The 288358-nt window shown below is 45.0% G+C and overlaps 1 protein-coding gene across 1 annotated transcript; it reads left to right on the plus strand.

Annotated features, from left to right (window-relative positions):
- Window positions 1-64238: 64238 nt before the first annotated feature.
- GAS1 (growth arrest specific 1) lies at window positions 64239-67415 on the plus strand. Its single transcript, XM_082241659.1, has one exon. It carries the CDS (start codon window positions 64376-64378, stop codon window positions 65384-65386), a length of 1011 nt encoding a protein of 336 aa, XP_082097785.1. The 5' UTR covers window positions 64239-64375; the 3' UTR covers window positions 65387-67415.
- Window positions 67416-288358: the final 220943 nt, after the last annotated feature.

The raw sequence follows: 288358 nt of genomic DNA on the forward strand, positions 1-288358 counted from the left end.
ATATTCTGGACTGTTTCTTGACTGCACCACTTCAGGCTGCTGGGGTGGTGGGGTGCTATCACATGAGTGTAACATAGTACAGTGGTACCTCAGGTTACATACGCTTCAGGTTACATATGCTTCAGGTTACAAAACTGCATCTTCTGGAGTCAACAATGCACAAAAAAGGCATATAGTGGTACCTCGGGTTACAAACACCTCAGGTTACAAACACTTCAGGTTACAGACTCCGCTAACCCAGAAATAGTACCTCGGGTTAAGAACTTTGCTTCAGGATGAGAACAGAAATTGTGCTCCGGCGGGGCGGTGGCAGCAGGAGGCCCCATTAGCTAAAGTGGTGCTTCAGGTTAAGAACAGTTTCAGGTTAAGAACAGACCTCCCGAGGTACCACTGTATCTGCTTTGGAGCTTGAGATAACAAAATGAAAATTCAGGCCAATTAACAAATACAGTAGTACCTTTGGTTATGAACTTAATTAATTCCGGAGTCTGTTCTTAACCTGAAACCGTTCTTAACCTGAAGTACCGCTTGAGCTAATGGGGCCTCCTGCTGCCACCACGCCACCGGCATGCGATTTCTGTTCTCATCCTGAGGTAAAGTTCTTAACCTGAGGTACTATTTTTGGGTTAGTGGAGTCTGTAACCCGAAGTGTTTGTAACCCGAGGTGTTTGTAACCTGAGGTACCACTGTATATGCCTTTTTTGTGCATTGCTGACCCCAGAAGATGCAATTTTGTACACATTACTTCGTTGGAGACCTGCATTTCAAAATTCAGATGAGTGCAAATTTTGAAAGGTGGCTGTGTTTGGTTGGGTGTATTGTTTTGGAAGGTGACAATTAGGTAAATTCGCCTTTCATAGAATCATAGAGTTGGAAGAGACCACAAGGGCCATCGAGTCCAACCCCCTGCCAAGCAGGAAACACCATCAGAGCACTCCTGACATATGGTTGTCAAGCCTCTGCTTAAAGACCTCCAAAGTAGGAGACTCCACCACACTCCTTGGCAGCAAATTCCACTGTCAAACAGCTCTTACTGTCAGGAAGTTCTTCCTAATGTTTAGGTGGAATCTTCTTTCTTGTAGTTTGGATCCATTGCTCCGTGTCCGCTTCTCTGGAGCAGCAGAAACAACCTTTCTCCCTCCTCTATGTGACATGCTTTTATATATTTGAACATGGCTATCATATCACCCCTTAACCTCCTCTTCTCCAGGCTAAACATGCCCAGCTCCCTTAGCCGTTCCTCATAAGGCATCGTTTCCAGGCCTTGGAACATTTTGGTTGCCCTCCTCTGGACACGTTCCAGTTTGTCAGTGTCCTTCTTGAACTGTGGTGCCCAGAACTGGACACAGTACTCCAGGTGAGGTCTGACCAGAGCAGAATACAATGGCACTATTACTTCCCTTGATCTAGATGCTATACTCCTATTGATGCAGCCCAGAATTGCATTGGCTTTTTTAGCTGCCGCGTCACACTATTGGCTCATGTCAAGTTTGTGGTCAACCAAGACTCCTAGATCCTTTTCACATGTACTGCTCTCAAGCCAGGTGTCCCCCATCTTGTATTTGTGCCTCTCATTTTTTTTGCCCAAGTGCAATACTTTACATTTATCCCTGTTAAAATTCATCTTGTTTGTTTTGGCCCAGTTCTCTAATCTGTCAAGGTCGTTTTGAAGTGTGATCCTGTCCTCTGGGGTGTTAGCCACCCCTCCCAGTTTGGTGTCATCTGCAAATTTGATCAGGATGCCCTTGAGTCCAACATCCAAGTCGTTGATAAAGATGTTGAATAAGACCGGGCCCAAGACAGAACCCTGTGGCACCCCACTAGTCACTCTTCTTTCAGTGCAAAGTGAATCAAATTTCCCCATAATCCCCATACGTAACTAAGCTCACGGCTTTTTTCAGCTGGAACTCACTGGAACTCAGTTCTGGCACCTCTCAGGTGGGCACCATTGCCGTTAGAAGAAAACAAGGGAGGTGTTCATGGTGAGTTCCAACACCTCTTTTTTAAAATAGAAAAATTGGCACCTCTTTTTTAAAATAGTACTGACAAAGCTACATCCTTTCCCTTAAGCTTCACCCTTCACACATAGGACTCAGCTATACAGCTGCAAATAAAACATTGTAAGTGTGTTTGAAGTGCAATATAGAATGTGACACTAGATGGCAAAGGTGAGCCTTATGGAAAATTCAATGTATTTTTTTTATAAAGGCTTTTTAAAAACCATTAGATTCCACCCTGCTCTACTAGAATGAACTCACATCTTCCCCTCAGCCAGCTGCATTCCATCTCAACAGCAAAATAAAGGGAATGGGCCCTTGTACCAATCCTTGGCTCCAGTTGTGTGGCAGATCTTGCGCCTTCCTTTCCTAAATGGCTTGCTGCTGAAAAATCAGTGGGGTGGGGTGTGAAATGCCAGGGCAATTATCTCTCCTAATGAGCACCTGTGCAATTATCGAAGTTCACATTCAAAGTGACAAGCAGGATCATTGCAGGGGTACCACTCTCCTGCACTCCATCCATCTTTGTGGGCACGAAGATGAGGAAACGCCTCAAATTGTTCTGTACTTTGGCTCGCAGTACCAGCCTGTTACTACTTGAGGAAAGAGTGAAGAACCCTTCTGGCTCTTGAGAAGTCTGCCAAAAGAACGGAGAGAGTTGTTTTAATTAGAGAAAGAAGTGAGTGTTGTGGGAGAGAAAAACAAACTAGACATTCACTCGCCATTCTCTGATATCGTAAGTGTGGAGAAAGAAGGTGCGCAGGGGGACATAGGTGGTCTGCCTTACACCTCCTATGTCCCCCTGCACACCTTCTTTGGTAATATGGTGCCCTGAGTGAGGACAGAATTTGGCATTCCCCCTAAAAAAAATCTTTATTTATTTATTTTTATTATTATTTTAAAAAATACTCTTATTTTGCTTTAAACAAATACAGATAGATATAAACAACCAAAATTACAAAAGAAAAATCCTTAATAATAATAATAATAATAATGGAAAAAGCTTAAAAACTACAAAAAATATCAAAGTACATGGCATAGAACATAAGCCATTATAGGAAAGAAAAATATTTCTTATTTTTGTGCCCTCCTGCCTTTGGCCTTCCATTCTGTACCCCCTTTCAGCCATCCATGCATTCTTTTTCAAAACTTCTAATGGCGGTGGTGTCACTGAAGAAATACAATTTTCTGGGACACCCCACATTTCTTTGCAGCTATGAGCACAAAAGCTGCCCTGATGAAGAACACATCTTCCCACCCCTGAACCCCATCATTCCTGGCAATGATGCTAGAAACTCACTTACCTGAAGTCTTTAATGGGATTGGGAATAACAAAACCTAGAGTTCTCTAGTGGGATCAAGACAGGAAAGGAAATGAAGTGGTATCATGAAATAACACCTTCCCATTATGCTGTTGTCTTCTAGGGCAGGGGTGACTAAGCTCTGGCTCAGGGGCTTGTTCTGCACTCCCCAAGCCATTATTTCCAGGTCCCGAGGCCTACACTCATTTTTTATGTGTATGGCTTCCATGCATAGCTGTCAACTTACAGATTTGAAAATAAGGGACCAGCAGCCTTGAAAATAAGGGACCAGCAGCCAAAATAAGGGACCTGCGGCCTCACCTGTTCCAGGCACTCCAGTCTTCCTGTCCTCCTGCAGTCTAGTCAAACTCATGCTGGTAGCTCTGAGAACAATGTCCAACCAACTTTGTAACCAGAGGTTCAACTGAATAGAATCTGAATCACATGCATCACAAGGCCTATGCAACCTCAACTTAAGATGGCTCCCCGGCCTGGCTTTGCACTGCAAAGTTTGCAGCAGCACGTGCAACAAAATGGCGTCCAGCATTCAAAAAAACCCTCAGCTTGCATTAACTAGCCACACACAAGGCATTCAAGCTCCACCCCCAGTCATTCTTAGACTTCTTATTGGGTGAGCAACACAGCCAAGCAACACAGTTGGAACCTCCCTCCTCCGTGGCCAGCAGGGAGGGAGGGAGAGTAGCTGCTTCCTTTGAAATTTAAGGGACATCATTTAAGGGACATTTAAGGGACATCCATCAATAAGGGACAGCAGCGGGACATGGCGCTGGAATAAGGGACTGTCCCTTCAAATAAGGGACACTTGACAGCTATGCTTCCATGCAAGAGTGTACATTCAACAATATAGGGTGCCCTCACCCACCACAGCCATGAAGCCCCCTAAAGTTTTGTGGGACGCGGGTGGTGCTGTGGGTTAAACCACAGAGCCTAGGACTTGCCGATCAGAAGGTCAGTGGTTCGAATCCCTGCGATGGGATGAGCTCCCGTTTCTCGGTCCCTGCTCCTGCAATTCAATAGCACGTCAGAGTGCAAGTAGATAAATAGGTACCGCTCCGGCGGGAAGGTAAACGGTGTTTCCGTGCACTGCTCTGGTTCACCAGAAGCGGCTTAGTCATGCTGGCCACATGACCCGGAAGCTGTACGCCTGCTCCCTCAGCCAATAAAGCGAGATGAGCGCCGCTGTGACGTTAACATATGAGAGAGTGCTGAAGGCGAAATCGTTAAACAGGTTGCCCAGTCAGGACCTGGGGGGTGGAGTCAGTGGGACTATAAAACTAGCTCTGGGAGGAGCTAAGGGGGGAGTTCGTTGGAGGAGTTCATTGGGAGTTGGGTGGTTGGTTGGAGTGGAGTGAATTGGGCTAGAGTTGTGGGTAGGTTGAATTAGTGTAACAAAATAGGCTGAGTCAGGAACAGTTAAGGGCTAGGCAGACAAGTAAATATCGGAGAGGTTGTTTAGTGAGTGAGAGCAGGTAGTGAAAGTTATAGGACTGGATAGGCAACCCATGAATGTAATTTACTGATGTTGTTGTTGTTTAGTCGTTTAGTTGTGTCCGACTCTTCGTGACCCCATGGACCAGAGCACACCAGGCACTCCTGTCTTCCACTGCCTCCCGCAGTTTGGTCAAACTCATGTTCGTAGTTTCGAGAACACTATCCAACCATCTCATCCTCTGTTGTCCCCTTCTCCTTGTGCCCTCAATCTTTCCCAACATCAGGGTCTTTTCCAGGGAGTCTTCTCTTCTCATGAGGTGGCCAAAGTATTGGAGCCTCAGCTTCAGGATCTGTCCTTCCAGTGAGCACTCAGGGCTGATTTCCCTAAGAATGGATAGGTTTGATCTTCTTGCAGTCCATGGGATTGACTGATCAATTGACTGATACTGTTTATGAAATCACACGCTTGTTAAGCTGCAATAAATAAACAGAACTTTATGTTCCAATTTAACCCTGACTGGACTCAGTATTGTCCCAGGTAGGGCCTGGGTGGTGGCAGCGAGAAATAAAATGGTGGCACAGGGATCAATAGATGGTGAAACGTCTGGGGACCTGTGTGATCGCCACAGCCGCAACCCCAGAGTCGGCCACGACTGGACCTAATGGTCAGGGGTCCCCTTTGTCCATACAGGTCATCCCCCACTCTTGTAGAGCAGGTAGCTCTTTTCCTGGTCAGTCATGGCGGAGATCCTTGCTCCTTTGGATGTAGTGATGATGATTTAAGATGGCTTGGCTTTGCCCTCAACACAGAGCATCTGCCTCGAACCAGAAGCAGTGATGACTGCTCCATGTATGCCCAGTTCACATTTTTTAAAAAAGTGTCCTTCCCAAGTCTCATTTCACTTCCCTTCGCGTCTACTTACCACTTTCAGATTGGACTGCATTTTTGTGTGGACTCGGATTTCCTAATCTGTTCTCTCTTACGCTCATCCAAGCAGGAACATGCCCTTGTTCTCCACCTCCATTGGCCCTCTGTCTCTTTCCCTTCTGCTTTCTTCCTGCAAAAGTGTTCTCCTCAATTTTCCCTCCTGACCATCTGCTCCTTCTTTCTGTTCCTTGGCTCCGCTGTTCCTACTACATGATCGCTCCTCAGCGCCTGCATTTTGTCTGAACAAACCCCTGCTCCTCCCACCATTTAATGCCTTCTTTTTCTAACTGCTGGCTGAAAATGCTACTTTACAGTGTGACTCTATAAATCATGACTATGTGTGATACACAAATACTGTGCACAGGTGTTTTATTTTTAAGAAAAATACAGTTGTGCATGCTTGACTATAAACAGTACTGTGAAATATATAAACTCACATTCACTCTTGCTTATATTATACTTACGTCAAAATTTGGTATAGGACAGACTCCAAATAAATCTCTAAATAGAAGCGTAATAATAAGAAAACTTGGTGTAATTTTAGCAAATCTTTCAGATGGGGTTAGGGATGGGGAAGAAATTTGATTTGGTTCACATCTAAAGACAAATCTGTCCAATGTGCATTTTCCCAAACAATATGAGAACTAGAAACAGCCATCCTTTGAAATTCATATTCATCTGAGTTTAGCAATGCAGTTTTCCAATCAAACAGTACATGCTAATATGCATATATTAGCGGAAAGTGTGCATAAAAATGAATATGGTAGTGAAATTGCCCTATGTGAAGGGGAAAACTGCTGAACTGCAACCCATCATCCCTGGCTGTTGGCTATCCTTGCTGGGGTTTATGGGAGGTATATTTCAGCAACATCTGGAGGGCCAAAGGTTCCCCACATCTGGGCAACAGTGATTGTGACTATGGAATCAAGAATGGCTGTTGCTCTGCTTGAAATTTTTAGCAATAGGCAGCCCCAAAAGAGCTGGAAAAAATGAGACAAGATAAAGTAATGGTAGTTAAATAAATTAGGCAGCTTCTTTGCATTGCTTGTGCCTGGTTTCTGGAAGAAAGGAAGAGCTAAGAAGAAAAACAGCTATGGATCTGGCATGGGCCTCATTTCATGCAGAAAACAGATACACGCTTTTGAAGCATGTGGAGTAAGGATTGGCACATTGTCTTTCCCTGATGTGGGGAAATACCAGACTGCGGATGTCAAACTAGAGTTATTTCTGGGAACTGCAAGTTTGATTTTCTGGAAATGCAGAAATTGGTTCCTGGGGAAACAATATTTTTGTGTTTTTTGTGTTGTTGTTTTAAAAACCCTCTCTCTTCAGATGTGGAGCATGGCCAACAAATATGTCTTCCTCTTGGTGCTTTTCTCCCTGAGATAATACAGTACCTGCTCTCTGTTTCCCACAATAGCACAGAAAACATTGCTTGGTTCCAAAAACACCAAGGGTTGAACCTACTCTTGTGGATGAGTAGAGATCTCTGTCTTGAGGGCTGTCATGATGGTGCCTTTAATCAATGCTAAATTAACTTTATTCCGGAAGGAAGATCTTATCAAGTGGCATCATCTTTGGAGCTCTGCCCTTGTTTTAGTTTGAGGATTAAGCTGTCACTCCTTTCACTTGTATCGCATGCGGAAAAACAACATGAAAAGTAAATATTCTGTACTCCAAGGAGTCCTGAGAACTTACAAGAGTTCAGTGAGCTTCTCTTCTCAGAAAATGGCTAAAGCAAAATATAGCTCCCACGCCATTAGGCAGGGAGACGGCTTGGTATGCCCCCTGCGCAGCGTGGCCCCTAGGGGGGCAGGGGTAGCTGGTCTCCCCCCAAAAAAAAATATTCAAGGAGAGGGACTGCCCCCCTCAATATTCTGTGATAACCATGGGCATGCCACACATGCATGCTGCATATCGTGTGTGCAACATGTCAGCACAACATGCACAAGTGATGTCAGCATGTCACACAGTGTTAGGATGCGTCCGGGGAGACGGGGGCATTCTGCAGGCCCCAGCTGGCTCCAGCCACTGGCCGGCAGCCGGGTGAACTCCGGCCTCCCTTGGAACAGCATCAATCAGTGACTCAGCGGTTCAGAAGCCTTCAGAAAATTGAGCACGCTTTATCAGCAGAGTAAATAACTTTTCACAATGGAAGTGGCGGACAGAGACACGTGTAAGCATTATTTACAGGCATTTATCCAGCATAGCTCAGGAACAAGGGAAAAACATGTCTGCTTCCCTTCATGTCCAAGCACACAGGAGCATAGCAAAAGCAATATACAAAACGGAAGTTCCCAGCAGACTGTGCTGGAAGTAAACAGGCATGTGACACACAACAGTCATGCCTGTTCCTTTTAAGGTGGAACAGGACTATATCCTAACAGCGCACACACCGCAAGCAACATAGCTGTCAACTTACAGATTTGAAAATAAGGGACCAGCAGCCAAAATAAGGGACCTGCAGCCTCACCTGTTCCAGGCACGCCAGTCTTCCTGTCCTCCTGCAGTCTGGTCAAACTCATGCTGGTAGCTTCGATCAACTTTGTAACCAGAGGTTCAACTGAATAGAATATGAATCACATGCACCACAAGGCCTATGCAGCCTCAACTTAAGATGGCTCCCCGGCCTGGCTTTGCACTGCAAAGTTTGCAGCAGCACGTGCAACAAAATGGCGTCCAGCATTCAAAAAACCCCTCCGCTTGCATTAACTAGCCACACACAAGGCATTCAAGCTCCACCCCCCCAGTCGTTCTTAGACTTCTTATTCGGTAAGCAAGACAGCCAAGCAACACAGCTGGAGCTTCCCTCCTCCCTGGCCGGCAGGGAGGGAGAGAGAGGAGCTGCTTCCTTTGAAATTTAAGGGACATCATTTAAGGGACATCCATCAATAAGGGACAGCAGTGGGACATAGTGCTGGAATAAGGGACTGTCCCTTCAAATAAGGGACACTTGACAGCTATGGCAAGCAAGTAGCACAGCTTGTGCGTGGCGCACAGTGCTGGCCCCCAGAGCTGCAGGGGCAAGGCGGCCTGCTTCCTTCCTCTTCAGCTACACTGCAGGCCTTGCCCCATGGGAGCCAATCAGTAGCTGGGTTGGCTTCAAGAGGGAGGTCATGAATGGACGAGCGGGTATGGTATATTCCTGGATTATAAATCCAGGCACTGACTGCAGCCACAACTTCTGCATACCATTGGTTAATAGCTTATGTTGCTCTGGACCAGCGGTTCTCAACCTGTGGGTCCCCAGATGTTGTTGGACTACAACATCCCTGAGCTCTGGCCTTGCTAGCTAGGGGTGATGGGAATTGTAGTTCAACAACATCTGGGACCCACAGGTTGAGAAAGGCTGCTCTGGACCATGGTCAGTTGCCGAGGGACGTGGGTGGTGCTGTGGTCTAAACCACTGAGCCTCTTGGGCTTCCCAATCAGAAGGTTAGCAGTTCGAATCCCCGCAACGGGGTGAGCTCCCGTTGCTCGGTCCCTGCTCCTGCCAACCTAGCAGTTTGAAAGCACATCAAAGTGCAAGTAGATAAATAGGTACTGCTCCGGAGGGAAGGTAAACGGCCTTTCCTTGTGCTGCTCTGGTTTTGCCAGAAGCAGCTTAGTCATGCTGGCCACATGACCTGGAAAAACTGTCTGCGGACAAACAACGGCTCCCTCGGCCTGTAAAGTGAGATGAGCACCACAACCCCAGAGTTGTCTGTGACTGGACTTAACTGTCAGGGGTCCTTTAGGGCTGGGGAACCATTTTACTCATTGTTGCAATTAGACAAGATGCTGTGAAATTTTTGCCTTCTCCATAGTAACCACTGTTTATATTGTGCTACTGAATGTCTATTGTCACAAGTTCCGTTATGGTAGGGTTGGCCTTCAGCAAGACCTTGTGCATGTCATCCTATGATATCACCCTATGACCCTACCATGGGGGACTGGCCTGCCACACTCCAGGTTGTCAGCAGACGCCACTGGAGCAGCCATGGTAAGTCCAGCTCCCAGCCTGTGGGTTGGGAGAGGCAGCTGATGGGCTGCTCAGTGGCAGGATCCTTGCCCTCTGCCATGCCAACCCCTGGTGTTGCTGTAACCAGCAAAGTTGTAGCCATTTGCAACCCACATCAGTTTCCTTTGTGTTTATTGTTCCCATGCAACATGCCATAATGTGCATGGACCACAATATATACAAGCATCTCATATATTCCTATTACAAAGAAAGAAAGAAAGAAAGAAAGAAAGAAAGAAAGAAAGAAAAGAAAAGAAAAGAAAAGAAATGAAATTTCACTGTCATTCTCTTCAAGGGAACTCTACATGGTAGGGCAGATTCTCTGCCATGATATGATGACTGACGTTAAATAAATTGGAGTTCTTGTTATTAAATATACCAAGACAAAAGCACATCAAGAACTCAGGCCAATGTAAGATACAGTAGTGGGGGTGGTCCCTACTCGCAAATTAATAGTCAATTGTAACAAAAACTAATCCATTCAAAAGTATGTATTCTGACAACCCAAACAGAGATTACAAACTCAAACTCATAAAAATATGTATAACAAAATAATTCGTTACAGAATTAGAGATAAGAATTTATGAGTAGAGATAAGTTCATGTTAGTCCATAGTCAGATTCAACGTGAAGGTCTCAGTTTCAATCATTGAGCAGAAGTCAGACGTCAATTATGGATCAGAAGCCAGGACGGGGTTTCGATGTGTTCACCTTCATCAGCTAATTTTTAAAGGGTCGTGTAAGTTTGAAGAATTTCGAATAAATATATCCTGTTATTTTCTACGTTTCTCAGAGATAACAACTACATGTGGGTAGATCAACGTGTATCTTGAGCTTTTCTGTGCGTTTTGTTTAGATTATTGCTTCAGGATGAGAGTTGGAGGAATGGCAAGATGAATTATGGATGATCTCTGGAGGACTACGGCATAGTAAAGCTAATTTCAGATGCTGAGGCAGGATTTTTGACTGCAGAATAGTGTTAAAAATTCCAGGGAAGGAAGATAATTTAATGAACAAGATCAAACAGCCAGCCTTCTTCTCATTTGTGCTCTTAGAAATCCTGAGTATTTCTGCTGGCTGTTTGTTGTCTCTACAATAAATGGGTGCAGGACCTCAGATCGATTCACTGTGTTTATACTAGCATTGAATCATAATTACAACACCTTTCAGAAGTTTAAAAAAATATTGCCTCGATTTGTGAATTATAGACTCTTAATTTGCTTTAACAAACTCAACAAAGCCTACTAAGAAGCACTTAACTATGGTTTAGTGTTACATGAATGAACTGGCATGGCTCTCTGACTCACATATTATAAATTTATGGAACAGTGGGTACTTTAGACTATGGTTGGTGATCAAGCCATCATCATCAGTCATGGTTTGAAACTGGATTCTTTGAAACTCAACATAGGATGTCGCGACTCCCCACCACAACCAATCACTCTCGCAAGCTGGCATCTCTGGCCCTAACTTTTCCCCTACAAAAAAAAAAATCACTGCACGCCACTGCCAGAAAGCAAAGTTTTTTTGCACATGAGCTCAGCTATGTTTGCCATTAGGCCCTTTTAAAAAGTTTCATTTGGGGCAGAAAGGCACTCTGTGTGCTCTCAGATGCATTGGGCTTAAGGCGCCAGAATTTTTGAATGCCAAGTTTTGCACCCCTAACTGAGACTTCTTCATATTCACCTGCTGCATCCTGGCAGTTTTCTCAGTTGGGGCCAATGAGTCAGACTTTCTGCTTATATTTGATGACTTGCTTGAAGAAGAACAGACCCCCAATAAATTGCAGAGTCATTACCCTTTATGCATACTTGTTCTAATAGGTGTTGTGGATTCCTGCCTCCTAATAAGAAAAGGAAGTAGAAAAACGCATAAATTCTCCCTTGGGAGTCAGACAGCCTAAAGCCATATTTGACAGCTGTTGCTGTTACCACGAGCACCAGGAGCAAAACAAAAAGATTGAAGAGGAGGGGAGGTATTAGAAGCAATTTTGGCATGATTTTCTTGGAAAGCAAATGTGTTTTGCATTGCACTACCCTATGAAAAAGCAGCACTCCTACAGTGCAAGATGGCATGAAGAGATTAAACAAATACTGGCAGTGACGGGCTGAAAATAAAGTTATCCAAAGTTTGCATTTCTGAGTAATCCAAGTTCTGTTTAGTTTGAGTTTTTTAAAAAAACTAGTTTACTTTAATCTTAGGCATTAATGACTTGGTATTGCAGATAATCTGCTGCCATTTATTAAAATACACAGCATGCCTTTTAGGAAAAAAAAATATTCATGGATATTTCCATATCTATAATCTTCATCCAGGGTAAATCTTGGTGGCTTTGCTGAACCTCTGCAGGTTTACAGAAAACTGAAGGTTTTCAAAATGATAAGGTGGAGGTTGCCTCCTAAATAGTATTTTCAAAAGTTGCTTTAGCATACTCTGCTTCGGAATGTAGAATAAATAATTCAAAAGTGGTGAGCATTAGTGGGCCAGAGATGACTTGGTAGTCCATGCTCTGAGAACTTCCATATTGGATTACTGCACTATGCTCTCTGGGGGGCTGCCCTTGAAGGTGACCCAGGAACATCAGTTGGACCAAAATGAAACAGCTAAATTCCTGGCTGGGATCGCCTTGAGAACTTATATAACCCCTGTTCTGAAACATCTGCATCAGCTGCCAGTTTTTTTTCTTGGACCCAACCCAAGGTGCTCCTATTTGTTTTTAAAGCCCTGAGGAATTTAGGCCCCAAATATCTGAAAGACCACCGTCCTCCCTACCTACCCTCTAGGGTGCTAAGATCAGCAGAAGGCCCTCTGTGTAGTTTCACCTCCTATTTACTGCCACACCATTTATTGGTGTTTCAGCATACTACTAAAACTTTTAAATTTGACTATGCTTATTTTCCACACCATTCTATGCTTTTGATTATCAAGCTGTGGTTTTTTGCCTTTTTAGAGTTTGTTTCTGTTTAGTTTTTATGGTTTTATGCATGGCACATTGTTTTAACTAATGTTGTAAGACCCCTCAAGGGTCTTGTGAGGATCTGAAAAGTGGGACTGACATATTTTAAGGGGGGGGACCATATATACTGTAGCATGGCATTATGGTGCATAAACACCCCCCCACACACCCCTGGATCTGGAGTGGTTTTTTCATGGAAGAAATTTACTGTGTGATTCCCTTAAATGTGCAATAACTGAATGTGCCAATAGACGTTAAACACACATTTATTTATTTTAGTTTGTGGTCTTGTTAAGCCATGAAGAGATTCAGGACAGCTTGACAATACGCTGGCATGAAAAGGACTGTTATATCTTTGACGAGAGCACTTAAAAAGACAATGTGTCCTACAGTTTATAGAGTATCAACTTGACATAGTACAGTAAATTGAATTCACTGTTTCTCAATATATATATATTTAGTAATCCCTTCTTCTATCCCCCTGCCCCTCAGCTAACCACCAACCATATTTGGTGAGGGAGCACACAAAGATTCTTCCACATGTGAATTTAGATCTACAGCTTGTAGCACTTATGGAGTTTGCATTGGCCACATTCACACATCACAGAAAGCCCTAAATCATTGTAAGCCACAAACCGTACCTGCATGACTGAATTGCACTGGTATTGTTCCTCCCAGATAGCAGATAAAGTAAACAAAACATGATCTCCTTAGTGCTATGCCTGAGGTAGCTATCGTGGTTTGTTTGACTCCACAAGCCACAATAGTTAGAGCAGGTTTGTTCTTGGTGTACAGGCCATGGTTTGTTTACGTCTTGCCATGATGTGCAGATGTGCGCCACAGAATGGTGTCAGGATAATCAAATCTGCTCGTGATTCCCAGTATAGCATGGGAAATCACAAACTAATCTCCCTTGCTTGTTTCACGGCACTGCAGGTTTCTTTCTGGCACTGATATCTGTGAAGAAAGAAATGACGTCTTTTAATGAACAATGGCCTTTAGAAGTGGAAAAGAGTGCAACGGTTTGTAGATGCCTTTTCAAAGCATTGCTTAAAATACGTCTCACTGTTGGGCTTTCAAATCACATACAAACAAGAACATTAATGGCTCTTCAAAATAATAAGCAGCGTGGCTTGTTCCTTGGGCCCAGTTTAATTTATCCCCCCAAGTCTCCACTTAATATGTGTCCCTTGGGCTGGGAGGAGGCCTTGATTTACAATTATGCCTTGACGGATTACCTGAAAGCGTAACCTTCAGGCAAACTGTGATTAACTTGACCAAAGACATCTGGGAGAACCATCTATGGCTGAAAATTATGACCTTGGTATTGGGGGCGGGAGAGGCTGAAACTAGACACCGTATAAATTGCGCCGCTGAAAACGCTCCAGCACAGAGGCCTCTGTGTGAGATTCCAGCAGACATTTTTGTTTGTTTGTTTGAGCAATAGCTCTGGCAGCAACACCTCCTATTAAGATACATGAGATGCGTAGAAAAAAGAGGAAATGTCCTAGGTTTCCTTCAAAGCCATATCTTGAGCAATGAGACTAACTTTTTTACACACACACACACACACACACACACACACACTTGTTCAAGAAAAGCACCACAAACAATTAACGTCTTAATGAGTAGCAAATGCTCTAGAGATAGAATGGGGGTTTCACTTCGGCAGATTTATGGAGCTAAATATAAAAGTATGACTCTCAAAAGCCATGTGCTCCTAATTAGCTAGCTTTTTTTTTTTTTTACCCCTGGATACTGTAAAAGCACAACGTGCTGTCAGAGCCCATTTTCTGATCCTGTTATCAATGCAGAATAAAGGCCCATATGAAATGCAAACCAGATTTACAGGTGCTAAAACAGCTATTTTATCAGTGGGGAAACAAGCTACCTTTTGTTGTCTAGAACGGCATTCCATGCTTGAGGAAAGTGAGTAATTACAACATAGGGAGAAACACAATAAGTTTGTCTGAATATTTCAAAAGGAAAGGCTTTGAAGGGGGGAGGAATTAATGAAATAAGGTCTTAATCAATCGCACTGACGGCTATAGCCTTTTAAATGTCCACTGCGCTTTTTGAACTCTTTATCTCAGTCAACCCTGATGCTGTGAAACAGGTCCTGAAAATTCCCATTTTAAAAATGGGAGGCCTGAGGGTGAAAGTGAATGACTTGGCTACTGGTAAGTCCATCCGTTGCTGAATAAGAATTTGTACCCCAGCCTCTCCCATCAAATCAAACATTTTAGTCACTCAACCACCCTGCCTTTTGTTGACTGGAGACAGACCATGCTTTCTCCCACCTGCAAGAATTAAAGGAACTCAGAGAGGGATTGCAGCTTGTGGTGTGTGGAGAATCCAGCTGGAACTGATTTATGCCGCCCAAGTACCCTGACACTCGTTTTCTAGACTGGAACCCCACTTCTCCCTCCAAGCAAGTGTGTAACGGTAAGAACTGTGTAGCGAGGCCTTTCCTGCAAGACAGCAACAAATCCCAAATAACTGCAGTGCCTCATCCTATAAAGAAAGGAACAACCACTTGTGCTATGTAACAAATTAAAGTTTTATTCCTGGTGTCAAAACACTGTATATAGTTATGAAACATTTTTCTAGAGGTCTCAAGAGGTTTCAAATTGTATGTGCTGCTCTGTGTTCAATGAATATCTAAAATGGAAATTGTAACTTTTCTTTGCAATTGTTACTTCTTTATGTAAACTATGTTTCTTGGGAGGGACGCGGGTGGCACTGTGGGTTAAACCTCAGCGCCTAGGACTTGCCGATCGTCAGGTCGGCGGTTCGAATCCCCGCGGCGGGGTGTGCTCCCGTTGCTTGATCCCAGCGCCTGCCAACCTAGCAGTTCGAAAGCACCCCCGGGTGCAAGTAGATAAATAGGGACCGCTTACTAGCGGGAAGGTAAATGGCGTTTCCGTGTGCTGCGCTGGCTCACCAGATGCAGCTTGTCACGCTGGCCACGTGACCCGGAAGTGTCTGCGGACAGCGCTGGCTCCCAGCCTATAGAGTGAGATGAGCGCACAACCCCAGAGTCGGACACGACTGGCCCGTATGGGCAGGGGTACCTTTACCTTTACCTTTTTTATGTTTCTTGGGAGGGTCAAGGCATACTCTGTATCCAGTCTTCAATGGATTATCAGCAGCAGCTGTGAAACCTTGAAACTCTATTGTTATATACAGTGGTACCTTGGGTTACAGATGCTTCAGCTTACAGACTCCGCTTTCCCAGGAATAGTAGTAATAATTTTTATTTATACCCAGCTCTTCCTGGTTCAGAAAACCAGGCTCAGGGTGGTTAACAACAAATTTATAACACTTAATTGATGCAACAAAAAACAGCATAAAATACAGTATAAAACGTAAATAACAATAAATTCAGAATTCAAAAATCAATTTAGGGGGGAAATCCATCCAATAAACATTAGATGATCACCAGGGCTAGCTGGCTAAATTAGTCCTATTTGGCCAGCGAGGAGACCAGGGGAGAATTAGCTGTGGGATCCTAGAGCGGGTAATCTTCATAAAAAGAGGAGGGGGAGGGAAGGAAGAGGAATAAAAGATCAGGCTAAGTTCAAATTGAAAGCCAGGCAGAATAGCTCTGTCTTACTGGCCTTGCGGAAGGAAGTTAAATCCTGCAGGGCCCTAGTCTCATGGGACAGAGCATTCCACCAGGTCGGAGCCATCACTGAGAAGGCCCTGGCCCTGGTGGAGGATAATCTGACTTCCTTAGGGCTCGGGACTTCTAAACTATGATTATTCATGGACCTTAAGGTCCTCTGCAGTACCTCAGGTTAAGAACTTTGCTTCAGGATGAGAACAGAAATCATGCGGCGGTGGTGCAGCGGCAGCGGGAGACCCCATTAGCTAAAGTGATACCTCAGGTTAAGAACAGTTTCAGGTTAAGAACAGACCTCCAGAACAAATTAAGTTCTTAACCCGAGGTACCACTGTATCAGCCACCGGTCAGCCTTTCTTCCGTATGCTTGGGAAAAGAAAGGGTCAACAAGTTAACACAATCATCTAGACTGTACTTAACTTTTGGCATGCCCAGAGGGAATGATCTTTTCACACTCCACCTAACGCCCCCACCAATCTGCAAAGCCCCAGGCAGCCCATGACTTACCTTTCTTACGTGTGCATGATGTAGGGCTGACACAAGGGGGGAGGGCATGGGAAATGTAAGACCACTGAAGGGTAGGAAAGCTTGCCTTACCTTTTGTCCTGGGTTCTCACCAGCCTCTCACAGACACAGGGGGAACCCTGTTGCAACAGCACTTCCATAAAGATCAGACCTACTGACCACCTTGCTTCAAATTTTTTGACTTCCTTTCCTCCCCCAACTGGCAAAGGGCTCTCGGAGATCTACCTGAACTTCTTTGAGCGTGGGGAGAGCTCTTTTGGGTTCGATCTCTCTCCAGTTTTTGCATTCATCAGAAGAGAGGTGACAGTGGGGTGGGACAAATAACATTTAGACTATTTGTTTTAAATAAAGAAGATTTTTTTTTTATAAATTTAACAACAACAATGATATTTAATAGGTTACGTCATTGCAAGTAATGCCTCTGTTTAGTTGCATGGGTTGTTTCAAGAAGTGCCAATTAGGTAGGCTTGGATTAAAACGTGAACAGAATAAAATCCCCACATCTGCATATGAGCTGGCTAATGTGATATAGAAAGCAGATTACAGCAGCAAAAGTGTGTGTGGGGTGTGTGTGTGTGGCCTGGACCCATCTCTGCATTTTCTGATTTCAGTACTGCTGAAGCGACAAGAATGGATGGCTTCTTTCTTAAACAGCTCAATCCATACCAAGTGCTTCAGATAACAATTGCAAGTTTAAATTCCTGTTCATGGGCATGCTATTTCTAAGGCCAAAACTCTGGCACATATCCCCAGCACCATCCTCTGAAGGGGAGGTGAAAGTAGCGATACTTGGAATGGCAGATGAAGGTGATAGACTATATGGGACTGGCTGAAATGACCGGCAGAATCCGTGACCAGGGGAAAGAGACGGCGGAAGAAGACTGGAAGAAATTCAAAATTTATCTTAAGAAACATTGCAAAATTAATGAATGCTAAAATGTGGAGGTTTTAGAGAAAAATGGGGGTTACAGCTGCAAAAGATTAAGTTAAAGAAAAGAATAAGGGAAAGATTTGATAAAATTAATTTAGGATTTGCTGAAATAACTTTGGAAATTGGAATGCAGAAAGGGGAGATATGGGGAAGTCGGCGAAGTAAGGCTTAAGAAAAAAGGGATACAAAATTATACATGTTCGTTTGTGTGTTTGTCGATTTGTTTGTGTTTATAAAAACTTTGTAAAACCAATAAAAATTTTATATAAAAAAAATGAAAGTAGTGATACTTGGGGAAAGAAACCTTTGCTTGGTGAAGGAATAGTCTAGTTTTCTTTTCTTTTCTTTTTTACATAAATTCCCATCTGCATGCACATCAGGACCACATGCTTTCAAACCAGTAGGGGAGATAAAGCAATAGGGAATAGTTTGGGAAAAGAAGAGGGCAGATAGAAATTTGTGATATGTGGGACAATTATGCATGGATGCAAATGCTCATCTAATAAGTGCTCAGGGCACTGGTGTGCTCACAGTTATCTTATCAGCCAGTCCAACTAAAGTTAAAATAACTCTTAATGTAATATCTCTGTTGCAGTAGCAGTGTGTTCTGCATGTCATGAAAGGACAGTAATGGATAATTATTTCATTTATTATTGGGTTTTTTTGTTTTTGTTTTACTTCCAGGGAGGTGCACTTGGGGTATTTATTTATTTTTGTCTCAGGCTTGAAACTAACCTGGTTAGTCTCGGTTATGATGATCCTTGACTTGGGAAGGGGGTTCCATTAGCTGTCCTGCCTCAGGCAGCAAAATGCCATAAGCTGGCTCTCCTTGCTGGTATGCCATTTAGCTGATCTAGTCACCACTCCACGGTCTTCCCAGCAGAAAAGTCATCTGGAAAGTCCTAATCTGTACAAGATGGGCTATACAAAAGCTGTCTTTTGTTGTCTAAGAAGAGACTTTGAAAGAGCCCATCCTGTCAAGTCAAAGTGCTGGTTTAAGTTTCAGCAGCTTTGCCATAGAAGCAAGTTTAATGATGCCTAGGAAACTAACATTATGTGATCGTTTGTTAATTAATTCTAAGTCCTGCTGGGTCTAGCTGTCATGATCCAGCACCCTCCTAGTGTTACATTTCCTGGCATTGTTGCACTGTTTTGTAAAATATTCAATCCATGTGGGTACAATATCTAGAAAGATTTGAATGTCAAATAGTAATAATGAGGCTGGCTCCAGACTGGCTGATCTTAGCTACGACTTTTTCCAGGAAAGTTCTTCCCCACTGCCCTAATTATGCAAGAACTGGAACAGGGCATGAAAGCTACAAAAATGTGAACTTTTATGGTGAGCTAAATATTCCAAACTCTTACTGCACTCCCCCTTCCTTTTCCCTAGCTTGGATTGCATCAGGCAAGTACTTTCATAGTACATTAAAGGTGGGGCATATAGTTGTCCCAAGATGCATCAGGACTCAATTAACCATGAAGATTCGCATGCAAAGGAGCAGGACCAGAGCCAAACTCCTGCGTGTGCCAGATTTGCTCTCTCTGCTGAGCTCCATAAAGTTCTTTGCAGCTCAGAAGATGGAAAAGCGCGGCAGCGACCATGTTCTTGGTGGTGGGGTCACGTGGACAGCCTGCACTCTGTGGGGTGTGCACGGGGGCAGCTAGCAATTTTCAGCAGCTGGGTTAGCAGAACCCAGGTGTCAGGATTCAGGAAATCTGATCCATCCCACGGTGGCAGCCAAGAAGTAGGTAAACAAGAAGAGTTCTTACCAAGTCTTGTATTCAATATACACAGAGAGAGACGTAGAAATACCGTCTCTCTTAGATAATAGCATTGTTCCGAGTAAAGTCCCACCACCTCCGTCCTATTATATGTCATCCCTCTGTTGACTGATCTGAGCTTCCTGCCTCTGAGCTTTTTGTTCTCCTACTCTCAGTGCCCCCCAAGTTTTGGGAGGGGGGGAGTCAGGCATTCTCTCTAAAGGCACTGAGTCTGTCAGTTGTCTCTCTTCTTCTTCTTCTTCTTCTTCTTCTTCTTCTTCTTCTTCTTCTTCTTCTTCCTCCTCCTCCTCCTCCTCCTCCTCCTCCTCCTCCTCCTCCTCCTCCTCCTCCTCTCCCAATATTTCCCAGCTTCTCCCCTCTGCTGAGAGGCTATGACCTTCCCCAAACCACTGTTGTAAATCTATACTGTCTCTCTCTTCTCTGGCATGTTCAGGCTTTGGAGGCAGTCTCCACCATTCCTCCTCAGTCCAGTCCCTGACACCAGAGAAGATACCTGTCTCTGTCTGCATCCAAAAACTAATGGAAGAAAGCGTGAGTAGGAAGTGACTTTCTTGACCCTCCTTCCCTGGCAGCATCTCCCCCCCCCCAAAAAAAAGCTTCTTCTGAGGGTCAGAGAACCCTCTGGAATGGGGTGAGGTGGGTCATGGTACAGGTGACTGCGGAGGAGATTGGATTTGCTGGAAATCAGGCAGAGGCATATTCTGGACACAGCATGCCATCGATTTGTAGAACAGCGTTATGATATTGGCAGATTTATTTTCAATTCCTTTCCCAGTGAACCCTTGCATGGAATTTGCCTTTTTTGCAGCTGCCGCAAACCAGGTCAACATCTTAAGGGGCAATAAAATAGATGCAGCTTACAAATGAAGGAGCTTCATGTGATATCTGGTTGTTTATTCAACATTAATTGCAAATATGCTGAATATTTGCTATGTGACAGCAAAATAAGGCAATTTGTAGACTTTTCCTCCCACATGGACTACTTAACATAGCAAGCTTTTACTTGAGAATGGGTATGATATACATTAATATTCAGTCAGTTGCCTAGTTTAATTTATAAGCAGCTGAGCCTTTCTGAGGAGGTCTCTGTGCCTATAACTAGGCAAACGTTCTGGGATGGGACAGTAAATGTCAATCAAGCCTTTATTATTGTCACAAAGAAGACTGCCTCGGTGCCTGCCAGATCTAATGTTACATTCCAGCATCAAAGGCTGAATATCTTGGGCTATCAGAAAGAGTGGGAAAATGGGCTCTGCTGTTTACACGGGGAAAGAAGCGCAGTTGTTGGTCCTCCGGGGCTCAGAAATGCATTAGGAATGTGCATAATATGGTACTGGGGAATGAGTCATGGTGGAGGTCGGGATGGAAGAAACTAAATACTTTCAAAGAGTGGCTTTTAAAATTCATTGCATTTCCCATAAAGACTGATTTCCTGAACAGGAGCATTCTCAAAATAATAGGATTTCTTGAGGATGTTGCTGAGATACAGGCTGCCCCACATGTGGGCTATGGGGCTTTCAAACAGCACTTAAATGGCTTTAGAGCACCACCAGGCTTCTCCAATTTCCTGATTCATAGATTGTCATGATGTCCATGAACAATGGAGCCAGGGTGGGCAAGAATACTGATCCAGTAGATTTCTCTATCCATAGATTTATATGCAATCACCCAGATGCCTATTTTGTCACCATTGTTGTCTCTGGTCTATTATAAAGATCAGTGATGCATTCAAATATATAGACGCTACATCTAGTTTGGTCCTCCTGAGTCTACACAGCTTTTCACCTATACATACATGTGCTCCAGTCAAACGTGGATCATTGAAAGGCCTCTCCTTCTGCTCAGCTGAAAAAACAGCTTTATCAACTTTATCTAACAGTGGTGGCATAGCGTGGGTTGCCAGCGCCCGTGACCATGCAGAGGGGTGGGAAGGAGGGAGGGAAATGGGTGGAATATGGATTGCACATTCAACCAGCATTGCCTAGCAGATCGCAGCCGCAGAGATAAGAAAAGACAAGTTGTTCTGTTGTCTGGAGAGGTCCCATTCTGGTTCGCATGGAGAAGCCATTTTTAGTGGAGCCCAGTGACCCGGAGGCAGCACTGGGTGTTGAAATTTTGTGCCCCTATAGCAGAGGAAGAGGTGGGACTGCAGAGCTTCTTCACTGGCTCAGCTGAAAGTTCAGCAACTCTGGGATCCTCCTCTCCTTGAGAAATTTGCAGTCCAGCTGGTCATTACAAGAACTCTGTCACCAAGAACGAGTGCCTGAGTTTGCCTTTCCCCCCTTCTCCTTCCCAATCACTTTTTCTTTTGTGCCATGTTTTGAAGATTGTAGGCCTGAGGACAGGGAATGTATTATTTCTGATATTTAGAAGCCACACTAGGAGCCCTTTTGGGGGCTGAAGAGGATAATAATAATAATAATAATAATAATAATAATAATAATAATAATAATAATTTATTGTTTATACCCCGCCCATCTGGCTGAGTTTCCCCAGCCACTCTGAGTAAGCAACAACAACAACTTTAAACAAATAAAAGAATTGATTTCAACTCAGGAGCAATATAGCCTGAACTAGTAATGCAGACCAGCACTCACATTACTCCTAATCCTATTTATATAGAAGAAATATGAATTAGCACCAATGCAGTTGGTACACAGGACACATTCACACCATAGGTTAAAGCACTATGATGCCTCACGGAGCTACAATTCCCAGGGAGACCCCACTGAGAACAGGGGTCTCCGAACAACTCTCACCATCCTCAACAAACTACAGCTCCCAGAATTCTTTGATGGAAGCCATGGCTCTTTAAAGTGGTATCATAACACTTTAAAGGTATGATGTACATGTGGTCCCAACAAGGAATAGACCTATTTTAGTCTTAATCAATGCCGTATTTTGAAAATACCATATTTTGTCGATTATTTTGAGAAGCACACAAGGTCTCTCCTTTTTAGGCCTCTTCAGAAATTTAAAATGCATGAGTTTCTTAGTGACAAGCTGTGATTAATAATGCACTTTCATGGACGTTCTGAGTACATTGAGCAAGCGGAGAAGGGGGTGGGGAGAACCTGAAAAAGAATTCTTGGATTGACTTCAAGAAGTTTATCCCTTTGGCAAAAAACAACACACACCCTTTCCAAAAGGAGAAATGTAAAAGCAAATATTAGCCTTCCAATAAACCTTTCTCTCGTTTCAAATACAAATGCATGTTTAACCGTAGAAAAATATTTTTTCATTTCCCTTTCGAGGCTTCAGTTTGAATGTTTATCCAAAACAATATTGAAAAGGGCGCCATGACCTTCTCTTTCTTATTGCAACATAATCAGGTGCCTCCCTTTCTGCTAACAGAAGACAGAGACAGACGCTTGCCCTCCTTGCTGTTCACCCGGGACATGATAGCATTATTTAAAGTCTAAGGACTTCTTTTAATGGGCTGTTGTATTTCACTGGCTAACCAAGTTACCAAATTCATCACAGGCCTAAAACATAGGCCTGCTGGCACCAATTACACTTTCCAATATAGAAAGACTTTTCCTAGCTCAGTACAACTTTTCTCTTTATGCCATTTAAAGTCCAACCAAATCCCATTATTCATTATTTTTTAAAGTGCACATGTGAACCAATTACAGGCGACTCCCTTCTTACATGAGTTATGTTCCAAGCACAGAAGTGAAATGACCTAAATTGGGGCGCACCCTCTAAAACCTCTTTAAATGCCCTTTCTGCCACTCCCTCTTCAATACATACCAAAAATACTGGATCAGAAAATAGCCACAACTAGAATTGAAGTTCTGGAGTCGGCAGGAGGCTGAAGGACACTTTGAAAGAAGCAGCTGCTGCTGCGCTATCCCGGACATCAGCTGTTAGGTGGGGAGGCTGAGCAGCGTTAAACAAAGCCCCACTGCACCTCTGGTCTCTTCAGGACTTCCTCCATCATTTTTAAGTGCTGTCCATGAAGAAAGAATGGGCCATGAGAAAGAGACTTAGTGGTTTTTAATGGTAGGTGATGTTGCTGTGTTGTATTATATTATCTTTGTACATCAATTCATTTCTTGGAGTTAAGAATAGGACTAGGATAAATTGTGTTCGTTGAGCCCGTATTTTATAGAGTCTGAATATGATGTTTGTTTGTTAATGTGTGGTGTGTTATGCCTAATAAAGGATTTTGAATTCGAATTTGACTTCCTCCATCCTCACTGATGTCCTCTTTGGGCTCCAGGAAGGGTCTCCTCGCGAGCCACAAGGACTCTCCAGCTTTCTCCTGCCATTTCTGTGTATGAATTGAAGTAGTTAATTACTTCAATTGAAGTAGTTAATTACTTCAGTTAATTACTGGGCATGGTCGGCCAATCGGTGTTAAAGAAGGATAGAACTTTCTTTATGTACGCTACAGCAGCAGCAAGAATTCTCATTGCAAAGCATTGGAAGACACAAGACCTACCACCCTGGAAGAATGGCAGATGCAACTAATAGACTATATGGAAATGGCGGAAATGATTGGCACAATCCGAGACCAGGGAGAAGAGTCGGTGGAAGAAGATTGGAGGGAATTTAAAACTTATTTACAGAAACATTGTAAAATTTTTGAATGCTGATGACATTGAAATGAATTGAAGGGGTTCTAGCAACAAGGTAAAATGTAAGATGGGATTGATAATAGATAAACTAATAGGATATGAATTTGCTGAACCAATTCTTAAAAGGGATACAAAAAAGGGAGGCGTGAGCAGTGGCGTAGCGTGGGGGGTGCCAGGGGTGCCGGCCGCACCGGGCGCAACATTTTTGGGGGCGCGTTTGGCCGGCCCCCCTCGAGGAAGTGGGAACCTCTCCAAGGCACAGCGTGCCGTCGGTAGAGGAAAAAAGCCGCGCAGCAGCAGCAGCAAAGTCGGGAGGAGGAGGAGGTGGAGCAAGCCTGCTAATTCCTTGCTGGGAATTAAGCGGCTCAAAGAGGCAAAGGAAAAGAGGTGGAGCCGCTGGCCCGGAGGGGAGGAAGCTGGAAAGAGCAGCGCGCCAAGCGCACGTGACGCAAAGGGCCTGCCCAAGTGCAGGCTGAGCTCCCCGTGGCAGGGGCGGAGGGAGCCTCCCTTCCTTTTAATGGGCAAGCATTTTCACGCGGGGAATCGACAGCAAATCCTCGGGCAGCTCTCGGGGAAGGGGGCATTTGGGAGAAGTGTGGATACCTCGGTTGGTTGGAGCGCGGCGATGAGAACGCCAAGGTTGCGTCTCTGATCCTCGTTTGGGACAGCTGCATATTTATCCCTGCATTGCAGGGGGGGTTGGACTCGATGACCCCCAGGGTCCCTTCTAACTCTATGATTGGTGGGGGGGGGATGAGAGGCTGGCCTTAGGGACAGAGGCAGATCTAGCTGCTCCAGTGCCCGGAGCGGTGCACATGCCATGGGGTGAGTGTCCCAGGGGGAGAGATGCCCATGGGGGGGTGGAGCGAGCTGTCCATGCTGGGCTGCTTCCTGGGGGGTGGGGAGCCATGCCGCTTTGCCAGCGCCCTTCTTCCTTTCCCTCTTCCTTTTAACAGCTATGGGGAGGCTCCCCCCCCCAAGCAGCCCGGAAGCGAGGGGCAATGGCGCGACGCCGGCCCACAACTCCAAAGCCTCCCCCAGCTGTCAAAACAAAGGGGGAAGGTGGGGAAGGCCGCTGGCAAGGCGGCGCATCTCCACCCCTTCCCCTGACGGCTCGGGGTAGGCCTGGGAGTCACGGTGCGCCGAATGTCATCCCCCTCAGTGATGACACCTGGAGTGGACCGCCCCCACCGCCCCCTTCCTCTGCCCCTGCTTAGGGACAGGCAGAGCCTGGGCTCCTCGGAGTTGACAAATGGAGGGGTGCACATGGAGGGACCAGCAGCTGGCCAAAGAGGGGAAATATTATTGACTTATTCGCAGAATCTATAGCCCTCTCTACAGCTGAATTCTCTGCACTCCCAAGAGTGGGGAGCAAAGTAATGAAAACAAATAATAATAATAATAATAATAATAATAATAATAATAATAATAATAATTTATTTAAGCCCTGCCTATCTGGCTGGGTTTACCCAGCCACTCTGGGTGGCTTCCAACAGAATGTTAAAGTACAATAACCTATTAAACATTAAAAGCTTCCCTAAACAGGGCTGCCTTCCGATGTCTTCTAAAAGTCTGGTAGTTGTTCTTCTCTTTGACATCTGGTGGGAGGGCGTTCCACAGGGCGGGCGCCACCACCAAGAAGGCCCTCTGCCTGGTTCCCTGCAACTTGGCTTCTCATGAGGGGACCGCCAGAAGGCCCTCGGAGCTGGACCTCAGTGTCCAGGCAGAACAATGGGGGTGGAGATGCTCCTTCAGGAAGAAGAACAATTTACAAAATCTTTTAAACAGGTCCATTGAAAAACTAATCAATGTCCTATTTGTCTGGGGGGAGGTGGGGGGCAGTGCCTGCCTGCCCCTTTCAAGCACGGCTGGGAAGAGGCCTCTGCAGGCTGAGCAGTGGCGTAGCGTGGGGGGTGCAGGGGGGGCCGGGCGCACCGGGCGCAACATCTGGGGGTTAGGGTTAGGGGGTGCAAATCCACAGGTTAGGGGGCACAAATTACTTCCCTTGCCCCGGGTGCTGACAACCCACGCTACGCCACTGGGCGTGAGGAAGTCAGGAAAATAAGTTTAACTAAAGATGAGAAATCAAAAAAGAGGGAGTTTTGTTTTCTTTTATATGTGTTTTTGCTTCTTCTTTTTGTGTTTAATGTTTGTATTTTTTATTTTGGAATTTTGTATTTTTCTGTTTTTGTATTTTTCTGAACTTTTCTATTGATAAAACTTAATAAAATATTAATGAAAAAAAATGAAGTAGTTAATTATATCCCAGTGATGTGCATATATGCAGTCATGCTCAAATAGAACTCCCATAAGTGATGAGGGGATGCCTGTAATCATTTCCAATGCACCCCAACATCCTTTAAGCCAGTGTTTTTCAACCTTTTTTGGGCAAAGGCACACTTGTTTCATGAAAAAAAATCACAAGGCACACCACCATTAGAAAATGTAAAAAAAATTAACTCTGTGTCTATATTGACTATATATAAACTTACCGGGCTGCTGCTGCTGCACAGGGCTGGACTCACTCGTCTCTCTTCCGAGACCCGGCCGTGACCGACTGGTTCCAGATGACCTCCTCACCTCACGCTGCACCTGCGGCCTGGTCTGGATCCGGATGCGGTCTCTCTGCAGTGCTGACTCCCGCCGAGTCCTGGTCTCCATCCGTCTCCTCCTGCTCCGGTCCTCCTGGTGACTCGAGTCGCGACGTCTTCTTCTCTCCGCTGCTGCGCACACTGTGCTCAGGCGGGAAGGAAGTCGGAAGATGATGTCCTACCGTGATAGGTCCAGGCTGGAGTCTGGACCAATCACAGAAAATTGGAGGGTGTCCCCCTGAGGAGCGCCAATCGGCGCCCCTGCTGGCCGAGGGTGGGGTCAAAAACCCCACCCCACCCCATACCCAGGACACAGTCCGGCGCCCACCTAGTGGGCGAAAAGTTGACTTTTTTTTTTAATCTTTCAAATTTTTCAATTTTTCCCACGGCACACCAGGCAACATCTCACGGCACACTAGTGTGCCGCGGAACAGTGGTTGGAAAACACTGCTTTAAGCCATGGCAGGCTCCTCCTACTCTCAGCTCCCAGCCTGTGCTACTTAAATCCCAGCCATTTCTGATCTGGACCGTGGCTCCAGTGGCTGCTTACGCATCACCAGGAAAGAGAAAACACTCCTTGAAAAGGAAGGCAATTATATTTGCATAAAACGTACATATGCTAACTTACATGTGTAGACGCACATTTAAAATATATGTGCTATAAATGTTATACTTCATCTCACCAGGGTGAGATGGGCAAGATGGAAAAGGACTTTCATCCATTTTGTGTTGGGGTTTTGGTTGTGAAATGGTCACTTCTGACTTTACAGCTCCTTGTGCACAGGAGGGCCTGAAGTTTTTTTAAAAAGGATGTTTTTCTCAAAATGTTTCACACAGAAGGGTCAAGGGTTTATCTCAGGAATGTGAGAAACTGCCCTCCCCTGCTGACTGGGTAAAGGGTTGGTAGGGGAGAAAAATTAATATATATCAGGAGGTAGAAAACAGGATTGTTAGGTGGAAGGTTCTGGAACTGGAAACTTAAGAGGAGAGGGAGAGAGAATGAAAGAATGAACGAACACCTTTGGGTGTCGCAGGAGGAAGGAACAAGGAGAAGGAACTATGAAGGGACTTGGAAGCTGCACTGAGGGAAGCAAATTGATAAGCATTGGCTTGGTTAGGGAAACAGTCTGGAATAAGAATACAGTGGTACCTCGGGTTACAGACGCTTCAGGTTACAGACTGCTAACCCAGAAATAGTACCTCGAGTTAAGAACTTTCCCTCAGGATGAGAACAGAAATAGCGCGGCGGCAGCATGGCAGCAGCTGGAGGCCCCATTAGCTAAAGTGGTGCTTCAGGTTAAGAACAGTTTCAGGTTAAGAACGGACCTCCAGAATGAATCAAGTGCTTAACCTAAGGTACCACTGTAGCTGAGTGTGTTTATATTAATTTAGTCTTTTTATTTACTGCTATGGGTAACTATTCAAATGGTAAAATTAGTTGTTGTGTTTCTTTCCAAATTAGTTTTCTCAAAAACTCTTTGCCTTGATGCCTTGCTCTTCATCCCATGCACAGCAGTTAACAGAAGGGTTTGACTGACTGCTTGCCTGGCCACTCTTCCTGTCAGGGGATGGTTAGCTGCTTGTGCTTAAAATTGTGCCCCTTCAGAGTTTGTGCGACCCCACAAACCTCTGTGTGTGACAGAGCTCCTCAGACATGTCTGCTCTAGTCACTAGTAGAGTCTGACAGTGGCTGTCTGCGGAAGCGCTTCCAGCAAAGAAGTTCCTTAACGGAAACGCGTCTCCTGGACTCACGACGTGGCAGCTTCCGGCGAAGCATGGGTCTCCCTGCAGTAGCTTCTGACACCTCCCCGCTATTTTCGCTCGAAGTGTCTCTCACCCCTTTCTCTCCCCTGCTGCTTCCTGCCTGGGCTGCTGCGTCTCTCTCAGCATTACTGAGATCCTCCTCCAGAGACCCCGCGCTCCCCCTGCTGGTCCCTGCTTTGGCTGTTGACTCTCTCCCAGTCTCTGGGAGCCTTACCACTTCCCTTTCCTCCGATGTCAGTTCCCTGACATCCACCTCCCCTCCAGGGCCCCCCTCTCCCCCGCCCCTACTTTCTCCTCTGGGCGGTGAGGAGCTGAAACCCCTAAAAGAATCCTCTTCATCTTCAGACGTCTCGAACAATTCCCTCCATCGGTCTTCGTTCCGACTCGCTGAATCCTCCTCCACCTCGGAATCAGCGAACCCCTCCAACTCTTCTTCGTCGTCGGTGGTGGCGAAGTATTCCCTCCGGAACCTTGCCACTGGCTGGGGTTTTCTAGGGAATCTCTGATGAAAAGTTTCAATCAAAACCTCGTCATCTACATCCTCTGCCCTGACCCAGGTGTTTTCCGACTCCGGCTCCCCTTCCCACATTACCAAATACTCTACTTGCTCTCCCCTCCACCTGGAATCGAGAATCTCCGCTACATGGTAGCTGTGTTCTTTTTCCTCCATAGCTGGTCCCCTATTGACCCTCCCCTCTCTGTCCCCTATATACGGTGACAGCAATGATCTGTGGAACACTGGGTGCAACTTCATGTGGTTCGGTAACCGGAGTCTGAAAGCCACTGGGTTGACCTGTTGCGTGACTTCAAATGGGCCCAGTCTTTTGGGTCTTAACTTCTTACAACCTCCTTTAAATGGTAACCCTTGGGTGGACAGCCACACCTGGTCCCCCACCCTAATGCTTTCCCCTTCCCTTCTGGTTTTGTCTGCCTGCCTCTTATATTCCTCCTTCGCCCTGTTTAAATTAAGTTGGAGCTGGCGATGGATCGCTTCCATTTCTTCAACGAACTGTTCTGCGGCAGGAACGCTCCAGTTCTCCCCCTCCCCCCCTGGGAAGGCTCGGGGATGACACCCGTGATTGGCCAAAAAAGGGCTCATCCCCGTGGACACGTTCTCTGCATTGTTATAGGCAAATTCTGCCAACGCCAGCTTCTCCACCCAATCATTCTCTCTGTCATTCACATAACACCTCAAATATTGCTGGAGGACACCATTAGCTCTTTCCGCCTGCCCATTGGTTTCTGGATGACGGGCAGTGGAAAAATTCACCTCTACGTGCAATAAGCTCATGAGCTTCCTCCAGAACCTGGAAGTAAATTGTTTCCCTCGGTCCGAAACCACCCTCAAGGGGGCACCATGCAACCTAAACACATTTTCCACAAACAATTTAGCGGTTTCTTCTGCTGTGACCGCATGTGAGCAGGCTATAAAGTGGGCCATCTTGGTTAACAGGTCTACCACAACCATAATGGCTGTCTTCCCTTTGGACCTGGGCAGATCAGTCATGAAATCTATTGCCACTGCCTCCCATGGTCTTTCCGGCGTGGGTAGTGGTTCTAATAAACCTGCCGGTGCCCGCCTCTCCCCCTTGGCTCGTTGACATCGGTCACACCCTCTCACATATTCCCGCACATCTTCCCTGACCTTGGGCCACCAGAATTCCCTGGTAACCAGCCACATGGTTTTGTGTTGCCCAAAATGCCCTGCTGTGGGGCTATCGTGCAGTTGCTTGAGTACCTTTTCCCTCAATTCCCCTTCAGGTATGTATAACGCTCCCTTGTAGTACAACGCCCCGTTTCTCTCCTCAAAACCCCCGGGTTTGTCTCCCTCCCTCCTGAGACCCCTGAGTTTGTCCTGGGCGTATTCATCCTGCACCGTTCCCTCTACCAGTTCCCTTTGCCCCACCAAAGCCGCCCCACACACCCAGCGGTCCTCGGGAATAACATGGGTCTCTTCGGGTGCACCCTCTCCCTCCAAATATTCAGGTTTGCGTGAGAGAGCGTCCGCCCTAACGTTCTCCGGGCCTGGTACGTAACAAATCTCAAAGTTAAATTTGGAGAACTCCTGGGCCCATCTCAACTGCCTTTGGTTGAGCACTCGCGCAGTTCTCCAATACTCTAGATTCTTATGGTCCGTGCACACTTGCACCTTCTGTTGTGCACCAATTAGTAGGTGCCTCCATCTCCGGAAGGCCTCATAAATCGCAAGAAGTTCCCGGTCGTGCACCGTGTAGTTTCTCTCAGATTTGTTCAGCTTTCGCGAAAAGAAGGCACACGGTCGCCACTCTGACCCCTCCTTCCCCGGCTGCAGAAGAAGCACCGCCCCTATGGCTCTGTCAGAAGCGTCTGTTTCGACCCTCAGCTTTTTTTGTAAATCCACATGTAGAAGTTGTTCGTCAGAGGCGAAGGCCCTTTTCAGTTCCTCAAACGCTCGCTCCGCCTCCCCCGTCCAAACAAACTTCTTTTTGCTGCTGAGACAGTCCGTGATGGGCGCCGTCAGGTGGGCGAAGTTTCGGATGAACTTACGATAAAAGTTTCCAAACCCTAGGAACCTCTGCACATCCTTCTTGGTCTTGGGTGTTTTCCATTCCAGCACCGCTTGAACCTTGCCGGGGTCCATGGCCAACCCCTTGTCTGACAAGCGGTACCCCAGGAATTCCACCTCCTTGGTATGAAACTGACACTTCTCCAGTTTCACCCACAATCTGTTGGCTTGCAGCCTGCTCAACACTTCTCTGACGTCTCTCACATGTTGCTCCTCATTCTCCGAATACACCAACACGTCATCTAAGAAGGCCACGCAATTCTTGTAGAGCAAAGGCCCCAGTACATGGTTCATAAAGGCTTGAAAACACGCGGAGCCTGTTTGTAATCCAAAAGGCATAACGAGGTATTCAAATGCCCCCAAAGGGGTGAACATGGTGGTCTTCCATTCATCCCCTTTCCTTATACGTATCAGGTTGTACGCCCCCCTTAGGTCCAGCTTTGTAAAAATCTTTCCTTTTCGCACCCTGGTCAAAATATCATCAATCCTGGGCATAGGAAAAGCCGCCGGCTCTGTCACTGCATTTAGGGCCCGAAAGTCACATACCAGCCTCGGCTTGTCCGTGTTTTTTTTATCCACAAAAAACACTGGGCTACCCCCCGCTGCCTTGGACTCTCTGATGAAGCCTCTCTTCAGGTTCTTGTCAATGAACGCTCGCAACTCCTGCATCTCCCTGTCTGACATGGCATACAACTTGCCTACAGGAAGCTGTGCTCCAGGGAGTAAATTGATCTGGCAATCAAAGGGCCTATGCGGGGGTAGTTGGTCCGCTTCCTTCTCGCTGAACACGTCGCTGAGATCAGCATACTGTGGTGGCACCTTCCCCTTCTCCATCACTTCCGTCCCTGCTAGGGTGGCTTGGGCCCCTGCTGACCCCTTTTCCCCCCTGCAGTGTTCCAAGCAATGTGCTGAACCGAAGGAAACCACTCTTTGATGCCAGCCCACCAGCGGATCATGTAGGGCTAGCCAGCTCATTCCCAAAATAATGGGAGCGCCTCCCAAGGTGGCCACATTAAACGCTATCAGTTCTGTGTGCCTTGCCACCCTCATTATCATTGGGACGGTCTGCAAGCTGACGCCTCCTCCCAACAGTTCCCTGCCATCAATCGTGGTCACCTGCAGGGGGTTGCTTAAAGGGATAGTCTGTATCTGGTGCTCAGCAGCAAACTCCTTGCTCATGAAATTGCAGGAGCTGCCTGAGTCCAACAGCGCCTTTATTTTTAGGGGGTGTCCATTTTGCAGCTCTAGAGACACTTCAAGCACTAGAGCAGGTCGAGGAGCTTCTGGCACTGGCACTTGGGGAAGGGGCACTTTCACTGCTCTTTGGCCTGGCTGCAGTGCCCTGCTGGCAACCAGGCGTTGGCTTTTACCTGCTCCGTTTCTCCCTGCTCTTCCCCCTCAACAGCTCCCACCATCCCTTGCCATTCCTTCCTCTGGGGGCAGACTCTGGCAAAGTGGCCTGGCTGTTGGCAGAGATAGCATTTCCGGGCTCCCTTTCCCTCCTTCTTCGCCCCCTCACTGGGCTTTGAAACTGCGCGCGCGCGGGCTGTTCCGATTTCCATCGGCTCTGCCGGCGGGAAAGCTGGCTCAGGAATGTCTGGAATGCGTAACTCCTTCCAACGTTCCCCTCTCCCTTCCCGCCTCTCCAAGGCTCTTGCCTCCTGGCGCGCTCCAATGGTCAGCGCAGATTTGGTCAGCTGATCCATAGACCCCGCCCTGGGGCTCCTGGCCAGCTCGTCTTTCACAGCTGAAGAAAGACCTTCTTCAAATAGCATCTGAATGGGTGCCGCCGATAAATCCCACCCCAATCTGTGAATCAGCATGGTAAATTCAGTCCAGTACTCACGGACAGATCTGCTTCCCTGCTTGCAAGCCATTAGCTGTCTGCGTACCAACCCTTCCTCAATATCGCTGGAAAACATGATATCCATTGCACGAAAGAATTTCATAGTGTCCTTTAGGATATCGTTGTGCGTTGCCATCAGGGGTCGAACCCAGTCCCGCGCCCCCTTCTCAAGATGCCCAATTACGAACGCAACTCGCGATTCCTCATCAGGGAACTCATCAAACTGCACATTCAGAGCATATTGCATCTCAGTCCTAAAGGCATGGTAATCCTTGGGGTCCCCCCCAAACTTCTGCACCAATCCTGGTACCTTTCTGGGGAACTGAGTGGTTCTCCCCTTTTTGTCAGCATCCTGAGCCCTTCTCTCCTCGAGCCTCGCCGTCTGCAGCGCAAGTTGGACCTCCAGAGCTTGATACCTTTCTTCCAAGCTTGGACCAGCTCCAACCCCTGCGTCTCCGGTTCCGACTGGGTTGCTCATGATGCTTTCTCCTGCACAGGCAGCGTACAGAGACTGTCAGACTGCTGTCAGGGGATGGTTAGCTGCTTGTGCTTAAAATTGTGCCCCTTCAGAGTTTGTGCGACCCCACAAACCTCTGTGTGTGACAGAGCTCCTCAGACATGTCTGCTCTAGTCACTAGTAGAGTCTGACAGTGGCTGTCTGCGGAAGCGCTTCCAGCAAAGAAGTTCCTTAACGGAAACGCGTCTCCTGGACTCACGACGTGGCAGCTTCCGGCGAAGCATGGGTCTCCCTGCAGTAGCTTCTGACACCTCCCCGCTATTTTCGCTCGAAGTGTCTCTCACCCCTTTCTCTCCCCTGCTGCTTCCTGCCTGGGCTGCTGCGTCTCTCTCAGCATTACTGAGATCCTCCTCCAGAGACCCCGCGCTCCCCCTGCTGGTCCCTGCTTTGGCTGTTGACTCTCTCCCAGTCTCTGGGAGCCTTACCACTTCCCTTTCCTCCGATGTCAGTTCCCTGACACTTCCCTTGCATAGTTCAGCCTTCCACAAGTGGGGACAACTGTGGCCAGGTGATCTATGTGCTTGCTCAGACCACTGTCTAGGGCAGGCACCCCAAACTTGGCCCTCCAGCTGTTTTGGGACTACAACCCCTATCATCCCTAGCTAACAGGACCAGTGGTCAGGGATGATGGGAATTGTAGTCTCAAAACATCTGGAGGGCCGAGTTTGGGGATGCCTGGTCTGGGGGCTACCTGCTGGTGAGCAACCTGAGACCCTTTGCTCTGGTTTACCATTAACTTGGGCATAGACCAGGCAGCCTTTCAATCTGTGAGTGCCTTTGAATAGAGCAGGGGTCTGCAACCCGCGGCTCCGGAGCCGCATGTGGCTCTTTTACACCTTTGCCATGGCTCCGGGGTGGATACTAGCAAGGGGAGGAGGCGCATTGTGCGCCCCGACACTCCCCACTGTGGTGGGCGCTGTACTGGCGGTGATGTTGCATGGGGGCGGTGCGTGCGTTAGTCACGCACCGTCCCGACGTCACCTTCCCACTCGCCCGCCCGCTACATTGTAAGGGGCATGTACGCTGGTCACTGCATTGAAAGGGGGCATGTACGCTGGTCACTGTTTTGAAGGGGAGTGAAGAACACACACACAAAAAAAAGGTAACTTGTTAATTTAACGTTTATTTCTATGAGGAGGAGTAATTCTGAGGGGTCAAACAAAAAAATAATAAAAAAGTGACAAAAAGTTATTTTTATAATGACGAGTTTTGCGGCTCCCAGTTTTTTTTCTTTCTTCGGAAACGGGTCCAAGTGGCTCTTTTTGTCTTAAAGGTTGCAGACCCCTGGAATAGAGGATGGTCCCTAGCAATTGCTCCAATTGCCTCTGCTAAGGGCAAACTTATGAGAAAGAAGGGTGCTTCCTAAGAAAATAGCCTTAATGATTTTTTCTTTTTCTTTTCTAAGCGGTGCTCAGCCACCTAGCTCAAATTCATCATATAAAATAAATCAAAGAGAGTCTTTAACAGTGATTCATCAAACACAAAGGAAATTTATAAAAGCAAAAAATGGGGTGGGGGACCAAAATGTCAAAACGTGCTAAAAAGCCCTTTGGCAACAGACAGGCCAGCGGTGGCTAAGTGGAAAAAAGCAAGTTTTAATATTCAAAATCAAATAAAAAACAAACTGAAAAGCCTTGAGGAAATACGAAGGAATGAAAAAGGGGCACAGAAGAATAAAGGAATATATACTCCTCTATCTATTATTTTTTGGTAAAAGATTTAATGTATGGATTGGCAAACTAATGTTCAAAACACACACACACAATACTACTGTACTAGCAGATCTGAATTGGCTCAAATGTTTTATTTAGAATTCAGAGCAGTTTCTTATTGCTCCTCTACTACCACCCTGCAGCTACCTTAGTAAGATAGTTTTACTCAGATTGGTTCAAAAATGTGTGCTGATTTTGTTGTTGGTAAATTAGCATCGCTCCTTAAAATAAATGCCTTAATTAGACTGAGAGCCTAGACTCTGAAAATGCTATCCCCAGGGACTGTTTTGAGGTTTACTTGAGATGCAACACTTTTTAAAAGTGGGTGTGAACCTATAAAAGTACTTTTTGAGCAATGCCACATCTGAGAGAAGCAAACTCTGGAGAGATCTGGACGGGAAACATTGGAAATCCAAAGAAAACCTCCACAAAACAAACATTAGATTTATAGGAATATTTTAATCTCTCCTTTTCTTGTTATTTAATAAAGTTGAGAACATAATGCTATTTTATGAAGTTTTCTTTCTCAATACTATCGTTTATTGCTTTTCTTTTCATTTTCGCAAAAAAAAAAAAAAGCGCTTTATAGTACTGCCAATAACGAAGGAATATTATACCCTGGAATCTGTTACTTTTTCTCCCCAGTGAACATTAGACAGGAACATTTGGCAAGAGTGTGTCAAAATAACAAGTCACAATAGCATGAGTCAATTCCAGAGAATTCCACACTTTCTCTCTCTGTTCCTCTCTGGTCACACACACACACAGATACACACACATATTCTCTCAAAGTGATCTTAGTTCTAACCATCATCTGGTTAGAATTTCTATGCAGTTCATTTGCAGGCAGCCCTTCCATTTCCTCTTCATATGTTCTGAAAACCACAGGGAGGACACATTCGTTATTTTGTAGGAATCAGGAATGAGATGCAATTATGGGAGGCCTCAGCACAAGACTGATAACATCTCCTTCCTGCCAGCCAGCAGAAAGGGCAGCCTGTCTGGACCTCAAGGCAGCGGATCAGATTGGAGCTGGAGCTTTCAAAAAAGAGTCTTCACAGCCCAACTGTCCCTGCTTGCTTGTTTACTTAGAACAAAATCATTGTGTCCCTTGGTTATTCTAAGGTCTGCAAAAGCAAATGCTGGCATAGCGATGACGATGTTTGAATGCTCACGTTTGAGTGCATTTTGTGCCTGCTTTTTAGATGCTCCCAGAATCTTCCACCCTGTTGCTGAGGCTTGCAGTTTCAATATAGTTGTGGGTATTGGGTTGCCTTTTGTGCGTTTTGACATTTGAATGTGATTTACATCTGTTTTGTGGACTTTTTCCCCATGTGAGCACAACTACAAAACTGCAATTCTCTAGCAACAGTTCAATAAATAGTATGCACTCTTGTGTTTCGTTGAAATCAATGTGACGTGTTCATGCATAAGTCTGTACTGGATTGTGACCTGTGTATTTTGGCCCAATCAATTTTGAGTTTCGTTCCAGGGCTGGTAGCCAGGAGTAACATAGCATGCGGGCACCAGAGTGATTATAATATTATTGTTCGGCTTTCAGAAGAACATTTCCCCCCTCTGAGTTTGCTTTACATTTTACACTAGATTTTTCTTAGTAAAATAAAAACAAACGACACTGCCTATTCCATCTGTTTTCTTCTTCTCTTAATGGTTTGGTATTACAAGAATTGGACAGATTGGAGGATAGGGGCAGCCTAGAGATTACCATTAATTACGTTAAAGACCATGCAGAATAGAACTGGCTTGTGCTGGAGGTTTTCCTTTCTGAGAAATGATTGATAGAGATTAAAACCTGGCTTGTGTTTTTTTTCCCCTGGGGTTGAAGCAATGAGCCACCAATGCCAAGGAATCCCATGGTCTCTTAAAGATGAGAAAGAGTCTTTTTGGCAACATGGAAACGTCTACTGCCATTGGTCAATCTAGCCTCGTATTATTTACACTGACTGGCATCAGCTCTCCGGGGTTTCGGACCAAGATCTCTCCCAAACCTACCTGGGGATGCCAGGAATTGAACCTGTGACTTTCTACATGGAAAGAACGAAAAGAGTGCCACCATGCTACTTCACTGCACCAAACAAACCCCTGTGTTGCAAAGAGAACGTCAGCAATGTCTAGGCAACACAATGACGATATACATATGTAATAGACAATCTGTATAGAATTCCTTCAATCCATAACAAGTACAAAATGAAATCTTTAGTCTCAAAGTCTCTGAAAATCTTTAAATGAAGCGAGGTACCAAACTTTGTACGATGAAAGACAAGCTGTGAAGCTTTGTGTATTCAGCAAATATGATGTCCAACACTGAACAGTGATTTCGGATATTGACTACTGTTTCGTAGAATTCTTCGTCAGCATGGTGGGAGGATATAGAATTACTTCTTAAACCCATCTTATCTCGAATGAATTTATGTAAATGAAAATATCAAATGCTGTGGAACAGTGCTCATGTAACGATGTAGCATTGTTCCACAGCATTTGATATTTTCATTTACATATTTGCTGAATACACAAAGCTTCACAGCTTGTCTTTCATTGTACAAAGTTTGGTACCTCACGTCATTTAAAGATTTTCAGAGACTTTGAGACTAAGGATTTCATTTTGTACTTGTTATGGTTTGAAGCAATTCTATAAAGACTGTCTATTACGTATGTATATGGTTATCGTGTTGCCTAGACATTGCTGACTTCATTGCACCAGCCTTGATAACTGCTTTGGCTATCCAACCTGAATTGAGAGAGTGAGGCAGCTGGAATGCCTCACTATCAAGGGTGAAGGAGAGATGTGCTAGCCTTCCCCACAGCTCATTTGATGCATATGCTATATACCAGGGGTGAGGAAATCTGTGGGTCCACCCCTGACTCTTGGCCATCCTTGTTGAGTTATGGTACAACAACAACATCTGGTGGCTCACTGGGTCTCCATCCTCTGTTTGTGCGCATCATCAGGAGAACATTTGTATTTTCCCTTTTTGATACAACTGGAAGAGTGAAAATATTTTGGAGGATGTGTTTGTACGTATAAATTCCATCCTTAGGGGCAATCTACATATTAAGTTAAATGTGCTGCTTGCAGGGGCAATTTCCCCTCTTTATTCCCAGATACAACTGCAGTGGTGGGGATGTTTAACCCTTCCATGCTGCAATCACAGCACAAATCGTTCTCTCTACATATCCTGCAGTGCCAATGTTAATCTGTGCTCCTGCACCTAGAATTGAAGGCAGGGAATCCCTTGATATCACAAGGGAGTCATTTAGCACAGTGTGTAGCTAGGCTGTAAGTGAAACATGAAAGGCTGCTCTAAATTAATTTGTAAACTAGAGGCTACCATTAATTTCAGTTGAATTTTGATGTTTTTCTCCTCAAGAAGGATTTAATTTTATCATCCTGAAATCATTATCTCTAGGGCAGAGGTAACCATAATGATCTTGGGATGTTTTCCACCATGGTAACCTAAATACCATCTGTTTGCCAGACGTTTCAATGCATTTGCATTCCACATGTTTAGAGATTTAAACTGCCCTTTTAGAAAAGGGGGAAGGGGAGAAGCATGCTTAATGGGAAAATTTAGTAAAGTGCAACTTAAATAACTAAATTGGGCATGACGGGGAAGAATGCATAGTTGTGAGATTAGTCACCTTTTGGAGAAAGGATTGGTGAGTTTGCATCCTTTAAAGACTTAGTGAGGCCTGCTGCTCTAAACTCATTACACGCCACCATAAATTATAAGAGCCTTCCAAAACATGCCAGGGCCAAAGAATTGGGACACTTTTGCAGTGGAAAGAAAGAATGTGGCAAGTGGTGGCAGGTTTTGGGTGGGAAGAACAGGAGAGGGGAAAGGTGTGTAAGTGACAAGTAGAGGAAATAAAATCAGATGGGAAAGATTCCTTGGGATCCAAGAAGTAAATAAGAAAACAGAGATAAGGGAGACTGAAAAGCAACCTTCCACAATCTTCTAGACAGGAGGCTAGAATATATTTTTTTTGTGCAGATCTGCAGTAACATTAAATACAATTTAGATATATCATTCATTGGCTGAGGACAGAAAACACATTTTTAATTCCATTTTACCGAGAACTTAACTTAAGGAAAGTGGCCTGTTGATTTCTTGTAACTAAAAAAAATAAAATAAAAAGGAGAGGTTTGAGCCTGAGTCACCCTCACTAGTGGTTTAAAAAAGTGCATTTTTACTCAGTCCTCCATCCACCCTAAAGCGCACTCTTTGTGTGGTCAGTGTTATGCAGAATATCTAATAATCAAAAGGATTCACCAGGAATAATTTTATCTCCTCAGGTGGCCCCACTGCAGCCGTAGCCTTCAGAAAAGCCAGTAATCTAAAGGCACCAACTGTTCCACTCAGGTGGACTTATTCCACCTCAGAATGCCATCTGAATTTGATCTTGCTCAGTCCTATGCAGCTTGAATGGCAAATGACTAGAACAGCAGCAGATTGACCATTTCTCTTAAGGAGGCTGCCTAGAGATCTTGCTTTCAAGCAAAGCAGATGAGGCACATGAAAAAACACCTCCCCTGATTTCTCTGGAACATTTATTTATAAGAAAACAAATTGCTACATCGTTAGGCAAAAGAGTTTCTCGGCCACCTATCTGTACTTCCATGGTGGTATCATGGTGCCATCTTGAAAATCTGGATCAACATGGCGCTTTGGCATTAAATATTTGCCAGGTTTAATGCTGGACACCATGGACTGGGACTGAACTTCTGCTTCACTTGACTGTCTACTACTAGCATACTAGCATCATTGCATGGATGCTATTTGTCTGCAAGTAACCATTCAGGCTTGTATAAACACACCTTCTTACTTGGTGTGCTGGAAAAGAGCGATGTGTGTTATAACAGCTGGCGTTCCACTGTTTAGCAAGTAAACATTATGTCCAGGGGTTAAAGTGGATTGGAATAACTCCAGCTCAAATCTACTGTCTACACAGCTACTGTATTAGAAACCCCTCCCCTTGTAATTCCCCTTCCTGTTCCCTAGTTTAGAGCATTTAACACACATTTGAAAACAGTGTTACAAGGTTTTGTTCTCTCTTGGGGGGAATGGTGTAGCTCCATTTTACATCAGTTAGCCTTTAAATTACCCACACATGTGAAGTGTGTATTTCATAGCCTTTTGTGTATTTCATAGCCTTTTGTCCTATGTCAATCCCATCTATATTTTAAATACCAAATTCTATATGATCTTGTAAAAAGGTGATCTGGAAACTGAAGTTGTGTCCAGTTCCTTAGGGATCATCCAGGTGCAGATTTCCGGTGCTTCTGCTTCAGTGTTGATTTTGTGTGTGTGTGTGTTCTGGTACACCTAGGCAGACTTTGCAAGAAAACAGCTGCAGGGGTTGCCCAGGTAGTGAGCAGCAAAGATGATCAGAGTCTGGTCTAAAGCGTCCGCTGTGAGTTGATCCAATACAAAGAACCACCTATGTTTCCACCAAAACTGTGCTGGATTGGCGAAGCAGTTTCAGAGTCTTCATGGCACTAAGGGGAAGAAGTAGGGGAGCAAGTCTGGTGGTGTAATAAACAAAATCTGCCCTTATTCCCTTATGGCATACACAAGAGCCCTTGTGGAGTCCTTTGTAGGTTCTCCATCAGTAGGAGAAAATAATAGAGGCCAACCAGAGAATATTGAGAAGCAAAGCAGCTAGTAAACTTGATCTTTATTCAACTATTGCAACAGGGTGCCCCTTCATAGGCAGGAGAAAGGAGGAGGAATCCCTAACAAAAGTGTGCCTGCCCTTATATAGACATTTAAAATTGTCCATCTCAAGTCCAAGAAGCATCATACATACATCACAGAAGGGGTGTAGCCCAAGACACTCCCCAGATACATCATACCTACATCACAGAAAAGGCAGTCTACAACAGAAATCTGAGTGCATTGTTTATTTCCTGTCTGGCAGGTTACCTGTTTAATGGTCACTTGATTGGATTACCTGGGGAGCCTGGCCATCCTTTTGTAATGATAAATACTTAGTTCCTGAGCCAGGTCACAGTCTCACATCCTATTCATATCTCAAATGTGCCCTTAAGACAGGATCTGTGAGGAAAGAGACAATGGGGAGGTTTTCCACTTTGACCTTGCAGAGAAATATTTGAGGTCAATTTGTTCAGGACCTTTTTTCTGTGGGGTTTCAGAAATGTGATTTATATATTTATGTATGTGTTTGCTTGGTACATTTATGAGCATTTATTACATATCTAAGACCTTAAAATTCTTATAACAGTGGCTAGAAACTTCTGTGAAGCAATGGGAAAGGGAACTAAGATGTGATGACAATATAGAAGGCAGCATTGTGGCTCTATAATCTCTTTATATACCATAACCACTGACTGCCAATTAACTCAATATACAAATTTACTGTGCTCAGAACTAAGACCATAATTCTCCCTCAGGTCTTCCACATAACTACTGTGAATGATTTTTTAAAAAAACAACTCACTGCTTAAACACATGCACAAAGGGCGAATAAACCCACAAGATTACAGGTAATCAGGTTTTCTTCTACAATTTTGTCATCATGTGTTTAAAGCTCATTATCTAGAACAGGTTATGGTATAAAAAGATTAGGGTGCAGGCACCCACCTCTGTAATTTTCAAGTCATCTGTTATGTGCATTCAGCAAGCAGCGCCATTCCTGTGAATAGCTTATTGCAAATAAAATACAGCCGTACAAATAGGTTGTCAAATTATGAATTAAAGTGCAGCAGGGGGAGGGGGGAGAGCAAAGATAGAGACAGGTGAAACACAGGGAAGGAGGGAGGGAGAAGAGCTGATATTGCCATCAAATTCCCAAGAATTAGTTTGAAGAGAGCAAGAAAAACAAAAGGTGAGAAAAGGGAAATGGGGGGAAAGGAGTCCAAAGAAAACAAGGAGTAGTCACTATTACAAAATTAAAGATCAAGAAGAAAGTTTTCTGCTCTTCTCTTCCACCTGGGCCATCAAGTAGGATGGAAGAATCTGACAATTTTGATGTCGCTCGGTTTCTCATTTTTCAAGTCTTAAGCTCACTTTGCTCCATTTTTACCTCAAGTTATGAATTTTTTGGGGGGGAAATAAACACTGCGTGGAAATTCACATGCATTTTCATGCACATTTGTTCCAATAAAACAATTTCTTCAGCCACAGTTTGTTCATTTAAAAAATGTCCCTCCCCCTCACACCAGGGCTGTTCAACATGGTTTTACACATAAATATTTAGGAATCCAACCCCAACCCCTGTCCATGTCATTTGGAGACCCACCCACCCCAATAAGCACAGCAGGATGAGAAGTCAAAGCTGGACCAAAAGAGCACTTTTAGAGATCTTTCTTACAGAAATGACAACACTGGAAAGAAACAAACCAGAAACCATTTTTCAAAACAGATTTTCCTCCAGGTGTTTTTTTCTTCTTCCTCCTCTTGTGCTGTCCTTTCAGAATCTGTTATCTCACACTTGGTTCACTTGTTTACAGCAGCCGAGACTTTAACAACAGCTTTGGTTTATCACTTTTGCCTAACTTGGCAAATGAATGCTTTGCAGTTCTCCACTCCATAAAGCAGATGTTTAAAATCCTTCTGCAATGTCAAGACACTTTTGCATGACCTAAGCGCACGATGCAAATTTGCCTTGAAAAATTATCCTTCCCATTCTTCTTTTCATTTTCCTCTACTTTTACTTTGCACTGACCAGGAGGTTTCATATATAATACGGAACAGATGGATGATGCAATATTTTCACACTTAAAAAGAACATGGAAAGTTCTTTTTCCAGTGCAGAATTGCTTGCATTCTTTATCCTAATAATGCCATCTGACTCACTGTGGATCACATTTCCCCACATCCATCATAGCCAAATAATGTATTGTCTAGGGGCCGCAATACTCTTAGCTTGCCCATCCATGACTGACATTCAGCACATTGTTCTCAGAGTAGACTATAAAGGTTGACAGAAGGTAAATTCTAGACCAGGAGATCAGGCTACAAAACCCTTTTGTGTGTTGTCTTTCCTCAACCCCTTCCAGCATCTCTGTAGCCTCCCTTGGTGCTTAGAGTACTTTCAAGTGCAAGCATGCAGGGTATCACTTTTCTAAGAATTCTGGCCTGCAACCATACACATTCAGCTCTCAGTAAAAAGATATGCCAGCAGAGGAAGCCAAACACAACAGTGAATATGTTGTGTTTTTTTTTTAAAAAAACACCTTTTGCAATATGAGCTTGTATTACCACTGATGTCAAAGCTAGCACATTGCTAATCTAATAAAAATGCACTGTAATTTATCAGCATGCCTGCCCTGCTTTTGCCACTATTTCATTTAATCATGTGAAATCTGTACATTTGAATTTTCCTTAAAATATAATCTAAATGAAGTTGTCATGACTTCAAGCCTCAAGATGTTTGGGGTCTGAATAAGCCCTTTGAGGCCTAATCCTGATTTAACCTCCCCCCAAAAAAACTTCTTTAATCCTTTTCCTGGTGAGTCTGCAAGAGGAACTCACGTGAACATGTATCAGCTGATATTCCACCTCAGGTAAAGCATCTCATGTTGCCAACTCATCTTGTACTGGAAAGAAAAATGCTAAGGAATTTTGAAGGCACCTCACCTGGGGAGGAACTGCCCAGGTAAGGTGCAGAACCTTATTCTCTGTACCACTGCTATGGAACAGCTCACCAGTTCTTTGTTTAAGCACAATGACCACAGATGGCCAGGGAATCATATCACAACTATTACCACAGCGGGGATCAGGGGCTACTAAAGCTCAGTGGCAATTCACTTGAACTATAATGCTGCTCCCATACCCTCCATGTGTCCCTATTTTCCAGGTACAGTCTCAAAAATATGAAAGCCCCCAGCTTCTGATTTGATCCCAGAATGTCTCTGTTTCCCCTGCCAGTGCTGCTGGCCCTGAGTTTGGGGAGGAAAATGAGCTGGCATTGGTCCTGAGTACTGGTGGTGGTAATGGCGGCAGCTGTGAGGGAGCACCCCATTGCCTCTCCAGGGCTGCTGCTGCTGTTGCCAGACACCTCCCTTGGGCAGCTGACAGCAGCTGCTGGAGGGCAGGTGAGGAGGAAGAGAGGCTAACACCACTGAGACCCAGCTCTGTGTGTCACGCTGGCTTTGAGGGGGTAGGCAGAGGGCAGGGCCAGAAAGGCAGAGCTGAGTGGAGTGCAAGGAGTCTTGGTTTTTTTATATTTTAAAAAATGCTTTGTGTGTCCGCATGTCAGGGGCTTGACCGAGGAAGAATGGTGAGAACCCCCTGTGGTGATTACACAGGGTTCCCGGACATTTCACCGTCTATTGATCCCTGTGCCACCACTTTATTTCTCGCTGCCACCACCCAGGCCCTACCTGGGACAATACTGAGTCCAGTCAGGGTTAAATTGGAACATAAACTTTTGTTTATTTATTGCAGTTTAACAAGCGTGTGGTTTCATAAACGGTATTGGTCAATTACAATCATGGGGTGCCTATCCAGACCTATAACTTCCGCTACCTGCTCTCACTCACTAAACCACCTCTCAGATATTTACTTGTCTTCCTAGCCCCTAACTGTTCCTGACTCAGATTATTTCGCTACACTAACTCAACCTGCCCACAGACTCTATCCCAATTCACTCCCACTCCAACCAACCACCCAACTCCCAACGAACTCTCCCCTTCGCCCCTCCCAGAGCTGGTTTTATAGTCCCTCTGACTCTACCCCCTGGGTCCTGATTGGGTAACCTGTTTTAACTATTTCACCTCCAGCACTCTCATATGTTAACGTCACATACCCCCTCCCTCTCTGCACCTTCCCAAGAAGAGGAGGACAGTATAGATTTAGAACAGTGGGTTGCAGAAGGTCATAGTTCAGAGGCTGCAGAGGGGAGAAGCTGGGAAAGGAGGAAGAAGAAGCACCATGGGAAAGACAGCTAACAGACTCAGTGGTTTTTTTGAAAGCATTCCTGAGCCCCCCTCTTCCAGGACCCGGCGTGCATTGAGAGTAGGAGAACAGAAAGCTCAGAGGCAGAAAGCACAGATCAGCCAGTGCAGAGGTGGCGTAGAATAGGAGGGACTGGGGTGAGTGGGACTTTACTTAGAGCAACGCCATTATCTAAGAGAGATTGCATCCCTTCGTCTCTCTCTGTGAATACTGAATAAACTACTTGGTAAGAACTCTTGTTTTTCTGCTTCTTGGCATCCCACCGTGGGAGGGATAGGCTTCCCTGAAGCCTTGACACCATGTCTAATCTTGCCCCTTTCTAAAATTTATCTATTGTTGTGCATTTTTTTCTTTTTGCAAAGAATAAAAGAAAATTGGGATTAAGGAGTTTTGTCAGGATGGCGGAGGGTGTGTTTGTGCTGTGCCCCCTTGGCATTGTAGTGTTGGAAATGCATTGCGAGGGGAGGGGCAAAAATGGGGGAGGGTCAGTTCAGTGCAGTGAGAAATGTCCCTATTTTCATCTGAGGAATGTGCTCCTCTTCTAAATTGGTTCCTCAGCAGCAATGTTGCCCAGCACAGCCTGAGCATCCCAGATTACCCATCCCTGATGGACTGTTAGCCCTGATGTTTTGTCTTTCTTTTTCATCCCTGGAAACTGGACTTTAGACTACAACATCTAAACATAAAATAGAAAAGCAAACCAATTCCCCCACCCAAAATAGATGCTGGTTTCCTTCTGTTGTACATCTGGCTCCTGGTTCTTATTATCCACCAAGTATATGGTTAACTGTTGGTAGGAAAAGATAAAGGTGTCAATATCAGGCCTGCCAAAGAGACCCACCCCCCAGGCAAACACAGCCCACGGGCAATGCATGCTGGTCTAGCAAGCACCTTGACAACCCCACCCCTCTATCATTTCAGTTTGTTGTGCCCGTGATGAACGGCTGTGCCCAGCTAGTAGAACCAAATTTGGCAAGGGTCACAAATGTACCTGACTGGTTTGTGTGACTTATGGTAATGTTCAGAATTCACGTTAGGTCTTCATTTGTGACAAAAGACATTGAGTTTGATATAGAAGCCAGAGAGCAGCTGATCTTGAATGTAGATATGAGGCTGGGCAGAGGACAAAAGTGCATTATGTCTCTTTTTTGCTCTGTGCACAGCCACAGTTCTTCCAAGAAATGCCTTTGAAACATGATATTGCCAGGAGCTGCCAAAAATAGGCTACCCCTTTTATGGCCAACAGAGAGAGAGATAAGCTGGACCATGAAGTTGTGCTGATTGATTAATATAACCCCATTCTGAAGAATAAGGATAATCCAGTATTACAAAGATGGGAATCAGACCCACATGAAATGTGTGGATTTACCTAATAACTGCATCATTTTATGTCCATGTGATGTCCATTATTTGAGCAATACCATAGCAGAAATTCAGACATTGAACTAAAAGGAATTCATCCGAATGGCATTCGGACATCAGAAATCTAAAACTAGTCCCAAATTTAGATGAGTATTCTGCACTTAGAAAGTATACATGAAAAAGATTGTCTCAAAGTAATAAAGTCCGAATAGTGGTGGTCTTGCCCACCACACCTCAAATAAAATAAAGATCTGAATACCAGTTGTCAGGGGTTCAGGGACAGAGGCACAGCGGAGACAGGAGATGGAGAGCGAATGGGAAGAAACTGAGGACAGTGGGGAGGAGGATGACAGTGATCCGAGGCATTCCATGAGCCTCTCCAGCGAATCAGAGGATTCCCAGAAGGGGGCGCCGGTGGTCAGGACTAGGGGGGTCCCAGGGGGGACGCACCAGAAACAAGGGGCCAGCGGGGGTTCCCAAAGCGGCAGCTGGAGATCAGGACCAGCTTCCCCACCAGAGCATAGCAGGGGGGGGAAGGTTCCTGTGTGTCGGGGGCAGCGTCTCCTCCAGCGGGGAGAGGAGGTGAGTCAGGGCTGGCCGCGCCTCCATCGGAGAACGGGGGAATGGAGGGGAGGTCAGAACCAGCTATCCTCCCGGAAGGGGAGGAGAGCAGTGACAGGAGTAGTGTATCGATCAGAAGGAAGGTTGGGAGCTGGGCGCGCGCGCCAAGTTCAAATGTACAGGCGCGCAGGACAGCTGAGCCCCCGGATTGGGAAACAGGTCCTAAAGCCCGCCGAAGGGAGGGGGAACAATCCGGGGAATCATCAGCGTCGGAAGAGTCTAGGAAGGGCGAAACCCCAGGGGGCAGGAGGACCCAGCGGAAGAGGGAACAAAGAAGGAGGTGGAGCAAGGCAAGGATCTTAAACTGGTGTCGGGGAGGGACCGACTCAGAGGGAGCTTCAACGGTCTAAGAGTTACAGACATAGGGCTGCGCGCCGGTATTGTGAAACTACAAATGGACTTCAATAAAGACTTTTGTATATAAAGAGAAACTGGCGTTGGTCCTTTGTGAGCTGGGACCTGAGGCAGCTCTGACACCAGTATTATTGAACTATGAAACAGAGGTGGTTTATTCTAGAGCAGCCTTCATCAGAATTGGACTACAACTCCCATCATCCTCAACCAGCATTATGTAGCTACCGTGCTTTTCTTCTAGAAAAAATGGTGCTGGTATTGCATCTCCTTGAGTACTCCCAGAAGAAAGCACCAAGAAGCTAACAAAATTTTATTCCCAAATGCTCCTCCGACTTCCTGGCTAAACATTGTTAGAAATGCAAGTCACATTGTGAAGCACTTCTTGCATTTTAGACCAAGTAAAGTCTGGTTATTCCATGTCCTAAAAAAAAAAAGGAATGAAAACTGCTCATAGCACATGCATACCAGCCAAACGGCAAAAAAAAATTGACCAGAGGTGTAAAATATAAATAGTGGGCCGTATGATCAAAGTATAGCTATAGTTGCATGCTATTCTTCCGTGATTCATGGTCTATATAACAATCCCTTCCATTTTTACCTGGCAATGTCACTAATGTTTACTCACTGACTATGGAACTCCAAAATGGTGTGATAAAGAGTTAAGCCAAGATCCCCAGATGTGAAGGCTTGAGGAAGTTTAAAGAAGATATCTTAGGTTCACAACTTGATCATTGGTGGGTGATACTCAGATTGGCTGACCCAGGGAGAAAGACACAGAGTATAGTTTTGCATATAATTAGTTAAGTTCCTTTAAAAAACAGCAATCGTGTACAAATGGTTCAGATGTAAGAGTCAGTTTGAGGCAAGCAAAGTTTGATTGTGCCAGAACTGCAAAATCCCTTGTATAAATCCATTAAAAATGGCTTCCTCCTACATTTTTATTCCCAGCTCAGCAAGTTTCAATAGGTTTCTACATCCCACCTCCATTTTACACCTCCGTGGCAGTGAGAATCCCTGAGCTTTGAACTCACTGTCCTCAAGGAGACCCTTAGCCACCACATCTAATAAGCTCATCAGTAGCTGAAGTTATTTTTTATTTTTATTTTTTAACAAATATTTTAAGTAGTTTTCTCTCTCTTGCCTTCTTTGGGCTTTAACTAAAACTGTGATTTCCTTCCGTTACGATTTATTAATGAGATCTCACGCAGAGGAATACGTCTTAAGCATACTCTGTTTTGGCTCTGATCCAACTCCAAAAGCGTTTATGGCTCTTTCACAGAAATAGAGATCTTCACCAAAACAAAATAAACAAAAAGAGAGACTTTTCAACTCGTATTTCCCCAGAGAGCGCTACTCCAGCCAAACCACCCCTGGAAACATATTTTAATCCATTTGAGCAAAGAGGAATTCTGGGATTGTTGCCTGATTTGCTTAGGCATCAAATTACATGTGGGGGAGCTTTTGCTGTTTCTGCGTATCACGCTATTGCTTAATATACAGGAGATAATATTGAAAAATAAATAAAACAACGCTTTGTGGTGCCACTATGACATCAAAGACTGTAACCACTCGGAATGCAAAAAATGCAAATCCCTGGCCTGGAAAATATCTGCAAGCAGATTGCATGAATTCATAGCCTAGATGAGCTAAGTGCAGGATTCTTTAGCTTTCTGCTTGGAAAACAAAATAAAACAGGTTTAACAGACATAAAGGTGGTGTACTTGAAAAATTGGCGCTGAAAGCCAGGAATTAAGCTGGGGAAAGGGGAGGGCACCCAAAGAGGCGGAGGAAAGGGGAGGGAGGGAGGTGTCAACTGGCAGAAAATATGGGGCCCTGGACCCTTCTAAATATTTTATTGGGCAGACCAAAGGGACCAGGGCCTCATAGAGTTGGCACCTATGGAGTGAATCATGGCAGAATGTGCAGAAAGGGTGGGAGAGTAGCAACGTTTTCCAGTGGCTTCCGTTGTTGCATCACACCGTGCCCACTGGCATGAATGAAGTTTAGCATGGCATACTTGTATATCACTCCAAAAGTCTCAGTTCCATAACACAACCAGTGAAAAGGAAAAGGACCCCTGACAGTTAAGTCCAGTCGCAGACGACTCTGGGGTTGCGGCGCTCATCTCGCTTTATAGGTTGAGGAAGCTGGTGTTTGTCCTCAGACAGTTTTTCTGGGTCATGTGACCAACATGACTGAGCCGCTTCTGGCGCAACGGAACACTGAAACCAGAGCAGCGCACGGAAACACTGTTTACCTTCCCGCCAGAGTGGTACCTATTTATCTACTTGTGCTTTTTTGGCATGTTTTCGAACTGCTATGTTGGCAGATGCTGGGAACGAGCAACGGAAGCTCACCCCATCGTGGGGATTTGAACCGCTGACCTTCTGATTGCCAAGCCCAAGAAGCTCAGTGGTTTAGACCACAGCGCCACCCGTGTCCCAAACACAACCAGTACTGCAGTGTAAAAATGAGACAGAAAATGAGAAACATTTAGTATTATAATAAGGGAAATTAACCCAATATCTCCCTTGTCTGAATGCAGCCTAAGTGTTCTTAAGCTACATGCATCTGTCCTGCCATATAAACATGAATAGCACACATGTGGGAGAACTGTGGCCAGCTAAACCCTTCTGTTGTGCTTTCATGATGGGAATCAAATGCCTGTGGGTGCTTCAAAGAGGACCATATAATGTGTTCTTTTGAGCAGCCTCCCCAAATAATAATAATAATAATAATAATAATAATAATAATAATAATAATAATAATTTATTTATACCCTGCCCTTCCCAGTTCGGAAAACCGGGCTCAGGGTGGCTAAAAACAAATTTAAAACACTTAATTGATGCAACAAAAAACAGCATAAAATCCATTATAAAACATGAATAACAATAAATTCAGAATTCAAAAATCAATTTAGGGGGAAATCCATCCAATAAACGTTAGATGATCACCAGGGCCAGCTGGCTAAATTAGTCCTATTTGGGCCAGCGAGGAGACCAGGGGAGAATTAGCTGTGGGATCCCAGAGTGGGTAATCTTCATAAAAAGGGGAGGGGGAGGGAAGGAAGGGGAATAAAAGATCAGACTAAATTCAGATTAAAAGCCAGGCGGAATAGCTCTGTTTTACTGGCCCTGCGGAAGGAAGTTAAATCCTGCAGGGCCCTGGTCTCATGGGACAGAGCATTCCACCAGGTTGGAGCCATCACTGAGAAGGCCCTGGCCCTGGTGGAGGATAATCTGACTTCCTTTGGGCCCGGGACCTCTAAACTATGATTATTCATGGACCTTAAGGTCCTCTGCGGGGCATACCAGGAGAGGCAGTCCCGTAAATATGCCGTATATCAGCTCAAGCATGTGAGCAGAACTCAAGTTATAAATCCAGATGCACAAAAAATGGAAATGTAGGGAGCTTTGAAAAGTTAGTTCTTACTCATCAACAATCTAAGCCCCCCACACACATCCCAATCCACACATGGAGTTCCTATATGAGCAGGTGGTTCCCTGGATCTGGTAGCAGATGCTCCTGTTAGGACATAGGAAGGCTCTGTACTTCTCAAGCTGTAGCACCTTTATATGGAGAGAGAGAAAAAGTTACTTTCCCCGTTATTTTTAGACATGTTATACATTTATTAGTATTAATTTTCCTTATGGTAATAAAAGCACATGACTTCGCAGGCCAAAAGATACAAGAAACAGTACCAGTAAAAATAAAAAGAGGTTTTTTTAAATAAGAAAAAAACAGCCTTATGAAAACATTCTTGACTGAGTATTTTTATGCAATGTGTATAGAAAATAAATGGCGGCCTTTAGTATGATTTTTTATTGAAATGGTTTGCATAGCTCACAAGCTGCATAATGCAAGACTCCAGAGCTCATGCACAGGTAAGCCACACTGGTGAAGTGTTGGATGGAGCAGATATTTTGTACCAAGGCAGATCTAAATATTGGCCAAAACAGAATCTAAATGGGTCTGCTATTTGTTAGTTGAACCCATTACCAGCACCAGACATACACTATTTAACTAAACACACACACACATACCCCCCCCCCCCAATAAAATGTGTCTTTGGAAACCAAGGTTCTGCACCCAGGAAATCTAAGTTTTCTTTTCATTCAAATTTTGGAAATGAGAGTAACAGTGCGATCCTATGCGTGTCCACTCAGCCAGTGAGTTCAATGGGCTGTGCTTCCAAGTAGTACAGTGGTGCCCCACAAGACGAAATTAATTCGTTCCGCAAGTTTTGTCGTCTAGCGAATTTTTCGTCTTGCGAATCACGAAATCCCATAGGAATGCATTGAAAATCAATTAATGTGTTCCTATGGTCCAAAAAAGTCCAAACAAAGCCAAATTTGGTACAACAACAGTTTATTAACTGCTCTTTAAAGTCACACATACTGTAAAGTCCAGTTCAAAAATTGAAGGGAAAATAAATTAACTTTATAAACAAAACATGTCTTTGTTTTTAGACAAAGGAAACAAAGTCGCGAGACGTTTTCGTCTTGCGAAGCAAGCCCATAGGGAAATTCGTCTTGCGAGGCAAATCGAAAACGGAAAAACCTTTCGTCTAGCGAGTTTTTTGTCTTGCGAGGCATTCGTCTTGCGAGGTACCACTGTATGTAGCCTAGCTTGTATGGACTCTATCAATCTCAAACCATTTTTTTATTTTTTATTTTGCAACTGCATTTCTGTTATTCACTCATGCACATGTGGGGGAGGTCAAGAATACTTTTAGGTGTCACATGTGAAATCTTTCTGACTTCTTTGGGGCGGTGACTGATGAATCAGGAAGCAGAACCAGACACCATAAGCAGCAGGCCAGCATTAGGGACATTTTATCTCACCCCATCTGCGCCTCAGTCTCCTCTGTTTGAAAGACAGATTATAAATTGTTACTGCTTTCATTAATTTGTTTTCAAGAATCACAAATTACGCTGTTATTTTATCTGCCAAGTCTGCAAAGGGAATTGGAATGTTGCAGCCAAGCCCAACTTTATAGCACCAGAAGTCGACAACGCCCAGGTTTCTTCATCTAATATGAGCACTTAGTGAAAACTTTGCTGCTTTTTTAAAAAACAGGGAGGTTGGGAAAGGTCATCCCTTTCTTAATTTCCACTGCCATCATTACAGATATATGTAGCAGAGACTCTGCTGCCTGCCTGTGTGTGCATGCTGGATCGAAGCAGAGCAATCTAACACAGAAAACACATTTTTTGTTATTTTTAATTAACTTTTTTTACTCTAGTCAAGACTGTAAATTCTGCAAGTGCACTTGAAGAAAAATCATAAGCAAGAAACCTAAACAGAAATCAGAATGACCTCCCCGCTGCAAATGACTCTGCCAGTGGGGAATAATTTCAATTTGTATGCGAATTTTATTTTATAGCTAAACAAATTATATGAAGACAAGTATTCCATTAACCCCAGGAGTCTTCCCATAGTTTGATATGAGTGCACCAAGTCTCTTGGTCTGTGGCTTTTCATTTCTTTTCCTTTTCCTTTTGTGATCACTCCATTGCAAGACAGCTCTTGTGTGAGACTGACTGCATTGACAGTCAAATACGCCCCAGCCGATACCCAGAAGGACAGTCACCATCAGAACTATTATTCGTTTTTATCCAGCATTTTCTCCATGGAACTTGAATAGACACATATGGCTCTCTCCCGCACCATTTCCATCTGCCCAACAACCCTGAGATGTAGGTTAGGCTGAAAGACAGTGAGCGACCCAAGGTAATCCAGTGGACTTCATGGCTACATCTGGAATTGAACCTGGATTTTCCCAATCCTAGTCAAACATTTTAACTCCTGCATTAAAAGGTAAAGGTAAAGGTAAAGTTAAGTCCAGTTATGAACAACTCTGGGGTTACAGCACTCATCTCGCTTTACTGGCCGGGGGAGCTGACGTTTGTCCGCAGACAGTTTTTCCAGGTCATGTAGGCAGCATGACTAAGCTGCTTCTGGCGAACCAGAGCAGCACATGGAAACGCTGTTCACCTTCCCGCCGGAGTGGTACCTATTTATCTACTTGTACTTGCTTTCAAACTGCTAGGTTGGCAGGAGCTGGGACCAAGCAACGGGAGCTCACCCCGTCGAGGGGATTCTAACCACCAACCTTCTGATCGGCAAGTCCTAGGCTCACTGGTTAAGACCACAGTGCCACCCGCGAAAAAGAAGATGTGTACAAATACGGGAATGGGATCATACCAAGGAGCAAACTCTACAAGGCAATTGCAGGATAGCATGAACAAAACCACACAAGCACAGACCTGTCTAAGACTGGAGGCACTGCTTCCTAATAATTGTTTGCGATTAACAGTTTCCCCCAAAAGAAAGTGAACTGAATTGAACTGGAGTGAGTGCCATAACCTTCCATGTCCAATCTACCTTTTATACCAGCCTCTTTCACAATAAGCTGGGCTTGTAAATTTAGCATGGGAGGCTTCCTTTTTCCAGAGTTTTCGAGATTCCTGCAAAAACCCCTGAAGCTTGTGTAACTCCTCCCTTTCCCTGGCACCTTTAAATCACTCCAATGTCACTCCTGATCAACTCCAAAGGAAACAGGCGATTTTCATGCAGAATGTTGGAAAGTATGACAATGTGTCTCTTTATTCTGAGATAAATTGAAAATGAAAATTAGGAACCACTTAATAATCTAAGGCCCTAGAAAATTTACAGGTAGCTTGATAATCAGCTCCTCTCACCCACCCTTTATTGACTTGGCCAGGTGGCATCTATTCTACTTCCTAAGGTAAAGGTAAAGGGACCCCTGACCATTAGGTCCAGTCATGACCGACTCTGGGGTTGCGACGCTCATCTCGCTTTATTAGCCGAGGGAGCCGGTGTACAGCTTCCGGGTCATGTGGCCAGCATGACTAAGGCACTTCTGGCAAACCAGAGCAGCACACGGAAATGCCGTTTACCTTCCCGCTGGAGTACCTATTTATCTACTTGCACTTTGATGTGCTTTCGAACTGCTAGGTTGGCAGGAGCTGGGACCGAGCAATGGGAGCTCACCCCATCACAGGATTCGAACCGCCAACCTTCTGATCGGCAAGTCCTAGGCTCTGTGGTTTAACCCACAGCGCCACCTGCATCCCCTAGAATGGTACAATTAGTATGTGTGAAGTTATGCAATGGTTATCCCTCTGCCATTCTTAAAATAATGAAGGTCAAAAAGCACAAAGTTTCACAAAAGATAAAGAACTCAGTCTGTTTTGTATGAAATATAAGATATGAAACCCAGTTTTGAAAACTTTATTATTATTATTATTATTATTATTATTATTATTATTATTATTATTGAAAACTGTAGCAGCCTGTGCCTGGAAATACCCACGGGCTCTAAAGATGGTATCAGTAAATAAATATTCACAGCTTCCTGAAGATTTTTCCCCACAAAGATGTTCTTTTCTGAGTTTTTTCCCCCCTTTCTCCCTTCTCTCACTCTTTCTTCAATTTCTTTTGACCTTTAAAAAACCAGTCATTATTTGCCGCTTGATTTTTTCAAGATGTTCTCTGGTACAAAATGATGGCAGTGAATTCAATTTGAGAGTCAACTCATGAAATGCAATATATATAACAGGCTAAAGACGGTATTGCTTTAGGCATGATTTTATGAAGCAAACAACCATTCAGAGTATTTCACCTTGGAGTACAGCATATCCTTTTCAATGCAGTGCCCTTTGGCTCTGGAGCCGAAGCATTTTACAAGGGGTATATTTAAACCATTCACAGGCATCCGAACAAAATGTAGCTCAGCTACATTTCAGGTAACTCTTGCTCTTATAAAGCATTGTATACATGGCTGATTTGCCCATATCAATACTGTTTAACAGCTTCCTTGCCCTCAATGAGCGGAATAACACTTTTATCCATCAGCAACATTTTGAAAACCTGAGAGTATGTTGTAGATCTGTGGTGAAATCAAACCTTGGCAAAAAAATTCTTACCATGCTCTTTAAACAAAATCAGTTGTGGTTCTTTATTGCCCTCTTGCACAACTACAGTTAAAGGTGCCTCAAGATCTTGCCGCCCCCCCCCCCCATCTCAACAGAATAGCTAACAAAACCATAGCATTAAAAACACAAGCATACTGAAAGTGCTTGCAGGGTGTGGCATAGTGAAAACCTTCAAAACCATCAGGTGGAAATCGGTGGCCTAATCCAGACTAGTGGAAATCAGCTAAGGTATTCAGCCTAAGGAAGGGGGAGATCTTCCATTAAGTGTCCAAGTTTGCACACTTACAGGAGCATGGCTGAATTGAGCATTCATGGGATTGGGCTGGATCTTTCTTACTTCCAGACATTTGTTCAAACTGGCCCAATCATGGCAGAGGAGATGGAAAACAGACTGTGAAGAGTAATCTAATGTTTGTATGCAGTGCCCGGTTCACACTTAATCTTATTTACATCATGGTAGAGGCAAGCATATGAACTAAAGCATAGATAATATTGTGCAATTGATAGATAAATAATTCTCCTCCAGAAAACTGGTGCCTGAATACTTACAGACTAACATGGGTAACTCAGATTTAGGAATGGTTATCAATCTCTTCATTGCTGCAAAAAAATAAAAAATGGCAGTGTCTTATGAGTGGAAAGCATTTCTCTTCTGATGTCTGAAAGATTATACAGAATATGAGATCTTGTCATATTCTAACAGCTGCAGTGTATGTTTTCTGATGATTATCATTTCATAAAAAACTAAAGCTGATAAAACTGGAAATAGGCCTTTTTAAAAAAGGGTCCCAAGTTCAAAATGAACTATCGTGTGATTCTGTTCACAGCTAAACCTGCAGAGGAACTTGACTCAGTAATTTTTGTGGTGGGGAAAATAGGGCTTGTATCCTGGAAGATGCTCTCCAGAGGTTATGCTCCTGTTATTAGATTTGTGTGTCCAACTGTGCAAATCCATTTCAAGTGTGTAGCTTCTTTCAAAGCTCCACTGGAGGGATGGAACAGACCCTCCAGGGAATTCCTCTGAGAATTCCTCTCCAAGCCAGAACCTTACATGCTTCCCTGACAAGCCTTCCAACCACTTGAAATGTTACCCAGTGAAAGATTTATTTATGTGCCAAGCTCATACCCACCTTCCTGCAGGGAGTGCCAAGCCCCGCAAGGCTTCCTTCCACCACAGTTTCTTCCCAGACATTTTGGCTTTTTAATAGCAAGCAATTACCAAACCTCAGCCAAACCAGGGAACATTTCTCTGCTCATTGTCTACACAGGTAAGGGAGCACCCTGATGCAAATGTTACAAAAGGTGCTGCTCAGAAAACCCATCCGATAATACCACAAAAAATGTGGTCATTTACATGACCATCTATAAACAGATTAAGTGTTATCTAGACAGTAATTTGCTGTGGGCCGTCTAAATCTCTTTATGACAGTTTCCCTTAAACTTGTATATTTGCTGTGTACAAGTCAAGGCCCTGGACTTTACTCTTTGAGAACCTAAACAGAATCTAGGTGTCTCTTTCGTGGTGGGGCAGTTTAATAGTGCTCTCTCTACTATAATATTTTTTAAAAAAGAAATCTAAAGCAGAAATCCTTTTAAAACAGTTATGAAGCAGTCAAAGGTTCTGCAAGCGTAAAAACATTGTAGTTATGTTTGTTTTACATATTTAAAGCATCATGCTTAGGATGGCCACTGTTGAATTGCCAAAGGGGGGGGGTCACCAATTTGTATAACATGTATATATGCTAATATATATGTTTAAATGCAAATGGGTTAAACCACGGAGCCTAGGACTTGCCGATCAGAAGGTTGGCGGTTCGAATCTCCGTGACGGGGTGAGCTCCCGTTACTCGGTCCCTGCTCCTGCCAACCTAGCAGTTTGAAAGCACGTCAAAGTGCAAGTAGATAAATAGGTACCACTCTGGCAGGAAGGAAACAGCATTTCCGTGCGGTGCTCTGGTTTCCAGAAGCGGCTTAGTCATGCTGGCCACATGACCCGGAAGCTGTATGCCGGCTCCCTCGGCCAATAATGCGAGATGAGTGCTGCAGCCCCAGAGTCGGTCACGACTGGACCTAATGGTCAGGGGTCCCTTTACCTTTATATACACATCACCATAGTGGGGAAGACAGTGATCAGGAGAGCTGCATGTCCACTTGGTCTGCTGCCCTGGTGCTGAGGATGGGAAACCTCAAGGCCTCTGTTTTCCTTTCTTATAGATTTTTAATCTTTCAACCAGACTTGGTCCAGACAGCCCTTCAAATAAAGGCCGCCTTCAAACACAGGACTGCCCTTTGATAGCCCTGTAAAGAGAGGACAGTCTTCTGTAGAGGACATGACCATCCTAATCTTGTGGCACAGACACAGAATTATTTGTTTCAGGAGCCAAATGTTCGCTATTTTATCACTTCACTGCCTGGCCTCAAAAGAGGCTCGGATGGGAGCATGCTTAAAGTGGAACCATAGGAAGAGCAAAAAGACACTTTTGGGTCTCCGCCATGGCTGTGTGCCAGGACATGGGAGGAGCAGGTGGGGTTTATCTCCTCCCCTCTTCAGTCTTCAAGCCACACCCAGCCCTACTGCCCTGTATATGGTTTGCGATTAGCAAGTGATGATCTAACTCAAGTCTTGACCCAACTCAACATTTCTTATAATACTTCTGTCCAGCCTTTCCATGAGGGAAGACACTCACAGTAGCCGAAAACAAAGATAAAAATCAACTAATCCTTCCAAAAAGACAAACCATCACATAAGAACTTTTCAAGAGCACCACAGCAGGGGACAACCACCACATCTCCAACTGCTTTCTCTCACGCTTGCCATCTAGTTGGCATGGGGTGGTGCCTATTAGATTTTCTCGCCCTCATGTCCAACAGTTGGTTATTCTAAATCCCCATGCTTTGAATTTCCCCACCCACAAGCAGAAGCCAAGGGTAGAGTGGGTGACAAGGAAATTCAACAAGTCAATAGGACAATCATAGCACATCAAGCATGAAGGAAGGAGGTGTGGTGCTTGGTTTTGGTGGCAGCCATGAAACCCACCTAAAGATGAGTCCAGCCTGGGTTAACTTACCTGCGGCATCCTGGGAAGTTCAGCACCTCTAGATTTTTATTTTTTATTTTAGCACTTCTAGATTTTCAATGTGGCTCTGGTAGCCACAAAAGGAAGCTCAATCTAGAAAACAGGATAAAACATTCCAACAGCTGTCTGCATATACAAAGCTGTCTGCGAACACAAAGAAATAACTCCCATAATAATGCTATCTACAATGTCTGGTACATATAAACAATGTGTGTGTGGCTAACACTTCTCTTTGGTTATGCAAAATCTCCCATGTAGATGGATTAACAGATATCCATGTATTTGTTTAACACAGGGTTGGGGAACCTGTGAACCTCCAAATTTTGCTGAACTAGAAACCCTATCATCCTTGAGGCTGAGGGGCGCTGGAGTCCAATATCTTCCAGAAGGCCACAGGTTTGCCTCCCCTGGCTTAACAATTACCCTTACAGTTAGTAAAGTCAAAAATAAAGGGGTATTTGACTCCTCTTCTGTTTGTAGCTTTGTTTTAGCAACATGTGTGGTCCAGTTTGCAGTTTATATTGGGAAAGGGTTTATAAAGCAGTGATCCAGTAAAGAATTGAGCAATATCTCTATGTTTACCATACATGGGGTAAATACCCTCCGTAATACTTACATTTCATATAAATAACAATCCCATTTTTAAGGAGGCAGCCAAGCAAGCAAATATGATATATTAGGAAGACAAAAGACCCACAGACTGGGAAGAGCTTTAAAGACCGTTTGTGTAAGCATTTATATGCTGCTCTCTGGAATTTGTATTTTCATATTCAAGGAGAAAATAAACCTTCCTTTCTCAACAGTGATGGCAGCATATCCACATACACAGACACCTACCTCTGAAAGAGGACAACCAATCAGAGTAGAAATGTGTTTTGAAGATAGCCACTGGAGTCTCACACTCTACAGAAGTATGAGATATATAAATCTCAGAGGCTGCACTGGGTCCCTAGATGCTGGCCTTCATTAGTCAGATGGGACGCGGGTGATGCTGTGGTCTAAACCACTGAGACTTTTGGGCTTGTTGAAGGTCAGCAGTTTGAATTGCTGTGATGGGGTGACCTCCCAGCTCCTGCCAGCCTAGCAGTTCGAAAGCACACCAGCACAAGTAGATAAATAGGTACCACTGCGGTGGGAAGGTAAATGGCATTTCCGTGTGCTCTGGCACCCATCACAGTGTCTCATTGCACCAGAAACAGTTTGATCTGTTAGAGAATTTCCAGCTGTCTGGAGTATTCTCAGCTTTTCTGCCCAGAAATGGTGCAGAGAAGGCGCTTTTGCTCAAAGCCAAGCCCATCCATTCATACACTACTTGACATTGCAGCCATCAAGTGATTAACATGCATGCGCAGATCATCTCCTAGCTTCCATCCTGTGAAGGACAATTGCAAAGATCCAAGTCCTTTTCAAATCTAAATGACTGGCACAGCAGAGAGATCAAAGAGCATCTAGCACAGTACATTTGCTACATCAGGCAGAAAAATCATTAAGCGGTCCACCAAGAACATTAGCAATTTTCAAGAGGTCCATGGAAGTGAAAAGTCTGGGGTCCAGGCCTTTCTCTTAGGCATGGTCGGCCAATTGGTGCCAAAGAAGGACAGAACATTCTTTATGTACGCAACAACAGCAGCAAGAATACTCATCACAAAGTATTGGAAGACACAAGATCTACCTGAACTGAACTGAAATCAAACCTTTATTAGGCATTGTACAAATAAAACCATAAAAGAGAAAATAACATGTAAGTGACTTGAAATATATATAAAAAAGCAGCGGTAGGCTACATACATATATATATATATATACATATAGAGTCAGTGGTTTTCCTTGTTAACCTGCTCCTTGGAGGGCTGCTACCAAAAACTCAGCTACCCCCGCCGTTACCCTTTGGTCAACGTCGGATAGGCAGAATCCCACACATTCACCTTGCTGGGGTTCCAGACCACCCAAAAGAGGGGACAGCACGCGTTGACGGAGCGTACTGTACAATGGGCAATGAAAGAGAATATGCTCTACAGTGTCCGGGACATTCATAGAACATCTGCAGAATCTCTTGTTTCTAGGGATGTTTTGATATCTTCCCCAGACAAATGCTGAGGGAAAGACATTCAACCGGGCCAGCATAAAAGCCCTACGTTGGGCTGGGATTATTAATTTAGTGACGTAATTGACTCTGCTATCTAAGATATTTAAATCATAGAATATGGGAGAGCAAATTTTGTTTACAGCTGCCATAATATTTTGTCTCTCGACATCCTTTAGTCTAGTTAGGATATTATGGAAAATGTATTGCTCATTAGAATTGTACAGGGGCTCCAGCTCGATGCCTAAAGATTCAATCTTTTTTTCAAGGTACTGATACCATCTTGATTTATAGGAGTCTTCAAGCAAATCAGCGAGCAGGCTTGATGGAGAGCAGCGAAAATGGCAGCGTTACCAGTACTTTATTGAGGTGGACCAGGCCCAGTATTCCATTGTGTGTATGCCTATTTCTGCACACATTGTTTCATATTTGATCACAGCTGGGAGTCCAAGAATACGTCTCAGAAAGCTGGAGTGAATCTTTTTTAAATCACTGTTATATGCTTGGACCCATAGTGGGATTCCATAGAGTATCTGGGCTTGCACTTTTGTTTGAAATATCTGATTGGCCGCAGGGATAAATTGATTACCTTTCTGATAATAAAAACGGGCAACTGCTGATGAGGTGCACTTTGCCTGTTTTATGGCGTTTGTGCGGTGAGTTGCCCACCCTAAATTGCTCTGGAATAAGATTCCCAGATACCTATAGATTTTTACTTGTTGGATTTCTTGCCGTCTTATTTTCCATTTCTCTAGTTTCCAGCCATTCGAAAAGACCAAAATTTTTGTCTTCTCATAATTTATAGAGAAGATCTACCTACTCTGGAAGAGTGGCGGACGAAGGTGATAGACTATATGGGACTGGCAGAAATGACTGGCAGAATCCGAGACCAGGGAAGAGAGACGGCGGAAGAAGATTGGAAGAAATTCAAGGGCTATCTTGGGAAATATTATAAAATTAGTGAATGTTAGAATGACGTTGGTTAGAATTTAAGTGGTTATCAGCTGTAATGATTAAGATAATTGGGGGGGGAGAAAGAAAGGTGGGAAATTAAGTGAAAATTAATGGTAAGGATTTGCTGAATGAATAATTTGAATTGGAATACAAAAAGGGAAGGTATGAGGAGGTCTGAGAAGTAAGTTAAAAGAAAATAAGTGAATGGAATTATATGTGTTTTTATTTTTGTATTTTTGCTTTTTGTTTTTTCTGTATAACCTGTGAAAAGTTAATAAATATATTATTAAAAAAAAGAAAAGTCTGGGGTCCACTGATGTTGTGGTTGGTGTGTTGGGTTGGAATGGAATGGAGGAGACCTGATTTAAAAGCCCCACCAAACCACAAAACTCACCTTGAGTCTGAGGAATAATGATGGGAATCCAGAGCAAGTGTGGAATGGCAAGTTAAGAATGCTGGACTTGGGACACAAGGAAGCTGGTTCAATGCCTGGCCGCCCCCACTAGCCAGAGAGATGGCTGGGTGGCCTTGGACCAGTCACTATCTTTCATCCTACCCTACCTCACAGGGCTGTTGTGGTGATAAAATGGGGAGGGGCAGAACCATGTGTGCCTTCTGAAGTCATTGGAGGAAGAGCAAGATATAAATGTAAAGGAACACCACACATCCATCATCATGTGTAAGGATGGCACAACTATACTCATATGTGCAATGTAATTATGGGCTGCAGCATATAAACCAGGGAGATGGTTGTGTAGGTTTCACACTGTTTCCTACACAAGAGGGAATTTGTGTGAAAGAGACCAGAGTCTTAAGTTTCTAAACTGTGAATCATCTCCTGAGTGTAAAAACAGATGCAGAACCGCGTGCTTGCTGGGAAATGCTTCGAAAAAGATTGTCAGATTGACTCCTAATTGTTGGGCACTTCCATACTAATGTAAGATTTTAAGACAACATTTATCTCACAAATCCAAGCTCCTTTTGGTTCTGGAAAATAGCTTTAGTCTTGATTTTTATGACAGATGGAGCCACCGTCTCCTAGAGAAAGAATTGTCCGCCTTTGACAGGCCGTAGACACTGATGCCCCTGGTGGTCAAATGACTGTGAAACTCTGAAATTAAGGTAGCACTAAACTAAAGACAAAACAACTATGGCTATGTGCAGGACACTCTTGATGCCAAAGTTTTTAATCCCTTAGGTTAATTTTTTTCCTTTGCCTTTTCAAGGTGGCAACGAATGCCACACAAGAGACGCGAGTGGCTGGGTTTATTTCCTTCTCAGCATTGTCACGGATTTCAAGGAATTGTTACTGTTTTTCACCCTAAGAAAGACACTTCCAAAACGTTACAGTTATCTTGGTTACAAATGTTTAACATGTTTCAAGTTAATCTACATGCGGAATCCCTTCTTCTGCCCCTGCCTCTAAATCCATGTGCTTCATCCCATGGAATTCATGTGCAAAAGCTTAACTTTAATGCAAATTTGTGTTTTCAATGAGTTGGAGCAGAAGGCAAGGATTCTCCCACAGATGCTCTGGTCGTGGAATTCCAGGATCTTGTCTTAAGTGAAAGTTTGAGGGAAAGGTTCCCTCCCTGTCGAGAGGATTTAAGAGCGTGTGTGAGATCCCTGATCCTTTGAGGACTCACTTCTGTCTCCAAGTTCCCAACCAAGCAACTCACAGGGAAGCCACTGATCCACCTTTTCGGAAGCTCTCCAGTATAAATAAACAAGTGTGTACCTATTTATGATGAAGAACCTTTTAACCCTTCAGTTCGGTTCAAGGTTCCACCACACGGAGAAACTTTTCAGAGCCACGTTCTGCCTAAAAAACCCGCCAGCGGAACAAAACAAAACCGTCAATCGAGCAGCAGCCCTTTCTGCCCGCTGCAAAGAACTGCAAAGTTTCTGCTTTCTGCTTTGAGAGCGCTGCAAGTTAAGCTGCCTGGAGAAGCCTCCTAAATGGGAGGAGGGGCTCCTCGGGGGCTGCTGTCAATCTCTTTAAGCCTTTCCTTTCAAGCTTTGAATGTGAGCTGCCCACTAGCCCCCCGCCCCGCACCCTCCCCCTTTCTCCAGCAGATCGTAAAAGAAAGGAGGGGGGAGTTTCAACAACAGCCCGGACCAATAGCAAGTCGCAGAGCGAGGAGAAGGGGCCGAGCAACGGGAGGGGGAAAGAAAAAGTGGAGAAAAGGAGAAAGAGCGAGCCAGCCAGGGAGCTCGGGCGGAGGGGGGGATGTGTAAAAGGAGAAGAAGCGTTGCTAATTTTTTTTTGTTTGTTTGCTTTTCCATGCATGCATAATGAGGGCTGATCAGAGCACGCTGCTGCTGCGGCGGCGGCAGCTTGGAGGGCACTTTTGTATTTAAAGCCTCGCGAAAGAAAACAGCTCCGCAGAAGGATCCGCCGGAGAGAAACGGCTCGCCGGGCTCGGCGGCAGCAGCAGCGGCCGCATCCCGGAGTGAGGAAGCGCGAGGGCGAGCCGGGCGGCTCTTTCTTGTGCAGCCTCCAGCTCGCCGGGCAAGGAAGGAGGCTCGCGGCGCGCACCGGGCGCCCGGCGACGGCGGCTGCCCCAGCGACCTGGCATGCACGGCGATGCTGCCCGCCGAGCGCTGAGAGCGAAGAAAGAAGATCGGCGGGAGCGAGGCGGCGGCGGCGGCATGAGCTCAGCAGGGAGCCCCCGGCCCCGCAGCCCCCGGCTCCACTGACCGCCTCGCGGCCTCCCCAGCCCGGGAGGAGGGGGCGGAGGCTGCTGCTGCGCGCGGCGGCGGCGGCAAGAAAAGGCGCCGCTTCCCCGCCGATCGCAGGCCGAGCCGGGCGGCGCCGCACGGATGGATTGATGAGCGGGACCCTCATGCCCACAGCGCGCAGGACTTCGGCCAACTTTCCCACCGGCGGCTGCCACCCCATCCCCAGCGCCTCCCGCTCGCCCTCGTCGTCCGCCTCCCGCCCGCGATTGTCCTGCCGCCGGCCGCGATGGTGGCAGCCCGGCCAGGAGGAGGAGCAGCAGCAGCAGCAGCAGGCGGGCGGCGCTGGCGGGCGGCGCTGCTCCCGCTGCCCGGCGCCGTGGCGCTGCGGCTGGGGCTGCTGCTGCTGCTGGTCGCCGCTGCCCCTCCGCCGGGGGCTGACGGCCGGCGCTTGATCTGCTGGCAGGCGATGCTTCAGTGCCAGGAGGAGCCCGACTGCAGCTACGCGTACAACCAGTACGCCGAGGCGTGCGCGCCGGTGCTGATGGCCGCGGGGGACGGCGCGGGCGCTGCTGCTGCAGCGGCGGCGGCTGCGTCGCCGTCCAGTAGGCGGCGGTGCCCGAGCCACTGCATCTCGGCGCTCATCCAGCTGAACCACACCAGGCGGGGCCCGGCGCTGGAGGACTGCGATTGCGACCAGGACGAGAACTGCCGCGCCACCAAGCGCGCCATCGAGCCCTGCCTGCCTCGGACCAGCGGAGGCGGAGGAGGAGGTGGAGCAGGCGGCGGCGTCGGGGCGGGCGGCGTGATCGGCTGCACGGAGGCGCGTCGGCGCTGCGACTGGGACAGCCGCTGCAGCGCGGCGCTGGGCCGCTACATGACCTACTGCGGGAAGGTCTTCAACGGCGTGCGCTGCACCGAGGACTGCCGCGCCGTCATCGAGGACATGCTGGCCGTGCCCAAGGCGCTGCTGCTCAACGACTGCGTGTGCGACGGCCTCGAGCGGCCCATCTGCGAGTCCGTCAAGGAGAACATGGCGCGCCTCTGCTTCGGCGCCGACGCCGTGGGGCCCGGCAGCAGCGGCGCCTCCGACGGCGCCATGGACGACTACTGGGAAGAGGAGTACGACGAAGAGCTGGCCCCGCGCGGAAGGGACGATCTGGACGACGTGGCGGCCGTGGCCGGAGCCGGCTCCGAAGCCGCCTCGCCCAGGAAGCCCAAGGACGGCTGCCCGCCGCGCGCGGCTCCCTGGACGCTGGGCGCCACGGCCTCCATTTTGCTGCTGCTGCTGCTCTCGTAGCCATTTCCAGCCCGGCGCTGGTGAGGGGCGCTGGAGGAGACCAGGCCGGGTCGAGGAGAGGGAGGGAAGGAGCCTGCGCTCGCCCCGGGGCCCTGGCTCCTCTCCGGGAGGAGGACGGGGCTTGGGCACGGAGAAAGGAGAGCCTCACCCCCAGCAGCGGCCCTGCAGAGCCCGGGGACTCTGAACTCGCCCCAGGCAGAGGGGCCTCTCTTCTCTTCCCCCCGAGCCTTGTATTCAAGCAGTGTGCCTTATTCTGCACCTCCAGTATGCCTTTGGTTTTGATGGGGATCCCCTCCGTGTCCTCACTGGGCCCTGTTGCCTTGCCTGACTAGTTCAGTTGGAACAGATGCTGGGCTGGATATTATGGTTTCTTTGCGCTGTGGTCACTCCTCCTGTCCTCATCTCTGTTTGTACATCAGACCCCAGAATTGTGGTATTTGTTACTTTTGGTTCCAAGCGTTCCGTGCATGTCCAAATAAGCGTGCTTAGGGCTGCAGCCTTACAGATGTTTTACTCCTTGCATTTTTTCCCCTGCGGGGCTGTATGAACCAACCTGGATATGCCTGTCATATACAAAGATTGTGCAGTCCTTTCTTCCCTGTGTACAAATCACTACCAGTTGCAGCTTCCTAATCTTTCCCCTGTACATGCAGGAAAGTAAGTAGCAGTGTGTATAATGGTGTGTTCCCTTCCCCACACACACTTAGCCCCTGCATACAGCCATGTCAGGGGAAAGGCGTGATTCACCCCTCACTGCACTATGCAAGTTGTTGCTACTTGGCTCCTTAGAAGCAAGAAAATGAATTCACAATAAATGTGTAGCGTGGGTTATCATGCCACGAAACCAACTTGCAAATAGCAAATGTTTGCTCTCTGCCCCCCCACTTCCCCAAGCTGTAGACATGAAGGTAAGAAAGAGTTAGGCTTCTTCCCTAGAGTGCCTTCAGAAATGCTGCTTTACAGAGCTAGCCAGCATCTTGAAATGGAGTCCTTTCTCTCCTCCCATTCACAGCATTCATCATGATGCCTAAAAGAAGATGCAAACTTCGATTCCTGTTAACTGGGTGTGTGCTTGAGTGGAGGAGACTTGAGCATATGTGAGGGTTTTCCAACACCTTTTCTCAGGGTTGTTTTGAACATTAGTAGTAGGGACTTTATTCTGTGTTAAGGTATGGAAACCCCATGTATTTTTGTCACGTGTGAGGATTGCACATGCTTTTTTGCATGGTGCATGTATATTGGGAAGCTAAAGTTGTGGTTTTCCAGTAAAATAGGTGTGTGTGTGAACTTCACACATTGTTTTCATGCTTTCTCCTACAAGGATTCCCCTAGCCCATAATGTTCAAAGTGGCCCTTGCACCACTCAGAATTGCAATGCAATACAATTCATCAGCAATTTTCTCTTGCCTCAGCCTAGTAGGAAAAATAATGCTGATTTGTTGGCTACAATAAACAATGCAACCATTGTCTTAAAAGAGCTCTGCACTGCCATCTTCAAAAGACACTTTTAAAATTCAAGAACTTGTATCTGCAAACATCACAAAAAGTTATATTGCCTCTAATCCTATCAGGGGGCTGACCTCTGGTAAATCTTATATAAAATGTATTTAAAACTGGGATTTGTTACCAGTCGTTTTTGCATGTATATAGAAATTTATAAATTGTATACTTGGGAATAATTTATTTTTTAAGAAATTAAAGATTTAAATGCACCCCAATTGCAAGATAAATGCATCTGCTATTCTTTTGTTGCAAAGGTACAGATCTCATTTGATATGTAAAGGGATACAAGCAACAGTAATTCCCATGGAAAAATGCTAGATCAAATGTACAGTGTATTTTATAGATTTGAAGTTAACACCTGTATTGTTTGGAGAGACTTGATGAACTTTGTAGAATTGTATAAATGCCTCTCTGAGCTGCCTTGAACATTGTATTTTTATAGAATGTGTGAAAAGGTCCCATGTCTTAAGTATCTATTGCTTGTGTATTTTTATGTGTAAATTAGTAAAGAGAGATTTTTAAAGAATATATATCTGGTGAAGTTGTTTTCTAGATACTGCACTGCTCTTGAGATAGTTTAGAGGCAATGGGAACACACATGCAAGTAGTTAATGTATGGCTGCATTCCTCAAAACCCTTACACTGAAGTAAGCCCATGGAATTCTGCTCTTGCATATGAGCAACTGGAGCTTATCCTAGCTATCACTTTTGTAGCTGTTGGTAATGGCGTACCCTATTTTAGTGAATATTTACTTGGAAGAAGCCAGTGCCCCTTTGAAAACATCCCCAGTGGTAGATTTATAAGTCTTGAGCTGCATTGGTAGGACAATGAAGTAGAGTTAAAGCTGGGGAGGACAATTCCAGTGAGGCTTTTTTGTCTTTCCACAGAAATATGATGCTGTTGCCACAGCTTCCTCTTTGAAGGCGTGAAGGCCAGTTTCATAGAAAGCCCTGTGCTAGTACACAAGTCTCTTGCTTGCAGTCCTTCATTACTGAAGGAGGTCACATTCCACGAGCGCTAGTAACACATTAAGGGGGCATATCCTTCAAATGCTTGCATTTGATGCAGAATTGAGGGCACTTTGCATACCAGCTCACCTTCGGTGCTGAAGAGGGCAGACACAAACAAGCATGTGTGACCAACAATGACAAGCCCTTGTCTGATACTGGCCTGCGAGGTTGTTTTGCAGCCTGCTGATGGCTGGTTTTCTGCCAGAGCTACTGATCTACACTCAAACGCCCTTAGATAAATAATTACGCTCTTAAGCTGTCTCGAGTGCTGATACAATTGACCTTGTAAATAGAAATGTTTGCAGTTGGAATAAACTCCGGCATTTGGAAGTCCTCCCTCCAGGGGATTGAGCTTGAACTGTGCCAAGCTAGGCACTTGCTTTTAAAAAAAGAGAAGAGTTTATTTATCTTGTATCCCTTCTGTTTGTTTAAAACTTTTCTTTTTCAACGCTGTGATTGGAAGACAAGTCAGAAGATTAAAAGCCACAACAAATAAACCTTGACTGGGGGTGGGGGAGAAGATCAGCAAAGACTGTCATTTTTTCTTAGTTAACTTGCTTGGCTTTTTAAAACCCCGAGCAAAGGTAAAAACCAGGCTTGCTACTTATTTAGAGGCAATTAGCAAAACAGTAAATTTCCTTATATAAGATCTGTTCTTCCCACCATGCCTTTTACCATTTTTGCTAGATCACTTGTTCAATTTTCCCATCAGTTCACAAAACCTTATGAGTTTTCCTCCTTCAAAAACAGCCACCACCAAGGAAGCTGAGATATCATATAACAATTCTGCAAGTATCTAAATTTGTTGCTGAGGTTAACTTGAATGGTAGAATAAACCTATTGTTACAACAGAAATGGTTACTTTTATGTGAAGAGCAAAGAACAGTGAAATGAATTGGATGCCTTAACTACGGAGTTTGCAGTCCTCTAAAGATGCAATCTGGTGTTCTCCCTGGATTGTGGTCAAGCATATTTTAATCGTGTTTTTATCCTTTCTTCCGGATCTGATTCAACACCAACTCATCCCTGATAGTGGGGAAATATGTTTAGGGAGGCAATGGAAGACAGGAGAGCCTGGCGTGCTCTGGTCCATGGGGTCACGAAGAGTCGGACACAACTAAACGACTCAACAACAACATGTTTAGGGCCCATTCCTGATCCAGGAAGGAGTAAATAATACAGAAACACAGGAAAGGACTGATAAATAACTGCTCCAATAGACACAAGAAGACTTTGAGAAGCAAAGCTCCTGTCAAAAGCAGCTGCCTGAAGTAATTGACCCTCAGCTTGGCGTTGGGTTGGGAATGCAATGCTTTTTGTGTTTGTGTCATCTTTCTAGTATATTTCCTGGAGCATTTGGATGTAGAAGTTGGCCATTGGCACACAGTTGCGCTTTCTCTGCTGCATCCATAACTAACAAAAATGGATCAAGGTTATTGAGGAATTCATGGGCCTGTATCCTGAAGGGATCCACACTCTTATTTCAACACTGCAATGCCTCTGTTAGACACTGGCATCTGCCACAACTTATATTTCCTTAATAGCAATTATAAAGGGTTTTAAAAACAAACTTGTAAGCATCATTAGAGAGGATTTGCTTTCCCCGCTGAAGAAATAACTGTCCGTACCAAAAAGGACACAGACGCGCACACACACACACCCTTTCTGCTTCTCAGGCATTTCTGAGATGACACATTGGTTTCCATTCTCACAAGCCTTCCGGTCCCATAGTTGACTTTGCATTCTGCAAAGCAGGTGAGACTTGCCAGGAGGGCAATGTGCTTTCCAAGAAAGGACACGGAAACCTTTGACGTTTCCAAGATTTTCAAAATATTTACAAGCCTCAGCCCACCTCTGACAAAATGAGTTGGGGAAGGAAAGGTTCCCTCTCTCGCTCTCTCGGTCTCTCTCCGCCCCCCTTCAATTTCATGTAAAATAATCCACTGGGTCTCCTTGTGCCCCCTTTCTTCCCAGTTACCAGGTTTGAATTCTCGGTGACAGTTTATTTGTCTTTGGAGGCACTTCAGTGACAAATGTTTAAGGGAGTGTGGGACAATGGTGGAGAACAAGAAGGCAGTTCATTGAACTGACAGTGACCATACAGTAAATAGAAGTAGATTCAAGCTTCACTGATCACCCAAGAGCACTGTGGGGCTTTTGTACACAATCACAATAGGCATAACATAAGGTCTCTGTTTATTTTTAACAATATAAACCAGTGTACGCAGGCAAGTATACATCACCTGGAAAATAATTGCAAATACCAAATCAAGTAGACTGAAAAGCAACAGCACTTAAGCAAAACCACTGATTCCAGCCAGTCTCTTTTCCAAGTCACGAGATGAAGATTATTGCTTTCAAAATCACACACAGTATCTCCCAAGAAATGCTCTATGGTTCAAAGGAACTGTGCATTAACAAGAACCTTGCTGTGCCTAAGTAATAGCAGCGCAGAAGAATTTATGTTTCCTGAGAATCAAGCACTGCATTCTTTAAAAAATAAAAAGCAAATAAATGCTGCGATCCTAGTACTTGTGTCTTCCGGACCCAACAATGGTATCCACATTTCAAGCAAAATACAAATGAATGTATTCCTGCCTGGGCACCTAGTTTTCAACTGGAAAATATAGGTGGCCTTATCAAAGCATGGGCATGTTCATTGGTTGACTCATACGCAACTGCTACAGGAAGTCCCCTTTGTACAGTAGAAGCTGGACTTCGCCAATGAATGTTCTTTATTAAGTAAGACTTGGTTTTGATTTCATGATCCAGCAAGGCTTTTGAGCAGTCTGGGGAAATGTTTTGTGAAGCACAGACCTAACCGGTTTGATCATTTCTGACAGATACCAAAGTACGTAGCAGTACAGAATGTTCCCCTATGTATTGCCCAAAATAACAGACCACGGGGTGTGGAGAGGAGAGGCTCCCTCCATTTGCTTACAAATGCTGCGGGACTGAAATAGTTAACATGGAGGTTAACACAGGGTAAGAAGCAGTTGAACCCAAGGAGAGCATGTGCGAATACAAGCCTACTGTATGTTACTTGAGGTATTGGTTGTGGTAGACAGTTGAAAAGCCTCACACTGACTGTCTGAATGACACAAGTAATGCGCTATTAGCATAAATACTTTGTAAGGCATCCATTTAATCAATTTCTCAAATAATGGAATGATCTACTACAAAATAGTGAACTGTATACACTATATTTTGGCACAAAGATGGTCATTCTCCCACTAGTAACCAGGGACTCTAAATAAATGATTTCAACAATGTTTTATTAAAGGCGGACAAGAGCCCTCAAGCTGCATTAATCGGGGAGAAGTCGAGTGGCACTTTTGTCATGGAAATGTTAAGCACATAATAGTTCAGGCAAACAATGCAGAGCCACTTCATTCTTTCAGCCATGCTGACACCCTCTTAAAGAGGAACTGCAGGGAAGGATGTGGGAAAGATTTGGTTTCTGGAGAGCTTGTTTCAGCGAATATTTTGGAGGTTTACCTACAAACTCCTTTACTAAAGAGTATAACTGAGGGACACAGGCAGCCGTGCAGGAGCAGAGTTTGGGACAAGACATTTTATTCCAATTCATTCTTTGACTGGATTTATTACGAGTCCATGGTATTTTATTGCAATTCAACAAATCCATACATCTACAGCCTCAGTAGCCTCTAAGGATTTGGATAGGAAGATAATGAAAAACCAAGTTCATTCCAAATATGCATAAACGCCCAGGCTGCCAAACTGAAAGAGAGAATGCAAAACTTCAGAGTTCTTTCTATAAAATATATGGACTTGCAGTCCTGCAATATGTGGATTGTGGTGGGCTTGGATAAAAGACAAGAGACTACATTTTGAAAATATAATTTAACTATTTTAGTACCACTATAGTGAATGTGCTATGGAAATAAAAGAGGTGAGGTCTAGGGAAAAGAAAAAGCAAGAATCAGGAAAGATTCAACATAGATTTGTGGTAGTGGTTCTTGATGAAGCTTATGATGTTAAAATGTCATGTCAGAGACAAGAAATCAGAATATGACTTGTGCAGTAAACATAGGAGCTAACTCCTAGGGGCCTTTGCCCCACCCCAAGAAATATTTGAGGAGGCCAGGGTCCCTCCAAGTTGATGGACATTACCATTCAAGACGTGCCGTGTCATGTGATCAGTTATGTGGGGCAGAGCTTACCTGGGCCCCCAAAATATTTTATTCAAGTTGGTACCTCTGGCAGTAAATGATACTAGATGGCCAAGAAGGACAATTGGAGGGGAGCATATTGTGAGGGGAGCATATATTTAGAAGCACATGTTTTGGAATTAAGAGTAGTCAAGGCAGTAAATTAAAAGAGAAATTAAGAATCAATTGGCATTAAAACAATACATACACCTGATCCATTCCAGTCCGGCTTCCGCGCTGGTCATGGGACTGAGACGGCTCTGGTCGCCCTAACAGATGATCTTCGTAGACAGCTGGATCGAGGCGGGTCGGGGCTGCTGATTCTTCTAGATCTGTCAGCAGCTTTCGACACGGTCGATCACGAACTTCTGGACCACCGCCTTGCCGACGTGGGGATCCAGGGCACAGTCCTTCAATGGCTGCGCTCGTTTCTCTCTGGTCGGGGACAGAGGGTGGCGCTTGGGGGGGAACTGTCATCCCGCCACTCCTTGGTGTGTGGAGTGCCTCAGGGTGCGATTCTCTCCCTGATGCTTTTTAACATCTTTATGCGCCCCCTCGCCCAGCTTGTCCGGAGTTTTGGGCTGGGTTGCCATCAGTATGCCGATGACACCCAACTCTATCTGTTGATGGATGGCCATCCTGACTCGGCCCCAGACACACTGATCAGATGCTTGGAAGCTGTGGCTGGATGGTTACGTGGGAGCCGGTTGAAGTTAAATCCTTCGAAGACAGAGGTCCTCTGGCTGGGGCGGGACGATATGGGATCGAGGGGGCAACTCCCATCTCTTGCGGGGGTGCAATTAGTGCCAGCACCGTCCGTTAAGAGTCTGGGTGTAATCTTCAATACCTCCCTCTCCATGGAGGCGCAGATTGCAGCTATAACAAAGGCGGCATTTTTTCATCTCCGCCAAGCTAAGCAGTTGGCTCCTTACCTCTCTCGCCCTGACCTAGCCACTGTGATCCACGCGTCGGTCACCTCCAGACTGGATTATTGTAACTCGCTCTACGTGGGGCTGCCCCTGAGACTGACCCAGAAACTCCAGCGGGTGCAGAATGCCGCAGCGAGACTCCTTACGGGGTCTTCGCTGCGGGATCACATTCATCCAGTGCTATACCAGCTGCACTGGCTCCCGGTGGAGTACAGGATCAGGTTTAAGGTGCTGGTTTTAACCTTCAAAGCCCAATACGGCCTAGGACCCTCATATCTACGGGACCGCCTCTCCTGGTATGCCCCACAGAGGAACTTACGGTCCTCAAATAAAAACATCTTGAAGGTCCCAGGCCACAGAGAGGTTAGGCTGGCCTCAGCTAGAGCCAGGGCTTTTTCGGCTGCGGCTCCAACCTGGTGGAACGCTCTGTCACAAGAGACAAGGGCCCTGCAGGACTTGACATCTTTCCGCAGGGCCTGCAAGACAGAGCTGTTCCACCAGGCCTTTGGTCAGGGCGCAGCCTGACTCCCTCCTTTGGCAATCTTTACAATACTTTAGTTTATGGTTGCCATCAATTTTGATTTTAATTAATTCTTATGATGTTTTTATAATGTTGCACTATTTTAGTGTTGTTAGCCGCCCTGAGCCCGGCTTCGGCTGGGGAGGGCGGGATATAAATAAAATTTATTATTATTATTATTATTATTATTATTATTATTATTATTATTATTATTACAACAACCAGAAGTATATATATTAGATCAAATGCTGAATGATGATTAGAAGCTACAAGGGTAAGGAATACTTATTCCATGCAGGAGGTTTCTATCCCTGATCAGGCTGTGCTTAATATCTGGAAGAAGGAAATAAGAATCCAGGTGTACTTCTAGTTACCATCTCTAATTCTCTGATTTAACAGCCTGAAGGTAAGAATGTCTTTGTTAATGAAAGCTTAGCTCACACACTCATATTGTGGGATAACCAACATGCTTAAGTCTAATCAATGCATGAAGGGGTTAACACCATAGAGTAAGCTGTCCTGCTAGGCTTAGCTAGGTTCCCCATCTTGGGAGGAAGCTAATCAAAGATATTGTTCCCCTTCAGTCTACCAAAGAAGCTCAACGAGTGAAGAGGTTCTGAGCTGTTTGCTCCAGGCTCAGACCGCATGGCTTTTATGAGCCGTTCTTGTGTTCCTATGCCAATAATTTAGGAACTTTCACCACTGTAACTAAGCCAAGTTTCACTGCCTGTGTTTTCTGACTGCTGTATGGAAAAGCACATGAATCTAACCTTCGGAGAGTTTGTATGTAAACAATTTTTACCAAAAATGTAGTCTTTTTCTGTGATTAGGGAAGTGCAGCACTTTGGAAGGAACTTAGAAGGGCATATTTTAAGATCATTGTGATTCCTGATTTTGTCTTCTGTGGCATTGGCTGCCACTCACAGCTTCGTGTCATCTGCAGATTTCATAAACATTCCTTTAATTCCTTCATCCAAGTCATTTATAAAGATGTTGAACAATAACGCGGCTAGGACAGAACCCTGACAGAACTCTACTTGTCACTTTTTTCCAGGGTGATGAGGAACCATTAGTGAACACTCTTTGGGTTCTGCCAGTCAACCCAACTACAGATGCATCTAATGGTAGCCTCATCCAGCCCACAATTTAGCAGCTTCTCCAAAAAAGTCATCCCCTCCATCTGCTTCCATCTTGTAGTTTTCTGCCCTTTAATGGGTTTCTGTAGCACTGGTTCAGTTTCCTGTGCATCACTGAAGCTATTATCCCAGGTGTTTCCCTGTTGTCTGTAATATTGTCTCCATCCTGCTTAGGATTTAGTTTAAAGCTCTCCTGATCTCAGATGCACAAGACTCTTAGCAAACACATTCTTGCCAACTGCTCTGAGGTGCAGCCCATCTTTTGCCAGAAGTCCTTCCTCGTGGAAGCAGAGATCATGGTCCAAGAAGCCAAACCTTTGCTGGTGACATCTTCTGAGCAGCCAGTGGTTTACTTCCAGCATTTTCCTTTCTTTTCTTGGGCCATGACCTTCAACAGAAAGGAGTGATGAAGAAACCACATATGCCTCAAGGCCTTTAAGTTTCCTACCTAAAGTCTCATAAAGGTAAAGGGTAAAGGGACCCCTGACCATTAGGTCCAGTTGTGGACGACTCTGGGGTTGCGGCGCTCATCTCGCTTTATTGGCCAAGGGAGCCGGTGTACAGCTTCCGGGTCATGTGGCCAGCATGACTAAGCCGCTTCTGGTGAACCAGAGCAGCGCACGGAAACGCCGTTTACCTTCCCGCCGGAGTGTTACCTATTTATCTACTTGCACTTTGACGTGCTTTCGAACTGCTAGGTTGGCAGGAGCAGAGACCCAACAATGGGAGCTCACCCCGTTGCGGGGATTTGAACCGCTGACCTTCTGATCGGCAAGCCCTAGGCTCTGTGGTTTAACCCACAGCGCCACCCGAGTCTCATACTCCCTTGCTATATGTTGAAGGCTGTGTCTGGCGGTATCGTTTGTACCCACATGAATCAGAAGGAAGGGGTTGTGGTCAGTGGGGTTTATAAGACTTGGTAACTTCTCTGTCACATCTTGAATCTTTGCACCTGGAAGACAGGACACCTTCCAGGGCATCCTGTTATCACCAGACACTGCTGCCTCTCTCCTGCTCAGTAGGAAGTCACCTACCGCCGCTATATGTCTCTGCCTTCTCTGGGGGGTGGCAGGAATCATTCTGTGCATTGTACCTACCACAGCCACATTGGTATGTTCTGAGGTCTGCAACTGATGTCCTTGCTCCTCTGGCCCAGAATCAGTGTCCAAGGTGGAGGCACAGAATTGATTTTGCAGCTCCCGTGATACAGCATGGGTCCTGATAGTCCTACTTGTGTGTGTCACATTCCTTCAGGGATTCATCTCCTGCACTGTGCAACCTTCCTCTTCCCAAGGGGGCAGCCCCCCACCAGCACATTGTTGTTCCAGGACAATCTACTCTGCTCTATTGAGAAATTCTGCATCTTGCCCGACAACTCAAAGTGTGGATAGTCAGGCATCAAGTTGCTACAGCTTCTCCTCCAGCAGGGCAACCGGCTTGTAGTTGCTGCAGGTGTAGTTTTGCAAATTTGCAGATAGGAAGACAAACATGGCAACGGACTTGCAGGTCACTGGAGAAGCCCCCTTGCTGCCCACATACATTGTGAGACAGCACTCTGGGCCTCTCCCACTGAAGGCCCCTGTTTACAAGTCCTGATCATGAGCTCCTGGTCATGAGGTTCCAGATACTGCAAGTGGCTAAAAAGAACTGCTGCTGGCTGCTAAGTCCTCCCCCAATTTACCTCAGCCTCAGCCTCATCCCCCAAACCCTCAACTAAGTCTAAGGAGATGTTTTGAATATATGATGCGATGTAACCAACATTTTCCATGGTTTCTTCCACCTGAAACATTCCTGAATGTACAGTGGTGCCTCGCAAGACGAAATTAATTCGTTCCGTGAGTTTTTTCGTCTAGCGAATTTTTTGTCTTGCGAAGCACGGTGTCGGAAAAGTTTTGGAAAAGCTTCAAAAATCACCAAAAACCTCAAAAAAAGCTACCACACCGCGTTCTATGAGTTGCTCCTTGAAGTCAAGTCACAACTGTATTAACGGTGTTAAGAAAAAGGAAACAAACTTGCAAGACGTTTTCATCTTGCGAAGCAAGCCCATAGGGAAAATCGTCTTGCGAAGCAGCTCAAAAACCGGAAAACCCTTTCGTCTAGCGAGTTTTTGGTCTTGCGAGGCATTCGTCTTGCGGGGCACCACTGTACAAGAAGTCTTGGACCACACAATTTCCAAGGCACTTGACTTTTTTACCAAGTACATGGGCACTATGGGAAGCTACGTTTCCCAGGGCTCCTTGCTGAAGAAGCTCTGTTTACATTACAAGCTAAAGGTAAAGGGACCCCTGACAATTAAGTCCAGTTGCAAACAACTCTAGGGTTGCGGCGCTCATCTCACTTTAAAGGCCAAGGGAGCCGGCGTTTGTCTGCTTCTGCAGACAGTTTTTCTGGGTCATGTGGCCAGCATGACTAAGCTGCTTTTGGCGAAGCCAGAGCAGTGCACAGAAATGCCATTTACCTTCCCGCTGCAGCAGTACCTATTTATCTACTGCGTGCTTTTGAACTGCTAGGTTGGCAGGAGCTGGGACCGAACAACGGGAGCTCACCCCGTCATGGGGATTTGAACCGCCAACCTTTCAATCGGCAAGCCCAAGCGGCACAGTGGTTTAACCCACAGCACCACCTGCATCCCACACATTACAAGCTATAGAAGAAATTAAGGGGTGGAAATACACTTGGTGTGTAATTCAGGTAAGCATTACTTTCTTGTAAAAGTCATATTCTGGTCCAGGTAAACTCAAACTTTGGCAAAATAAGTTCTTTTAGGTGCCAAAGAATGGGGCTTTATGCAACTAAACACAAGGAACATTGACTTTGCATATCCTAGCATTACTCTGCAGCCTCCTTGTGTTTCATAATCCTGTGTTATTGGCTCTGAAATAGTTGTTTTTTGACAATTGTACAAAAGCATTTGTATCAGAGCACAGGAAAAAAGCCCCAGATGAGTATTTGAAATCTCTAATATTGCTGTAAATATGTTGATTCAAGTCTTAACAGTTAACAGATTTAACAAGGAAGCACGAAGGGTTGGAGATGCGGATGTGAGCTTGTGCACAGCAAAGTCTCAAGACATTTTCAAACTTGAAGTGAAAAATCACTCTCACTAGCACCATCATACGTCTCCATCTTATTGTACCCTATGAGTGCTATCCACTGGTACATAGAAGGCCCACTTTGAAAATCCCATGAACAAATTAGGTTTTTCTCACAATAGTGACTTTCATCCCTTCAAAATACATGCATTTGTGTTTTTTGGGTTCCATAAGTTTGTTGCAGCAGCGGAACTATAAAGCATTTGGTGTTTCTGCCACACACCCAGAGAGTCAACTGAAAAAGAGAATGAGGAACCACAGAATGGAGATTTCTTCTACAATTTCATTATCAGACTCATATAATTTCATTCAGTTGCGTGCTCAATAGCTACAGGAATAAGAGCTGTTGCCGTAACTACTACAGTTTTCCAAAATATGTACTTCACAGTTTGCTTAGCAACAGCAGAGACTGCAAACATCCCCATTTGCTGAAAGGATTATGGTCTCATGGTTTCAACTGCACAGCTACTGCTGATCAATTTGCAGCTTATGCCATTCAGTTTTCGTTCTCTTTTTATAGTTCCAGCAATTCCCTGTATCCCTTGTTATAGAATGGAGGTGGGATCCATAATTTGCCACCCCTCATGAGCCATTAACTCCATTCTAAAACAAGGGAATCTGGGAGTTACTGGAAGGGACAAAGCAGTGTTGCAGTTGGTGTGGTGCAAACACGGTGGCAGAACCAATTCAGTGCTCACCCCTATCACATCCTTCCCTCTTCCAGTAATTCACAGCTACTCTGGTGCCGATGGCTACTGGGCTGGTGGAAAGCAAAGAGAAAGAGAGAAAATTATCTGTCAGAGTCTGTATATATTAATAGGAAACTCATTTTTTCTGAGTGTGGATCCTTATGTAGCTAAATTGCACTATCCTCATAAAAGAGGGAGTTGTCTGCAGGCTTGGGGAACCCCCCCAAAAAAAAACTTTAGGGAAAAATATCTAAGGAAGTAGGGAACCTCTTGTCTGGCAAGCCTTTCCACACAGCCCGCTAGGGATCTCCTGCTTAATTTCTAATGGCAATGAGTTCCACAGGGCCTGTCACCAAAGTTTCCAGCCAAAAATCAGGAGCATAGGGGACCACTGAAAGTGCCTCTCCAGAAGTTCTCAGTGATTGAGGTGGAGCATAACGAACCAGGGAGTCCTTAAGGTACTTTTAGGGCTTCGTGAAATAACACAAGAACCTTGAACGTATAAATTGTTGTTAGTTTATATGTTGCGAAATTCAGATCCATTGCTATGGCCATTTGTCAGTTTCTTGCATTTTCACTTAAAAATGGACTGGAGAAGCAGAGCATCACATAACTATTTACAGTGGTACCTCTGGTTACGTACTTAATTCATTCCGGAGGTCCATTCTTAACCTGAAACTGTTCTTAACCTGAAGCACCACTTAAGCTAATGGGGCCTCCCGCTGCTGCCGCGCGATTTCTGTTCTCATCCTGAAGCAAACTTCTTAACCTGAAGCACTATTTCTGGGTTAGTGGAGTCTGTAACCTGAAGCATATGTAACCTGAAGCGTATGTAACCTGTGGTATCACTTTATTATTGGTATGGTGGAGGCATCCTTAAGTAATGATGGACACCAATGCAGGCCACCCCTGATAATTTTTTGTAATGTTTCAGCTCGTAGTGCAAAACCTGCTTAATTCTTCCGCCTTGCGCTGGGAAGGTAACATAAAAAGAAGAGTGAAAGTGTCAAGGCAGAGAGCCAGAGTATGAAACTGAGAAGAGATGCTGGTAAATTAAAACATAAACAGCTTGCCTTGGGAGGGAAGAGGTAGCTAGTAAACCAGCCAACAAGACAATCATTTTTATGCAGGGGTGTGGGGGGAGAGATATTGTTTCAAATAGCATTTTAAAACACTAACATCATAAGGTTTTTGTTTCAAAATCAGTTTAAAGTTTTTAAAACACTGGTTAGGCATATTAATAGCAACTATAATTTTATATCATGCAATTGCCACATTAGCCCTTTTCATGTGTGTCTTTCTAACACTAGTCTTCTGAGAATTCTCCTGCAGTTGAAAAGGCTGCAAGCCAACAAACAAAAATCATTCATGATATGCTGGTGTTTTAGCTTTTTAATGAAAAGCACACCGTAGAGCCTTGAAGAAAAAGGCAATTGTGTGCATTTTTAAAACACCATCCACTTAATTAGCTATGACTGTCTAGTGTGAAAGATAAGTGACAAACTGTATAGTACATTAGATGGACATGTTTTTCTCCAGAACTTTTTATTCTCTTAATTTGTTTCAAATATCTTATTTGGGGTAGGTGGGAAGAATGTGAAAGTCACGTACCTCGAAAATGCACAGCCGCTATAAGAGAATGCAACATGCCTATTAATAATTATTTACTCCTCTGGTATTGTTAAGAATAATGAAGGAATGGGAGCGTTGGCCCCCAAGCTGAATTTCTCCTGAAATGTTTTCAATTAACTCTTGGCACCGGCAGGAAAGCATCAAACCTTTCCCATGCTGAAATATGGAAAATCTGCAGGGTACATCTCCGCAGGGGTGGAATTTCATTAAAACAAGCACATCATAATTCAACGACTTCTGCACCCTCTTTAAGCCTCTCCATTGATAAGGAGGCCAGGGTGATTTTTATGGATTTGCAAAGAGAAATGATTTCATAAAGATCTTTTCAGAACGTTTGCTTTGGCCTAGGCCTTTTGAGTCCTTCTCTGCTCTCTGATGCAAAAATGGTAAGACGTTTAGCACAACTGTGACTACCAGATAAGAGGCAGAACCGAAGAGACTTCAGACAGGACTTTATCCCTTAGACAACTCCTTTCTGAAGTCTCGGTAGGAACTCTCTCTACAGTGATTTCCTGGGGCCTTTTAAAAGCTGAAAGCTTGCTGCAATCCACATTTTTTTGTATGGCTTATTTGGAAAGCACATACATACTTAGAAAGGACAAATGATGTATTTTAAGGTAACAAAACTTCCATCCATGACAACCCAAGAAACAGATGTGATGCACAGACTACTCGGAAAGGAGGGAAGGGATTTTTAAAGAGGGAATTTTATACTGAGGAGTCATGCTGCACTTTGCCGTGTGAGAAGTGCCTTTGTTGCCACCGTCTCTTTGCGATTTGTGTTGTGTGTCCCTCCTTCTTTCAGCTTTTGAGCTGATCAGTTTCCCTTCTCCTCTTCATTATACTGTGAATACTAAAGAGAAATGCCATTATCCCTTCATATCGCTCCTGTTTGCCGCTTGGAACTTTACTGGTTTGAAAAATACTTTACGCTTTACGCCATTATCTCATTCATAACATCCCAATGAGATAGATTGCTAATTATGTCCCCATTTTATAGGTAGGGGCCGAAGCCGAACAAGGACTGTGACTCCAGGACCACCCAGTGCGTTGAAGGATGGGGATGGGGCGGACGAGGGGGGGCGGGTGGAGTGGGGATTTAAGATGCTGCTCTCCATAGTCTGAGACTATCCACTATGCTGTAATGATTTCATAAGACCCATTCTTCATACTGGAAGTAAAAGAAATATAGTAAAATGTTACCGGGAGGGTGGGGACGGAAGTGTTGTGTTCGCTTTGTGCAGATCCAGTTTTTCTTTTGTAACAGATTTTGGCTTGGGCAGTGTATGAAGCTGCTGTATTCACCACCTTTTCCCCATGTGGGTTTTCCTTTAGTGTTGAGAGCTGCATATACCCTCACGAGAGACTGAGGCACATGAGCGGTACCACATCAGCAACCCCTGAGAGAGCTCTCCCATGGCATGTGCTTGCCAATGGATAGGCACATTGTGTATGTCAGTGTGCAGGTGGCTGCACAGGATTTCACAGACCATTATACCTTCAACGTTTAGGACAGGAATGAGTGGAACTGTGGGATCTTGGCTAATGACAAATCCTTTTAACACACTTTCACATCATCAAATCGAGTTCAGCAGCTATATTTGTGTACCAGGAGGCCATTCTGTGCCATGACTAAGGTTGCCGTGATAAGAACACTTATTAGGAACTAGGGAGTAAACTCCCTAGTTTGATGGATGTGGCTTTTTGCAGAGTAAATGTGTTTAAAATTGCACTGTATGCATAAAGGAAAACTGAAATTTAGAGTTGTTGTTTTTTTATATAAATTTTTTATTGGTTTTTCACAGTTTTTATAGACACAAACAATACACAAAACAAACAAACACACACACAAATGAACATGTATAATTTCATATCCTTTTTTCTTAAACCTTACTTCACCGACTTCCTCATACCTCCCCTTTCTACATCCCAATTTCCAAACCTATTTCAGCAAATCCTAGCCCTTAGTTCTATCAGATTTTTCCCTTATTCTTTTCTTTTACTTAACTTTTACAGCTGTAATCCCCTTTTTTTCCTAAAACCTCGACATTTTAGCATTCATTAATTTTACAATGTTTCTTAAGATAAATTTTGAATTTCTTCCAGTCTTCCTCCGCCGTCTCTTTCCCCTGGTCACGGATTCTGCCGGTCATTTCAGCCAGTCCCATATAGTCTATCACCTTCATCTGCCATTCTTCCAGAGTGGGTAGATCTTGTGTCTTCCAATACTTTGCGATGACTATTCTTGCTGCTGTTGTAGCATACATAAAAAAAGTTCTGTCTTTCTTTGGCACCAATTGGCCGACAATGCCCAAGAGAAAGGCCTCTGGTTTCTTGGGGAAAGTACATTTAAGTACCATTTAGAGTTGTGTTAGTCCATGGGTCTTTATTTTAAAATAAAAAGAATGTAGCACTTTGGCAATAAACTTTTTAAAAATGTGCCCGAGCTCTCATACTCTAATCAAATCCTGATACATCAGATCCTGAAATGAACTGAGCAACTGCAGTCATCTAAGGGCTGTTGTTTATGATTAAAAAGGAAATACCTCAGTAGAAGCTTTATCTTATAACCCTATGTAAATAAGAATATCCCTTCTCTCACCCATGAGAACAGAATCCATTGTCCCTCTTGAGATCTTGGGTTCATGCACTTTTGTTTGAGGACAGCTGCTCTGAGGTCCTCGGAGGTTCTCAGCCTGGGAGCTGGCCCCGATTCCAATGGATTCATGGATAAGCTGTTCCATATAGCATCTCAAAGTGGCCGAGGTGTTTAAGATGCAAACAATCTGCTCTTGTACAGCTGACATTACTCAACTCCTTACAGCATCTCGTGACGCTAGCTCCAAATCACACATTTGAATAAGGAAAAATAGTCAATCAGATGGTGAAATTCTAGTAAAATATCTTGATTTTTGTAAAAGTATTCAGCACAGGCTTTGTGGGGCGGTCAACTGTTCCTTAATTATTGCACAACTGGAGAAAACTGCAGGAAATCTAGTACAAATATTCTAAACTTCTGGACAAAGCCTTATCCAGGTTATTAGGGACAGGGGAACAGGCAATTATCTGCTACTTTCATCTGTTGAGGGTGATATCTGACCAAGGTTTTGTACATATTACCATCTAAAAATGAAATTAGGTCGTTTCCCTCCTGTTCCATTTCAAATTGTTGAAAACTCCCAGAATGATTGTCCTGGGGTACTTAAACATACATGCTGGCCATGAATCAGTTCAGAGCACGAATCAGGACACGTTCTAGATTTTTTGTTTTTCAACTGAACAAGATGGACTGAAAATAGGGGCGGGGGATACCTGCCGTGATCAGCTCGCTTCCTGTTTAGGTTTAGGCTCTCAGTTGCTTTGCAGGAGTGGAAGACCTACCCAAATGATTTGCTCACAGAGGCAAATGGATTTTGATAGATCTTTTTTTAGGGCTTTGTAGGATTTTCCAAGTGGTCAAGTTGATGCTGCTGAAGTCCCAGTTGGCTTCTGAAATGGAGAGTGGTGGTTGATGTGATCTCTCCCAATCACTTGCTTCCATGAGGCTCCTTAGTATACACCTGAGCTGAAGACAATGAACATATGATAAGATACCTGGAGAAAAACTCATAACATGCTCAACCAGTGAAGTGAGGGCCCTTTATTGAGCTTACTCCATGGCCTCGATGGACGTGAAGAAACAGGTTTTCAGCTCCACAAATGCATCCTCTCAGTATTAGACCTTTTGCACTGTAGTAAGACGTGTGTTTCTTAGAATAAGTTTTCCATAGGTTCCCAAACCTGCAAATTCAGAAAAGGAGTTTGGAATATCTGAGGTGAGCAAGACCCACACAACATACTTTCAATGAAAAACGTGTGGCATGCTTAAATATGTCACAAGTCAAATGAGTATATAGCAGTGCTCGATTCAGCAGCACATATACTAAAATTGGAACGATACAGAGAAGATTAGCATGGCCCCTGTGCAAGGATGACACGCAAATTCGTGAAGCGTTCCATATTTTTAAATAAAAAATGTCAAAAAATATATATGAGTATATAACATACTTACACTGTACTGGATAGATTTCTGTGGATGCACATCTCTTTTAGTGTTCAATGAAAGAAATGATATGTTAACAGATGAGCTGAGGAACTGATTCATTTGAAACATATTCAGTATATGTTCCAGTACAGTCAGTAGCAAACCCTCACTGCCCACCCCCAGCACCAATGTTAATTATTTGAAATTCCACCTGTTGAAAATAATTAACATTGTCTCACCAGTTTTGCAGCACATGCCTATGGACAGAAATCAGAGGCTTCTTGAAAATGTGCTTTGTTAGAGAGCTGAATTCATTTGCACTGGTATTTCCAAATGCATTTCATTTCATAATAAAACCAGTTGCACCACGTAATGTTTCAGCTAAGTGCAAGCAATTCTTTTGAAATGCACTGGTGCTTTCCATATATTCATGCCCACTGCCACCTCTCTTACCAAGTTCTTCAGACCTGGATTTCAGGAAATCCCAAATCGTTTCCCAATCCAAGCTGCCACTTTGATTTCATCACATCAACCCCTTGTTGAGATCAAACCTTTGAAATGAGAAAAGATTTTTTAATCCAGTTACACCAGATGGAGTCTAACTCTACAGGTCCTGAGAGCTAAAGGATTAGCATTTCTCAAACGTCCCCGCACACATAACACACACAGACCCACACACAGCCGTGTGAGTGCACACACAGAAACACTCATAATGTTCAATTTCCTTGACAAACTGTTTTTAAAACTTTATTGTAAAGGTGCCCCCCCCCTGTTTAGAAGAGGGTTCAGCTTTAGCTATAATTGCCTTCATTCCCTTCTCTCTCTTGATTCACCCTGAAAACACATTTAAGCACATTCAACATGAAGATTTAAAGAAGACAATTTTTTGCATTTATCAGAGCCAGCAGACTTCCTGTTCTCAAAAATATATTGTAGTATAATCCATTGAGACAAAAATTGTCTGCCACAAAAACAAAATTATAACATCTACTCTTATAATGTGTGTTGTGTGTGGTTTATTTTTTGGGTTGTTTTTTTTGAAGAAAAGTCCAACATATTTGCTGGTAACATCTTGGACTGTTCCTGGCTTCTGTTAAGTTTGATGACATCATATTCACTCTATATCCCCAAAGTGGGTAAGTATGTCTTCTAAGTGGTTGGTATGTTGCTCTGTGACCCATGAAATGGGATCAAGAAATTAGTCAGGAGCAGAAAGGCAAGTATGAGGAATCAAAGCATCAGTGAGAAAACATAAAGACGTGTTTAGTTTGTGGCAATTGTAGCTGGAACTTCTCCAAGGCATCAAAAATGTGCTTATTATGAGAGAAGAGTTTCTGAATATGAACTGGTGCTGGTTTCTTTTTGTTTAGTGATTTCATCTTATTGTCTACTAGGGAATGGGGGGGGGCTCTCTCTCATAACATTACACCTGCCCATTTATGTCATTCAAGTGGTAGTTTCAATCAAAAAGAAGGTTGGGGGGGAATGCTTTCATAAAGAAACTACAGTTTGATGTTTTATCATGGTTTTTCTATGTTCTGGAAGCTGCCCAGAGTGGCAGGGGCATCCCAGTCAGATGGCTGGTGTATATAATAATAATAATAATAATAATAATAATAATAATAATAGTTGCTAGTGCCCAGGGAGTTCATGGTGGTGTCCAGAATAGTAAAATGTAGAGAACCTGGGTATTACTCTCATAAATCAGCACAATGGAAATAAAGGATTTCCCTCAGAGTGCTTTTGTACCACAATGCCCAAACTCAGTGGATTCAAAATGTGGACTGCATTATGACATCCCAACAACAAGTATCCGCTGTGAGAGTTACTGTGTTTTCTTTTGTTGGCTGTCCACTTGAAAAAGGACCATTTAACATAGGGTGGACAGCGAAACCAAGTTTCCCACTAGTTATGAAAACTATGTAGCCATTCCTGCATGCCTAGTATGGTTACTTTAAGAACATTGTGAGTGTTTGCCTAAATACCGTATTTTTCGCTCTATAGGATGCACTGGACCATAGGACGCACCGGACCATAGAAGGAGGAGAACAGGGGAAAAAATTTTTTCCCTTGTTCTCCCCCTCTAAAACAAGGTGTGTTCAAGGTGCATTCACCTGAGCGTGTGGGGCTGGCGGTGGCACTGCTCAGCCTCAAAGATCCCTGAAGCGTTTGGAGCGCAGCGCCCCGCTGCCCTGCAGAGGTTTGCGCGCAGCCGTCCCCAAGCTAGAACAGCAAGACGGAGCCCTCCGCAGCGCTCCGTCTCCCTGTTCTGCCTTTCAGCTTAGCAGCGCAGCCTGCATTCGCTCTATAGGACGCACACATATTTCCCCTTAATTTTTGGAGGGGGAAAAGTGCATCCTATAGAGCGATAAATACAGTAAGTAATTTATGAATAGGTCCTAAACGTGTATTGCATTGCTGACTGTTGCTGTGGGATTTTCTGCTAAGAGAGATCCTCTCCACAATACAGTGGTACCTCAGGTTACATACGCTTCAGGTTACACATGCTTCAGGTTACAGACTCCGCTAACCCAGAAATAGTGCTTCAGGTTAAGAACTTTGTTTCAGGATGAGAACAGAAATCGTGCTCCGGCGGCACAGCAGCAGCAGGAGGCCCCATTAGCTAAAGCGGTGCTTCAGGTTAAGAACAGTTTCATGTTAAGAATGGACCTCCGGAACGAATTAAGTACGTAACCGGAGGTACCACTGTATATAGATAGGTAGATAGGATTATATAGATGCATATTCTTTGTACAGAGAAGGATAGCAATGGATAATACAACCTCAAAAGGTTTTGGGGTGGTGAGAATTAAAAGGGCTTCTTATATAAGGAATTTCTGAAGTCAGGAAGGAAGGAGATTAATAAACCAGGAGGTTAAAGAGAATAAAGCAATTTCAAAAAATATATTCTGACTATAAAATTCTGGATTTGATGCTGGGTAAAATCTAGACCGACACAGTTTGGCTTTTGGGGGGTTTTACAACCTGTTCTTATGCATAAATACTAACAATTATGATGCATAAATACTAATAATTATGTCCCAGGATGTTCAGTAGCCTTTAAAGTGCAATCCTATGCTTGTCTATACAGATGCAGATCTCACTGAGGTAAGCGGGGCTTAAGCGTGTTCTCCAATAAATGAGAGCACGTGTTGCGGTGTCGGCCACCGGGCCAGGCCTCTTGTTGCCAGGCAGGTTAATAGCTGTTGCCTGGCATTGTGATTGGATAACCGGGTTGCTGGGGCAAATTGTATGTTGCAAATTGGGTGGGTGGAACCATAGTCTTTAAATATTGGTGCGCTCTGGTTTCTCTTTCTCTTTGCAGAGTGCATCGGATCAGGAGCAATCTTCTCATTGTCTGGTTACATTTCTTTATTTCCCCCCTTCTATTTAATCCTCTCTAGTCCCTTAATTAATTTAATTTCCCCTTTTTCCCGTTTGATTTCTCACCCCACCCCTTTCCCTGCCCTGTGGGAAGATTCTCCCTGTACCTGTGAGCGCTGCCTGTGCGTAATCCTCCTGGGCTTGCCTTTCCCAATAGGGAGAGAACCCCCATTAGGGGCTTTTTTGCAAAGAGGTTTTCCCCATTTTTGCCTGTTTAATTGTGGGGCTAGTCAGGGCTGTTCCCAACTTAGCTGGAATCACTTCGTTTATAGTATCCCCAAAGGTTGGCTTTATTTTGGGTGCATGCAGTGCTGTTGGCTGAGTTTTAATTTAGCCTTGGGCGGGAGCACTATATTGAGTTCCTTTAATATTGCAATGAGACAAAAAAAGGCAGAGAGCAGAAGCAGGGAGGCCTTCACGGCCTGCACATATCATTCAAGCCTAAGCCTGCTACAGTTAGCAGTACAGTGGTGCCTCGCAAGACGAAAAGAATCCGTTCTGTGATTCTCTTCGTCTAGCGGTTTTTTCGTCTTGCGAAGCAAGCCCATTGAAGGGTTAGCGGATTAGCGCTATTAGAGGCTTTTAGCAGCTTATCTGCTGATCGGATCAGCTGATAAGCGGCTTAGCGGCTTAGAAAAGGGGAGGGGAGGGGAAAAAACCAGCAGGAACTCGCAAGACATTGTCGTCTTGCGAAGCAAGCCCATAGGAGATTCGTTTTGCGAAGCACCTCCAAAACGGAAAACTCTTTTGTCTAGCGAGTTTTACGTCTTGCGAGGCATTCGTCTTGTGGGGCACCACTGTACAGTAATTGTTAAGTCTCTGTGACATGTGACTCACTTTCCCTATAAGAATTTATCTTTTTTTTTGCAGGCTCACTTGTTGCTAATGTATATCTTAGGCAGACAGAGTGGAGCCAGAGGCTCTCTGTGCCTCCAGTGAGCACTCTGTGTATGCTCTTTAACTATGCTGTTTCAGAACAAGTTTATTTTCTTCAAGTTTGTTTTGCCCTGATAGTGGCAATTGCCATTTTAGAGACGAGCCATTGTAACTTAGTGGCTAGAGCGCAGGACTAGGACCTGGGAGACAGGGTTCATATCCCACACTTAGCCATTGTTATCACAAAACAAAACAAGCTGCTCCTTTTGGACTATTCTGTTGCTGGGTAGTTTGGCCCATTTGTGATATTGCTCCCAAAAAAGAACTTTGGGTTTCTTGAGGAGGTGCTTCCCTCTAAAGGGGAAACGGGTACCTGGACAGGCGGTGGGCTGCCTCGAGTTTGTTATCTCATTGGAAACATTTATGTCTGGCCTAACAGGTGATCTTAGGGCTTGGCCCTAGAATTTGATGGCCTCTGGCAGCATTTCCGGCCTGAATAGCTTCCCCATGTGGTGCACAAAGCATTGGTTTCACCAGTTCCTCACATTTAGTTTTTTGCAGACTATGACAGGGCCTTTGCAGATGCCTCCAGAGCTTGCCTCTCCTGCAGAGGTTGACTTGCTGATGCCCTAGGTGCCTTCTTCCAGAAGGAAGCGTCTTCAGAGGCGACGATCCAGGAGCAGGGAAAAGGGGAGCAGGGATGATGCTTACACCTCCTTGCAGGTACGTCAAACCTGGATCTTTAGGGATCATCTTGGATAGCTCAGCTGGTCAGCGTATGGTGCCGGTAATCCCTAGGTTGCAGGATTGGTCCCTGTATGGGACAGCTGCATGTTCCCCCATCACTCTACCCGGTCACTGAGGTCCAGCGCCGAGGGCCTTCTGGTGGTTCCCTCACTGTGAGAGGCCAAGTTACAGGGCACCATGTGGAGGGCCTTCTCGGTAGTGGCACCTGCCCTGTGGTACGCCCTCCCATCAGATGTCTACTACCAGACTTTTAGAAGACATCTAAGGCAGCCCTGTTTAGGGAAGCCTTTAATGTTTGCTGCATTACTGTATTTCAATCTTTTGCTGGAAGCTGCCCGGAGTGGCTGGGAAAGCCCAGCCAGATGGATGGGGTACAAATAGATGATGATGATGATGATGATGATGATTATATTGTGGGAGAGTGGACCAGATGATCCTCAGGGTCCCTTCCACCCCACTATTCTTTAAGTTGCAATTCACTATGGGAATGTTAGATGCAGGGCTGCCATCATCCCCTCAGCTTGCTAGGATCGCAGGGACGGGGACATGTGGACCACTTGTGCAGCTCCACATTTCAAATGGAAATTCCCTGAGCTATAGAACCTTAAGCCTGGTATGCAGGAAGCTGGCCCGGCAGCAGCTGTGTTGGGACTTTTTTGGGTTTCTGGCCGGCGTTGGCCCTGTAAATTTACACATCATGGTGGCAACACAAGGCAGGGCATTTTGCCCAATGTGGGGGCTGGGGGCTAGCAAGCAATAACTCAATACCTCTTGCCCATATTTCCATAAAAATATCTTCCTTGAAAGCCTGGCCAAATGGTTATCTAGATAGGTCAGTGGTTTTGTGCTTGTGGGAAGGGTTTTCCCAAGGTTTGGGATTCCTCTGGCTCTTCAGCCAGTGGCTCAGAATACAGCAACTCAAAGCCAGTCAGAAAGCTACCTGTGGTAGCAAGTAAGAAGGTTAGGAAGCAGCTTTCATTGGGATGTATGGTGGTATCCCCTTGATCCTCCTGCTATTCCTATTTTCATTTATCCCCTTTGGGGATCGTCCCTAAGAAAGCCCCATATAATTTATTGCATCCCAAAGGCACCTCAGTGAATGACTCTCTGGAATTGTTCCGCAAAATATGCATCTTTGGATCAGGCAGTTGAGCTTACCAACATATTGGAAGAGGGCCTTGTTGGCATTATGTGATATTGAATTGGCTGTTAGGCTGCTGCTGGTTCACCCTCAAGATTATAAGTAGTTGGGCTTAATGGATGGTCCTTACACTTATAAGGCGATGCCAATGGGTTGCGCTATAGGCTGTGCAGCACTCGAGTCCTTTAGCGTCTTTCTGGATTGAACATTGCGAGTCAAGACTCGTTTAACTGGGGGTACCATTATTTGGATTATCTTACTGGCTGGTTCATGTGACACCAGCCTCTGCTAAGGCTTACTGGACGCCCCTTTTATTCCCTGAGGAGCTGGGTGTTCCCAGTGGATAGGACAGTGGCTCCTACTGCCCCTTTTAACGTATTTGGGGGCTAGCTGGATACCGTTGCTCATACCTCTGCTTGCCGGCGGAAAAGCTGTTTGCCGTGAAGGACGTGATTCTTGTAATACTTCCTCTGGTAGCAAATGTTGCTTTGTCAGAATCTTTTTTTTAAAAAAAGATATTTATTGAAGTTTTACAAATTATATCAAACAAAACAAGACACAAACACAAACAAAAAAAAGAACAAGTATAATTTCAGAACCTTATTTTCTTAAAACTTACTTCACCGACCTCCTCATACCTCCCCTTTCTGCATTCCCATTTTAAATATTTAGTTCAGCAAATCCTCACCCTTAATTTTATCTAATTGTCAACCTTTCTTTTCTTTTAACTTAATCTTTCCAGCTGTACTCCATTTGATTTTTAAAGCCGCCTCATTCTAACACACATTGATTTTGCAATATTTCTTAAGATAGTTCTTAAATTTCTTCCAATCTTCTTCCGCCGTCTCTCTTCCCTGGTCTCGGATTCTGCCAGTCATTTCTGCCAATCCCATGTAGTCAATCACCTTCATCTGCCATTCTTCCAAGGTGGGTAGGTCTTGTGTCTTCCAATACTACTTTGTCAGATTCTATCATTGCTAGGTCAGTTTTTTTAAAAAAATGGCATGCAGGGTGGTTGTTCCAGGCTGCCCCTTCCATTCCTGCTTGGCCAGGTGGGGTCTCATGGCCCAGGGTCCCTTCATCATCCTGTACAGTGGCCTTGAGCCTGGCAGGGCAAGGCAATCACATGTGACCTAACTTTTCTTGAGTTTTCCCCATTGTAGTCTCAGCGCACATCTGGACTGAGGAGTACAGGGACCGCCGGGTCTGTCTTGGTCTCATAACCAGGCAGTGTGAGGGTCCTGGCAAAATGGTCCTCATGCTTCGGCAGAGTCTCCGCCCCCCTTTTATGTGCTTTCCAGCTGCACTGCTTAAGGTTTAATATTGCGTTTCTGCTCACTTTATTACGGGATCATCTAATGTTTTCGCTGTCACTCTATCCTGTTTTCAGTTGGAGAGCTTCAGATCCTGGCCTCTGGACGCCCAGCTATAGCCGGATTTTCTGGAGCTCCTGTGGCGCTTTGGCAACAATTGATAATTAAGAGGAGTAGTAGCTTACATTTCCCCTTCTGCTTTCAGGCCTGGACTGATTTCTTAGCATTTAGCTGGCAGTCCTCGGCCATTCAGAGGAACTTGCCTCCATCATCTGAGCAGGACCTGCAGTAATTGGACTACCTGCTGCAGATCGGATGCACTGTTAAAACTATCAGAATTCAGCCCGCTGCAATGTCTGCTAGACTAAAGCTTTAATTTTTCAGAGACCCTTCAAAAAGTGTGTGGTGCGCAGGGTCTCGGAAGGTTGTAAAAGGCTCCAGCCTTCACAGGACTGCAGGCAGGAAGCCAGTCAATCTTGACCTATGCAGTATCCGCAACAAGTTAAGACTTGTCTCCTGGTTCTAGATCTAGACGAGACTTCTTTCAGTATTCCATTGTAATTTTGGTGTACTGAGGGTTGGGGAAATTGTGTTGGAGCCAGCACAGGGCTGAGAGTTTGGAGGCTTATTGCCTCTGGATTTTTCCAGTCACAGGTAAGGTGGGCCCTTGCCCTGCTATTGGATACCAGAAATATTTGGCTTTTCGTTCCCCTGGGGGCTGGCTCGATCCTAGAAGTTGCTGGTTCTCATGGGTTGCTCCTTCGGGATATATGCGTTTCCCTTTTGGAGTTGAGACTTGTAGTGCGCAACTCCAAAACTGACCAGCTGGGTCGGGGGGAGGTTGTCCGCCTCCCAGCGACTGGGGAGGTGGGCCCGTGCTCGGTCAAGGATGTAAGGAAGTACTTGGCCTTGAGACCTCCTGGGGACAGCCCCCTACTCATGCATGAAAATGGTCACCCTTTGGCGCGACACCAGTTCACAAAAGTCATGCGTAAGGCCATCTCTGCTTGTGGGATCTCGGCCTCTGGTTTCGCCCCTCATTCCTTTCGCATAGGTGCAGCGATTATGGCGGCCCATTGGGGCTTCTCAGCCGCCAGGATCAAGGATTTGGGGAGATGGAAATCGTATGCTTTCAAGGGTTAAGTGCGAAACAAAATGCTGAGTTTGGTACTAATGCTTGTTTGTTTCAACCCTTGCAGATCCCACGCTGGTCCACGTCTAGATAGCGGGACACAGCATCGTTCATTGGACTGGCAGCAGAGTGAGGCAGTCTGCAAGGGGAGCGTGTCTCGGCCTCCCACAGCACGTGCAAGTGTCATGGTTTTCCAGACGTGGAATGTCATGGGGAGAGTTTATGCCGCTGATTGGTCGCCGGCTGCTCTCGGACCTCCCCACCCTATGGTCATAGTGGTGCAGCTGGGAAAAAATGATGTGGCAACTATTGATTGCCTTGCTTTGCGCACCTCAATCCAAAAGGGATTTGGAGGCATTGGCAGCCTTATTACCTTCAGTGAGAATAATTTGGTCTCACCTGTTGCAGAGGCAAACCTGGCGCGGTGTTTCCCGCCCGGAGGCCGCTGAAAGGGCCAGGAAGCGCATTAACTCTGCTGTTTGTGTGAAGGTATTGGAGCTGGGTGGTTTGGTGATTTCGCACTCAGACATTAATTTTAAGGCTGAGGCCCCTTTACCGGGCAGTTGGAGTGCACCTCTCCGATTTGGGGAATGATGTTTGGCTGGATGCGGTGGCTACTAAATTGGGTTCATGGTTGGGTTTGTGAGTGGTTGGCGGTGAGCGTTAGAGCTCGTGTGGCGGTTAGGCATTGGTTATAATATGCTGGTGGTGGAGGGGTCAGGATAGGCCGTGCCTGTCCCTCCCATTGCGCTGAAGGGAATTCCGTTAAAGGAATCCTGGGGCTTGCCATGATTTCATCCAATCCCTGTCATGGGACCAGGGCCGCCCAATCCCTGTCACGGGAATCCTTGTCATAGGATCTGGGCCGGCAAGCTTTCGGGGAGCTGCTGGGGTGAGCGGCGTGGGTCCGACGCTTAGCTCAAATGACCCCCAGGTTTGACTTTCTCTTCTACTGGCTACCGATCGGACCTCGGGATGTCAGTTCTGTCCCAGGCGGGGGGACAGATAGTCATAACCAATGTCTAAACAACCACTCACTGATTTTGTATTTTAATAAAGTTGTGGCCAAAATAGTGCCCAAAAACCAAAACTAAATTACGTGTTATGTGTGAAGTTATTTGAGGGGTGGCCTGGGGACCTACACACGCAACTCCCAGAAAACTGGCCATGATGTTGCAGCTTAAACTGTGTTGAAGCCCTAGTTTAGGAGACATTAAGGCACTTGGGTATTAGGTATTGTCTACCTCACAAGTGCTCGAAACTTTTTAGTCTTTGTTTTTTAAGCCTAAAAATTTTAAGCCTTTGTTTTTTAATTCACAGAGTTCCACAAGGACTCCCGATAAGCTCCATAAACACAGAAATGGTTTTCTTTGCATTTGTTGCACAGTGCTCAAATGTATAAATTAGCCGGGCCAGTCAATAATTTCCTAATGGGCTGTGTGAGACAGAGTGGAACGGGGGAGAAAGAGAGAGAGAAGCCGTAAGAAGGTTGTGCGTTAGAGGAGGAGAGAAGAGTGATTTTTGTGCCGAGGGAGAGAGAACAAAAGTCTCCATTTTGATGATTCTTCACTAGTAAGGCCCCATCAGCTCCATTTACTAATGCTCAATAGCTGAGACCTGACAGGAGCAGCAGTAACAGCTCCCGCCAGGCTCCCAAACTCCTTCTCGGATGTGCACTTCCCGGCAAAAAGAGGAATAAAAAAAAAAAAAAGGATGGGAAGGGGTAGCGGGGAGAAAGAAAGAAAGAAATAGGGAGAGGGGGGAGGGGAGGGAAAGTAAAGGGGGGGAAAAAACCTTGCTGACACGGGGCATAACTTAATTTTCACGGTGCCGGGACAGCTGTATCGTGTAATCTGCCATGGCATGCCATTAAAACTTCAATGCCTTTACTGACCCAGAAGGGAAACTCAGACCGTGGAGAGTCTTTTGAAAAGAAGTGGTGATCTTTCACGATTTATGAGCTTGTCTTAAAGAAACAGACTCCACTCACTTTATATTAATCACCCTTTTCAGGGTACATTGAAATCTGGGGTCTCTTAACTGAAGAGTGTGGAGACCCAATACCTTGAAAATGTTTGCCCTTTCTTGATTGTTGTTGTTTTGATTGTGGTCATTCTGATTCGATTTTTATTATTATTATTTGTTTCTGCCCACCAAACAGGGCAACTGGAACTGTACCTTAGGAATCAAGAGTGCAAAATTCAATTACACTGAGTCAGTTTGAATGGCTGGAGTGGGGGAAGGGAGGGAAACTTTCGCATTTTTTTCTACATTGTATGTAAAAAGGAAAATAAAAAGGGAAAGAACTTGAGAACTACGAGGAGTAAAGGTCTTAGGCGCTCATGAAAGCCGAGATCTCTTCTGTGATCCAAGAACTGAAAACAAAAAGCAACCATTCCTCTGCTGCCGCTGGAAAATAAAAAAGCCTTCAGTTCACACTACTAAAATGTAAGCACTTAAACAATCATGTAAAAAAACTGGGGAAAGATGTAGGTATCATGTTTGTCCATGACAAAAAGTATGCATCAGAACTTACAGCACAGTACACTTTTAGTAGGACCAACTAAAGGGTCACAAAAGATTTTGAGCTCTTTCGAATGCTTTTTCAGGCTGGATGTTAAATAAAGGGGTGTGTGCTTTTGTGAGCCATACACACACACAGAGTATATTACCCCCTAGATCACCTGCAAATGGACATGCTTTAACATGTAAGGGCTGGGTCCAGAACAACTTCCTCTGATAACGGAAGAGGTTCCTTAAGCTCTTCTGTACCCAACTAAAATAATTTATAGAGATTGGATTGTTAGATGAAGAAAGCTTTACTGGGTGGGTCTACCAGCCTATGGTCCTCCATTGGCCCACGGTCATGGATAATGGGAGTTGAAAGTCAACCTCATCTTGATTGCTGCAGGCTCCTCAGTTTTGCTATACCATCTTTATCAATGCCTGATGGATTGCATCCCAAAGTAGCTTTCTCTATTCACACATGGACAATCCAGCTTACAAAAAAAAATATTTCTGTCTAAACCATACCAATTTTCTAGGGAATCATTTAAGGAAGCATAGGAGCCAATTTCTAGGGTCTGAGGTCCCTTCACCCCCCCAATAAAATATTTGAGGTGCCCCCCATTTGAAGGACATTTCCATTCAAATGGGGTGTGTGTGCCATGTCATGTGATTTATTGTATGGGCGGGGCTTACCCCCCCCCCAATATTTTATTCAAGTTGGCACCCCATCAGGAAAACTAATACACAAGTCCTACTGAAATTCCTGGCTGCTTGCACTTGTTGCCTTCAAGGGACTGCACCTCTCCCCCCCCCTTTTCTGCCCTTGTCAGAGAAAATACCAAAGTTCATTTGGTTGCAATCATGTACTAATGAGACTGTTGTTTTTAAGTGCAACAATAATTAAGGCTGAATGCCCTGTCCCATTCATTTACATGACCTTGCAATTTTTCAGTCTCTGTGAGCATCAGCGCTAATTTCCCCTTGGCTAGAGGAAAACATGAAAAGGGAGCCTCCTTGCTGTAATTTAAACCAAACAATAGTGTGTTAATTTCAAAGCTGTCAAGAGTGACCATTCACAATTTGATCCAAAAGTACTCTTTTACCAAAATTGACATAGATGTGTGTACTCAACACCATTGTAGAATCTGCAAAATGTGTCTTAAATGATAGCAGTCATGGCTAGTTCAAGGACTCGTTCTTTCCTGTTGGAATGTGTAACTTCTCTTCTTTGAGCAGCTGGCTGTCATGCAATATCATGACAAATGCCTTTTGAAATTCTCCTGGAGCAATTTACCACATGAGTCCAGGGGCCACAGTTGGCAGGAGGGCAGGGGAAAGCGTAAAGCCCTATCAGATTTATGGATCCTACATTGCATAATTAATTTTGATGGAAGGTATTGTTAAGGGCATGTTCAGACAATGGACATGATCCTGCCAAAGCTCAGTATTTCTTAAGACCACAGACCTTTTATATATAGCAAGGACTTTGGAACCAGTTGCATGAATTCCTGAGGTTTGTTTTTTTAATTAATTACATTTATTTGTCCTAAATTACATTTAACTTCTTTTCCCCTGTGGTTACATAATAAAAGGTAAAGGACCCCTGACAGTTAACTCCAGTCGCAGACGACTCTGGGGTTGCGGCGCTCATCTCACTTTACAGGCCAAGGGAGCTGGCGTTTATTCGCAGACAGTTTTTTGGGGTCATGTGGCCAGCAAGACTAAGCCGCTTCTGCTGCAACAGAACACCGAAACCAGAGGAGCGCACAGAAACGCCATTTACCTTCCCGCTGGAGTGGTACCTATTTATCTACTTGCACTTTTTTGGGTGTGCTTTCGAACTGCTAGGCTGGCAGGAGCAGGGACCGAGCAGTGGGAGCTCACCCCGTCGCGGGGATTCGAACCACCGACCTTCTGATTGGCAAGCCCAAGAGGCTCAGTGGTTTAGACCCAGCGCCACCTGCGTCCCTTTTTGGTTACATAATACATACATGCAAAAAAAGTACTTTGACATATAACAAGAATTTGCAAACCCATCCCATAATACAATTAGTGAGACTTGTCCATGTGAAGACTACCTGGTGGAAACCCTCGCACGTATGGTTCTTAATTATAAACTATATGCTGATCTCCATCAGCAATTTCTAGATCGACTTTGTATCCCCAAATGGAAACCAGAGTAGGAGGTCATACATTTTCTATTATTGGGGAATGATCAGGAGCTCACCAAGTTAGTGGCTAAATATCTCTATTTGGTTTTTTGTTGTCGAAATACACTGCAGACGTCTGATCTCCCTGGAGACCTAGAGATGTGACGATAGACTGCTCTGCCTCCTTTCCTTTAGCAAATGTTTTGTGCCACTGGGGAAGTGGTAATTCTGTATTGATTTGTTTTGGATGTATGTATGTGATGCCAATAAAAGGTTTGATGATGATGAATTAGTGGTGGTGGTGGTGGTGGTTTTAAGAAATTAAAATCATCATATGAATAATGTCTGGTTTATTTACTCTTCTAATAAACCTTAAGTGGAATTGTAGTCACATAACAAAAAATCCACTTCACAAGGGCATAACCAACCTGATATGATCCATCATTTGACCAAGTAGAATAGTCATAAGTCCTACTTTACAGAGGACGGACCACCCTCTAATTGAAGGCATCCCCCATTTCAAGGGCCTGTTCCAGGTCAGGAAATAAGAAGGAAGAGCAAAGGTCTTGAAGTTGCCTGGTGACAATCAGCACCTGGACAGCAGACTGAGCAGGTATATCTGTCTAAATTATAGTAATTATTTCTAAATTCCTACCTAGAAATATAAACCAGCACATGGAAATGCTATGTGTGTTTTCTTTTTCAGTGATACATTCACTCCTTTTTTGTCAATGCGTAGGCGACAATCCTTTTTTAAAAAAGATATTTATTAGCATTTTCACAAGTTTTATAAAACATAAAAATCACACAAAAAAGACACACAAAACAAAAAGAAAAAAGAAAATCAAAAATACATACCAAAAAATCAAAAATCACATGTATAACTTCATTACCTTATATTCATGAAAATTACTTTCCCGACCCCCTCATACCTCTCCTTACTGCATTCCATTCTCTAATTAATTCTCTTCAACAAATCCTTCCCTTAATTTTGGTTAGAATTTTAAGCTTTCTTTTCATATTACATAATAATTACAGCAAGAAACCCCTTAATTTCAGAATCAACATCATCTTAACATTCAACAATTTTACAATATTTCTTAAGATAGTCTTTAAATTTCTTCCAATCTTCTTCCGCAGTCTCTTTCCCCTGGTCTCGGATTCTGCCAGTCATCTCTGCCAGTCCCATATAGTCTATAACTTTCATCTGCCATTCTTCCACGGTGGGTAGTTCTTCTGTCTTCCAATACTTTGCGATAAGTATTCTTGCTGCTGTTTTAGCATACATAAAAAAGTCCTATCCTTCTTTGCCACCAATTGGCCGACCATACCCAGGAGAAAGGCCTCTGGTTTCTTTAAGAAGGTATATTTAAATACCTTTTTCATTTCATTATAAATCTTCTCCCAGAAAGCCTTGATCCTTGGGCACGTCCACCAGAGGTGAAAGAATGTACCTTCAGTCTCTTTACATTTCCAACATTTATTATCAGACAAGTGGTATATTTTTGCAAGCTTGACTGGGGTCATGTACCACCTATAAATCATTTTCATAATATTTTCTTTTAAGGCATTACATGCTGTAAATTTTATGCCGGTGGTCCATAACCGTTCCCAGTCTTCAAACATGATATTATGACCAATATCTTGTGCCCACTTGATCATAGCTGATTTGACTGTTTCATCCAGTGTATTCAATTCCAACAGCAAATTGTACATTTTTGACAAATTCTTAGTTTTGGGTTCTAACAGTTCTGTCTCCAATTTCGATTTCTCCACCTGAAAACCATTTTTCCTATCGGACTTAAACACCTCCATTATTTGATAATAATGAAGCCAATCTCGCACTTTATCTTTCAATTTTTCATAACTCTGCAGTTTCAATTTATCCCCCTCCCATTCCACAATTTCCCAATATTTCGGCCATTTTAACTCCATATTTAGTTTTTTCACAGCCTTTGCCTCCATTGGGGATAACCACCTGGGAGTTTTATTTTCCAGCAAATCTTTATACCTGATCCAGACATTGTACAATGCTTTCCTGACAATATGATTTTTAAAACCTTTATGAGCTTTGACCTTGTCGTACCACAAATATGCATGCCACCCAAAGGTATTGTTGAACCCTTCTAAATCCAAAATATCTGTATTCTCAAGAAGTAGCCAATCTTTCAACCAGCAGAAAGCTGCTGATTCATAATAAAGTTTAAAGTCCGGCAGGGCAAACCCCCCTCTTTCTTTAGCATCAGTTAATATCTTAAATTTTATTCTGGGCTTTTTGCCCTGCCAGACAAATTTAGAAATGTCTTTTTGCCACTTCTTGAAACAGTCCATTTTGTCCATGATTTGCAATGTTTGGAACAGAAACAACATTCTAGGCAATACATTCATCTTTATAGCTGCTATTTGACCCAACAAAGAAAGCTTCAACTTCAACCAAATTTCTAAGTCTTTTATCACTTCTGTCCAACAGGCGACAATCCTTTTCCTAGGGAACAGGGCACAACTTCCAGGAAGGCTTCACTTCCCTCCTAAAGAAAGTGGTCCCCATTCATGGAATCTGAAAGTTTTCTTGCTGAGCTTTGTGGAGCTTTTATGGACAGTAATAAGCCAAGCAACATTCCTTCAAATAATTCATTAGCTATGCCACTTAAGCATTTCATCTGTGAAACAAACACTTATTTCATAAGTCTTCATGGTACAGAGTAGCACTGAACCAAATATTACCAGTGAAACCGATACTCAGGAAGCATAAGTGGCCTGAATCTCTTCGCTCAGTTCAGCGCTGGGTATTAAATTACTTGAGACTCAAACATCTGTTCACATAACTTCTTCTCTTTGGGGCAAGCTGCTCTAGAGTAATCAGGGATAATTAATATGCTAAGTATTGCAACCTCTAATTCACTTTAAACACACTGTTTGTGAGAGCACCAAGAGTGTAAAATAAGATAACTTTCTGATAAAAATGTGAACAGCAGTAAATTACAGAACCTGCCTAGGTCCATATAATATTTTAGATCATTAACAGGTCAACATATTTTAAATCACATAAATTATCAGAAGCCACCATATAGAGCAATGCACCAATTGTTCTGGGGAAATGTAATGGAAGACTAAAGATAATTCTTGAAATTAGAAAAGCAACAACAAAGGTAGTACATCACAAATTAAAATATCTTTCACATAACCACTGCTATCACTGTTCAGTTTTCTGCAACCTAAGACACCAGTTGAATTCCTGAGATGTAGGTGTACTGAAGTAAATAACAGATAGGAGAAATTTCAGTAAAGGACTGGATCCAGATTAAAAGCACAACCCTAACCAGGTCTACACCTCAGTTTGTCCTGTTGAATCAAATGGTGCTTACTTTATTCCCAGGAAGGTTAGGATTGTACCCTAAACTAGTTTTACATAGATCCCACTGAAATAGATGGTGCATGTTAGCTGTGACTTAACCAAAGTCCTTTTGAGTTAAATGGGAACCAGTAGCTGGATTCAGTTCAAGATAATGAGTATTTATCACATCAGGAACGAACTTTAGAGTTCTATACATAATAAACCTGGCTGAACACCCACTGAGGTCAAAGAGAGGCAAGAAATGTAGGCCTTTTTTCTGTATTTGTATTTTATATTCTGCTAACCTGCTGCAATACCCTTAAAGAATTCCAAAATAGAAAACAAAATATAATTTCTGTATATGAGTTATATAAACTTACAGTGTGTGCATAATATCATTTCATCCAATAGCAAACTCTGATGGGGTTGAGTGCATGGGCATAGCTGGGGGGGGGCTCAGGGAGGGGCAGCTGCCCCCAATAAATAAAAATCAATAAAAATATATAGCAAACTGAGGTTCTCCCCCCCACACAAAAGGCCTGCCCCCTTTAACAAAAATCCTGGCGTCACCCATGGTTGAGTGCCCATCAGCTTGGAAGATAAATAGTTCCACCTCAAATTGGCCTCTGGATGATTGGAAGGGTCTGAACTCTTTCTCTTGGCATTGTTTTACTAATGTAGACACCCCCTTACTGATTGCCTATACCTGGCACCCCCAACCTGCTGTCCTCCAGATGTTTTGGCCTACAACTCCCATGATCCCCAGCTAACAGGACCAGTGGTCAGGGATGATGGGAATTGTAGTCCAAAACATCTGGAGGGTCAAAGGCTGGGGGTGCCTGGTCTATACATTTCCTCCAGCAACAGATACAGCAGACATGGGGTGCTACTCTGGATTGCGCTCTGCATTTACTAGTCCAGTTATGGGTTATTCCTGTGATTTTTCTTGAGCACAGTCCCTGCATTTTGTTATGTGAAGGAAGGCAGGAGACTCCTAGTGCTGCCTGTTTTCTGACTCTCCTGGGATAGCCTCTTCAGCTCTCCTGGCTCCGAATTGAAGTGCAGGCGAGTACTGTTTTACAGAGAAGCCCCAGTGTCTAGCCCATTTCCACACATTGCTAGGGAAATTCCTGGTAAATTCCTGGTTACCAGTACTCCAGGCATGGGTTTGCAGGTCCTTAATGATATGGCAGCCATTTTACACTCCACCATCTTTGAAAACAGCCATCATAACCATATCAAAATGAATGACGTCTTCATTTGTGATGGTTGATTTGGTTTCACAGCTCCCTCCCCCCCCCCCGAATATGCATGCTTGTGTGTCATTATTGTTTTGCTCAATCTGCTTTTGAGAATTTTATTTATTTACTGTTTGCTTGTTTTTGTTTGCTTATAGCACTAGCCCAGGGGTCAGCAAACTTTTTCAGCAGGGGGCCGGTCCACTGTCCCTCAGACCTTGTGGGGGGCCAGACTATATTTTGGGGGGGAGGGAAATGAACGAATTCCTATGCCCCACAAACCAGCCAGAGATGAATTTTAAATAAAAGCACACATTCTACTCATGTAAAAACACGCTGATTCCCGGACTGTCCACTGGCCGGATTTAGAAGGTGATTGGGCTGGATCCAGCCCCTGGGCCTTAGTTTGCCTACCATGTTTTATACAAAAAAGAGATGTCTCAAAGTGACTTAACAACAAAATTAAATTCAAACAGATAAATTCAATTAGTAGCCAAATTTTAAGAGGTGTACAATACAATATTCCTAAAATACTCCACTCCTCACTGAAAGATAAGCACCACAGTACAGTCTTTAATGGTCAGAATGTAGTTCCTTAAGAGTTGGTGTAACATGGTTCAGACTAGAATTCTGGCAGCCAAATTCTGTACTAGTTGGAAGTTTCCAAACCAGTTTCAAGCGTAGCCCCACATATCACACATTGCAGCAATCCTAGAAGAGCATGGATCGCTCTGGCCAGGCTACCGCTATCCAGGAAAGGCTGGTGTTATGTACTGAGTTGAATAGGATCCAAACTGAAGCAGTCTGATTGGTCCTAGAACAATAGGATCCAAATTGCAGCAGTCTGATTGGTCCTAAAAACAATAGGATTCAGAATGCAGCAGTCTGATTGGTCCTAGAACAATGCAGCAGTATGATTGGTTGCAGGAACCACCCAATCATGCTCCAGATATAAGTGAATCCACAACCTGATTGGCTTACAGTAGAATTCCAGAATTAGCCAATCATGTGCAGCCCATTGTGTAAATAATGTATATAAAGCAGATACTTTGAGGGGACATTCATTCATTCCTTCTCACCACTATGAGCTGAATAAAGAGCATGAAATCACTTTGCGACTCTGAGTATATATCAGCTGGTAAACTAAATTAATCTGGTAAAAGGTGGTCTCAGCCACCCAGCTTCAGCTGGCAATGGTGGTTGAAGGAGGACTCCAAGCCCCATCCCTGCTCCTTTAGGTGAAATGGAACCCCAACCAGATAAAGTAATACACAAATTTCTTGGTTCTCCACTTGGTCAAGATTCAGCTTCAGTTTTTGGGACCCACCCAACCCACCACTGAGTCCAGACAGCAGTTCAGCACTTCCACAGCCTTTTCTGATGCCACTAGCAAGGAGAAACAGAGCTGGATGTTACCTGCATATGGGTGACACCTCACTCCAAATCCCCAGGTAACCTCACACAGTGAATATGCATGCTTAGAAACATGGGGAATAGACAGCAAAATCCACACTAGGTCCCATAATCTGTTACCTTGTGTCCTTTTTACCTCTCCATTTCTCCACCTTCTCTTCAATCACCTTATACCTTGCTCCATCCATTCCCAAAATCACCTAGAAACTACTATATAGCCTTAATCCAGGGTGGGGGATTTGTGGTCCTCTGGATTTTGCTGGACTCTGACTCCCATCACCTCCATCAGGCAAGTCCAGTTGTCTTGCTTCATGAAAGTTGTCGGTCCACCAACATCTGGCAGTCACCATGTTGGTTACCTTGTCCTAATCCAACCTCATATTGCATCTTCAGCAGCTGGATTGGCAAGAAAACCCTTCTTCTCCATAGAACTGTAGAGGTGGAAGGGGCCACGAGGGTCATCTAGTCCAACCCCCTGCATTGCAGGAATCTTTTGCCCAACATGGGGCTCAAATCCATGACCCTATCAAGAGTCTCATGCTCTACCAATCTGGAGAGTAGCTCCGTGGCTCTTCACATGGCTTCTCTGAGCCAACTGAACATGTGTTTTGTAAAAGGCCAGAATCCAATAAACCTTCATTTTTATCAAAACTATAGAAACAAACCTACTGACAGTAATCAGACAACAAACTCATAACATCCATCTCAATATTTCCCCCACTTTGTGGACATGCTTTTGGCACACACGGCATTTGATTGATTGATTTACTGGATATTCACAGACACCAGGACATAGTTATTGTTATTAAGCTTTAAAAAGCATTGACTAGAAGAAATATGTGTGCATGTGAAATGTACCATGGGCACGGTAAAATAAAGGAAGAAAAGTAAACTAAAATTAACTTTAAGCAAGAGTTTAGGCTGCAGTTCTGCACAGATACTACTTTACTCACCTGTTGAAGTTACTGGGACCCAAACAGTGTACAGGATGGAAGCTTTAGCTTGGGCAATCCTTAGCTAATTTCTCTCTCTGTATATATATATATACATACATATATATATAAATGTCCAGTAGCACCTTAGAGACCAACTAAGTGTGTGCTTTTGTGTGCATGCACCCTTCTTCAGATGCCTTAGCTAGACAGAGATATTGTGCTATGCCTGACAGGAGTTTCCCCCCCTGAAGGGGCCAATTTTATATGGCTTTTGCTGTAAATGTGAGAAGCTTCCAAATTTTATGTGATCATGTTTTTCACATTTTGCCTGTTCTGCCTTTACTATTATAAAGTGCTACGTAAGTGTTAAGCATTATTAAATTCTAATGGTAATAATGAACATGCAAAGCAGTAAATATTTAGCCTTTCTGTTGCCCTTCCCCATTACCATGCCTTAAGAGAGGCACACAAATACAGTACTGTTCTAATATATGCTTAATTTTACAGATCTCCTGCTGTAGTTTCTGACTAATGGTACGTTATTTGTTCAGAAAGATTTTATGGCGCTCATAAAATCTCAATTACAGTTTTAAAATAACTTGTAGGTTTTTTGTAACACGATGCTGCCATCTCAGTTCCCAGAGGATATATTAAATTCAAGTAGCAATAACAAATCATTTAAGCAATAAATAAATAACCTGAGACCAAGAGTTGTTAAGAGTTAATAGTCTCCCGTACACTCAATAGAGGCTGAGACACCACTCTATTAAAGTGACCCCTGGGGCCATTGGCCAAATTGCACCCAGTTGCTTTGTCAAAGGTATTCATCCCTCACACATTCATTTCCTTCTTTATGTTGTCTCTTTTCATCAGGGAAGGCCCTCTGCAGTCCCTGAGTCCTGAGAACAATTACGGTACAGTCTCGGAGAAAAGAAAGAAAACTGGGGTCATAAATATGTTGAATGGGTGCGTGGGTTTAAGTGCCTTTGTAAAATAAACACGAAGGAACCCTCAGACTAATTAATGAATATGAAACAGCATGATAGGAATGTTTTAAGGGGAAATTCGCAGATTCCCCCCCACCCCCAGCAATCTCCTTAGGTGGATTATTTCGACTCCTCCTCTAAATTGTCTTTTTCCTACTCTTCCTCTCCAAGTGTTTTCAGCTAGAAAGATAAAATATTATGCACATTTTTTAAAAAATGTGAAAGCTGGTGACACAGAAAACTCATCTGTGGTGCATATGTTGCATTTGGTTTGAAATGGATCATGTATTTAAATGTAAGTGTATAGTGCTTCTCTCGGCCAGCTGTAGGAATACAGATAGCAATGTATGTGCATTGTGTGTGGAAGTGCATGTGCAGGGCTTGAGTATAACTGCAACATACAGAAGGTCGTAGCATCAGGAAGAGTAGCTCATGACATAGCGACGCTGCAAGTCAAAACGTCTCAGTGAGAGTCTCCAAGGTCCGTGGGAAGGAGCGCAGTTCAGTGGGAAAGTGTCCGCTCTGCATGCGAAAGGTCCCAAGCTCAGTCCTCAGCATCTCTAGGGAGGTCTGGTAACACAATGCTGAGATACAGAGACCGAGTTCTGACTCACCTGAGACTCCAGGGAGTAGCGGCTGCAGCTGTAGCCAAGGCAGCCCAAGAACTGAGGTGTGTCCAGGCAGAATTCGACACAAGAGTTGCAGCTGTACAAAAACAGAATCCAAGACCAGTGTCAGGAGCCGGAGTCAGGTGAAGGTCAGCAATTAGAAAACACTGGTGTCAGCGAAGTTAACTCTTTCAAAGTCAAAATCAAAACAGCAACTCTTCACAGCAGGTATTGCCCCAGTGAGGAAGTTGTGAGGACTGAAGATCCCACAGCTGTCTAAGTCCCCTCCTCTCTCAGGATTTCTCCAAGCAGTCGTAGACTGCATCTGAACACAACCAAGAGACCAGGGTGAGGGTGGGGGAGCTGGTCACAGCAGGAAGGGAAGACTCCCTGGATTATTCATCAGCCTGTGTCATGTCTGCCTCTTTGCCCCCCCCTCCAGCATCTGCTTCTGCCTCTGGTTCTGGGCTGCTCTCTGCCACGGTTGCTTCCTGCTCACTAAACCCTGTAGCCCCTTTGGCTTCTGACACCTCCTCCTCCCAGTCGTCTTCTTCTCCCTCTGACCACTCACCATCATCCCACCACCTGCCTCTAAGCCTTCTTCCCTTGGGGGTTCCCACCCCTTCTCTGCATCCAGCCAGTCCATAGCAACCAGGTAGACAGAGGCTGGAAGGGCTGGAAGTTTAGCTATTCAAAAGTATAGCTATCACACTGGGAGATATTTTACTAGCAAAGGTCAGGTAGACTCACTCCTTCCTGGTCATGAGCTGGGCTATAAAATGCACCTGGTGCCTCATCTTGGGTAGAACCCTCTTTCTGAATCGACCTCTGTCCTGAAGTCCCCTTGTAGCCAAGTGAGTGCTCCTCCACCAATCTGCCACTGGGCTCCCTTTGACTTAGGTCTTGGGAGGGCAGCAGGAGGTGAATTGGGTGAGCTTGCTAGTCTGGCATAGGGGGCTGACCCCCAGGCAAGATGTCTGTATGACCAGGTGAGTTGGACAGCTTGCTTTGCTGCTTTAGGGACCATTGCCTCTTCCACGAAAGATGTACTCTCAGAAAATAAGGTCTTACTGGCTTACAACACCAGAAATAGGATTTCCCCCTAATGTGAACGTAATTGTGTTGATACTCACCTTACTCCTGAGCAAACATGTTTACGATTGCATTGGCCAAGTACTAACTCCATGCTAACAGTTTGAATTGCAAGGTACACTTGTAACTCTGAGTTCATGTAAACTGCTTATTTGGAGGCCAGAGTAGTGTAGTGGTTAAGAGCGGTGGACTTGTAATCTGGTGAACCGGGTTCGCATCCCCGCTCCTGCACTTGCAACTGCCGGGCGATTTTGGGCTAGTCACACTTCTCTGAAGTCTCTCAGCCTCACTCACCTCACAGAGTGTTTGTTGTGGGGGAGGAAGGGAAAGGAGAATGTTAGCCACTTTGAGACTCCTTAGGGTAGTGACAAAGCGGGATATCAAATCCAAACTCCTCCTCCTCCTCCTTATCTTCTTCCTCCTCCTCTTTCAAGCAGAGTGCCTCCCTTAAATGAAGAACTGGACTTTAAAAGACTACTAAAGTATAGCAGCAGGCATAGGGAACATCCAGCCTTCAAGTCAGGCAAGGTCCTAATTTTGCCCAAGAGGCAGTTTTCCCCAGCCTTGCCCACCTGGCCCATGCCTGATGCCTCATGGCATCTGGTGTGGGTTAGCTAAAGTCACAGCTTCAAAAGTACAACCAGGAGTCTTAAATAGCACTCCCAGTTGGCACCAAATGCAGCCCCACTGCTATTGGCTCCACTTGAGAGCACCCAATCAGAGCTCCAGAGTTGAGCCGCTCTCTGCTGAAAAGCAGAGGGGCTTGCAGTCAGTGGTGAGTTAAATTCAAGCCCTACTGACATTGCTTGCAGTCCTCTTATGAGCCCCCAAGTCGAGCCAATACTTCCCAAAGCAGGAATTTGCAGCTGGTGCTGAGTTGAAATTCTGTGCTGAATACAGCCTCTGCGTTCTGCAAGAATCTTTGCAGCCCTGACTTGAATTCAAGCCAAGGCTACAAAGGAAGAATCCCAGTACACAGAGGTGTTTAAACACAGCAAAATAATACTATGCATTAGCCTTCAGGCCTCTTCTCTCTCATGCCATCTCCTATTCATTATTGTTTATTCCTTCCACTGACTCCTCAAGATGAAAAAGTGATCTATGTGTATTTTCTGATATATATATATATATATTCATATTGGCAGAAAAGAAATATACGTACTGTTTTCCATCTAGGGCTGTAATGGCATTTTATTGCCCAAAGAGGCAACTTCCACAATGGTGAAGGTGTGTATCATTGAGGCCAGTTATAAAACATGGTTAATATGAAGATTGCTTAGGGGCCCAACTACACACTATGTTAAATATGTGGACTAGGATCCACCATACCGTTTAAAAAATAGTTCACGGAGACTGAAATTTGGAGTAGTGGACTACAGAGGGGTATATGCTTAACCCTTTTACTACGCACTATTTTTTAACTCTCACCCCAGGATTTTTTCCTACAGGATTCCAAATTTGTGTTTATGGTCACTGTGAGTGTATAAATGTATTTATAAAAACTGTTATTATCATGCAAGGCAGATCATAGTTCCAGGTTAAAAATATAATACAACTTTTAAAAAACAAACTAACCAATCAGGGAGCTGAAAAAAGAGAGCTAAAAACTGTACATGGCTTACGAGACCAGAAAAAGTTAAATCAATCCAAAATATTGACAAAAAAGAAAGGTCTATCACAAAGTCAACAAAGAGGAAACCAGCTGGGCCTCCTGAGGTAGGAATCATCACAATTTGGGAGCCACAACCAAAAACACTATTCCTGACATGCTACCCAGCCAAGTGGACTTCTGATAGCATCCCAAGATGCAGAGCACGGTTTCTCATTGCAGAATGCAGTGGAGGAGCAGACTAATGTGGCAGAATAGTTTGGTCTCAAACTATTTAGTATAAGGACAGAATCTCTCGTGAACTGCTTCTGTCTTGGGCTAGCTGGCAACGTGTGCGACTGAGTCCTCCATTCCATCTTCCTTAGAAGCTTTGCTTCTGAATCCTAAGTAAGTAAGATTGTAGTGTGTTGAAATAAATACCCTACACCAGCTTCGAGGAATTTAAAATTAACTTGACTTTACCTGTTTCAGAATTTAACCCTGGTCATCAAAAACAGATTCAGGAGATAAGGTCTGGAGAACCATGAGAATGTCTAGTTGCTTGGCAGACCAGAAGCATGTGTTGTTTTGAGCCTGGCTGGCATCGTGCATGAAATTTGGAAATTTGGGGTGCACTTACAGGTCAGTAGCAGCTTGGCTAGAAGCAGTACATCAATCTAGCATGCTGATACCAAGATGCCTGGCATACCACATGAACAGAGTGTGTGCTCCACAGGCCCAATTCTAGTATGGTACAAAAAAATGAATCCAAAATTTGATGTACAATGGAGGCAGTCCTCCCTCAACCTCAAAAGGCCTCTTCCTGCGCAGGGGATTTTAATGCAAAGATAGAGGACTTAAGACTTTCATGACCACTTATTCTCACCCAAAAAGACCTTGATGGTTAACTGCTCACCCTTCTTAGGGGTCTTTATCTTTAAACTAGACTTGACAGCCCTTCAAATAGAGGACTTCAATAGAGACATGGCCACTCTGCTTATTAAGGACAAATGATTGAGAGATGTATCCACTCCTTGGCCCCTTTGAAGTGTAACATTTTAAATATTTCTGAAAGTTCATTTTCTTTATTTTGACAATTTGTATAGTGCTTAATCACAGCCATCTTGAAGAGGTTTACAACAATCTCAATGCAGAGCTCAATGCAGATCGAGCAACATTAAATTAGCCAGATAAATTATTCTAATTCCTCTTGTCTACCTGCATTTGTATGAGGATGTCTCTTATATATGTATAAATAAAAAATTATTATTATTATTATTATTATTAGCTCAGGGGTCAGCAAACTTTTTCAGCAGGGGGCTGGTTCACTGTCCCTCAGACCTTGTAGGGAGCCGAACTATATATTGCCACGATTATGACCTGCATTTTTGACAAAAACCCTTATTGGAACTAACCCCAACTGTGATTTTTTTTGGGGGGGGCAGCTCCTTCATACACCCACGCTGCTTTCTTTGCATTTTATGTGTTGACAGTTATTATTTCTCTCATAATGTGGGCTGGGGGACTGAGGTAAGCATGCCATTCCTGTCAATTCTGGAGAGCATGTGCGCATCCGTGGGTGAAGGGAAAAGCTGTTGGCCAAATAATTCAGGCCAGTGCTGCTCAAGCAAAAACATTCTTTTTTTCCAATTTTTTAAAATTGATTTTCCAAATTTTTCACACAGAAAAAAGAGAAAACATGACAAAACACACAACAAAGACAATAAACTAGACACAAAAGAAAATTATTACTTCAAATACCTAAATCTCCTAACATTGGTAACTGACTTCCTCAAATCCCCTCTATCTGAATTTCATTATATCACCTGTATAACAGTTCTCCAATTTCATATTTCTAATAATATTAACTCCTTTCATTAACTAAGCTCTTCTCCTTTATTATTATTCAAATCATTAATATTTACTACCACATATTCTTATTCTACCCCTAAGCCTATTTGTTACTTCCAAGAATTTTCTAATTCTCTTATATTGCAATATTTAGCTAAATATTCTTTAAATTTCTTCCAATCCTCTTGTGTCTCCTCTTCTTTCTGGTTGCGGATTCTTCCAGTCAGGTCAGCCAGCTCCAAAAAATCCAACATCATCATCTGCCAATCTTCTACTGTTGGTATTTCTTCTGATTTCCAGTTTTTGGCTAATAAAAGTCAAGCAAGCAAAACATTCTTTTCTGCGCATGAGGGAAGACGAGGCGGTGGCTGTTTACTTTTCCATGGTTTGCACTGTGTAGCTAACAAGCAGCCTCCCCAGCAGAGTGCAGAACTGCTTTGGAGTCCAGCTGCCCAGGCGCTCCCCACTTCCTCTGGCGGGGAGCACCTCCGCCACACACACTGGTGGGCGTCATTCTCGGGGCGCCCCCAAGTCCCTGCCACCACAACTGCCCTTCCTGAGGCCAGTTGCCGGGAGCTCCATGATGGAAATGTCAGGAAAAAGCAGCAATGCAAGAGCGAGCTGCAGCTGCCTGGAATGCAAAACAGGATGTTGATGTCTGGGACTGTACTATTGGAACAAAGGGGCAGTCTATTCACTGTGCTGAGCACCGGATGTTAGCTCAGAGTGTCATCTGACCTGTACTGGAAGTACAGGGGTGGAGTTTTATCTCTCTACTGTTGGAGACTGGAGAGTGCAGACACGTTTCTCTGTACTGCTGCAATGACAGAAATAAAGACATGTAAATAGATTTCTGTCCGTCTCTTTTCCCCTCCCTGAGGGAAGCAGGGAGGAGGGAGGAGAGGTGTGTCCCTCTCACGCTGAGTGGGATCGCCGATTAGTGACCTTGCCTGTATCCTGCCGGGAGACGCAGATGGGGAGGTCAACGAGGATCTCAAGCCAAATGCCTGGAGTGTGGCCAGTTACCTCTGACTGCGGCCTGAGAATCCGACAGGAAATCCAAACTGTGGCTCCTTCTGCCCTCTTCCCCACCCCGGAAGAAAAGATTGCTGCACGTGTGCAACGGACAGAGAAGGGGCTTGTCTCGACACAGCCACCCGCCTCACTTTTGACCCCCATGCCCGGCTGAGTGGCAAAAACCATTGTGCGTGTGCTATGCAGGCTGCCTGGATTCCCAGACAGTCCGCGGGCCAGATCTAGAAGGCAGTTGGGCCTGATCCGGCCCTCGGGTCTTAGTCTGCCAACCCATGAGCAAGCTGCCCTTGGCCTCTGTTATTCCATGTGTCTATTTCTTCGTGCCAAGATGAAATAAATAGATGGAGGGCCAAACTTAGAGTGGGGAACTACAGGACACAGGGTTGATGCGGCCCTCCAAGCCTCTCAGCTTGGCCCTCAGGATTCTCCCTAGGCCACACCCCTCATTCCAGGCCACGCCCTTCACCCGCCCTGCTCTGTACCCCTCTTTGAATGTCTTTGCTTGGCTGGAAAATGCACTTGAACTGGGATTCTGCCCCTTGCTTGCCTGGAAGGACAGACAAGAAGTTTTGCATGAGTTTAATGTCATCTTAGTGTCCCATTAAACTTTAATTAGTTTAATGCTAAGCAAATGTCCAGTGCGCTTCCAATGCCACAATGTCCCATTACAGCAGAGCATTTCGCACAGCGGCTCAAGAAGGGCTGGAGAGTCAGCATCTTTTCAATAAAGGAATCTTGGAGCAAGCGGTTTGGAACTCAAACAAAAGGTTTATTTACACAAAACAAAAAACCCTGGTGAAGAATCACACATTTCAGCAAACACGCCCCAAAAGAAAGGGGAAAGGGGGAAAAAAAGGGGCAGGCACACGAGTGAGTTGACTATTTATACAAACTCACATTCCTGGAAGCCTAACGACCTCCAGCTGCTCAGTGATTAGAGCGTCTTGATTAGAGCTTCTTAACCCTTTAATACCAACACCCCCTCTCGCTCGTAACACTGAGCTGTACCAACCTTAATTCAAATTTAAACCTGAACAGAAACATTTATGAGATTGCGGACTCAAAGCTTTTGTAAAACCGTCTGCGAGATTTTCTTGGCTTGGACAATACTTTAGTTCAATTAAACCTTGTTTTACACTTTGGCATACATTTTGATAACGGATATCCAAGTGTTTTGTGTGTGCCTTGAATTGGCCTGATTTAGCTAGTTTAATACAAGGTTGATTGTCTTCCCACACTCTGATAGGTAGGGAACATTCTCCAAACAATTCTTGTACCAGTTGCTTATAAAATTCCAGTTCTCTACATACATCTGATAATGCATTGAACTCAGATTCAGTTGAACTTAAAGCTATAAGTGATTGTTTTCTTGATCTCCAACCAATTAGTGCATTTCCAAATTTTATCGCCATTCCTGACACTGATTTTCTATCTGGTCCAGCATCAGCCCAACTGCTGTCAGCCCAACATTCAAGTTGTGTGCTGCCCGCTGCTGATAGTTTTAAGCAAAACCTTTTGGTAGTTTGGAGATACCTTAAAACTCTTTTTACTCCTTGCCAAGCATGCATTGATGGTTTTTCAGCTTGTCTACACAGCATGTTGACAGCATATGTTATATCGGGCCGAGTCCACTGTGCAATGTGGAGTAGACTGCCTATCGCTGACTGGTAAACCCCGGGATTACAGAACGCTGCCTGTTGCTCAGTTTGAGCATCCTTTGTGTAACTTAACTCCATTGGGGTTTTAACACCAGCACAGTTGTCCATTTTAAACCTTTCCAGCAACTGCTGGATCTTAGCTTCTTGGCTGAGCCAATAGTTCCCATCTTCATCTTGCTGTATTTTAACTCCTAGATAAACAGATACATTGCCTAGTGATTTTATCTGAAACCTTTCTCCAAGATTTGTGGCAAATTGTTGTGCAAGTTTATCGTCCTTTCCACTGTATAATAAATCGTCAACAAATATCAAAACTGCTTCTTGTTCACATCCCGAGCCTTTTAGATAAAGACACGCATCTGCTGCGCTCTTTCTGAACCCCATGCTCTCTAGAGCATCGTTTAAGCAGGAATTCCAATTACGGGCAGACTGTTTCAACCCATAAATGGATTTGTGTAGGCGCCAGACCTGGTTTGGCTTGTCTCCTTCAAAACCTGGTGGTGGCGTCATATAGACTTCCTCCTGTAAGTCTGCATTTAAATAAGCCACATTGACATCAAAATGAAACAGCTTATTTCCCTTCTTAGCTGAAGAGGCTAAAAGCATTCTTAAAGACTCCGATCTTGAAGTAGGGGCATAAATTTGAGAATAGTGAACTCCTTTGCGCTGTGAAAACCCTTTTGCAACTAGTCGGGCTTTATATTGCAACTCCTCAGTAGTTGTGGGCTTTAAACGATATACCCATCGACAACCTACAGCTTGTTGCCCTTCTGGAAGCTCTGTACTTGTAAACACACCGAGAGACTTCATTGAAGCCATCTCTTTTTCCATTGCTTCCTGCCACTTTGCGGCTTCTGAGCTTGGAAGCTGTTGTACCTCTACATAGCTATCTGGCTCACACTGTGCCATATTTACGTATACACTTGTCACCTTAAACCGCTCTGGCGGCTTGCCCTTTGTGGCACGTTTTGACCTGCGCAATTGCTCCTCTTGTGCCCCCTCTGACCGTTGGCTGTCAGAATCTGTCTCAGACTTTATGTCTGGACGTGCCTCTAGGGATAAAGACCTCCGTTTAGATACCTCCCTTGGGCTTGGTGTTGCAGGCGACCTGCTTCGCTTTTGCTGTCTGCTAGGCCTAACGACTGGCGATGTTGGAACACTCTTAGATTCTGGCTTTTCTACCTTAGGAGAAGAACCTTGTGCCTGGTCAGAATCTGCATCTGGACCATGTGCACCATCCCCTTCTGGCTCACCACCCTCTGGACTTTCATTCTCAGCATAAATGCCTAAATCATCTCTCAAAATGTCAGGGTTAGCATGTAAGTGAGTCCATCCGGATTGCTCACAAAATTCAGCGCTCCTACTGAGGACCACTCTTGTAGTATCCCCATCTGGGTTCACGAACCTCCAAGATTTGGCGTGTGGTTCGTACCCACAAAAGATGAGTTTCCTAGCCCTTGGACTTCCCTTTTTCCTTAATGCTTTTGGGATAAGTACATAGGCTTGAGATCCAAACACCCGAAAGTAATTAACTTTGGGCTTCTTCCCATATAAAGCAAAATATGGCGTAGTATCAATTACCGAATTATATACTCGGTTCAGAACATGAGTAGCCGTCTGCCAGGCTTCCGCCCAGTAACTTTGAGGAAGTTTAGCATCAAACAACATAGAGTTTGCCAACTCTTGCAGAACCCTGTTTTTACGTTCGGCCACGCCTCCTTCTTGGGGGGAATAAGGTGTAGACAGACGATGCTTAATTCCCTTTTTCTTAAAGAAATTCTGCAACACAGACCCGGTAAATTCTGACCCTCTGTCTGTCTGAAAAGCAAGAACTCTAGTACCGAATTCAAGTTCTACTGCATGAACCCAATTTTTAACTGTTTCTGCAGTATCTGCTTTTGTTTTTAGAGGAAAAAACCATGTAACCTTTGTTTTGTCATCTGAGAGACACAGTGCATACCTCGAACCTCCCATGCTAGCAACAGGCATTGGGCCACATAGGTCCATATGCACAAGTTGGAATACTTTGTCAGATTTCCTATTTGAACTGGGATAGCTGCATCTATGAACCTTCGCCCTTTTGCATGCAGTACAATCCAAATACTTAGTACATTTGTTCAATTTGCACCCTTCTGATAATTCAGGTTGTCTTTTAACATACTGAAAATTAATATGTCCCAAACGGCGATGCCATAAATGAACACAAGAATTATGGGTAGGCGAGTTCACACAACCAGCATGAACCTGTTCAACTTCATCTGGACTTGTCTCAAAATAATATAACCCATTTCTGCATTCCACCTGCAAAAGAGATACGTTATTCTTTGAAATAGTGCAAACCCCATTTTCAAACACAGTTTTAAACCCATTTCTATCAAGTTCCGACACAGACAAAATACACCCCTTCATTCCCTTTAGCACGTAGGCATCAATTTCTGTTTGCAAACACTTCAAAAACACTGTGCCTACAGTCTCTAAGGAACGTTTAGTTGAATCTGCCATTGTCACAACTTTAAGGGTTTGCAAATGTCTGCAATTCTGCAAACGGACACTAGATGGCGCCACCAGGTGATGAGATGCACCACTGTCGATCAACCAGCGTAGATTGCTGCCTTGGCCACGCCCTTGCATCAACGCCATTGCTGAAGCCATGTGCTGTGTGCTGTGGGAGTAGCCATGACCTCCTCCTCTTCTTCGACGTCCCCTGGAACTCCTTGTCTGGTAACTAGGGGCAACGGCCTTGGTGCTGTCTTGACCAGGTTCACGTGTACAATTCCTGATTAAATGGGAAGAGGAACCACAGCGAAAACAGTGTCTAGCTGCAAAAGCATTTACTGTGTTCTCAAACTCAGCATCCCCACTCTTAGGCACAGCATAACTCCCCTTTGAAGACAAACCTCTTTCTCTTTGCCTTTTATCCTGTTCATCAGCAAGTCGAGAAGAAATGTATTCAAGGGTTAATTCAGTTGAAGGCATAGCTTCCAAAGTTAAAGCTAGAGTCTCATAGCTTTTATCAAGAGAAGACAACAAAATGTATGACTGCTGCTCCATAGAGAAAGGAATGCCCAGCTGTCTTAGTTGATTAAAGGCAGACACCATTTTGGCAATATGTTCTTTCACACACGCTCCCGGTTGGAGACGTAAATCAAACAAACATCTTGTAGCATGGATCTTGGCCCCCGCAGTGTTTCTGGAATTTAACCGCTGCAGAACCGTCCAGACCTCATGCGTGTTCTTTAACTCAGAAACATAAGGCATTTGCTCTGGTCCCACTGCCAAAACTAGTAGACCTTGGGCTTTCCTGTCGCGTTTCTGAGAAGCTGCCGCTGCTGCTTTGTCTTCTGCAGACGCGTCTGCAGCTGCCTGTAAAGGCGGTGCTTCAGTACAACTCCACAACTCTTTTGCTTGCAACCAAACCCTTACTCTAGCCTTCCAATCTTGCCAATTTTTCCCATTGAGTCGCGTAAAGGGGACAGTAAAACTTTCCTGGGACTCTGCCATCCTCCCTGGGGCTTAGGAACGATACTCACAGACCTGTAGACCGTCTCCCAGCTGCTGAGGTGGCTCCACGAGGAATAAGACGTCTTCCAGCGAGTACAAACTGCGCAGTGCCTCTTTAAAACTTTTCCTAGGCACGTTGCAGGACTCAAGCTGCTTTGAAGGCTTTCGTTGTCGGCAACCGCTTCTGTCTTCACTCCAGTCCTTGCATAAATCACTCTTAACTGCACTCCTTATCTCCTTCTTGACGTACAAACACCATAACCTGTCCCATTAAACTTTAATTAGTTTAATGCTAAGCAAATGTCCAGTGCGCTTCCAATGCCACAATGTCCCATTACAGCAGAGCATTTCGCACAGCGGCTCAAGAAGGGCTGGAGAGTCAGCATCTTTTCAATAAAGGAATCTTGGAGCAAGCGGTTTGGAACTCAAACAAAAGGTTTATTTACACAAAACAAAAAACCCTGGTGAAGAATCACACATTTCAGCAAACACGCCCCAAAAGAAAGGGGAAAGGGGGAAAAAAAGGGGCAGGCACACGAGTGAGTTGACTATTTATACAAACTCACATTCCTGGAAGCCTAACGACCTCCAGCTGCTCAGTGATTAGAGCGTCTTGATTAGAGCTTCTTAACCCTTTAATACCAACACTTAGTTGTTCTGCTTGCCTTTGTATCTGGCCCCAATCATTGCTGCCATGTGGCCCTGGAGGGTTGCCAATGAGGGCATGTATCTCCCTTGCATAAAGTGATTCCCCACCCCTCTTCAAACTAGCCATGGCATTCAAGGTGAAGCTAATGTGCCCCTTTTTGTTATGTAAATTAATAATAATAATAATAATAATAATAATAATAATAATAATAATACATTTTATTTATACCCCGCCCTCCCCAGCCAAGCCCAGGCTCAGGGCAGCTAACAACCAATAATAAAAACAAGTTGAATGAATACAACTTAAAAACAAGATTGAAATACAACATTAAAACATTAAAATGCAGCCTCATCACAGGAGGAGAAAGGAAAAAAGAAAGACTCCAAGCCAAAGGCCAGAAAGGCCAGGCGGAACAACTCTGTCTTACATGCCCTGCAGAAAGAAATCAGATCCCGCAGGGCCCTGGTCTCATGAGGCAGAGCGTTCCACCAGGCCGGAGCCATCACTGAAAAGGCCCTGGCTCTGGTTGAAGCCAATCTAACTTCCTTAGGGCCCAGGACCACTAGGGTGTTGCTATTTATGGACCTTGAGGCTCTCCTTGGGGCATGCCGGGAGAGGCGGTCCCGTAGGTACGAGGGTCCTAGGCCGTGAAGGGCTTTAAAGGTCAAAAGCAGCACCTTAAATCTGACCCTGTACTCCACCGGGAGCCAGTGCAGCTGGAAAAGCACTGGGTGAATATGCTCCCATGGCAGAGACCCCGTGAGGAGCCTCGCTGCAGCATTCTGCACCCGCTGGAGTTTCTGGGACAGCTTCAAGGGCAGCCCCATGTAGAGCGAATTACAGTAGTCAATCCTGAAGGCGGCCTTCGCATGGACTGCAGGAGGTAAAAAGGAGAAAGTTTTACTCTTTCATATCCTGCTACAGTCCCAACAAAAATCACCTCCCACCTCAAAGCTATTTTGTCCTCACAGGCTTTTTGCAAGTAGGCACGCACACTCCCTTTTGCAGTGTATGTGTGTTTGTGTTATAATGGCTGTTTTCTCTGAAGTGGTTTTTAATTGTCTCTGGGTTTTATTCCAGCTGCATTGTGTTACTTCCTGATGCTTGTTTTGGTATTTTAGATTTAGACTGTGATATGTTAAAGCATTTTGTTCCTTCCCACAAAATGTAGTGATGACCACCAAACTAAATGGCTTTGAAAGTGCATTAGACAACTCCATGTTGGCTATTTACATATATAGCGGTCAGTCAAGAGTAGGGGTCAGCAAACTTTTTCAGCAGGGGGCCGGTTCACTGTCCCTCAGACCTTGGGGGGGGGCTGGACTATATATATATATTTGGGGGGGGGGGAATGAACAAATTCCTATGCCCCACAAATAACCCAGAGATGTATTTTAAATAAAAGGACACATCCTACTCATGTAAAAACACACTGATTCCCAGACTGTCTGTAGGCCGGATTGAGAAGACGATTGGGCCGGATCCGGCCCCCAGGCCTTAGTTTGCCTACCCATGGTCAAGAGGAATGGCAGCACTGACCTAACCTCCAGCCACCGGCGTCACCACAGCATATTGGAAAAGACAGGGAGAGAGGCCAGATGGTTAATTGTTGTAGTTAATTATTATAGCATAAGCAATAGAATATTGTTATCACTTCAGATAGCCAGTAGTGTCACATGTATTGATGTTTACACCCGTTTACACCCTTTCAGCCATACCCACTCCAGGAAATGAGGGGTCATTGAGAGCCATTGAGGAAAATTGAGGAAATTGAGGAAATTGAGAGCCAGTGTGGTGTAGTGGTTAAGAGCGGTAGACTCGTAATCTGGGGAACCGGGTTCGCGTCTCCGCTCCTCCACATGCAGCTGCTGGGTGACCTTGGGCCAGTCACACTTCTCTGAAGTCTCTCAGCCCCACTCACCTCACAGAGTGTTTGTTGTGGGGGAGGAAGGGAAAGGAGAATGTTGGCCGCTTTGAGACTCCTTAAAAGGGAGTGAAAGGCGGGATATCAAATCCAAACTCTTCTTCTCTTCGTCAGTACTACAATATGGCTTGTTGTGGGTGGGTGGGGGTGTTGAGATGGGATGAAGTGGCCCTTGACACCATCTGCCCAAAGGGGAGACTTAGGATAGCTCTGCCTGCTGCAACCCAATACATACATACCTGGGAATAAGGCTCATTGACCCCATTAAGTCTTGCTTTTGAGTAGACAGGCACAGGATTGCACTGTTAGATGCTGAGGGTGTGAAACACTCTGTGGAAAGCACCTGGGATTAGAAATAGCTCCCCTTCCACTGGCCCCAGAAATAAATATGTGATAAATAAGTGGATATGTACAAAATCAGCTTGACGTTTGAGAGAGAAAGAGAGAGAAAAGACAGAGTATGTGGCAATAAAAGAAGAGAGATGAGCCAGTCACCAACAATATTGGAGGAAGCTTGCCGATCGGAAGGTCTGCGGTTCAAATCCCCACAACGCGGTGAGCTCCCGTTGTTTGGTCCCAGCTCCTGCCAACCTAGCAGTTCAAAAGCACGTCAAGTGCAAGTAGATAAATAGACACCGCTCTGGCGGGAAGGTAAATGGCGTTTCCATGCGCTGCTCTGCTTCGCCAGAAGCAGCTTAGTCGTGCTGGCCACATGACCCGGAAGCTGTATGCCGGCTCCCTCGGCCAGTAAAGCAAGATGAGCACCTCAACCCCAGAGTCGTCCGCAGCTGGACTTAATGGTCAGGGGTCCTTTACCTTTTTTATATTCACACAAGGGACCTGGGAGCAATAATGAGGCATTCATTTCCCACAAGAGTAAGGAACTAGCTAATAAGGATACGTCAGGATGGGAGATGGACATAGCTCAGTAGCTGAGCATTTATTTTTATTTTTTGCATGCAGGGGGTCTTAGGTTCAACCTGGAACATCTCAAGGTAGGGCTGGGAGTGTAGTTGGACCTATTGTCTGATTCAGTTTAAGGCAGCTTCCTGTGTTCCACTGCAGAAACCACCTGTGCCTTTAGTTGTACACGTGGCTGAAAAAAACATTTTCAAGTCTTTTTTTATTTTAAATTACAAAATGCATAATCTGCTTGTGGCACATGATCCTACCAATGCATACTTGTTGAGAACATCAAGTTGCATGATGTTCAAGAGGAATCGGTAAGTGGATTCAGGATTGCTGTAGTCATGGGCTTATTTATCAGCATGATTTCATCTTCCAAACGTTTCTCCTGCATCAAGCAGGATGCACAATTTTTTTTAAAAAAAAGCAAGACTCCTTGAGGTCCACTCCTCTCCTCTTTTCTCCCCACTCTGCCCTCTGCCTGCCCATCAAAGCTGGCATGTCTCCTCCTTCTTCTCCACTCTCCAGCTCTCCGCTCTCCACTCTCCAGCAGCTGCTATGAGCTGCCCAAGAGAGAAGACCAATAGTGGTGGCCATGGAGAAGCCACTGGAGAGGCAACAGCAGCGCTGGAAAGGGAAATAGGTACATTCTGGGATCAAATCAGAAGCTGAGATGGTTTTCATAATTCCAGGACTGTCCCTGGTAAATCGGGACACTTGGAGCATATGGCATGATCCCTATAAGCGAAGGTGTAATGTGATGAATGTATACTGTACAATGGAGCCAGATGAAGCTGCATCAGCAAAAGGACAGTTGAAAAAGTATATTACACAAACAAATCTGTATTCGATGGACGAAAGGTTATATGATTTCTGACATAATTGAGGATCACAGAGCCAGAGACAAAGAAGCTTGGAGAGTTAAAATGCAGATGTGGAAATATGGGAGTATCGATGAGAGGCAGGACTGAGATTCGGATATGCTTCAAGGTTCAGACTATGGGAAGTCGTAAAATTAATAATTACAATTTGGAAGATAATTCGACCTTTTTATTTTTTATTGGATTATGATTTGATATGTTAATTGGATTCTTTTATTGGAAAATTAATAAAAACGATCTAACAAAAAAATTGTATACTGTACAGATCTCACCAACAGAGAAATTGAATGGATTGCAACTCAGTTTGACAATCTGACTATGCTGCTACATGTGTGAAAAAGCCTATAGTGCAGTGATGGTGAGCCTTTTAGAGACCGAGTGCCCAAACTGCAACCCAAAACCCACTTATGTATCACAAAGTGCCACCCACAGCGGAAGTCCCCCAAGGGAAAAGACACACCCTGGGGGCTGTGGCTCCGTTTTGCACCGCCACCAGCCTGACGCCCCATCTGAGGCGCTTCTACTCGGACACAAGTCCCAGGATCCACGCCCAGCCTCTGAAAACAACATGAGCACCTGCTTGGGGATAGCGTCACATATCCGAATGGGACCAATGCCCCACCTGGCCTTTCCCTTTGTGCCTCCCTGGCCACAAGGGTGCCTTCTCGGTCTGGGCACCCTGGGCAGAGCAGCTGAGCAAAAGGAGCTCTAAAGGCGCTGCAGCAGACAGGCCAGTTTGGGGATTTTGGCTCTGTACTGTCCTGCTTGTGCAGCATCTGAAACCTCAGGGCAATTGGGCGCAATGAATGAATGAATGAATGAATTTATTAATACGGTCGCAGACCAGCATCAACACACACAATATCACAGATCACAAAAAATAAATATCAGAAATACATAGGACAATTTGAATATAACAAGGATTTAAATATAAAAAATTAAAATTAATTATTGGCGTGCCCCCCTGTAATTAACATTTAGGGGTTTGGTCATTATGGGATACCACTTGCTTCCTGCGATTAATTGCAGACGCACAGAATTTGGCTACATTTAATGTAGTCTTAGGATTCTTGTCCTCTAGCAGTAGTTTTAAACTATGGTGTTCCGATTCTTTCCTGGACTTTTGCAAAACAGGTGTAATAAAAGTCAAACGTATATCCTCATAAAGACGACAACGTAGTAGTACATGTGAAGCAGTTTCAATTTCCAACAAGCCACAAGGGCAGACCCGTGCTGTGTATGGTTTACCCTCAAATCTGCCCTTTGGCGCAATGAACTTGGGCCAAAGAATAGCTGTGACCCCTGTTTTGGAGAGACGGGCATCACATCCCACTCCTGCTGTGCAGTTTCCTGTGCTGACCTGCCACGTACATGGTCCAAGTTGAGCTGAAGATTCGATGCGCCACCCTCGCCTTCTGCCGGCTCTGTGCTGGGGCGACGGCGCATGTGCCCACAGAGACGGCTCTGAGTGACCCCTCTGGCACACTTGCCATAGGTTCGCCACCACTGCTATAGTGCAATCCTGTTTGCATAGTATTTTCTTTCCTCGTTAAAATAAAAAATCCAGAAGCATTTTCAGTGAATATGTTTCTAATGTCTCCATGAAGGAGAATACAGAAAAAAATATATATAAATACAGTTAAAGAGAGCCCAATGTGTTTTTTCTCTCCACAGTGACATTTTCACTGTTGCTATGGAAGTTGCTGAAATAATAATTTTTAAAAAAATTGGCAGGAATTTCACTCTTGCAACATTTTAAAGAATTTTAGAAGCAAAGAATCTCTCCCCGTCTCCCTGTTAAGGTTGTCAGAATAGTAAATCACACATTTGGCCGGGGGGGGGAATTCATAACTTTAAGAAACCCTGAAAGTGTCTCGTATGGCATCTGTAAAGATTCCATCTGGAATTATTTAACTCAGGCATTGATACATGTATCAGAGTTTAAAGAGCATGTATAACTGGACAATGCACTGCAAAGCAGAGAAACTCATCATACTTTCTCCTTTCTTCCAACTCACTTAATTTATTTTTTTGATAATAAGTGCTGTCATTTTTGTATCTTCAAGGATATGTGTCTTTTTGCAACCAGACTGGGAACACTTAAAGAAAGGTTTGAGGGGAGTTGCACTGTGTGCGTATGTGCACTTTAGTGACTATGCAGAAAGTTCATATCACAAAAGACCAGAATTTATTTTAAAGCAAGGAGCCCTGTGTGGCCATCTTTACTCAGGCAAGGGGAGGGGGGGCGGAGAGAGACCGACCGTGGAAGACAGTCCTGAATGTGAGTTCATGGTTGGTAGACCATCTTACTTTTTTTTACTGAAAAAGATCTATCTGTCAAACTCAAAGAAAAATAGACTCCCTGTCTAATACTTCTTCAAGCTTTTGAATTATCTCTAGCAGTTGCCTTTTCATTGAACTGTGAGACAACTTAATTTGAAATTACTCTTTCTGGATATCCTAAGCCCTTGACACATTTCATTACCCTACCAAATGATTATAGGTATCTGTTAATTTGTTGGAGGACTTAGTAAACATCTCCGACAAGGAGTGTTTAAAAGAACCAGTAGTTAGCGAAGAAGAGGAAGCCGGCTATATCCTTTTGTTTATTTACTTAGCACTTAGTGAGCACCACTTCTGTATCTAGCCTAAAAAGAAATATTTTAAGCAAACCGTAAAACTGGGCCTGACCTTTTCACAGGCACATCATAAATCATTGTTAAAGCGAGGGCAAAAACTCTGAAAGAGGTCAGAGGTGGGAGAGAGGTCATCTCGAAGAAGGGACAGTGTGAAAAACCAGAATGGGAGGAGCTTAGGAGAATATAAAGGATAGAGAAAGGGAAACTCTTAACAGTAGCTGGGCCAGCTGTAGCACAACTTAAAACACCAACACAACTGTAGCTCTCAAATCATCAAGGGCACCAGAATCAGGCTACCTTTGGAGTCATTTTCCAAAGATGCATGCTAAACACTGAGCTCGTGGTTTTTGGTTGTTATTTGCAAAAGAGTCAAAACAGTAACAACACCACTCAGTGTTCCAAACTATTGAGTGTTTTCCTGCTTGATTTTCAAACGCTTCAATGATGACACCATTGCGAACGTTGCTAACAGTGCTGAACATTACAAAGGAGGAAAACTTAATTGTTTTGAAATTGCTCAATTTATTAGTCATGAGGACATGCTTTCATAGGGCTGATTTATGCCCTAGTTACAAAGACAGATTGTGAGTTTGTACAAAATGCTTTCCTCGTTTTCAGTGGGTCAGTGCCAGGTTGATCTGTATCTACATAACTTCATTCAATGCACTGAAAGAAATTCTCAGAATATTATGGCCCACGTCTTCAGTACACATTTAAAGCAGTATCATATCACTTTCAATTTCAGAGTGGTCTCACAGTCAATCCCTCTTCCCAGGGAACTCTGGGAATTGTAGCTCTGCGAGGGGAACAGGGATCTCAGCATCATTAATAAGCTATAGTTCTCAGAATTATTTGAAGGAACCATAACTGTTTAAAGTGGTACGATGCTGCTTTAAATGCATAGTGCAGATGGGGGCGGGGCCCCAGAGCTCTTATTGCGATAACAGCAATGTGTTGCTGCTTCTTTGTGGCAACCTGTTTGAGAACCAGACATATGAAATGTTACATCACTAGCAATTACATACCCTTCAGGTTACAGACTCCACTAACCCAGAAATAGTGCTTCAGGTTAAGAACTTTGCTTCAGGATGAGAACAGAAATTATGCTCCGGCGGCGCGGCAGCAACAGCAGGCCCCATTAGCTAAAGTGGTGCTTCAGGTTAAGAACAGCTTCAGGTTAAGTACAGTCCTCCGGAACAAATTAAGTGCTTAACCCGAGGTACCACTGTAATTTAGGGCTCGGGAAATAAGCAATGAACTTTTCAACATGTCACATTTGCTTCAAAGAAAAATCAGTTGGGGGCCCTTTCAGTCACTAATTGCAAGGTTTCTATTCTGACGGCTTGAGCATATAGCAAAATCTGTGCTTGTGAATATTGTTGCAGTGGGGGCACCCCCCTCCCCATTGCCCATGGCATTAGAAGCTCCATCTCCCACAGACTGGGATCCTGTTGTGGTAACCTGTACAGAGGGCTCCTGCTGCCCTCATGGACTTTGCCATTGGCTTGTCAAATTATGGCCATTTCTCTGTTTGATGAAAAAAGTCAAAGATACAGATTCCCAGCCCAGAGGGTGAAAGGGAATAAATGAAGTCCAGTTATTTTACACACAATATATGTGTTTATGTATAGACATATATGGGGGTTGTCTTTCATAAAACACTTCTATAAATTAACCTCTTTTTTTATCATGTGCATTCCTATGTCATTATGAACTTTCAAGCTCACTCATCCAAATATGCACATGAACATTTTATGTATGGAGTGATGACAAAAGATACGCGAAAGGTATATTTGTGCTCTCCTTCTGGGCAAAGGTAAAGTCCCAGTCCAGTAAAGGCTATTTAAAAAGGTAAAGGGACCCCTGACCATTAGGTCCAGTCGTGACCGACTCTGGGGTTGCGGCGCTCATCTCGCTTTATGGGCCGAGGGAGCCGGCATTTGTCCACAGACAGCTTCCGGGTCCTGTGGCCAGCATGACTAAGCCGCTTCTGGTGAACCAGAGCAGCGCACGGAAACGCCGTTTACCTTCCCACTGGTGCGGTTCCTATTTATCTACTTGCACTTTGACGTGCTTTTGAACTGCTAGGTTGGCAGGAGCAGGGACCGAGCAACGGGAGCTCTCCCGTCACAGGGATTCGAACTGCCGACCTTCTGATCGGCAAGTCCTAGGCTCAGTGGTTTAACCCACAGCGCCATTAGGTGCACTTAAATTCCATTGGATGCAATGGGAGAAGTTAGTGGCTGCTAAGTTACATCCTTCAAATTTCAACAGGACTTAAACCTGAGTGACTTCCTCTGGCTGGGAGCCAAGCGTGCTCCTTGCTTCCCATGCGTCTCCCCCCAAGTTGGAAAAAGAGGTTTCTGTATGCAGTTATTTTGCTGTAAGAAGAAACCACTGCTGAGAGAACAACAGACAGCAAGCCAAATTCTTGCTATCACTGAAGCAGCCACTCCACATCTATTTCTCATCTTGCCCATAGCAATATTTAATAAAACAAAAGTGCAGTGCGATGTCATCACACCCAGGCAGTGTACACATTTCTATACCCTCTGGTTCCAGTTTGGTATATCCTCTGATTTAACCCCATTTTGACAAATTTTTAAAAGCAGGAAATAAGGGGACTATCAAGTTTGGGGTATCCAGTCCTTCCCAACCCTTGGTAAATTGAGCACCAGTTTTGATGGGGTCGGGATTGTATATGCATGAATGAGATGGTGTTTGTGTGTGTGAGAGAGGGAGGGGCAAAGCCAACCGTTTTGCAGTAAAATGCACTCAAGGCAAGCCATTACATCACTCCATCCTAAAAGTTGCTGATTTTCAGAGCTGTCATCAGCAAAGATAAATGTTTGCTGTGCAGGCTAAGCGGGGGAGAGGAACTCATCCACTCAACAGCCATGAACACCTCTTGAGAAATGTCATGTTCATTCAGTTTGGGGAGGCAAGTAAGAACTGGTCTTCCTTAGGGAAGGAGGGTTAGGAAGGGTGTTTCGGCTGTGTGAGCAATTCCTCTTCCTCCTCCCTTAGATTCCACTCATTTCGCGATGGAAAATGCACAGAATGAAGCAGATGTCATTTCGGAAGGCAGCATTCTCTGTGACAGTGCCCTGAATGAACTAAAACAGATGAGGCATGGGGTGGGGAACCTCACCCCTCACCAGCCCTGCTCTGCTCTCTCCTTTAGAGTTTTTGTCAGGCCAGAAGGTGCCTTTGAACTGTAACTGCCTCTTGTTTCCTTGAACAGAGGGTGGAGCGGGGTGTGCATGTGCACATCTGTAGGAACCTCTGGCTATGGTCTGACTGGAAGGAAACCTCCTGTATGGAGGTGATCCCACTCTAGACTTCCTGGAGCAATAAATGGCCTCGGTCCTGTATACCTGAAGGAGCGTCTCCACCCCATCATTCAGCCCGGACACCTGGGTCCATCTCCCAAGGGCCTTCTGGCGGTTCCCTCATTGCGAGAAGTGAGGTTACAGGGAACCAGACAGAGGGCCTTCTCGGTAGTGGTGCCCATCCTGTGGAACACCCTCCCATCAGATGTGAAGGAAATAAGCAGCTATCCTATCTTTAAAAAACATCTGGAGGCAGCCCTATTCAGGGAAGTTTTTAATATTTAATGCTGAATTGTTTTTAACACTTGATTGGGAGCCACCCAGAGTGGCTGGGGAAACTCAGCCAGATGGGCGGGGTATAAATAAATTATTATTATTATTATTATTATTATTATTATTATTATTAATTGTGATTTTGACATTTCTGGACGGGGAAGGGGGACAAATACACCCAGAACCCCTTGTCTTTCTCCTTCTCACCCCACCCAGAGTTGTGCTCTTTTTCGCCCCCACCCAATCTTCATACCACCCTCACCTACTGCCACACCTTCACCAGCTATCCCTCCTCTGCTGCCTTGGTGGTGGCTAGCCCTCAGCCGTAGATGGAAATGGTGCGTCTGCTTCTAGACGTTTGCTTCCAGGTGTGTTGTGCCTGCTTGCAGATGTGCGGTGGAGGCAGAGGCGGCGGCAGAAGCCGTGGCGGAGATTGCCACAGCCGCCCCGACCGCTGCGGAGGCAGTGGCAGCAGAGGAGAGGCAGTGGCAGTGGGGCATCCCAGAATTCAAACAGAAGCAGAGACAACTTCGGGACAGTTGACTGGTATGACATATTGCACAAGCATATATTTATTTCTTCTTGTGCCATTGACTTTGCACGAAGAGTGTCTTATGACTTGGGAAATGGCACATGAAAACAAGAGGCTTTTATGAAAGGGGAAGATCAACAGGCATTTTACTGAAACAGCTCTTCAATGTGGAAAAACCAGAAATGTTTGTACCACCTTAGCCAGAGGTAATCACATGCCAGAAAGTGGTCATGCAGAATTTGGAAAATACATCATACATGGGGCTTAAATTGGAGGGAGGTATGGGAAAATCATGGATCAAATCTGATTATGTGTTAGTGCACATAAATTGTGGCTCAGTTTAAAATTATTAATTTGAGTCACAGTCAGGTTGCAATCCTAAACCCGCTCAGTCTAGAGAGTAAATCCCATTGAATTTAGTAGACTTACTTTTGAGCAAACATGCCCAGGATTGCCCAGTAAAACTACTCTTATATGCTCATGTATATGGGAGCAAGTCCCATTGATCTTGGAACGACTTCTTCTGAGTAAGCCTGCTTAGGTTTGACCTGCATGTATTTTAAACCACAAAATACTTACTGTATTTAGAAGATAATGTGTGCAAGCAGGAAAATCTTATTTTTCATATGAGTATAGGGCACAGAATCCTTTTTTTAAAAAAAAGGTTTGTTGCAACAAGAAGTTTATGTAAAATATTTTACACATCCTGCATTCCCACCCATGAATCCAAGACGAATAATGCACATTTTCCAGTTCTAAGCATATTTAATACAATGTTTTTACAACAGCTGTTGCTTTCACAGAACTTTAACCTTGCTGCACAAATCCATGTCAAGGAAAATACTCTGTTGTCTTGGATACGGCCTCTACACACGTCCCTTTTCTCAGCTGGCTGGTGTCAGCTTTCAGCCTCAGAGGCCTTCCAAAACTCGCAGCCAGGATCAGGGCCTCTCATCTGCCCAGATTTCTTTTCCAGCCCTGATTAAAGTTTGCAGTGGAATCATTCTGCAGTAATAGCTGTCTTCATGTATGAGCAGCTTCCCTCAAAGTACCTGATGAGAGAATGGCAAAATTAACTCCAGGGGGCGGGAGAATATTAATCAGCCTTTCCTGGCACCGTGCACCGAATTTCTTTCTTGCCTGGCCAGGTGCTTTGTCTTGCTAGACTTGGACCAATTTATTACACTTGGAAGACTGTTCAGAGTATTGTGTGACAACTGACTGTCGCTCAAGTGTTCAGAAAACTTTTGGCTGTCTCCTTGAGAGGGGAGATATTATTACTACCTCCGAGTTTGCTCGCAAAAGCACTTTCAAGCACAGCGCTTTGTTAAATGTGTATGAGCAGTTGCTGAGAAACGTGGAAGACTAATGATCTACAAGGTTCTACTCTTTTTGTTACATACTGCAGCACTAAGCAACATTATGGCAAGCCATAAAGGCTCAGCCGTAAGCACATTTGCGTGTTCAGACCTTTAAAACTCCCCCTTAAATAAATTCAGACAAGACTCAAATTTTGGTTTGGTTTTTGGCAGAATTTAGGCCACAACTTTATTGATTACAGCAAGTGAGTGGTTGCATAGGCTCTGGTTCGACTAGCTCCCTGCACCGTTGCACGTAGCGCTGACCCAGGGCACCAGCATAGGTCAGCCTAGGGTGAACACCTGGATAAGCAGAAAGCCAGGAACAGGCTATCTCCGCCACCCAAATGCCCCCCTGGACTCAGGCACGGGCACAACACCTTCACAGGGGTTGACCAAACCATCGAGTCCTTGGATTCCTTTAACGTGATACCCTTCACATAGGGATGGCGAGAGCATTCTCCCATCTCTATCACCTGAACCACAGCCTATCTGCAACCGTACAAGTTGTGAGGATTTGTTACGCGGCAGGTGAAACCCAAATGGCAACAGCCAATCAGCCAAGTGGGGGAAATTCCTGCCGTGCCCCTGTCCTAATGACAGACGACACACGACGGCATAGCAAGGTCAAGCGTGCAAGCCCTAAAAGTAGGGAGAGGTGGGTGGGTGTTCCGATGCACGCACCGAAAGAGGAAGCTCTGGGTCACATGCAGGGGCATATATAGGTCCCTTGATCCATTTAGCTTGCGTCCCATTGGCCTAATTAAACCCAGCATCAAGGGACTTACCAACTGGGTGTTGTGGCTATCCAATCATGCCCACCCACAACACAGGGTTTGGTTGCCAGGTTTCACCGCAACATGTGCCCTCTTTAAGGGAGGACCCGATTTACATGGAGACCAATCTCAAAGAAACCAGTGTGACTTGCATATACAGTATGTCAGGCTTCCTCAACCTCACCCCTCCAGATGATATGAGACTACAATTCCCATCATCTTTGACCACTGATCCTGCTAGCTAGGGATCATGGGAGTTGTAGGCCAAAAACATTGGAAGGGCCGAGGTTGAGGAAGCCTGCAGTATATGAAATATCTGCCCACCTTGGGCTTCAGGCAGGGTTTGACACATGGTGCGGCTGTGGCCATATCCGGAGAAAATCGCCTTTGTCCCACCTGGTCAGAGGAGAGGGATGGCCATTTGGCCCCACACTCCCCTGGCCATGCCAGACCCACTGCTTGGGCAGGCCTGGCCCACAAGACTATCAGGACATGAATATGGGGGCTGTGCCCTGCACACCCATGGGGTATTTAGGAGGGCATCCTGGAGCAGGCTGCCCTCTTGGCTGACCGACACAGGATTTGCATCCCACCCAGACTGTTAGGAACCTGCTCAGTGGGGGAGGGGGCAGGTTAGCATAAGGACGTTGATGGTTAATTGGTCGCCATATTCAGGGCCAGGGAGGAATTTTTCCTGCAAGCAAATTGGCCGGACTGCAGATTTTTGCCTACCTCATAGCAGCTGTCACAACTTGGGTGGATAAGGCATTGGGCCGGATCCTTAGTCCCAGGGGTACTCTGTTAGAGGAGTCCAGGAGGGGTGACTCTGTCTGGGAGTCCAGTGGGGGACCAGTGGGCCAATACACTTCTCCCAATGGCGGCCTGCATGGGGCATCCAGTCCATTTTGGCATCCAGTCCATGTTGGGGTCCAATCCCCAGCACAAGTTCAACCCCACCAGGTTCCTATCAGGTACATGCCCAATGCCTTAGCCAAACCTACTCTTACCTGTAAAGTTGTGGCCTGATTCAACCCAATACCAATCTCCTGTGTTCATTTCCTCGCTCTTCCCTGCACCGGCTGCAGACATCATGCGTCTGTGGCAGCAGTGAGTGTGGGGAGTTCAGTGCTGGAAAAACTGAGCAAACTATTGGCAGATTTTCAGTCTACTCTTTTGTACAGTCTAGGGCTGAGTGTTGCACTCAGTCCCAATCCAGTGCAAGGGGACAAGACTTAGGAACGTGGAGAGCCACCTAATATTGAGTCACACAATTGCACCAGTGTAGGAGGAGAAGGAGACGACAGAGGACGAGATGGTTGGACAATGTTCTCGAAGCTACCAACATGAATTTGACGAAACTGTGGGAGGCAGTGGAAAACAGGAGTGCCTGGAGTGCTCTGGTCCATGGGGTCACGAAGAGTCGGACATGGCTAAATGACCAAACAACAACAGCTCAATACTGACTGGTAGCAACTCTCTGTTGTGATTTCTGACAGCATTTTCTCCCAGCCCTACCTAGAGATGTTGGGAATAGAGAGGGGCAAATATGTCAATTTCAGTTTCCCTGAGTTTCCCTCATTTTTCCAATCTTAAATTCACTTGTCCACATTTCCACATCAGTTTGCAATTTTAAAATAGTCATCACGACCTCCATCCTAATATACATGTTTGTGTGCAGTTTTGCCCAATACAGTGGTACCCCGCAAGACGAATGCCTCGCAAGACGGAAAACCCGCAAGACGAAAGGGTTTTCTGTTTTGGAGGCGCTTCGCAAGACGAATTTCCCTATGGGCTTGCTTCGCAAGACGAAAGCCCATAGGGAAATCTCCGGGGACCTGTTTTAAATTGCTGGCGGTCGGGAGCAAAGACTTTCACCCACAGCCGGCCTTCAGAAGAGGTCCTGGACCTCTTCTGAAGGCCGGCGGGGGGCAAAAGTCTTTGCTCCCCCCGCCTGCCTTCCCGGGACAGCGGAGACTTCTCCGCTGCCCCGGGCGATCTTAAAATGCTGGCGGGCGGGAGCGAAGCATTCGCTGCCGACCCCCAGCATTTTAAAATCTCCCCGGGACAGCAGAGAAGCATCCCCCTACGATCCTCTCCCGGCTGGAGAGGTGACGCGCGCCTATGGCAGGAGCCTCCATAGGCGCACGTCACCTCTCCAGCTGGGAGAGGGCGCGCGGGGCTAAAGCAGCCCCCTGCGACCCTCTCCTGGCTGGAGAGGTGACGCACCCTCTCCTGGCTGGAGAGGTGACTTCTCTGCTGTCCCGGGGAGATTTTAAAATGCTGGGGGTCGGCAGCGAAGCGTTCGCTCCCGACCCCCCAGCATTTTAAAATCTCCCTGGGACAGCAGAGACTTCGCTCCCGCCCGCCAGCATTTTAAAATCGCCCCAGGACAGCAGGGGCTTTTAAAATGCTGGCAGTCGGCAGCAAAGCCCTCCTGTCCCCAGAGCTTGCGGGGCGGGAGGTGGGAAGAAGGGCTTTTCTTCCCACCACCAGCCTTCAGAACAGCCTTCTGAAGGCTGGGGGTGGGAAGAAAAGCCCTTGCTCCCCCCCCCAGCCTTCAGAAGAGGTCAGGGGACAGACTGTCCCCGGACCTGGTCCGAAGGCGGTTTCCCTAGGAACGCATTAATTGATTTTCAATGCATTCCTATGGGAAACCGTGCTTCGCAAGACGAAAAACTCGCAAGAAGAAAAAACTTGCGGAACGAATTAATTTCGTCTTGCGAGGCACCACTGTATACCCAATCTTGCAAAGTAATTTCCCCTAATGCAATGCATTTGTGTATGTCATTTACACTAATATATGCATTTCTGTGCGCACCTTATGTATATGCATTTTTATACACGGTACTTGCATGTGTATGAAAGAGATGCATGGCAAAATTCAGAGAAGTGTCAATTTTGAAGGATGGCTGTGTTTTGGTTCTTATATGGTCTTGGAAACTGCAAATTAGGAAAGTTTGCCTTTCAGTGTGAAACTCTGTTGGAGGAAGAATATAAATAAATAAATAAATAAATAAATAAATAAATAAATGTCAGACTGCTGACATTTCATTCAGTAATAATAATAATAATAATCACTGACAGGACCAAGAGAAGTAAATGTATTGATTCATATTTACAGCCTGATCATAGTCATGCTTACAATAGATTCCCTCCATAAACTTGCACTCAAATGTTTCATGGCCTGATTCAAATGCTTTCCAATTGACATTTCAGCTCTGGAGACTGAAAATCGATTAAATAAACATCAGTTATGGTTTAATATGCAAGATCAGAAGCGTATCATTTTTCATTCTGGAGTTCACAGGGAAAGAACCAATGAGGAAAGGAAGATTGATTGAGTATAAACTGTTAAAATATCCCCCTTGCCAACGGGAGCAAAAGCTTGTGAGGGTCTATTATCTGATGTTTTAAGAGGCAATGTCAGCACATTCATAACTGAGTAACTTAATGAACACAGACAATAGAAAGGGCTTTTGGTTTCTTTTGTAAGTCTTTTCCCTTTTGACATGTCAAAAACCAAGGGGGGGGGAGTCCCCCGAGTTTATAAATGTTAGAAAAGGTACCTTACCATAGCAAATGTAAATAAAGTTCAGTTTTACTAGCCCCGTTTGGGGGGGGCGGGTTGACACTGTGGTTGAGAGAGCAGGAATACGTAAGCCCTGCAGCTCAGTGTTCTTAGACAGAGTGTAGTTGTCGTTGTGGGTTTGTTGTTTTTTTTTTTGAGAAAGTATTGTACATGGGCGTAGGTAAGGGGGGCAGGGAAGGGTAGCTGCCCCTCTAAATTAATAAAAAAACAACAATAAAAATACATAGCTGAGGTTCTGCCCCCCCCAACAAAGGCCTACTGCCCCCCTCCACAAAAATCTTGGCTACACCCATGGTAGCGTACAATAACCCTGCATGTTATCTTGGCTGTGAGTCCTGGAATACCTGCTCCCCGCCTTGCAGCCCTTTTTTCACCTGGCCTGGAAAGGTGTATTGAAGTAGGTAAAGGTAAAGGTACCCCTGCCCGTACGGGCCAGTCGTGACCGACTCTGGGGTTGCGTGCTCATCTCGCTTAAGAGGCCGGGAGCCAGCGCTGTCCGAAGACACTTTCGGGTCACATGGCCAGCATGACGAAGCTGCTCTGGCGAGCCAGCAGCAGCGCAGCGCACGGAAACGCCGTTTACCTTCCCGCTATAAAGCGGTACCTATTTATCTACTTGCACTTGGGGGTGCTTTCAAACAGCTAGGTGGGCAGGAGCTGGGACCGAACGACGGGAGCTCACCCCGCCACGGGGATTCGAACCGCCGACCATACGATCAGTAAGTCCTAGGCACTGAGGTTTTACCCACAGCGCCACCCACGTCCCGTATATTGAAGTAAGAGTTGCAAAAACCACAGTTAATAAGCTCAACTTATATATATATATAGGACTGACACCCTTCATTGGAAATTAAACCGATGTCCAGACTTTAACATCCAAAAACTTGCAGAAACCTGTAAAGGTAAAGGTAAAGGTAAAGGGACCCCTGACCATTAGGTCCAGTTGTGACCGACTCTGGGGTTGCGGCAATCATCTCACTTTATTGGCCGAGGGAGACGGCGTACAGTTTCCGGGTCATGTGGCCAGCATGACTAAGGCGAACCAGAGCAGCGCATGGAAACGCCGTTTACCTTCCTGCCAGAGCGGTACCTATTTATCTACTTGCACTTTGACGTGCTTTCGAACTGCTAGGTTGGCAGGAGCTGGGACCGAGCAATGGGAGCTCACCCCATTGTGGGGATTCAAACCGCCGACCTTCTGATCGGCAAGTCCTAGGCTCTGTGGTTTAACCCACAGCGCCACCTGCGTCCTGGTTGCAGAAACCTGCAGTTATAGATTAATATTTACAGTCACGTGCTTCTCCAAGCATGGGCTTACAGCCACTTCTTCTAACTTCCCAAACAACTATATTTTCCTTTCTTTCCAGGGCTCAGCCTTCTGCACCTCAGTTCGGCCATGCCTTGCAACTCCTATGAGAGATTTCCACTTGTGCCTTTTCCTGTAGCTTTTTCTCTCTTTCTTTCAAGCAGGGAAGAAGCATTCCGACACTCTATTCAACTTAGCAGTGTTCACAGTGGATTCTAAAACAGTCATCTTGCTTCACATAAAACAGGGTCTCTCCTTTGTTAGATGCCTCCCATGTGACCAAAGTTAGCCAATCACATGAGAACTCTCTAGAATTCAGTTACCAACCAACCAAATTTAAACACATAGTTTAAATGCATATAAGTAAATGCATTTACAATTTCAGTGAATTAAATTATTTAACAAGGTGGGCCCTGACTGACTCCAGCTACAAAAGCTGAGGCTGCTGAACAGGGGTATTGTTTTGGGTTGTGGGGGGGGGGGGGTTGTTGCTGTTATTACCCTTATTTTTTGTATATTATGATTTATGTGGTATTTGTTTGATTTGGTTGTGTACATTTTCAATGTTTTATTTAATGTTGATGATTACTTTGAATTATGTATTTTTAATGTTGTAAACCACTTTGAGCATGGTTCTAGAAGTGTGGATGCACACGAAAGCTTATACCAAGAACAAACTTAGTTGGTCTCTAAGGTGCTACTGGACAATTTTTTTATATATTTAGACTTTGGGCATGGTTTTAACTTTATTAAGGTGGTATGCAAATAAAATGATTCATATATCTATGTATGTATGTAATCCAGAACTGTTTTCCAGAGAAATGTGTTGGAGGAGGCTACTGTGAAGTTTATTGTAGCAGCAACATGAGTGAAATACAGGGATTCTTATGGGTGGATTGCTGCTGATGGTATAAGCACTTAAATGTGTATACCCATGTGAAAGGTTCAAATTCTTTTTGTAGGGGAAGAAAAGAGCAACCGCTTGACCTATGCTAATAACACTGCTATAAATAATCACAACAAATGCTCTTGGAATGCACTGCTTGCTTTTTACCAATCTCATCTTGAACTTATCCAAGCATAGGCATTTGAACCTTGGTTGCTATAAATCTTAAATCTCATCTGACCCCACCACACCCCAGTCTAAACTACCATGCCTGGACTTGCACTGAATGTCGTATTGCCAGCCAGTTTATCAAAAACCTCCAGCAACAAAACTGGCTTATAACTCATGGTTGAGGGCTGGCCCTGCGGGAGAGCAAGGCTCTTAAGTCTTTTAGCAGCTTTATGGCAGGCAGAAATTCAGCAGGTTACATCTTTGCCTGTACAGAAATGCAATAAGTGATGCATCACTTATTGATATTCTGTCTGTCAGACAACTTCTTACTAGTGTGTCACCCCAGTTTTTAGGTGAGTTAATGGACATGGGTGGTGCTATGGTCTAAGCCTAGGGCTTGCCAATCAGAAGGTTGGCGGTTCGAATCCCCGCAACGGGTGAGCTTCCGTTGCTCGGTCCCTGCTCCTGCCAACCTAGCAGTTCGAAAGCATGTCAAAGTGCAAGTAGATCAATAGGTACCACTCCAGCGGGAAGGTAAACGGTGGAGCCAGTGTGGTGTAGTGGTTAAGAGTGGTAGTCTCGTAATCTGATGAACCGGGTTCGCTTCCCCGCTCCTCCACATGCAGCTGCTGGGTGACCTTGGGCTAGTCACACTTCTTTGAAGTCTCTCAGCCTCACTCACCTCACAGAGTGTTTGTTGTGGGGGAGGAAGGGAAAGGAGAATGACCGCTCCCCACATTAAACAGGGGGTGCCCTTTGTGTGGTCGCGTGCAGCCCCTGGACCCTGTGTGGCTCCATTAGCACAGGCTTGGCTTCGCCTTCCCCCAGGTGGGATACCTGGAGGTCTCTGCCTACCTCAGTCAGTTGTCCAAGGTGACCAGACCAGGTAGGGGAGGGACTACCTGCCCACACAATAGAGGGAGGATCTTACCTGGGATTCTTCAGTTGGCTCCAGAGCTCCAGAAAGGAGAATGTTAGCTGCTTTGAGACTCATTAGGGTAGTGATAAAGCGGGATATCAAATCCAAACTCTTCTTCTTCTTCCGTGCACTGCTCTGGTTGTCCAGAAGCAGCTTAGTCATGCTGTCCACATGACCTGGAAGCTGTCTGCGGACAAACGCTGGCTTCCTCAGCCAATAAAGCGAGATGAGCGTCGCAACCCCAGAGTCGTCCACGACTGCAGTTAACGGTCAGGGGTCCCTTTACCTTTTAATAGCCTCTTATAGAAAAACTGTTTCCCAACCCAGTCTTATGCTTGGCAACAAAATTAAGAGATGTAAAGGAGGGTAAGAGATCACCTGATCTTTTCAGTCTTCCCCACTGTGGTCAGATGTACTGTGTTTCTATTCAAATTGTTCTAATAATTTATAAATGCCCATCTATGCACATAAATCAGTACATGTGCAAATATTGTGCAAATTTGTGCCACATTTTGTGGGTGGGACCAATTGCCTAATCTACATATGGTATGCTGGGTGGGCACAAAAAAATATTTGCTTACACTTGAAACAGAGTCAAATTTCAAATCATTCCATAACAAATTCTGATGGCTACCATATTTGTCTTTGAGATAATATAAAAAAACATAAGCTGAATGATTCCTCTTCACTTTCCCCTAGGACAGACATGTTACCCACCCTCGTACCCTGGTCAGATTCCAAAGGAAACAATTATATACTTCACTTAATTTATTCCTTCCACTGAAGTGAAGCCTAATATTCTTCATTTCCTGCTTTAAGCAGTACTGGAGTTTTGTGTCATATTTTATCTCAGAATTAAGAGCTTTCAAATTATGTAATTTCCAAATGAAGAGAATCTAGGTTTTTAGTCTTTGTATATGTTTCATTTGTATTTACTCTATCCATTGAGGTGAACTAACTTTGGGCAAAATCAATCCAGAGATAAGGGCTTTTAAGGTCTGTTGATTTAACATGTGCTTAAATCTTCCCTCTATTCGGAGAACAGAGTGCAGTCATACCTCAGGATAAAGACACTCCAGGTTGAGCGTTTCCAGGTTGAGTTCTGCAGCGACCCGGAAGTAATGGAACAAGTTACTTCTGGTTTTTGCTGCTCGCACATGCGCAGACGCTCAAAATGATGTCACGTGCAGAAGCAGTGAATCGCAACCTGCACACGCGCAGACTCGGGTTGCGTTCTGTTCAGGGTGCGAACGGGGCTCTGGAACGGATCCTGTTCGCATCCAGAGGTACCACTGTATCCATAATTTCACTTGTTATCTAGGTAGCATAGTTGTTGTTGTTTAGTCGTTTAGTCGTGTCCGACTCTTCGTGACCCCATGAACTAGAGCACGCCAGGCACTCCTGTCTTCCACTGCCTCCCACAGTTTGGTCAAACCCATGTTAGTAGCTTCGAGAACACTATCCAACCACCTCGTCCTCTGTCGTCGCCTTCTCCTTGTGCCCTCCATCTTTCCCAACATCAGGGTCTTTTCCAGGGAGTCTTCTCTTCTCATGAGGAGGCCAAAGTCTTGGAGCCTCAGCTTCAGGATCTGTCCTTCCAGTGAGCACTCAGGGCTGATTTCCTTCAGAATGGATCGGTTTGATCTTCTTGCAGTCCATGGGACTCTCAAGAGTCTCCTCCAGTGCCATAATTCAAAAGCATCAATTCTTCGGCGATCAGCCTTCTTGCTGGTCCAGCTCTCACTTCCATACATCACTACTGGGAAAACCATAGCTTTTACTATACGGACCTTTGTTGGCAAAGGTAGCATAGGGACCAGTCCTAACCCTCCAATGTTGATGGTGGGGTTAGGAAAGCTGAATCCCCTCACAGGGAGTCGACGTTGCAGGCAGATCATGAGCCTGACCCGTGCACACGGGGCTTAGGTAGCACCGCGTCACAGGGAGTTCCTGGTCAGGTCTTTTCATATCGGCCAGTCCGATCGGCCGAAGGGGGCATGGCTTAGCCCATTTAAACAAGCCGCAGCCAGGCTCGCTCCCTCTTTTACCTGGCTCATGTGGCGGTTAGGCATTGGAGTATTCGGTTGGAGGTGAGGGGAGGTGGCGGCCATCACCTACCCCTCCTATTTCAAGGGTATTCTGTTAAGGGAATCTGGGGGGGGGGGTGTCCGCTGTCTGAAGCCCAAACAGGGGCCAGGGCCACAGCACGACCCCTATCGGTGACCCTAGGGGAATTCCTAGTTGATGTGCATGAACAGGGCTCCCCCTATCAGTGGTTAACCCTTACTAGACTCCCAGCAGGTGGACAGGAGTCAGATATAGTCATTGGTTCAAATGCCTAAGCCAATACCACTCACATTCTGTAATCAATAAAGTTGTGGCCTTTCTCAGCCCATTAACCTAAATTCTGGTGTCATGTGTCTTTATTCTACAATGGGGGAGGGTTCAGGACCTTGCCACGCAAATAGTGTAGGAGTCTTCTTGCCTTGCCTTGATAGCAATTGGGTATCAGGGCACTCCAGAAACACAGCATCTTAAGGAGAAGCTAAGGTCAAATACAGTGAGTCCATTCAAGACTGGCTCATGGTCCAACAACTGGGACATGAGACAAAGGAGTTGAACAGGAGTTCAGGGTGGTGGTGTTGCAGATACAGGGAAACAAATCAGGTCATCGGCTGGGTGAGGACTGCAGGGCCTGCTCCCTTCCAGGGCCTTTTCCAACTGGCCCAGGGGGCGTGGCCCAGGCCCTTTCTCCCGGCTATAAGGGGACTCCTGCTGCAGGGAAGCCTCGGACCATCGGCTGGGTGACGACTGCAGGGCCTGCTCCCTTCTAGGGCCTTCTCCAACTGGCCCAGGGGGCGTGGCCCAGGCCCTTATTTGGAACAAACTTTTGGGGAAGCTGGGAAGTGTTCTGCAATTGCTTCCCTGTTCCAATGTGTTTTAAAATGTCCTCAAGCAGTCGGTGGCAATTTAAATTTGTATTTCTTTTTTTCCTTTTTTCTCTTGCTGGGGGTGGGTGGGTGTAATGGATATTTGGTTGGGGATTAATTTTAGTGTAATTGTTCTGTTTTTGTTTTCTGTTGTTTTATTGGTTCTGTATAGTTTGTGTTTTGTTTTTAAGGGGTGGGATCAGGGCTGCCTGGGAGTGAGGCCCCAGCCAACACGATGGCTGGGACAAGTTCCACATGGGGGGAAGCACTGGGACATCCGATCTCGGTGATCATGGGCAGGAGGCGGAGTTACGCTAAGACCAGACCTTGTCATTACCGAGGAGGCAGGTTTAGTCGTTGTTTGAAGACTATCCCTGCCTCCGGGTCTGGCCTTGACCAGATGGATACTGGAATCAACAGGGGAAACCCACATAACCTGAAGGTGTTGCTGTGTAATGCCAGGTCAATGGTGAATAAAACCACTGCCATCCACGACCTGATTGTGGATGGAGGATTTGACCTGGCTTGTGTGACAGAGACCTGGTTGAATGAGACAGATGGGCCCGTCCTTGCTGCCGCTTGCCCACCAGGTTTCTCTTACGCACAGCAACCCAGGTCATGTGGGCGGGGAGGGGGGGTTGCAGTGATTTTTAGGAAGTCATTAGTCTGCACCAGGCGTCCTACTGGGAAGACCCAGTTTTCTGAGTGCATGTTCTGGAAGTTGGGCAATAGGGGCAGTACAGGATTCCTTTTGGTGTACCGACCTCCCCGCTGCACCAAGGATTCCCTGTCCGAGCTGCTTCAGGTTGTGGCGGATGTTCTCCTGGTGACACCTAGCTTGGTTGTCCTAGGGGATTTTAACATCCACGCCGACACGACCTTACAAGGGGCCGCTCGGGACTTCGTGGAAAGCATGGCCTCCATGGGGCTGTCCCTGAATAAGTTGGGCCCAACTCATAGTCATGGACATGCCTTAGACCTGGTATTCACCTCTAGCGACGTGGGTGATCTGACACTAAGTAAAAATGAAACCAAAGAAGTGCCATGGTCAGATCACTTCCTGGTGCAACTGGACTTCTCCGCGACCCTTCCCCTCTGCAGGGAGGTGGGACCAATTCGGATGGTCCGCCCCCGCCACTTAATGGATCCAAATGGTTTCCAGAGAGTGGTAGGGGATGCTTTATCCCATGTTGATGGCCTTTCAGCTGATTCCCTGGTGGCCCGCTGGAATGCGGAGTTAACCAGGGCTATCGACTGTCTGGCTCCGAAGCGCCCTCTTCGATTGCATGGAGCCCGGACAGCCCCGTGGTTTTCTTCGGAGCTGAGGGCGATGAAACAATCGCTGAGACGGCTAGAGCGTCGGTGGCAGAAAACTCACTCCGAATCTGACCGGACACAGGTTAGAGCTCAACGTCGAACCTACCAAGTGGCGATAGCGACGGCGAAGAAGACTTTCTTCACCGCCTCTACTGCAGAAAATAGTAGCAGGAGACTCTTTCAGGTGGTCCGCAATTTAACGGAACCACCTTTACCATCAGGGCCTTGTAAAGACCCCAAGATCTCCTGCAACGATTTTGCAAAGTTTTTTGCAGATAAAATCACTCATATTCGGAAGGAGCTAGACAACACCGTGGGAGCAGGGCTGGGGCGGGAGAGTGCTGGAGCCCTGTCTGGTCAAGTTGCATGGAATCAATTTCAATCCGTTACCCCCGAGGATGTGGACAGGCTGCTTGGACGAGTGAAACCAACCACCTGTCTCCTTGATCCTTGCCCATCCTGGCTTATAAAAGCTAGCCGGGAAGGGCTGGGCGATGGGCTCTGCGGGGTGGTGAATGCTTCCCTCTGTGAGGGAACATTCCCAGATCCGCTGAAAGAGGCGGTCATTAAACCGCTTCTTAAAAAACCATCTTTAGACCCGGCCAGTATGGCCAACTATCGCCCAGTCTCAAATCTTCCATTCTTGGGCAAGGTGATTGAGCGTGTGGTTGCTGAACAACTCCAGGCACGCCTGGAGGATGCGGACCATTTGGATCCCTTCCAATCAGGGTTCAGGCCTCATCATGGGACTGAAACTGCCTTGGTCGCACTGGTTGATGATCTCCGGCGAGCTAGGGACAAAGATGAGAGCTGTTTCCTAGTTCTGCTGGATCTCTCAGCGGCCTTTGATACAATCGACCATAACATCCTTCTGGACCGTCTAGAGGGGTTGGGAGCTGGGGGCACTGTTATACAGTGGTTTCGCTCCTTTCTCCTGGGCCGTGTTCAGAAAGTGGTGGTGGGGGATGATTGTTCAGACCCTTGGGCCCTCACTTGTGGGGTGCCTCAGGGTTCCGTCCTCTCCCCCATGCTTTTTAACATCTATATGAAGCCGCTGGGAGAGATCATCAGGGGGTTTGGACTGGGTGTCCATCAATATGCAGATGATACCCAGCTCTACCTTTCTTTCAAATCAGAACCAGTGAAGGCGGCGAAGGTCCTGTGTGAGTGCCTGGAGGCGGTTGGAGGATGGATGGCGGCTAATGGATTGAAGTTGAATCCTGACAAGACAGAAGTACTGTTTTTGGGGGACAGGGGGCGGGCTGGTGTGGAGGACTCCCTGGTCCTGAATGGGGTAACTATGCCCCTGAAGGACCAGGTGCGTAGCCTGGGAGTCATTTTGGACTCACAGCTGTCCATGGAGGCACAGGTCAATTCTGTATCCAGGGCAGCTGTCTACCAACTCCACCTGGTACGCAGGCTGAGACCCTACCTGCCCGCGGACTGTCTGGCCAGAGTGGTGCATGATCTAGTTATCTCCCGCTTGGACTACTGCAATGCGCTCTACGTGGGGCTACCTTTGAAGGTGACTCGGAAACTACAACTAATCCAGAATGCGGCAGCTAGACTGGTGACTGGGGGCGGCCGCCGAGACCACATAACACCGGTCTTGAAAGACCTACATTGGCTCCCAGTACGTTTCCGAGCACAATTCAAAGTGTTGGTGTTGACCTTTAAAGCCCTAAACGGCTTCGGCCCAGTATACCTGAAGGAGCGTCTCCACCCCCATCGTTCTGCCCGGACACTGAGGTCCAGCGCCGAGGGCCTTCTGGCGGTTCCCTCATTGCGAGAAGCGAAGCTACAGGGAACCAGGCAGAGGGCCTTTTCGGTGGTGGCGCCCGCCCTGTGGAATGCCCTCCCATCGGATGTCAAGGTGATGGACAACTACCTGACATTCAGAAAACATCTTAAGGCGGCCCTATTCAGGGAAGCTTTTAATGTATGATATTTTAGTGTTTTTTGGTTTCTGTGGAAGCCGCCCAGAGTGGCTGGGGAAACCCAGCCAGATGGGCGGGGTACAAATAATAAATTATTATTATTATTATTATTCAGAAAGTTAAAAACAACTTGAAATGCAGTCTATGTGTGTGAGGGAGAATCTTGCTGCATTTTAAGTTGCTAATGCGTACATGCCCTACATCTGCAAAGGATTATACTGCAGTAATTATTCTGTCCCCAGTGTTCCTTATTAATGAATTACGTAATATTAACCCAGTTTGGTACTCAGGAATGATGTGGAGATGCCACAAAGAAAGTACAAATAAAAAACCAGAAAACTCAAAGTCTAAATGCTTTCTCTTTTCCCCTCCAGGCTATTATCTCTCACATATCTTAGAGTTGTTGACAGAGTCATGCTATGGTTGCTTCTGCTAAAACCTTCTTAATAGCTGATTAGCTGGCTTTTCCTCCTGAGAACACAGATGTTGTTTTTCCCTTATAGCCAAGGATTTGTTAAGATACTGCAGGCCCACTGTCACCACTTGAAAGCGGAAAAAGAGAGGAATAAGAGAGAACCATCAAGCAGTCAAGATAAACGCCAAATGGATATACCCAAAAAAACAGCAGAAGACTTTGGGCAGGTAAATTGTTTCAATTGTTTTCCTGACCCACCATTGCTTTCTTGTTGTTTTTAAAACCTAATTATGTCACACAGTGTTTCAAATCTGATGTTCCTTTTCAATGGGGATGATAGGTCCAAGTTAAGAGTTTGTTCTGACAGACTTTGTCCATGAGAAACATTGGATTGCAAATTTTATTAAAGCAGTTTAAAAAGACAGCATAATACACGGTTTAAAACAACTTGCAATCACGAAAACAGGGTGGGTCCAATAAATATACATATCAGGTGTTAAAGGCCAGGGTAAAGAGGTGTGTATTCAGCATTTGCGCATGAAGACCCCCCCCAAACCACCCCCAAAATAAATACACAATAGACACAGAATTTTAGTTTAAGGTTTTTGGCAATAATTTGGCAATTTGTGCAATTGTTGCTGTTTAGTCTTGTCTGACTCTTCGTGACCCCCTGGACCAGAGCATGCCAGGCACTCCTGTCTTCCACTGCCTCCTGCAGTTTGGTAAAACTTATGCTGGTAGCTTCGAGAACACTGTCCAACCATCTCGTCCTCTGTCGTCTCCTTCTCCTTGTGCCCTCCATCTTTCCCAACATCAGGGTCTTTTCCAGGGAGTCTTCTCTTCTCATGAGGTGGCCAAAATACTGGAGCCTCAGCTTCAGGATCTGTCCTTCCAGTGAGCACTCAGGGCGGATTTCCTTCAGAATGGATAGGTTTGATCTTCTTGCAGTCCATGGGACTCTCAAGAGTCTCCTCCAGCACCATAATTCAAAAGCATCAATTCTTCAGTGATCAGCCTTCTTTATGGTCCAGCTCTCACTTCCTCACTGCTGTGCAAAGGGCAGTCCAAGACTATGGTCCAGTGAATCTGGTACTCCCTGATTACAGGCACACAGGCGGGCTTGATAAGGAATTTGCAAGTATGTACCTGTGGTCACTGTGGAGGGGAATGCATTTAGTCTTGTGAGCATAAAAGCTCTTCATTGGGAAGGTAGTAGTAGATCTTTTAGGTAATTGGCACAAAATCCATAAGAAGTAGTTATGCCTAGGGCCTCTGGAGAACAGGGTCTCTGGGTGTGAGGAGACAAACGCTGTTTTTCATGGTCATAAAGCCACTGCTTGATTGTTTGGAACCAAAGTTGTTTTTTTAAAATAAAAAATAAAAAATCATGTACCTTTGAATCCCTTCATCTGAATTAATTGCCATTAATTAGACTTGTGTATGCTGTGGGTTAAACCACAGAGCCTAGGACTTGCCGATCAGAAGGTCGGCGGTTCGAATCCCCATGATGGTGTGAGCTCCCATTGCTTGGTCCCTGCTCCTGCCAACCTAGCAGTTCGAAAGCACGTCAAAGTGGAAGTAGATAAATAGGTACCACTCTGGTGGGAAGGTAAACGGCGTTTCCATGTGCTGCTCTGGTTCACCATAAGTGGCTTAGTCATGCTGGCCACATGACCCGGAAGCTGTACGCTGGCTCCCTCGGCCAATAAAGTGAGATGAGCGTCGCAACCCCAGAGTCAGTCACGACTGGACCTAATGGTCAGGGGCCCCTTTACCTTCACCTTCACAAACTTGTGTATAGTCCAATAGTAACATGTCTACTTTGAAGTAAGTTCCACTCTTACATACACTTAAGATTAATACTTTTTTATTATTCTCCACACCACCACATGAAACTCACAACTGATTCCTTCAGTTTCCATGGGGAAATGGGGAAGAGAAGAGAAGGAGAAAAGGGAATCAAATGGACCTGGATTGAATTAGTTCACCACGTGCTAAGCTGTGGCTTGGAGGAGTGTGTCACTATTATGAGCTGTTTGCTTTGTCTTGGGAAATTGAGGAAATTACGTAAAGAAAAGGTGGGTTGTATTAACACATGCCAATGACACTTGAAAAAGAATAGTTTCACGTGATCGGTCCTCAGTAAATTAATCAATCCTGGTGGATTATTAATTTTCCTTCCTAAAATACACCTGCAACGGTGGCATTTCAATGACAAGTTGATTTTTTAAACTATGAGTTTTGCAAAGTAGGAGAGAACAGTTACTCTTTTATGCGTCTAGTAAGTGTTTGCCATGTTTTAAGCACTAAAAGAAATCCAGAACTTTAACAAAGGAAACCTTTTCATATGCTTTGAAACACAATATGTATATAATGGAGTCGAGTCATGGTTTTATAGTCACAACATGATCATGTACCAGAAGCATGGCCGAGGCTAAAGGAGGAGTTTGAGATCTCTGGTGAGGCTGCAGGAACTTGCACAACATGTTGGCAGGAGGAGAGCAAAACTACGGGGACTGCAGCCCCACCCCCCATTAAAAAGCATTTTTTGTAAATGAGCCCACAGGATGAATATGAAATCTCTGATCTGGAGACCAGTCGTCAGGAAATTGCCAAATACTAACAATTCGTATTATGCTCATAAGCCAGCTGGCGAGATATCTGAGAACCAAACGAAAAAGCAAAAAAACACATTTGTTCCCTTTTGGGTATGAAAAGAGGCAGCCATTAAGAGAGACCAAGATATTTGGTTTCTGCTTTTCTAAATCCACCTTAAAAATCACTTAGAGCCAATAAGGGCTAACCACAGGAGAGCATAACCAGCCACATATCATTTATACTGAATTGCTTCTAAGGGGGCGATAAAGTGTATTTCGCAATCCATCCCCGGCTGGCTTTTGAGCTGGCATGACAGTCCCCTAAAATGAATCAGTGCAGTGCTCCCAGTCCTAGATCAGTCACAGCAGGAGCGAGCCGTGCGTCTCTCTTCAGACAAGTTCGCCTTGCTGTCTAGACTGTGTCAAGTCACTGTGTGTGAATCTGGAGGCTGTTCATCATGGTGGTGCTTTCTCTTAAACTTGCCTTCTCAGCCAGCCCAGAAGAAACACAGTGAAGAGTAGCTCTACACCGGCAAGTTTGCCAAGCATAAGATACACTACCAGCTTGGCAGATGAAAACGACAGTTTTGAAAAAGACATAAACCAGCATGGTGGGTATTGTGGAGTTTATTCATAAAGTATCTACTCTCTTTCACTGTGAAGAATGTGTTTGGCATGTGTGTATAGGTTGTTGTTGTTGTTGTTGTTGTTATTTATCAAATATTTATTAACTTTTCCAAATTTATACAAAAAAGACAAAAAACAAAAATAAAAACACAAAATTCAAAATACAAAAATACAAAAGTTAAAAAAAACCAACACACATAATTTCATTCACCCATTTTCTTAAACTTATTTCTCGGACCTCCTCATACCTCCCCTTTTTGTATTCCAATTTCAGTTGTTCATTCAGCAAATCCTCTCCCTCAATTTTCACTTAATTTTACACCTTACTTTCTTCTTTTTTTCCCAATTATCTTAATCATTACAGCTGATAACCACTTAACTTCAGTCCAGCATCCATCTAACATTCACCAATTTTGTAATATTTCCCAAGATAGTCCTTAAATTTCTTCCAGTCTTCTTCCACCGTCTCTCCTCTCTGGTTTCGGATTCTGCCAGTCATTTCTGCCAGTCCCATGTAGTCTATCACCTTCATCTGCCATTCTTCCAGAGTGGGTAGCTTATTATTATTATTATTATTATTATTATTATTATTATTAGTTTATATGATGCCCATCTGATTGGGTTACCCCAGCCACTTTGTGAAGCTTCCAAAAATTAAAACATAATACGATATCGAACATTAAAAACTTCCCTGAACAGGGCTGCCTTCAGATGTCTTCTAAAATAGTTATTTTATCTATGAATAAGAATGAGTGCATCTCCTTCAGCCTAAAATCACATCTGCCCTTTTTATACAGACTGTGAGCATTATGGAGGTGTTTTCTCAAAATGTGTGTTGACCTCTTAATCCATGTTGCCATCCAACGGTTGTGCTACCTGGGTGCAAAAGCTAAGTTGGAAATTTGGCCACATCATTTGGCCTTGTGATTTCACAACTTGAGTACGAGACACACGGTACATTCGAGAAAAGACAAACTTCTCTCATACATGCATCTCTCTGTCATGATCATATGTTGTGCTGTTTGTTTCAGACATCTTCCAGCCACATTCCATCCTACATTTTTAAAATGTCAGAATCTGCTTCGAGGCATCTGAGCGTTCCATACAACTTGTAGGCATAACAATAGCTTTCCCATTCATTGTCCAAACTTGTAGCAAGTGTTTTTCACCAGGACCTCCTTTGCTTGAATGTCCTCCCCAAAACCACTGAAGCCATATTAGCTGACTGCACTAGAACTAGTGCCCACCTTAATGGAAATTATTATTAGGACGGCTGTTACGAGTAGCTGACATTTCTTACAGAATGTAGGGACTGGCCTGCTCCTGCAAAATATAGTGCAAACAAATGATGCCATATTTTGAGTCATGAAAATAAAGTTAACAGCAATTTAAGTAGGTCAGCAAGAGCTATTAAATAAGTTATTTTGGAGGCCTTGGCTTATTTATTTATTTTTGTTAAACACACTGAATTAAGAGTACAGACATTGCATCAAATGCTCCATCGCAATATAGGCTCCTGTAAGTTGTTGCTGGAAAAGGCAAATAGATTTGTCAGCCTGCAATATGGCTCCATGAGGTCATCTATTCCTTCACAGCTCTAGCTTGCTGAGCCATAGACCACCCACATAGCTGGCCTGGACTCTCTTTGGCAGTCAGAAAAAAAACTTATGATACTAGGGTTGGGGGGACGGGACAGAGTGAGCTGTATTAAATATTTGCATGGTATTTTCTAGTGAGGATTTTCTCCCCCACTTTTGTGGCTCCGTAGAAGTGCTGTTCAAGTATGGTTCAAAAGTCTGTGGGAAAGATGAAATCTTGGTTAAGGTGACCAGATGTCCCCGTTTCCTGGGGACAGTACCCGGATTTACAAATCAGCCCCCAGACAAAATCCATCTATTTAGTAGGCAGTTGAAAAGTGTCCCTGGATTCATTGGAAAAAAATCTGGTAACCTTAATCTTGGTGTTATTGGTTTTTACTAAGACTATATTAAAGGAATTAAAGAACCTTTTAATGAGGGTGAAAGAGGAGAGCACAAAATATGGTCTGAAGCTCAACATCAAAAAAACGAAGATCATGGCCACTGGGCCCATCACCTCCTGGCAAATAGAAGGGGAAGAAATGGAGGCAGTGAGAGATTTTACTTTCTTGGGCTCCATGATCACTGCAGATGGTGACAGCAGCCACAAAATTAAAAGATGCCTGCTTCTTGGGAGAAAAGCAATGACAAACCTAGATAGCATCCTAAAAAGTAGAGACATCACCTTGCCGACAAAGGTCCGTATAGTTAAAGCTATAGTTTTCCCAGTAGTGATGATAGAAGTGAGAGTTGGACCATAATGAAGGCTGATCGCCGAAGAATTGATGCTTTTGAATTATGGCACTGGAGGAGACTCTTGAGAGTCCCATGGACTGCAAGAAGATCAAACCGATCCATTCTGAAGGAAATCAGCCCTGAGTGCTCACTGGAAGGACAGATCCTGAAGCTGAGGCTCCAATACTTTGGCCACCTCATGAGAAGAGAAGACTCCCTGGAAAAGACCCTGATGTTGGGAAAGATGGAGGGCGCAAGGAGAAGGGGACGACAGAGGACGAGATGGTTGGACAGTGTTCTCGAAGCTACTAGCATGAGTTTGACCAAACTGCAGGAAGCAGTGGAAGACAGGAGTGCCTGGCGTGCTCTGTTCCATGGGGTCACAAAGTGTCGGACACGACTAAATGACTAAACAACAACAACAAATATTTGTATGTATTGCAGAGCAGGTGCAATCTACATTTTTGAAATCAGTACAAGATTGCTTTTTTTTTTTAGGGAAAGGCGTGATTTATATGGCCTGGGACCCAAATACCTGAAAGAATGCCATACCCTATGCCAACCTTTCTGGTCTTTAAAGCTGATGAGCGGTTTCTAATAGTCCCTGCAAGGGTTTAAGTCAGCACTGTGAGGACCCAGAGCAGGGTTTTTTCAGTGACAGCTCCAAACCACCGACTGACCCCTCCGCTGAGTTAGGCCTTCCCTCTGAAGAACATAAGAATAGTCTACTGCAGCAGGCCAAAGGCCTGTCAGTTCCAGCATCCTGTGTTCACTTTGGCCAATCAGATGTTTATGAGAAACCCCCCAGCAAAACCTGGTAATGCTTGCAGAGGAGTGACAAAGAGGTACTGGAAGCTGAACACCCAGCCACCCTTGGAAATTTGTACTTATCTAAATTTTGCAATGCAGTTCACCAACCAAGCAATGTTTACAAAAATGCACATATAGGGGGAAGTGTGCATTAAAAAAAACGAACGTATTAGGGAAAATAACATACAAAATTGCATTGTATTAGGATTTTATTGCTTGCAACAATGTGTACGTTGGACAAAAACTGCATACAGAAATTTGTAAGATAGACGAAATTAACATTCAAACGCTGAAGAATTTTCATGATAGTTTAGAAAAAGATCACAAATTGTTGCAGGAATGTAGAGAACTGAATTAAAGACTGGGGAAATGGGAAACTTCAGAGAACCAAAACTGACATCCCTAGCACCTCTGCAGACTGGGGGCACTGAATTCTGCTGTTTCTCCATTTGGCTTCCTTCCACCTTGATAGTGGTGGTTGTGTTTCTGTCCACCCATCAGTGGTATAGCCCTCTTCTCCACAGGGAAACCAGATGATCACAGGGGTTGTATTTTTGGTGAATCACTCTGCAGTGGATATGAAGAAAACTTAATTTCCTGCCTAGTGCAGCTGGAGGGTGAGAAGAGGGGTGAGAAGACAGGAGAAACTGTTGTCTGCAACTTTTTTTCCTGTTGTTCATATTAACATCTGTCATAAGGATTGTTAGAATGAGCTTATCCCCCCCCCCCCATAACAGCCGGTGAATCACAGGTGTTAGTAAAGGAAACCACAGCTTCACAGAAACTACTGGGGAGTTTCTTTGTTATGTTAACACCGTATTTGGAGAGCACTTAATTTGCTTCGATGCAGAATGTTCTTTATGCATAAGGTGCTGTGTAAACATTGCTCCAGAGGCGACTTGCACTAACTTTAATTTTATTTGCAAAGAGGGCTGCTTTAAAACAGATGAAATCTAATTACTCAACTGTTTTCTCAATATGATGTTAGCCCATGTGCATGCACTGTAAAAAAAACCCAAAACCTAACAGGCCACACCTCAGAAAGACTGGGGCTTAGAATGAGGTTGTATCAACAGCCCACTGACTCAAAGCATGACATTGTGCTGGCTTTACAGCAAAATCACAGCTGGGCATTGAGGACAGAGTCAATTCCTTAAGTCAGTTCTGGCCTTAACTAATTGAAGTTGTAAATAATTCTACTGACTAGGGCAACCACCTCCCCCCACCCCACCTTAAAAGGCCGCTGTATCTTTGACATCCATGCGCTAAGCAGAAATTCAGGTGGCGAAGTCTTTCCCATTACTCCATCTGCTTGCTGGGAAATGTGTCACCCTGGAGTTTGATTCTGCATCATGTCATGTAGCTGTCAAAAAGCAGACACAGGAGCTCTGCCAGAAAAAAAGCTGGCAATCCTCCTTCATAAAACATTGTTCCAGAGCTCTAGAAAACACAAATTTATTTGTCCATCTTTCACATTTGCTCTCTGGAGGGCCAAATATGGAAGGGACACCATCTGTCAATGGCTTGCTTGAGCAGTAGCTTCAGAATGCTTGAGAGAAAAATAAGGAAAGAGTTTGTGTTTGCTGAACACAGTGTCATGGGACTGGTATCTCTTCTATTAAAAGATGTGCAAAACAGATGCTTTCATTTGCTCTGGTGAGGGTGTATATAAATATACTCGTGGCTGTTGTTGTTTTACAGTAGTACACACAAAAATTGCACAAACGAATGAGTGTTTCATCTCTTGGTATGGAGATGCCTCCAGTAAGGACTGAAGGAGTAGGTAACTTGGTGCCATCCAGATGTTGCTGTACTACAACTCCCATGGCTGCTGGAGTCCAACAACATCTGGGGGCATCTGGTAAGTGAGCGTTTACTGTGGAGATGAGGGGAGGGGAGGAATCAAGAACAACGTTGCCTCAGAAAGCCCAACATGTCTGTTACGTCCTGCTTGTTGTTGTTGTTTAGTTGTTTAGTCGTGTCCGACTCTTTGTGACCCCCTGGACCTCCTCACTTTCTGCCATCAAGGTTGTGTCATCTGCATATCTGAGGTTGTTGATATTTCTTCTGGCAATCTTAATTCCGGCTAGGGATTCATCCAGCCCAGCCCTTCGCATGATGAGTTCTGCATATAAGTTAAATAACCAGGGAGACAATATATAGCCTTGTCGTATTCTTTTCCCAATTTTGAACCAATCAGTTCTTCCATGTCCAGTTCTAACTGTAGCTTCTTGTCCCACATAGAGATTTCTCAGGAGACAGATGAGGTGATCAGGCACTCCCATTTCTTTAAGAACTTGTCATAGTTTGCTGTGGTTGACACAGTCAAAGGCTTTTGCATAGTCAATGAAGCAGAAGTAGATGTCTTTCTGGAATTCTCTAGCTTTCCTGCTAAGTAAAGGCAAAATCCATCTTGCAGTTGCAGGGCAAATCATTTAACTATGCTTCTTGCAATTATCACTTAATGGGGTTACAGTCTTGTGTTACAGTTGCGTATAATATGCATATAAGCATAAGCTTAGTAGGGAATGGCAGAGGGTCCATGGTTCAGTCTCCAGCATCTCAAAGTAGGACTTGGAGAGACCTCTGTCGAAACACTGGAAAGCCTCTGTGCTATATGGACCAATGGTCTGGCTTAATATAAGACAGCTTGTTATGTTTTTATCTTGGAGACTGGCTTAAATTTAATGACAATGCACTGGCAGGCGAACACTGTAGACTGGGGTGTTGGTGGTACCTTTTAAAAAGATACTTTTTGTGCAGTTTATATCTTACCCTTCATCACAAATGATCTCAAGGCAGGTAGCAACTACATAAATTATAGTAAAGATCAACAAAACACAACAGTGGAACTTCAGTACATTGCAGTAAACAGCCTGAAACACCTAGTGCAAGATAAATAAAGGTCTTCAGCTGGTGCCAAACGATGGATATTATTGGCACAAGCCAAACCTCAGGTTGTAGAGTGTGCCAATGTCAAGAAGGCTCATGGCCAGATCACTGTTCCTCTGGTCTCATTCAGCGATAGTATGAGGAAGAGGGCCGCCTCAGCTGAACTTTACAGATGAGGCGAGGTGCATACGAGGAGAGGTGCTCTTCCAAGTACAGTGGTACCTCAGTTTATGAACTTAATCTGTTCCGGAAGTCCATTCTTAAACCAAAGCTGTTCTTAAACTGAGGCACACTTTCCCTAATGAGGCCTCCCGCCGCTGGTGCCCTTCCACTGTTCGGCTTCCATTCGTAGACTGAGGTAAAGTTCGCTAACTGGAACACTACTTCCGGTTTTGCAGAGTTCATATATTGAATAGTTCGTAAGCAGGGCTGTTCTTAAACTGAAGTACCACTGTAAACAGGTCCCAATCTGTTCAGGGTTTTATACGCCAAAACTAACACCTTGAAATGCATTTGTTGAGAGAGACACATGGTCTGTAACATAGTAACGTGCAACAAAGTTCACGTTTGACCAGCTGCACTCTGAATTGTCTTCAGGCGTGGTCCTATGTATAGCAAGTTGCAATATTGTAAATGGGAGGTTTTAGAGCATGGAATGGCCACAATTGAACAGCCAGTTGGGACTCCCTGGAGCATGTACTTATGGCATCCTGTCACTTATTGTGGGTGCACCATGAATACACAGCATAGCATCTAGACTGTAATACATACTGTGAACTGTAAATGATCCTCAATTCTTGTGACATATGGTTTGCAGCCAGGTATATTCCATAAGCAATTTGACTGGCGTAGAAGTGTGGCAGCTTTTTTCCAGTCTCTCCATGCCTTTTTTTTTAATCAGAAAAATCTGAGCCCCATCTACACACTGGCAATGGGCTGGACAAATGTACTAGTGAACCGATCCTCAAAGGCTAAATTAGAAGCTGCAACAGAACTACAAAGCTATGTCTGCCCAATATTTCTCCAAATCAGCAGACTGGGCCAGCGATCCTGTTCAGTTTCATGCACACTAGAACTCCGACAACGCCTCTTTCTTGCATAGATGGAGAGCAGAGAAGGTTGTGTGGGCAGAAACGAGCCCCATTAGACAAAGGTAGGCTTCACAATCATTGCTCTTTCCCCTTTGCCTCTCTGGCCCTCCATGCCATTGGCATGTGGCCCTTGGAAAGTTACGCAGAAGGAAATGTGGCTGGAAAAGATCCCTCACAGATAAGTACACAGAGGGATACTGGCCATTGGCATTTGCCAGCAGCCCAGTAGGCTACTGAGTTCTTGTCAGAAAGGATTAACTACAGTGGTACCTCAGGTTAAGTACTTAATTGGTTCTGGAAGTCCGTTCTTAACCTGAAGTGTTCTTAACCTGAAGCGGATTTGCCCATTGAAAGTAATGGAAAGTGGATTGATCCGTTCCAGACGATGAAAAACACTCCCTAAAACAGCAATTTAACACGAATTTTACTGTCTAAACAAGACCATTGATCCATAAAATGAAGGCAATAATCAATGTACTGTAATATAAAATAAATAAGACAGTATTTTAGATGGAAAAAATAACATTTTTTCCCCCTTACATGCACTGATGATAGTCAGCTTGGATTTTTTTTTTGGGGGGGGGCTTTTATCCATTTCTGAAGTCCCACAATCATCCAGTAGCTGAACTGGGTTCCACACAGTCACAAAAATGAAGTCCCAAGCCACGGTCACAAGAGCGAAGTCACAAGTCAGTCCCATAAAATGAAGAACAAATCACAGTCAAAAACCGTAAAAGCCACACAAACCAAAACGCAAAAAGGAACCAGACGATGAAAAGCAACCCCTAAAACAGCAATTTTACATGAATTTTACTATCTAACGTGGCCATTGATCCATAAAATGAAATTAATAAAACAGTACAAAATAAAAATGTGATTTTTTTTCTTACCTGCGCTGATGATAGTCATTGTTTGGATGGGGACTCAGGGTCCTTTTCCACAATCACAATCAGCTTGGCTCCAGGCATCGGCAAGGCCTCCGAGAGCTTGGACAACTTACTTCCAGGTTACAATTGTTTGTAACCCGAAGAAACGTAAGTTGAAGCATTCATAACCCAAGGTACCACTGTACAGGGGGGGAACACCACCATGTGAATGGGGGTGGGGGAAATTCCTGAGTGGGGTATAGCCTGAATTTGGGGGGGGGGGTGCTATGTGTCCTACAGGACTTATACAGTGACAAGTACAGTCATACCTTGGGTTAAATTTGCTTCAAGTTGAGCGCGTTCGAGTTGCGCTCCGCAGCAACCCAGAAGTAACGGAGCCTGTTACTTCTGGGTTTCGCCGCTTGTGCATGCGCAGACGCTCAAAATGACGTCAGGCACATGCGCAGAAGCGGCGACAAGTGACGCACGTGTGCGCAGATGTGCGTTGCTAGATACGTTTACCTCTAGATGCAAACGGGGCTCCGGAACGGATCCCGTTCATATCTAGAGGTACCACTGTAATGTCAGTTTTGCTGAGCATAAAGCACTTCCATAAAGCAAACATGGATGTTCTCCAATTGTTTCAAAATGACAAGAATCAAAAAGATAAGCATACTTTAATATGTAGATACAGGACGGCAACCCAAATCTTAAAGTTGTTCAAGTTGTTCGCCTCTGTTCAAGCAAGATAAAAGTGGAAGGATATCTCCAAGCTCTCACTTTGCAGCCTGCACCTTTTGTTCCCAAATTACCCAGTAACCTAAATAAAAAATGGAGGGGGGGGAGATGGAAGAGGTATTAATACAGCCATCTGGAATGCATAATATAGAAAGATCTGCAATGCATTACATGGTCTGGAAAGTGGGGTGGTTGAATTCCAGGCAACTGAGATAGACTTCAAAGCCTGGCTGCACATCAGTGAAACTGTTGATCAGCTCAGATATTTAAAATGGGTGTCGATGAATGAATTTATTGCATTTTTTTATCCGTTGCATTCATACGGGGAAACACAACCACAGATAGGTTTCTCTATTAATTTCATGCTGGCTGGTTTGGTTTTGTTTTCAAGTCTGTATTTTTTAACACTTGTGTCATCCCGTACCGAAATGTATTTTCCCAAGCACTGTTATGTAGTTGCATGTTCTGTCAAGGGCAATAAAAATTTACAAAAACCAAATGGCAAAATTAAGATGCATGTCTTGAAAATGCTTACTTGATGAGGAGGGTTTGTTTTCTTTCTCTGGGGCAGCGTTTCATGTATTCTAAGGGAATGTGGATAATAAAAAGTGCCAAACTAGACATAACAGATCTCTCACTGTTTTTAACTTCTGGGCTGAGGGAGGTCATCAAGACCACAGCATAGAGGAAAGAGTGGAGCTCTACTTTCACGAGGACTATGGTCCTGATGGAATTCATTCCCGCTCTACAATTATTTTTAATAATAGTCCAGTGGAACAGCCAATCACACATATTTTTTGTCATGTGTAGTTGTGCCCTTTGAGCAGTAGATAACTTTTTCCAGCCTAAAGCAGAATTCTTTCCCAGGCAACTTTCTCGGGCTTTTCAGTTGTTCGGTTATTTGATGCAAGTTTTAATCTGTTTTTAGTTAATTGCTATTTTAACTTTTTGGAAGTTGTCAGGGGATGATTAGCTGCTTGTGCTTAAAATAGTGCCCCTTCAGAGTTTGTGCGACCCCACAAACCTCTGTGTGTGACAGAGCTCCTCAGACATGTCTGCTCTAGTCACTTGTAGAGTCCGACAGTGGCTGTCTGCGGAAGCGCTTCCAGCAAAGAAGTTCCTTAACGGAAACGCGTCTCCTGGACTCACGACGTGACAGCTTCCGGCGAAGCATAGGTCTCCCTGCAGTTGCTTCTGACACCTCCCCGCTATTTTCGCTCGAAGTGTCTCTCACCCCTTTCTCTCCCCTTCTGCTTCCTGCCTGGGCTGCTGCGTCTCTCTCAGCATTACTGAGATCCTCCTCCAGAGACCCCGCGCTCCCCCTGCTGGTCCCTGCCTTGGCTGTCGACTCTCTCCCAGTCTCTGGGAGCCCTACCACTTCCCTTTCCTCCGATGTCAGTTCCCTGACATCCACCTCCCCTCCAGGGCCCCCCTCTCCCCCGCCCCTACTCTCTCCTCTGGGCGGTGAGGAGCTGAAACCCCTAAAAGAATCCTCTTCATCTTCCGACGTCTCGAACATTTCCCTCCATCGGTCTTCGTTCCGACTCGCTGAATCCTCCTCCACCTCGGAATCAGCGAACCCCTCCAACTCTTCTTCTTCGTCGGTGGTGGCGAAGTATTCCCTCCGGAACCTCGCCACTGGCTGGGGTTTCCGAGGGAATCTCTGATGAAAAGTTTCAATCAAAACCTCGTCATCTACATCCTCTGCCCTGACCCAGGTGTTTTCCGACTCCGGCTCCCCTTCCCACATTACCAAATACTCTACTTGCTCTCCCCTCCACCTGGAATCGAGAATCTCCGCTACATGGTAGCTGTGTTCTTTTTCCTCCATAGCTGGTCCCCTATTGACCCTCCCCTCTCTGTCCCCTATATACGGTGACAGCAATGATCTGTGGAACACTGGGTGCAACTTCATGTGGTTAGGTAACCGGAGTCTGAAAGCCACTGGGTTGACCTGTTGCGTGACTTCAAATGGGCCCAGCCTTTTGGGTCTTAACTTCTTACAACCTCCTTTAAATGGTAACCCTTGGGTGGACAACCACACCTGGTCCCCCACCCTAATGCTTTCTCCTTCCCTTCTGGTTTTGTCTGCCTGCCTCTTATATTCCTCCTTCGCCCTGTTTAAATTAAGTTGGAGCTGGCGATGGATCGCTTCCATTTCTTCAACGAACTGTTCTGCGGCTGGAACGCTCCAGTTCTCCCCCTCCCCCCCTGGGAAGGCTCGGGGATGACACCCGTGATTGGCCAAAAAAGGGCTCATTCCCGTGGACACGTTCTCCGCATTGTTATAGGCAAATTCTGCCAACGCCAGCTTCTCCACCCAATCATTCTCTCTGTCATTCACATAACACCTCAAATATTGCTGGAGGACACCATTAGCTCTTTCCGCCTGCCCGTTGGTTTCTGGATGGCGGGCAGTGGAAAAATTCACCTCTACATGCAATAAGCTCATGAGCTTCCTCCAGAACCTGGAAGTAAATTGTTTCCCTCGGTCCGAAACCACCCTCAAGGGGGCACCATGCAATCTAAACACATTTTCCACAAACAATTTAGCGGTTTCTTCTGCTGTGACCGCATGTGAGCAGGCTATAAAGTGGGCCATCTTGGTTAACAGGTCTACCACAACCATAATGGCTGTCTTCCCTTTGGACCTGGGCAGATCAGTCATAAAATCTATTGCCACTGCCTCCCATGGTCTTTCCGGCGTGGGTAGTGGTTCTAATAAACCTGCCGGTGCCCGCCTCTCCCCCTTGGCTCGTTGACATCGGTCACACCCTCTCACATACTCCCGCACATCTTCCCTGACCTTGGGCCACCAGAATTCCCTGGTAACCAGCCACATGGTTTTGTGTTGCCCAAAATGCCCTGCTGTGGGGCTATCGTGCAGTTGCTTGAGTACCTTTTCCCTCAATTCTCCTTCAGGTACGTATAACGCTCCCTTGTAGTACAACGCCCCGTTTCTCTCCTCAAAACCCCCGGGTTTGTCTCCCTCCCTCCTGAGACCCCTGAGTTTGTCCTGGGCATATTCATCCTGCACCGTTCCCTCTATCAGTTCCCTTAGCCCCACCAATGCCGCCCCACACACCCAGCGATCCTCGGGAATGACATGGGTCTCTTCGGGTGCACCCTCTCCCTCCAAATATTCAGGTTTGCGTGAGAGAGCGTCCGCCCTAACGTTCTCCTGGCCTGGTACGTAACAAATCTCAAAGTTAAATTTGGAGAACTCCTGGGCCCATCTCAACTGCCGTTGGTTGAGCACTCGCGCAGTTCTCCAATACTCTAGATTCTTATGGTCCGTGCGTACTTGCACCTTCTGTTGTGCACCAATTAGTAGGTGCCTCCATCTCCGGAAGGCCTCATAAATCGCAAGAAGTTCCCGGTCGTACACCGTGTAGTTTCTCTCAGATTTGTTCAGCTTTCGCGAAAAGAAGGCACACGGTCGCCACTCGGACCCCTCCTTCCCCGGCTGCAGAAGAAGCACCGCCCCTATGGCTCTGTCAGAAGCGTCTGTTTCGACCCTCAGCTTTTTTTGTAAATCCACATGTAGAAGTTGTTCGTCAGAGGCGAAGGCCTTTTTCAGTTCCTCAAACGCTCGCTCCGCCTCCCCCGTCCAAACAAACTTCTTTTTGCTGCTGAGACAGTCCGTGATGGGCGCCGTCAGGTGAGCGAAGTTTCGGATGAACTTACGATAAAAGTTTCCAAACCCTAGGAACCTCTGCACATCCTTCTTAGTCTTGGGGGTTTTCCATTCCAGCACCGCTTGAACCTTGCCGGGGTCCATGGCCAACCCCTTGTCTGACAAGCGGTACCCCAGGAATTCCACCTCCTTGGTATGAAACTGACACTTCTCCAGTTTCACCCACAGTCTGTTGGCTTGCAGCCTGCTCAACACTTCTCTGACGTCTCTCACATGTTGCTCCTCATTCTCCGAATACACCAACACGTCATCTAAGAAGGCCACGCAATTCTTGTAGAGCAAAGGCCCCAGTACATGGTTCATAAAGGCTTGAAAACACGCGGAGCCTGCTTGTAATCCAAAAGGCATAACGAGATATTCAAATGCCCCCAAAGGGGTGAACATGGTGGTCTTCCATTCATCCCCTTTCCTTATACGTATCAGGTTGTACGCCCCCCTTAGGTCCAGCTTTGTAAAAATCTTTCCTTTTCGCACCCTGGTCAAAATATCATCAATCCTGGGCATAGGAAAAGCCACCGGCTCTGTCACTGCATTTAGGGCCCGAAAGTCACATACCAGTCTCGGCTTGTCCGTGTTCTTTTTATCCACAAAAAACACTGGGCTACCCCCCGCTGCCTTGGACTCTCTGATGAAGCCTCTCTTCAGGTTCTTGTCAATGAACGCTCGCAACTCCTGCATCTCCCTGTCTGACATGGCATACAACCTGCCTACAGGAAGCTGTGCTCCAGGGAGTAAATTGATCTGGCAATCAAAGGGCCTATGCGGGGGTAGTTGGTCAGCTTCCTTCTCGCTGAACACGTCGCTGAGATCAGCATACTGTGATGGCACCTTCCCCTTCTCCATCACTTCCGTCCCTGCTAGGGTGGCTTGGGCCCCTGCTGACCCCTTTTCCCCCCTGCAGTGTTCTAAGCAATGTGCGGAACCGAAGGAAACCACTCTTTGATGCCAGCCCACCAGCGGATCATGTAGGGCTAGCCAGCTCATTCCCAAAATAATGGGAGCGCCTCCCAAGGTGGCCACATTAAACGCTATCAGTTCTGTGTGCCTTGCCACCCTCATTATCATTGGGATGGTCTGCAAGCTGACGCCTCCTCCCAACAGTTCTCTGCCATCTATCGTGGTCACCTGCAGGGGGTTGCTTAAGGGGATAGTCTGTATCTGGTGTTCAGCCGCAAACTCCTTGCTCATAAAATTGCAGGAGCTGCCTGAGTCCAACAGCGCCTTTATTTTTAGGGGGTGTCCATTTTGCAACTCTAGCGACACTTCAATCACTAGAGCAGGTCGAGGAGCTTCTGGCACTGGCACTTGGGAAAGGGGCACTTTCACTGCTCTTTGGCCTGGCTGCAGTGCCCTGCTGGCAACCAGGCGTTGGCTTTTACCTGCTCCGTTTCTCCCTGCTCTTCCCCCTCAACAGTTCCCACCATCCCTTGCCATTCCTTCCTCTGGGGGCAGACTCTGGCAAAGTGGCCTGGCTGTTGGCAGAGATAGCATTTCCGGGGTCCCTTTCCCTCCTTCTTCGCCCCCTCACTGGGCTTTGAAACTGCGCGCGCGCGGGCTGTTCCGATTTCCATCGGCTCTGCCGGCGGGAAAGCTGGCTCAGGAATGTCTGGAATGCGTAACTCCTTCCAACGTTCCCCTCTCCCTTCCCGCCTCTCCAAGGCTCTTGCCTCCTGGCGCGCTCCAATGGTCAGCGCAGATTTGGTCAGCTGATCCATAGACACCGCCCTGGGGCTCCTGGCCAGCTCGTCTTTCACAGCTGAAGAAAGACCTTCTTCAAATAGCATCTGAATGGGTGCTGCCGATAAATCCCACCCCAATCTGTGAATCAGCATGGTAAATTCAGTCCAGTACTCACGGACAGATCTGCTTCCCTGCTTGCAAGCCATTAGCTGTCTGCGCACTACCCCCTCCTCAATATCGCTGGAGAACATGATATCCATTGCACGAAAGAATTTCATAGTGTCCTTCAGGATATCGTTGTGCGTTGCCATCAGGGGTCGAACCCAATCTCGCGCTCCCTTCTCAAGATGCCCAATTACGAAAGCAACTCGGGATTCCTCATCAGGGAACTCATCAAACTGCACATTCAGGGCATATTGCATTTCAGTCCTAAAGGCATGGTAATCCTTGGGGTCCCCCCCAAACTTCTGCACTAATCCTGGTACCTTTCTGGGGAACTGAGTGGTTCTCCCCTTCTTGTCTGCATCTTGAGCCCTCCTCTCCTCGAGCCTCGCCGTCTGCAGCGCAAGTTGGACCTCCAATGCTCGGTATCTGTCTTCCAAGCTTGGACCAGCTCCACCCCCTGCGGCTCCGGCTCCTGCTGGGTCGCTCATGATGCCTTCTCCTGCACAGGCAGCGTACAGAGACTGTCGGACTGCTGTCAGGGGATGATTAGCTGCTTGTGCTTAAAATAGTGCCCCTTCAGAGTTTGTGCGACCCCACAAACCTCTGTGTGTGACAGAGCTCCTCAGACATGTCTGCTCTAGTCACTTGTAGAGTCCGACAGTGGCTGTCTGCGGAAGCGCTTCCAGCAAAGAAGTTCCTTAACGGAAACGCGTCTCCTGGACTCACGACGTGACAGCTTCCGGCGAAGCATAGGTCTCCCTGCAGTTGCTTCTGACACCTCCCCGCTATTTTCGCTCGAAGTGTCTCTCACCCCTTTCTCTCCCCTTCTGCTTCCTGCCTGGGCTGCTGCGTCTCTCTCAGCATTACTGAGATCCTCCTCCAGAGACCCCGCGCTCCCCCTGCTGGTCCCTGCCTTGGCTGTCGACTCTCTCCCAGTCTCTGGGAGCCCTACCACTTCCCTTTCCTCCGATGTCAGTTCCCTGACAGAAGTCTTAAGTAATTGTTGATCATTTTTCTTAGTGACAATTTTATTGTTTCCTCTTTTTTGTAAGCTGCTTTGACCTTCTTTAACCATCAAGCAGTGTACAGTGGTACCTCAGGTTAAGAACTTAATTTGTTCTTAACCTGAAACTGTTCTTAACCTGAAACTGTTCTTAACCTGAAGCACCACTTTAGCCAATGGGGCCTCCTGCTGCTGCCATGCTGCCGCCACACGATTTCTGTTTTCATCCTGAAGCAAAGTTCTTAACCCGAGGTACTATTTCTGGGTTAGTGGAGTCTGTAACCTGAAGCATCTGTAACCTGTAGCATCTGTAACCTGAAGTGTTTGTAACCTGTAGCGTCTGTAACCTGAAGCGTCTGTAACCCAAGGTACCACTGTATAAATTTTACAAAATAAATAAACAATCTGCAACATGCTTGAAAAGAAAATTCACTAAACACACTAAATTCGCCCACTAAATAATGACCACAAGGGACTACTTAGCCGGTGAGGTGTCTCAGTAATAAATCTAACCAAAACATTTTTTGAAGAAGTGGCGACCACATAACGGAAGAAGAAGTCGCCCATATCTGGAAATGTTCCCCTTTGCTGGTTGTTGTTTTTTTGGTTTTGATTTTTAAAAACTGACCAGGCTTCTCTGCCTTTGCCAGCTGCCTGAGCCAGGCAGCTTTTCAACAGGTGCAGCATTCCAGGAATGGAGGTGTCAAATGATGGGGAGACCTGAATGTCTCAAATTTCTGCTGTCATGCAAATATCAAAGACTGAAGGTCAATCCCTTAAGTTTTCCATGAAAGCCATAATGGGGGGAAAAATTAGGTAGTGATAAATAGTAAGATTAAGGCTGAAACTAAAAAGTCTGTTCTATAACTTACAATGAAATGATGCCTGAATCACAAGAGATTGCTTTTTACTGATCGCCAAAGGACACCTCTCTTTAGATTTGTGTTTTGTGAGTAGAATCATAGAATCATAGAATCATAGAATCATAGAATCATAGAGTTGGAAGAGACCACAAGGGCCATCGAGTCCAACCCCCTGCCAAGCAGGAAACACCATCAGAGCACTCCTGACATATGGTTGTCAAACCTCTGCTTAAAGACCTCCAAAGGAGGAGACTCCACCACACTCCTTGGCAGCAAATTCCACTGGCGAACAGCTCTTACTGTCAGGAAGTTCTTCCTAATGTTTAGGTGGAATCTTCTTTCTTGTAGTTTGGATCCATTGCTCCGTGTCCGCTTCTCTGGAGCAGCAGAAAACAACCTTTCTCCCTCCTCTATGTGACATCCTTTTATATATTTGAACATGGCTATCATATCACCCCTTAACCTCCTCTTCTCCAGGCTAAACATGCCCAGCTCCCTTAGCCGTTCCTCATAAGGCATCGTTTCCAGGCCTTTGACCATTTTGGTTGCCCTCCTCTGGACACGTTCCAGTTTGTCAGTGTCCTTCTTGAATTGTGGTGCCCAGAACTGGACACAGTACTCCAGGTGTGGTCTGACCAGAGCAGAATACAGTGGCACTATTACTTCCCTTGATCTAGATGCTATACTCCTATTGATGCAGCCCAGAATTGCATTGGCTTTTTTAGCTGCCGCGTCACACTGTTGGCTCATGTCAAGTTTGTGGTCAACCAAGACTCCTAGATCCTTTTCACATGTACTGCTCTCAAGTAGGTTACAATTCAGACTGGATGAAAAATACCTGGGAGCGCTGTTCAAAAACACTTGTGCTGGAGCCTGCAAAGAGAAGTCAATATCTGTTCTCATGCTTGGGCAACCCTTGTGTAAAAAGAATTTGGGGTTTAATTTCAGGAATTTTTCTGTAACACTCGAGCACAGCCCAAGGACTAAATTATCTCATGGGCCACCTTTGGGTGGGGGCGGGGGTCGCATGTCAGCAGTGGGTGGGGCCAGAAGCAAAATGGGCAGAGCAATGGATGTGATGCCCACCGCTGGACAATAGGCCAACTTCCAAGTCAGAGGTTTCTTGTTGTTGTTTAGTTGTTTAGTCGTGTCCGGCTCTTCGTGACCCCATGGACCAGAGCACGCCAGGCACTTCTGTCTTCCACTGCCTCCTGCAGTTTGGTCAAACTCATGCTGGTAGCTTCGAGAACACTATCCAACCATCTCGTCCTATGTCGTCCCCTTCTCCTTGTGCCCTCCATCTTTCCCAGCATCAGGGTCTTTTCCAGGGAGTCTTCTCTTCTCATGAGGTGGCCAAAGTATTGGAGCCTCAGCTTCAGGATCTGTCCTTCCAGTGAGCACTCAGGGCTGATTTCCTTCAGAATGGATAGGTTTGATCTACTTGCAGTCCATGGGACTTTCAAGAGTCTCCTCCAGCACCAGAATTCAAAAGCATCAATTCTTCAGCGATCAGCCTTCTTTATGGTCCAGCTCTCACTTCCATACATCACTACTGGGAAAACCATAGCTTTTACTATACGGACCTTTGTTGGCAAGGTGATGTCTCTGCTTTTTTTCTAGACACATGCATTTCTCTGCTCCCCACCTAGGCAAGAAAGAGGCATCACAGTTCAAGGAGGACTTGAGGAGCACTTGAGGAGGACCTGGAGCAGAGCTGGGGAGGGATGTAGCCTGAGAAGAAGCGGGGCCTGGAGAGAGTGTCCCATGGGCCAAACCGAGGCCCAACTATTCCCCACCCCAGCTCTAGAGTGAGGTACAGCAGAACCTCTACTTACGTCCTGTTCTACTTAGGCCCGTTCCAAGTCGCGACTGCGATGAATCCGGAAGTAAACACTGGGTTTGCCACAATTCACACACATGCGGAAGCGGCTGCCGCCGTCTGCACATGTACAGAAGCGGGCTGCCGCCAAATGTGCCTGCGCTCAATAGTGCTTCTACCAGCGACCCGTTTCGCCATAAGGACGGGCCTCCGGAACGGACTGTGGCTGTGAGTAGAGGTTCCACTTTATACTAGAACTGTCCTCCTGTGAATGGAAGATGTGTTCCACATGTTGAAGGGCAGATCAATATATTTAACCATATGGATTTTCCTTTTATACTTGTATTTTTTTTCAAGTTACAGTGGTACCTCGGGTTACATACGCTTCAGGTTACATATGTTTCAGTTTACAGACTCCGCTAACCCAGAAATATTACCTCAGGTTAAGAACTTTGCTTCAGGATGAGAACAGAAATTGTGCTCCGGTGGTGCAGCGGCAGCAGGAGGCCCCATTAGCTAAAGTGGTGCTTCAGGTTAAGAACAGTTTCAGGTTCAGAACGGACCTCCAGAACGAATTAAGTACTTAACCTGAGGTACCACTGTATTCAACTATTCTGTTTTACAGAATGTTTTATTCACAGAATAGTTACAGAATGCTTTATTATATAGAATGCTTTGTTCATTTCCCTTTCACCAATTTAGGCCAAAACACGAGTTCATGATATGCCTAGAATGAACTGTCATTAGAAAGCAGAAGTTTATGTTCAATCTGTTCTGTGTTGGAAAGCGATTCCCAGCCCAAATTCAGCATGAGATCACACATGCAACATTTAATGGCGAAAAGGGTGTGCCTCTCATGTTCATAATTATCTAATGACACAAGTCTTTTGGGAGCCAGCCTTCATCCTGTACATGACTGAGTATCCCATCAGAGTGCCAATTTTTTCTTTCTTTCATTCAGAGTAACTGGTGATGAGAAGTCATAGATATTTTGCCACACAAACACTGATTTAATGTACAGTCCCCTAAGGGATTGATTTGGAAAGGAGGCTTAAAAAAGAAGTCCTCTGATCTAGTGCACAAGACATATGGAAGTTCTTTGGCGTTTCACATTTTTTAATTTTAAAAAGTATTTATAATGTGCATATTTTACACATAAAAGAACCCTAAAGTAGTTAATTATAGGTGTGTGAGAAAGAAGGAGAAGCAGCCAATATATAGATAAGGTACATTCGGTATGTTGTCAAATTAAGCATCCTTTTTCTTTGCTGCATTCCAGAGTTATTAACCAATTTACGAAGCAAGTCAGAACATCTTTGAAATTATTATTGTTCACTCCCCACTCCCCTAACCCCCCCCCCATTTCCCAGAGACCTTAGAGTTGGTTCTGATATCACCTCATCTCTTGGGGAAAATGGATAATGCAAATCCATATCTAGAGCTTTGCTTAATCTTGACATATTGCTGAGTTCCTATTTTTTTCTCAATTCCCTCCTAACATCCCCAAGATTAAGCCAAGATCAGCTGCAGTCTTCACTATGTATGATACCCCAGGATGCCCACATTTTGGGCACAACAAGCTGTGATGACCTATGAAAGTGGACAAGGCGTTATTTTACAGCTATTTACCATTTACCTCTTAGGGCGTTGAGTCTGTATAAGCAATGAGTCCTTCTGGATGGGGAGGGCAGCAAAGTATTATTATTTTATTATTATTTAATAAATGCACTCAATCCCCAAGTCCAGTCATTTAAAATGTATTGACTTTTTTTTTTTAGCTCTAAGGTGGATGGAGTTTAAACACAGACATGATCCACTCTCTTGTCTGAATTGGTACTGAAATTTGGTAACTGATTTTAATTGTGTCAGGATTACACAATATTACAACTGTGTATTGTAATATTTTAATTGTATCGTATTTTGTTGTAAACTCATGTACTGAACTGTCCAGGGATTATTAATAATAATGATAATAATAATAATAAATTTATTATTTGTACCCTGCCCATCTGGGCGGCTTCCAACAAAGATTAAAAATACATCAAAATGTCACACATTAAAAACTTCCCTGAACAGGGCTGCCTTCAGATGTCTTCTAAATGTCAGGTAGTTGTTTATCTCTTTGACAACTGATGGTAGGGCATTCCACAGGCAGGTGCCACTACCGGGAAGGCCCTCTGCCTGGTTCCCTGTAGCTTTGCTTCTTGCAGTGATGGAACCGCCAGAAGGCCCTCGGCGCTGGACCTCAGTGTCCGGCCAGAACGATGGGGGTGGAGACGCTCCTTCAGGTATACTGGGCCGAGGCCGTTTAGGGCTTTAAAGGTCAGCACCAACACTTTAAATTTGTGCTCGGAAACATACTGGGAGCCAATGTAGGTCTTTCAAGACCAGTGTTATGTGGTCTTGGTGGCCACTCCCAGTCACCAGTCTAGCTGCCGCATTCTGGATTAGTTGTAGTTTCTGGGTCACCTTCAAAGGTAGCCTCATGTAGAGCACATTGCAGTAGTCCAAGCGGGAGATAACTAGAGCATGTACCACTCTGGCAAGACAGTCCGCGGGCAGGTGGGGTCTCAGCCTGCGTACCAGGTGGAGTTGGTAGACAGCTGCCCTGGATACAGAATTGACCTGAGCCTCAATGGACAGCTAGGAGTCCAAAATGACTCCCAGGCTGCGCACCTGGTCCTTCAGGGGCACAGTTACCCCATTCAGGATGGGAGTGTCCTCCACACCTATCCTCCCCCTGTACCCCAAGAACAGTACTTCTGTCTTGTCAGGATTCAACCTCAATCCATTAGCACCATATAAAAAACCCTTAAATAAACTAATAATCTGTTCCCCAAGGAGTTCAGGATGTGGCCTGTGTGGTTCTTCTTCCCCATTTTATCCTCACCATAACCCTGCGAGGTAGGTGAGACTGAGAGAGATGGACTGGCGTACAACGTGCTGGTTCACTAAACACGTGCAAACCAGCCCTGAACTAGTGAAGGTTGCAAACACACTGAAGTGATTATTGCCTCACAAAACCTATTTTTAAATAGAGAGAGAGATGAAAATATGATAATTAAGAAACTGGGAAGGAAGAATAGAAATCTCTGAGAGAGGCCAGGAAATGCTCATTAGAAGGCTTGGGAAGGCTTATGTTTTTTTTGTTCTATCTCCTCTCAGTGACATAATTTTGGATAACTCCATAGCCCTGAGCAAATTTCCTCTGTTCGTATAATCTCTCCCATGTTCTCACACGCCACTAATTCAGTTTGCCCTAACTAGGCATATTTGTTTATTTTCTTTTCCACCATTGCATCCGTTTTAAGATTCCTACACTGCCAGTCACGAGCAAAATGACACAGCGTACATAATCCGTACGAAAACACTTTTTATTATCTTTCCCATCAACTCACGGCTGATGATCGAGATGACATCCAAAAAGCTGGTCAAGTCTCGGTTTAGCAAAAGTTCAGCTTTGCTGGCTCTGTTTTAAAAATAATAATCATGTATTGATTTTTAAAAGCAGAATGATTCTTCACATATGCCTTTGTTTAACATAATTTTTTGTAAACATTTTTTTTTCCCTAGATGCAGCTGCAACTATTTTAAAATGCATGCATGTGCGTTTGCTAAAAGAAACGAGTCTACCAATATTAGAAAGCTAGCCTTGAGGCAAGAGCAACAGCCCCAGGAGAGATTATAATCTGGAGCTGAAAAATGAAACCACCAGGTCCTAGTGAAAAAGAGACCGGTGGTTTGTGGTTGTTTAACATAGTGCCCTATGTTAAATACTGTCAAGTTTTAACTAGGATTTTAACCAGTGCTTTTTTTCTTATTATTATTTTTTTTTACTGGTACAGTGGTACCTCGGGTTACATACGCTTCAGGTTACAGACACTTCAGGTTACAGGCTCCGCTAACCCAGAAATAGTACCTCGGGTTAAGAACTTTGCTTCAGGATGAGAACAGAAATTGTGCAGCGACGGCGCGGCAGCAGCGGGAGGCCTCATTAGCTAAAGTGGTGCTTCAGGTTAAGAACAGTTTCAGGTTAAGAACGGACCTCCGGAACGAATTAAGTTCTTAACCCAAGGTACCACTGAACTCTCATTTTGGCTCAAGAAAACCACCATTTTATAGCTCAAATCGGGGGAAATAAGTACAGTAAATGGGCAAAATTACAAAGAACAAGCATTACCTCGTATTGCACAGCTTCCACTTGGGCATGAGGCTGTGTGCACTAACTTCTTCCCGACTTTCATCGGTAAAACACCACACATACACCTTCTACACTGCTTCACACATTAAACGCTCGCTTCCGTCTAAGACTCAGGGAACACCATGACAGGAAATGAGGCCGACATTGGGGGTAGCAACGGAACTGACGATTCACTGTGCTAGAGAAAAAACGAACATTCTCCTGTTAGATTCACAAAATGTTTAGGGATATGCGTACCCCTGCGTACCCCCAGAAAAAAGCACTGATTTTAACTATGGAAAGGCAAATTAAATGAATTATTATTATTATTATTTATTTATACCCTGCCCATCTGGCTTGGTTTCCCCAGCCACTCTGGGCAGCTTCCAACAAAATATTAAAATACAATAGTCCTTCAGATATTAAAAGCTTCCTTAAACATGAATACATGCATGTATGCTGCAGACTTAGCCTGTGGGTGCTAGGAAAGGGCATAGCTCAGTGACAAAGCATCTGCTCTGCACAGTGGCGGAGCGCAGGGGGGCCCGTGGCTCTGGGCGCAGAATCTTGGGAGGGGGCACAAACCAGGTGCTTTTCACCCTCTGTGCCCTGCAGGATGAATCCACCACATTTCGAAGTAAGTGAAGGAATGTACATTCACATATAAAGAGGGGTTGGAGACCCCTGTAGGTTAAGACTTTGGGAATCCAGCTTATTTGTTTAAAAACAAATTATTTATATTCATTTATTTACAGTCATACCTCGGATTACAGACTCTTCAGGTTGCATGTTTTCGGGTTGCGCACCGTGCCAAACCCAGAAGTACCAGAATGGGTGACTTGCGGGTTTCGGCGCTTGCGCATGCGCAGAAGCGCCAAATTGCAACCCGCACGTGCGCAGATGTGGTGCTGCGGGTTGCGAGCGCTGCGGGTTGTGAACGTGCCTCCTGCACGGATCACGTTCACAACCCGAGCGTCCACTGTAAAAACAAAGCATACATTTTTATACAGTGGCACCTCAGGTGAAGAATTTACGGTAATTCATTCTGGAGGTTCGTTCTTAAGCTGAAACTGTTCTTAACCTGAAGCACCACTTTAGCTAATGGGGCCTCCTGCGGCTGCCACACGATTTCTGTTCTCATCCTGAAGCAAAGTTCTTAACCCAAGATACTATTTCTGGGTTAGCAGAGTCTATAACCTGAAGTGTCTGTAATCTGAAGCGTCTGTAACCCAAGGTACCACTGTATTTTCATATTTGGAAAATGAACAGCCACTCCCAAGCACCACATATGACTTATAGACATATGTATAAATAAAAATAAGTTTTTTAAAAAATTCCTCACAGTGCCTCTTGGCGTTCTTTGGGCTGTGGCTTCTTAAATTAATTGTACGTGCCAACGATTGATCGCCAATTTTGAATCACAAAACCTTTCTTAACATACTAATGCTGCCCTCCAGCTGACTGCATTATGGAAATGCATGTCAAAGATTATAAAGCTTTTCCAAACCCACTTTATTGCTTTCACCTGCTCATGTGGTAAGCACCTGGTAATATGTTTTCCTAGCTCCATCCTGCATCCAGGCTTCTCTCTTAATTAAATAAAATAGCTCATATTATCCAGTAACTAGGCTAGCCAAGTGTGATCCCGCTGAGGGTTTTCCAAGCGTATTGTTTGGGGGCGGGTTATTTTCCATAAAAGTCATTCACTGCTGGTTTTGAAGTAAGTAGAAGCCTGAAATTCAACCCTGCTAACCAGTTGCATGATTTGCAAAATGCTCAGTTGTATTCTTAAAATACGTGGCTTGCAGATGGTCAGCTCAATCATAACCATGTTTAGTCATGTAACCTGTGCTCAGTAGGACTTTACTCCCAGGTAAGTCATGTGATTGAAACTTTAAATGGTAGAAAGTAATCAGCTTGCATACATTTTTCAGCTATTCAGTTTGGGATATTTAATGGGCCTGCACACTTCTGATTTTCACAGGAAAACAGTATCCATAATACTCAGGATACTCACCTAATGACATGAAGAACAATCTCAGCCCAGGTAGTTTGCTTAAATACAATTGGATAAGTTCCAACCTGAAAAAAGTCTGCAGCATATGTTAACCAGGTGTACTTTCAGGCTAAAGGATGGCATTACAGCTGTAAACAAAAACAAAAAACAGCAACAACAACCCCTAACAAGTGTGATGCTTTAAATCTGCTCCAGCTAAATTAAAATCGTGGAAATGACCATGATTCCCCCAAAATTAGTCACACTCCAGTGTATCCACGCGAAATGTCTGAATGAGCTTTTTTGGGTCCCCAGAATTCCACAGCTCAAATGAATGGATTGGAGGGAATGGAAAGGCAGGGAAGAAAAAGCACAGATGCTCACTGCAATCTCACACGTCTTTACTCAGAAGGAAATCCTGCTAAGATTAATTGGGCTTCCTCCCTTCCTTGCAGTGGCGTAGCAAAGGGATGCCAACATGTGCCCTAGCCCAGGGACAGCTGGGGGGGAGGGAGCTGCCACTAACACCGCCCACTGAGGAGGGATGGAGGAAGAAGGTGAGAAATCACAACCGGAGCCATGTGCTCTGTCCACGTGCTTAAGATGTTCTAAACTTTAGGATTGCAACAATCTCAATTACTATTTTTGTTTAAATGTGTTCTACTCAGAAAAAAATATGGGACGTGGGTGGCGCTGTGGGTTAAACCACAGAGCCTTGAACTTGCCGACCAAAAGGTCGGTGGTTCGAATCCACGCGGCGGGGTGAGCTCCCGTTGCTCAGTCCCTGTTGGAGCATTCTTTGGCACTGCCTTTCTTTGGGATTGGAATGTAGACTGATCTTCTCCAATCCTCTGGCCACTGCTGAGTTTTCCAAACTTGCTGGCATATTGAGTGTAGCACCTTAACAGCATCATCTTTTAAAATTTTAAACAGTTCAGCTGGAATACCATCACTTCCACTGGCCTTGTTATTTGCAGTGCTTTCTAAGGCCCATTTGACTTCACTCTCCAGGATGTCTGGCTCAAGGTCAGCAACCACACTACCTGGGGTGTACGAGACATCCATATCTTTCTGGTATAATTCCTCTGTGTATTCTTGCCACCTCTTCTTGATGTCTTCTGCTTCAGTTAGATCTTTACCACTTTTGTCCTTTATTATGGTAATCTTTGTACGAAATGTTCCTTTCATATTTCCGATTTTCTTGAACAGATCTCTGGTTCTTCCCATTCTGTTGCTTTCCTCTATTTCTTTGCATTGCTCGTTTAAGAAGGCCTTCTTGTCTCTCCTTGCTGTTCTTTGGAAATCTGCATTCAATTTCCTGTATCTTTCACTATCTCCCTTGCATTTTGCTTGCCTTCTCTCCTCCGCTATTTGTAAGGCCTCGTTGGACAGCCACTTTGCTTTCTTGCATTTCTTTTTCATTGGGATGGTTTTAGTTGCTGCCTCCTGTATAATGTTGCGAGCCTCCATCCATAGTTCTTCAGGCACTCTGTCCAGCAAATCTAAATCCTTAAACCTGTTCCTCACTTCCACTGTGTATTCATAAGGGATTTGGTTTAGATTGTATCTTACCTGTCCAGTGGTTTTTCCTACTTTCTTCAGTTTAAGCTTGAATTTTGCTATAAGGAGCTGATGATCTGAGCCACAGTCAGCTCCAGGTCTTGTTTTTGCTGACTGTATAGAGCTTCTCCATCTTTGGCTGCAGAGAATATAATCAATCTGATTTCGATGTTGCCCATCTGGGGATGTCCATGTGTAGAGTCGTCTCTTGTGTTGTTGGAAAAGCGTGTTTGTGATGACCAGCTTGTTCTCTTGACAGAACTCTATTAGCCTTTGCCCTGCTTCGTTTTGATCTCCAAGGCCAAACTTGCCAGTTGTTCCTTTTATCTCTTGATTCCCTACTTTAGCATTCCAATCCCCTATAATGAGCAGAACATCCTTCTTTGGTGTCACTTCGATAAGGTTTTGTAAGTCTTCATAGAACTGGTCAATTTCAGTTTCTTCAGCACCAGTAGTTGGTGCATAAACTTGGATTACTGTGATGTTAAAAGGTCTGCCTTGGATTCGTATCGAGATCATTCTATCATTTTTGAGACTGCATCCCAGTACAGCTTTCGCCACTCTTTTGTTGACTATGAGGGCCACTCCATTTCTCTTACGGGTTTCTTGCCCACAACTCACAAAAATACCACAATGCAAAATATTTTGCTCACAAAAATACCATCAATGCAAAAAGGTGAGTTTGCTTTCTGGCACTGTCATCACTTTCCCTCCATAAACCTGATATTTTGGATGAAATAAAAATATTTTACACTAATGTTATATAGAAACTGTTTCTGAGTGCCAAGCAAACACTAAACACATTGACCTTCTGAAGATTATGTTGTTATGTATTCCTTAGCAAATCTGTCACAAAAAAGTTTTCTCATTTTTATATATGTTAACTTTTTCCACTTGCAGTAGTATTTTCTAGACCTGTGAGATAGAGTGTTTTGGGAAGCAGAAACCCAACCCAAACCTGTCTGAACAATTTACCGTCTTCTTGGCCCAAGTGAAAATCCTGGCACTTCTCTGCCATTAGTTGTATGTGCTTTTCCAAACACTCTTCCACTCCCAGAACTCAGCTTTTAATCCTTTTTGAAGCTTTTATCGTCCTCTCAACTCTTGGGATGTTTTCTTTCTTTGCAAAAAGAAGTATTTTGGAAGAAGAGGAAGTACAGCAGTGTATGATTAGAACAAACGAGAAGGGGACTGCAGTCCTAATCACATTTTCCTCAGAGTAAGCACCATTGGGTACGATGGGATATACCCTAAATAAACACGCATAGGGTTGGACTGTAGCGCTGGCTAGGACTGATGGGATTTGTAGTCCAAAACATCTGGATGGCACCAAGTTGGCAAGGTCCTCCTTTATTACATATGCATCAAAGAAAGAACATGCATTTAAACCAGGGGTCAGCAAACTTTTTCAGCAGGGGGCCGGTCCACTGTCCCTCAGGCCTTGTGGGGGGCCGGACTATATTTTTTTGGGGGGGGAATAAACAAATTCCTATGCCCACAAATAACCCAGAGATTGATTTTAAATAAAAGCACACATTCTACTCATGTAAAAACACCAGGCAGGCCTCACAAATAACCCAGAGATGCATTTTTAAATAAAAGGACACATATTCTACTCATGTAAAAACACGCTGATGCCCGGACTGTCTGCAGGCCGGATTGAGAAGGCGATTGGACCGGATCCGGTCCTTGGGCTTTAGTTTGCCTACCCATGATTTAAACCACCTAAGACACATGGGAGCATGTGGAATGATATTTTTTAAACCAGCAACTGTAGAAATAATTTTTTTATTTGATTATATTACTAATGTAATTACCTGGACGTAGTTGGGGCTGTTTTGGGGTGGTGAGTAGGAGAAAACTGTATTTGATTGCTTGTATTTGATTATATGTTGTTCTTATATTCAACTAATAAAATATTCAAAACAACAACAAAAGGCTGATGTAGTTTTTGTCCACTGTTGGCTTGCCTGAGCAGTCTCCCCTTAAGAAATTGTTTGATACCCGGCTGAACAAAGTTCCAAGCTTTTGACAAATTGGTTTGGTGTTTTCTTTGCTGTTCCTCTAGTTGCCCTGGCATCGCATTGTTGTGTGCAATAGGTTTCTTGCTCCTGAGCCACGAATAAATATCAGGAAACTGGAACTTATTAAATGGTTTCTCACTTGCCTCCACTGCCAAGACCTCTGAGCTGGGGGGAGATACAAAAGGGCATAGAAAATCTATTCTAAACCCAAACATTGAATGCCCTATATTTATAGTAGGCAGGTGCCTTCTTCCTGGGTTGCTTACATGGCCTTAATGAGGGAGAGAGGGAGGGGGGGAGAGAGAGAGAATAATGGGCATTTAACGTATCAGTGAGAGTTATATGCATATGTTATTTCTTTTTGGGTAAATGTTTAGCAGGAATTTGTGTATTATTGCACTGCTGTATATAGTGCCTTAAATATGCCACTTTAAAAATTCCTGTCATAATACTGGTGCAACTATTTTAGCCAAACTGAGTCACATCACAGAGAGCAGATACATGCAAGCAGGCCACGGGGGAAATGGCCTTTCTGGAAATTGAAGGTTTATAAATGCCTCAACTGCTACCCAGCAGGCTCGCTTGTTCAAAGAAGCAATGGCATTTATTTTTTGGACACCTTCTTGCTCATCAGACTTGTAGCAGCTAAGAGGCTCACAAAACTGGCCGAGGCAGTGGGAAAAATATTTTGTTTCCCAGCCTGCTCCTCCACTCTAGGACACTGATAACAAGCTGAATAAGCTCCAAGCCGTGTTTAATGAGCACATATTTTATACAAATAAGTGCCAAAAAGCTTACCCATCTCTAATTAAACGAGAAAAGAAGCATTTGTCCTAATTGGGCAGCACTGCTGAAGAATTAATTGTGAGACTGCTTAGAATTGCAGTCTTATGGCCCAGTTCACAGATAAATGCCCATTTGAACCTACAGAATGTACATAATTTAACTGGTGCCTGTTCCCTCTTCACTCAGCTGGAACTGACAGATTCACGAGCAATTTTGAAGCCTCTAAAAAAAAAAAAAAGGAAGGTTAAAGGGCTGTTTATACAAACATATCTGAACCTAACCAACCTGAGGTTAATGCTATAGTATTGATAGCATAATATGGTAATGTATGCCTGGGAACAGAGCCTGTTGCTATAACAATGGGTTTTGATCCAATTTCTAGGGGAATATTTTGGAAAGAAATGCTTTGCAAATATCAAAAGAGCCATTGTGCTCCGACTGGAGAGTAACAAAAAGTACGGAATCGGAATTCATATGCTTTGCAAATGATGCCCAGTGCTACCAAGACTTTGATGAATTTTACTGGCACAACTGGTGCGTTCTGAAAGGTGTTTGTTTTCTGCAGTATTTCCAAGGCGAGATCACTAGAAATGAGATCTGATGGGATTCCTTCGGCTGTCTCCTCTTTTGCTTACCAAAGAAAGCATGCTGGGACGACGGTGCTGTCTGCCCAGCCAAGGGCTGCTGCAACAGAATGTGGTGAATTGCGTTCTGCCTCAAGCATCGTCAAGGAAATTGTCAGCTAAGTGCCAATTCCAGACTCTTTATAGCTGGAGCTTCATGTGCAAAATACAAGAACAGCATGACTGTGAGAGGCAGGCCAGGACATGTGGCATAATTGGAGCTGCAAAAGTCATCATTTCCAATCTTGAAGCAAGTTCATTTTATGAACCCTGCTAAAACAAAGTACTTAAATGAGCCTTGGTCTAAGGGCAGTTTTGCATTCCTCTTTAGTTTTAGGATGGTGCAGCAGCAGACCCTGTTCATTTACAGATTTCACTTGAGGAAGTTGCTGCTTCTCAGCCTAATTCCCCAGGATCTTTGAGACGACATTAATGATAAACTTTGCCTAGTTTGACTTGCTAAAATCCAATAACATGGCTAAAAGAAGAGGAGGAGGAGAAGAATTTGGATTTGATATCCCGCTTTATCACTACCCGAAGGAGTCTCAAAGCGGTTAACATTCTCCTTTCCCTTCCTCCCCCACAACAAACACTCTGTGAGGTGAGTGCGGCTGAGAGACTTCAGAGAAGTGTGACTAGCCCAAGGTCACCCAGCAGCTGCATGTGGAGGAGCAGAGAAGCGAACCTGGTTCACCAGATTACGAGACTACCGCTCTCAACCATTACACCACACTGGCTCTCAGTGCAATTGAGGGCTAAAATCCAATTAAAGAAAGCAATTCATTAACATTAAATAAATTTCAATCAGTTTATCCTATGAGTTTTAGTCTATTAAACTATCAAATGTGCATATATTTGCATGTGGATATTTACGGTGGTTTTTTTCTAAAAAAAAATGTTTAGGGATACTCTCGTTTTTCCTACTCATATTGAAATACTGCCCCTCAGTGAGGCCAAACTTAGATTCACAAAATGTTTGGGGGTATGCGTACCCCTGAGTCCCACCAGAAAAAAGCACTGGATATTTATGAAGCAGGAAGCATATCTTCTTTGTTTTTACATGATGCATATGTGTTATCGGGTTAGAAAAGGCATTCTCCTGTCTGGGAGAGAATAACTCTTTTAAGATCTGTCTGTCTGCATACTTTAAAAAAAAGGTTAAGGACCCCTGACAGTTAAGTCCAGTCGTAGATGACTCTGGGGTTGTGGCGCTCATCTCGCTTTACTGGCCGAGGGAGCCGAAGTTTGTCTGCAGACAGTTTCCCCGGGTCATGTGGCTAGCATGACTAAGCCGCTTCTGGCGAAACCAGAGCAGTGCACAGAAACGCTGTTTACCTTCCCGCCAGAGTGGTACCCATTTATCTACTTGCACTTTGACGTGGTTTCAAACTGCTAGGTTGGCAGGAGCAGGGACCGAGCAACGGCAGCTCAACCCATAGTGGGGATTCAAACCGCTGACCTTCCGATCAGCAAGCCCTAGGCTTAGTGGTTTAGACTACAGCGCCACCCGCATCCCTATCTGCCTACTTACATACTGCTTAATAAAGGTAAAGGGACCCCTGACCATTAGGTCCAGTCGTGGCTGACTCTGGGGTTGCGGCACTCATTTTGCTTTATTGGCCAAGGGAGCCGGCGTACAGCTTCCGGGTCATGTGGCCAGCATGACTAAGCTGCTTCTGGCGAACCAGAGCAGCACACGGAAACGCTGTTTACCTTCCCGCCAGAGCGGTACCTATTTATCTACTTGCAATTTGATGTGCTTTTGAACTGCTAGGTTGGCAGGAGCAGGGACCGAGCAACGGGAGCTCACCCCTTTGCGGGGATTCAAACCGCTGACCGTCTGATCCTAAGCTCTGTGGTTTAACCCACAGTGCCACCCGCATCCCATACTGCTTAATACATACTGCTTAATATAACAAAATCTCTAAATTTAAAAATTTTCTTTGGATTTTTTGTATGTGGGGGTGGGGGTGGGATGGATGTTTGGTTGGGCTTGGGGAATTATTATTTTATTATTTTGATGTTTTTGTAATTTTTACATTTTTTGTTTGTATTGTTTTATTGGTTTTGTTTGTTTGTTTAAGGTGTTATTTTGTTTTTAGGGGGAGGGTTCAGGGCTGCCGGGGAGTGGGCCCCAGCCCACAAAATGGCTGGGGCATGTTCCACAGGGGGGGATGCACTGGGACAACCGATCTCAGTGATCACGGGTAGGAGGAGGAGTTACACTAAGACCAGACCATGTCATTACAGAGGAGGCAGGTTTAGTCGTTGTCTGAGGACTATCCCTGCCTCCGGGTCTGGTCCTGACCGGATGGATACTAGAATCAGCAAGGGATACCCACATGACCTGAAGGTGCTGCTGTGCAATGCCAGGTCAATGATTCAGAAGACCACTGCCATCCATGACTTGATCATGGATGGAGGATTTGACCTGGCATGTGTAACAGAGACTTGGTTGGATGAAGCAGATGGGCCTGTCCTTGCCGCTGCTTGTCCACCAGGTTTCTCTTACGCACAGCAACCCAGGTCACGTGGGCGGGGAGGGGGGGTTGCAGTGATTTTTAGGAAGTCATTAGTCTGCACCAGGCGTCCTACTGGGAAGACCCAGTTTTCTGAGTGCATGTTCTGGAAGTTGGGCAATAGGGGCAGTACAGGATTCCTTTTGGTGTACCGACCTCCCCGCTGCGCCAAGGATTCCCTGCCCGAGCTGCTTCAGGTTGTGGCGGATGTTCTCCTGGTGACACCTAGCTTGGTCGTCCTAGGGGATTTTAACATCCATGCCGACACGACCTTACAAGGGGCCGCTCGGGACTTCGTGGAAAGCATGGCCTCCATGGGGCTGTCCCTGAATAAGTCTGGCCCAACTCATAGCCACGGACATGCCTTGGACCTGGTGTTTACCTCTATGGATGTTGGTGATCTGACACTAAGTAAAAGCGAAACGAAAGAAGTGCCATGGTCAGATCACTTCCTGGTGCAACTGGACTTCTCTGCGACCCATCCCCTCTGCAGGGAGGTGGGACCAATTCGGATGGTCCGCCCCCGCCACTTAATGGATCCAAATGGTTTCCAGAGAGTGGTAGGGGATGCTTTATCCCATGTTGATGGCCTTTCAGCTGATTCCCTGGTGGCCCGCTGGAATGCGGAGTTAACCAGGGCTATTGACTGTTTGGCTCCGAAGCGCCCTCTCCGATTGCATGGAGCCCGGACAGCCCCGTGGTTTTCCACGGATCTGAGGGCAATGAAACAATCGTTGAGACGGCTAGAGCGCCGGTGGCGGATAACTCATTCCGAATCTGACCGGACACAGGTTAGAACTCAACGTCGAGCCTACCAAGTGGCGATAGCGACGGCGAAGAAGAATTTCTTCACCGCCTCTATTGCATCTGCAAAAAACAGCAGCAGGAGACTTTTTCAGGTGGTTCACAATTTAGCGGAACCACCTGCAACATCGGGGCCCAGTACGGGCCACATGTTCTCCTGCAATGATTTTGCAAAGTTTTTTTGCAGATAAAATCGCCCAGATTTGGGAAGAAGTAGACTCCACCGTGGGAGCAGGGCCGGGGCGGGAGAGTGCTAGAGCTCTGTCTAGTCAAGTTGAGTGGGATCAATTTCAATCTGTTACCTCCGAGGATGTGGACAGGCTGCTTGGACGAGTGAAACCAACCACCTGTCTCCTGGATCCTTGCCCATCCTGGCTTATAAAAGCTAGCCGGGAAGGACTGGGCGATGGGCTTCGTGGGGTGGTGAATGCTTCCCTCCGTGAGGGAGCCTTCCCAGACCCGCTGAAAGAGGCGGTTATTAAACCGCTTCTTAAAAAACCATCTTTAGATGCGACCACGATGGCCAACTATCGCCCAGTCTCAAATCTTCCATTCCTGGGCAAGGTGATTGAGCGAGCGGTTGCCGAACAACTCCAGGCACGCCTGGAAGAAGCGGACCATTTGGATCCCTTCCAGTCGGGATTCAGGCCTCATCATGGGACTGAAACTGCCTTGGTTGCACTGGTTGATGATCTCCGATGGGCTAGGGACAAAGGTGAGAGCTGTTTCCTAGTTCTGCTGGATCTCTCAGCGGCGTTTGATACCATCGACCATAGCATCCTTCTGGACCGTCTTGAGGGGCTGGGAGCTGGGGGCACTGTTATACAGTGGTTCCGCTCCTTCCTCCTGGGCCGTGTTCAGAAAGTGGTGGTGGGGGATGAGTGTTCAGACCCCTGGGCTCTCACTTGTGGGGTGCCTCAGGGTTCTGTCCTCTCCCCCATGCTTTTTAACATCTACCTGCAGCCGCTGGGAGAGATCATCAGGAGGTTTGGGCTGGGTGTTCATCAGTATGCGGATGACACCCAGCTCTACCTCTCTTTTAAATCAGAACCAGTGAAGGCGGTGAAGGTCCTGTGTGAGTGTCTGGAGGCGGTTGGAGGATGGATGGCGGCTAACAGATTGAGGTTGAATCCTGACAAGACAGAAGTACTGTTTTGGGGGGACAGGAGGCGGGCAGGTGTGGAGGATTCCCTGGTCCTGAATGGGGTAACTGTGCCCCTGAAGGACCAGGTGCGCAGCCTGGGAGTCATTTTGGACTCACAGCTGTCCATGGAGGCACAGGTCAAATCTGTGTCCAGGGCAGCTGTTTACCAGCTCCATCTGATACGTAGGCTGAGACCCTATCTGCCTGCGGACTGTCTCGCCAGAGTGGTGCATGCTCTGGTTATCTCCCGCTTGGACTACTGCAATGCACTCTACGTGGGGCTACCTTTGAAGGTGACTCGGAAACTACAACTAATCCAGAATGCGGCAGCTAGACTGGTGACTGGGAGCGGCCGCCGAGACCATATAACACCGGTCTTGAAAGACCTGCATTGGCTCCCAGTACGTTTCCGAGCACAATTCAAAGTGTTGGTGCTGACCTTTAAAGCCCTAAACGGCCTCGGTCCAGTATACCTGAAGGAGCGTCTCCACCCCCACCAGTCTGCCCGGACGCTGAGGTCCAGCGCCGAGGACCTTCTGGCGGTTCCCTCATTGCGAGAAGCAAAGCTACAGGGAACCAGGCAGAGGGCCTTCTCGGTAGTGGCGCCCACCCTGTGGAACACCCTTCCAGCAGATGTCAAAGCGATAAACAACTACCTGACATTCAGGAGACATCTTAAGGCAGCCCTGTTCAGGGAAGTTTTTAACGTGTGATATTTTACTGTATTTTTGGTTTTTATGGAAGCCGCCCAGAGTGGCTGGGGAGGCCCAGCCAGATGGGCGGGGTATAAATAAATTATTATTATTATTATTATTATTATTATTATTATTATTATTATTATTATAAGTACTTCACACAAATTACAATTGCAAAATCACAAGCAAAAAGTAAATACATAATATGCAATCAATGTATGCAATTGAAATCCAACGTTGCTTGCCACTGCAGTTTTTATAAGAGATACTTGTTGCAGGATTTTCCTAGTCAATAATGACAGGCACCGGGTTCTTTGAGGACGGTCTGGTTTATTAAGCTGCAGCTGGCATCAGCGACATCATTCTCAAAGGCTGAGCCCCAATTGCTATCTGGGGCTCACTTTTATAGTGTGTCACAAACAACTTCCAGACAGGGGTACAATAGCATGTGCAAAGCGATATTACACAATTTTGCAAACAATCAGTACAAGAGTCCTTCCCTAAGCAGTTCCTCTTTCTGGGAGTGTCTCAACAGTTCCTCTTTGACATTACAATAGCAGGCAAAAAACAGTTCCTCTTTGACATTACAACAGCAGGCAAAAAAGAACTTTTTCTAGCCTCTTTCCTCCTTCCCTCCTGTCCTGTCTGCAACTGTGACCTATGCAAGTTTTAAAACAGACACCAGACACCAGTTAGCTCATCTTCTTGTGACTGACTTTCTGGACTAGCCGGCTTACACATCATTTTATGGCAAACTCGAAAGTGGGGGAGTGGCTCTGGAGACATTTTCTGCTCATAGGGTACTTTTTGGGTGTTGGACTGCTGAGGCAAGTAGATTCTATTTTCCAACTGCTGAGCTGATTTCTGCAGTATTCCCTCAGGCAGACACTTTCTGATCAGCCTCGGGGCAGGGGCTGCTGGGGTTTGGTTACCAGACATCCCCGTTTCCTGGGAACAGTCCCTGGATTTACAAATCTGTCCCCGGACAAAATCCGTCCCCAGATTTCATTTAATGTCCCCGGATTTATATTTTAAGTGTTGTAGATTTATTAGTAGGGAATGTATGTTGCGTGATTGGTTCAATGGCACAAGACACATCATATGGGGACTTCTGCTGAGGCAAAATGGTGGGCATCACAGTAGCGAGCCGTAGCCAAGTGCGCTACCAGGCTGGCTCCGGGCTGCTGAGACTGCTGCTGCCACCGCCACTGCCGAGGGGGAATTGGGGGCACCCGGCACGTGAACTGGGGAAACCGCTTACCCCTCACCCCCGCGACCCAAATTGAGCCGGGAACAAGAGTGTCCGGCCACTCAGCCGGCCACCCAGTGGTGCTCTGGGACCAGGAAAACCCTGGAGCCGATGCAGGGAGGAGGAAAGAAGGAGGAGAAGGAATAGAGAGAAAGAGGTAGGAGAAAAAAGAGGGGAGCCCTGCCCTTGCCACGCGGCTGCTGCAGAGGACGGGTAGGAAAGCACTGGGAGGGCAAGGACACATGGCCGAGTCCAGGCCTGACCCGAGCCTATTCCACGCGTGACAGAGGAGACGACAGAAGAGAAGATGTTACTTATTAATTTTTTAAAATAAATAACTTTTTTTAATAACTTTTTTTTCTCTTTTCAAAAAAAAGTGTCCCCGGATTCTTTGAAAAAAATCTGGTAACCTTATGCTGGGGGCAAATGGATTCTATCTCACCACTCCTCATTTCTATTGGAAATAATCTTTTGGGGCATTTCAGATGCCGCCTGATCATTTGGTGCACCTTTTTAGTTTATTAAAAGGTTTTAAAATCTAGCTGATTAACAGAGCAATCCTGAATTAGAGGAGGGGTACCCAAGTCAATAGGAGAAGATTTGGCGAAGGGAACAAACAGAGTTTTCCCAGGCCGAAAGGAATGAAGACAAAAAGCATGTTGGAAAATATCCATTTTTATGTTCTATTCAGGCTGTGAGGTAGCAGCAGTAAGAAATCACCAGATGTTTTGGTCTTTCTTGGGTTTTACACGTACATAAGATGGCTGTCAGGGCAGGTCCAGGGCATTTTGCTACTGAGGGAAAGGGAAAAAATGCCCCCCAGCCCCACTCCTCCATTCCACGTGCAGAAGCTAATTAGACTGGCAATTCACAAAGCATTAAAATCGAGATGTGGAAAATATGGAAACAGCAAGGAGAGGCAGAACTGAGATGTGGAGATATGCTTCAGAGGTCCAAACTATGGGGAGCCCCCAAAAACCAACAATTATAATTTGGATTATAATTTGGTCTTTTTTATTTTAGTTTTTTATTTTAATTGGATTATGATTGGATATATTAATTGGATGTTTTTTATTGGAAAATTAATAAAAACGTTTTTTTAAAAATAAAAGTTTTTTAAAAATAGACTGGCAATTCAACAATGACTTTGGCAAGGGGATAGCGTCCTTCAAGGCACCTGAGGGCAGCTGGCTAGTTTAGAAATTGATTTTGGATTCTTCCACCATCGATATCTTTGTCAAGTATTCCCGCAAAAGCTCTTGATTCATGTATCTTCCTCACTTTGCTTGTTAGAGGGTAAGCAGGCAATGGATTGGGGGGTTGGGACTTTCCAAAGCTCCATCCATGGTGGGCATGGGAGGGATGAGTGGAAGCTCTCTCCCATCTCCGCTACTAACCATCTGAGAACTAAGGTCATTGGAACAGATGGGCCAAAGTGAGTTAGGCCAGCTTCTCCACTCAGGAAGAGTGAGATGAATGAACATGGAGGTGGGTGGTGAGCTGGAGGAGGAAAACACTGGAGCTCTCAGCTCATCCACCCTCAAACTTGATGGGCCCTTAAAAAGGAAATAATATTTCACGATTTATTTGCAACAGCAAATACCATTGATGCTTAGCTCTGGTAAATACGATGCACACCTGAGTAAGAACTTTGGCCTTGATTTTATGAAACCAGGTATTTTCATCAGCACCATATTTTCTCATTTCATATAGGATTCTCCTTTCTTTTTTAGAACTCAGCTGTTATCTTCTTGCAGAATACAGAAAATATGCATTCCATTAACTACCCTGCTCTTGATTCCATTTGATCTTTTAGCCCACAGGAAGTTTGTTCAACCATCTTCTTCCTGTATCAAATTTTCATTTAGAGGGGCTTCATATTCTTTGATTCTGACAGAACTTAAGTTTTCTTCTTTTTCTTCTGTGTATCAGGTCTGTTTTTTATTTAATCTTGAATAGAGAAGGAAGTGTAGAACCCTAAAAAAGATAGAAAGACAGATAGATTTATTCACCACTGGCCCCAAAGGTAATGGTAGCTAAGAAAGGAGACTTTTTAATATGAAACAGCACGGATCATCACAAATTATCATAAAACTTTACTGAATAAAAGCCGGATGGCAAAACAAACTGATAATGCCATAAGCAATAAAATCATAAAATGGCATGGCAACACTCCAAGTTATAATGGATTTGCAACATTTTGGATGTATGCCTCTCTATGTTCATAGAAGTTGTGCTATGGGATCAACATTGCAAACAATATTTTTTCTCCTTTTAGGTTGCTACTGCTGTTTTGGTAGTTTTAGGAAATGTGATAAACTGCACATAAAAGGTCCTAGTATAGGATCCCTCTGCTGTATTTTTTCTCAAAAAAATATGTATGTTATAGAAAATGTAGCCTCAAAGAGAACCTAGCACTGCTGACAAATCCAGCTGATTATCAAATATAACAGTTTGCACAGAGATCCAGCTTTTTACTCTACTATACCCAAATTGTAAAAAAGTCACTATTTAAAAAGAAAAGAAATATTGTTTTACTGACCAACCACACAGGTCCACCACAGTGCTTTTGTGATGCCAAAACATTTTGTGACCTGGGGAAGGGGCATGGCCGGCTGACTGGAAGACTGAACAGGCGCATCATGCACAGCAATGTTTTGTTGCAGGCCCCACTCTCATTTACTAGTGAGCAGACCAAAAAGCTATGGTGATCTCTTTTAATACCCAAGGAACATTCAGGGCTGTTCAGAGGGGAAATGGGTAAGATGATGGTAACCCGAAGGTGCTTTGGCAGAGGTCATCAGGTCTTCAAACAGAGTCCACATTGGTGTTGACAAATGGGCTGCGCCCATGACATAACCACACATTGGCATCGCCAGCATCTCTCCTGACTCACCTGACCTGAGGATTTCCTACCCCAACTGTGCTACAGTACAGGGGCAGCCAACAACCCATCATAAAGCACATCTAAAACAATTAACATTGTAATTAGTTTGTTTTGAAATGAAAACGTTTACAAATACACTGAGCTCTTCAAATTATATTGGTTATGAAGGCATGCCCTTAAGACTTAAAAGTCTATAGTTCTTTGTACCAGTACAGGTTTTTTAAGGAGATAAGTCTGTTCTTGTCTGAGCAACAACCACAGGAACTCAGATAACTTTTTTTTAAAAAATCATGTCAATATACCGTATTTTTCGTCCCATAGGACGCACCTAGTTTTTTTGGGGGGGAAATAAAGGAAAAAGTTTTTTCCTTTATTCCCCCCCCCCCCAAAAAAAAAGCAGGTCTGGGAAACCGAACCAGGTCAAGGAACAGCGGGATGGGGGCACTGCGCCTCCCTGCTGTCCCCTGAGCTTCTGGGGCTGGCCAATATCTGCCCGGCACGAGGGGCGCCCTGCTTCAGGACACCCTGCCCGCCGGGCGGCAGGCTGCTCCCAACGCTGCGGATGTCTGTCTGTCTGTCTGGCGGGGCGCTCTGCTTCAGGGTGCTCTGCGCGCCGGGCGGCAGGCTGCTATCCGCAGCGTGGGAAGCCCTGCGGGGAACTCCCGCATGGCTGCCTAGGCTGTGGATGTGTTCCCGAAGCGCCGGGCGCTCTGCTTTCAGGGTGCCCGGCGCTCCGGGAAGCAGGCTGCTATCCGCAGCCTAGACAGCCCTGTGGGACCTCCCGCAGGGCTGCCTAGGCTGCGGATACCTTCCTGAAGCCTGGAGAGCGAGAGGGGTCGCTGCGCACCAACCCCTCTCGCTCTCCAAGCTTCAGCGAAAGCCTGCATTTGCCCCATAGGACGCACCCAGATTTCCCCTTCATTTTTGGAGGGGGAAAAGTGCGTCCTATAGGGCGAAAAATACGGTATATATTTTAATATACACACACTGTAGCTTTCATTGTATACACTTCCTCTTTATGACTGAATCCCACCCAGTGGGTGTCTGAGGTGCTGAGAGCCCCGGCAAATGTCACCTTGGGAGTCAAGAATGCACAGCCATGTGTTGCTCCTTTTGTATTGCATTGAGGTGGATATGGGAAGCGAACAGAATAGAATTTATTATTACAAAAAAAAGTTTTTCAAAAGAATTACAGTGGTACCTCAGGTTAAGTACCTAATTCGTTCCGGAGGTCCATTCTTAATCTGAAACTGTTCTTAACCTGAAGCACCACTTTAGCTAATGGGGCCTCCCGCTGCTGCCGCACTGCCAGAGCACAATTTCTGTTCTCATCCTGAAGCAAAGTTCTTAACCCAAGGTAATATTTCTGGGTTAGCGGAGTCTGTAACCTGAAGCGTATGTAACCTGAAGTGTATGTAACCCGAGGTACCACTGTATTTTGAAAACATTTACATAAATTTCAAAGAAGGACAGTCTAGGGCATTGTAGTCCCACAGATGCTCACAGAAACTCACGCAATGTGGAATCACTTCTGTGAGGCCATGGAACAGCAAATTACAGGCTATTTCATAAGCAGTTTAGAAACTGCTTTCTGCACATCCCAAGTCTATGGTGGGAAACCCCTCTCCCACAAGTTTAATTGGGCCCAGAAGGGGTCCTAATTTGGCTGGTGAGACCATTTCCCTCAAACCACAGCTACTTTCCCCACACAAGTGACATCAGATGTGGGGCATAATTATTATTATTATTAATTATTTGTACCCCACCCATCTGGCTGGGTTTCCCCAGCCACTCTAGGCGGCTTCCACAAAGACCAAAAATACACTAAGATGTCACACATTAAAAACTTCCCTGAACAGGGCTGCCTTAAGATGTCTTCTGAATGTCAGGTAGTTGTTTATCGCTTTGACATCTGATGGGAGGGTGTTCCACAGGGCGGGTGCCACTACCGAGAAGGCCCTCTGCCTGGTTCCCTGTAGCTTTGCTTCTCGCAATGAGGGAACCGCCAGAAGGCCCTTGGCGCTGGACCGCAGCGTCTGGGCAGAATGATGGGGGTGGAGACGCTCCTTCAGGTATACTGGGCTGAGGCCGTTTAGGGCTTTAAAGGTCAACACCAACACTTTGAATTGTGCTCAGAAACGTACTGGCAGGTGAAGACAACAAGTAAATTCAAGCTGTAGTAGGAGTTGTCCCACTTTGGAGCAACCAGGTGGAGCTGATCCATTTCAGAAGCAGGATTTGCAAACCAGCACTGAATTGCAGTGCCTGCAAACCCTGTGATTGACAGGGATCAGTGACATCTGAAAAACCCCTTTTGGAAGGGATCTTCCTTTGCAGCCCAGCTTGAGTTCAAACTGGGATGGAAGAAGAAGGGGACAACCAGGAGTGCATTTGGAGCAAGTCCTGATTCTTTCCTTTGAACTCGGCTCACCTGACATCTTGGGGATGTTTTGTGATTAACAGCTGGGCAGACCTGCCCATGTATCTGCCCATGACCTGCTGGCCATGAGGGAACTCAAGATCCAGCTGCCCAAGTTCTGTACCCCTGGTCAATTGTCTGCCACCAGAGCCCCAGAAGTCACAAAAGATGGTGGTGGCAGCAAGAATAGCCCAGAAGAAGTCCCACTAACATCTGGCTTCTTGGGCAGCCATATTTCAGCCTAGGTTCTTCTGAGTTATGATCTTTTGGGAGGCCCAGGATTTCAGAGGATTGAGGGGTGGGAGTTGAATCCACGTCTTCCCCATCTTAGTCACTATTATTCTATTTTAAGTATCTTGACAGTCTTATTATTCTATTTTAAGTATATTGACAGTCTACCCTGAGAAATCTGGTTTGTAGGTGGAATATAAGCAAGCGAAAATAAATGTAACAAGGAAAGACAAACACCAGAGGGAAAGTGTAAATCTTGTAACTTGTTGATTTCTCCAGGGGTTTTTTTGGGGGGTGAGGTGGAGTAATACATTGCAGGCATTAAAAAAGTGCATTGAGGGGGTACTTATGACATACTTTGGGGGAAAAGGGATCTGAGATAAGAGTGACATATTGTGAAAAGAAGAGGGGAGGAGAATCCCTAAAAGTTCCTTGAATGAGTGGTACAGACAGTCCCTTCTCGATTTTGCAAGATTCTCCCATTACTTTTCATTTAGAACTCTCTTTTGGCCAGATGTTTTGTGGGTATTTGGTCTGGCCCATCCTCCTTCCTCATGCTCTTCACATTTGTGAACTTTGCCCGGCTTTTTCCTGGTTCCAGACATTTGGAGACCCCCAGGGGTTTGCAAAATGTTATGAGTGGAGTATGTGCTTTTGGATTCTCGTCGTGGAAATCACTTCTGACATCCTGCTTTCCCCCCTCAGCTTATGAACTATATTAGCAATAAGATCTCCTCTGGGGACTAGGGATTATTTATCCGTAGGCTGTTTGGGCTAAACTTAAAGAAAGAGAGAAACCTCCACATTTCTGTTTTACTTTTTAGTATTCACATTTTCATGTCTTTAAAGTAGCGCTTTTATTTCAGTTGGACTATTGTCTAGAGTACTTTGGGTGATTTGTATATGTTTGTTGGTTAACATTTCAGCTGAAGACTGCAAGGAGTTGCTTAATGACAAAATTGTGAAGAACTGGAAGTGCAGAACACTAAATATACACATCTATGGTGAAGGAAATGACTCCAAAAAGCTGCCGTTGATGTCAACTAATCATCCAGGATTAAAACCACAACTCAGCCACAAACCTCCCTGTATGCCCTCGGGCCAGGCATCAACTCTCAGCCTAACCTACCTCACAGGGTGGTTGTGAGGATAACATGGGGAAAATGAGATCCTTGAACTGGGAGGAAAGCAGGAGGGGTATCAATGTAATACTGATAAATAATGAAAATTCAAAATAAGCAGTCCCACTCCAGTCTGCCTGCTCCCAGTTTTGAATTTGGGCAGTAGGGTGGAATCTTGAAAAGAAAACCTAACCTAAAGATCAATGGAAAAAGGAATCTGGGACACAACCAGGATAACCAAGGCTACAAATGTTGTACATATTTCTGTGTGGTGTCCACTGGGAGAGTGGATAAACCCAAGTGTTAAGAGGCAGCTAAAGCTGTCGTTTCTTGCGCCCTGGGCCACAGCTAAATGCTTCAAGCCCAGCCTTCTCTCCCAAACAAGAAGTGCAATTTTTCACTCACTTTTCTGTGGGAAGTAGGTCACGCTGCCAAAACCACACCGCATAGTTTGGCAGAGATCTTTGGTCTGCTGTCGAGAGAAGAGCAGCAATAAGTCAGCTGTGAGGCCTCATTGACTTAACATTTATGCAGCACATTCATCTGGGTGTTTCCTGCTGTCTTCCATGGGGCTTTCTTTGAGGAAAGTGTGCATAGGGTTGCTGTCTCAGAGAAGCTCAGAAGACCTGTTTCTTTCAGATAATGGGCATTGACCCGACCAGGAGCTCCTGTACTAGTATATAGAAGCATTTCGCAAAAACACAAGATGAAGGAATATTGTTGTTGTTCAAGTACAGCGGTACCTCGGGTTAAGAACTTAATTCGTTCTGGAGGTCTGTTCTTAACCTGAAACTCTTCTTAACCTGAGGTACCACTTTAGCTAATGGGGCCTCCCGCTGCCGCCATGCAATTTCTGTTCTCATCCTGAGGCAAAGTTCTTAACCCAAGGTACTATTTCTGGGTTAGCGGAGTCTGTAAACTGAAGCGTCTGTAACTCGAGGTACCACTGTATCTAAATCAGGGCTGGGGAACGTCAGGTCCAGGGGAACAAATGGAGCCCCCCCGGCTTCTCTCTCTAACCCTCAGGACTCTCCCCAGGTCAGATTCCTTCCTCAGCCACATCCCCTCTCCCCAAACCACACCCCACACCTCCTTGACCCTCTGCCAGAGGCGTACAAAGGGGTGGGGGTGGTTTGCCCCAGGTGCCATCCCAAGGGTGGTGGTGACAACCTCCCCCCCAGGGCAGATCGTGCCACCGCACCATGGTCGGCCCCCCGCTGGGAGGATCACACCGCTGTGCTGCAATCACACCCCCGGAGGATAGTGGCACTGCGCCGATCGCCCCGTGGGCAGATCACCCCGCTGCTCTGGGTGTAAGGAGCAGCTAGCTCCGCTACTGCCCCCTGCCTGCTTGGAATGTGCTCTTGAACTCTGGAAATGCCTCTTGGTTGCCCGGATGGACTGAAGATAGGGCTCTATATGCATGTGTAGAAACCAGCCAACTGCAGAAAGCTGAAATAGGCATTAATTGCTCTGTGTACTTTTGCCTGTGGCTCAGCACTGGCATGTGGCGCTTGGAAAGTTGCCCAAATCAGAATGCAGCCCTAAGCCTGAAAAAGGTACCCCATCCCTGATCTAAACAATAGTCAGGTATCTTGGAGAAGCTTTGTCTTATCCTACGAGCATCTTCAGGGAAAGGATTTGCTCCTGAGGTAACTCAGTTGAGTAGAGTGTGGTGCTGATAAAGGTCACAGGTTCAATCCCTGTATGGGAAAGCTACATATTCCTGCATTGCAGGTGGTTGGACTACATGATCCTTAGCGTACCTTCCAACTCTACAAGTCTATGATTCATTATCCTACATGCCAACAGGAGATTTCAGTATTATATGTGGGCACAGCTCTCTGCATGCGAGAGAAACACCAGGGTTGGGGCGAGGTAAGTTGGTGGGTAAGGGAATCCTAAACAAAGAGGGAAGTGACATAGGACTGAATTATCCCTGAATGCACAGTTCAAACACTCCAAAAGATAGCCAAAGTCCACCGCTTCTCTGTTAGATCCCTTTCAGATCCCTACAGATCCTTAAACTAAGATCTCTGTGCCCCTCTTCGTCTCTGTCTCAAACACTGCAGATTGTTCTTGGTTTTCTTCACAGAGACCTAGATCTTGTCAGTCATAGCAGTTAAGAAAGGCTTGCCCTTTTGCCAACGTGGAAATGTTTTCTCCAAATATTCCCTAGAATTTCTTGGCCATTTTTACCTGCCATTTCCCTAACAAAGGAACTCCTAAGGCAGATCTCCAGCTGTGCCCCTGGATCCATTCACCTGCCCAACCCCAGCCTCCAAATCCCACAACATTAATTTATTTCCATTGGAAAAGATCTCGACAGTCATGGGACTGGAAACCTTTTGCTGCAGCAATGGATCTATCTCTTCACAGAACAGGGATGCTTGGCAAGGATGAAGAAAAAACTAAAGAACTTGAAAGAAAGAGCATGACAGGTCCAGAATATTTTGAGAAGCATCATATAAACACTTCTTTGTGTCCTGTATGTCAGGTAATGACAAAGATGATTTTCTTATGGAACAGCCTGCTCTTTGCTTGAAGGCCGGTTTAGGCATACAGAATGGAAATCAAAGTGCAGCCACTGCCAAAGGCATGTCATCAGTATAGAGAAGCCAATCACAAGCTAAGTGCTAGCCATGGGTAGGCAAACTAAGGCCCGGGGGCCGGATCTGGCCCAATCGCCTTCTCAATCTGGCCCACGGATGGTCTGGGAATCAGCGTGATTTGACATGAGTAGAATGTGTCCTTTTATTTAAAATGCATCTCTGGGTTATTTGTGGGGCAAAGGAATTCGTTCATTATTTTTTTCAAAATATAGTCTGGCCCCCCCCCACAAGGTCTGAGGGACAGTGGACCGGCCCCCTGCTGAAAAAGTTAGCTGACCCCTGAGTAGGCTTTCTGTAGTGTCAGATGAAGCTTTAGTCTGCCTGGTGTCACTGGTACTTTAAGTCAAGTTCTCTTGCAGATGGAAAAAGCAGTTGTGGATCAAGGGCCCCGACCCTGCTATGTGAAATAAATACACAAGGACACGTGATATAAGGTTAATGGGCAAGAAAAGGCCACAACTTTATTGATTACAGCAGTGAAAAGGTATTGGCTTAGGCATTGGATGACTATAGGTGGTGGGTTTATTCAACAGTAGGTGGAGCCTGTTGATGCTCATCCAACTATAGGCTCACCCCCTGATGTCACCGAGGGTCGTGCCATGGCCTCCCGCCAAGCAGGCATCGGACGGAATACACGACCACCAGATTCCTTTAACGGAATAACCCACGGTAGATAGCATAGGCGATGGCCACACCTAGCCCTTGACACAGCACAACACATGAATCCTCGCTGCAGGACGACGAAGACTGAGGGGGAGGCGAGGCCGGCACCGCAGCATTAAGCTGCTAAACACGCCCCTCAGAGGCACCTGGTTGGCTGCCTCCCAGTGGGCGTGGGCGCCGGCCGGCCAGGTAAGGAGGGGCAGGGGCTAAGGCCCCTGCCGGGGCGGAGTCTGGGCTCCCGCCCACAACCACTCCCCTCCCTTGCAGGGAGGAGAGTCTTTATTATTATTACTACTACTCCTACTACCGGCTGATCGCCGAAGAATTGATGCTTTAGAATTATGGTGCTGGAGGAGACTCTTGAGAGTCCCATGGACTGCAAGAAGATCAAACGCATCCATTCTGAAGGAAATCAGCCCTGAGTGCTCACTGGAAGGACAGATCCTGAAGCTGAGGCTCCAATACTTTGGCCACCTCATGAGAAGAGAAGACTCCCTGGAAAAGACCCTGATGTTGGGAAATATGGAGGGCACAAGGAGAAGGAGACGACAGAGGATGAGATGGTTGGACAGTGTTCTCGAAGCTACGAACATGAGTCTGACCAAACTGCGGGAGGCAGTGGAAGACAGGAGTGCCTGGCGTGCTCTGGTCCATGGGGTCACGAAGAGTCAGACACGACTAAACAACAACAATAACAACATCTCCTACTACTCCTACTACTACTACATTTCAATTAAAAATACAGTCAGTAAAATGTAAAACTTCAAAAAATATTAAAAACAAAATGGAATACTGTACCTCAAAAGACTAAAACAGCAGCAGTTTAATCAAAAACTCAGCCAAGGAAAAGTCATTCAGTGCCTGGAGACAACTTTAGGGTACAAACATTTCTTTCAAATGCAAGGAGGTTTACTAGTTAGGCATCAGATAGGGAGTTCCACGTAACAGGGTCTACCGTGGGGGGGGGGGAATCTGATTCCAGTCTACATCCCATTTAAGACAGGCCTAGTTATTATTGAGATGGTAATCCCATGTAGTAATCCATTCTTAAGAACGTGGAAGATGGTGAAGGGATTTTTCATCTGCTATAAAATTGCAAGAGGTTTAAAAAGAATTAAGAACCTAGGTAAAAGTTTAAGTATTATCCTCCAAGTTGAGGCCAGGAGCTTTTAGCATCTCAGGGGGGGAGGGAGTGGTTTTCCTACTGTAAATATTCCCAGGACTGAATACTCATGCAAATTGAAATATCTTGCAAGAGGTTATGTGTGGTTGTTGATTTCTTGTAATAGATGCCATATTTTCTGAATTGGCTACGGAGGCTTGCATTTGATTTTCCAACATAGTAGATGTGACATTCAGGGTGTAGGTATGTATGCATATGATTTACATTATATTATTTATCTTGCAGTTAATATTGTATTTAGTATAATAGGATTTTCCAATGCACTCTTGAAATGGATTCATAGTGGGGGGAAAGTCTGGTAATGCAATTCTTTACAATACTGCATTTTTTTTTTACTTACTGTTACAAGTTTTGTTAGATATTTAGTTGTGTAAATTATGTTGGAAATCAATAAAAATATCAATATACTATTATATAATAATGAAAGATTATATACTATATTAAAAAAAAACTTTGTATTTGTATTCAGATACAGTGGTGCCCCGCAAGACAAATGCCTCGTAAGACAGAAAACCCGCTAGACGAAAGGGTTTTCCGTTTTGGAGGTGCTTCGCAAAACGAATTTCCTATGGGCTTGCTTTGCAAGATGAAAATGTCTTGCGAGTTCCTGCGGGGGGGGTTTCCTCCCCCCCCTTTTTCCCAAGCCGCTAAGCCGCTTATCAGCTGATCCGCTAAGCCACTTTTCAGCTGATCCGCTAAGCCGCTAAGCCGCTTATCAGCTGATCCACTAAGCCCGCTAATAGCGCTAAGCCGCTAAGCCGCTAATGGGCTTGCTTCGCAAGACGAAAAAAACCGCAAGACGAAAAAACCGCAAGACGAAAAAACCGCAAGACGAAGAGACTCGCAGAACGGATTCCTTTCGTCTTGCGAGGCACCACTGTAATATCTTGCCTACTTTTCATTCCCAGTAAGAACAAACGTGTTGAGGTGTGGCTGTGGGTGTTTTGTGTGTATGCAGATGCACATGGAGGTGTGCCGAACTGAGTCTTTGACCCGGGTGAAAGAAAGCCTAGCTGCGCCCTTGAATATGCAATTTCAGAATGATAGTGGACCCACTCCAGTATCTCCTTTAGGAAGAGCTATTCTAAGCCTTCTTGATCACACCCATGAATGGAGGAAGTCCATTCCTTCTAGGAGAGCTACAAAGACTGCAAAAACTGAGTGTAGAGATGAGCCAGATACAAATAATGGATGTGGAATACAGTGGTACCTCGGGTTAAGAACTTAATTCGTTCTGGAGGTCTGTTCTTAACCTGAAACTGTTCTTAACCTGAAGCACCACTTTAGCTAATGGGGCCTCCCGCTGCTGCCGCGCCACCAGAGAACAATTTCTGTTCTCATCCTGAAGCAAAGTTCTTAACCCGAGGTACTATTTCTGGGTTAGTGGAGTCTGTAACCTGAAGCATATGTAATCTGAAGCGTATGTAACCCGAGGTACCACTGTAGTGAGATTCCCTATCATTGAATAACAACATTCATCTGATTGTCTGTACAAATCAACAGAAATACAGGGCTGCTTTTTTAAAATACCTCTTCTGCAATCACTAGATATATTGCGGCTTGGATGGTTAAAAAATATTAAGAGAGAAGAAACCTGCCCTTTCCCACTAGGAAGCAAGTACTTCTGAAACAGTGTGTTTCTACGGTTTCAAGATTTATTTATTTTCTATGTAGATGTTTTGAAAAGTGGTTCTGCTGTAGCCATTTGAAAAGAGGTAAAAAGCCTGTGGTTTGTTAATGGGACTGTTTCTAATCAGGGTGGATTAGCTCTTGTAATGACATAATTAGAACGATGACTGCAATTCGATGTGATTTTTCACCAGCCTCAAAGCCTGGCAGATTTTTATGTAGATTCATCGAAAAGTCGCCACTTTCCCATCCCTGGGCTGGCAGGACTCTGGAATGCTGTGGTGAATGGCTGACAGTTTGCAGACCGACTGCTGCTTTTTGCTCTTGTCAGGGTCTAAGAGGGAACTGTGTGCATTGTGTTTGTTGCGGTGTGTGGAATGCAAAGTAAGTGGTGCGCAAGGCCCCCTCTGGCCTTCCTTCCCCAGCTAACTGGAACACCTCCAATGTTAAATAGCCCAGACTTTTTATCAACTTTTGTGTCCACCACATTACCCAGTTGGCAGCGGAGCTGAGGTAAGTTCAAGCAACCTCATGTCTTGCACATTCCCAGGTCCTCAGTAGCAGCTTTATCCCCACTGGCAATTAGCTTGTGACCCTCTCTCTCTTAAAAAAAAAAAACATGTTTACTTGCGTCGAAGCCCATTTATATTTGGTCGCAAGCTACTAAAACAGTGTTTATTCAGGTCTCCCCATCGACATATCGGTAAAGGACTGCAGTTCCTCTCATGTGGCAAACGCCAGCTTTTCGTTTCTCCACACACCAAGATCCCTCAAACCACTGCAAAGGTCCCTCAGACCGCATTAAGGACGTCTTCTAGGTTAAATAAACTGCAGTACATTACCCTGCCCTGCAACTTACAAGCAAGTTTTCAGATAAAGAGGGGGGAAATTAGAGAGGGTCTGGTGGTTAGGCCAATACCACTTTCCTTACCACAAAGGATTTAAATCCTGTCAGTTCGGCTATCAATCATATTTTACAACAGCTGTATAATGGTCATGCTACCATAAGGAACAAATGTGCAAGTCTGTAGCTACTGGGGTGTGTATGGTTTAGCCAAGTTTTTTGCCCCGGGCGAAACGTCCAGAGGGGTGCCATTGAGGCTCCCAGGCTGTGCGTCCTAGCATGGGGGTGCCAAACTGGGTGAAATAAAGCCTAGTTTTGCCCCTGCTTTCTCTCTCACACACATACAACATTTTATCTTTGCAACGTTGAGAACCTCAAAAGTGCAGGAGACTGAACGCAACCAAAATCCCTTTGCAGGAAGGATCAAAAGTCTCATTGTTGGGCCAGAGACCAACTCCACTCAAGCAAAAGGAATCAGATGGACAGCTGGCTTCCCAACTGCAAATATCCTAGGTTCTACTGAGAAAATTATACATGATTTTTTGTGTTTGTGTGTGTGCACACACATGGGTGTGGAGCAGGGCCGGATTGAGGTTTGATGAAGCCCTAAGCTACTAAAGGTAATGGGGCCCTTTATATGTCCAGCTGTCCTTTGTCAACAACAAATTGTCACTGTTTTGTGTGTTGAATATATGCTATATGGAAAATTGTGGACCTAACAGGTATCTAAAGCCATTTGCACATAACAAAATATGTATTTTATCAAAATAATTGTTGAACTGAAGTACAATCAAGAAGTGATATTTTAGGGAGCAGGCTAACAGGTGGGGCCCATTACTTACATCATAGGAGCCTACACAACACAAAACACTGCAGCTATATGTAGGTTTTACTTTATTTGTTTTTTATCTTATATTTTGGAAATGTACATCCAGTTGTTTTTTCCTTTAATTTTTTGGGGGGCTCCGAACAGAGTGGGGCCCTAAACTATAGCTTGTTAAAGGTAAAGGTAAAGGGATCCCTGACCATTAGGTCCAGTTGTGACCGACACTGGGGTTGCGGTGCTCATCTCGCTTTAGTGGCCAAGGGTCATGTGGCCAGCATGACTAAGCCACTTCTGGCGAACCAGAGCAACGCACGGAAACGGCGTTTACCTTCCTGCCGGAGTGGTACCTGTTTATCTACTTGCACTTTGACGTGCTTTTGAACTGCTAGGTTGGCAGGAGCAGGGACCGAGCAATGGGAGCTCACCCCGTCGTGGGGATTCGAACCACCGACCTTCTGATCGGCAAGCCCTAGGCTCTGTGGTTTAACCCACATCACCACCCGCGTCCCATAGCCTGTTTAGCTTGTACGTAAATCCAGCCCTGGTGTGGAGACAGAGTACATAACAGCTTTAACCACGAAGAGAAAACAGGTAGAAGGTCTGCTGGAACACCATTAAGAAGGGAGCTAGACATATATTCTGGAAGGTGGGTAGTGCCATAGTCTGGGTGCGACAATGGAAAAGTCTCTCTCCTTTATTCCGACCAACTGTACTTCTAAATGCGAGGCTAAGTTCAAGGTGGTGGGTTTGGTGTATGAAGCCCTAGACAGTTTGGGACCAGGACGCTTGAAGCACCATCTCATCCCTTTTTATACCCAACTGATCACTGTACTCTGCGAGTGTGAAAATGCCAAGAGTTGAGTTCTCGTAGCTCGTTGACTTCGCTCTTTCTTCTAATATACATCACATAGAGGATTTCTTCCCCTGGGCCCGCTTAATAAATAAATAAATCTCAAATTAGCATTTGCTATTTTTGAAAGTAACAATCCCACTAAATTAGTCCCATTTGGGCCAACATCTGGGTTTTCACAATTTACCAAGGGCTGTTGTATCAGAAACAAATGTGAATAAAGGGCTTTTGTTCCAAAAACGAATTACCTTGGCTCTGATATAAGCAAGCTGTATGATAATAATGCTTTACCAGACTAATTTGGGCTGTAACTTCGGCTCTCTCCTTAACTGCATGTTCTGGATCTAAAAACTGGCTTTTGTTACTGAGAGCATTAAACTGTGTGTAGCGGGGATAGGGGGGCAGAGAAACTAAAGCCATGCGTGACTCAACCCTGCATGAAAAAGAGATAACCGTGTCCTGTAATAAAATATATGATTAAGGAAATACAAGGCAATTTTCTGAGCTATTCCCTGCCCCCTTATATGGCAGTAAATGTGAAGCACTGCAAGTGTTTATGTGGACTTTGGGCCCGGCTGGGCCAATCGCTTACAGGCTAGAGAAAGGGCAAGAGCAGCAATTGCAGAGCTTTGGTGCCCAAAGGGAATTTTTAAACAATACAAAGCACTGAGATTCCTGGAATAATGTTTCAGGAGAACTACTAGCCTGCCTTCCTCCAGGAAGCATTCGCGAGATGACACTCCTTTAGCCTGGCCTCAGAAAAAAAACAACCACCTGTCCTCGCCATCACTAACACGTATTAGAATCACCACTTCAAAATTTTACTCTGCATTTTGCTAGTTTTCACCATGCAAATTCCTTAATGAAAGCGATCCTTTAATAAAAACCCCAGTAATCCATGTCTTTGATTAAAAATGAATGTCACAGATGTGCTTTTTACAGTCAATAGGTTCTGGTCCTTTCAAGATTTATTACCAGCTCTTGGACTACAAGGAAAGAAGAGTTTTAAACTTTGAAAACTTGGGTTATGTGGACAACAGCAGTTGAAAAACGTGTCGTCTGTGTTCCCGAGCATGAGGACAGATGCTGCCTACCAGAGGCGTAGCGGGGGTTGCCGGTGTCCGGGTGACCCCACCCCCACCAGCCCAGAGACTGAAGGGCAGCCCTTGAGAGCACAAGGAAGTTGGTGGAGCCCTCTGCCTGGCCTGTGTGGAGCTCTGTGGTTGCTGGGCTGCTCTGCCACCTTCACTGAGGTGGGTATCCCCACGGAAGCCGGCATATGCTCAGAATTTTGCACCTGCGACTATGCCCCCCTGGCCCTTCCCACACTACACCACTGTTGCCTACTGTCATCATCATCATCATTTATCTATACCCTGCCCATCTGGCTGGGTTTCCCCAGCCACTCTGGGCGGCTTCCAACAAAATATTAAAAATACACTAAAACACCAGTCATTAAAAACCTCCCTAAACAGGGCTGCCTTTAGATGTCTTCTAAACATCAGATAGTTGTTATTTCTTTGACATCTGATGGGAGGGTGTTCCACAGGGTGGGCGCCACTACCGAGAAGGCCCTCTGTAACTTCTCGCAGGGAGGGAACCACCAGAAGGCCCTCAGCGCTGGACCTCAATGTCCGGGCTGGATGATGGGGGTGGAGGCGCTCCTTCAGGTATACTGTCAGCCCTGGCCTCCCCTACAAAATTGACCAATACAAAGAAAAGAAGAGTACGGTGAATTTCTATTATTACATTTTAATCCCAGCTTTGGGTTCTGAACCCCCTTTCCTTGCACATCCTCTTCATTGCCTTGTTTTTCTGTGTCATAATGACCATCAGTCCTGTTACTGGAAATGTCTGCAGCCCCTTTGTGGGACTTGTGTTTCATTACTCACTAGCTTCAGGATTAACTGGGGGGGGGGGGTGATGCAGAAAGGCAGAAGGAAGAACACTTAAATAAACACTTAAATACTGACATCACCTGAAATAAAGGCATGTTTCAAAATGTGACTTTGGGGTGGGGAGGGGATGGTTTTTAGAACATGCAATAAAGAGTAATGACATGACTTGCATTGGGGGGCGGGGACTGTTTCCAGGTTTCCTTGTAGCAGGTCTTTATATATCACAAGGGCCTCTTCCAATGTACCATTTGGCACTCATAGAAGCACTTTTTGAAATGATGCCCCAAGGGCTTACACATGGAAGCGGTATATTACACATAAAACGTATCCAGAGACAGGTCCATCTGTAGCAACATGGCTTTTAGTTTAGACAAAAAAAAATGGCAAATGCATATGTGTGAGCAGCAGAGACAGAGAAGTGCCAACTGGTCTCACTACAGTTCATTACAGATGTTAAAAGTCAGTAGAATGAATGTGCAGAGATTCATTGGCTGGAGGAGTCCAGGCCAAGATGCCACTGTGGTGATCACACAGGGTCCCCGGACGTTTCACCGTCTACTGATCCCTGTGTCACCACTTTATTTCTCGCTGCCACCACCCAGGCCCTACCTGGTACAATACTGCGTCCAGTCAGGGTTAAATTGGAACATAAACTTCTGTTTATTTATTGCAGTTTAACAAGCGTGTGGTTTCATAAACGGTGTCGGTCCATTACATTCATGGGGTGCCTATCCAGGCCTATAACTTCCGCTACCTGCTCTCACTCACTAAACCACCTCTCAGATATTTACTCGTCTTCCTAGCTCCTAACTGTTCCTGACTCAGCTTATTTTGCTACACTAACTCAACCTACCCACAGATTCTATCCCAATTCACTCCCACTCCAACCAACCACCCAACTCCCAACGAACTCTTCCTCTCCGCCCCTCCCAGAGCTGGTTTTATAGTCCCTCTGACTCCACCCCCCTGGGTTCTGATTGGGTAACTTGTTTAACTAATTCACCTCCAGCACTCTCATATGTTAACGTCACAGGCACCACCAGTCTCTCTAATGGGTTTCATTCGACATGCTTCTTAATGACAAATTGGGTCTTCCCTTAAAGAGGGAGTGAGACTTGGCAACCTAACCCTGTGTTGTGGGTGGGTACGTTTGGATGGCCACAACACCGGATTGGTAAGTCCCTTGATGCAGGGTTCACTCAGGCCAATGGGATGCAGGCTAAATGGATCGAGGGATCTATACAAACCCATGCACGTGACCCTGAGCTTCCTCTTTGGTCCAGTGCATCGGAACACCCACCCACCTCTCCCTATATTTAGGGCTTGTGCGCTTGACCTTGCTATGCCGTTGTGTGTCGTCTGTCATTAGGACAGGGGCACGGCAGGAATTTTCCCCACTTGGCTGATTGGCTGTTGCCATTTGGGTTTCACCTGCCACGTAGCAAATCACCACAACTCGTAAGGTTGCGGATAGGCTCTGGTTCAGGTGATAGGGATGGGGGAACGCTCTCGCCCTCCCTATGTGAAGGGTATTACGTTAAAGGAATCCAAGGACTCGATGGTTTGGTCAACCCCTGAGAGGGGGTTGTGCCCGTGCCTGAGTCCAGGGGGGCATTTGGGTGGCAGAGATAGCCTGTTCCCAGCTTTTCGCCTATCCGGGTGTTCACCCTAGACTGACCTAGGCTGGTGCCCTGGGTCAGCGCTACCTGCAACGGTGCAGGGAGCTAGTCAAACCAGAGCCTATGCAACCATTCACTTGCTGTAATCAATAAAGCTGTGGCCTAAATTCTGTCAAAAACCAAACCAAAATTTGAGTCTTGTCTGCATTTCTTTAAGGGGGAGGTTTAAAGGTCTGAACACGCAAAAGGTTGATGAGAGAGAAGTACCTGGGCCTAAGGCCAAACTCTCTTTTCCCCCCACTTACATATTTAATTCTTGAAACGCTGATCTCAGGCTTAGAAGCTGTTCTATTAACAGTGGTTTGTACAGTATTCCCTATTCAGTTCAACCCAACAAAATCACAATGCATTTTGATACGCATGCTAAGTTTCTGAATATAAATTGTGGAAAAAAGGAAAATACATATTCATCTTGATTCAATTTGTAATGATTTTATGACAGCCCCCTTGTGTTTTTTTGTTATAAAGGCCAATCTCAATCCTTCTTGCTTTGGAATCTCCCAGTATTTCCTTATGCTCTGCTAGGGATGGTGAAGAATTGTGCCATTTTCAGATGGTGGTGCAGAATCAGATCCTGACATTATGCAAGGATCAGGTGTCAATGTTGTGGCTGCTAGTGGCTTTCATTGATACCATTAAAAAAAAATAATAATCCTGCTGTGCTTTCGAAAACAAGCCAGTTGAGATGCACATTAATAAGTCTCAAATTGCTGAACAGGATCTTGAGTGGAGCTGAGCAAGAAAGGCCTCAGTCTGTGCAGGATGCCTGCATCCAGTTCATCAGTAAACTAAACTGGAGATTCCTAGACTGGAATTTGTAAGTACAGCGAAAGAATCCAATTTTTAAAAGATTTAAGTTAATTTCTCTGCCTTCAAATATGACAGCATTAATCTTCATAATGCTGCATTTAGCAGAGGCATCTGAAAACTGGCTGCTTAATTTCCAGCCGCAAGCAGAGCAAACGTCCTCTTCCCCTTTTGGCAAACCAGCCTTATTCCATAATTTATGTAGGTATCTGTCCCACAGAATGGTAACATATTTATGACCACTCAGCAGTTCCCTTATTTTCATTGTTTCCTTTGCTCATCTTGCCTTTTCAAAGATTTCTCAGTTGCCAGTCTCTGAATCGAGGAAGGTTATTGCTTTGTGTGTGTGGCTGTGTGGAGATTTCATATGCTGAATAGTTTCTTTATAGACATTGGCATGTAGCGTTTGAGTTGCTTTAGCTCTGGGATCCAAAAATCTAAGGTTGCTCAATTTGCCAAATCAGTGCATCACTGGTTTTTAAAACAGGAAAAATATCATAGTACCAGTTAGGAACATATTAGTAAAACACTAATTATGAAGTGGAATGTGTCAGTATTAAATGAGTTATGATCTGGCGAAGACCTGCAAACTATAATCAGATTCTTAATAAACTCTAGACATGCAGCTGCGAAGACTCCTGGATCCTTGCCACCTTTTATTAGAGTGGCGCCCAGAAATGCTGCGCAGTTAAGGGTCTGTCAGCGTTTCCATTATAAAATTCATTTTTAAAGGACTTTGTTGCTTTCAAATCGCGTCAAGCCAAAACTTGACATCCCGCCATGTTGGGAGACCTTCAATTTAATGCAGTAGCCTTAGGTTACTTCTGATACTGTTTTCATCCAAGAAGAGCAAGAATATATGCCTTAACTATAGCTATTTACCTCTTATATGGAAGCCCATATAGGTTATCTGAATGCAAAAGAAAGAAGAAATTGACCCAGGTCTGAATGACCTGCCACTTTCCCCCAGAGGCCTCCAGTTCCATTAGGACCACATTTTTGATGGCTTGAAAAAACTAGCTGCCTTGGGGGTGACAGCCTTAAGTGAAAAGGTTGGGGAACCCTGTTCTACTACATCAGGCATCAGGACTGAATGTGGCCCTCCAAGCCTCTCTGCCTGGCCCTTAGGACTCTTCCTAGGCCACGCCCCTTTCCAGTTCACATCCTTAAACTGTGACAATGGCTGGATCTAGACACATCAAAGAAGCGTTTCAGTTTTGAAGCGTTGTAAATTTAAACAGGGAAAACTGGTAGAGGAAAACAGGACTCCATATCACCATCTGGTGGCACAATGTTATATCGCATATACAGTGGTATCTTGGTTTACGACCATAATCCGTTCCGGAGGTCCATTCGTAAACCAAAACAGGTCGTAACGCAAGGCGCGCTTTCACCAATGGGGCCTAAAAAAAAAAATTGTTTGTAATCCAAAAAAGTTTGTTCGTAAACAAAAAAAATTGTTCGTAATCCAAAAAAAGTTCGCAAACCGGGACACGCACCTCCGGGTTTGACGTGTTTGTAATCCAAAACATACGCAAACCAGACTGTTCGCAAACCAAGGTACCACTGTACAACACGTATAAATAGCTTTTTCTTTACCAGTCTAGCTGAGTCCAATGTCTCTTGCTTACATGTGTTAGGTGTGGCTCTGCTCCCTCATCCACTTCAGCTTCTGGCCTTGCCTGCCACTGGAATGTGGCCCTCGGATGTCTGCCCATGAGGAAATGAGCCCCTTGGTCTGATAAGGGTGTCCCCCCCCCCTTGCGCTAGCTAGATGAGCATCATTCACTCCTGCCCTGTTCTCTTTTGGTGCACAAAAGAGAGTGGCGAATGCGTAAGTCCTGCTGAGTGAGACCCAAGTCCAGCGGCCTGTTCTCATTGTGGCCAACCCAATGTCTACAAGAAGTCCACAAGCATGATGTGAGTTCAACAGTACTCTACCTGTTATGTACTGAGCTGAATCCTAGAACAATAGGATCCAGAATGCAGCAGTCTGATTGGTTCACAGGAGCCACCCAATCCAACTCCAGGTGGAAGTGAATCAGCGACCTGATTGGCCTGCAGGAGCAGCCACTCAGGCTCCTGGGTGAAGTGAATCAGCAACTTGATTGGCCTGCAGGAGCAGCCAATCAAGCTTCTGGAGGAAGTGAATCCGCAACCTGATTGGCCTACAAGAGCAGCCCGGAATTAGCCAATCACACGGGGCCCATTGTGTAAATAATGTATATATAGCTAGACGTTTTGGGGAAAGTTTCATTCATTGCTACTACGAGCTGAATAAAGAGCATGAAATTCACACTTATATTTCACTACCCATTTGTGATTCCCAGAAATTGCTATTTATCCTGCCTTTGGCACTGGAGACAGTGCATGCCATCAGGGCTAGTAACCACTGATAGCTGTATCCTCCATGAATTTGTCTGCATGCTTTTTGAAGCCATCCAAAAGTTTGACTATCATGGCTGCATTAAGAGAACTTATAGGGCTAATGAAGGAGAGAAGCAGTTAGAGAGGGGAGCGGATGATGGGGCAAGGTAGGGCCAGTATTAATTTTGGAAGGATAATTTAATTCGGTTGGCTTGGTTTCAGCCTGTTCAAAACAGCAGATGACTGGTTTATAATAATAATTATTATTTATTGAATTTATTTACCGCCCTATGCCTGGAGGTTTCACGGCAGTTCCAAGCTATATGAAGCCAGAGTAATTTATGCCAGAGTAAATTATGTTGCATTTTAAAAAGCAGAGACATCACCTTGCCGACAAAGGTCCATATAGTTAAAGCTATGGTTTTCCCAGTAGTGATGTATGGAAGTGAGAGCTGGACCATAAAAAAGGCTGATCGCCGAAGAATTGATGCTTTTGAAGTATGGTGCTGGAGGAGACTCTTGAGAGTCCCATGAACTGCAAGAAGATCAAATCTATCCATTCGTAAGGAAATCAGCCCTGAGGGCTCACTGGAAGGACAGATCATGAAGCTGAGGCTCCAATACTTTGGCCACCTCATGAGAAGAGAAGACTCCCTGGAAAAGACCCTGATGTTGGGAAAGATGGAGGGCACAAGGAGAAGGGGACGACAGGACGAGATGGTTGGACAGTGTTCTCGAAGCTACCAGCATGAGTTTGACCAAACTGCGGGTGGCAGTGGAAGACAGGAGTGCCTGGCGTGCTCTGGTCCATGGGGGTCACGAAGAGTCGGACACAACTAAACGACTAAACAACAACAACAAATTATGTTGATTAATTTACCCCTCTTCCACAGTCCATTCAGGAGTAGGGTTACTGCTGGCTGAGCCAACCCGAGTCTGGCAGTGGGAAAACAAGCTTTTACATTTTTACAAGACCTTTTCCCCCAGTATAATTTAGGAATATGGGAATCTGCCTTACACCAAGTCAGATCCAGTGCAGTATTGTCTACATTGGCTGGTAGAAGCTCTTCGGGATTTCAATCGGGAGTCTCTCCCAGCCCCAGCTGAAGATGTCAGGGGCCGAAGCTGGGACATTCTGCTTGCAAGACAGATGTTCTACCACTGAGCTATGGTCCTTCTAGTCTTCTGCTGGGTTTCTAGCCCACGTGACCAAGCTGATCAGAATTTGGAATAGGGGTAAATTGCTCCCGCCCCAGCCCTACCCTGCCACACCCCCGCCACTGCCCCTTTCCCAGAAGTTACCCTGGCCTCAGCTCAGGGCTCAGCTGGGCTAGAGGACTTAACACTGGGCTATGTTCAGCTGGGGATGTGGATGACACTATGGGTTAGACCACAGAGCCTAGGCCGGCGGTTCGAATCCCTGCAATGGGGTGAGCTCCCTTTGCTCGGTCCCTGCTCCTGCCAACCTAGCAGTTTGAAACCACGTCAAAGTGCAAGTAGATAAATAGGTACCGCTCCAGCAGGAAGGTAAACGGGGTTTCCCAGAGACGGATTAGTCCTGCTGGCCACATGACCCGGAAGCTGTACACAGGCTCCCTCGGCGGGTAAAGCAAGATGAGCGCCGCAACCCCAGAGTCGGCCACGACTGGACCTAATGGTCAGGGGGGTCCCTTTACCTTTACCTATCTTCATCTGAGCCGCTATGGGGGATGTCAGTTGACATCCATTCCAAACTCCACTCATTCTGGCAGATCTTGAGTTTGGAATACCCCCTAAGCCATCCGTAGACCCCTAAGACTATGAGGAAGTGGACCATCGTTCTGCCTCTTTTTCGCATTCAGGAAGATCTCTCCTTGCTCCTTCACTGTTTGAAACTCCTGTGGCTGATTTTGATGCAGTGACACCGTAGGAGCCCACTTCAAAGATCAAAATGTGATCTCCAGTCAGCTACAGCTCACATGCAGCCAGGTTCTGGGTGATACTCCCAAATCACAGAGGTGCCAGTGCAAAAATAAGAGGTAAAGGCAAACACTTGTGCAGCTGGAGATCACACATGTGGTCAGCTTTAAATTAATATGCTTAAATCGTTTTTTTGCCAAGGCAAATAGCTCTTATTTGAGTTTGACTGCTCAGTTAAAGGAGAATGAATCTCTCACATCTTGCCAGATTGTCGTTTTACTAACAATCCCAGTCTAAATGGCATTTGAGTCTCCTTAAGCTTGGCTGGAGTTTCACCTCCTGATCTAGGAATTGGCAGCCTTGCTTTCTGCTTGGAGAAGAATTGTTTTGCCAGGTATAAGAGAAATTGATTAAACTATTTTTGAATTAGAGGCAAATAAAACCTAGTGTGGCTTTAAATTTAATGTAAAGAAAGAGAAAATCTAATGTTTTCCATACCTGTAATTCAAAAGTGATTGAAGTATTAAAGCCTTACCGTCAATCCCTACGGGAAAACAAAGCACCATATGGAAGAATTTGTGTTTCTTTATTATTTTTAACAAAAAAGTAAAAATATTACAATTAAAATGTTATTAAAAGTTTAATTCTAACTGACCAGTTCCACGTGGCACAGCTGGGGTGCTGAAATAGTTTGTTAACAGTTTGGGCATTAACCCTTATATATTTATTTCCCCCTCCTTAATTCCCTTTTAATTACACAGAATGGCCCGGGGTTTACATGAATGGAGAACTAGGGTCACTGGCAGATACCAAGGTAACTGCTGCAGTTTCTGAACCAGAAAATAACCAAAATGCGTTTGTATGCTGCCTTCAGTTGCATAGTGGAGAAAGGGACGATAGGGCCCATCAAAACATCCATTTTCCTGTGTGTTCACTGTCGGTGCTCTTGATAGCATTGGGGATATTGCAGAGGAAACTTTTTTTATATATAAATTTTTTTATTGGTTTTTCACAATTTATATAAGCACAGACAGTACACAATACAAACATACAAACACATAAACAAACATGTATAATTTCAAATCTTTTTTTCTTAAACCTTATTTCGCCGACTTCCCCATACCTCCCCTTTCTGCATCCCAATTCCCAAATTCATTTCAGCAAATCCTCCCCCTTAATTTTATCTAATTTTCCCTTGTTCTTTTCTTTTACTTAATCTTTCACAGCTGTAATCCCCTGTTTTCTATAACCTTGACATTTTAGCACTCATTAATTTTACAGTATTTCTTAAGATAAATTTTAAATTTCTTCCAATCTTCTTCCGCCATCTCTTTCCCCTGGTCTCGGATTCTGCCAGTCATTTCAGCCAGTCCCATATAGTCTATCACCTTCATCTGCCTTTCTTCCAGAGTGGGTAAATCCTGTGTCTTCCAATACTTTGCGATGAGAATTCTTGCTGCTGTGGTAGCATACATAAAAAAAGTCCTGTCTTTCTTTGGCACCAATTGGCCGACAATGCCCAAGAGAAAGGCTTCTGGTTTCTTAGGAAAAGTACATTTAAGTACCTTTTTCATTTCATTATATATCATTTCCCAGAAAGCCTTGATCTTTGGGCACGTCCACCAAAGGTGAAAAAAGGTACCTTCAGTTTATTTACATTTCCAACATCTATCAGGCAAATGATAGATTTTTGCAAGCTTGACTGGGGTCATGTACCACCTATATATCATTTTCATAATATTCTCTCTCAAGGCATTACATGTATTGCAGAGGAAACTTTCAGAAAGTATTCAATAGTATTATGAAGCTGCAAACATCCCACATTTCTGAGGTGTTCCTTACTCTGAAGTTCTAATTTTAGGAGACAATTAATATGCTCGTGTCGTTTGTAGAAATATTCAAGATGTGTGATTGGTAGACAGGATCTGGTGCAACGAGACATGGCTACATGACAGATAAGAGAGTATTCATGTGCAGAGGGTGGTAACCATGTTTTGAATTCCAACATTAACTCATGGTGTTTTGGAGTCTTCATGAAATCTAATTGTCCGTCACTGCATCATGGTAATGTTTTGTGTATATATACATTCAAAATGTGCAAGTTGCCAGAAAACAAGACAAAAATCCTTGTAAAAACTGTGAGCCAGGCCCATTAACGTATAAAATTATCCTTCACGAATCCTTTTATAGGATGCCCATGTCAATGTTTAGATGAGATGCAAAGCAAACAGTGTCAGCAAAATGCTACCTGGGTGAAATTAAAAGCATTTCTGGAGCTCCATCATCTGTTTCCCATCCTGTTGTTTTGAATGGAAAGTTCTATTTTTAAGGGCATTATTTATATCCTGGCAATATTTTATTCTTCCTTTGAAGTCAAGCGTCTGGTGGAATAAATGTGTGGAAGGCTTTGCCAATTTTATGAAAAGTTTTTGAAGCTGGTGTTACTTGCTTTCCTCGGTGTGTCACTGGGCTAGGATGCTAAAAACAAAAGCAAATCCCTATGCTATAAATGGCCTACAAGACATACAGGAGGCAGCATGGACAAGAATACGAATATGAAGAATAAGAATAAGAATATCTTTATTGTCATTGCCCCCTTCGGGGACAACGAAATTACTTGATTGCTCCATAAAAACACTAATTAAACAATACAATATAATACAGCAAGGGAGATTCGATGACTTTCAAAGTCCGGGCTTCCCATTCAGGGCCGAGATCGCTCTGGAGAAGAAGCTGTTCTTAAGACGGCTCGTTCTTGTCTTCATCGTCCTGTATCTCCGTCCCGACGGCAAGAGCTCGAAGAGACAGTGACCAGGATGTGATGGATCTTTTACTATGTCCAGTGCCTTCCTATGGCACCTTGTGGCATAAATCTGCTCTAAGGTGGAGAGTGGGCAGCCAACAATGCTCTCTGCTGCCTTAACAACCCTGCAGAACCCCATCCTGTCCTGGGCAGTACAGCTTCCGTACCACACACATAAGCCATAAGTGAGCACGCTCTCAATGGCACAGTGATAGAAGGCAAGCAGCAGTTTCTGCGGAAGATGGTTTTTCCTTAGTATTCTCAAAAAGTACAGTCTCTGCTGCACCTTCTTCACAAGCCCCCTTGTGTTGACACTCCAGGACAAGCATGAAAAGCAATGTTGGATTGACATCAGCCCATTGTTAGGAGACTAGCAGAATTTAGGATTATAGATTTACAAGCAAGTCTGGCAAGTGGCGTGTTCTTCTTTCTTGCCCTCCTCCAGGGCTGCTTTATTCCAGCCGTTGCAGTTTTGGATGACACCCTTTGCCCTAGAATATGCATTTTTGCACTTATTACTTGGCTGGAGAACAGCACTGCAATATTCAGAGACGTGCAAATTTCAAAGGATGGTTGTGCCTCCATTTGCATATTGCAAGTTTTCATTTGTGTATTGAAAGTTTGACTCAGGTTTGCCTTTAAATGTGAACTCAAGTGTTTTGCGTCCCCATCTCAGGACCAGCCAACTAAGCCAGAACGAATGAAGTTCAAGAGTGCTTACACCGTCATCAGCATTTACTTGGTGGTTTTCTGGGTATAAAAAATTAAGAAAGTGGTCTGACTCACCCTTTTTGACTTTTATACTATGCATATTGCCATGGCCACTCTGGCAGCCTTTCACAACAAAACCAGTGAAACTTGGATGTAGACCCAATGGTTTCCAATGACTTTATACTTCTGTATGCCGGGCACTGGCCTGTGTTATCTCAGTTCTGGTGCTGCTTGAGTCTGCTTTGCATTGTTAAGTGGTCTTGCATGCAGACCTGCCATAGAGAATTAGAGGAAGAGACAGCCTTGAATATTGAGGCATTCCAAATTCCACAAAGACTCTTGACACCTCTCCTTTGACCCCACCTGATATATCTTCTCCCAGTGTCCTTCCTCCTCTGACAGACCACTTCAGCTGCCCATTCACTGTGGTCATCCAGGGGGCATCTCCCTCTGGTGCCACAGGTGCTGGAGGTTTGTTCCGTGACAGCTGGGACTAGGCCCTTCCGGAAAGCAGCACTTGCTATGTGAAATACATTTGTCAGGCTTCAGGGAATCTGATCCCTCACCCAGTGGCAGTCAAAAAGCAGATAAACAAGAAGGGTTCTTACCACATAATTTATTCAGTATTCACAGAGAGAGACAGTCTCTCTTAAATAATGGCGTTGCTCCAAGTAAAGTCCAACCTTCTCCATCACCTCTATTCTATGTCGTCCTTGTGCTGGCTGAACTGGGCTTTCTGCCTCTAAGTTTTCTGTTCTACTACCCTCAGTGCCTGCCTAGTCCTGGGAGAGGGGGGCTCAGGATTGCTTTCCAAAAACACTGAGTCTGTCAGCTGTCTCTCCCCCAGTGTTTCTTCTTCCTGCTGTTCTTCTCCCAATATTCCCCAGCTTTTCCCCTCTGCAGCCTCTGAACTATGGCCTTCTGCAAACCACTGTTCTAAATCTATACTGTCCTCTTGTTCTCGGGAAGGTTCAGGAGAAGGGGGGTGGCCCTCACCATTCCTCCTAAGTCCAGCCCCTAACAACACTATCTATCCATTGAAGTTAGATAAGCTCCACTATAGTATACGATTCATTGAATGCTGTTTCCCTAAGTAACATACATTATTTAAAAAACAGTCTTACCAGATCCCAGTATCTTTTTCCTTGTGCTATGGCAATTTTTAAAATTATTATTTAATGGAATTTTAAAAATCTCATTCATATTTTATGTATGTCCATACTCTTTGTAAAACTAATTACTTTTTGTAAAATCAACCTTACAAAAATTTAGTACATAATTTTAGTACATAATTCTTTTGCTCCTCTCACATCTGAGTCTAAGTCTACCTTCTGAGGTTGGGTTTTGAGTTTCCGTGTGTGTGAAGTGTTTGACTAAAATCCTATCAGGGTTCTATCCTATCCATCAGCACTGGACACCCTAGGACAGCTGCCAGGACCCCAGAATCCATCAGGATGCAGTGCTGAAACTCCACCCCTCCATAAAAAAACCCAAAAAACCCTGGCCCAGTGCCTCAAGAATTCCTGGGCACTTAGGGCTCACCATTTCTATTTCCCACAATGCCCCAGAGCAATGCAACATTGGGGGGCATAGAAGTGGCAGCTGGACACAGCACTCCTCAAAGCACTGTTCCTGCCAACTACTCCCACCAGGGAAGCTCTTCTAGAACCCGCTCATGTAGGAGGGGGCCCACCAGAGGGCATGTTGACCTGGAGCCTGTTAGAATTCCTGCTCCGTGATTGCAGTCATGGGATTGTCTTTCACATGACGGTGTATGTTTTGACTCCACAGAGTGGGAAGTGACAGAGACAGGATGTTTGTGTTACTGTGTTCCATGAAGTGGGACTATTGTCCTTTGTTTCGTTTTTTCTCTTTGCTGTCTGATGCTAGAGAAAGAGGGATCCATGTTGCAGTGCTCTGTGTGTGTTTATATGTAAATAAAGTAGATTAGCCAAAATGCTGAGTTGCTGAAGTCTGTTACGCAACTGCGAAGACTCTGCGGATCCCTAAGTGTGCCAATGTCTGTTGGCATCGGTCGCTGTGATGTTCAGGCTGAAGAAAGCTTTTGAAGCTCCCGAACGATCGACCAGGAGGGAGAGAACATGCCAGTCGGGCATGTGTCTTTGCCAGGGTCCTACTCGAGTGTAGGACGAGCTCCTGACAGAGCCATCCCTGAATCCTATGTGTATTTGCATAGGATAAAGATGGGAAACTTGTGGCCCTCCATATGTGATTGGATTCCAGCCAGCATGGCCAATGGGCAAGAATGCTTGGAGTTGTACTCCAGCAGGATCTGGAGGGTCACAGGCTCCCCACTGAACAAAGTGAGCTTTACTTCTAAGGATGCATGTACACTGTTAGTTATTTGCACACCGTCTAAGTGCACTGCTTAATCCAGCCCTGACAACTCTTCCTTAAGTGGTCACACCATGCCCAAGTGTTGTTATTGAAAAATGGCTCTTGACGAGAAAGGGGGGGGTGTTATTTGCCTCTCCCCCATCCCAGATGGAACAAACTTCCAAATGAATGCAATGCGCATACCAAAGAAACCTGGGAAATGTGCCCATATTATGGTAATGAAACTGGCAAGTGAGAGCAGAGTTAATCCTTGGGATACTTTTCAACATCCAGAGTTATTTTGAATTCTTGAAGCATGGAAATTCTCTTTGTTTCTGCTAAAACTGGCCTCATGGAATGATTACCTAAACTTACCATAATTCACTCTGTGCACCTACTTGTTATATGTTTTTATTACTTTCCCTTGCAGATGTTGCTGTTTCCAATTAAGGGCTGTAACTCCCACTCTTGACTGTTAATAACTATTTTGCCCTAAGACATATCTCATTTGCTAACTGAAAAGGCAGGCTAATAGAGTCTACACCGGGGTATATTGTTTGGAGTGAATTCATGAAGCAAACTCCCAGTGACTGTAATCTCTGGAATGCTGACTCCTTCTGAGGTCAGTAATTGGGTATTTTGGAATTTGCCATAGCAGCAGGTCTAAGCCTGTCTTCAGGATGCTTTGAAATTTAGACCCTAAGGTCAGCAAAATAATTGGTTCAGTAGGACACAAACTCAGAGAAGGGAGGTTGCAATTTTCCATCAGCATCTGAGACTTTCGGTGCACTAAGGTGCTTGCAATATAGCAGCGTCATGATAAGAAAACAAATTTTCTACAGAATTCACATCCGCAAAACGACTGCAAATTAAATTGTTAGTACCAGCTATAAACATCCTGTGAGATTGCTTTACCTGCCTATGATGATCTCACTCCTAAAACCACTGATGTGGTACTTAGCGTCATGCCATTCGGACATTTGCCATAGCATCCCTGTTGTACACATGCTCATTGAATCTGTGAGCATAATCTCATAGTTCAGCATCCTGTTTTCATAGAATCGTAGAGTCGGAAGGGACCTTGAGGATCGTCTAGTCCAACTCCCTGCAAGGCAGGAATTGGCAGCTGCCCCTTATGGGGATTGAACCTGCAACCTTGGTGTTATCAACAGCACACTCAAATCCAGCAGTAATCAATGAATGCAAGCCATGGTTTGTTGTTGGTTTATGAACTTTGCTTTATGTTAACTATGGGTGAGCCCAGCAAATGTTTAAGCTCCTCCCCATGTAAAACTGAGGTGCCATCATGCTGACAGTCACAACTGAGTGTCTGTAGACTTCCTGTACCCTTCCTGTAAACCATACACTACCTTCCTTCCTTCCTTCCTTCCTTCCTTCCTGCCTGCCTGCCTGCCTGCCTGCCTGTGTGCCGAGAAGATCAGGCTCATTATGTTCCCTCCATGGGCTAGCTCCAGGCTTGGGGGGGGGGCTGGCCTGGACCTATCTGGTGGGTGCTGCAATGCCTACCATGGTATGTTCTCCACGGATTAAAGGGGGAATAGGAAGTTAAGGTGACCCTTCCAAATATGGCTGCTTCTCTTTCTTTCATGCACAGTTCTACACAATGTCAGAATGGGATAATATTGTGACCCAGCAGAGGTGACCCGAGTAAGGAAAGGAGAAGAAAGGTTAGTGGGAATCTAATGGGAAGAAAAAAGAACAGAAGCAAGGTTTTAAAACTGGCCAAACAGAGCAGGGGGAAACATTGCAAATCAATAGAGAAAGCAACAACGAACCTTGGGGCGAGGGGTAGTGGTAGAGAAACCCTGGAATTGTCAGAGAGCCAAGTGGAATTCTGTTTTGAAAGCTACAGATCCCAAAACAGAAACGACCCAATTGCAGAAATCTGATTTTCAAAATACAAGTAGCTGGCCCAGCTGAATTAGAAGATTTTCAGAGACAGAGGACAGCTTCTGGGTTGATGTGGAAACCAGACGAGCATGAACGACGGTCTATTTTTTTTGCAATGGGGGAATACTGCAGGCAAGATGGGGGGGGCATGTCTCTCACTGCAGAAGACCAAAAGGTTTGTAAAAATGTGAAACGTGTTTTGGATAACTCTTTTGCAAAGAGACAAAATGTCATATATAGGATTGCTAAATATAACAAGAGGTGCCAGAACGAGAGGAAACTGCAGAAGCTTTTCTCACTGCTCATCATAAAGTAGCACAGGGGTCAGGAATCTTTTTCAGCCTGAGGGCCACATGCTAGTGGCGGTTGGGGCCGGAAGTGAAAGTAGGCACAGCAATTAATGTGATGCTTAGCTTTGTATGGTAGGCTATTGTCCGGTGCTGATGGTGGTTGCTCATGAGTAACCAGGCAGGACTCCGACCTGCCTTTTACAGGTTTATTGGTGCAAACTATTTACAGTGCAGAAACACAAAGTTCATGTCCGTCTAGTCACTTGCAGAATCTGGGAGTGGTCCCTTCTCCCCCAACATAAGAACTTTGGCACCCCAAATCTCTGCCTCCCCTCCTTACGTTCCACCGCTCTGCGCAGGCTGGGCGACGGAAGAGCTGTGTCTGCCTCCTGGCCAGCCGGGCTTGGTGAGGTGCTTGGGCTCTCTGCAGCATGTTTGAACCCTCACCTTGCTTGGCTGGCCCCGTCCCTCTCTGCTCCACTGGAGGGGTGGCTTTCCCCACCGCTGGATGAGGAGCTGCTCCTCAGAAGCGTAGGAGGCTCTCTGTATCCCCCTGCCTCCCTCCCCTGTTCCGATGGCAGTCCCCTGACAGCTATTTTCCACATTCACACGCACTCCCTCTATTCTCCCTCCACACCTGCCAAGGGCCATTGTCAGAGTGCAAGGGTACATTCCAGCCTGGCCTAAACACTCAAAGTGGGTGTGAAGCAAGGTTTGGCCCAAAGAAAGTCCCCTGAGTCAGACCGAGAAGCCTAGGGAGCCATATGATTTGTCCTCTGTGCCTACAGTTATTCATCCCTGCCCTCAATGAACATCAAACAATGGGACATTAAAAGAATGGAACAGCAGCCATTTCTAAAAGTAAAAGGCTGAAGTTTCTCTCCCAGAAGAGATCAGCCCTCCTTTATGGAACTCCACCTCTACTTCCTGTTCCTGCTTTGACCAGTGAAGAGCCATAACAGTATCTTGCCACATCTCCCTTTCTTGACTACCAATACCTAAGGCTCTTAGAGCGTAATATCCTCCAACATTTTCCCGATGAAAACAGGGACATCCTAAAGAAAAGCAGGACATTCTAGGATCAAATCAGAAACCGGGATGCAAAAACTGGGACACTTAGGGGGTCTGGAACATGAGCTGTACAAATGGGAAGGAGAGGGGAAAAGTGAGGATCCGTTACGGGAGGACTGTTGGGGTGGGGATGGGCAGAAGGAGAAAGCTGAGCAAAGAAATGAGCAAAAGCAGAAGATTGGAGAAGAAGCCGATGAAAGAGAGACCTGACAAAATAGGGAAAGGAGAGATGGGACTGAGAGAGGAGAAAGAAGAGCAATCGCTGATATCTGAAATATCAAAGACGGAAGCTACCACCGAAACAGCTTAGCCGTTCACCAACATGGTTGCTTCGTTGATGGAAGGAATTTGCTGCTGCCAAGCAGCCAGCAGTGGTTTGGGGTTGGGTTCCTGCAGGAGTATTTCAATTGTTCATTAATTGGCTGTGCTTGTTCTTTTCTCAGAGTGAAGCTTTGATTTTCCCCTGTCAAGCGCTCCAAGCTGAATTAGCCCAATTTCTAAAGTGGGATCCAAACTGAATTTTGTTTTTAGTGCATAGTTCTACTGAGCACCCTTCCCTTCAAAAGAATGAAGGAACCAGGGCTGTCAACAATGGGGACCTGCCCCAGGGTGTTATCCATCCTCTGCCTGGAAGCCTCCAGTGTGGGAGAACACACAATTGTTTCTATTGATCTTACTATCAGTTTATGTCCAACCAAAAATCTACCCTCTTTTAATGTAAGCCCATGAGATCTAGTCCTGGCCTCCAAAGCAGCAATCTTTGCCCTCTTCCATTTGACAGCCCTCTGGTATTTGAAGGGTGCTAGGTTAAATATCCTTCAGCCTTTCCTTGTGGAACTTGCCTTCTACACCCAAGTTAATTATTTTTTTATAGATCCAATTCCTGTAACATATACATAGGAAAAAGCTTGAAGCTCTGAGTTCAGTGGAGCTAACATTCTTGCATGGACAGCAGGCATTCTAATCATTTCGTGGTGTTTGGGTGTAAGCAGAACTGAGAAATGACACCTTCGCAGATGTGCTTCTAATCAGATCTCAGGTCTTCACAGCGCACAGTAGAAGGCTGAACTTATTAGTGCTGTCTGAGGAGACGTTTTCACAAACAAATGGTTAGTTCATGATTCCAACCCCCACCCCCTTTATTTATTTGAACAGTTTCATCCAACTCTCGCTCTGTTATTTATGTCCTGGCAAGTTCAGGGCTGTGTTTTGGGAACCATCACTTGGTTGCTCCACAGTCCAACTCTCGGTGTCCAAGTTATTTCAGAGTTGCTAAAACGGTGACAAAGATATAAAGGAAATTCACGTGTTTATCATTGAGAAGGAAACCAATTCCATATGTTCCACGCATATACCTCATTTTGCATCTGGCTTTCTGGATGGGCAGCATCACATTGCGATGTCAAGGAGACGGGGGAGGAAAACAGAAACAACAATCTGCTTTTGCTTAAAACCTGTTTCAAAGAGTACATGGAGCTGACCCCTTCAAAAGCCGTCAAAGTTCATTCCAAGTGGCTAGTTGCAGAGCTCTTGTGTGGAGAGAGGCTGCCAATTCCGCGTGTCCCCCCCCCCCATCAAAGCTTTTCATAAATCTATAGCCAGAATGCATGGATGGCACCTTGCAGTTCTTTCAGGATTTGCCTTTGGGAAAGGGTATTGGAAACAGCTGTCTGCCTCTGGGTGAGAAAAATAGTCAGGCCTACTCACCATGGAGCTGTAACCCCAAGTTGTAAAAAAAAGGTAAAATTGCAAGCTATTAACAACTGCATATTGAGGGGGCAGTGATCCCCCCAGTTGTTCCGCTGTGAATACATGCATAAAGATTGAGCGTGCAGGGAAGGAATGCGCTCATTTTTTAAAATGGATCCACTGACAGCAAATTCATGTGCAGGAATTAATAATAATAATTATAATAATAATAATAATAATTTATATCCCGCCCTCCCCAGCCAAAGCCGGGCTCAGAGCGGCTAACAACAATAAAAGTAGCACAGCATTCTAAAATCAATTCATTCTAAAATCAATTCAAAATCAAATTAATGGCAACCATTGGGCTAGAGTTCTGTGAGGATTACCAAAGGAGGGGGTCAGACTGTGCCTTGGCCAAAGGCCTGGTGGAACAGCTCCGTCTTGCAGGCCCTGCGGAAAGATGTCAAGTCCTGCAGGGCCCTTGTCTCTTGTGACAGAGAGTTCCACCAGATCGGGGCCACAGCCGAAAAAGCCCTGGCTCTGGTTGAGGAATAAAGTTTCTCCACTATCTGCTACCCTTCCTGAACCAACCTTCCCGTCACTGGCCATCTTGGCTAGGACTCATAGGAGCTGGAGTTTTATACTGTAGGACCATAGCTCAATGGGATGTGATGTGATGGAGAATGGTGTTTTTCTGTTGAAAATTGCCTCTTCCTAGTAGCCTGTCCTATGACTTATAAGGTTAAATGTGCACCCTAACCCCCACCCTACCATAAAACAGTTGGGGGACCATTGTCAACATATACAGTACATACTGCCATTTCTCCACTCCACACTGAACCGTCCCCAAGCAGCTTTCCCCACCCTACGAAAAGGAGACATTTGCTACATGGACTCTGTGTATTTCTGCCCAGAGAGTCACTTTTCATCTTCTTTCCTCATGCCTTTAAAAGGCCTCCTCAAACCTCCACCAGTCATCAAAGTGCAATCGATGTGGAGACAGCAGGCCTCTTAGCAAAGTCTCCAGGGAGTCTATTTGTTGTTACAGTACTGGAAGGTTACATGATGGTAACAGAGATGTGGATGCAAGCTGTCCTGGCTCTCAGGTTTTATTTGGGAAGGAAAAAAGGGAGATGCCTGTTGCCAGGATCAGCCAAAGATTATTATTCTTCATTAAAGCTGTGAGCCCTTGGAAAAACCTGGCCAGCTCGTTTTAAAAAACAAAAACAAATAAATCCTGCAGGAGCCTGTAGGGAGGATAAAGTTACTTACCGTTGCTTTAAAATACATCCCGTGCTATGTCAAAGCAGCAGTGGGTATATTTAAAAATGACAAGTCAGACTTTAAAAAAACAACATTGTTCTTAGTCATTCCATTAGCCTCTCAGAGTCTCTCTCTCTCTCTTCCCCACCCATCCTAAAACGTAGAATCTTGTCTCAGCTCCCAATTAGCAAGCTGAAGAACTGTATTTATAATACCAGCAAGGACTTTCTCCTCCCTCTCGTGCTCATTAGCTCGCTCCGGCCCTTCGTAGCAGACGGATTTTCTAAAGAGTCTTGTTAAGAGCATTAATAATAGTAATTAGAGGGTCAAGAAACCATCCTGAAACGTGACCCAAATCTTCACCCAGTGCATAAATGAGCACTCTCGCGCTCTTGCTCTCTTTCCCTCTCTGGAGGCTGGAAAAAAAATAGTTAATGTCTGTTTCGCTGCAACAACATCAACAGAATGGCCCTGTCGATGGACACCCAAACTTTCTGATGTTGATTTTGAAGACTGATCTGCGGCTAGTGTCATTATGTGGTCTAGTCACTAGGCAGCATTGGACTTAGTTGCCTCTGGGAGGAGTCAAGTGTTTCCTCTTCCTGTTCTTGCTAGACAGAGACAGTAGTTCTTGACTGGTGTCCCCCCCCCCCCCAAGCTTTCCGTGACAGGTGGTGTGCAAGCCAGTGCTGCTTCACAAGGGTCATATAACTCAGGGCTGGGGAACCTGTGGCTTCCTAGATGTTGCTGCACTCCAGCTTCTGTTGGAGTGAACAATTGACCATGCTGGCTGGAGATGATGGGAACTGGAATCCAACGCCAGTGGTTCTCCATCCCTGGTTTATCTCCCAGTTCATATAAAAGTAGGCCTTCGAAGAACTAAACAAGGCAGAATAAAGAGAAAGGGGAGCCAACCCAAGCTATCTATTCTGTACTTCCTTTGCATGTGACTTGTGAAGCAAAATGAGATCAACAGCACCCAAATGTCCAAGAGCCAAAACTGATTAACATAACATCTAGTATCACTGTTAGGATAAGATGTGGGGTCCACATCGATTTTGTTCGTATCTGTGTTTTTGTCACTGTGAGATGCATTTTTCTTCAGTAAGCACATACAGCGGTACCTTGGTTGAAGAACAGCTTAGTTTATGAAAAACTTGGAAATAGAACGCTGCAAACCCAGAAGTAGGTGTTCCGGTTTGTGAACTTTGCCTTGGAAGCTGAACATGTTGAGGGTGTTCCGTTTGTAAATTGAGTCCCCTGCTGCTAATCAGAGGCTTCCTGTTGAGTCTGTTGGCTGTTGAGTCCTGAGCACCCACGCAACTCAGAGGTGATATTTGTAGCTTTTGCTTTTGCAATTTTTTTGCGTTTTTGTTTGTGTGGCTTTTTTGTTTTTTTGACTGTGACTTGTTCTTCGTTTTATGGGACTGACTTGTGACTGTGGCTTGTGACTTCGTTTTTGTGACTTGTTTTTGTGACTGTGTGGAACCCAGTTCAGCTACTGATTGACTGATGGGTTGGTTGGATGTGTGACTGCAGAAATGGATAAAAGCCCCCCATCCAAACAATGACTATCATCAGTGCACGTAAGGAAAAAAATTAATTTTAATTTTTATCAACTACAATACTGTCTTATTCATTTTATAGTACAGTACATTGATTATTGCTTTCATTTTATGGATCAATGGTCACATTAGCAATTCATGTCAAATTGCTGTTTTAGGGGTTGTTTTTAAAAGTCCGGAACGGATTAATCCATTTTGCATTAATTTCTATGGGAAAGCACGCCTTGGTTTTAGAACGCTTTGGTTTTGGAACAGACTTCTGGAACGGATTAAGTTTGGGAACCCAGGTACCACTGTACTGGGTTGTAGCCAATGTTAGTCCTACTCAGAGTAAACCCACTGAAATCAATGAGCTTAAGTTAGTTATGCCCATTCATTTCAACGAGTTTCCTCTGAGTAGACTTAGCACTGGATAGAGCCCATACATTGCAGAAACAGAAAACCTTTTCTCACTCTAAGATACGGTCCATATAGCAACACTAGAATTTCTAAAATTTGCTGCAAGAGAAAAATTGTGTACTGTGCCACTCACCTTATACATTTTTTGCTTCCTTTTATCTGACGATGAAGGGCCACAGCTCAGTGGTACAGCATCCATTTTGCATGCAAAAGGTCCCCAGCTTCAATCTCCTGCATCTTCAGGTAGGACTTTGAAAGCCCCTTGCCCCTAACCCTCCATTTGGGCAATACTGGTCTAGATGGGCCAATGGTTTTGGTTCAGTCTAAAGCAGCTTCCTATGTTGTCTGTAGGGACGTGGGTGGCGCTGTGGGTTAAACCACAGAGCCTAGGACTTGTCAATCAGAAGGTCGGCAGTTCGAATCCCCTTTACAGGGTGAGCTCCCGTTGCTCGGTCCCTGCTCCTGCCAACCTAGCAGTTCGAAAGGATGTCAAAGCGCAAGTAGATAAATAGGTACTGCTCCGGTGGGAAGGTAAACGCTGTTTCCGTGCGTTGCTCTGGTTTGCCAGAAGCGGCTTAGTCATGCTGGCCACATGACCCGGAAGATGTACGCCAGCTCCCTCGGCCAATAAAGTGAGATGAGCACTGCAACCCCAGAGTTGGTCATGACTGGACCTAATGGTCAGGGGTCCCTTTACCTTTTATGTTGTCTGTATTTTTAGGTCACAACACCCCAGACAGAAAAGCCAAGCCTGGCCACCAGACCAGACAAGTTACAAAATTCCCCCGCCAAGTGCCTCCAACAATGTCTGTGCTTAGTAGCTGTTGAATAATAGCAGCCGTTTTGCCCTGACTATCATGGCCAGAGTTCAAGAGCTTGCAAAATATTCAAACTATTAGCTGGCCAAAAACAGCCAACAGCAATATATCATTTAAACACTTTCTGTGGATGTGTGACACTAGATGAGATTTCCCACATGGAATTCACTTCTACATGGTGCAAATCCCACACGTGGTTTGTCATCTCTGGCAAATGTATATACCCAGGTGCTTACGGACGTGTTTCATGGAAGCGGCTGCCAATCATGGTTTCTAGCATTGGAAAAACCATGGAGTCCAATTCCTTGCTCAATGTAGGGTCCAGCCCGCTCCACTGCTGAACAGCTCTTACCATTAAGAAGTTCTCTTAATGTTTAGCTGAAATCTGCTTCCCTGCCATTCCCACTCATTGGTGGAACAGAGACCAGGTCTACTTCATTTTCAGGTGAAATAGCCACACCATTTCATGCACATAAATGACCACCAATAGAGAATTTTACTGGGGAGAGGAGAGCCTAGGAAGGGGCAGCTGTAGGCTTGAGGAGGCCCTTGTCAAAGAGTGAGGGGGGGCGTTTTAATTTACCATCCTACAAAAAATTGAAATATACTCAGAGTCGAGAGTGGATTTCATGCTCTTTATTCAGCTCATAGTGGTGAGGAGGAATGAATGTCCCCTCAAAGTATCCGCTTTATATGCATTATTTACACAATGGGCTACACGTGATTGGCTAATTCCGGAATTCTCCTGTAGGCCAATCAGGTTGTGGATTCACTTGAATCTGGAGCCGGATTGGGTGGCTCCTGCAGACCAATCATACTGCTGCATTGTTCTGGGACCAATCAGACTGCTGCATTCTGAATCCTATTGTTCTAGGACCAATCAGACTGCTGCATTTTGGATCCTATTATTCTAGGACCAATCAGACTGCTGCATTTTGGATCCTATTCAACTCAGTACATAACAGTGTGTTTTTTGATGTAAGGGGCTCAACACCAGGCATAAGCAAACTCGGCTCCCCAGATGTTTTGGGACTACAACTCCCATGATCCCTAGCTAACAGGACCAGTGGTCAGGGATGATGGGAACTGTAGTCCCAAAACATCTGGAGGGACGAGTTTGCCTATGCCTGCTCAACACCATTGCCAATGTGCCCTGCTAGGGCTTTGGAACCCAGGTACCTGTCCCAGGCTCCCAGCTGATGGCTCCAGATTCATAAGACTCACCACTATGTCTGATACTGAGCTTTCATTCACATTATCTAGATATGAGATGCTGGTAGTTGTGTGTTTGTTTTTTTCAGAGAGGGGAAAGCTGTGTGAAGGACTGACTGCTGCTCATCTCACCGCTGCCTCCGGTAAACGGGCTTAGCAGGTTTTTGTATTGTTTCAAAAAAAAAAACCAGCTGCTTGATCAGGGGTGAATGGAGAAATGTGTGCACACCATTGGAAGCAAAGCCTCTCTCAGACAGCTTTCAGTTCCCTTTTTAAAAAGCTATTGTCTGCCTCCAGCAAAAGGCAAACAGCCCACTTCAATGGAGATTGTTCAGGTGAAAGTACTTTAATTATGTTTCTTATGCCCAGGAGTGCATTCACTGCTTTTCTCCACCAGGAATATCATGTTAATTGAAGTGAGAAGTGATGATTCAAAGCACATCACGTTTGTTGAACCGAAGCAATTACTTGAGTGAAGAATATAAATATTTCACTTTTTCTTGTAGTGCTGTGTCATATTGACTGTGGTTCTATTTAAACAGTCTGAATTCTAAACCTTACTTCATTACTGAAACTCCAAAACTGCTGGGATTTCTGATCCTGGCAAAAGCACTTAAGAAGAAAAAGGTCTCTGGTCTTGTAAAGGGCTTTCAAAGCCAACATGAAACATCTTCTTGGGGTTGGATGAAATACCAGCTCTATTTAATTTTAATCCCCAGGTTTTTGTTTTGTTTTGTTTTTTAAGCCAAAGCTTCTTATTTATATTACTTTCAAAACAGTGTGAACAACTGCACGTTTGCTAAACTAGTAGAAGCAGCTGTTGGTTGCTTCTTATACCCAGTTTTCAACAAAATGGATGTGACATTTTCTCAGTAACAATTGCCTGGATTACTAATCCCCAGAGGCAGAAACCTTTCCATGCTCCAGTTCATGTTGCAATGCATCAGGTGTCCAAAAAACCAGCCACGTGAGTGAAAGTAACCAATCATTTTCATAATGAATGGATGGACATAGAAATAAGCAGTAAGCAGCACTATCTAATGCAATAAGCAGCGCTATCTAATGATTCTGTCTCCCCTCTTCCCATGAAGATAAAGGGCACAATCCCTTTATCAGCATGTCTACAGTGTGGTGTAGTGGTTCAGAGCAGTGGACTTGTAATCTGGGGAACCGGGTTCGCTTCCCCGCTCCTCCACATGCAGCTGCTGGGTGACCTTGGGCTAGTCACGCTTCTCTGAAGTCTCTCAGCCTCACTCACCTTACAGAGTGTTTGTTGTGGGGGAGGAAGGGAAAGGAGAATGTTAGCTGCTTTGAGACTCCTTCGGGTAGTGATAAAGCGGGATATCAAATCCAAACTACTACTACTACTACTCCTCCTCCTCCTCCTCCTCCTCTTCTTCTTCTTCTTCATTCAAAACTATGCCAGTTTCAAAGGTCATTGGACTGAACAGATTGCTTGTCCAACTCCCCAAGACAGGCTTGCCTCTTCCTTGAGAACTGAAAACTTTACTTTGGTGAAAGAAATCTCTTCCCAACAAACTATAATTCCCAGATTTCTTTGAGGGGTGACATGGCAATTAGAGACTGACCTGTCAAAGGCTTCCGGCAGCTGCACCTTTTCTCCACAAAGCCTCACAGCATGCTGTAAAGAGGGAAACAATTTGGGGAGCAGACAGGAGCCATAGGAACAGCATAGGTTGGAAGGAAGTGATGCTTAGCAAAGCATTGCCTCAGTGTGGGAGACACAGCAGGAAGCAATAGGGAGCTCTTTCTGGGTTAAAACCTTGTAGCAAGTTGGGAAGTCAGCTCCTTCTAGGAACAGATAGTCCCATGGACTGCCAGAAGATCAAACCTCTCCATTCTGAAGGAAATCAGCCCTGAGTGCTCACTGGAAGGACAGATCCTGAAGCTGAGGCTCCAATACTTTGGCCACCTCATGAGAAGAGAAGACTCCCTGGAAAAGACCCTGATGTTGGGAAAGATGGAGGGCACAAGGAGAAGGGGATAACAGAGGACAAGATGGTGGGACAGTGTTCTCGAAGCTACGAACATGAGTCTGACCAAACTGCGGGAGGCAGTGTAAGACAGGAGTGCCTGGCGTGCTCTGGTCCATGGGGTCACGAAGAGTTGGATAGGGACAGGGACAGAGTCCTTCAGGGACTCGCATCTCTGAAGGAAAGACAAGGTCTGGGGGCTTCAAGACCGCTCATAGGTTGGTGGCTCTCATCTGGGGGAGATTGCAGAACTAGGATGATGTTACAAGGCCCTTGACTTTTTGAGCTACACATCCATATACTACACATGAACAGTTGTCCATTGTCCACACCGCTTGGCTATGCTTCAGACTTTGCTGTTGAAGCTTTATCTACATGGAAGGTAGGTGGGGTGTCAAGTAAATGAAGTTATTAGTACCTGTGCTCAGAAAGAAGTTCTGGTCCTGGAGCAGGTCTATGAAGCCTTATCTGGGTATTCATATTACTCATGGGTAAAAAAAATCATGTGAGGGACAACAGGGCACACTTCTCATCTGGGGAATCACCTTTGTCCTTATTTATAGCTCTCCACAAGTTTGAGGAAAACGTTCTAAAGCAGAAAGCCTTGTATATCAATAGAAACTCCCCATATCACATAAACATTGGGACCGTCGGGGTTCTAAATCATGCAGTTATTGAAATACAGTCAATTATTCAACGCAGAAAAAGAACATGGGGGAGGACATTTCCCTTTTTCAATGTTTTTTGTATATATTCAGTAATTTTAGAAACTGGCAATGATTGGTGGGCCTCTGTAATGTAAGTGGGTAAAATACTGCTATTTCATGGGTTTCTGCAGGTGCCTGATGTTCTTTTAGCAAAGGCTGAATATGCACAGTCTAGATGTCATGGCAAGGTTTCTGATTTATAAAAATTCATAGTCCAAGCATAATGAATTTTTCCAAGCTTGGGCGCCTTGCTCTGTGGATGCACACAGACACAGAAATTGCAGGCCAAAGGAGAATGCTCACCACACAAACAGAGGCCAGGGTAATTTTGCACATTTTGAATATGTTCAGGTTAGCAGTGCTCTAATTAAACTCTGATTAGCAAGTGGGTTTGATCCAGGCCAATTCAGTCTTGAAAGAGAGCTGTGTTCCCCACCCCCTTTGGCTGCCAGTTTATCAGAGGTAGGCAATTAAAAACTCACACACCTCCAGGTCTTGGGCGTTTTGAAAGCCTGGATCTCATGCCAGTCAAGCAATAGAGACCCATTGTCCTTAGAACAATATTCTCCTCTAATCTCACTTCTAGCAATTTACTTTTTCTTTCTAAGCAGATTTAGAAACAAAAACCCTTGAATAAGCAGGGGGGAGGACTAGTCTATGGCAGTGGCAGGCTGTGGCGTAAATACCACTGCTCTATATGAGTGTCTAATCTCATCTCCAAAGTGGGAGTTTTCCCAGTCCATTCAGTTTTTCATTTAACAAGCACTGGGTAAATAAACGTTGACTGCATCCCTGCTTTGATTTAGGGGAACCTGCGAGGATCCAATTATGTTTGGGGGTGGGGTGGGCAGGCATTCCCTTTCTCAAAGCAAACACAATGCCTCCATAGAAGTCCCATGTAATTATTGCTTCACTACAAATTTACAAGCCTAGAGGTGAGCTTTGCTTTTGTTGACTGGTTAAATGCAATTATTACCTTTCTTTCACTTTCAGGTTCCCAAACTCTGGTGCCTGACGCTTTTGTTCACAAAGCCCAAAGAGCCAAAAAAGATTTAGCTGGAAATCAACACTATAGCTTTGGGTTCACTGAATGACACACAGTCATAGCTGGCCAAAGGCCCCGAGTTTAAAGGAACCCCCAAAATATGCTATATACATGCTTAATAATCTCCATTCATGACCAAAGAAAAATCACATAGACGTGGCACTCAAAAGCAAGAGCCCTCATATCGTAGCCAATGGTTTGACTGACCTATACAGTGGAACCTCGGGTTAAGTACTTAATTCGTTCCGGAGGTCCGTTCTTAACCTGAAACTGTTCTTAACCTGAAGCACCACTTTAGCTAATGGGGCCTCCCGCTGCCGCTGCACAGCCAGAGCACGATTTCTGTTCTTATCCTGAAGCAAAGTTCTTAACCTGAAGCACTATTTCTGGGTTAGCGGAGTCTGTAACCTGAAGCGTATGTAACCCGAGGTACCATTGTAACACCTTTTGATCCATGCCACATCTCTTCCTTTTAGCTCTTGCAAAAAGGTAGCCATTTTCTTTTGCTTAACACTTTCAGAGAGGGGGAGTGGAGAAGAAGAGCGGACCTGGGATACTGCAGCAAAAACTCCAGATTTTAGAATGATATCCAGAATGGACCTGTCACACTGTACCAAGTTATGGGTATTGACAGAAAGGGAGCACAACCGAGGAGCTATCCCCATGGTACTACAGACTTGAGTTTGGATGTTCAAGGTCATGGTTACAGCAAATGATCCAGTGATGTTATCCATCTAGCATTCTTCCAAAGGCATCTGTACTTAGAATCATAGAATAGAATCATAGAATCACAGAGTTGGAAGAGACCACAAGGGCCATCGAGTCCAACCCCCTGCCAAGCAGGAAACACCATCAGAGCACTCCTGACATACGGTTGTCAAGCCTCTGCTTAAAGACCTCCAAAGAAGGAGACTCCACCACACTCCTTGGCAGCAAATTCCACTGTCGAACAGCTCTTACTGTCAGGAAATTCTTCCTAATGTTTAGGTGGAATCTTCTTTCTTGTAGTTGGGAGGCAAGACTGAGCACAATGATGTTAGCATTGCCCTGGGAGTACGGTACATGGCTGTTCCATCATTTGTACAAGCTACTGTACTTCCATTGAGAAGACACAGTTAGGATCCGGTGTGGATCTCCAGGTTATCTGCCTGGTTTCCTGCTGAAGGCCTACAGTGGCATAAACCCCACATCCTGGCTCAGTTGGGGATTAGCCGGCTCATCCGAGACTGGTGGATCTTATACTGGTGTAAGCCCCACAAAACAGCATGCAAAAGACATTATATTACTGAAGATCGTAAAAATGTGCATCATGCCTTTTCTGCATGTTATTTTCATTGATATATTGCATATAGAATTTTGTGTGACAGCAGACAATTGCACAGAAATGTTGACTCATTTTCATGAGGATTTAAAAAAAAAAAATCAAATGGATGCCAAATTGTGAAGAGCTGAATTGAAGATTGGTAAAATGAGAAACTGAAATTGACCTGTTCACTCATCCCTATATGTGTGTTCTGTGTGTATACAATAATGTGTTTGCACAATGATGTCGGGGGCCACACCCATCGTTGGCATGTGGCCCCAAGAGAGTTGGCCAAGGAAGAATGTGGCCTCTGGCCAAATAGGGTGAGCCATCCCTGTTATAAGCCATACTAAACCGAAGTGAACTTACATGTTTATTTCCTTTTCTCAGATTATACTACAATCTTATGATGATGCGCCTTTTATTCTCGTATCAGTAAACTAGGCTACGGGGATGGGGATGATAGATCTCTTTAAAAGTGGGCAAAGCCAAGCTCATTTGGAATGTTATTTGAGTCTGGCGTATGTCCTTGACCTTTCGATAGGAAGCAGAGAATTAGCTGCAGTGCAAATCAAGAATGCATCTAACAGTCTCCTCCCGGATTCCTTTACTCTCACTTTTTAAATTTAAAAGAAGAAGAAAGTCTCCCTGGGAATTAAATAAGTGAATCAAGCGATGCTGTCACACACACACACACACACACACACACACACACACACACCCTTTTAAAAGAAATAAGTGAGTAAATGTTTCTGTTTTCCTTCAAAGTACAATTTAAAGTTTCCCCGAATGTTCTCTTCCTTTGTCTTTCCTCCAGCCGTCGAAGGGTTAATACTAGACAGCTCTGAGAGCTTAACACTGTGAAGGGGTGTGTTTGTGTAGAATTATTCCCACAATGAGAAACGGTATTCTCTAGTGGTACACATTAATCAGCGCCAAACTGAAGTGTTTGCCTCGCTGACCTGCTTGCATTTCCTCAAGTGTTTTGTCTCGGTCTTTCTCAAGAGGAATTTTGGTATTCACAGTTGGAGATGGGTATTCCTCTGTGAGATTGTTTCACTTGAAACTGAGATCACCCCTTTTGACTATCCGGGGCTGAACTTCAACCCACCTAACACCAAACATGGGCAGATACTTGGGAAGGGAGAGGCAACGGAGTGGCTTCTATGCGCTGGAGCTTTAAGTTCATATCCGCAGACCGCAGGTTCACAAGCCAAAGCAGTATATTAGGCAGCCATTCATTTAAGCCAGAGGTTCCCAAAGTTATTTGGTTTATTGTCCCCTTTTTAGGGAAGGAAAAAAAAGTGACAAATTGAATTCTTTTATGTATCTATATTTCCACTTAAGTCCTACAACAAAGTAAAGAACGACCTTGTTGTAAATAAGACACCTTGAAGCTTTAAATTATAAAATTATTTATTAAAATTGACCACAGTAACATTCGCGTTACACACAGAAAATCAAGATAACAAAGGATGAAATAAAAATAAAAATTACGAATAACATTTAAAACAATCCCAATGAGAAGGAGGAACCTCTAAGGTTATGTTACATGGGTAAGCATCATTACACAATAGATGGAACATGTACAAATGGTTTTTCAGAATTGGACAAGGAGGTGGACTAGGCTCTGCGATGGAAAACCCAGGGTGCAGGCCGGACTAAAGCCAAGGGGAAACCCCTTGCCTCTACCATGGCTACCAAATCCAGAGAAGGTGTTGTTGCCATGCTGCAACGATGCTTGACCTGACGGTAAGCATCATGACACAACAAATGAAACATGTCTGAATGGTTTTTCCTTTTTTTATATCTTTTTATGCTTCCACCACCCCCTTATTTTTATTCAACGCCCCCAGTTGCCCCCTGGATCATTACAGCGCCCCCAGTGGTGGTATCACTCCCTTTGGGAAACACTGATTTAAGCTATTTGTGGTGCACATTTGTGATTAGACACAGTTTGTACATGATATGGCCTGAAAGGGACCGTTTATCCAGCAGAGGGCAGAGGCGGAATAGCTGGCTGTGGCCATGCAGATTTCCAGGGTGTATTTGGAGAAACATCGCAATGTTCTTTTTCGTAGGGTGTCATTTGTCTGAATTGCTTGGCAGAGTAATGGGAATAAGGCCATGGGGCCCTGTGCATTGATCCAAAGAGTGGCAATGGCTTTCCACAATACAATTTGCTCAAAACACACTGGAAGAGAACAGCTGTTGCAGAGCCAGTCTACTATGCAATACATCTTACCAGAGCACACTAGTAGTGAGCGGTTGTTGCGTGATCAGCAGGTGAATCTATTGCTGGCAAGTGTGTCGCAGTGGGAGTCCACATTTTTCAGTACAGGGTTGATCATACCATCTGCTGGAGCACCAGAATAATTGAGGGATTGCTCTGGTAAGTGAACAAGATGATGATAAGGCTTTTAAGTTTGTAACCGTTTGGTACGGAGGACGTCACAGAATGAAGTAAAACTGCGGATGGTGACAAATGCATACTGGATATTTCTTTCCTGTTTTTTTGATGGGGCTCCTACTTCATGCAGTTTTAATAGTAAGAAACACTTTACTGACAGGAAGTCCCATTGCATAGGACAGGAGTTGGCAACCTAAAGCCGCCGGAGCACAATTTCTGTTCTCATCCTGAAGCAAAGTTCTTAACCCAAGGTACTATTTCTGGGTTAGTGGAGTCTGTAACCTGAAGCGTATGTAACCTGAAGCATATGTAACCTGAAGCATATGTAACCCGAGGTACCACTGTACCTTGAAGCTCTGGAAGCATACACACAAAATTATTTCCGATCATCCTTCCCCAAGATGGTGCTGTACAGATGTTTTGGATTACTGCTCCCATCAGTCCATGTCGGTCTCGTCATTCGTCAGGGATGGTGGGAGTTTTAGTTGACTCCACAGCATCTGGAAGATACCAGGTTAGGGACATAAATGGGGCAACATTCAAAAGACAGGGGATGAGAAACTGAAAATAGCAGCTGGAAGAAAGTTTGTGAGATGAAGGGAATCACATGTAAGGCAGAATAAGAGAAATGGCACAGAAAAGAAAACAGAGGGATGTGGGAAGGATGAGAGATTGGAAATTCCACTCCATACCAAAGAGACATTTGGACACCTTTCAACCCATCAATATGCTTACAAATATGTCTTTTAGCTTCTCAGTTTCTATCCCGTACACTTTGAAATATTGGAAATACTATTTCATAACTGAAGTAAACTTTGGCAGACATCACATTTAACACGGGTCTCATTTGACTTTTCCAATTTGAATAAGAATATAACAGACATACCTATCACAGTAGCTGTGAGAAATTTGTTACTTGCAGGCACATTCCATCCTTTTGACCACTGGGCATTTTGCAGAGAAATGTCAGGAATGTGTCTTTAGTTACACCTTCCAGTAATTGGGCTCTGCTTTCCCATTAGATGATGCTTTGAAGCTAGTAAGCAAACACACACACCAGCTTTCTTTTATTTCTGCAGATGTGGCATAAAGCTCAGCCCCTTTAAAGAAGTTGCAAGCTGTACACATCCCCCAAAAGTGTCAGCTGAAATGAAAAATAATAATAATAACAGATATTACGCATTTAGACCATACCAGTAAAGCCAGATGAGCGCTGCAACCGCAGAGTCGTTCGCGAATGGACTTAACTGTCAGGGGTCCCTTACCTTTACCTTTTACACCAATTTTGCAACAACTGCACCAGCTGTCTATTCAAATACAGGCCAATTTCCAAATGCTGGTACAGACCTTTAAAGAAAGATCTTTTTTCTTCTTCATTTTCAATGTCAGACTCAGTAATCCTCATCCTGCATAAAGATAGTATTAAGTGGCTGAGTTTCATAATCACATTATTTCCCCCTTTGCTTGTTCATAAATACGCTAGAGATTAGAAGTGGTTTGAAATCTGCTATGTTGATTTGTGGGGGAAGATAATATTAAATATAGGGACGCAGGTGGCACTGTGGTCTAAACCACTGAGCCTCTTGGGCTTGACGATCGGAGGGTTGGCGGTTCGAATCCCTGTGACGTGGTGAGCTCCCGTTGCTCGGTCCCAGCCCCTGCCAACCTAGCAGTTTGTAAGCATGTCAAAGTGCAAGTAGATAAATAGGTACCGCTCCGGCGGGAAGGTAAACGGTGTTTCCATGCGCTGCTCTGGTTTCCAGAAGCGGCTTAGTCATGCTGGCCACATGACCCGGAAAAACTGTGGACAAATGCCAGCTCCCTCGGCCAGTGAAGCGAGATGAGCGCCACAACCCTAGAGTTGTTCACAACTGGACTTAACTGTCAGGGGTCCTTTACCTTTACCTTATAATATTAAATAGGATGGAAAAATGGGGGGGGGGGATGTTGTCACTGCATTTTCCATTCCAATAGCCAATAAAGAGAGCCCATCTCTTGATAAATGGGCTGTTCTGATGATCAGTTAGTGTTCCTCTCTGGTGACACTCATAATCAGTTTCCTGAGGTGGTCGCCTCACGCTACCCAATGATAGAGCTGATCTTGGACTGTCCGCTACTTATGGAAGAATTCTTCATCATCATCATCATTTGTAACCCCCCTACATCTGTAGATATCAGGGTGGTTCACAACTGAAAAGAAAGCCCAGCGCCTTTTCTGTCTAGTAAAAGAGACTATCATCGCACACACAAAAGTCAGCCTACTGTGAGAGAAATGTTTATAACCTTCAGATGAAACCAAAATGGATTCCTCTGGCACTACAATAGAGAAGAATCTGTTGAAAATCTTAAATCCCTTCAATATGTCACTAGACAGCTCTCGTTCTCACTTGCTCTGTGTATGGAACAGGTGAGGTCATGCTGAAGAGGATCTTTTTTCTTTGATGAAGCTACATAAACCTCTATCACAACAGCAGAGGCTTCCTAAACAAAGGATTAAGAACAAGTGAAAGGGAAGTTAAACCATGTTCTGCCACTCATCGTCTGTCAGAGAAGAGCAAGAGAGATGGTTTATTTAAACTAAGCCCATTGCTTGCTATAATTTTCTAGAATCTGAGGAGGCTTGTTTTTTGAGCTTCCAAACTGTGGTAACCACAGGACATCTCACTGAGTACCAGTGGCGTAGCGTGGGGGGTGCAGGGGGGGCCGGCTGCACCGGGCGCAACATCTGGGGGTTAGGGTTAGGGGGCGCAAATCCACAGGTTAGGGGGCGCAAATCCACGGGTTAGGGGGCGCAAATCCACAGGTTAGGGGGCGCAAATCCACAGGTTAGGGGACGCAAATCCACGGGTTAGGGGGCGCAAATTACTTGCCTTGCCCCGGGTGCTGACAACCCACGCTACGCCACTGCTGAGTACTTGGTTGTGTCAGATTCTTCACTGCACACAAGCGGTTCAGTTCACTTGCTGGGCCAGGGGTGCTTTAAGAAAACTCATTCCTATCATAAAATAATGGCATGATACGGAAGCAGTCTGCTGTCTTGGGCTTGCAGTCTTGGTCCCAAGCAAAAATTATATATTGCTTTCCTTTAGGGAAGGGATGGGGTATCTCTCTGATCTCCCCTTTGGCCCCATCCCACCCCAGGATTCAGGTATGAAGGTGGCAGAGGAATTAATAGGAAGCCCAGAGTGACTGGAGGAGCACCCATTTGTGTGCTGGGCCCGGGGGTAAACCCAAGCAACGCGGTCCAGGTCCGGTCCCAAATCCAAGGATTCCACGAGGAGCCAGTCCAACAGAGCCAAGGGCAAGTCTCAAGGCAGGAAACCAGGCTAGGTCAGGCACAGGGTCTCAGGCAGGTTCCAGCAAGCAGCAATGTTGCTCCCGCAACCTGGGGCGGGGTCCCACAACCTTTTATCTCTGTCAGGGGAACGGCCGGTCCTGATCCCCCATTGACTCACCTTCCTGTCTCGCCCGAAGGTGAGCAGTCCTCCTGCAAGTACTCAGGTCTCTCCTCTCAGACCTGAGTCTCTGCAGCTCAGGAGATGTCGGTGGGTTACTAGACCCAGAGGCCACCTCAGCCTCTCTTGACCCATCTGGTAGTGGAGCAGCTGTAAGGGATGGTCCAGCTGGAGGCAACAAGGTATTCCCCACATCTGGAGCCAGGGCAGGATCAGGCCCCTGACTCGGCCCAGCTGGTGCTTGTTGCAGGGGAACCTGTGCAGACTGGGCTCTTCAGAATCAGGCCCCAGACTAGGTTCAGATGCCACCTGAGGCAGAGGATCCAGTGCGCACCGAGACTCCTCCGGTTCCGAATCCGAGCCTGAGTCCCAGGCCATCACAATTTGGTTGCCAGATAGCTCTGTTGCCAGGGATCTAGTTGAGAGAAGATCCAGCTACAAGCAACCCAGCAGAGGATCTGGCAGTGATTATATGTCTCCTTGAGTCCTTTGTTGGGTTAACAGATCCATTCTGAACTCATTCTTCTTTAGCTCTTCCTAGCTCACCTCCTGCCCTGATTCTAGCTCTGACCTCCACACCACGTGCTGGACATGAGCAGCAAAACAGGACTCTGGACAGCAGTAGCCCCTGCTGACTGAGATATGGGTAGCGTTGGCTCACCTGAAGGCTTAAGATGGCTCATGTTTTCGCCTCTGGTGGTTCCGCCCTCTTGGAAAAGCTATATGTAGTCTTTTGGAGTTCTCCTTTCTCAGAGCAAGGCATTGTGAGCAGTGCCTGTAGCTCAGGCTTTTCTCGGGTTTTATAGAACATAATTAGTAGAATGCGTTTTGCTAGCAGGAGGCTAACAAAGTAAAGAGGGCTATCAATGTTTGAAGGATGCCCTTCAGTTGTAGTCCCTTGTTGCATGAGTGCTACGCAACCACACGCAGCAAAATTAGCAGGAGGGCTCCCAGACATACCAAGTTTGGCTTCCTGCATTTCGAAATACACATTTACATCTAAACAGTGTGAGAATAAGACCATTAAGTCCACAGTCTACATTATTTCACTGCCCCACTGTGAGTTTATGTTGGGAGCACATCAGGGAAAATTAGTTTCCATATGACAAGGTGCTGTACCTTAGCTGGTATGTTTTGCCACCAACAACATATTCAGAGAGTCCCTAACTATTTAGAGAGCCTTCCATATTGGCGACAAAAAGCCCAGCAGACTCATGCTCCCCTGGCCATTTTGAAACTGCTGCATCAAAAGGTTTGCATGGATTATTTTTTTCTACTCTGTTGTTCTGGAGCTTTGGATAGTATATTGGATAGAAAATGATTATTTGCCATCTATGGCAATAGCCAATGGAAGTGCTTAAAGCAGCTGCCTTAAGTTGGACAAAAGTGATTCTGCAACTAAGGGTGGAGCCACACCTTACATTAAGGCATATTCTATGCATGTTTACAGCACATGAATTCCCCCAAAGATTATTGGGAACTGTAGTTTTTTGTTTTTGTTTTTTTTTAAAAAAGAATACCAGGGATTTTAGCCCCATGAGGGAGAAAATGGAGTTCCCAAGATTCTTTGGGGGAACTTGTGTGTTTTAAATGTATGTTGGATGTGCTTTAAATATATGGTAAAGTTAAAGTTAAAGGGACCCCTGACCATTAGGTCCAGTCGTGGCCGACTCTGGGGTTGTGGCGCTCATCTCGCTTTATTGGCCGAGGGAGCCGACGTTTGTCCTCAGACAGCTTCTGGGTCATGTGGCCAGCATGACTAAGCCGCTTCTGGCAAACCAGAGCAGTGCACAAAAACGCCGTTTACCTTCCCGCCGGAGTGGTACCCATTTATCTACTTGTATTTGACATGCTTTTGAACTGCTAGGTTGGCAGGAGCTGGGACAAAGCAACGGGAGCTCACCCTGTCGCTGGGATTCAAACCACCGACCTTCTGATCAGCAAGTCCTAGGCTCTAGCCATAGTGCGCACTAGAACAGTGCCAAACTTGGGGAGAAGTGTAGAACAAATAAAACCTAAGGAGTGACTGGATTTGTTCTGCACGCCCCCCAAAGTTTGGCTACTACTGGGTTAAACTCTGTGAACCCAAACCAACATGTTTCATTTGATGACACATGCCGGTGATATTCAGAAAGTTTGTCTGTGGACTAATGAGTTGTGTTCCCATTTCCATCCTCATGAACCGTGGATGATAAGAAATAGCCATATAGCTTGAACAGTAAGTCCCTGGAGAGTTAGGAGCGAGTGACACATTCCCCACTATATAATGCATATGGGTAATTATGTGAGTTACTCCCATTAGGTTTAATGGTAGCCACATGGTAAATTTCCCTCTGATTGTACTATGGCTCTCTGCCACCATCTGATTGCGCAAGACAATATTTGGATGAAAGGCCTCCTAACCAAAGTTAAAGTACCACAGGAAATAGTGTGACTGACTCAGAACTCACACTTTGAGCACTGATTTGTATGAGTCATCACCACAGAACTAATGTTCCAGAATAGAATGAAGATTTCTGGAATAAATCATTGTATATGGTGGAGATTCTCAGTTGGAGTTAAAACATTTGCATTGTTTAAAGGATTGAAGCAATTCCATAACTGTGGCCTTCCAAATGTTGTTTGACCAAAACTCCTATTAGCCCAGTTAGCATGGTCAGAGTCCATGGTTGATGGAAGCTGTAGACCAATATTTGAAGGCCCAGGGCTCCCGGGCTCCTGTTCTAATTATTGTATGGAACAGAGTTTTTATCCCAGCTATGGATCATTTTACATTACACTATGTGTCACCATAGTGGCTCTTAACAAGGACTCTAGAACAGCTGACTCCAGCCATGAGATTCAGACAAGAGATTTGGACAAGACCTTTAGATGCAGCCATGACAGTCGAGTGATCATCACCATTAAGCCACATGATGTTTATGAAGTTGCAAGGCAGCAGGTTCTAGGGAAAGTGTTGTTTTCCTGCTTCTGTTGTGTGAAAGGTTATCATAGTTTTTTTGCAATGTAGTTGTAGGAACATCTAAAGCTGGCTATGAGAGACAATAAAAGGTCACTAAAATTGCCGGTTATTTAAGAGATAAAAGAGTTTGCAGCAGGCTGATACTGAAGTTCTCCTTTTCCTCTTTCTGGGTATATAAAACCATGTTTACTATGCAAGATTCTGAAATATTATATATTCTTTGAAACGGTTGTCGATGTGTGTTGCTGTTGCTATCCTTCAGAAACTGGGCCTCCCGATGTTTATGGTTCAAAAGTACTCTTTTATTTGGTCATTTCTTATCCTATTTCTTGAAATTCAGAGCACAGGAATGTTGGGAACACAGAAGTATCAGCTTCAGGATGAGTCAGATATTCCATTTGAAAAGAAAAAAACATTAATAGTAACAACATGTCTCTTTTTCGTGGTTAGGCAGAAAATTTCCCCTCTATTCATCTGCACAGTATGTCAGTTTGACCCACTGCAACAGATAAACCCCAATCTGCTAAAAGCATCAAATATTGGAAGGCTTGAAAACATTTTTTTAGGTGAATACAGTTTTAAAAAATCAGATATTGTATTATTTTTCAGATAAGGTGTTTTTGGTTTTTTTTTAAAGAATCAGAGTGTTACTTTGATGTCAGATTTGGCTCTGCTTGTTACCACTTCTGAAGACAATCCAACTTCCTTTTGTGTGTAGGCTTTGGATTGAACGCCAAGTAACCAAATTTTTGTTTTCTTTGGATGTTACTTTTCAGTGCAACACTAGAGGGAAGAACAACAACTGTGATGTCCAAAAGAAAACTGAAGGAGGCTTCCAAAGTGTGTGAACTTGAGGTTCAAAGACGAGCTCTCAAAACATTTTAGTCCATCTCCTCAAGAGTGTTAAATTTCATCTTTGCTTTCCTCTCCTGAGCTCCTTGTTTCTGCCACACAGAACCTCCTCCAGTGTAGCAAGTTATAGTTGTTGATTCAGTTTTTCAAACTCTCCTGAGAATGAATACAATGGTTCACACAGATTCAGCCACGGTGATCCACGTACACATGTATTGTATACATGTGGAACTTCTGCAGCCTACATGCTACACATATGAAGACAGAAGGTCTTTCAGGTATCTTGCTACCAGGCGGTTTTAAGGCAGGGATGGGCAACTTGGACTCTCCAGATATTGTTAGATTCCAATTCTCATGAGCCCCACCTAGCATGGCAAAGGGTCAGAGTTGATGGCAGCTGTAGTCCAACAACATCTGAAGAGCCTCAGGTTCCACTTTCCCGGATACTTTATAGACCATCACTATTGGCAATATCAATATAAAGGCTGGCTTTTGTTTGTAGCAATGAATGATAGATGTACTGAAAGAAGATGCATTTTCAGAAGTATTATTATTATTATTATTATTATTATTATTATTATTATTATTATTTATTTGTACCCTGCCCATCTGGCTGGGTTTCCCCAGCCACTCTGGGCGGCTTCCACAAAGACCAAAAATACACTAATATGCCATACATTAAAAACTTCCCTGAACAGGGCTGCCTTAAGATGTCTTCTGAATGTCAGGTAGTTGTTTATCACTTTGACATCTGATGGGAGGGCGTTCTACAGGGCGGGCGCCACTACCGAGAAGGCCCTCTGCCTGGTTCCCTGTAACCTTACTTCTCGCAATGAGGGAACCGCCAGAAGGCCCTCGGCGCTGGACCTCAGCGTCCGGGCCGAACGATGGGGGTGGAGACGCTCCTTCAGGTATACAGGACCGAGGCCGTTTAGGGCTTTAAAGGTCAGCACCAGCACTTTGAATTGTGCTCAGAAACGTATTGGGAGCCAATGTAGGTCTTTCAAGACCGGTGTTATGTGGTCTCTGCAGCCGCCCCCCAGTCACCAGTCTAGCTGCCGCATTCTGGATTAGTTGTAGTTTCCGGGTCACCTTCAAAGGTAGTCCCATGTAGAGCGCATTGCAGTAGTCCAAGCGAGAGATAACTAGAGCATGCACCACTCTGGTGAGACAGTCTGCGGGCAGGTAAGGTCTCAGCTTGCATACCAGGTAGAGCTGGTAGACAGCTGCCCTGGATACAGAATTGACCTGCGCCTCCATGGACAGCTGTGAGTCCAAAATGACTCCCAGGCTGCACACCTGGTCCTTCAGGGGCACAGTTACCCCATTCAGGACCAGGGAGTCCTCCACACCAGCCCGCCCCCTGTCCCCAAAAAACAGTACTTCTGTCTTGTCAGGATTCAACCTCAATCCATTTGCCGCCATCCATCCTCCAACCGCCTCCAGACACTCACACAGGACCTTCACCGCCTTCACTGGTTCTGATTTGAAGGAGAGGTAGAGCTGGGTATCATCTGCATATTGATGGACACCCAGCCCAAACCTCCTGATGATCTCTCCCAGTGGCTGCATGTAAATGTTAAAAAGCATGGGGGAGAGGACGGAACCCTGAGGCACCCCACAAGTGAGGGCCCAGGGGTCTGAACACTCATCCCCCACCACCACTTTCTGAACACGGCCAAGGAGGAAGGAGCGGAACCACTGTATAACAGTGTGTTCCTTAGTCCATCATTTCAGGAAAGCATTCAACTGATTTTCATGCTCTGGAAGACACAGGGGACAGGTGTTTTTCCAATCTCATCCAATGATGTTGCTGTTCTTGTGGCCTTCCCTTTGCAGGCTGCCTTCTTACACTCAATGGGAATGGGCAATTGAGCTTTCCTTTCTACACAGTGCAAGATGGAGCAGTCTACACTCTCAAAACTAGCAATTTTGACTAATGATTGGGAGAGAAGATGCTTGTATGTCAACAGCAATCTATATGCAGCCCATATTTTCATGTAAGGATCTATGGCCTGGAACCATCTTGTTAGTATTGGTTATCTATGCATGGGACAGATTGGTGAGCAGGACCCAACAAGGGTCTAGAAGAATTCTGCTAAAAGATGCATAATTGAAAACATCCTGGCTGTGGATAAGATGCCCTAGGATAACCCTGTTGGGTAACAAGTCATTCTGACCTGTGTTGGAATGGGATGAGGATCTGTCATGATTGCAGTTCCATATACTCAACCTGAAGCCATTGTTGAGTGGCATCAATATAAATAAAAAGTCTGATGCACTCACTGTAGAATTAAAACGTCTTTCTTCCAAATTAATTGTACCTAAGGGATGCGGGTGGCGTTGTGGGTTAAACCACAGAGCCTAGGACTTGCTGATCAGAAGGTCGGCAGTTTAGACCCCCATGACGGGGTGAGCTCCCATTGCTTGGTCCCAGCTCCTGCCATGAATCCCCATGACAGGGTGAGCTCCCATCGCTTGGTCCCAGCTCCTGCCAACCTAGCAGTTCGAAAGCACGCCAAAAAGTGCAAGTAGATAAATAGGTACCGCTCCGGCGGGAAGGTAAACGGCATTTCTGTGCGCTGCTCTGGTTTGCCAAAAGCGGCTTAGTCATGCTGGCCACATGACCCGGAAGCTGTACGCCGGCTCCCTCGGCCAATAAAGCGAGATGAGCGCTGCAACCCCAGAGTCGGCCATGACTGGACCTAATGGTCAGGGCTCCCTTTACCTTACTAATTTGTAGCACTTAAAACCTAGATGAGAGAGTTTAAGAGAGAGTTCTTCTCTGCTCTATTTTTTTTAAAAAAGAAACCCTTCTAAGTTCGAAACATCCAGGAGGATCAACATAGAAAGTTTGTGTAAGTGGTGATATTTCTTTGGATAACTTATCCATAAGACAGTGGAAGTTTTTATGTCTTACACTCTCTCTGCAGGAATTGGCACCATAATGCAAAAGATTAGCAGAGCTTCCGCGACAAAGAAACATAAACCAAAGGGAATTGAACGAAAACAACAATCCTTATCCCGATCATCTCACTGTTAATTGTCTCAGCCTTTTATACCTTACTGTAAACAAACATATTTCAAAAGTGTGAGTTAAGTAGGCTGTTAAATGCATGCAATCTATTCAGTCACATTTGCTGCTGTACAATTAGCGTCTTAAAGTGATTAAGGAACACCTGGTTTCTTAGCAATAAAATTTTTGCAGTGATAATCGCTCCCCCTTTCCATCCCTGCTCCCTCTTTCTTTTTAAAAAAACCAATATTAGCAAATTTACGCACTATAACAAATATTGTAACAAAACAATGCTAGGTTGTGTTTATGTAACAACAGGTTTGCACAGACCTTGCTGAATGGGCGTTTACAATTTAGAGAGAGCTTGGTGTAGTCACTAGACAGGGATATTAAAAGAGGCCTGATGTTTTAACAATCCCTTTATCTTCCCAGGAATTTCTGGGAATAGTAACTCTGTGAGGGGAATAGGTCTCTGATGACAATTCTCAGCACCTTTAACAAACTACCATTCTTTGGGGGAAGCTACAAATGTTTAAAGTGATAAGATACTGCTTTGAATGCACAGTGCAGGTGGGGCACAGTTGCAGAAGGCAGGAGAGATTGCACAACAGCAGACTGACAGTGCAATGAAATGTTTTAAGGATTACTATTCCCTCTGAAAGCTTCTTCAGAAACAAAAATCTCTGAGACAGCAAATCTTCCCATTTGCTACCCCCACTGCATTGTCTGGCTTTATTTTAAAAATGAAAGCTAACAAGCCTTTAAGAAGTTAAATATATGCCATAAGCACTGATGTCAGAAAGAAAAGCCTTAGAAACTTGTTAAATAAATCAATAAATGCATACACACACACTTAAAGTACATAATTCTATCAAAACATTAAACACCCACAATAAGACAAGCCCATTAAAACAGCACAACGTTGAGCACAGTTAAAACAGCAATTAAAACAGGAGGTTCAGGGCCGGAGATCAGGGACGCACAATTCCTTTGCCTGACAGGCCCTGAAATCCAACGCAGAGTTCAGAAAGACGTCTGAGTCCCTGATGAGGGAGATGATGTGAAGTTCAAGTGAAAAGGAGAAAGGGTTAAAGAGAACTGCATTACTGTACTTCTGTGCAAGGCTAGTGTGAGTGGGCCGCCCCTGAGCTCTGTGCTTGGGTGGTCTGGTACAAATTCTTATGCGGCAATCTATTGGGGCATCTAGCAGCGTGATTTATGCAGCTGTCAAGCAGCCTTCACCAGCACAAGTGAATTGCGGGCACCGTCAACGAGCGCAAACGCCATCCTAGCGTCTAAAGCGAAAGAAAAACAGCCCGAGGTACCACCCACTCATCTTCTCAGTTCTTTAATGACAAGTTCCCTCTACAGAAAGGGGGGGGAGCCCATACAGCTGCTCACATGAGACCACACTTACAGAGACCCTACTGTCTAATCACAGACAGCCCATGAAAAGCTCACTTTCAGGGGCTGCACAAGAGCAAAGCAGGAGAACAGGGCAGATTGGCAGAGCTCCACCGAAAATGAGCAGAGGGCTGGTGGCAAATAAGAATTTGATGCAGGAACACATGGGTTAGCTTTCGTAATAGATACGGTGCTATTGTTGTGTAAGGAAACAGCTTGCATCATTTCTGGACAATATACATTTGACAAGTGGAAATGCTAGGGGTTTATTAAATTGAAAAAATATACCTGAGAATCTCGGTACACCTATGGAAATAACACGTTTAGGGTACATTCCAGTTTCAGGAGTGTGATGAACATTTGTACAATGTACACACATGGAACAAGAACTGGAGAATGGCAGGGAGCACAGCAAAAGAGCCGCACACCTTCACTTGACTCTCTGCCCCAGGGATTGGCAACTTTCAGAGGCCAGTGGACACATTTGGAATTTTGAGAAAGTGCCATGGGTGCCAGTCACAAAATGGCTGCCAAGGTGGTGTGTGACATAACACAAAATGGCTGCCACATCTTAAAGAGCAGGAAAAAAAGACAGGAACCAAAAAGAGTGTGGGCATGCCCTCACCATCAACCATCTTCATCAATGGTGAAAAGGCACCTACACATAGCTGTCAACTTACAGATTTGAAAATAAGGGACCAGCAGCCTTGAAAATAAGGAACCAGCAGCCAAAATAAGGGACCTGCAGCCTCACCTGTTCCAGGCACTCCAGTTTTCCTGTCCTCCTGCAGTCTAGTCAAACTCATGCTGGTAGCTTCAAGAACACTGTCCAATCAACTTTGTAACCAGAGGTTCAACTGAATAGAATCTGAATCACATGCACCACAAGGCCTATGCAGCCTCAACTTAAGATGGCTCCCCGGCCTGGCTTTGCACTGCAAAGTTTGCACCAGCACATGCAGCAAAATGGCGTCCAGCATTGAAAAAACCCCTCAGCTTGCATTAACTAGCCACACACAAGGCATGCAAGCTCCACCCCCCCAGTCGTTCTTACACTCCTTTTTGGGTGAGCAACACAGCCAAGCAACACAGTTGGAGCCTCCCTCCTCCCTGGCCGGCAGGGAGGGAGGGAGAGGAGCTGCTTCCTTTGAAATTTATGGGACATCATTTAAGGGACATTTAAGGGACATCCATCAATAAGGGACAGCAGCGGGACATGGCGCTGGAATAAGGGACTGTCCCTTCAAATAAGGGACACTTGACAGCTATGCACCTACATCAGCCATCACCCTGCCAACACACAGAGCGAAGCTCCTTGCACCTCTCCTCCCTTCAGAAGGGAATGATGGGTAGGTGCCCAATACTGGCATCTAATGAAATGTGTTTAAGGGGCCTGTTCAATGCAGGAGAGCATGAGCCACTGCAAACAGGAACCGAGGAGGAAAAGCAAACAATCTCTTGTATGTTGTAGAATTTAGAGGGTATATTTACTGACACCTTTTGCGGGAGCTTGGGGTGGGAGACTGGGAAGCAAGTGTTGGTGGCCCTTGGTCTGTACACACATACAAATTGTACTCTCATAGTCTCTCTCTCTGTTTGGTCAGGGACCATGAAAAAAGACGGATCCCTGACACATGGACTCTTTGTACGCGCATGAGGCCTACACAAAGTCCATCTAGTGAATGCACCTTCGTTAGTGGCAGCGATTGGACTCTGCTTTCTTCCTTTCATGAATGTATTTGTGTCTCATGATCAGGGCTCATGTGGATGTGTGGCAATATAACATAAGTTGCATGGCTTTGACCTGTGATAAACTTAAGGGTTCACCTACTATGAAATATTGTTATGTACTGAAGTTCTCACCCTGGGCCAGCAGGCGGATACTGTAGATAGTTTTCACTCAGGTCCACATATGCAAATAAGGGCTTGAAAGTGACATTCAGTGATTGGATAGTTACAGAAAATGGTTACTGTTGCGTTCTAGTGGAGCTCTATATAAGCAGGCTGGCTGAACCCTTCAGTTCAATTCTGTTCTGGCCTGTGAATAAACAAGAGCTGTTTGAAGAATCACTGTGTCATCTGATATGTTCACCCACAACTTAACAAGTATAGCAGAGGAACCAGAGCAGGAAAATCTTATTTGTGGATAAGTCAAGGCTGCAGTCTGTAATGCAGCTGTGAGCTACATCAGCTATTACCATTTACTTCATGACTGGTGGCTGAATGTGGATTGGTTGGAGATATCCCTCTGCCCACCTGTCAGGGACTGGGCAGAGGAGGAATGGTGGAGACGGCCTCTCCATCCTGACTCTTCCAGGGAGGAAAAAGAGGGAGGCAGTCTAGATTTACAACAGGGGTTTGAGGGAGGTCGCAGCTCAGAGGCAGATGAGGGGGGGGGAGCTGGGCAATAATGGGAGAGGAGGAGGCAGGACCGGAACGGCAGCTGGCTGACACAGTGTCTTTAGAAAGCATTCCAGACCTTCCATCTCCCAGAACCCGGCGGGCCTTAAAAGTAGGAGAGCAAAGAGCTCAAAGACAGAGGGCACGTAGCCGCACCCAAGTGACAAATGAGAAAGTGGGAGAGACGTGTGTGTGTGTATGTGTGGAGATTCACTCCGGACAACGGCATTATCCAAGAGGCTGGGTTCTATAGCCTCTCTCTGTAATATTGAAATAAAAAAGGACGGTAAGATACTTTTCCTTGCCTTTATACTTTCCTGGGCAATCCGCCAGGAGCTGCTGACAGCATCCTGACACTACGCCTGCTGACCTCTCCTGGCCAACAGGTGGGTAAGGGCCACCAGTGAGGTTGCACAGACACACACACACACACACACACACACACAGTGGCAGCCAGTGGGAGTATTCCAAGGCTGTGGATGGGCTCAGCTAGCTCAGGATGCCTTGGGGCCCAAGGTGGACCTGATTGCTATGCCAGTTTCAGGTAACTTTCTTTCCATCCCAACCAGGCTGCACGACAGCCAGGGTTTCATTGCCCCCTAAGCTAGCTGAACTTAAGCCACGTAAACAGTATATTTTAAAAACACATTGGAAGCGTGCACACACCCACCCAGCAAAAAGAGAAAAAAAGAATTCTGTGTTGAACCAAAGGTGAACTGTTCCGGACGCTTTGCTAAAAATGCCACCTTGGTAGTCAAATAACCCCCCCCCTGTTAATTGGTTAATTGCTGTAGCAATGAGTTCATATTCACTTGCTTTGATATAGGCTAATTGGCTGGCTTGGATGCTGTGGGCTTGGGGTGCTGGGCTCAGAGCCCAGAAAGGGGAACTGTTTATAAGGCTTGGGTATTTGCCACCTATGCCCTCACCTGGGCAGGTGAAACAATGGGAAGCCCTAGACAAAATCAAGTATGCTGCTTTGTGTATAAAGAATATACACGTGTTTACTTGGGTGCAGACAAGCCACCTCCTTATGACATCCTTCTTTGGTATCCCTGCCCCCAACCATTCCTACAGTCCTCCTTTGGGCCTGCAGCTCAGAACAACTGTAGTTTAAGGGTTGCTGGGAACTGTAACTCTGTGAGTACCGTGGCCAGAATTCTTTGAGGGGAATATGTGGGCTTGAATGTGCTTTAAAGGTTTAGTGTGTATGCAGTTTGTTAATTCCAACTGAAATCAGTGGGACACATTAGTCATGGCTTAAGTCTCATTGATTCCTGAGTTCAATTAACTTTGTTTTGAAAATATCTTTACTTCCCTCAAACAGTTGTGCAGAAAAGATTCAGGCAGCTGAGTTGCTCTGGTTTCTTTTATCCTTTTGGTTTGTTTGTTTGTTTGTTTGTCTCCCACAATATTAAGCTCAAATGGTAGAAAGCATTTCCAGGCAGCCTTCCAAACAATGAGATCTATAAAAAGTATATTTTGGATGATAATTTATTCTGAAGAGTCTTTATTCGACTGCCTGAGAAAGGCACCCATAAATCAAAGAGATCAACAAACAAGACAAGACTTCTTAATTTGCATCAAAGTGAAAAGCGACATTTCTTCTAAGAACGATTTGTACCTCAAAAAACACATAAGAGATGGCCCCCCATGAAAGCGTTTTATGAGTTGACGCAAATCCAAGGGCAGCCATAGAATGCCAGAAATATTCGAGGCTTCAAATGCTGGATTTGGAAGCACTTTAAGCCTTCAATGTGTTGACCATTTGGGCCACAAAGCTCTTATGTGAAATAATAAATTCTCAGTTAATTGAAAACATTGTTTTTATAGCAGTAGATTTTTGCCTGATGTTTAATTACACTGTATGCTCTTTCATTTAAATATTATAGTTACAGACGCGCACACATAGATAAACATAAGCACATGGGACCATGTTTTCTGGCACTAGACTTCGGGCTCATAGTGGATTCAGCTCACAAATTCCTGACGTAGATCACACAGGCCCTGACCCAGGAAAGGATGCCCAGTGTAGCTGTATGTAGTGCACAAAATCTACAGTATGTTTTGTGGAGACAATGACCTTGGTGGTGGTGGTGCCATCTTGATTCCTAGGATCACCATTGTCTTTTTCTTTACTGGCCTCCTCTGATGTTGTAATGGAGTGGGGGGAAGTTTTCCCATACCATTATCTATCTCTGGGTAAAATTTCACCTGCTATATTTCAGCATGGCTGAGATCATGGAAGCAGGGGTAGGGAACCTGCGGCCTTCCCAATGCTACTCCAGCTCCCATTAGCCTCAGGCAGCATGGGCTGATGGGAAGAGAGGAGTTGTAGTCCGGCAATATTGGGAAGGTCACAGAATTCCCATGCTTGTGTTACAGAAGCTCCACATGCTAAGTTTCTGTATGGCAGACTGTCTTAAAGGCACAAGAGCATTAAGGAAAAAACTAATGACAACAATCTGTTCTGAGGGCTCCAGATACTGCAGGAACCCAGGTGCCTACAGCTTTCAAGCAGGGAGTCTTTCCCAGCCCTATCCAGAGATGCTAGGTGTTAAGTTGTGGGTGAACATATCAGACGACACAGCGATTCTTCAAACAGCTCTTGTTTATTCACAGGCCAGAACAGAACTGAACTGAAGGGTTCAGCCAACTTGCTTATATAGAGCTCAACTGCAAAGCAACAGTAACAACTTTTCTGTAACTAACCAATCCCTGAACGTCACTTTCAATTCCTTATTTGCATATGTGGACCTGAGTGAAAACTATCTACAGTATCCCCCTGCTGGCCCAGGGTGAGAACTTCAGTACATAACACTAGGGATTGAACTTTGTACCTTGGGCATGCAAAACAGATGCTCTCCCAGTGAGATGTTTATTCAGGGGTTCCCCAAGTCTCATTGTTTAGTATTGCAGTCTTTCCAGGGAAACATGTTTAGGATCAAACTCAAAGTGGTCAAAGGGCAACACCTTTGCCAAATGCAGCTAGATCAGGCATAGGCAAACTCGGCCCTCCAGATGTTTTGGGACTACAACTCCCATCATCCCTGACCACTGGTGCTGTGGGCGTTGATGGGCGTTGTAGTCCCCAAACAAAGCAGCTGCTCAGTCACTGAGCTACGGCCAATCTCCAGCAATGGCCAAAAGTAGCTTATAATTCACCACACCTTATATATCACTAATCAGTCTGAAATGAGAATTGAATTTCTGAGCAGAGCCACCTGTGACTATATCAGTACAAGAGTACATCAATAACTTGCCAAGAACAGAAAATACAAAGCTATTTCCAAAGCAGTATCCAGACTAGATCTGGATAAAGTCTAGATTTTTCTAAGCAAAGACTTCATAGGATTTCTAAAAGCACTGCTTTTAGAATATTCTTAGTGATATCCAAGTTTAGTCATGCTCAGCTAAATCCCTTGCGTGACATTCAATCAAGTTTTATTCAGAGTAGACCTATTGAAATTCATGGCCCTAACTTAGTCATTCATTTCAGTGGGCTTGCTCTCAGGAAAACATAGTCATATATTATCCGATACCATAACCCAGTGCAGATATTCAGTAATTAGATTTTAAAAAACAATGCTCAAATGTTCTATAGGATAGAACATAGCATAAACATCTGGAATTCATTTTTAAGTCTTTCTCCAGTCTCTTGCAATCTGCCCACTCTGATTTTTTGGATCCTGTTAGATATTTTTCCACTCATAAATTGTTGGGATGTTTTGTTTTCAGATTTAAATAATAGCAAAAGATTTGTTCCCGTGTTCAAAGACAGGGGTTGGTATGGCTTCGATTTTGATGCAAGCATAGATGAGAGAGGGGTGTTGTTCTTGTATTTTTTGCAGCCTTTTGTTGTTACAGTATATAGAAGAGAGATAAATTTAACATGCAAGAAAGTATATCACAATTTGCATTTATTTTTAAATTTGTGCCGCACCACTTGGCTTAAAGTATTTCCCTTGTTTATAAGAAAGCGTTAAAAACCAGGGCAGAATTCACAACAGCTTCCTCCATCTAAACTCCAGTGAAATGAATGGCAGCTGCACAAGGCACAGATGTTCTTGCACAACTCCCTGGGGCTTGTGCATGTGAAGCTTCCAAATGTATCAAATTTCTTCTCTCTCTCTCTCTCTCTCTCTCTCCCTCCCTCCCTCCCTCCCTCCCTCCCTTCCCCCCCAACCCCCCACCAACAGGCCCAGTGTCAACCCAGGGTGGAGGAACAGAAAGGCTGAATGTCTGTAGTCACCCAGCTAAGAACTGGGTATGTGCAGCCAAGCAGCAAAATTGGTGGCTGCAGTTTGCGCGTCAAGGTCCCTAAGTCAACCCCAATAAAACACGATTCACATGGAATTTTTGTTTAAGGTTTTTGGCATAATTTTAGGCCACAACTTTATTAAAATACAAAAAATGTGAGTGGTTGCTTAGGCATCGGTTGCGACTATCTGACCCCGCATGGGGACAGACTGACATTCGCACGACCGTGAAAGTCAGAAAGAGAAAACATTTTGGGGAGAGAGACGGGACTGGGAACCATGCCTCACCTCTCCCCAGAATGCTCCCAGGGGCTCTTGCGTGGCCCTAGCTCCTTGACAGGGGTTCGAACAAAAGCATGGCGACCCCCTGGGTTCCTTTAACGGAAAACCCTTGCAGCAGCAGCAGCATTGGAGGGGCAGGCACAGCCAATCCTTACCCCTCCACCAACCAATTCATTAAACCAGTGCCTAACCTTACAAGTTGTGACGATTTGCTACGCAATAGGCAAAAACAAAATGGCACCTGCCAATCAGCCAAATGGACAAAATTCCTACCAGGCCCCTGCTCCAAAGCAGACAACCCCATGACAGGCATAGCAAGGTCAACGCGAACAGCCCTAAATGTAGGGAGGGTGGGCGGGCGATCCGATGCGCGCAGTGAAAAGAGGAAGCTCAATGCTGTGCGCAGGGAGTTTTAACTCTTCTGGCTGTCAATCACTAAATGGCAACATCAAAATCTCCCCAACAACAAGGGGAGCCCAATCACAACGGTGGCTGACTAAATTTTACCCGCCCAGCAACAGTGGGGTGTTTAGTTAGCCCCCGCCGCAACACATGCTCTCCATGAAGGAGAACACGCTTTCTGCAATGTGCATGCGTTGCCATCTACCCGGCAACTGACAAGCTGCCCATCCATTGTGCTGTGTGTGCCACCCTCCACACAAGAGACGGCGGCTCATAGTGCATCAAGTGGTATGTACCCCTGCAAGGCATCAAGGAGAAAAACAGTAAAATGCCAGCTGAGTAAATGTTGCATTTTTGAAAACCACATTTTCCACTCCCTTGTTGCCCAAGGTCTGACATTGAATTCAATTTAAAACTACTATATGGGAATATCTGAGACGTCACCAAAGGGCTGAAAAATATTTGTTTTAGGGCGTATCCATGCTGTTGTTTAATGTGGATAGTAAGCTTCCAATATCTCCATTCATTCTCCCTTGTCCATATGATGTTCTCCTCTGAAGTGTGCCTTCCCACACTTTCTTCTCTCTCAATCTGTTTTTTTAAAATATTGACTCCTTTTTGAAATATTTTATTGTCACTTGTACAACTTGTATACAGTGAGATTACACAAGCACCCCCCACTCAGCTCTCTTAGTCTTAATTCCCCTCGTTTACTGACGCACACCCACCAAACCCGAAAGTCAGTTGCCCTGTTCTTTTCATTCAGCAGCCTAACAGCCCACGGATAGAAGCTGTTCTTTACCCTGTTGGTGCGACTAATCCTGCTTCTATATCTTCTGCTTGAGGGCAGGAGATCAAGAAAGTGCCGGCCAGGGTGTGAATCATCCCTGAGAATTTTCCTCACTCTCCTGAGACAACGTTCTTCCGCGATGTCATCCAGTGGCTTCACAGGACAGCCCATAATATCTTGTGCTGCATTCACCACCCTCTGTAGGCCCTTCCTATCAGCTGATGTCAAACCAGCGTACCACACCGTGATGTGGTATGAAAGGACACTTTCTATTGAGGACTAGTATTTTGGGAGAAAGTGTGCTAAAAATACATATATTGACGAGCACTAAAATGCTGGCAAATGTTTCACAAAAATAACCATCACAGTCTGATGGGAAAAGGTGGAGGAGTGCACTTAAGAATGAGAAACTAAAATTAACAGATTTGCCCAACCCTATTCTGAAGAGCAAAAATAAATAAATCTGAATGATGCTGTCAGTGTCAGCACCTGCACCCCAAACCTCTCACGGTATTGTGCAAACACAAAGGACCAGAATCAACTAACTAGTCCCACTAGTGGAAGCCCACATAAGGACTTCTGCTAGCACAACAACACTGCCCTCATGTGTCCCTGTGCCTTCCCGCAACTGGATCAGAGGGGTCGGGAGAACCCCCAGAACAGTTCACAAGGCGCGGATAGGGGAGATCACTCTAACAGCACAAGCATTTATGTTTGCCTGATGGAGCAATCTCCTTAGTGCTAGGACTCAGCTACACAGCTGCAAATAAAACATTTTAAGTGTGTTGTAAAGTGCATTATACACTAGATGACACTAGATGGCGATGGTGAGCTATGGAAAATTCAATCTCTTTTTCACAGCGTTTTTTAAAAAAGCATTTTCACGTCGTTGTTTTTTTAATATGTCTAGATTCCACCCTACACTGAATTCCTCCCCAAACCTAGTGTGACTGTTTTCATTTTTAACATAAGTAGAAAAGCAAATGAGCGGAAGAGGAAGGTGTGGCTGCAGAAACGTTACACTGAGGTGCTGTGTTGAAGAAGTCTCCTGTGTCTTCCTTATTTAACACCAAATCAATAACAATCCCTTTGGGGATAAAATTAGCATGGAAACTGTTGAGGCGCCACATGCAGCCTCTATATTGATTACAGTATTGTGGTTCTCACTTCACAGGAGCACTTATTTTGTTGTGCTAATTTACGTACACCTTTGTAGGTATTTCCCCCTTTGGCACTCTCTGTAATGGCTCTGAATAATTTCTACATGCCCTTCGCTTTTTGGAATTGTCAATGACTTATGCTGGACTGCTGCAAAATTCAAGGCTGCGAGTAGAATTTGGGAAACTGCTCCGGATGGCTCCAGATGTTAAAGTTCATGCATGAAGCATCTGAATCCCAGTTTAGGCTGAAGGAAGTAGCAAGACAAAGGTCCTGTCACACACACATTCTGAGTAGTTAGAAACATGATCACACAAGGTTAGGGTGGTTATCATAACTGATTTGAAGCCTGGCTCTTGTTTCTCATGAGTTTCAGCTGCCCTTGCTCTGGATACACGGAGCAGCTGTCCGAATCATGCTTGCTAATATATGCAGAATGGATGGAAATAAATCCCCTTGGGGAAAATAATAAATGTCACATAAAGCTTCACAGTTTTTTCCAAAAGTGCCTGCACTTCCTTTCCTTATTTGTCTTGATTAGCAAACAGGTTGCAAAATTAAATTTAAAGGTCACAGAAATCCTACCCCAAATTTCCAACTTACCGTATTTTTTGCACCATAACACTCACTTTTTTCCTCCTAAAAAGTAAGGGGAAATGTCTGTGCGTGTTATGGAGGGAATGCCTACGGGTGGCATGCCTACGGATTTTCCTCCTCTAAAAACTACGTGCGTGTTATGGTCGGGTGCGTGTTATAGAGCGAAAAATACGGTACTTTTTGACTAAAATGACCATGTTCTACATCAGGGGTCGGCAAACTACAGCCCGGGGGTTGGATGTGGCCCACCGGGCTTGTTAATCCGGCCCGCAAACCTTGCAGACCCTGCCGCCTGCTCAGTCAGTCCCCACACTAAACCGGCACGGCGTGGAGGCCTCATCGCGTGGGGACTGACTTCAGCGATGCTGGTGCGGCTTCAGTTGGCTGCAGGAAGCTCCAGCAGCCAATCCAAAGCTGTGGACGCCTCTGGGTGACGCCCCTTCCTTCCCACTGAGGCCGCCGCGTATGGCCAAGAGCCGAGTGGGAGGAAGTGGTGATGGGGAGGCTGCCTCTGCCGCCCAGGCCAGCAGCATGAGCTCTGCGCCCCGCGGACCCCTGGCCAAGGCAGAGGACAATGACGATGACACTGCCGAAGACGGGGCAACGGTGGAAGCATGAGTGGCGGCAGCGGGGGTCCTTATGGGAGAGGGGAGTGCTTTTGGGAGACGGTAGGTCCAGCCCCCCGCAAGGTCTGAGGGACAGTGGACCGGCCCCCTCCTGAAAAAGTTTGCTGACCCCTGTTCTACATCAAAGAGGAGGCCATTCCCGGTTGGATTAGTAGCCAGCGTGGTACCCACAGCTAAGCACTGGCACATACAAACTAATAAATGAAGCACAGGATGTTTATGAGTACGGGCAGCACACAACTCTCTTTCCCACTGAGTAAATATGCAATGCAACTGAGAACTAGAAGTCAAGGGTTCAATGTGCATGTTTTCTTGGGAAGCTCAATTCCCTGCATGCCGAGGGGCAGGTGTCAGAGACTGACAGGATGCTAATGAGGGTGATTGGGAGTCTGACTCAGGAAAGGGGCGCAATGGTTTGTGGGGACCTGTACCATCCACGAAACAAGAATCAGAGGCAGGGGAAGATTCAGAGCAGGAGAAAGAGGCAGGTCAAGGAAGTGAAGGGCCGGGTGCTTCCCCACCTTTCCCTGTACTGCTGTCTCCTAGAACCAGGAGAGAACTGAAGTGGGAAGAGCATAGGCAGCTTCTCTGTAGGTGCAGTCTCTGGCTACATGCACACAGCCCATCGAGGGAAGGTATCTAAACTGGTGGAAGGAGGGGTTGCCTTCTGTTGCTGCAACTGCTCCATAGGGAATAGCTGCCTAGACTCTAGATTGGTGTACATCCATAGCTGAAGAAGCGACTGCAAGTGCTATCTTTGACAAATAAAGAGCTCACTTTCTGCTATGTACGTTCCTTTGGCTGGAAAGCGTCCTTGGCAGCAGGCAGGTGAAGAGGGTGAACAATTTAGAGCATCATTTGTGGAGGGGACGCGGATGGCACTGAGGTCTAAACCACTGAGCCTTGGGCTTGCCGATCAAAAGGTCAGCTCCCGTTGCTTGGTCCCAACTGCCAACCTAGCAGTTCAAAAGCACACCCCAAAAAAGTGCAAGTAGATTAATAGGTACCACTCCGGCGGGAAAATAAATGGTGTTTCCGTGCGCTGCTCTGGTGTAAGTGTTCCGTTGCGGCAGAAGTGGCTTAGTCATGCTGGCCACATGACCCAGAAAAACCATCTACGGAGCAGACGAACATTGGCTCCCTCGGCCTGTAAAGCGAGATGAGCGTCGCAACCCCAGAGTCGTTCGTGACTGGACTTAACTGTCAGGGGTCCCTTTACCTTTACCTTGTGTCAGGACCTTGTCTCACTGCCAGGAACTTGTCTCACTGCCAGGGCTGAATCCTAGATCTTGTGGAGCCATAATAAAGGATCTTCTACATGACCAGACTGTCATTCCTTTGCCACTGAGTAACCACAGCCAGTCACAGAACATTTGATATCACAAAAAGAACTTGACTTCCAGCCACCTGTACCAACCAGCCACCTACCTACTAAAGGATGTGTGTGAGTGTTTTCCCCACTACCAGGCCATTCAAGCCAGATAAGAAGTAATAATCAAAAGAAAATGACTAGCAAGCCCACCTATACCCTCCTGGGAAGCAAACTCCGTATGCAGAGCACCTCAGAATTGTGTCTCCCAACCCTCTATTCAAAGTCCTTGTAGAGTGACCACATGAATGAAATTTAAGATGGGGGAGAAATTCAGTTCGGTTCATAGGTTGCCTTCTCAAAACAATCTGTGAACCAACATGGAACTCTTCACACTTATCTGACCAAAAACCGTGTACAAAAAGTGTGTCTGTTAGAAGAATATGTGCCTAAAAGGTCAAACGCTAGTGAAAACAGAATACAAAAATGCATTATATTAGGGGAAACTGTTTGCAACAATATTAGGCAAAAAAGAGCTATATATTAGAAGAAATGTACACTAAATTGCTGTGGGGGGGAATGTAAACTGGTGCAAATATGTGGCAAAATTAAGACTGAGAAAATGTGAAACTGAAATTGGCAGATTCGTCCATCCCTGTGCACATTGCAAAGTTTTAATGAGGTTTTACAGAAGGTTTTTAAAACCCGAGAATGTGGACACAAGGCATTAATTTTCCTGGGATAATGATCCAAAAAACAGTGTCAGTCCAAAGTAAATTGCAGAGTTGTCATGTATGGCTTTGGCATTCCCATTGTTTTGTGTGTTGCCCAGTCTTGCACAATCTGGGACTTGGAGTCCTGATGATCTACAGAGCCATGACTGAAGATGGGTCTGAATATTCAGCTTACTCTGGTGGTATGAAGCCTGTATATAGTTAACACATCCAATAACTTGTGAGTAAAGGTTATGACTGCGATTCTGTTGAGCTGGCCAGGTTCATCTGGTTCTGATTTAGTTCCTTGACACAGGCTGAGTAGCACGAGCTTGACTGTTTCCATTAGCTCATATGTTTTAGAACTGGAGCGAAAGTGTCTAGTTCCTTGATGTCACTGTGCACGCATTATCTGAGCAAAAGTCCCCTCAAAGCGTGCTGGAGAGAAATGCCATGAATCCAGCAGAGAGTTCAGTGGTTCTTAAGAGACATGGAAGGGTAACATGGAAGAAAATGTGGGTTTCACTTCCTCGGCAAAAGAATGTCTTGAAAGAATGCAAGAGAGTTTAAACAAAGGAAAGTTTGTTCTCATTATGCTAACTGTGTCAGGCTGTTTTTCTTTGGTAGAACAATTTAAGCAAACAAGGGATAAGCAGGGGTGCCCAAACTGTACTGCTGCTATTGTTTTCGCAGAAAAAGGCCTTGTTTGGTTTTTTTCAAAAATCTACTTCTGCTCTGACTGGTTTTAATATAGTGCAGTTGGTTAGTGTAGAACGATGGAGCTGTTCCATCAAGGACTGGTTAGCTCTGCCACAAAAACGCATATCCTAGAATTATTTTAAGTTACTGTTCCTCATTCACTGACACCAACAGCTGGAAGGAATGCCACAATTGTTCCAGTGTAACTTAAAAAGCACTTCAGCTCAGAGCCAATTTAGACATTAGATTCTGGCAAGGCTTTCCCCCCGTCCAGAGTCCCCACTCCCACCCCTCAGCAATCGCCCAAAAAATTCCCACAAGGGCTTGATTTTGAACTAATCATGTCAACATTTTGCCTTCCCAATGCAAGCACTGCAGTAATTTCATTGTGTAGGAATTCTCTCACAAAGCTAGAATAGAAACAATTGGGTAACTGGACTGATAGAAAGTTCATCAGCATAAGACACTCCAAGATGACAGAAACCCAGGGAGTGTTTCCCTTAATTTCCCCAATTACCTTCAGGTTGGAGAATGTCCAATGTAAAAATTTGGGAGAGTTGCTGTAGAGAAGGTATAGTGAACGTATATCATAGAAATGTAAAGGTGGAAGGATCATCTAGTCTAATCCTCTGCAGTTCAGGAGTCTCAACACATGGTTCCCCATCCAGGCTGAAACCATACTGGACCCTGCTTAGCTTTGCAAATGTGCCATCAGTTTTATTGATGCACCATTAGTAGACTTGTGGCCTTTTGAGGTCTTGTTAGACTGCAGTCTTATCTGCTCGAGCCAGTAAAGCCAGCAAGGGCCAGGGATGATGGGATTTGAAATCCAACATCTGAATAGTCACAGGTTCCCCATCCTTGTTGCAGAGCCTTCAGGAAATATAGTTAGATGTTACTATTTTCATCTTTTTCTTCATTTAGAAAAGCAATTATATACTAACCTCTCAAAAAATGTGAGGCCACTGTAAGGTAAAGGACCCCTGACCATTAGGTCCAGTCGTGGCCGACTCTGGGGTTGGGGCGCTCATCTCACTTTATTGGCCAAGGGAGCTGGCGTACAGCTTCTGGGTCATGTGGCCAGCATAACTATGCTGCTTCTGGCGAACCAGAGCAGCGCACGGAAACACCCTTTACCTTCCCGCCGGAGTGGTACCTATTTATCTACTTGCACTTTTGACATGCTTTTGAACTGCTAGGTTGGCAGGAGCAGGGACCAAGCAACGGGAGCTCACCCCATCGCGGGGATTCGAACCACCGACCTTCTGATCGGCAAGTCCTAGGCTCTGTGGTTTAACCCACAGCGCCACCCGCACCACTGTACAGCAGTGTAAAAACTTTTTTTTAATTAAAAAGCCTCATTAATAAGTCTCTTAGTGATCATAAGGGTTCATAAAATCCATTTTTGTTGTCGTGTCATTATTCCCTGGGTGGTGTGGTGTGTGTGTGTGTGTGTGTGTGTGTGTGTGTGTGTGTGTGTGTGTGGATCCAATATGGGATGTCCTTTCACGTTTGAGTGCTAAGTTGTGTGCATGCGAAGAACAGCCAGTATTTTCAGTGTCCAGGTACGGAACAGATCTGCCTGCAAATAATTAAAGATAATCTTTTAAAGAAAGCAAAAACCATTTTCCTTTTTGGTCACTCAGAATTCAGTATTTTTATGTCTTCTTTGTTAATTCATAAGGTAGTCCTCTTGGAATGGTCAGTTCTTCACGATCAAAATAATAGTAGGACTAAAACAAAGAGTGAAGCAATGGCTGGCAAATAGCTACTAAACATTTCAAGGCAAGCAGAATTATCCATTTATTCCTTCCAATGTGACAGAGTTCTGCTTAATGTACAAATGAGCAATGAACGTTTTGCTTGACTTGGATTATGAGAACGTCACCATTACGCTGATTGTACTGTATGATGTTGCCAGCTTGTCATTATTTATCATGGATAGATGCTCTGTGCTTTTAATGCAGGGATGAAGCCAAGGGGTAGCAGGCCAAATTTCTCACTATCACATTCACTACTCCAGCTTTCAGTCACAGTGTATTGAGATCTGGGTAGAAGTGGGGAAGAACTGGTGTGCTTCTCCAGATGATCTCGGATTCCAACTCCCACCAGCTCCAGTCCACATGGCCAATTGTCAGGGATGATGGGAGTTGTAATCCAACAACATGTTGAGGGCCACAGGTTTCCTAGTCCTGTTATAGCTTGGATTACATCTTTGTTCCCTTATAATGGTCTTTGCCACTCCTTTGCTCCCCAAAACAGCTTTTACCATGCTGGGTAAGGGCTTTATCTGCTGAATTTCAACCTCTCATGCTTTACAGTGCAGAGCCTCTGTCCATTAAACCTGAGATGAGCATTTTATCAGCATAACTATAGCCCATGGCCCAAAGCCAGCACTTCTTGGTTTCCCACCTGCTAAGGCAGACCTGATGATAATTATGTCTTGCCCAGAGATTTAACCAAAATGATTACTCCACAGTGCCAGGAAGCCGTAAAGTTTCCTGACATAAACAGTTCAAAAGTCCCCAAGGCTAAAGAGTAGCTTTATTGCTGGCTCTGGAAAGAGCAGTTCTGCCAACAAAGCAATGCAAATGAAACTATTGAACCTATCAGTTGCTTGCAATTCTGGTGTCAGTAGTAAGAGCCCTGTAATGCTGAGAAACTTCTTGCAGCACTTTAAGCTTCAGTTAGTTCATCGAAAGATACTGTATGAAGGATGTGGTTATGCCAAGATTCAGAAATCAGTCTGGCTCATTTCTAATGCAACACTCTTCTTTGCAACATCTATCCAGGAATTACTTGGTTTGTTTATGTTTCAGCTGATGCTGTTTTTCTTATTAGGAATTGGATCCAGTGCAAACAACTAAGATATGCAGGTCAAGACTATGCCAGTCCACAATCAGGGGAGTTTTATTTGTGCGTCCCCAAAGCAAAGTTACTATCCTTGCACCTGCATGCCCAATTATGACCCCCTTCTCAAATGCAGCCCACAAAGTTTCTTGGGTGCACCTACCAGCATGGTTTGCAGCACCAACACAAAATTGTTATGGCGTGTTGTTAGTGAAGAGGGACAAGAAAACAGTGTGCAGGCAGCTGGGACCAGAGGAGGAAAGGAAAGCATCAGATTGTAAAGAACGCTGCCTTATCCTGAGGTCTTATGGACTCCCATTCACCACCTGCCATGTCCTTTAAAACCATGCAAACATTGTGGAGAGACTCAGACTAAGACTCAGTCCTGCATTCTGACTTTTTAAGTCTATAGCATAATACGATGAGCCATTGAGCAATCAATTAGGTATGTCTGATACAGACTGCTGTTCTTTAGTCTCTGCGAATCATGCCCACATCATTCGCTGTAACAGCAAACTCATGTGCTGAGTGTTGACAGAAACAGCTAAAACGTGTTACTAAGAAGCAAGAGGACAGTATCAGCTTGCTATCAAGAGAACCCTTAGCTATGCAGAAGTACAAAATAACTTTTTAAAAAATAATCTAAAGTGGGAGGCAAAAAAACAAAAAAATACATGTTTTACAAGTATGCTATTTGCATATACAGAAGGTGTTTGCATACCTGCACAGACAGTAATTGACAATGCAGTAAGACAAAGACCACACCTGAAGGTAGGGTCATGTCCTCCAAATCCCTTTTGGAATATACGTATCCTGTCCTTACGAAGAACCTGTGTGTTACTTCTTCAGAGACTCTAATTGGTAGTCAGGTGAATGACTCACTCCTAAATCTTCAGAGGTGAAACATGTGAGCAGGAGTGGATCTACTATGCAACTAAGGAAGCTTCAGCTTCACGGCCGCTAATCCTGCCTGGGCCCCAGAAGCGACTTTAGTCCACATTGCTTTTAAAAATAATAATGCACGACTGAAATTGATTCAATTTTTTGTCAAAAGTTTCAGACTCAGTAGCACCACCAATGAAGGTGGCAGTGGTTACTCAGACCTCTGGTTGTGAAGGGGGCCCCATAACAGTTCAAGCTTTGTTGTTGTTGTTGTTTAGTCGTTTAGTCGTGTCCGACTCTTCGTGACCCCATGGACCAGAGCACGCCAGGCACTCCTGTCTTCCACTGCCTCCTGCAGTTTGGTCAGACTCATGTTGGTAGCTTCAAGAACACTGTCCAACCATCTCGTCCTCTGTCGTCCCCTTCTCCTTGTGCCCTCCATCTTTCCCAACATCAGGGTCTCTTCCAGGGAGTCTTCTCTTCTCATGAGGTGGCCAGAGTATTGGAGCCTCAGCTTCAGGATCTGTCCTTCCAGTGAGCACTCAGGGCTGATTTCCTTAAGAATAGATAAGTTTGATCTTCTTGCAGTCCATGGGACTCTCAAGAGTCTCCTCCAGCACCAGAATTCAAAAGCATCAATTCTTTGGCGATCAGCCTTCTTTATAGTCCAGCTCACACTTCCATACATCACTACTGGGGAAACCATAGCTTTAACTATACGGACGTTTGTCTGCAAGGTGCCCCACAAAATGCAGGGCTGCTGCTGCAAGTGAATCACTCGACTACAGCAGCGGCGTAGCGTGGGTTATCAGCACCCGGGGCAAGGCAAGTAATTTGCGCCCCCTAACCATGGTCATTAATACTGACGGCTCTACTCTGGGGCAAACTTCGTGGTGACTACTGCCCTCCGTGGTGTTGTTTTTGCAATTAAAGGACCCCTGCCTCAAATAAAGCATCTTGAGGATTGGGGACTGGGATTTGCCAAGGGAGCTGGAAATTGCAGTTCAGTGGCGGGTCAGGGGGAGAGGGTCCCTTCCGCGTCTGGGTGCCGCGGGCCCCTTTGCGCCAAGATGCACGTCTTTGGGTGTCGCGGCGCAGCCTTCTCGGTCTCCCTCCCCGGCCCGGCTACTCCCGACGCGGCTTCTTTCTGGCGCGGGGAGGGGGCGGCTCTGGGGCCAGTGCGTCGGCCGGCCTCCGGCGCGGGTGGGGGGGCCCCGTTGGGGCAGGTGGGCGGTCTTGGCGCGCAGGCACTAGAGCGCTGCCGATGGCGCGTTTGGCGGGCTGCGCGCGTCCAGACAGCGACCCGAGCCTGGGCGGCGTGGCGCTTGGTGCCGGAGCCTCCGCCCGCAGTGCCCCGTCGGGAGACCCGGCCGGAAGGAGCCTCGAGCCGGCTGTCGGACGCGGTTGAAGCAGCCAGGGCGGCATGGCAGGCGGCGGCGGCTCCTCGGCGACTCCATGCGGCCAGCCCAGCGCGCTGGCCGAGCCCCGCAGGCGAACACTGCCCGTCGGTGAGGAGGGGCTGCCTGGCGCGCCCTCCGTGGCCCTGACGCGCGGGGACCGCGGCGAGCGCTGAGAGCCGCTGCCAGCTCGTCGGTTCCACGAGACATGGGGCTCTGCTACAGCCTGCGCCCGAGGCTCTTCGGCGACTCCGGAGGCAGCGAGCGCGCCCCCCCAGAAGTTGCGCCCGGTGCGGCCGGCACCCCTGGCACCCCCCAAGCTACGCCACTCGACTACAGAGCTTCTCTTGACACAAAGGAAGCAGAGAGAAAGCAGAATAGTTTGCAGACATCATGCAAAACTGTTCAAAGTGTGTACTATTCAGCATGAGGGTACATATGGCCACGCACAATTTGTGCGCCCCACAAACATGCCCACTTTGGTTCTCGAAGCTAATGGCAAACAATTTGACACCAAATGAGTTCATGCCAAAGATAAGTCTTTCTGCAGTGTGTTCATATGACAATGTAGGGTGTTGTCCCCCCCCCCTGGTTAAAAAAAAAATCCCCTTGGTTTAATAAAAGTTGTTGACACACGTATGCCACTAGGAAATTAGATACATTGACTATTGAAACAGATTAGTTTTTTGTTTTTTAATCACGACAGGGCTAAGGAGGCATGATTAGTATAATTCTCTGATTGAAAAATTTAAAAGCAATGATGCTTTTGGTGACAAGTGGCTAATTTTGTTTAATAAATACCGTATTTTTTGCTCTATAAGACTCACTTTTTCCCTCCTAAAAAATAAGGGGAAATGTGTGTGTGCGTCTCATGGGGCGAATGCAGGCTGCGCAGCTATCCCAGAAGCCAGAACAGCAAGAGGGATCACTGCTTTCGCTGCGCAGCAATCCCTCTTGCTGTTCTGGCTTTTGGGATTCAGAATATTTTTTTCTTGTTTTCCTCCTCCAAAAACTAGGTGCGTCTTATGGTCTGGTGCGTCTTATGGAGTGGAAAATATGATGGATGAACAAGCAAACTAATAAATGAATGAAATAGTGCCACAGCTTCTCTGCTGAAGTGTGTTGCTTCTGGCCAGAGTGAGGGACAGCTGAGATGGTCACTCTCCTCAAAGATGGATCCATGTTTCCAGTAAGCATGGGGTACAAAAGGAGGGAGAATATCCTCCTTAGTGCCCTGCCTCTCTTACTCTCCGTGCCGCACCTGTCTCTCGTATGTTCCCACTTCTGAATAATTAAACTCAAGCAATGCTCATCAGCTGCTCTAAAGGGCAGAAAATTATTTTGAACATCTACATTGACTTCATCTGCCGTTGTCTAATCTCATTTCACAAGGGTGGCTATGTTTTACACTAATTAGCTAAAATGTTAGGACATTAATCCACTATCAGTGAAATGCTCCTAGGAGATGTAAAGCAGGGAAGAAAGTGACCAGACTTGTTCTGACTGATACACAAGAATTTACCCACACCACCATCACACATTCGACTCGCCGATGAGAATGAGCTGAACAGCTCCTCACGTTGTTAGAGCTTTGCTGTTGGCTTGGGAAATTAATGAAGGCCCAGCTGAAAAGAAGAAATTTTGCAGAGCGCCATAGGCACACTTTCATGCAAAATCTGTTAATTTCACTCATCCTTTCCAAGTGGAAGTTCCTGGAGGTTGGGGTGATGTATGGAGGATTTATCTATGTTTAGGATGGTGACATGGAATAAATATTCTGAGTTTAATTCCATGACTGAACAAATACGCATGCAGGAATGAACAGAAGCTTGATTTCCCCATGAGAACTATTCCTTTATGCACAGGATTTCAACCACCTGTACACTTGTATGGTACTGAAGTTCTCACCCTGGGCCAGCAGGGGGATACTGTAGATAGTTATGCAAATAAGGGATCGAAAGTGACGCTCAGTGATTGGATAGTTTTAGAAAGTTGTTACAGTAACGTTGTACTGGAGCTCTATATAAGCAGGCTGGCTGAACCCTTCAGTTCAGTTCAGTTCTGGCCTGTGAATAAACAAGAGCTGTTTGAAGAATCGCTGTGTCGTCTGATATGTTCACCCACAACTTAACATACTGTTCTTTCACCCATTTGTCCACAGATAAAGACCGCTGATTTTCAGACACCACTAAAATCATACATATGATGTGTGTTTTTAAAAAGTTTTCAAAATATGGCATGCTATAAAAAGCAGAGAGTGCAAAGGAATAAAAAGAACAAGCTGGTCTTCTTGAGAAACAGGTCAACCTTCAAAAAAGCTCAGTTGAACTGGACTGTTTATATTATTTTCTAAAGCTTTGCAAAGTCGCATACAGGTACTTCTACTGGGTAGATAATTCCAGAGAATGGAATGCACACAATAAAGGGGAGTAGTATATATTAGGGATGGAAGACTTGTGGACTTCCAAAAGTTTACTCCAGCTCCTAGCATCCTCACCATTGTTCATGTGAGACCTGGAGACCAACATTTGGAGGGTCTCAGACTTCCTGTACCTCAAACATAGATAGCCAAGAGCAGGGCTGCTGCCAAATATCCTAAGAGACTGGAGGGCCATGTATTCTATTCCCACATACCCGGTCACTGCTAGGAGTTTAACTCAGGGGTCTGCAACCTAAGGCCCACAGACCACAAGCAGCCCACAGGGGTCGTTTAACCGGCCCACAAGCCGCTCATGAACCGAGCGACCCACAGTGAGTCCCCACGCGTGCGCTAAACCGGTATAGCACGGTGCAGGGACTCCACAGACGCAGATGCCAGAAAACGCGATCCGGCCCTTGAAGGGATCTCTGCTGGAGTGAACCTGCCCAGGCAAGGGAAACCTTGCCAACCCCTGGTTTAACCCGTATCATCCAAAGTATAGAGATCTAGGCACCAGCTCCAGGATTGCCCTGATTTAAATCACCTTGTCTCACAGGAGAAACCCATTGCTAAAGGTCTCAGTTTAAAAGAAGCTGGTGAGAATGCAGTTGTTGAAAGGAGGGTGGTTCTCACCTGAATATATTGGCTTAACCCAAAGCTACGGGACAAGTATCACAAGCAGAAATGTTGTGTGTGCATTTCTGAAATCTTGGTATCTTTTGACTTACTGTGATGTCAAAATCTTTAATCAGTGACAGTTATCATGGCACTGAAACTCTTTATTATTTTACATGCAGACACAGATTAAAGCTTCCTATGTAGAGTAGCTCATTGGCCAGAAATCTAGGATGCAATCCAAGTAAATACTGTACATGCCCTAGCGCACGGATTTCTGCTGGCTCAATGGAGCTTTCCCTCTCTCTCCTGTCTCCACACACTCCCCCCCCCCCGGTGTTCTCCCCAAATCTGCCCTGGATGGCTGGGGGGCAAATACAGAACAGATTTAGGGGGGCATGGGGGCAGTGCAGCTAAAGTCTTTGCCCTAGGGGATCAGGGTCTTTTGGGGGGAGGGAACTAGTGTCATGTTATAAAAATGTATTCTCTTGTTGTAGTTGCTGCTTAGCATACCACGTCAATTTATGGGAAAATAACTTGCATTCAAAAATTATGAAGGGAAGATAAAAATTTTGTGAAATTCTGACAGGTGGGTGCAATGTTTTTGTTAGGATCACCTTACTTTAAAGGTAGACAAAGGATGTTTGTGGTTGAATTTTATATTATTCTACAAATTAACTCTCTGGTGGTCAGAACTCTGCAAACCTCTTGGGTGTCTGTGTTACCTAAAAACTTGACTGGGCTTTGGGGTAAGGGCAAGAATTTACAGAATTTACAGCGTCATCATATGTTATCTAGTTCAACCATGTGCTGAGACAGGAAATCTGAGAGGAGAGAGAGAGAGAGAGAGAGAGAGAGAGAGAGAGAGAGAGAGAGAGAGAGAGATGTGAACCGATTCAGGCCTTTTTCAATCAGTGGAGCAACTGAGACCAAATTTGCTCCATTATTTATATGCAATCTTTCAAATATCTAAAGATGTCTATTATAACACCTCTTCCCCAGGCTTAGATATACTTCAGCATTCCCCAACCCCCCAATCCTTGATCTCCATTACCCTCCTTGGGACACGTTCCAGTTTGTAGATATTCTGCTTAAACTATGGTACCTCAAACTGGACTTCTTGCAATCTGAACACGATACATTTGCTGATGCAACATTGAATTTGAAACACTTTCATGCCTATCAAGGCACTGAACGCATTTTATTTCCTTAATTATTTGTTTGTTTTATTAGATTATTTTTTCACCCACAAGATAAGGTTGCAATAAAATATACAATTTTAAAATAAAATAAATAAAAGTTGCAGCCGTAAAACAAGAAAACCTGTGCATAATGAGAAAACGTTGATGAACTGAATGTATTCATAATCAGTTTAGCATTATATTGGTGATGCATGCTAAGGCTTAATCAGTAGGGAATGGGTTTTCTGCCACCTAGTGGAAGCAAACATTATATATTTTAGGAACACAGGAAGCTGCCGTATACCTCAGTGCTGTCAACACTGACTGGCAGCAGCTGTCCCAGTCCATAGCTGTCAATTTACAGATTTGAAAATAAGGGACCAGCAGCCTCAAAAATAAGGGTTCAGCAGCCAAAATAAGGGATTTTCCAAGCACAGGTATGTTCAACTTCTGAGCCCCTCCAAGCCAAAGGCAGGAAAGCCCAGCCAGCAGCCAAATGAAGCCTCAAGCGGTGGTTCCCACAGCGCGGCAACCCAGCAAAGGGGATGCAGCAAGGAAAACCACCGTCACCTCTCCGCTGGGAAGCGCTGAGCAAAGGCGAGTCCCCAGGCAACGCGGCCGATTTGATTGGCACAAGGCATGCAAGCTCCACCCCCCAGTCGTTCTTAGACTCCTTATTGGGTGAGCAACATAGCCAAGCAACACAGCTGGAGCCTCCCTCCTCCCTGGCTGGCAGGGAGGGAGATGAGCTGCTTCCTTTGAAACCCGGGAAATTTAAGGGACATCATCAATAAGGGACAGCAGCGGGACACAGCGCTGGGATAAGGGACTTTCCCATCAAATAAGGGACGGTTGACAGCTATGTCCCAGTCATATCTGGAAATGCTGAGTATTGGGCCTGGGACCCACTGCATGCAGAGCAAATGCTTCCTCACAGAGCTATAGCCCTTCCCCCTTTTTTCTTATAGAACATCCCAACCTAGAAATATTTCCCCCCACACATTACTTTACTGTATTTGCTGGCTACGTTGCACTGTAAATTTCATCTTATAGAAAAAGGTGTGGTTCATTCTCTGCAATGGGGATGAAGAGGGGGAGGTCAACAGACCACAAATGAAATGCATAAAAGCAGCTTAATTCCTAAGCTTTCATAAACTGCAAAATTTATAAGTGCTTCACTCTGCTAAAAGGCTTCACAGCCAGCTTTTCCTTCTGTATTTCTCCCACACAGTTGGGATAGAAGGTTTAGAATTCAGGGGTCAGCTAACTTTTTCATCAGGGGGCCAGTCCACTGTCCCTCAGACCTTGTGGGGGGCTGGACTATATTTTGGGGGAGGAAATGAATGAATTCCTATGCCCCACAAATAACCTAGAGATGCATTTTAAATAAAAGCACACATTCTACTCATGTAAAAACACCAGGCAGACTCCAGAAATAACCCAGAGATGCATTTTAAATAAAAGGACACATTCTACTCATGTAAAAACCCACTGATTGCGGGCCAGATTTAGAAGGCGATTGGGCCGGATCCGGCCCCCGGGCCTTAGTGTGCCTACCCATGGTTTAGATCTAAAGTGACAAATTTAATCCTCAGCCCATTTCCCACATTACCACTCTCTCTCCCATCCTCCAATTTAGGAAGCTGTGCTGTAACAAAATTTGAATAATTGTTTGGATAATACAGCAGCATATCCCTAATGCTAAATGCATTAATTTTGCTTAATCTGATGGGCAGCGGCAGTGGGAATGAACTCTATTCAGCATGCTCTTCGTTGGGGGCAAGCGGAGGAACCAGTTTGGTTGGTACTTTGGAATAATTGTGGCCCGGTTGCATCACTGGCTTTTCCTCACAGTGTTATTTTTTTTGGGGGGGGGGGAATCAGCAAATGAAGCAGCTAACCTGACATTGCCGTTCAGCCGCCTACCTGGCACCACAGCCAATGCGTCTTGCCATCAGGTATGAAGCGTTCACAGGTAGCAACAGGTAAGCATAACTCATCCCTGTAGCTTGAGAACAAATTGAACCGAACAATTTTGACAACCTTTTGCAAACTCCCTTGCGGCAATCGGTTTATTTGCACTCCTGACTGGCACAAGTACAGAACATTTTACGCAAGGAAGCAAGGTGAGGAACGATGCCAAGTTGAAAAGGAAAAACATTTCAATCAAATTATTCCAGCTCTTTTAATCTGCTGTACAGTTATTGGGGATCATTTGTAGTAGAGATTACTGAAAACATTTGATTTTATTAGTTTTACACACAAAAAAGTAACTGTGCTATGTGTTGCACTACAAACATATCTTTTAAACTACAAGCCAGTGCATGTCTACTCAAACGTAAGGCCTGCTGTGGTCAATGGGTTCTACTGTCAGGAAAATGTGTGTAAGATTACAAACTGGATGTGTAGTCCTTTGTATAATCCAGGTGTGGCCAACCTTTGGCCCTCCAGGTATTGCTGAAGTACAACTCCTATCATCCCTGGCCATTGGTCATGCTTGCTGGGGCTCAAGAGAACTGTAGTTCAACAACATTAAGAGGGCCATAGGTTCCACACACCTGGTCTACTCAGAAGTGGATCCCATTTAATTCAAATACACTTCTTTCCAGGCAAGTGTGCTTCTTGGCTGTGAGTCTGGGAAGACCTGCTCCCTGAGAAGGTGGGCCTGGATTGACTCCAGCTACAAAAGCTGAGGCTGCTGAATAGACGCTTGGGGTGTTGTTGGCAGGGGGCAGTTGTTGTCGCTATTGGTTGTTTTTATTCTAGACTTCCGGGGTTAGCACCATCGGTAATGGCGGAATTCCTCTGACTAGGAGGAATTTGCTCTGTGCGAACCGGGTCTGGCCGTCACGGCGAAGGCGGAGACCCTTCAAAAATCACAGGCTGGTGAAGCCTGTGAACGTGGGATTCGGCAGGCACCTTTCGCGCCCCCCCTACTCGTGGGGAGCCCCGATTTCGGGGCTCCGGAGCGAAGTGGGGTGAGTGGCGCGGTGCTGTGAATCGACTGCTTTTTCCACGGAGCGAAGCCGCACAGCCGTTGCCGGAGAGCGCTGACTTTTTCCTGTGGACAATTGGATTTTAAAAGCAACTACCCGTGAGTAGAATAAATTGTACTAGGACCAATCAGACTGCTCAATTCTGAATCCTATTGTTCTAGGACCAATCAGACTGCTGCAATTTGGATGCTATTGTTCTAGGACCAATCAGACTGCTTCAGTTTGGATCCTATTCAACTCAGTACATAACAGGGGGCAAACAGTAAATGGGGAAAAGACTCAACAAGCTGCCTTCATGGGGCAGAAAAGGGCAATTCTTTCACGTGGGGGTGGGGGGATGTGCTGCAACATGCCAGGAAAAAAAATTCCAAGGGATAAGATTCTAGCTTTGTGAGGGTCATTGTCCACTGATTAGACTAGCATTGGACAATGGGCAATTGACTTATTCAGTAACTGAAACCAACAAAAGCTGATTGCCCAAATCAGGCCAAGAAGATGGTTTCTGGACGGCACCAGTTCACTGGTAAAACAACAAATGAGAACAAGCAAAAGATAAAAAGGAAATTATTCCATGCGGTAGTTACTCAACATGTCTTAGGTAAAAAGGGCTCATCGGGTGAAAAATGGTATGAGTGAATTTAAAATAATAATAACTCCCTTAATAGAGAAGCCTGCTGCTGTTCGTCCTTGCTTGCCCTCTGGGAATAGTCAAGCCAGTTTTAGTTAGGCATGTTTTTCATCTCCTGTCAATTGTGATGTTTTATTGTGACTATCATGCATTGTTTTATTCAGTGGGGTTTTTTCTGGGAGGGCAGAGGGGTACACACAGCCCTAAACATTTTGTGAATCTAAGTTTGGCCTCATTGAGGGGCAGTATTTCCATATGAGGAGGAAAATGAGAGCACCCCTAAACATTTTTTTAGGGGGAAAAGCTGCCCCCCTAGGTTTTAGGGAAAAGGTTATATATAAATATTGTTGTTGTTGTTGTTTAGTCGTTTAGTCGTGTCCGACTCTTCGTGACCCCATGGTCCGGAGCACGCCAGGCACTTCTGTCCTCCACTGCCTCCCGCAGTTTGGTCAGACTCATGTTGGTAGCTTCGAGAACACTATCCAACCATCTCATCCTCTGTCGTCCCCTTCTCCTTGGGCCCTCCATCTTTCCCAACATCATGGGCTTTTCCAAGGAGTCTTCTCTTCTCATGAGGTGGCCAAAGTATTGGAGTCTCAGCTTCACGATCTGTCCTTCCAGTGAGCACTCAGGGCTGATTTCCTTCAGAATGGAGAGGTTTGATCTTCTTGCAGTCCATGGGACTCTCAAGAGTCTCCTCCAGCGCCATAATTCAAAAGCTCAGCCTCCTTTATGGTCCAGCTCTCACTTCCATACATCACTACTGGGAAAACCATGGCTTTTACTATACAGACCTTTGTTGGCAAGGTGATGTCTCTGCTTTTTAAGATGCTATATATAAATATTACAAGTAAACAAAGGGAATTGCTGTACCCATCACTAGTAAAAGCCCATCAGAATAGTACCCTGAGACCTGCGGGTACAGGGTGCTACAGTCATATACCTCTTCTTGTGAATGCTTCATGTTGCGATTTGGGGGGGGGGTTGCGAACACGGCAAACCCGAAAGTGTTTACTTCTGGGTTTTGACGCATGCACAGAAGCAATCTGTGCACTTTGCGCATGTGCAGAAGCGCTCTATCGTGCTCTGCACATGCGTAGAAGTGCCGCTCTGGTGGCAGGCTTTTCGGGGCGCAAACGGCACCCCAGAATGGATCGTGTCTGCAACCAGAGGTACCACTGTACAGCTCCGTTCTGGAGCCCCATTCGCATCCTGAAGTGAATGCAACCCACGTCTGTGCGTCTGTGCATGTGCAAGTGGCAAAACCCGGAAGTAACGTGTTCCGTTACTTCCAGGTCGCCGCGGAGTATAACCTAAAAACGCTCAAACTGAATCATATTTAACCTGAGGTATGACTGTATATGGGGACGCGGGTGGAGCTGTGGGTTAAACCACAGAGCCTAGGACTTGCCGATCAGAAGGTCGGCGGTTCGAATCCCCGCGACGGGGTGAGCTCCCATTGCTCGGTCCCTGCTCCTGCCAACCTAGCAATTCGAAAGGACGTCAAAGTGCAAGTAGATAAATAGGTACCACTCCGGCGGGAAGGTAAACAGCGTTTCCCTGTGCTGCTCTGGTTTGCCAGAAGCGGCTTAGTCATGTTGGCCACATGACCCGGAAGCTGTACTCCGGCTCCCTCGGCCAATAGCAAGATGAGCGTCTGGGTGTAGCCACCCAGAGTCGGCTACAACTGGACCTGATGGTCAGGGGTCCCTTTACCTTTACCTTTATGACTGTATATAAATTCATAAAATAAAATAGTATCTTGGCTACTGCTTTTGGTTTGTTTGATGAGAAATAAACCATAAGTCCATATTCAGACAATGTGGCATGCCAAGCCCTAGTTTTATCTATGGTTCAGCGCTAGCAGGAAGCAGAGAGGAGCTCCATGGGATTCAAACTGCTCATTCCCATTGAACAAACTGTGGCTTCACATGGCATGCCAACGGAGCCCTAGGCTATGCTACAGTCAAGTTTTTTTGGATTCCAGGAGGCCAGAAAGAATTCCGCATGGAGCTGATTAAAGGCTGCCCTATATTTCCATTGTGGGAAGAAGAATGATATAGTGGGCACCAAACGTGAAGCAGTTTCCTGCATGGCAAACCTGAACCGTGTTTCTATTTATCTTGATCCCTTTGGACCCCTTAGAATGTAAGCATATGTTTATGTTTAAGCAAATGCTAGGGTGATTTATTATCACTGTTGGATTTACACACGTGATTAACTCCTTTATTGAATTAGGACACCGGCTTGTCAAGGCAACAGTGTGCTGTTCATCCTATTGAAAGGGCTATGCTGTAAAACATTATTTATGCCTATGCACCCCTCTCAAAAAAGAAAACAACCCAAAAAACTTTGAAGGCCTTTGTCTTTTCCCCACATTTCCCCCCCTGATCAAGGGTTTGAAGCAAAAGTATTTTTGTTATATGACTTCTTAACAAAATGTTTTATTTGCCTGGTTCCATGAGTCTTAACTTTGCCTCTTGCCATGGTATTTTTAAAAATCTGAACAACGGGAAGCAATTTAGCCAACTTTTCTCCCAAGAGCTCAAAGACTGGAATGCAACTTTCTTAAGGGCTTTAAAGGGAGAGCTTTGACTGATCATTCATGCTGACATTTGGTTCTCGCACATCGCTTTAATAGGCCATAAGGTTCCAATTTTTGTCTTCAAAAGGTAAAAAGTATCTTTGAAAGGTCTGAGTTTGGAGAGCTAGGCCTAACTAGTCCTGTTTTATTACCCTTATTTCTTCAAGAGACTACATGCCTGCATATGAATCTGACGTTTGATTGGATCCATTCAGCCCAACTTGGGATCTTTATTTTTCTCCTGCAAATGGTCTCTATAAAATGCAGGAATTCACACACTCAGATAAACAGATGTTTGTCTATTTTTATCACTCTCAAAAACCAGGGCAGAGCAAGGCTCTACTCTAGTTATGGCATAACTAAGCTGAGAGATTGGCCATCATATCCTATATGTTCTCAGTATAGGAGGAGAGAAGCATACAACCCAGAAAATCTTTAAAAAAATGGAGTATGAATCAAAATATGCTCCAAGCGACCTTGGAAACGCCTGGTACCACCACCTTCAGTCAGGGGCTGAGCTAGTGACAATGACCACATACCTCAGAGACACTGAGTCAATCTCTACGTGCTAGTGCTACCATTGAAAGTTACAATTTCCAGCAACCCTTAACAAACTACAATACCCAGAATTCTTTGAGAGAAATAATGCATTTTGAATGTGCTCTAAAGGTATACTGCATGAAGCCTGAGAACTTCCGATGGGACACTTTTCGTGTTCCCCCATGCCCCTGAGGGTCAGACAACCTTTACCAGAAACCAAGTGTTTAGTGCGAAATGGTGAAACTTACTGGAATAATAAAAAAATCAAGATAACAAACTTTTTATAAAAGATTGGAAATCATCATCATCATCATCATATATTATTATTTATACCCCGCCCTTCTGGCTGGGTTTCCCCAGCCACTCTGGGCGGCTTCCAACAAAATATTAAAATACAATAGTCCGTCAAACATTAAAAGCTTCCCTAAACAGGGCTGCCTTCAGATGTCGCCTAAAAGTCTGGTAGTTGTTTTTCTCTTTGACATCTGGTGGGAGGATGTTCCACAGGGCCGGTGCTACTACTGAGAAGGCCCTCTGCCTGGTTCCCTGTAACTTGGCTTCTCGCAGCGAGGGAACCGCCAGAAGGCCCTCGGCACTGGACCTCAGCGTCTGGGCAGAACGATGGAGGTGGAGACGCTCCTTCAGGTATACTGGACCGAGGCCGTTTAGGGCTTTAAAGGTCAGCACCAACACTTTGAATTGTGCTCGGAAACGTACTGGGAGCCAATGTAGGTCTTTCAGGATCAGTGTTATATGGTCCCTGCGGCCACTCTAGCTGCCGCATTTTGGATTAGTTGTAATTTCCGGGTCACCTTCAAAGGCAGCCCCACATAGAGCGCATTGCAGTAGTCCAAGCGAGAGATAACTAGAGCATGCAGCACTCTCGTGAGACAGATAGTGTTATGTATTGAAGTTCTCACCTTGGCCACCAGGAGTATTGTGTATGTAGTTTTCACTCAGGTCCACGTCAGTTATTTTAGGCGGGAAACCCTGGGTTGTTGTTTCTACAATGTTGATAGCCGGCTGCCTATAAAAGCAGGCCGGCTGAGCAGTGTTCACCAGATTACGAGACTACCGCTCTTAACCACTACACCACACTGGCTAGTATTTTTCTACATAATCCAGCATGCTGTACTATTTTTTATAGTATTTTTATTACATTTATATCTTTCAAGAGCCATAGCTGTGACATTCCTTTTAAAATTTTGTGATGGACTATATTTAAAAGATTGCTGAAACGTATTTTCATTTTCAATTTAGAATGGTGCATGACTGTCTTTCTGTGCAGAGTATTTCATGTAATGACAGGATTTCCAAAAGCTACTCCATAGGTAAGAGGCATATCTTATGGATCTAACGACTATTAACATCTGGAAGACCACAGATTCCTCTTCCCTGACCTAAAGGCACCCAGTGAGTAGATAAATGATCATGAGGTTGAACCAATCTATCCCACTTCCATGATCCAACCACTGAAACATGCATGTCTCTAGTTTGAACTCAGTCTGTGTTTATTTCTGAAATTTCCTTGAACATGTGATTATGTTTACAGTGATTTTAAGGATCCAGTTCAAGGCTTCCATACAGGCAAGATTTGCCTCTCCTTCAGTGACGAACCATTAAATATTTGTCCGTAACAACCAAACTATCATAGCATAAATGACACAAAGATTAAAAATGACTGGCTTGGGTGGCCACTGTCATTTTACATGGGGATTGCTAATGTCTAATCTACCCAACAGTACGCTAAGCAATACTCTACTTTTGACAGCTTTAACAGGAGTAGGATTAAACTGGCATTTTCAGTGAAAAACTCTACAGAGGTAAAATGTACTTGTAGCTAATTAAGAACATCTGGATTCCATCCAGGGGTGGATTATGCAAAGTGACTTTTGTTGTTGCTGCTGTTCTTTAATAACGGAGAGCTTGAAAGGTATTCCCTCGGGTTTATGCACTTTTCCAGCCACAGCAAGACAAGCTAACTTTGGAGCTGCAGAAAATTGGCTGACATTAAATAAAACTGTCAACTTCCAGCTGTTTCCATCATCACTGTTCACTGATTGGGCCAGAGTCAATATTTAAGTCAATACTTGTCATATAATAGTAACCTAGGATAGACATATTTCATGACTTTCCAGATGTGATTATGACAGTAACGTGTAAAAGCAGCCCTGCTAGGTAAGGCTATCTAGTTCAGCATCCTCTTTCCAACAGTGGTTAGCCAGGTGTGTATAAGCCGAAGTTGAAGACAAGAGTCCTCCCCCATTATTTGTTCCCAACTGTCAGGGAACTGACATCGGAGCTAGAGCGGAGGGAAGGCTCTCAAATGATGCTGGAGAAGGGCCCAGCAGGGAGAGAGGCAGCTCTGCAGATGGGGAAGCAAATCAGCGCAACACCAGGGATATAGAGGGGCTGATGGGGGAATCAGCGAGAGGGCTCCAGGACTCTTCACCGGACACCAGCGGGGAGAACACGGGTCCTCCGCTACCCACGCCCACCCTGCGCAGAAGACTTCCGCGCAGAGAGAGTAGGAGGAGACTGGGTGTCAACCCAGAACCCGCTGACGGATTCTGCTAGCGACTGAGGCAGTCATAAAGTGAAGGGCTGCCCAGACTGAAAGGTTTAGCAAGGCAACAAAGCCTGGAGAGGTGGCAACTTACGCACGAGCAACCCATACACATTACACCAACGTTGGATATCTCAGCAGATATGCTGTTTCTGAACATGGAAGCTGCGTTTAGCTTTCAATGTCCTTAGCCAATTCAGCAGAGGTAGCAAATGTAGTGTCTTCCAGATGGAAGGAACCAAAGGCCTGAAGCCTAGGGTTGGCCTTAGCAAAACCTCTCTACACCTTGCCACTATGTTATGATAATGTACGCAACTGTTGTCGTCTACAGGTATTGCATTTTATCAATGGGCTGCACACCCACCCAGTACGTGGTATGTGAGCTCACTTAAAACTAAATTAATAGACTGCTCTCAAGTCTTAGGCCTCCCCAACCTCAATTATGATCCTAGTGTTAAGTTGTGGGTGAACATATCAGACGACACAGCGATTCTTCAAACAGCTCTTGCTTCTTCACAGGCCAGAACAGAACTGAGCTTATATAGAGCTCAACTACAAAGCAACAGTAACAACTTTCTGTACATATCCAATCACTGAACGTCACTTCCAATTCCTTATTTACATATGCGGACCTGAGTGAAAACTATCTACAGTATCCCCCTGCTGGCCCAGGGTGAGAACTTCAGTACATAACACCTAGGACCAACTCTAGATACCTGATGCTCAATATTGATACTGGAATTTGAATGCCTAAATTGTCCTTTAAAGTGGGTGGGTGGAGGGAGGAATAAGCATGATGCCAGATCTTTCTTAAAGACATGTGAAGGATTTTGTGTTCGTTGCAAAACATGCCTGTCTTGACAAAGCTGAGAAACAATGGTTTGGCCAAATGCTGGATCCATTTTTAAAACACACATGTGTGCACCAGGGACCAAGTAATCTTCCAACTAGCAATCCAAAATAAATGTCAGGCACAGATTGTGACTTGTGAGGCAAAAGTGCCCATGCGTCACAATTATGGTACTCCAGATAAATATGCTTCCCCATTTACTGATTAATAAAGTTGCTAAATCACAGTGCTATCCTTATAAATGTTTACTCACAAAGGAAATCACAAGTGAATTGTGGCTTAGACCAGTAAGGGTATAGCACTGAAGCTTCCAACTTTTAGTCTCACATTGGCAAATTCCTAAGACAAGTATGCCAATATATAGATATACCAGGTTTATATTATCCTTAGATTAAGCACTTTCACTAGATTTTCTCGCTTATTTCCCCCCATTAAAAAAGTTAATATAACATCTGAATGGAGGGGCCTAATAAGGCAAGAGGTGAGATCATCTAGCCATATATACTCTTATTTGCGACCCAATTAGAAATAAGACCCTAGTAGTTTGATTGAGATCAAGTCGAGGTCTTGTCTGTAATTCTAAAAAAGATACATTGGCATGCATTAACAATACCACCCATGTCTTTTTATTGTTATTAATGGGAACAGTAGTGTTGTTGGGAACATTTGAAAGCATAGGAACACCTTCTTGATTCTTCTCTTTCAACTCTGCTTTCAATTCCTTTCTCTTTCATCTTCCTTTTTAGCAATCCCCTCTTTTTTTTCTTTAGAAGATTTTGATCTTTTAGAAATCAAATGTGAGTGTTCTGGATTTTTCTTGGCAATCGTCCACTTAATTACAGTATATGCTGAATTAGATAACACTGCAGTAGCTGTTCCCATTAGGTTCAACAACACTCATATCTCACACCAGGTCCTGAGCACCACTTAAGATTATGTCTGAGATTGCTTCCTTTCTGCTTGGTTCAGTGACCAGCTGCTCTGGGGCACAGACATTTAGGACAGCTGCAGATTTTACCTGCTTGTCATTGTCAGAACATGCATTTACCCAGTCAATGTTGGCAACGTATACCACCCACTGCTATGATATCTCCACCTTTGAATGCCTCATTGATTTAATTCCCCATCCCAAGGTGACCATAGGCATTTTAGTCAGGGGAGCAACAGTATTCTCTCAGTACTAAATTACTCTTGGGGATCGGTATTGCCCCCCGCAGCAACTCTGTGCAGGAGTCTGCTCCTTTTAGCTTTGCTGTACTGTGTCTTCTTTGCTGTACAGAGTGACATCACCTGTATTCCCTGCCTTCCTTTGTATCCAGTTTGTATCCAGAAATAACAATGTCCTACTGCTTCTCACCATTCCACCATGTTTCTGTTATACAGTGGTGCCTCGCAAGACGAAAAGAATCCGTTCTGTGAGTTTCTTCGTCTAGCGGTTTTTTCGTCTTGCGAAGCAAGCCCATTGACAGATTAGCGGATTAGCACTATTAGCGCTATTAGCGACTTTTAGCGGCTTTTAGCGGCTTATCGGCTTAGCGGATAAGCGGCTTAGTGGCTTAGAAAAAGGGGGGGGGGAGGGAAAAAAAACCCGCAGGAACTTGCAAGACATTTTTGTCTTGCGAAGCAAGCCCATAGGAGATTCATTTTGCAAAGCACCTCCAAAACGGAAAACTCTTTCGTCTAGCGAGTTTTCCGTCTTGCGAGGCATTCGTCTTGCGGGGCACCACTGTACAGTGGTACCTCGGAAGCTGAACGGAATCCATTCCAGAAGCCTGTTCGACTTCCAAAACGTTTGGAAACCAAAGTGCAGCCTCTGATTGGCTGCAGGAGCCAATCGGAAGCCGTGGAAACCCCGTCGGACGTTTGGGTTCCCAAAGACTTTTGCAAACCGGAACATTCAACATTCACTTCTGGGTTTGCGGCATTTGGGAGCTAAAACGTTCGAGTACCAAGACGTTCTGGATCCAAGGTGTGACTGTACTCACAAAGCACTCCCATCTGCCCATCTTTGCTCAGAGGCTTCTAGCACACCTACACACAGCACGTTTTGTCTCTTGTACGGGCATATTATTTTGGCCTAGTTGGATTGCTATGAAGGAGCCAAGCAATTTACTTGACTAGTTCTCCCTTTCTCCCATTTGGGTAATCATGAACATCAGATGGGCCAATGCTTCAGAGAGAAATTTTGGCAAACCTAGTAGAAAATGTTCTGGTTTGAATCACTTCTATGCAATACCTTCCCTTAGTTTCTAATCTTGACTACCGGTAATTCCTGGAAAATATAACTATGGAGACTCAATCCCCAAATAAATCATTGGCAGCAGTTCCTCTATGCATATCTTATTAACTTTACTGTGCTTTCCAGCATTCCCACTTTTGCTCAGAAATCTATCAGCTTAGAGTGGGGAAAATGCTTGTTCTTAATTGAGTTCTATTATATTTTAAGATAATTTTCAATGGATATTTTTTGGGGGGGCAGGGTGACTTGCACAATTCTACTATAATCACTGTGGCTTAAAAATTCTACAACCAGGTATTGCTTAAGTGGTTCAGCCCAGACTGTGAGCCCATTGCCACAGGAGACAAAACTGAGGCTAAATTGCAGGTCATACTTGAGAATGTTTATAGAAACGTATTTACTTGGGGCATCCAAATCTTGTAAGTTTTTATGGAACCAATAAAAGGAGTGCTAGAAAAGTAACACTGCAAACAATGAGTTCAGACAGAGAAATGTGTGCCACTGTGTGCAACCTGCTCTAGTCTACAGATGTTGCTGGACTCTAACTCCCATCAGTCCAGGCTAGTATGGCCAATGGTTAGGAATGGGGGGGCTGGTGTCCAGCAACCTTTGGAGAGCTAAAGGTTTCCCAGCCCTGCTTTTAGGATATTGAATTTTCTATACAGTGTGGAGGCTTCCAGGCTATTTATTTAAGCAAGAGCTCACCATCACCTCCTTGAACTAGAATAGGGAGAAAGCAGTGGCGTAGCGTGGGTTGTCAGCACCCGGGGCAAGGCAAGTAATTTGCGCCCCCTAACCCGTGGATTTGCGCCCCCTAACCCGTGGATTTGCGCCCCCTAACCCTAACCCCCAGATGTTGCGCCCGGTGCGGCCGGCCCCCCTGCACCCCCCACGCTACGCCACTGGGAGAAAGGACTGCATCTGGGCGCCTGGGGTTTCACAGCCATCAAGACCGACTTCAAGTTGGCAAAGAGAGCTGTGAGACAGGAACAGAAGCCTGGAAAATACTAAGGCCACCATGTTACTCTTGGCAGAACATCAACAAGTGTATGGCAGATTGCTGGGGCACAGATGCAGGGCAGGATCCAAGTGCACAAAGGCTGGCACAATATGTGTTAGCATTCCTGCTCCATGATCGCAGTCATGGGATTTTGGTCTATCACATGACGGTATATGTTTTGAGTCCACAAAGTGGGAAGTGATGGAAACAGGATGTTTGTGTTACTGTGTTCCATGAAGTGGAACTATTGTCCTTTGTTTCATTTTTTTCTCTTTGCTGTCTGATGCTAGAGAGAGAGGAAGCCGTGGTGCAGTGCTCTATGTGCGTTTATATGTAAATAAAGTAGATTAGCCAAAATGCTGAGTTGCTGAGGTCTGCAAAGACTCTGCAGATCCCTAAGTGTGCCGGTGTCGGTTGGCATTGGTCACTGTGATGTTCGGGCTGAAGAAAGCTTTTGAAGCTCCCAAACGAAAGACCAGGAGGGAGGGAACATGCCAGTTGGGCATGTGTCTCTGCCAGGGTCCTACTCGAGTGTAGGCTGAGCTCCTAGCTCCTGGTCCACTCTTTTCCTGCTACCTCCATTTTCTCCTACCCTCTCCCATCTCTGCTCTAACTCTCTCATGCCTACACATGCCGTTACTCACAATGAGAGATGTCAAAGCCCAGGCGGGGAGAGGGGGAAATGTTCTCCTCCACCCCAGCCCATTTTCTTCCAGGCCTTCAAATGTCTGTTCACAATAACAGAAGTCCAAAAGGTGATGCCGTGTGCCAGTGGCAAAATAAAGATGGGTGAAACTCATAATTCAACAATGCCCACGTGTTACCAGCTGTGTCCCCTAATAAATAATAAACCATAAATCCATGTCTTTGAAATCTTAATAATGATGCTCATTGAAAGCTACTGGATTGGCCATAGGAAGTTGCTCCAGAAACATGTGGAACGGCTACCAAGAACCAGTTCAGCAGCTCTTAAGTGACAACGGTTTAAAGACAGTGGCAGCTCCAAAGTTAAGAGCCCTTTGTGTATACCCCATTACTTAGTTTCACCATAGGCGGCGCTGGGGAACCTAACGCCCTCCAGATGATGCTAGACTCCAGCTCCCATCAGCCTCTGCCAACATGGCCAATGGTCAGGGATGACAGTAGTTTCAGTTTTTGCAACATCTGAAGGCCACAGGTTCCCATCCCTGCTTTAGGGCCAAATGTTTTGGTGTTTGATATGGAGCAGCAAATAGTGCCCCACACAAGTCAAGTTGCACAGTACAGTGGTACCTCAGGTTAAGAACTTAATTCATTCTGGAGGTCTGTTCTTAACCTGAAACTGTTCTTAACCTGAAGCACCACTTTAGCTAATGGGGGCCTCCCGCTGCTGCCGCACAGCCGCTGCATGATTTCTGTTCTCATCCTGAAGCAAAGTTCTTAACCCGAGGTACTATTTCTGGGTTAGCGGAGTCTGTAACCTGAAGCATCTGTAACCTGAGGTACCACTGTACTAGTGCTGTACTAAACTCTGTCCTCCAATTTCTCCAACATTTTCTTCTTCTGTGAAAGGCACGTCTGTTTTTCTGCATCATTCTCAGGGCACTTTAGATTTTTTTAAGCATTTCAGTAGTGAGTACAGGGTTAGGGGCTCAGCCTTATTGCAAAAATGGCCAAATGTGGTGTGTGTTTCCCCCACTAAACATTTCTTCAGCATTATGAGGCAAGTTAGGCAGAGAGTGGTGATTTACCCAAGGCTAGCCACAGAGCAAGGATTTGAACCCACATTTTCCTGGGTCCAAATCAAAGAGTCTGGCAACTATAATACACTAGCTCTCAATGGCTGATGGATGGTGGATGGTTGATTTGCCAGCCACTTCTAGCTATTAGGGAAGTCGCAGTAAGATTAGTAGCTATTCTTATGACTCACTAATGGCAGCGCTAAGAAATGTAGAACTGGAATGCTACACAGGACAGGACAGACATTAGGTGTGGACTTTGTGAGTTACTTACAGCAATTGACAGTACAAACCTTGAGAAATCTCCCCAGTGAGAGGATATCACTTCAGTTCTGGTGACGTCAAAAATAGTAATAGAATCAAAACTGGGGTTTTCCACTTGGGAGTGCCTTGCCAAACTTTTTTTTTCCCCTTACCACAATTATTACGCAGGGTTAAAATATATGGATTTAGGGACAGGTTAACAAGACGGTTCTTTGTGATAAACCCCAAATATGAAGCTCGCAGGGAACCACTAGACTTCATCTCAGGCGCTGCCAAACCACAAATTGTATGTGGCTTCTATTTGAAGCCATGAAGCAGTCCTGGTTTGCTTGAAATTAGTCCTAATATAACTCAAAACATTTTTCAAACTCTATTTAACCTTTCAACAAACCTGTTCTGAGTTTTGCATTTCTTACAAAATATAAAGACATTCGTGTTCCACATGGTTTGGCCTTTTGCTGGGAACATTTCCTAGTTATACAGCACTGAGAATAATAACCATTTATTATGTGTGAGGAGTGGAAATGCAACTGAGGCATCACTCCTTATTCGGAATAACCAGAATAAAGGCAATATTGGGGCAGAACTGATTACTGGCATATTACGTAAATGCTATTTAAAGCTGCAGTCCTTAGGGCATGAGTTGAGTAGAATGTCCCAGTTCAGTTCAGTGAAACCATGCATTGGATTTTTTTTTGGGGGGGGGATTTGATTCCATTCATCTTTACAGATGTGCTTACCTAATTTAAAGGTAAAGGGACCCCTGACCATTAGGTCCAGTCGTGGACGACTCTGGGGTTGCGGTGCTCATCTCACTTTACTGGCCGAGGGAGCCGGCGTACAGCTTCCGGGTCATGTGGCCAGCATGACTAAGCCGTCCAAAACAATATGCAAACTGAAACACAGCCATCCTTCAAAATCCATACTTTTCTGCATATACTAGTGTAAAGTGTGCATGTTTAATGCATGTATCAATGGAAATATCATGCCAAATACATGCTATGGAAAATTGCTTTGCATAAATGTGCATGGCAGCCATAATTGCAGACAAAAATGTGTATATTAGGATAGATTTACATTAAAATGCTGATAAATTCTCAAGGGGACTTTTTATATGTTTAAAATAGAGCAAACAGATGTGGAAATGTGGAGAAAACTTAAAAGTAGAAAAATAAGAAATGGAGAGAAACTGAAATTGACAGTCACACAATTCTGCTCCTTGCTTCTACCTTTGTAGATCTGATTTGTGGTTTGTGAGGTGAGGTAGGGTACAGCTTTATTATATAGTCTCGGATGGACTATAGAGCAGTAAAAGTGGGAGGGGGGAAACAAACCAGAAAACTTGTGGTATGAAAAGTAATGGGATTTCAGTAGAAAGTTACAGAATTTGCACTGACAGGAAATCAAACGGTATGACTGTCCCAGGCATAAATAGTATTGAAAGCAGGATTGCGTATAACTGCCCTAATAGCATCATGAGCACAAGTCATCATGAATACACATTAAAACTAATTTGGAGAGGCCCTAATATATTGTTTCGCAAGTGCTAATGGATGTGTTGAACTGTAACACTGTGGAGATATGCAGTACTATATAAACAATGATTACAAATAATTATATTGAGTTTTCAATAATCAGAATAAATAGGAGAACAAACTTCTACACACAGGTTTTGACATGATGAGAGAATGCACAGATGAAATTTAAACCAAATAGAGGATGTAGCAGATTTATTTTTTTAAAAAAAAATAATCTCTATATACAGTAAAATTTCAAAGTTTTGCATTGACTATTGCTAAAGTCATGTGCGGGAAGAAAAGAAATCTTTTTTGGGCTGCTTTCCAAATGTGGTTGAGGCATTCCTTTGTATGTGCAATTTGAAGCTGTCAAAAACTAATTAAATAATTACATGGTTGTTACTGCAGCTGTGTGAATTCTTCATTACATTAGAGGGCTGCAAGTATGAGGTGCTCTTAGAATCATAGAATCATAGAATCATAGAGTTGGAAGAGACCACAAGGGCCATCGAGTCCAACCCCCTGTTAAGCAGGAAACACCATCAGAGCACTCCTGACATATGGTTGTCAAGCCTCTGCTTAAAGACCTCCAAAGTAGGAGACTCCACCACACTCCTTGGCAGCAAATTCCACTGTCGAACAGCTCTTACTGTCAGGAAGTTCTTCCTAATGTTTAGGTGGAATCTTCTTTCTTGTAGTTTGGATCCATTGCTCCGTGTCCGCTTCTCCGGAGCAGCAGAAAACAACCTTTCTCCCTCCTCTATGTGACATCCTTTTATATATTTGAACATGGCTATCATATCACCCCTTAACCTCCTCTTCTCCAGGCTAAACATGCCCAGCTCCCTTAGCCGTTCCTCATAAGGCATCGTTTCCAGGCCTTTGACCATTTTGGTTGCCCTCCTCTGGACACGTTCCAGTTTGTCAGTGTCCTTCTTGAACTGTGGTGCCCAGAACTGGACACAGTACTCCAGGTGAGGTCTGACCAGAGCAGAATACAGTGGCACTATTACTTCCCTTGATCTAGAAGCTATACTCCTATTGATGCAGCCCAGAATAGCATTGGCTTTTTTAGCTGCCGCGTCACACTGTTGGCTCATGTCAAGTTTGTGGTCAACCAAGACTCCTAGATCCTTTTCACATGTACTGCTCTCAAGCCAGGTGTCACCCATCTTGTATTTGTGCCTCTCATTTTTTTTGCCCAAGTGCAATACTTTACATTTCTCCCTGTTAAAATTCATCTTGTTTCTTTTTGCCCAGTTCTCTAATCTGTCAAGGTCGTTTTGAAGTGTGATCCTGTCCTCTGGGGTGTTAGCCACCCCTCCCAGTTTGGTGTCATCTGCAAATTTGATCAGGATGCCCTCTTCGGCTTGGGGTTTCAAAGTATTGGTAATGGAAGGTGTGCTGCCAGTGCATGTTCAGCTGTTGCCAGAGAGAGCAAAAAAGGAAGCTTTCCACACACACCCCACCCTGTCAGGATCTGTCACTCACTTAAGCTAGGCACCCTGTGTATATCCCAGGGGCATTGAGAAAAAGCCCCATTTGCCTAAGAATTTCAATATATGGCTTGCAAACAGAAACAATCCAGCCCCGGGACTACAGGAACTGATGTAATTTCCTCAGAATTCGGCTGCATCAGGCTTTGCCGTGGACTGCAAGAAGATCAGACGTATCCATTCTGAAGGAAATCAGCCCTGAGTGCTCACTGGAAGGACAGATCCTGAAGCTGAGGCTCCAATACTTTGGCCACCTCATGAGAAGAGAAGACTCCCTGGAAAAGACCCTGATGTTGGGAAAGATTGAGGGCACAAGGAAAAGGGATGACAGAGGACGAGATGGCTGGACAGCGTTCTCGAAGCTACAAACATGAGTCTGGCCAAACTGCGGGAGGTAGTGGAAAACAGAAGTGCCTGGCGTGCTCTGGTCCATGGGGTCACAAAGAGTCGGACACGAGTAACGACTAAACAACAACAAGGCTTTGCCAACCTGATGCCCTCCTTATGTTTTGGACTACAACTCCTGTCAACTCTAACATGTCTGCAGTGCTACCTCCTTAGCCCACCCTACGTGGGAGCAGTGATGACTGAATAGGACTAAAGACTGGAGAATTCTAAATAGACATTGCATGGTGAATGTACTATGTAGTCAAGATCTGAGTATATCAGAGGAGCCTTAAAAAGTCAGTCTACTTCTCACTGTGCGATCGTCAAAAGTCCTCCTGAGATATCTCAGGAACAGGCCGTCTTGGGGGGCTCCCTGCTGGAACGCAAGAATGGCTATTCGTAGGCTGGCCAGATACAAAACAGAAGAGGCCTCCTGCGTCTTTAACAGTTGCATAGAATATGGAATTTCAGCAGGTGTCTCTTGCATGACTTGCTCCCAAGTAAGCGTGCAGAGGATTACAGCCAAAATTACTGGGTTGGCGCAAAGTATTTCCTGACTCCTCTTCAAAGATTTTTTGGTAGGCTTGTTCTCGCCTAGGATGATTCCTGTCCCTCCTATTTTGGAAACAAGCTAGATGAAATCATGGGTTTTCCTTCACGCTAGCCAGGCCTGACACATCCCTGACAGACCCAGAAATTGGAGAACGGATTTAGACTTGTTAAACGCAGGCCAAAGACAACCACATTCCCTGGCTTTTCTGTGGCATGAGATATGCCCAGGGTGAACAAGTAGCAACGCAATCTTTTTAAATTCTGTCACTAGCTCACAAGAAGCCACATGTGCAATGCGTTTTCTGAATCAACACATTGTTAGTCACTGATGCTGCTATTCAAGCCATAGCCTCCCTCAGTTCCCTGAAGTGAGCATTTTATGTGGGAAGGAGCCAGCAGGAGGGACAGAAGTACAGGATTCACTAATACAGCTGGCCATTAAGTGGCAATTATGCTTAATAAGACTTTGGGGACAAATTCAGGGGGGGGTTAATAGATTTTCCTTTGCCTTATTAAAATGTCTCAAGCTAGGTACAGTTGCCTGTTGGGCTACCACTTTAGAAACAATATCAAAGCGGGAAAATTTGAAATTAAACATATATTGCAATGTTCAGTTTTAAGAGCTCCCCTCCTTACCTACATTTATGATTTGAACATTGATAGATTAGTTGTTTCCCAGGGCATCTGAAAGCATCTGTGCAGAGCACCAGGTTCAACAATATTTATTACATTTTCATCTCTTCCACAGAGCTCATGGCAGTGGAAATTTGGCATCAAGGGGCAGCATGCTTGGGCACCTGCTGAAGTCCATAGAGCTCTCCTGGATCAGGCCAAAGGTCCGTCTAGACCAGCATTTTGTTACCACAGCAACCAACCAGATGCCTATGGGAAGCCCACAAAATGGGACATGAGTACAACACAGCTCTTCCCAGCATTCAGAAGCATATTGCCTCCCACAGTGGTAGTATGTCACCATAGAACATAGTTGTCATGCCTAGTAGACACTGGTAGCCTTATCTTTCATTGATCAACTGGAGACACTGATCCAGAGAAGGTCCTACCATCTGTGAGACAGACAGAACTAAAAAGAGTCACTCTGTCGCTTGTTGTTCCATTAGAAATTGGGAGATAATCCAAAAGTTTTCCTATATGCTACAGTAGCTGCAAGGATTGCTACACACTGGAAGTACCCTCCAAATCAGAGTGGCTATTGAATCTTGCAGAATATGCTGAGATAGATAACCTTTCAGGAAGGGCCAAAGATAAGCCCAATCAGGAGTTCACCTCAAATTGGGAAGTTCTCAATAAATATTTTGAGAACAGTTGTTGTGATTTAAATTCTGTAATAGCCTTTGAATAACCTCCGTAAACAATTCGTGCAAAAAGAGAATGATATAATTATTTGTACTTTATTTACAATTGTTTAAACAAATGGACAAATTGGTGCGATAGGTTTCAACAGAAATAAATATAGAAAAGACAGGAAGTCTGATGCTTTGGAAGAAAATTTATTGTTAAAGAGAGAGTAGTGACCTCATCATACTAAAAGAGCCAGAGGGAGTTGTACTTTGTGGCCTCCAGGCATTTATCTCAATGGGAAAATGAGAACTACTTCCAAGGTTCCTGTAATGGCAACAGGGACTTTGGAGCAACTCCCCCCCCCCCATTTTTCCAGACTTTTTTAGTACCATCATGCTGGTAAGACTGAACAAAAAGAAACAACTTCCAATGGGGCGAGGGCAGGAAGAGAGCAACATGGGAAAGCATGGAGAGGAAAGGAGCCACAGTTAGAATAGGGGGCAAGTGCCACAAGAAAAGAGTGGTGGCTCACAAACAATTTGTGCCTGAAGGCCTCACAACCCTGAGAGGTAAGTTGAGCTTTGTCAGGTTTCAACTCCATTTTGAGCCAATGACCCAAAGGATACCAGGCCTGGACTCAGCCTGTGCAACAACACCACCCAGCTTGGGTCAAAGGACAGAATGGAAGGGAACTAGCTTCAGCACTAGCCAAGGCAGCCATCTTGAATGGATGTACACCACAGAGCAGGTCAACAGGTCAGTGGTTCCAAGTGACCCTCGCTCCTCATTCTGAGTGAAGGAAGAGTGATACTGACTTCAGCCAAGATCACTCAAAATAAAAAAAAAATCCTTCCAGTAGCACCTTAGAGACCAACTAAGTTTGTTATTGGTATGAGCTTTCATGTGCATGCACAAGACTGAAAGCTCATACCAATAACAAACTTAGTTGGTCTCTAAGGTGCTACTGTAAGGAATTTTTTTTTATTTTGTTTCGACTACGGCAGACCAACACGGCTACCTACCTGTAACAAGATCACTCAGCTTCATTGCCAAATCAAGATTTGAATACAATGGACGCTCGGGTTGCGAACGTGATCCGTGAGGGATGCATGTGCGCAACATCGCATCTGCACATGCATGGGTTGCGATTTGGTGCTTCTGCGCATGCACAAAGCATGATTTAGCACTTCTGCGCATGCACGACTGCCGAAACCCGGAAGTAACTCCTTCCGGGTTTCGGCGGTCCGTAACCCGAAAAAACACAACCTGAAGTGGCAGTAACCTGACGTATGACTGTACAAATCTACCCTTATGCAAGGACAGAACTGACATGACTACAGCACTCTGACTACATTTTCAAGGATGCACATTTTACCAGTAATTTTCAGGCATTGCCTTCAAAATCCAGAAGGGTTCCTTTGGCTTTCCCCTCACAGACCTTGCAGATAACTACTTGGTAATTAGATACATGCAATTCAGAAAGCAACACCTCTCTCAGAAAAAACAACCACCCCAATTTTGCCTTTAAAAAAAAAAAAACCAACCCAATCCCATGTTCCATTTTTACAGGAGAACATAACAGAAATGTAAGTTTTATGTCTTGTCTGCTCCCCCTGGTGGTACAAACTTAAGGCTAGTGATATTTGAAGCAGGATTCTAAAGCAAGAAACTTTCAGACTGTTGCTATTCTCTAGTGAGATTCAATCACATACTGGTACGTTCAGGTTGCATAATTAAAGCTAACATAACAACAAACTGATTGCCCCACCCCCCAATCTTTTGCAATAAGTGACAGGAAAATGCCCTGCAAAGTGTGGAGTTACACTTGCTTGACACAATGTCATATAACCTCCCCACAAAAACATCAGAATTAATGCTCCATAAACAGTTGGCACCTTATAACCTGCCAAGAAACTCTGTGCAAATAAATCAGTTCAGATTCTTCATAAACAGATCGTTTGGAAGCAACCTCAATCTTTCCCCCTATAAATGGGAAGGCGGTTGGAGGGTCAATTTTAAGCAGACAAATAGCTAGCATTGTAAAACCCAGCAAACCTTTTTAACTAGAGGCTGTATTAGGATAACTGTAACCACTTTAGGCATTCAATCTTAGGTCATTCCTAACCGGAGCATTATACACATGCTTCAATGAGCCAGTCATGTCTGCAGTGACCAGTACTACATTTTTGTTCCTAAAATATAGTCCGGCCCCCGACAAGGTCTGAGGGACAGTGGACCGGCCCCCTGCTGAAAAAGTTTGCTGACCCCTGATTTTGACCATTGTGGAATGGTGGGAGTGGATGGAAATTTGTACTGTGGGACAATTAAGCATTGCCATGACACCTCCAACTCTCTGAAAAGCTATAATATGCATACCATCTAAAACTGCGGAACATGTTTATTAATAATAATAATATTAAGGATGATGCAGATGATAGGCCCAGGTCAATCTTGAGAGCAATGCGCACAGATGCCCTGAGGAACCACGATACTTTCTGTTCTTTCATTCTACGATTCAGACTAGTGGTTGCTGCAAAGCCATGTGAAAAATGGCAAAGTGCTTTGGCACTAAAAGAGAACCCTCATTATCTCACCTTCACTTTTCCAGAACTCCTGGCTAATTTATATACCAAGACCCATAACACTGGTGCCTGGTGTAAACTGCTTTGCTCTCCATTTTCTGATTTTCTGAACTGTGTCGCTTTAAGTTGCTACATTTGGGCAGAACATTTATGCACCTTCAACAGTTGGAAAAACATCAAAAGGAGGTGTTAAAGTTTCACTGGATTCCAATTTCATGTGCTTAATAGTCCTTGGAACAAATTTCCTCATGTCAAACAACACACCAGAGAGAATCTGGGCTAGAAGCATATATTCAGCCAAAAAAACAACCACCTTGATTTACACAATTCCTGCACCCAGTCATAGTCTTAAAGGCCCAGTTCTTTTCCACAGATGAAACCCAAATTCTATGCATCTAACCCAGTTCTCTACTTTGTTTATGTTGCTTGCACTGGGAGCCTTAGAAAACAACTCGAGTCAAGGTCCAGTTTGGGCAGTGCTGGCTGAAGATGTGAATGTCAGGTCTCAAATAAGCATCTCACCAAACTATTTGCAACTTCTCCAGATTCACCTTTAACTCCAATGTATTTTGACCTTCTCCCTTTTCCAGTCAGGTCATGCCCACTTTGCAGTAGTTCAAATGCCCCAGCTCTTTTTCCCAGATGCCCTCTTGTTTTGCTCCTCTGACGTAAAACCTTGGATCAGGAATTGGGTGTGTATGTAAGATTGTGGCCAACTTTGAACTACAACTGCCATCACCCCTTGACATTGGTCATGTTGCCTGGGACTGATGGGAGTTGGAGTCCAACAGCATGTGGAGGCCACAAGTTCCCTATCCCTACTTAGCCTGCATTGACTCAGGCCACTTGCAGACTAGTCACTATTTTCTGGCGGGATTCAATCACATATCAGCAAATTCAGGTTGCAGACTTAAGGCTGATTTGGAGCTCTCGCCCAACAAACCTGCTTTCCAGGAAAGTGATGGGAAAATGTACTGCAAAGTGTAGCACCAAGTTTTGCTTTGACATGTCATTAACTTTTCCATCAGCAACTCAAAATGAAGGCTCATGGGTTAAACCACAGATCCTAGGACTTGTCGATCCAAAGGTCAGCGGTTCGAATCCCCGCGACAGGGTGAGCTCCCATTGTTCGGTCCCAGCTCCTGCCAACCTAGCAGTTTGAGAGCAGGTCAAATTGCAAGTAGATAAATAGGGGGAAGGTAAACTGTGTTTCCGTGCGCTGCTCTGGTTCGCCAGAAGCGGCTTAGTCATGCTGGCCACATAACCCGGAAGCTGTATGCCGGCTCCCTCGGCCAATAAAGCGAGATGAGTGCCGCAACCCCAGAGTCGGCCACAACTGGACCTAACGGTCAGGGGTCCCTTTAC

This window comes from Podarcis vaucheri (assembly GCF_965113315.1).
Source record: "Podarcis vaucheri genome assembly, chromosome: 11".
Classification (NCBI taxonomy): domain Eukaryota; kingdom Metazoa; phylum Chordata; class Lepidosauria; order Squamata; family Lacertidae; genus Podarcis; species Podarcis vaucheri.

Excerpts from the sequence above, each read along its gene's own strand:
- GAS1 (XM_082241659.1), top strand. The coding sequence starts at position 64,376 with ATGGTGGCAGCCCGGCCAGGAGGAGGAGCAGCAGCAGCAGCAGCAGGC.